The 288,358-nt window shown below is 48.3% G+C and overlaps 4 protein-coding genes and 1 pseudogene across 4 annotated transcripts; 3 read left to right on the plus strand and 2 right to left on the minus strand.

Annotated features, from left to right (window-relative positions):
• Positions 1–1,997: 1,997 nt before the first annotated feature.
• LOC129650854 (olfactory receptor 1G1-like) lies at positions 1,998–4,361 on the plus strand. The gene is given in 3 exon segments (XM_055579654.1): positions 1,998–2,056; positions 3,415–3,739; positions 3,741–4,361. Coding segments are annotated over 3 exon segments (1,005 nt in total).
• Positions 4,362–14,067: 9,706 nt separating this feature from the next.
• On the minus strand, positions 14,068–15,012 carry LOC129650855 (olfactory receptor-like protein DTMT; annotated as a pseudogene).
• A 12,348-nt stretch (positions 15,013–27,360) lies between these two features.
• LOC129651359 (olfactory receptor 1D2) lies at positions 27,361–28,308 on the plus strand. Its single transcript, XM_055580099.1, has one exon. The coding sequence runs from the start codon at positions 27,373–27,375 to the stop codon at positions 28,306–28,308; it is 936 nt and encodes a 311-aa protein (XP_055436074.1). The 5' UTR covers positions 27,361–27,372.
• A 10,111-nt stretch (positions 28,309–38,419) lies between these two features.
• Positions 38,420–39,424, plus strand: LOC129650856 (olfactory receptor 1D2-like). Its single transcript, XM_055579655.1, has one exon. It carries the CDS (start codon positions 38,432–38,434, stop codon positions 39,422–39,424), a length of 993 nt encoding a protein of 330 aa, XP_055435630.1. The 5' UTR covers positions 38,420–38,431.
• Positions 39,425–54,242: 14,818 nt separating this feature from the next.
• RAP1GAP2 (RAP1 GTPase activating protein 2) lies at positions 54,243–198,300 on the minus strand. The gene is made up of 23 exons (XM_055576903.1): positions 197,663–198,300; positions 157,806–157,890; positions 114,257–114,292; positions 108,231–108,263; positions 107,611–107,823; positions 106,340–106,443; positions 97,902–97,980; positions 97,073–97,126; positions 93,757–93,840; positions 88,808–88,908; positions 86,038–86,167; positions 82,809–82,964; positions 77,372–77,443; positions 76,780–76,866; positions 75,289–75,423; positions 66,339–66,476; positions 64,462–64,580; positions 61,385–61,498; positions 60,983–61,100; positions 60,360–60,486; positions 56,353–56,429; positions 55,906–55,944; positions 54,243–55,026 (listed from the first exon to the last, which is right to left on the minus strand). The coding sequence occupies exons 1-22, from the start codon at positions 197,767–197,769 to the stop codon at positions 55,936–55,938; spliced, it is 2,178 nt and encodes a 725-aa protein (XP_055432878.1). The 5' UTR covers positions 197,770–198,300; the 3' UTR covers positions 54,243–55,026; positions 55,906–55,935.
• Between the last annotated feature and the right edge of the window lie 90,058 nt (positions 198,301–288,358).

The following is a 288,358-nucleotide window of genomic DNA, read 5'->3' on the forward strand; positions in this document are numbered from 1 at the left end:
TCATCATGCTATAAGAACAAAGCACAGGAATCAATGGCAACTTCTCTCCACAAATAATTCAAGATGATCCCGTTAACCTCCAGCCTCTGCAGGAAACACACATGTACCCACCCACACAAATGCACAAACACACAAACATACACACCCATGCTCACACACCACATTAAGGCATTAAAAGGACATGGCTCCAGTAAGACAAGTTTCTCTGCTCTTCATGGAATCTCCATCAAAGAGTGGCTGCATATATACTGCATTGTCTCCATTTTATAGATTTTTATGGTTTGCTTTAAGGGAAATGAATTTATTAATTGATTTATTTTCAGTTAATTAATTTTAAGTAATTAAATTTTCAGTAAGTGGTATGGTCACTGAGTGGTTCAAACCTCAAAATATGCTAAAATATACACATGAAAGGGTTTCCCTGGTGGCTCAGATGGTAAAGACTCCACCTGCAATGCAGGAGACCCAGGTTCAATCCCTGAGTCAGGAAGATCCCTGGAGAAGGGAATGGCAACCCACTCCAGCATTCTTGCCTGGAGAACCCCTTGGAGAGAGGAGCCTGGAGGGCTACAATCCATGGGGTCGCAAAGAGTCGGACACGACTGAGTGACTAACACACACACACATGAACAGTCCCTCCCTCCCCTGTGTCTTACTCATGCAATTCCCATACCTCCAGCAAGTAGTTACTCTTATTGGTGTCTTGTTTATTCTTCTAGAGACTTTTAACAAACAAACTAGTCAACCATTTACTACTGCTTATTTATTATCTATTTACATATTGTTTCTAGAAGTGGGATGAAACTATTTATATTTGGAACCACAATGAGAATGAGTTGGAGGTGTATCCTAATCACTCTAATCCCACCCCCGCCCCACCACCCAGTTCTCTCAGTTTTTAACGTAATATCTTTTACTCCGTTCCTCCCTGGATGCTTCTCTTTTTTTATATACTTTTAAATTTTTTTTATGATTTATTTTTGACTGCTCTGAGTCTTCGTTGCTGCACATGGGCTTTCTCTAGTTGCGGTGTGTGGGCTTCTCATTACAGTGGCTTCTCTTGCTGGGGAGCATGGGCTCCAGGGTGTTTGGGCTCAGTAGCTGTGGCATGTGGGCTTAGCTGCTTCCCACGTTAAGGTTGGAACCCATGTCCCCTGTACCAGCAAGTGATTTCTAAACACCGGACCACCAAGGAAGTCCTCCCTGAATGTTTCTTTCCTTATCAATGGGGAACCTGGACTCTTTAAATTTCATTTTCATTCTCAAACTTGAACCTGAGTCCAGAAGGCATTCAAGTTAAATTCACCAAGAGTGCCTTTGCTTTGTTTGACATCTTTATATCTCTGTAACCATAATGTTTCCTACATATTCCTATGGCCAGTACTTTATTTAGTCAAAGCTAAGAATGGAACCAGTAACAGAAAGGTTCAGGCTGCTCCCTATGACTGATATTACCTCTATACAATCTCCCTTTCCATTCTTTCTACTCTTTGGTGTTTATTTATTCACATGATGGGTACTTACTAAGTACCTATGTTGTACTAGGAACAATATAGACATCTCTGCCTACTCTCAGTGGTGCTTACAGTAGAATGAAAGACAGAGAGAGGTAGATGGTCACATAGATGGTCACAATCCAGAGCGACACATGCTGTGATGGGGGAGGCACCGGGCCAGGAGGGACTCAGTAAGCCTGAGTTTTTTGTGTGAGGGTAAGGAGGGCAGATTCCCTGGTGGCTCAATTGGTAAAGAATCTGCCTGCAATGCAGGAGATGCAAGCCTGATCCCTGGGTTGGGAAGAGCCCCTGGAGAAGGAAATGGCAACCCACTCCAGTATTCTTGCCTGGAAAATTCCATGGACAGAGGAGTCTGGTGGGTTACAGTCCATGGGGTCGCAAGAGTCAGACACAACTTAGCAACTAAACCACCCACCCAAGGAGGGAAAGCTTCCTAGTAGAACTAACATTTAAGCCGAGATCTGAAGTTTGGCATGTCTGATGAATAAGAGCGAGAAGACTATTCCAGCCCAAGAAAATAAGATGGGCAAAAGTCCAAAGTGAGACTGCATCTGGGTCTTTTAAAAAATCCAAAGTATAATTGGTACATAAGATGTGGAGTGCAGGAGGGAGGTTCATGATAACTGGAAACATCTATAATAAATACCAGTAGAGTCAAGGGTCTTCAGGCCATGTTAAGAAGTTTAGAGTCTGTCCTGAGAGTAAAGAGGAGCCCGTGAAGGATTTCTCAGCTGGAGCAATAAAATCAGATATGATGTGTTGAAAGTTCATTCTCTCTGTTGTGAGAACAGATGGCCGGTGGGTTTGCCTGGAGGCAAGAACAACTGCCAAAATCTAAATAACAAATGTTACTGTCCTCGATGATGGTAGTGGCAGCTGTGCCTGAGGGAAGTGTGTAAATAGAGATAAATAGGTAAATTTCAGCTATATTGAGAAAATAAAATTACCACGATTTGATGGTACCTGAATGCAGACAGGGAGGAAGGAAAATGGGTCAGTAATGATACCCAGGTTTCTGGCCAAATGAGCCGTGTGGATAGTGGTGATAATGATTTCAGTATTGTTGTTTAGTCGCTTTCAGTATTAGATGTGCTTTTTTACCAATTCCCAAGCCCCTTCTCCAGCAGCTATTCTTTTTGAAGCACTGGGAAAATATGTTAAATACTTTTCTGACTCGTGAAATCCCAGGATAGATTATCATAATGTCCACACGAATACCATAAGAGTTAAGCAAACTAACATGTCCAGCCTACTCCCCCAGATATATGTACTGGATTGAAAAGTGAAAGTGTTAGTCATTCAGTCATGTCCAACTTTGCAAACCCATGGACTGTAGCCAGCCAGGCTCCTCTGTCCATGGAATTCTCCAGGCAAGAATACAGGATTGGATTGCCATGCCCTTCTCCAAGGGTCGATCTCGACCCACGGATTGAACCAGGGTCTCTCTCTGCATTGCGGGCAGATTCATTACCGTCTGAGACACCAGGAAAGCCCATATTGGATTAACACATATATAATAAAGTTTTTTCAAAAACCTCTTCTCCCACTGCAGACAAATCTTCAGTTTTCCATGGCACCACGCACAAGCATTTGCAAACAGTCTGCTGAACTAGATGAAACTAGTATTTCTGCAGGTGGCATCACCAATTCAATGGACATGAACTTGGGCAAACTCCAGGAGACAGTGAGGGACAGGGAGGCCTGGCAGGCTACGGTCCATGGGGTAGCACAGAGTCAGACACAACTTGGTGATTGAACAACAAGCAGTTAAATATTGGAGATTTTATATGATTCAACCCCACCCTAGAATATCAATGCTGGAATATCTCATAATTTTCAGAGCTCACAATCCAGGGCTTACCAATCTCATTCATTTAACTCTACTTTCTGCTTACAGACAACTGGAATGGGAAAACCTGACCAGTGTCTCAGAATTTTTCCTTCTGGGACTCTCCCAACAGCCAGAGCAGCAGTGGCCCCTCTTTGGTCTGTTCCTGTCCATGTACCTGGTCACAGTGATGGGGAACCTCCTCATCATTCTGGCCATCACTGCCGATGTTCAACTCCACACTCCCATGTTCTTCTTCCTGGCCAACCTCTCCCTCACTGATACCTGCTTTGTTTCTACCACAGTCCCCAAGACGCTGGCAAATATATGGGCCCAGAATCAGGTCATCTCCTACATAGGGTGTCTATCACAACTGTATTTTTTTCTTGATGTTTGGGATGCTGGAGGCATCCCTCTTGGCTGTCATGGCCTATGGCCGCTACGTGGCCATATGCTACCCACTCCATTACACCATGGTCATGAGCCCTGGCCTCTGTGTCTTCCTAGTGTCTGCATCCTGGGTCACGAATGCCCTCCATTCCCTCCTACACACACTCTTGATGAGCAGCCTGTCCTTCTGTGCAGACCAAGAGATTGCACACTTCTTCTGTGACATCAACCCCCTTCTGAGTCTGTCCTGCACAGACCCCTTCATCAATGAACTTGTGATCTTCACTGTAGGGGGTCTTATGGGTCTGGTTTGTGTGCTTTGCCTGGTTATCTCTTATGCATACATTTTCTCGACAATCCTGAAGATCCCCTCAGCTCGGGGGAAGCGGAAAGCCTTTTCCACCTGCAGCTCTCACCTCTCTGTGGTCTCTCTATACTTTGGGAGTTCCTTTTGTGTTTACTTCAGCCCCCTCTCCAGCCACTCGGCACAGAAGGGTGCAGTTGCATCAGTGATGTACATGGTGGTAACCCCGATGCTAAATCCCTTTATCTACAGTTTGAGGAACAGAGACATCAAGTCTTCCCTGAAAAAGCTAATGTGGGCTAGGAAAATTCAGTCCTTTTAGTGGGAATGACTTCACATCTAATATGGGGGTTCCTACCCAATTACATTCACCACAATTAAGCAGGGAAGAATGAGAAAGGGAGAAAAAGTGGGGAATCTCACTTCTAAGACCTGTGATCTGAAATTGAAATATTCATGCCTAAGCTACAGGAAACATTAGAACAAACCCATTATCAGGGCAATATCATCAGCTTAAGTTCTTACAATCATAATGTTCTAGAATTACAGCCATCCAGTTGTATAATATCATAAAGGATGTGCTTGAATCTTTTGAAACCACATGAGATAGTGCATGGCCAAAATAAGGGAATATTTGGTTGTACTATTGTATGTAGCCAAGAATAAACTCCAGGAAAAGATAACTTTTTCCTGCCATCACTGGGACCTTGGTGACTTGGACCCCTACTAATAGCATTTTAACTCTGAGACTCCCCATATCTGTGACACCCCTAGGCTGAAAGAACAGACACTGGGACTGGGAAGGGTCTGATGGGATGGAATCTTTAGCTAGACCTACTACGACATTTTACCAGGCATCCAAATCCCCATCCCTCCTAACACCTTAAATTTCACTTGAAAACTTCATTTTTATCTTTGGGGAACATTTTGCAAGTCAATTTCACCCTTGCATCACTTGGCATAATGCCTGGCACCGTTAAGATGTATTAAATCCCACTGGCATAGTTGCAATCATAACGTTAGGGATCAGGAAAGAATGATTTTATGACTATTTCAAATCTCTCACCTGAATGATTGAAACCCCTCCTACATGTTCTCCAGTCCCCAGTTTCTCCTCACTCCATCCATTCTGTACACCACAGTCAGATGAATCTTCATAGAATATGATTATATCATCACAACCCTATCAGAAAATGCAAATGGTTTTATGCTGCCTACAGAATAAAGTTCAAATGATTTATCCAAGCATTAGGTCTACCATCACCAGTTCATAACTTATATGACCCACAGAGAGCCCACATTGTTCTGTATTCAACTCAAGCCAATATCTGCATTATGCTGATTATTATTGATGGTTACCCAAAAGCTAAGTCAGTAAACATTGGAGCAAATATACATGCAGTAAGGTGCCCCAAGACCAGTTAGATTCTATAAGAAAATGAAAAGTTACTACAGGGTGATATTTTTCATTCTCTTTAGGTACCTGGCTGTAAGCGTCCATAACATAGATTGTGATTTCTGTTGATAATATCTTTTCCAATGGAAGACAGTTGTTGATAGCTTGTGCGTGCATGCTAAGTTACTTTAGTCATGTCCGACTTCTTGTGACCCTATGGACTGTAGCCCACCTGGCTCCTCTGTTCATGGGATTCTCCAGGCAAGAATACTGAAACAGGTAGCCATTCCCTTCTCCAGGGGATCTTCCTGACCCAAGGATCGAACCCATATCCTTTACATCTCCTGCACTGGCAGGCGGGTTCTTTATCACTAGCACTGCCTGGGAAGCCCCTGTTGATAGCTCACCTACTCCCTATTCACCTGAGAGTAAGTTCACACACTATCTTCTGTCAATAAAATATAGTATAGCAAAGTGGTAGACGGCACTAGCTCCAGAGTTAGACAAGCAAGTTCAAAGCTTAGTTTTGCCACTTGTAAGCTGTGTGACCCTAGGAAATTCCTTAACCTTTCAGAGCAAGTATAACTTACCTCATTGTGTTGTCAGGAAGTTTGAATGTGGTACTGTCTGTAAAGCATGGTTTGTAACGAATTAGATATGAATGTAACTATGTACTTCCTAGAATATAGTATGTTTTCAGTAAATGTTAGCTATTGTAGTAGTAGTTCTTGTTAAAATGAAAGGTGAGCAAGCATCAGATTATGTGAATTCACTCTCAAGCACTGCTGCTAAGGACTGCCTATGGTCTGCACTGTGAAACTAGAAGGCATCCTGTCATTCTTGCGGAGAATATCGTGGGATTTAATGCAGGATTTCTCACTTACTGGGATTCACATGCAGGGAAGATTTCTGTCTACCTTTGAAATCATGCTTGTCCTGGTGGTTCAGACGGTTAAGAATTTGCCTGCAATGCAGGAGACCTAGGTTCAGTCCCTGAGTCAGGAAGATCCCCTGGAGAAGGGAATGGCTACCCACTCGGGGTGCTTAAATTTAAGGTGAAATTTTACCTACTTAAATACACAGGTTTGCACCATCCCATATTCCCACCTAATTCATTGACAGTTGTGCGTCTTTCACTGTTTAAATTAACATTCACCAGTATTTTTAGTTCTACCTTTTAACTTAAATTATGTGTCACTCTTTCACACTGACATTTTGTATTATGAATTTTCATGTAGCCACAGTTTTCATGTTTGTCATAATTATATCTTTTGAGGTGTGTCAACACAGCCTTACACCATAGTTTTGTCAAAGATTGTTTTACTGTGCTATTTGAAGATTAACTCACATCTTTGAATATGAAAAAAAGATCATTTCAACAAACATTACTTTATTGTGTGGTTTATTCTCCTAGCCTAGAGTCCTAAAAATAAATACATCCACATATACTTATCACTTGTTTTAAAGCTCATATTCTATACTGTCAAATTGCTATCAAATAAAACTGTTTCTGCAAGATCTCACCAATACTGCTTCACTATCGTTATTCATTTTACTAGCTTAATAAATATTGTTGTTCAGTTACTAAGTCGTATCAGATTCTTTGTGACCCCATGCACTGCAGTGCCCCAGGCTTCCCTGTCCGTCACCATGTCCCTGAGTTTGCTTAAACTCACACCCATTGAGTTGGTGATGCTATCCAACCATCTCATCCTCTGTTATCCATTTCTCTTACAGCAAAATAAAATTATTGGTAGAGTTACTGAAAATGGAAAATTATTTTTGTCATCTATGATTATAGCAAATCTTCTGTATTGTCACTTCTTACCCACAAAAATATTTAATAAGTAGACATTTGTAAATGAAGCACATGGTTTCTTTTGACGTCACAAAAGTTGAGGGCCATTTTCAGAATTTATGTCCCATGGCGAAGCATGTAGCCTAGGCATGTTTGCACAGAACAATGATTACCTTACTTTTTTCTCTTTTTCTATTACCTTTTATCATGTAAATATCCCAAGCCTTTAGCCTTTAGGGGATACAGATTTGAGATTTGTTCTTCTCACTTAGCTGCCTCATGGATAAACCGTTTCTCTGCTGCAAACCATGGAATCACAGGATTTGGCTTGCTGTAAATCAGGCAAACGAATCTGGTTCAGTAAGATGTGAAAACAACCTGTGTCTGTTGATGCATGAATGGATTAAGATATTGTGGTATAAACACACAATGGAATATTAGTTGGCTTTAAAAAAGGAGCTCCTGCCATTGTGACAAAACATGGATCAACCTGAAGGATACCATGCTAGATGAAATAAGCCAGACACAGAAATAAAAATACTGCATGATCTCACTTACATACAGACTCTAAAAAAGTTAAATTCTTAGAAGTAGAAAGCAGAATCATCGCTACCAGGGTTGGGAGATGCAGGTAAGGGGACATGTTTTCAAAGAGCCCAAAGTTGTAGTTAGGTAGGATTAGTAAAGTCTAGAGATTTAATCACAGCATAGTTAATAATACTGTATTATATACTGGAACTTTGCTAAGAGAGTAGACCTCAAGTGTTCTCATCATGAAAGAAAATGCTGGAGATGGAGATGTTAATTAGCTTGATTGTACTAATCATTTCAGTATATACATGTATATCAAAACATCATGTTGTACACCTTAAATATATACAATTTAAATTTAATAAAAGGCAATGGATACACAAATATAAATCTAGCCGAAGATTTGGGAGATGTTTACTCAGAAGAATGCAAAGTGTTATTGAGATAAATAACAAAAAAGTGGAGAAATACACCATGTCTAAGACTTAAAGGACTCGATATTGCAAAGAAACCCATTCTCTTCCTAATTAATCTAGTTTCAATGCAATACAATTCAAAATCCTAGCCAGTCTTTTTTTAGAGAAATTAACCAGCCAAAATGGAAATGGAAATTGAGAGTCAAAAAGAGGCAAAGAAATACTAAAGAAAACTAAAGAATTTAAACCATGTAACAATGCCATTAAAAGATACAGTAATTAATGAGTGGAATATTGACGCAAGGATCAACAACTGAGAAATGGAACAGAATAGAGTCCAGAAACAGATTCACAGAGGTGCAGTCATCTGACTAATGGGAAATACAGCAGGAAAAAGATGGTCATTTCAATAAATGGGTCTGGATTAGTTAGATATCAATATTTGTGGGGAGAACATAGCTTCTTGACCTCTACCTCACCCGATATCATAATCAACACTAGATTAATAGTAGATCTAAAGGTTAAAGGGAAAACAATAAATAGTTCAGGAGTAAAATATAGGAGACCATTATTAAAGATTTAGCAAAGATTTCTTAGAAAAGATACAAAAAGGAATAAAGATAAAATGATAAATTAACCTATACTGACATTAAAATCTTCTCTCTCCATCATTAACTGAGTAAAAACCAGTTGTATTCTTACTACAACATCTCATGAATTCATAGCTGCAACATATAATTACAAATCAACCTAAAAATATCAATAGAAAAATGGGCTAAAGGCCTAAAAAGAGAATTTACACAACAAAATACACATATTAAAATAGTAACCATATGAAAAGACACTTGACTTCAGTAGTTATCAAGGAAATGCAAATTTAAAACATACTAACACTACACACAGACTAAAACAGCTTAAATGAAAAGGATGGGAAAATGTCAAATAATTAGGAACAACTAGAACTCTCATATGCTGTGAAAGGGGAGGAAAACTGGCACAAGAACTTGGGGAAACTGTCTAGAACTATCTACTAAAATTAGATATATAACAGACAAGAGTATAAACAACATCCATTCATTGATATAAAGTATAAAATGGGTAAAACTAAATTATACTGCTAGGAGTGATTACTCATGCAGGAACAATGACAAGAATAATATGAGGGGAATTACAGAGTGTGGAAAATGTGTTTGTTATGTGAGGACCAGTTACTCATATTTTTCAGTTTGTAAAAATTCCTGCCGAAATTTTCAGATTTGGTTTCATTTCATAAGCTTTGCAAATGTCAATGTTCACTATGTCTGATTATCATACCACCTGGAGTCCTTTTCTGTCTTTCATCTGCTGGTTCTTATCTTTGATACCTTATTTCCTTGTGCTTCTGCTTCTCTTTGGTCTTGTGCTTGATATTCTGTTTGAAAAAATTATTCAGAGAAATAATTTGAAGGCTACAGTGACTTTATTTTCCTCTAAACATGGGTTTTTTTCCATTACTTTTACTTAGTATTTGGAGTCACTAGCAATGTGGGCTTGTGAGTGTGTGCTCAGTCACGTCTGACTATTTGTGATGCTATGGACTGAAGCCCGCCAGGCTCCTCTGTCCATGGGATTTCCCAGGCAAGAATACTGGAATGGGTTGCCATGCCAGATCCAAGGGATCTTCCCAACCCAGGGATCAAATCCGGGCTTCCTGCATTGCAGGCGAATTCTTTACTATCTGAGCCACCAGGAAATATGGGCTCACTCCGATCCAAATTTCATACTTGAGACTTTCCATTCCCCTGGTGACTCAAAGCCAGGCAGGAGCACATGCTGGATGTCTTCGTTAACTCTGGTGTACTCTTAAACTTCTAGGAACCCTTTTAAGAAGGCTTCCTAAAAGGAAGACTTCCCCATATGGAACTCATTTATTCCTTGTAAATAAAATCATTTCCCAAGACCTTTTCTTATAGATATTAACACTGGAGCAATTATCCAGGTTCATCTCAACAAACTGTCATGGGACTGCTTCCCCAAGGCCTCGTCAAAATTGATGGTAGAGTGCTCCTAGTACACTCCTTTTTCTTTATGAGTGTGAGATTGAAGCTTCATTTCTCAGATCATCATCCTCATCAGGGCATCCACAGCCTTCCATTCTGTCTCCTCTCTCACAGGGACAGAAGATCCAGGCACTAATAGCTTCTTTCCATCTTTAGCCAGTAGGACAAGTCACTAAGTCCTATTGACAAAGCAATGTCTTAAGGTCCTCTGTGTCCTGACTGAATTTTCATCCTATATAGTAGGAAACTGGAAGCAGCAGAACCAAGAGACTCTGAGAGCCACACAAACAGAGAGTAAGATACAGACATCACAAGCTCATGTTGTCTCTTTTCTCCGTTCCCTATCTTCTCTCTTCTCCAGTTTCTCTGTCTCAAAAACACAGTCACAAACATTGCAAGAGCATTCATACAATCCAATTCCTTAGAATTTAAAGATAATATAAAATGTCATCTAATTCTTATAGTATGCTATAAAATGCTGTCACATGCCTTGCTGCACCTGCTTCTCAAACTTGCAAGTCCTCATAGACGAGATGAGGTGGCTCTGGGAAGATGTAGAACTGCCTACCTGCGTGATTAACTGGGGCTTCCCAGGTGGCACTAATGGGTAAAGAACCTGCCTGCCAATGTAGGAGACATAAGAGACACAGGTTCCATCCCTGGGTTCGGAAGATCCCCTGGAGGAGGGCATGCAACCCACTCCAGTATTCTTGCCTGGAGAATCCCCATGGACAGAGGAGCCTGGCTGGCTACAGGCCATGGGGTTGCAAAGAGTCAGACACAACTGAGTGACTAAGCACAGCACAGCACAACAGTAATACCAGAATTTTGTAGCATAAGATTCTTCAACTTAGGCTTTCCCAATGGCTAAGCGGGTGAAAATCCACCTGCAATGCAAGAAACACAGGTGACACGGGTTCAATCCCTGGGTCAGGAAGATTCCCTGGAGGAGGAAATGGCAACCCACTCTAGTATTCTTGCCTGAAAAATCACATGGACAGAGGAGCCTGGAAGGCTATAGTCCAAAGGGTCACAAAGAGTCGGACATGATTGAGCTGCTAAGCACACAGCATGCATCCTTCAATTTACCTGACCACAGTACTACAATGCCAAGACTATCTCTTTCTGGAAAAATACAGTATTCCAACATGTTTAGTAAATAAGCAAAATGAAACTGTGTCAAAACTATTTAACTTTAAGCAAATCTTACAATGACCACTGTGCAGAAAAGTTATGACATGAAAAATTTAACAAGCAGAAACTAAAATTAAATGTTTAAATGGTTTATTTTTCCATATAATTATAAAATGAACAATGATATTGTGAAATGCTGTTGTATTAAATGAAATAATTGGGCATCAAATCTTTTAGAGATTTTTGAGGATCTTTAGGATTTAGCAAAAATTTTGTGCTTCGAACAGAGACAAGCATTCATGCCTGTTGCCACGTGAGAATATAGGCAAATAATACCACTCAATTCACCATATTTGTTTGTGTTGTTGATGAAAGGTTTGATTATTCCTCAGAAATTTTGGCTAAGACTCTCCTAACAGGTTCAATATTAAGATATTAGTTGAAAATATGTTGGGGGAAAGAAAAGCTTCAAATTTTTAATGTGAGATGGTTGAAATTACTGGCTACAAATTTTACTCTGGCCATATTGGTAATAATATTAAACATTTTTTAAAATAAAATCCAAAGTGGCAATATTTTGCATGACACTGAATATGAGTTTATTTTTTGCAGTAATTTTTCAGTGCTAAAAAGTAAAAAATGAAGCCCATCACAGAACAGTGATTAATATCATAAATTGAATGTGTTCCCCAAAATTGAACTGGTCATTAATAACCTGAATACACAAGATGGTGGCCTTTGGTACTGCATGGAGGTTAGGCATCATGGGGCCAAAAAGGCTTTGGAAATGTTTAAAGAAAATGAGTTACTCATGTGAGGCAAAAGAAAATATTTTAACTCTAATATTTACAAAGCTTTGATTAAATACACGGCCTTGGTTTGACACTGAAAATCATGTAGCCACTCTGAATATTTCTCTCCAAAGGCATCCACAAATAAGTAAACAAATAATTCAATTGACTGATTCCTTTTTTTTAAACTGTGTCTTTGCAAACTTAATTCAGCAAAGAATAATGCAAGCTACTCACAATTGCTAAAATGCATTTACAGAAATGAAAGTAATAACCTGTCTAGATATCTAAAATTATAGAGTTGAAGAATGAATTATTTTAAAAGATTTCTTTATTACCAATTATATGACAATAAAATAATATTATGTGTTATATGAACATGTTAGCTCACCTCTCTCAATAGGATGGTATAAATAAAGAGAAAAAAAACATTAATGATACAGTGCAATGTAATATTGAAAAATATATAGCAACCTCAGAATATCAAAATTCTATTTATATCATCAGAAAAGCAACTCTAAATATAAAAATGCTTGTGCAAAAATTTGACCTATATTCAAAGTGCATGCATTTGCAAACAGCTCTTATCTATTATTAAACAGGAAAAAAAACTCTAAATATCACTCCTGGTTATTAGACCCAAGTCTGAATTTTCTACTAGGTAATTCAAGAGAAAACAAAAGATGTCAAACTAGTCAGAAAGAAAAATGCCAGATTTTGTTTCTAAATCAAAGGAGTAATAAGATACAATAATATATTTCATGATTAAATATTTCTATTTTCAATTAGAATTTATTCATTATGAAAATTATATCATCTCTAGTAGCATAGATTTTTGAGTTATGGTAGAGGTATATATACTCCATGTATTCATAAAATAAAATATCTTTGACCATATCCCTGCAGTTGAGTTTTCTTAAATCTGATACACTTTACACTCATCATATTTCTTTCTTGGCTCCCCAGGAATACAGTTTACAACTTCTGTTCTATAATTTCTGGTTGTGTATGAAGAAAATGGCAATTCAATGCCTCAATAAGAAATATGAAGAGGACATGAACTGGACAGAATCCACCGTTATAATGGAAAGGAGTAAGATTGTATAGTCTGAAGATGCAGTATTGTATGGTCATGGAGATCTAGAGCTGTGAAGCCAAACTACCTGAGTTCAGATCTTAACTACACCACTTACTTCTTATGTGATGTTGGACAGTAAATTAATGTTTCTATCACTTTGTCTGTAAAGAGGAAAATAATAGGAGCAACATCATAGAGGTGGTAGATTAATAGATGGGAAAAGTGCCTGACACATACAAAAACACTCAGTAAGTGTTTTCTGTTTATTATCTCTCCTAAAGGAAGGTTGCTCTGATCTGGGCCCAAAAAGTACAATTAAAGAATAAAATGCTGTAAGTATACGCATGGAGATAAGGTAGTAACAAATGCTTTTAATCATGGTGATAAAAGGGAAGGTGTATCAGAAATAGAGAACTCCAGGACTCTCTGTGCTTCTGTGAGCCAGAAAGCGTACATTTCATTCTTTCTTCATTTGCGAGCATCATTAAGGATTTTTGAGCAGGAAGAAAGCAATGATTCCAGTGATGCTTGAAAAGCTAATTCCTGAATTGACATGGATAATAGACATTCTGCACAAAAAATATATAAATCTTATTTTCAAACATGAATTCCACCTGGGAAGAGGAAAATAAAGATGCAGAGCAGATGGTTTCCTGACCTCAATTCTACTTCAAACACAGCTTCATGGCCATCATATTTTCATATTAGCCTTTATCGTGGGGTTTTGCTTGAATAAAAAGGTTAATGACTTTAAAACTGAAAAAAGAAAGCCACTGATTTAGAGTAAAACTCCACTGGCAACATTACCATAACCACTGAATTAAATAGTGTAAAAACCCCAATTGTTACCATTTTAGAGAGAAAGATATTTTCTTTTTCCAAAAGACTCTTCCAAGGGCTCTTTTCATGTCTCTGTTCCTCAGGCTGTAGATGAAGGGGTTCAGCATGGGGGTCACCACAGTGTACATCACGGCCATCACAGTCTCCTTAACAGTAGAGTTATTAGTTGATGGGCACAAGTAGAGACCAATAATTGTCCCATAGAAGAGAGACACCATGGAGAGGTGGGAGCCACAGGTGGAGAAGGCCTTGCAGATACCCCTGGCAGGAGGAACTTTGAGGATGGAGGAGACAATTCGTGCACAGGACATGATGATGGATAGAAATGGGATCATGAGAATGAGTCCTCCCATGAAAAGTATCACCAACTCGTTGAGTATCAGAGCAGAACACCTTCAACAAAGTAGATGTGTCACTGAAAAAGTGAGGAATCACATTGTCAGCGCAGAAAGACAGCCTGGCCATGAGCACGGTGTGCAACATGGCATGGGCAGTGGTCAGCACCCAGGACAGCGCCAGCAGGGCAAGACACAGCCTGGGGCTCATGATGGAGGTGTTGTGCAGGGGGAAGCAGATGGCCACGTAGTGGTCATAGGCCATGGCCACAAGCAGGAAGCTCTCAAGAACTCCAAAAAACAGTAAAAATACATCTGGGCCAGACAGCCTGCGTAGGGGATGGACAGGACTTGGCCCTTCACATTCTGCAACAGCTTAGGCATTGTGACAGAGGAGAAGCAGAGGTCAGAGAAAGACAGGTTACTGAGAAACAAATACATGGGTGTGTGGAGGTGGGGGTCCAGGCAAATCAGGAGCATTATGAGGAGGTTCCCCAGGATGGTGGTAACATACATGGCCAGGAACAGAGCATAGAACAGGTTTTGATGCTCTGGCTGGATAGGCAGGCCCAAAAGGAGGAACTCTGAGATGATGGTTTGGTTCCTCTTTGTCATTTGATAACTCAATTATTTATAAAAAGTCACAGACCTTAAATCCAAATATAAAAAATAAATAATGCATATAGCATGTGGCTTATTGTCAAATGGTGGATGACTGAGAATTTAGGCACAGGCGGTAGGTGACGCTACTGAAACTCCCCCTTCAAAGTCTGCAATAACATTCATGTCTCTAAATTCAATAACATATCCCATTCAGTACTAATGATCACTTTTTCCTTTGTAGGACTCTCTCATCTCTTGGCCATGGTGATACCTCATGCTCCTGTTTTATTCTGGCTTCCATAACAACGCCTTCTTCACACAGTCATTAGAGAAGTCTTTGTGCCAAGTCATCCTTTGAATATTGGGGATCCTCAACATATTGTCCTTCTACTCTTATTCAGCCCACACCATTCTTCCGAGCTACAGACCTGGGTGCTGAACTCCCTGATGACCATCTTATTTGCATGTTTCACCTTCACTCCAAGACACATATTCCCAAGATTAGACTTGTTGTTTCTTCAGTCCCATATTTGCTTCACTCCCAATGTTCTCTACCTCAGTGATTGACAGTACCACCTACAAGACATACAAGCCAGACCTGAGAGCCATCCTTGACTCCTCCCTCTCCTCATCTCTCCTTGTTCATTTACTGTGTTTCCAGTCCTGCTTTCTGAACATTTCTCATATATGCCCTTCTTGACATCCTACAGTCACCATTTAGCTCGGTTACTATTCTCACCTAAACAATGTCAACAAATTTGTACTCTCTCTACTTTCACTTCCCTACAATGTGTTGACATTATCCAGAATCATTCTTTTTATAACTCAAACGTTTCCATGTCACTATTCTAACTGAAGAGTTTCCCCTTTCCACTAACACAAAGACCTTATTTTATCAGGGTTGACATGGTCCACAAGACCCTTATTTCATCAGAGCAATGAGCTCATGGCCAATCCTCTCTCTACTCCAAGTAGACCAGGTATCTCTCATTTTCTCAAAGGCAGACTACTTTTGCCCATCATAGTGCATCATGCTTTCATTACCTGAATGCGTGCTATCCCCATCCCACTCCATTCCTTCTCCTAGGAACTCATCTTCCAGATCATTAAACATGGATTATTTTCTCTTTGCTAGATGCTAAAGATTTTAAAAAAAGTTCTACTTTGTTCACTGATGAACCTTAACATCTAGGACAATGAGAAGTACAAACAGAAAACTTTCAGGCCATCCAAGAGATCACTGAATTGTTTCAACAGACACCAAAAATATGGAAGGTAGAAACATCCACTGACAGCCTTTCCAAATCACAGCTCCCTTATCTAAGTCATTTGTGTTGATTTCCAAATACTGTACTGTAGACTGTCTAGAATTTCTCTCCCCAGGTTAGAAAACCACCCCGTCTCAAGCTATCTTATTATGTGGCTTAACACTAATGTACCCGAGCAAGGCTGTCATTTTTTCCTTAAAATTCAGCCCACACAATGTCAATATTGATGTGAGAGTCATGTTGAAGTTTAGAGGTCATGCGTGCATCCATGCTAAGTTGCTTCAGTTGTGTCTGACTCTTTGCAACCCCATAGACTATAACCTGCCAGGCTCCTCTGTCCATGGAATTCTCCAGGCAAGAATACTGGAGTGGGTTGCCATGCCCTCCTCCAGGGGATCTTCTCGACCCAGGGACTGAACTTGCGAGTCTTGCATTGCAGGCAGATTCTTTACAGCTGAGACAAATGTCATGAAAAAGCAAATAATAATAAAAATAACTTACAATCTCTTGGACCCAGTGCCTGGTCTACTCCTGATACATTTCCCCACAGTGTGAATCAGGATTTGACCAAAAAAGAAAAGAAAAGAAAAAAACAGGAGGAGCACTTCAGATGAGGGAAACTTCTTCTAACCCCAAAGAGATATAGAATAGTACCCTCACTGCACGATACTCACCAAGATCATAGGGTTTAAACCAGGCAAATGTATGTGTTTTCACACCTGGACAGAAGAAAGATGTTTGTTATACATTAGTGAACTAAAGGATGAATTTCTGACTCCTCAGGAACTTCCATTCCTGGGAACTAGGTGGGATCCATCTATTGTATAAAATGCCTGATTACGGAGTCCAAATCACTCAGATATCATCTAAAAATGCTGCCCTTGAGGAAACCCACTCCTAATTACTTATTCCTTACACTTCTCTACATATTACCTTCTTCAGTTTTAAGATGATAATGCTGACTTGTTCCTGCCTATCTTTCAAAGCTTCTGTAAACCTGAAATCTCTTTTGAGAATCTCTTGCAAAATATAGAGGACTCCATTATGAAATACTTAAAATTACTATATTGACAGAGAGGTTAAATATGGTAGATGCTAATCAACACAGACTTTCTAGAATGTTGAGCAGGGGTTTTTTAGACAGCCTGAAGAAAAATCCCATAGAATCGTATCATAGAATCTCAGTAGTCTGGATACTCAAGCTGCAAAATCCCTAAGGCCTGGAGGAAGAAATGGCAACCCACTCCAGTATTCTTGCCTCAAGAATCCCATGGACAGAGGAGCCTTGTGGGCTCCAAGTCCATGGAGTTGCAAAAGAGTCAGACATGACTGAGTAACTAAGCAAAGGCATGGACTCTCCAGCCTAACTTACCAAGTATGTCTGAGGATGACCTCAGGGCTTTGACCTGGGGGTATTCACTCTTTTATTCATTATAGGCAAATGGAGATAGACTCTGCAGTCATCACCTCATTCTACAACATCCCTTTTGTCTTTCTGTCTTCCTGAGCCTGAGGGACATTGGGTCCCAAAGGATACTAGGACTTGGAAAAACTCATTAATAACAAAGTAAATTTTATTGCTTCTCTGGGACAAATCCTCTAGCAGGTCTAAGGCAGATATTTCTTAATTACTAATCATCTTTGGGTAGGGGAACAGGCAACAGAGGATGCAAGCTCATGCCCTAATCCCACAGGAATACTCCTCTGGCTGTGCTAAGTCTCTTCAGTTGCATCCTTTGCGACCCTATGGACCGTAGCCCACCAGGCTTCTCTGTCCATGGGATTCTCCAGGCAAGAATACTGGAGTGGGTTGCTGTTTCCTTCTCCAAGGGATCTTCCCAACCCAGGGATCAAACCTGCCTCTCTTACCCTTCCTATATTGGCAAGCGGGTTATTTACCACTAGTGCCACCTGGAAAGCCCACTCCTCTGGCTACCATAGCCCAAAAGAGCTCTTTCTTCTCTAGGTTCTATATTATTTTCACTCCTGAAGTATTTGCCTTCCTCCTGTAGAGGAAAATATAGGAGAACATTGACAAAGATATAGCAAATATCCTTAGACACTAATTATAAAATAAATATTGCTAAATTGGACTGTCTTGCAATTTGTTGTTGTTATTCAGTCCTTAAGTCATGTCTGACTCTTTGCGACCCCATGGACTGTAGTACACCAGGCTTCTCTGACCTCCACTATCTCCCCAAGTTTTCATGTCCACTGAGTCGGTGATGCTATCTAACCATCTTATCCTCTATCACCTCCTTCTCCTTTTGTCTCCAATCTTTCACAGCATCAGGGTCTTTTCCAATCAGTCAACTCTTTGCATCAGGTGGCCAAAGTATTAGAGCTTCAGCATCAGTCCTTCCAATGAATACTAAGGGTTGATTTCCTTTAGGATTGAGTGGTTTGATCTCCTTGCAGTCCAAAGGGCTCTCAAGAGTCTTCTTCAGCACAATTCAAAAGTATCAGTTTTTCAGTGCTCAGCCTTCTTTACAGTCCAACTCTCACATCCATACATGACTACTGGGAAAACCATAGCTTTGACTATATAGACCTCTGTCAACAAAGTGATGCCTCTGATTTTTAATATGCTGCCCAGGTTCATCATAGCTTTCCTTCCAAGGAGTAAGCACCTTTTAATTCATGACTACAGTCATATCCACAGTGATTTTGGAGGCCAAGAAAAAAAATATCTCAATACTTTCACATTTTCCCCTTCTATTTGCCATAAAGTGATGGGACCAGATGCCATGATATTAGTTTTTTTAATGATGCATTTCAAACCAGCTTTTTCACTTTCCTCTCTCTCTCTCATATTTCTAAATACCCAGCATTAATTGAATGAAAGTCAACTACAAAGTTGAAGACTACATATATCTGACAAAGGACTTGTAACCAGAACATATAAAGATCTCCTACAAATCAAATGAAAGAGATAGATAACCCAATAGAAAAATGGGCACAAGATAATGTACAAAGAGGATATAGCCCTGGAGAATAACCATATACAAGGGTGCTTAACTTTGTTAGTCAGCAGGGAAATAGAAATGAAAACCACAATGTGATACTACTATACACTTACCAGAAAGCTCACAGGAAAAGGATGGGAAAAATACCAAACCATGTTAAGAATGTGGAACAAGAGGATTCCATTGTCACAAGGCGGGTAAGTGTGACTGGCGACTGCTTAGTTCTGTCTTCTAAACTAAACAAGCACCTGCCCTATAATCCAGAAATCCCACTCTTCTGTAGAGATGCCCAGGAAGAACAGGGAGCTTCAGAATTCATAACAGCCAAAAACTGTTCATCAGTGGTAGAATGCATGTTATTAATGGCTTATTCACACAATAGAAGTCTACACAGCAATGAAAATGGACAATCTACCACTGCAGACAGCAACGTGGATGAACTTCACATACATAATACTGACTGAAAGAGGGAGACAGGAAAGAGAACAAAAGGCGCGCTGCCATTCAGATAGGCCCAAAAACGGGTAAAATTAATGTATGCTGTAGATTAATTATTAATTATTAACAACTAATATTTAGATAGCTGATATATTTATTATTATTATTAAATTAGATAATTTAACTGCATAACTTAAATTAATGCTATTAATTTAATAGCAAGAGAGTGACTGCCCCTGCAGGAACAGCAACTAGCAGAGACAAGACAGGATTCCTGCAGGGCTAGTAAAGTTTTTGATTTGACTGTTGGTTACTCATGTTTGTTCAGTTTGTAAAAAGCCCTGCCAAAATTTTCACCTTTGGTTCTATATCCAAAAACATCCTAAGCATCATTGGTTTTGCAGTCCATGTCTGATTATTATCCTATCTAGAGTCCTCAATGACTTAGTAGATAAAGAATCTGCCTGCAATGCAGGAGACACAGGTTCAATCCCTGGGTCAGGAAGATCTCCCGGAGGAGGGCATGAAAACCAATCATTATTTTTGTCGGGAAAATCCCATAGACAGAGGAGCCTGGCAGGCTACAGGCCATAGGGTCACAGAGAGTCAGGCGTGACTGAACTGAGCACACACAGAGAGACTCCCTGTAGGCCTTCAGCTGTTGGTTCCTGCTTTAGCAGTCTTATTCCCTGATGTGTTTGTTTATCTTTGGGCTTGTGCCAGATACTGGGTATTGAAAGGAAAGCACTTTAAGTCTTAAGATGGTATTATTTTCCTCCAAATTTTTTTTTTCAATTGTTTTTCCTTAGTACTTGGAGTCACCAGCAATCTGGAATCATCCCAATCCAAATTTAGTTCTCGAGATTCTGTGGACCTCTGATGACTCTAACCCAAGCTAGAGCATATGTGTATTGTTCTCTTCAATTATGGTTTTCTCTTACACCTAGGGCACCTATAGTGCCCGGTGTGAAGCTGATTTACTCCTTGTAAACAAGACCCATTTCCCAAGACCTTTGCTTATGGATACTAACTTTGGAAGCAATTATCCAGGTTCATCTCAACAAGCTGTCTCGGGATTGCCTCCCCAAGCCGTCTCCAAAACTGATAAATAGATCTGATGTGGCTCCAGTTCAGCTCCTCTCTTCATGAACCCAGTATCCAAGGGTCAGCTCTCAGATTCCCCAAGCTTATCAGAACAACCACAGTCTCTTTCTCCTTTTGTGCAGGCACTGAAGTTCCAGGCACCGATTCCATCCTTCCTAACTTCAGCGAATGGAATGAATCACCAAGTTTTATTCAGAAACAGTGTCTTAGTGTCCTCCACGTCCTGACTGAATTTTCATCTGTCTAGCAGGAAAGTGGAAGCGGCAGAACCAGGCAGCCCTGTGACCAACACAGAACAGTGGGAAAGGTCTGCACATTTCAGAAATATTCATATCCTCTGCCTCGCTCATCCCTTTCTTATCTTCTCTTCTCCATTTACTCTGTCTCTCTCACAAATATACTCATATACTTTGAAAATCTTCATTATCGTCCAACTCCTTAGTATTTAAGGTAATTAACAATCCCTCCTATCTTGCTAGCGCTCTAGTTTTCAAAGTGCTATCACTAGCCCTGTGGCACACGATTCTCAAACGTATAAGAAAGGCTTTACAGGTGAGATGAAGAGCTCAAGGAGATTTCATGCCCTCCCCGGGGTACTTCTGCTGAAAAGCAGCACCAGAGGGACAGAAGGACAGCTTTCTAAGGCTGAGTTTGGAGCCCTCTGCAGTAACACCTCAAACTATCTCCCCTCTCCACCCGGCCACACTGCAGAGGAGTTTGTGTCTCTAAAGTCAGCTGACCACACACATGATCCGAATCCACTGGCTCTTACAAAAAGAACAGTTGTTTCCCAAAGGGTACAACCAGAACCATCAGGTGATTTCAAAAAGAACTTTGTTCGCAGAAAAAGAGCCAGTATATCAAGGAAGGAAGCCAGAAAATGGGCTTTTATTTAGTTTTAAAGCATCACGGGTGACTCTGATGGACATTAAAGTGTAGGAGACTCCTGTGTTGAGGGCTGAAGCAGAGGTAGAGATTCCTTGGGTCCTCTGAGTTTTCCCAGCCCTCATTCCTGGCTCCCTCCCTCTCTCCTATCAAGCAGATGCCCCAGAGGATCCTGAATCCAAGCAACAGGTTGTGAAAGGAAATCATTTCTGATGAGGTCTAAGGAGGTGGAAGATCTCTGTCTTCATGGCAGAAAGAGGTGGTGGCCAGATGTGCTTAGGGTTGGGGTCACCGGGGAATCACCATGGTGCACCTTTCATTCTCAGGTCAATCTGGGGGGTCTTGAGATGAGCCCATCAGTCCCCCACCTTCTCACTGAAACTCTGTTTTCTGATAGACAAGCATCCTCTTCAACTTGAAGCCTCACTTACATACTGTGAGAGATAAATGAGCTCATTCACAGTATAGAACCATAGGTGAATGACATGAGTACCAAATAGCAGGTGTGGGAAGCTGTACATGCAAAAAAGTCTCTAGAGAATGTCCTAAGGATTACTCCCACTTTACTCAAACATCAAAGGACCACCACAAGACTACTCTATAATTTGGAATCTTAATGGTAAAAGAGAAATGAACCATCACTCACCTCCACCAAATCTTTGAATCACCTCTGAAATGATCACTGAGCTCACTCTGTCATGTAGCCTGTTCAAAAGCCTTCTGTGGATTACTTTCCCTGTGCCAACCCCTTCGTAGGCACAGCACTTAAGTCTTCTGGAATATAACCTGACCTTTCTGTCTCTTTTATATTTTCTAGCTCCTGAACTGAACAATCCACAACCCTTTGCACGTGAAGCCACAATAATACCTTCTTTACTCTTCTCTCCTCAATGTAGATAGCACCAAGAGGACAGCCGCACATGAGTCTCCACCTTGACATTCTGGGTCATTTCCTGCAGACAAGGTGGGCTGAGGCTGTACTGAGATGAGTGGGCACAAAAGCCATGTCCAGGATGGAGTCAAGACTGGAGCCACTGATTCTTCTTAGTTCTGAGAGCAGGGTTTCCTACTGAGCCGGGGGAGGGGGAGGGGGGGTGTTACTCAGAAACATTGAGAAATGGTAAAGAATAGGACTCCTTTTGAGCGCCACCCCCTCCCCAATAACATCATCTCTCCATCCACTTACACAGGGCTTTAAGGATGGCGGAATGTTTCGACATCTAGCATTTCAGATCTTTTCTAAACGCACAGTGAGGTAGGCATTTTTGTTTTGGCTGTTCTGCGCCTTCGTTGCTGCGCATGGGCTTTCTCTAGTTGAGGCAAGCAGGGGGCACTCTCTAGATGCAGTGTGCAGGCTTGTCAATGCTGTGGCTCTTGTTGTTGTCATTGCACAGGCTCTGGGCACACAGGCCTCAGTAGTTGCAGTATGTGAGCTCAGTAGCTGTGCCTCGAGGGCTCCAGAGTGCTGGCTCAGTAGTTGTGGCGCACGGGCTTAGTAGCTCCCCGGCATGTGGGATCTTCCCGGATTAGGGATCGAACCCGTGTCCCCTGCAGTGGCAGGCAGATTCTTAACCACTGGACCACCAGGAAAGTCTGAGATAGGCATCTTTACTCTTGTTTAATGTGTGGTAGAGTGACTAGGCTGTGGACTCCAGAGACACAGAATGGGACTCAAATCCTTGTCACTAACTAGTAGAAGGAATCTGGGAAATTCATTAACCTTCTAAGTCTCAGTCACCTCATCCACAAAATGGGGTAATAAAAACAAATAGTATTGGTGTGCAGACTAAATAGAAGAGACAGATAGATAGATAGTCACAACACATTATCTGAGCAAATAGGGTAGTGGTTTGTTTGTTTGTTTTTAAAAAAAAAGAGTTGTATGTGTTACTTGGGGTTTAGACATAAACTTCTGACTCAACATCTCAAAATGACAGTGTATGTATGTCTAAGCTACTTTCTCCATTTGTCTCATTTTTTCATTTGCCCATTTTCTCTCCTTCCCCCACTGTGTCCACAAGTCCATTCTCTAGATCTGCTTCTCCTTTCTTTTCCTGAAAATAGGTTCATCAATACCATTTTGTAGATAGCTGGTGAGAAATTACTATATAACACAGGGAGCCCAGCCAGGGGCTCTGTGATGATCTAGAGGGGTGGGATTGGGGAGGGGAGGGAGGCTCAAGAGGCAGGTGACATATGTATAATTACGGTTGATTTGCATGGCTGTATGGCAGAAACCATCACAACATTGTAAAGCAATTTCCCTCCAATTAAAAAATAAATTTTAAAAAATCTCAAAATGAAATGCTAATTATTACCCAATATGTAGGATAAATTCCAAGAAATGCAGCAGAAAAAAATAAAATGAAAGTAGGTTCTCATTAAATGATGTGAGACATAATTTTTAAATTGGAAAAGACATTACAACTCAGATAAATCAACAAAGGAGAAACATCCTTCACGTTTCAAATTTTAAAAATAGCAAAATATGAAGAGTTATTATCTTTCTTCCCATAGTGGAATACAATGTAGTTCCTAAACAGAGTTGGTAAATTTTAACTTTAAGAATAAAGAAAAAATTATGCAGGTAGAAATATAGTTTATTTAAGGAGGAAAAATAGGTAATAAATTACAATTTTGAATTGGAGAAAGCTCTTCATCTCATTGTCAACTGAATAAAGATGACTAGAAAAAAAGTATGCTCACTAAAAATATTAACAGCAGTTGCATGGCAGAATTTGAGATGATGTTTACTTTCTTTTGATTTAAATTTTTCTGTATTGCTTGACTCATTCACACCAGAATTTTTTGTTTATAATTAATAGACTGCAATGTATTAGAAACTATTTTGGCAAAATGAATTCCATGGGACTTCTTTTAAAATTTACATCTGAAATTATTGAAGAAATTTCAACAAATTCCAGATAACAGAAATAGACAATAAGTGAATATAAGTTTAAGGTGGAGGATAATGCAAACAAATCATGTCAAAAAAACCCAAATCATACAAGGATGGCATATAAAACAATAACAGAATAATAGATAAACCTCATTTATAAATGTGGCTACAACAGTCTAAATTGAACAACTAGAAATCAATTTCAGTATTTTATACCAGGATTGGAAGTGTTTCAATATTATCAGAGCTATTAATGTAACAGGCACTGAAAAATCATTTGATCAGAAATGAAAATACATAGATAACTATTAAAATAATGTTACCAAAACAAATAAAAGCATAGTTGTGAGGGACTTCCCTGGTGGACCATCAGTTAAGACTCCCCACTCCCAATGCAGGGGGTTAAAATAATGTTACCAAAACACAAATAAAAGAATAGTTCTGAGGGACTTCCCTGGTGGGCCATCAGTTAAGAGTCCCCACTCCCAATGCAGGGGGCATGGGTACGGGTTCAATCCTTGGTCAGGGAACTAAGATCCCACAAGCCAAATAGTTACTAAATATATACATCTTCCTATGCTTAAACATTTTAATGATCCTCACTGCACTTAGAATAAATTTTTAAACTCATAATAAGACTCTGAATGACCTGACTCCCTGCTTACCTGTACAATCCCATATCTCACCACTCTGCTCTCCAGCCATCCCGAACTATATTTAATTCCTTAAATACAACAAAAGTACAGCTTGGGTCCTTTGCACACGGAACTCTCTTTCTGCAATGCTTTAACATTTCATAGACTGACTGTTTTTCACCCTTCACATCTCAAATGATAAAAATATCAAATATAAACAGTTGTTATCTATCTCCCTAAAGTATAAGTCAATGTATCTTATTTACGAACTCTTATTTTTTGAATTTAAAAAATTTTTATTTCTTACATATTAAGTTTTCAAAAGGAAAAAATACACATTATGCTATTTTCATCAGTATGCCTGAAAGGAATTCGGTAAGAAGCAAAACATTGATCCCACGTGTGTATGCTCACTTGGTTGTGATCGACATTTTTGCGATCCCATGAACTGTAGTGTAGCCCACCAGGCTCCACTGTCCATTTCCCAGAATACTGGAGTGGTTGCCATTTCCTTCTCCAGGGTACCTTCCCAATCCAGAGATCAAACCCACATTACCTGCATCTGCTGCATTGGCAGGCAGATTCTTTACCACTGCGCCACCTGGGAAGCCCATTGCTCTCACATTTCCCCCTAAATAGACAATTGTCTCAATGCCATTTACTAACTACTACAAAATGTATCTCCTGGTAAAAGTGCTCCCATAATAATCAACTAAACCCTCCATGTTATTTGGCCTGCATTTGAGTTTCTGTCCAATTCTATCAATCTGTTTATTCCACCAGTATCACACTATTTCAGAATCTTTCATATTTGGCAGAGGAAGAATCTCCTTATTATTCTCTTTTCCAGCACTTTCCTTATTCTCACACTTATTTTTAGATTAAAGTTAGATGAGAATTTTCTTTCTCAAAAAACCTGTTAGAATTTTGACTTCAAATGAGTTAAAATTTACATTAATTCAGTAGAATATGTATCTTGGGAATCTTAATATGCTTACCCATTTACTGAATTTTTATCATATGCTTCTCTGAAGAATTTAAAGAACTTGACTGATCCTTGTTAGCATTTGGGGGGGTAGTGAAGGGTCTTCGTTCACAGGCTTTCCTCGAGTTGAGGTGAGTGGGGGCTACTCTCTAGCTGCAGCGTACAGACTTCTCATTGCGGTGGCTTCTCTTGCTGTGGAGCACCGGCTCCAGGTGTGTGGGCTTCAGTAATTGTGGTTCTCAGGCTCCAGAGTGCTGGCTCAATAGCTGTGGTGCACGGGCTGAGCTGCTCAGTGGCATGTGAGATCCTCCCAGATCAGAGATAAAACCCACGTCTCCTGCATTGGCAGGCGGATTCTTTACCACTGAGTCACTAAGGAAGCCCTGATTCTTGTTAACATTTTTACACATGGGTTTTTTCAGTTGTTGATGTGGATGGGATTATTTCACATTATATTTTAATCTTATTATTTATGAGTATTGTTATTGTACAACAATAATAAGGAATATTTCTTGAGCATTGACTGCAGGCCAGCTATCTATGTTAAGCACTTTATTAATTTTATTCTCACCTTAACACATTTTTCACATGAAGAAATAGGATCTTAAAGAGCGAGGTAACTTGCCTGACGTTTCAGAGTTAAAAAGTGTCAGAGCCCAGACTTAGCTTCAAGTGTTTTGAAATCCCTTTCTATTTCTAGTAGCATTTCAGTTGATCGTTTTAGATTTCCTGAATATATCATCTTATCAGCAAATAATGGTAATTTTTACATTTCCTTTCTAATATTTTTACCTTTTTCCCCTTCGTCCAATTGTGTAACATCAGTTTTTTTACTGAAGACACTTGTTTTAAATATCATTAAATCTACAGAATATCATAACATACTGATCTTTAAGCACATCAAGAAAGTTGTAACAAGATGTGGTTTAAAATAAGACATAGGCATTATTCCTATTATATTGAGTATGCCAGGCTAGAACTTGCCAGAATAACTAAATTGTATGAAGATTTTCCATGTCTTGTTTTTGTGTTTGTTACATTGTCTCTGATAGCAAAAAAAAAAAAAATGTATAAAATTTGGCTTAAGATACTGTTCATGTTAGGAAAACAGTTGATTTTGCTTATTTTAATGCTTGTATTCATTTGAGGGCATATGGTAAACAGCTGTGTTGCATTGCAGTAAGTTGGGGAAATGGATGGAAGCAACCATAGTCGAGTCTCTGAGTTCCTGCTCCTTGGGCTTTCGGAGAGTCCTGAGCATCAGAGGGTCCTGTTTTGGATGTTCCTGTCCATGTACCTGGTCACAGTGGTGGGAAATGTGCTCATCATCTTGGCCATTGGCTCTGACTCCCGCCTGCACACTCCCATGTACTTCTTCCTGGCCAACCTCTCCTTCACTGACCTCTTCTTCGTCACCAACACAATCCCCAAGATGCTGGTGAACCTTCAGTCCCAGAACAAAGCCATCTCATACGCAGGGTGTCTGACCCAGCTCTACTTCCTGGTCTCCTTGGTGGCTCTGGACAACCTCATCCTGGCCACGATGGCATATGACCGCTATGTGGCCATCTGCCGCCCTCTCCACTACACCACGGCCATGAGCCCTAGGCTCTGTATTTCACTCCTTACCCTGTGCTGGGCACTCTCTGTCCTCTACGGCCTCATTCACACCCTCCTCATGACCAGCGTGACCTTCTGTGGGTCCCGGAAGATTCACTATATCTTCTGTGAGATGTATGTCTTATTGAGACTCGCATGTTCCAACACCCAGATCAATCACACAGTGCTGATTGCCACAGGATCCTTTATCTTCCTCACCCCCTTTGGGTTCATGGTCATGTCCTATGTCTGGATTGTCAGAGCCATCTTCCAAATACCCTCAGCCTCTAGCAAGTACAAAGCCTTCTCCACCTGTGCCTCCCATTTGGCTGTGGTTTCCCTCTTCTATGGGACCCTTTGTATGGTATATCTGAAGCCTCTCGACACCTACTCCATGCAGGACTCAGTAGCCACAGTGATGTATGCTGTGGTGACCCCCATGATGAACCCTTTCATCTACAGCCTGAGGAACAAGGACATACACGGGGCTCTGGGAAGATTTTTCTTAGGAAAGTCTTTCAGAGGTTGACTTGAGGATAAATTTGGAAAGGGCATTACAGTGGAGATTAGGAATTTCCTTCACCATGTCCAAGGCATTATCCTATGTGAGATATAGGATAGATTTAGCTCAATATAATCTCATATGTCTATGATAAAAAAAATAGACAAAGTACAACCCAATGTCCACCAAACCTGACCAGCTTTGACAATAAATCAAGTACCGCTAACGAAAAAATGTAGGTTCGATCCCTGGGAAGATTCCCCTGAAGTTGAAAATGGTAACCCACTCCAGTATTCTTGCCTGAAAACTTCCAGGGACAGAGGAGTCTGGTGGGCTACAGGCCATGAGGTTGTGAAGAGTCGGACATAAGTGAGTGACTAACACACACACACACAACACTAATAGTAGAAGTTTGCAGGATCAAATCCTTCAACTTGCGCTAACCTAGGATTACAGTCCCAGCCTTATCCGGATACGTCCAGTTATGGCTCAGTGGATCTCACGTGTTCACTAACATACATTCACTCATATTCTTCTGAACTCATATTCTTCTGAACTTCTCTAAGGAGCCTGCTGCCTTCAAGCCATTTATAGAATACACCTGACAATACACGCACTGTGGGGCCCTGAGTGAGGCCGCCCCCTTCCTGATGCTCTCTCTGTCAGACACTGCTCCCACTGCTTCAGTTCTGGCCCACAGTCCCTCTGGACACAGGCCCTGGTATACAGGCAGGAATAGAAAGAGATTTCTCTGTTTTGCTCTGGGCTGATTTTTATCCCTTGGACTCCAAAGCCATACTACATCACTTGCCTTTTTCCTGCTTTTTTTTTTTCCTCTGAGAGAAATGAGACTTTGTCCTCAGGAAGCCCATCCTGCCCCTTATTTCTGCGGCTCTTCACCTTCCATTTCTTCTTCATTACCTCAAAACAAAACTCTCAAACATTTCAACACATGCTCACAAACAGGAGTGGTAGTGGAGGGAGCAGAAGGGGAGGAGGTCATTTTGAGATCCAATCTCTGTTTAGGTTCTATGATTCGGATGCCAATTCTAATGTGTGTGTGTTCTGTCCATACCACTAAGCAATTCTCTGACACCAGATAGGGGTCCTACAGTTCCTCAATTAAAACAGTATCTACCCAGAGATGTCATCAGATGCCACAAGTTAAGGGCTCACCTTCCCATCCCCACCCCACCACTTCAGATGACAATCTCAAGTCCAGGTTGTCACCTGTGCTTCTGACTGACCAGCTATAGACAGGAGGTTCCTAAGACCCCTTCTTTGGGCTCAATTAATTTGCTAGAGGTGCTTACAGAACTCAGATAAAACATTTCACTTACCAGACTACCAATTTATTATAAAAAGTCATAACTCAGAAACAGTCAGGTGGAAGAGACTCACAGGGCAGGGTATGTGGAAAGGGGCATGGAGTATCTGTGCTATCTCTGGGTGCAGCACTCTACCTAAACCTCCAAGTGTCACCAACCCAGAAGCTGGCTGAACCCTGTCCTTTGCAGTATTTATACAGACTTTATTACATAGGCTGCTGCTGCTGCTGCTAAGTCACTTCAGTCATGTCCAACTCTGTGTGACCCCATAGACGGCAGCCACCAGGCTCCCCATCCCTGGGATTCTCCAGGCAAGAACACTGGAGTGGGTTGCCATTTCCTTCTAATGCAGGAAAGTGAAAAGTGAAAGTGAAGTCGCTCAGTCGTGTCCGACTCTTCGCGATCCCATGGACTGCAACCTACCAGGCTCCTCCATCCATGGGATTTTCCAGGCAAGAGTACTGGAGTGGGGTGCCATTGCCTTCTCCTATTACATATGCATGACTCATTAAATCACCAGCCAGTGGTTATTGATTCAACCTCCAGCCCCTCACCCTTTTCCAGAGACTAGGGTGAGGACAGTGAGACTGAAAGTTCCTAAAGGGGAACGAAATCCAAAAAAGAAGGGCTATACATATACACTGGAGGAGGAAATGGCAACCCACTCCAGTATTCTTGCCTGGAAAATCCCATGGACAGGGAAGCCTGGCAGGCTATACAGTCCATGGGGTTGCAAAGAGTCAGACACGACTTAGCAACTACACAGATATGTATACATATAGCTGAGTCATTCTGCTGTCCAGCAGAAACTAATACAACATTGTAAAGCAATTGTATTCCAATAAAAAATTAATTAATAAATAAAAATATTTTTTAATGTGGGACAGGAGGAATCCATTGCTATAGGAGGGTAATCATTACAAGTGTGATGGAAACCTGTTTAGCTCTATCTTCTAAACAAACACCTACAGTATCATCCACAAATCCCACTCCTCCATAGGGATGCCCAAGAGGAATATGCAGCTTCACTATTCACAACAGCCAAAATCAGAAACCACAAATCCCCATCAATGGTAGAATGGATTTTTTAATGGCTTATTCACACAATAGAACTCTATACAGCCATGAAAATGAAAAGTCTACAACCACATACCGCAAAGTGGACGAACCTCACATACATAATGTTGAGTGAAAGAGGTAGACAAGAAAGTGAAAAAGGTGTACCCATTTAAATAGGTGCAAAAATGGGTAAAACTAACTCGTCCTTTTAGGATCAAGGAAGTGATTGCCCCTGTAGGAACGGCAACCAGCAGAGGACATGACAGGATTCCTGCAGAGCTAGTAATGTGTTTGTGATCTGACTGCTGGTTATTCATGTTGGTTCAGTCTGTAAAAAGTCCTGCCTAATTTTCCATTCTTGGTTCTAAATGCTTAAACATGATAAACTTCATTGCTTCTCATGCTGTGTCTGACTACTATATTATCTAGAGTCTCTGTGGGCTTCCCTGGTTACTCAGATGGTAAAGAATCCACCTGCAATGCAGCAGACCCAGATTCAGTCCTTGAGTCAGGAAGATTCCCTGGAAAAGGGAATGGCTACCCACTCCAGTATTCCTGTCTGGAGAATTCCATGGACATATAGAGGAGCCTCTGTATGCCTTTCAGCTATTAGTTCTTGCTTTAGGAATCTTATTTCTTTGTGTCTGCTTATCTTTGATTTTGTGCTTGATGTTATGATTGAAAATGTGATGAAGAGAAATATTTGAGGTCTAAGGTGATGTTATTTTCCTCCAAATACAACTTTTAAAAGTTTCTCTGATGCAGTACTTGGAGTCACTAGCAATCTGGGATCATCTTAATCCAAATATAGTCCTTGAGACTTTCTGAACCTCTGATGATTCAAAGCCAGGCTGCACTTATGTGAAGTCTTTATTTCTGGCTTAATCCAATCCTAGAAAACTTTTAAGATTTCTGCCCAAGGTGGAATTGGTTTACTCTTTGTAAATAAGATTCATTTCTCAAGATCTCTGCTTATAGATATTAACATTGAAGCAATTATCCAGGTTCATCTCAACAAGCTGTCTTGGGACTACCTCCCCAAGGCCTCACCAAAGCTGATAAATAAGTCTGATGTGGTCTCAGTTCAGCCCCTTCACTTATAAACTCAGGATCCAACCATCAGTTCTTGGGTTCCCCATCCTCATTAAGGCATGAACTGCTTACCTGTTTTCTCCTTGTTTGCATGGGCTGATTATTCAGACATCAACTGCCCTGCTTCCCACCTTTAGCCAAAAGGAAGAGTCATCAAGTCCTATTCAGAAAGCAATGTCTTAGGTCCTTATATATCCATCCTGACTGAAATTGCATCCTACATAGGATGAAAATGTAGGTGGCAGCGCCAGGGAACTCTGAGACCAGCAGAGAGCGTGGGTAAGACCTGGTCATTTCTGGCTTACGCTCTCTCTTTTCTCCCTTTCTTATTGTATCTCTCTTCTCCATGTTCTCTTTCACACAACATACTCACATACTTGAAAGTGTTCATATAATCTAACCACTTCATACTTAAAGGTGGTGTAATCATCCCTCCGGGACTTCCCTGGTGGTCCAGGGGTTAAGGATCCGCCTGCCAATGCAGGGGACATGGGTTCGATCCCTGGTCCGGGAAGATTCTACATGCCAAGAGGCAGCTAGGCTGGTGCACTGCAACTACCGAGCCTGTGCTCTAGAATCCTCAAGCTGCAGCTCCCGAGGCTGTGTGCCACAACTACTGAAGCCCAGCACCCTAGAGCCCACACACAGCAACTGGCGAGTAGCCCAACTAGAGAAAGGCCACAAACAGCAATGAAGACTCATAAATTAAAAAATAAAGTGGTCTTTACATGTCAAAGAAAAATGATCATCCCTCCAATTTGTAACTTAGTGCAGGAGATGTAAGAGACGGGGGTTCCATCCCTGGGTTGGGAAGATCCCCTGGAGGAGGGCATGGCAACCCAATCCAGTATTCTTGCCTGGAGAATCCCACGAACAGAAGGCCCTGGCAGATTACAGTCCACAGGGTCACAAAGAGTCGGACACAACTGAAGCGACTCAGCACGCATGCACAGGTTGCAAGGGTTTTCCTGGAGGCTCAGACGGTAAAGAATCTGCCTGTAATGCAGAAAACCCAGATTCAATCCCTGGGTCTGAACAATTGGGATGATCCCTTGGAGAAGGGAATGGCTACAGTTCATGGGATCGCAAAGAGTTGGACATGACTAAGTGACTAACACGCACACACATATAGAGGTTTCAAAGTGTCATCACATGCCCTGTTGAATATAGTTCTCAAAACGGCAAAGAAGTCTTCACTGGCGCAATGAGAAGGCTCAGAGAGGTTGCACGTCCACTTCAAGATCATACAGTTGGGGAGCAAGAGAGAACAGGAGGCCAGCTTTCCAGCGTCATGTGTAGAGCCCTTTTCCACACTCTCCCCATATTCTCCATTCTCCATCCAGCCACACTGCACTGAAGTTTGTGTCTGGATGACCATTTGACACACAAGTGTTTAGAATCTGTTGACTCTTAAACAGACTCAGGTCAATGTTTCCCAAAGTGCACAATCAGAATCACTGAAGGCTTGCTGAAAATGATTTCATTCTCAGAGCAAAGTCCTAATAAACACCTTACACATACATATCTATGTGTCCATCTGATTATATTTCAAGATAAATCCATAAAACTGTGTGTCAGTGCATGCATAGTTGTGACCGACTCTTTGCACTTCCATGGATTGCAGCCCGCCAGTCTCCTCTGTCCACAGAATTTTCCAAGCAAGAATACTGGAGCGGGTTGTCATTTCCTACTCCAAGGGCTCTTTCCAACCCAGGGATGAAACCCACATCTCTGGTATCTCCTGCATTGGCAAGCGGGTTCTTTACCACTACTAGGACTGCTCAAAGGGATGGAATGTCAAATTTCCTTCTAGAACATTGTTCTTAATTATTTCATCAGATATAAAACTGCCTATTCATGCCATCTTTTGATAAGTAATGTTTGTTCATGTGTTTAATGACTTGGAATTTCTTCTTTTATGAATTGCATGTTCCAGTTGGGGAGGGGGTGTGGTAATTTTATTACTGACTTAACTAGATCTTTCTCTTTTTAGCATTTAAAGCCTCTGCATATCACATTCATGGCAAGAATTTTTCCTTTCTGGCATTCTTGTTTGTTTGCATTTTGTTGTTATATTATGGTGTTTTGGTGAAGGAGGTGTTTTACTTTTATGAAATAAAATATGACATAATTTTTCATTATATTTTCTCCTTCAATGCCATTCTTGTGAAGACAGTTCCCATATCAAAGCTTTATGTTTCTAACGAAACAACGTAATAGAGAAAAATAGAAACAATATTCACTTCCCTCCTTTGCAAATATCCCACTTCAAAATAATCAAACAAATTTAAAAAGTAATTTAAAAATTGAAAATCACTCTGGAGAATAGGTGACACCATAAATCAAGAACTTAAGAGGAATCATTGCATGAGGTGGAGCAATGGGCTTGGATTGAGGGACAAGCTGTAAGGTGTAAAAAGACCCAGCAGATTTAGTACAAAGTTTTTGCCAGGAAGAAAATGGGTGGTGATTCTCTTCAATGCAGTCCTAAAAAATCAGTAAGTAAGGAACAGCAAGGACTGGGGACGAAGCAGTCAGTGGGACAGGAAGAAAGACACCCTAAAATACATCAGGAACTGCCCCGGGCTCAGAGCAAAAAGGCACTGACTACAACTTCAATCCCATGGCTCCCTTTTATGAAGACAATAGGAGGCTGAGGAAAAAGATGAAAAAAGAATCTAAAAGAGAGTGGATATATGTATATGTATAACTGATTCACTTTGCTGCACACTTGAAATTAACACAACACTGTAAATCATATAATTACTCTAATAAAAAATTTAATAAAATAATTAAGAAGAAAAAAATTTAGAATGTTTCCATCACCTCCAAAAGAAACCCTGTATTCTTCAGCTGTCTGCTTCTTACCCATCACCCTTCTCTCCTGTGTAAGCAATCACTAACTTACTTCCTGTCTCTATAGATTTCCCTATTCTGGCCTTCCATATGAATGGAATAATATCATACATGGTCTTTGGTGACTGGCTTCTTTCATGCTTTCAAGGTTCATCCATGCTGCAGCATGTACTAGTACTTCATTCCTTTTTACGGCTGAATAATGTTCTATTGTATAGATGTGCCACATTTTGTTTATCCATGCCCAAGAAACAGACATATAGATTATTTCCACCTTTGGAGCATTATGTGTGTATTAGTTACTCAGTCATGTCTAACTCTTTGCAACCCCATGGACTGTACCCCACCAGGCTCCTCTGTCCGTGGGATTCTCCAGGCAAGAATACTGGAGTGGGTTGCCATGACCTCCAGGGATCTTCCTGACCCAGGGATGGAACCATGGTCTCCCACATTGCAGGCAGATTCCTTATCATTTGAACTTATAATGCTACGATAAACATTCATGTACAAGTTTGTATGTGGGCCTATGTTTTCATTTCTCTTGGGAGATACCTAGAGTGGAACTGCTGAGTCATTTGGTAACTCTGTGATTAGCCTTTTGAGGAACTGCTAGACTGTTTCCAAAACTGCTGCACCATTTTTCATTCCCATTGGCAGTATAGAAGTGTTCTGATTTCTTTACCTCCTTGCAAAGGCTTGTTATTTTCTGAACTGCTTATTATCTGAATTGTTCCTAGAGGGTGTGAAGTGGTGGCCTTCATTTGCATTTCCCTGATGACTAATGATGTTCAGCATCTTGCTGTGTGCCCATTGGCCATTTGTATATCTTCCTTGGAGAAATGCCTTCAGAATCTTTGCCTGCTTTTAATTGGGTCATTTTTCTTTTCATTATTCGGTTATTAGAGTTCTTTATATATTCTACATGTAAATGCCTTATCAGATATACAATTTACAAATATTGTCTATCACTGTGGAATTATTTGTACTTTCTTGATACTGTCATTGGGAGAACAAACATTTTTAATTTTGGTTAAATTGAATTTATTTTTTCTTCTGTTGCTTTTGGTGTCATATCTAAGAACTCTTTGCCAAATCTAAGGTTTGAAGATTTGCCTATGTTTTCTTCTGAGCCTTTCAGAGGAGACTGGTGGGGTACAGTCCTTGGGGTCGCAAAGAGTCGGACATGACTGAGCAACTAATACATAGATATAATGTTAGCTCTTATATCTGTGTCATTCATCAATTTTGAGTTAAATTTTGCATACAGTGCAAGGTAAGAGTTCACCTCTTTGGCACATGGCTATCCTGGTGACCCAGAATGGCCCAGAACTATTTGTTTTTGTTTTTGTTTTTTTAATTTTATTTTATTTTTAAACTTTACATAATTGTATTAGTTTTGCCAAATATCCAAATGAATCCGCCACAGGTATGCATGTGTTCCCCATCCTGAACCCTCCTCCCTCCTCCCTCCCCATTCCATCCCTCTGGGTCGTCCCAGTGCACCAGCCCCAAGCATCCAGTATCGTGCATCGAACCTAGACTGGCAACTCGTTTCATACATGGTATTTTACATGTTTCAATGCCATTCTCCCAAATCTTCCCACCCTCTCCCCCTCTCTCAGAGTCCATAAGACTGTTCTATACATCAGTGTCTCTTTTGCTGTCTCGTACACAGGGTTATTGCTACCATCTTTCTAAATTCCATATATATGCGTTAGTATACTGTATTGGTGTTTTTCTTTCTGGCTTACTTCACTCTGTATAATAGGCTCCAGTTTCATCCACCTCATTAGAACTGATTCAAATGTATTCTTTTTAATGGCTGAGTAATACTCCATTGTGTATATGTACCAGAATGGCCCAGAACTATTTGTTGAAAACTTCTTTTCCCCGCTGATCTTGACATGTTTGTTGAAAATCAGTTGACCACAAACACATGAGTTTATTTCTGGAATCTCGATTCTGTCCCATTGATCTATAGGTCTGCCTTGATTGCTTTGTAATAAGTTTTGAAATTGGGAAGTGGAATCCTCCAAATCTGTTTTTGTTTTTCAAAATGGTTTTGGCTATTCTGGGTCTCATGCAATTTCACATGGATTTTTGAATTAATTTAAATGAAGTTCTACAAAGAAGTCAGTTGGGATTCTGATAGAGGCTGTATTTAGTCTATAGATCTAGCTGGGGACTATGCCATCTTAACAATATTAAGTCTTCCAATCCATGAGCATGGGGGTTTTTTTCTGATTATCTAGATCTTTAATTTCTTTCAACAATATTTGTAGTTTTCAGAGTATAAATTTTGAATTTTTGTTAAATTTATTCCTAAAGATCATTTTCTGTTTGGTGCAATTATGAATAAAATTATTTTCTTAATTTCATTTTCTGATTATTTATTGCAAGTATAAAAATGCAATTTTTATATATTGATCTTGCTCCTGCAACCTTTCTGACTTCATTTATTATTGTAGTTTTTTAGTAGGAATATTTAGTAAGATTTACTATATGCAAGATCATGTCATCTTTGAAGAGAGATACTATAATTCCTCATTTCCAATCTAGATGTCTTTTAATCATTTTTCTTGACTAATCATCTTGGCTAAATTAAGTTTTCATTTTAGTTTTAATTTTTCTGTATTGCCTGAATGATTCACACTGGAATTTTTTTTCCTTTAAACAATAAATTCCAACAGAGTATAGAAGCTATTTTTATTTGGAAAAATAATTCCATGTAATATATTTTAAAATTCATATCTTAAGCTGCTGAAGAAATTCCAACAAATTCTGAACACTAGAAATTGACAATAAATGAAATCAAGTTTAATTTGAAATCTAATGCACACCAAATCATACCAAAAAGATGATAAAGATGACATGTACAAAAAAGAAACTATAGGTAAACCTCATTTATATTAGTAAATACAACTACAAAAGCCTAAATAAAACATGATAAGTAATTTAAACCAGGAGTGTTAACATATTTTTCTGTTTCTGCTTTTTGACTGTTCTAGGTCTTCACTGCAGTATATGTGCTGTTTGTGGTGCGTGGGCTTAGTTGCCCCTCGGCAGTACTTTTAAATATTAGAAAAGCTATTAACATAGTGTCTCATGATAGGCACTGAAAAGTATCTGGTTAAAAATGCAACAGCTACACCTGATTTTTGAAATACTATTGGTAAAATACAAAGAAACATGGTTGTTAATATATACATACATCACTGCTTAAATCTATTTATATTGGTCATTCTGCTTAAAATTCTTTACACAGTATAAAATTTTTTAAATCTTAACAAGGCTAGCATGATCTGGGTACTTCTTACTGCACAACCTCATATCCCTTTGTGTATTTTCAATGGCATTTTGGTTGACTGTCTTAGGCTTCCCAGATCATTTTATCAGTAAACAGTGATACATTTTTCTTTTCCCTTCCAACAGTTTTACTTTTACCCTCTTTGTACAATTGTACAGTATCCATTTGCTATAATGCATATACCTGTTTCAAATATTATTTTCAAATTTCTGCAATATCAAAATATAACATATGAAATCTTTAGGTACTTCAAGGATATTGTAAGATGACAGGACTTAAAATAAGACATAGACATTATTTCCATAATATTGAATATGCCAGATTAGAAGTTGCTGGAATGATTAGGCTGCATAAAGATTTTCTACATTATGTTTTTTTCTCTGGTATTACTTTGCTGCTTATGGGAAAAAAATTCTGAAATCCAGCCTGAAGTATTTTTATTGTTAAGAAAATAGTTGATTTTGCTTATCTGAATGTCCTTACTCAATCAAAGGCAATTAGTAAATATATGTTGGTGCTGATGTTGCAGACAGCTGGGAAAATGCATGGCAGCAACCAAAGTGGGGCCTCTGACTTCCTACTCCTGGGGATCTCGGAGAGTCCTGAAGAGCAGCAGATCCTGTTTTGGATGTTCCTGTCCATGTATCTGGTCACAGTAATGGGAAACGTGCTCATCATCTTGGCCATCAGCTTTGATTCCCACCTGCACACTCCCATGTACTTATTCTTAGCCAACCTCTCCTTCACCGACCTCTTCTTTGTCACCAATACGATCCCCAAGACATTGGTGAACCTTCAGTCCCAGGACAAAGCCATCTCATACACAGGGTGTCTGACCCAGCTCTATTTCCTGGTCTGCTTGGTGACCCTGGACAACCTCATCCTGGCCACAATGGCATATGACCGCTATGTGGCCATCTGCCGCCCGCTCCACTACATCACAGCCATGAGCCCTGGGCTCTGCATTTTGCTCCTCACCTTGTGTTGGGCCCTCTCTGTCCTGTACGGTCTCTTTCTCACCCTCCTCATGACCAAGGTGACCTTCTGTGGGTCCCGGAGAATCCACTACATCTTCTGTGAGATGTACGTCCTGCTGAGGCTCGCCTGTTCCAATACCCAGATGATTCATACAGTGCAGATTACCACAGGTTGCTTCATCTTCTTCACCCCCTTAGGGATCATGGTCATGTCCTATGTCTGGATTGTCCAAGCCATCCTCCGAATACCATCAGCCTCCAGCAAATACAAAGCTTTCTCCACCTGTGGCTCCCACTTGGCTGTGGTCTCCCTCTTCTATGGGACACTTAGTATGGTATATCTGCAGCCCCTTAAAACCCACTCCATGAAGGACTCAGTAGCCACAGTGTTGTATGCTGTGGTGACCCCCATGATGAACCCTTTCATCTACAGCCTGAGGAACAAGGACATGCATGGGGCACTGGGAAGACTCCTCTTAGGAAAAGCCTTCCAGAGGTTGACAGGAAGGAAACTGAGGCACTGAAGTGGAGTCTGTGAATTTCCTCCATCATGTGCAAGGCATTATCCTGTATGAGATACAGGAGTTAATTAAGACACAGATCCAGCCCAGAATGAATTTGTTGCTTTATAGTAAAGAAAAGACATGTATGTGTAACCCAATGACCCTTAGACTTCACCAGCCTTGGCAATAAATAAGGGCACACTAAGACTAACAGAAGGAGTCTGCTTTTAATCAATAGCAGAAGAAATTCAAAGAAATCGTCAAAGAAATCTTTCAACTTGTCAGACAAGACCACAGTCCAAGCCTCATCCAGATATATTCAATTATAGCCTAAGGGGTCACTCATGCTAACATACATTCACTGAAATTTCTGAGCTCTGACCTTCTCTTGGGAGAATGGCTTGCAAGCCATTTATAGACGATGATTTGTGTTATCCCCGCTGCAGGTGTCATAGGCAAAACTGTCCCTTACCAGATACACTGGCAAGGAGGGTATATGCAAAGAATTTAATCAATCTGAAATAATGAGAGTGGTGAACGATGATGCCATCAAGACAGTATCACAGCCTGGGTTCTCCAGAAGTAGGCGCGGAGATGGAGTTTGGAGTACAAGGTGCTTGTTAGGAATAGACCTATGTGAAGGAACAAGTGAAGAAGCTCCATCCGGCAGAGGAGGAAGTCAAATTATAAGCAAGCCACAAGTGCTGACCAACCCAGCACGGAGATCTCAAGTGAACAGTGACCATCAGAGTTGTCTCACAGCAAGCCAAAATGGACAGGCTTTATAACCACCAGGTGTGGACTACCCTGGGAAAGACGCAGCTGCAAACAAGGAGGGTATGTGCAGCTGAAGAAAACCCTTGAGGAGCTGACAGCTAGGCTGTCTGCTGACTGCTGCATTCTCCACAGCTAGAAAGCAAGCCTGTCACTGAAGGGGGACCTGGGAAGCACAGCTCCATTTTTTCAATGCAGAGGCATTGTCTTTGAGGGCCACCTATAGCTAGTTAGAAAGTTCAGGTTTTATTCTGTATACATAAATGCCTCTTTGCATAAACTGTTGTGAAGGACATTCAGGTAACTTAGAAGTTCCCTCTGGATAGGGAAATAGGGACATCAAAGTAAGAAAGAAACTTTTCACTAATTATTCCTTTCTGCAGCTTTATTTTTTATCATGTTTATGTTGCTTAAAAAAAAAAAACACTGTCAAGAGTAAAATGAAAAATAAGTCTGCAACCTTCCTTCCACACCCCCATATCTGCTTTGATATCAAAGAGTAACCCACAGTTAATCCTTTCCTCCATAGATTTTTCTGGCCCAACAATTTGTCTATGTCTACATAGGAACAAACTACTTAAAATTACCTAGACACAGCAATAAGACTCTGTGTTATCTTCATAGTTCAAAGTTCAGAGCAATAGAAGAGAGACCTAGACGGGCAGTGACCAATGCTGCGGGAGTGGTTTTTGCCAGCTTGCCAGTGTGGCAGTGCCCACTACAATAAGCATCTTACCTCCTGACCCAAGCCCACATGATTAGACCACTAACTCTGTGAAAGTGAAAGTCCTTCAGGGTCTGACTCTGCGACCCCATGGACTATACAGTCCATGGAATTCTCCAGGCCAGAATACTGGAGTGGGTGGCCTTTCCATTCTCCAGGGGATCTTCCCAACACAGGGATCAAACCCAGGTCTCCCTCATAGCAGGTGGATTCTTTACCAGCTGAGCCACAAGGGAAGCCCAAGAATACTGGCGTGGGTAGCCCATCCTTTATCCAGTGGATCTTCCCAACCCAGGAATCAAACCAGGGTCTCCTGCATTGCAGGTGAATTCTTTACCAACTGAGCTATCAGGGAAGCCAGAGTAACAGTGCCACACTGGCTTGCAGAGCATTTTCCATATTCAATTTTATTGTTTAGCAAGGATCCTCCCAGTTCCCATTCTAGTGTGCTCCTTCAGCCTTTTATCTACAAACGTCTATTCAGCAGCACCACGCCCTGGGCTGCAGAGAGCTGGGGAGCCAGTTTTTCTCTGAAAACCGTATGTGTGTTTGTGTGTGTGTTGGAGGAGGGTGGAACAGCACCATAATTTTTCCACTACCCACAATAGGCATCCCGCCTTGGGCCTACAAGTTTTCCAAGGACTAATAATTTATGACTGAATCCTATATATATATATATATATATATATATATATATATATATATATATATATAGTATTATTGATGCCAAAATACTAAAACTTCAAAGTTAAAATTACTAATTTTTTTTTCAATGTCTACAAATACAAATGTCTAAGGGGCCCTCAAAAGTATGATGCTCCCATTGGGAGATCCCAGCTGAAGGGAATACCTCCTGCCCAGCTCGGGTAGGAAAGGGTAAGGGCTATCTACAGTGATCTCCTTCCCCATTCAGGACTCTATCCCAGACTCCAGATATCTAGCTCAAGACAAGACATCCCTTCCCCCGCTCCAGCCGTTTTCTAGAGTTGGCACTGCTGAGCCCCCCAAATCCACAGCAGTTACAGCTGTCTCTCGAAGAGAGCAATAGAAGAGAGACCTGTGTGCCGCGGGTCTGAGGCAAACAACGCTAAAGAGAGATGACAGCCACTCGGAGTGCATCGGCTCCGCCACGGAAGCCGGCTAAAGCGCCAAGGAGAACCTCGGCCACCCCAAAGCGACAGCCGCCAGAGTAAGGAGGCAGCATCCACTGGAAAGTCTTCAGAGGAGGGGTTGAGCCTCCTGTTTGATAGACCAATGGGAGGCCCTGATTGATTGGTCCTTGTAAACCCGGACTTCTGGGTCCTACACCCCTTTCAAACCCCCAGGAGGGGCTGACCAAAGACACCGGGCCAACAGCCAATGAGGAGGTCAGAAAAGCGGGACTCCCGCAGAACCAGCTAATGAAAAGCTGGGAAAGTCGGCGCTCTATTCATTCCCAACCGCCGCAAAGCGACGCCTGCTGCTTCCGCTGGTTGCGCGCGCCCTCCAGTGGCGGCTGGGCAGAAATCTCCAGCTTCATTACTGTTGTTCAGTCACTCAGTCGTGTCCGACTCTTTGCGACCCCATGTACTGCAGCACTCCCGGCTTCCCCGTCCTTCACCATCTCCCGGAGCTTGCTCAAACTCATGTCCATTGAGTCGGTGATGCCATCCAACCATCTTATCCTCTGTCGTCCCCTTCTCCTGCCTTCAATCTTTCCCAACATCAGAGACTTTTCTAGTGAGCCGTCTCTTCGCCATCAGGTGACCAAAGTATTGGGGCTTCAGCATCAGTCCTTCCAATGAATATTCAGGGATGATTTCCTTTAGGATTGACTGGTTTGATCTCCTGGCAGTCCAAGGGACTCTCAAGTCTTCTCCAACACCACAGTTCAAAATCATCAATTCTTCAGCACTCAGCCTTATATACGGTCCAACTTTCACATCCATATGACTACGGGAAAAACCATAGCTTTGACTATACGGACCTTTGTTAGCAAAGTAATGTCTCTATATAAGTGTCATTATAGAAACTTAAATCTAGTTTCCCATCTTTGCGGTGGTGTTCATGGTCGTGGTCATGGTGGTGTAGTCACTAAACCACGTCCGACTCTTGCATAGTGTTCAGTCAAGTCAGAGGAAAGGATGTCCCTGCCAGCCCTCCAGGCCCACTGGGGAGCAAAACAGTCCTGGATCCTTTTACCTTTCCTTAAACTAAGTAATGGGCTTCCCAAGTGGTGCTAGTGGTAAACAACCTGCCTGCCCATGCAGGAGTTGGAGGAGACCCAGGTTTGCTCCTGGGTCAGGAAGATCCCCTGGAGGAGGGCATGCAACCCCTTCCAGTATTCTTGCCTGGAGAATTCCACAGACAGAGGAGCCTGGCAGGCCACAGTTCATAGGGTTGCAAACAGTCTGACACAAGTAAGACACGAACTTAGCACACATGCAAACTAATAATTCTTTCCTACCAGCACCAAGCACCTACTCCCACTGCCCTGGCTCTGTCTTTTGTCGAGGAATCTGATGCAAAGTTTCTAAATGAAATATGAGCAGACTAAGTCTAAGATTACATTTTTTAAACAACGTGTAATGACAACAATCAGATAGTTAAACAAGCAAAGGCATTTGATAAAATTTAACATCGATCACTGAGTTTAAAAACAAAATATTCTCAGCAAATTAGGGATTCAAACCTTAATTAATTATTAAAGACTTAGAAGACCACAGTGAATCACAAACTGTATGATACTCCAGAAGCATTCCTGCTAAAGTCTAAATGGATACTAATACCCCTACTGTCATCAATTTCGTTTAATGTTTTCGAAGAGCCTGACCAATATAAGACTTTAGACAGGGCAGGGCAGTCAAGTGGAAAGAAAAAAGAAACTATGATTAATTAGGTCAGGTAAAATGATTTATACTTGAAAACTAGAAAAATCCACTAAAGAATTCAGTAAGGTAACTGGAAGAAAGGCATATTTGTGTATAGAATGTGTTGTGTTTGAGTATACAAGGAAAAAAGAAGGAAAGAAGTAAAAGTAAAGATTTGACCTGTTATGGCATCTGGTCCTATCACTTCATGGCAAATAGATGGGGAAATAGAGGAAACAGTTTCAGACTTTATTTTGGGGGGCTCCAAAATCACTGCAGATGGTGATCGCAGCCATGAAATTAAAAGACGCTTACTCCTTGGAAGGAAAGTTATGACCAACCTAGATAGCATATTCAAAAGCAGAGACATCACTTTGCCAACAAAGGTCCATCTAGTCAAGGCTATGGTTTTTCCAGTGGTCATGTATGGATGTGAGAGTTGGACTGTGAAGAAAGTTGAGTGCCGAAGAATTGATGCTTTTGAACTGTGGTGTTGGAAAAGACTCTTGAGAGTCCCTTGGACTGCAAGGAGATCCAACCAGTCCATCCTAAAGGAGATCAGTCCTGGGTGTTCATTGGAAGGACTGATGCTGAGGCTGAAACTCCAGTACTTTGGCCACCTCATGCAAAGAGTTGACTCATTGGAAAGGACCCTGATGCTGGGAGGGGTTGGGGGCAGGAGAAGGGGACGACAGAGGATGAGATGGCTGGATGGCATCTCTGACTCGATGGACATGAGTTTGGGTGGGCTCTGGGAGTTGATGATGGACGGGGAGGACTGGCGTGCTGCGATTCATGGGGACACGACTGAGCAACTGAACTGAACTGACCTCTGTATACACTTTTAAGCTTCCCTGATGGTTCAGAGGTAAAGAATATGCCAGCCAAGGCAGGAGACACAGGTTCGAATTCCTGGGTTGGGAAGATCCCCTGCAGAAGGAAATGGCTACCCACTGCCCTATTCTTGCCTGGGAAACTCCAGGGACAGAGGAGCCTGGCAGGCTACCGTCCATGGGGTCACAAAAGAGTCCAGCACAACTTAGCGACTAAAAAACAACAGAACAATACACTTTTAAGGTTCCAGCAGGTGGGTGCAGAGATCTACTTCTCTAGCAGTCACTCAAGATAACTGTCGTAAGTTTCCTTGCGTATTAAACCTGCACCTGCCAGTCTGGAGCGGTCTGCCTCTTCCATCTCTCCCCGTGCTCCATGTAGACAGTGCCAGTTTCACACTTCACGGGAAACTCCTGAGCTGACGAAACAGCAGGTGTAGGAAAGGGGTGCTTCTGGGAGAAGCCAGTGGGTGCTCCTGGGCGTGGCACATCGCGGGCCCAGGCACTAGAGAAACTGCGGGAAAGGCCTGGATCGGCTGCCGAGACAGCAGCCGGCGCTCGGGCAGCCAAACCTGGAGTCGACGCATGCGCAGCAAGTGTTTGCCCAGTGAGGGTTGAGAGCTTGTCGAGCACAAATAGGAGAACGGGAAAGGGCCAGGCTTTGGCTTCAGAAATACACAGCACACTGAGGGGAGACATTCAGGATGGCCGCCTCATTCTTTCAAACAGAGGGACCGAGCTCTATGATGAAACCGGCCCGATGGCCAATTCCCCACCTCACAAAGAGAGACCGCACTCAAAAGAAACACCAGATTGCCAACACTACCTCAGAAAGGGCAACAGCTTTTCTGAGGAGAAATCTGGAATAGCTGGCCTTCTCTTTTGTTGCTGTTGTTGTCAATTCTTTTACTTTTCTCGTGTAGTTTTTTAATAGGAGAAAGGGGAGAAAACAGCTTCTAGGAAAAAGGAGTGCTGCATAGTGACATAATCTGTACCATATTTATTCAAATAGCTGGCCTTCTAATTCGAAAAGGATAAAGAGATCTGTGATGGAAAGAAAGATGTGCAGCTCTCTGATTCAGCCAGGGAGACTGCTCTCTCTGAGGTGAAATCCTGAGGCTCAGCCCTACCCCTTGAATAGACAGACATCCCATCAGAGGAGATATGCTAGTTGGTCAGTATTGTTAAACAGAGAGACAGTCCTTCAGGAAGAAGAAAGCCCCATGGTCAACCTTCCAGCTGACACAGAAACACAGCTCTCTGAGGAGAAAGGCAGGAAGCTCAGAACTACCGTTCAGTCAGAGACAGCCCTCCAGAAGGTGAAGAGCTGGCCAGGAAGAGACCTGGCCAGCCCTTCAGACCTCCGTTCAGGCGGAGACAGGTCTCTATGAGATGAAATTCAGAAGAGTCAGCAGGTTTTTTCAAACAGAGAGACAGACCTCTCTGAGGAGATAATGCCCGATGACTGGTCCTCCACCTCAGACAGACCATACTCTGAGGAGAAATGCCAGATTGCCAGCACTCTGCCTCAGAAAAGGACACAACTCTTTCCGAAGAGAAATCTCGAATTCTCAGCCTTTCTTATCAGACAGACAAACTGCTCTGAGGAGAAAAGACAGATGTCTAGCTCCTTTATTTGTACAGGGAGATAGCTGTCTCTGGGGTGAAGTGCCAGAGGCTCAGCCCTCCCCCCTCCACAGCTTGGCAGCTCTGATGGAGGAGAAATGCTTGGTGGTTGATTTTCTTTAGCAAACCACAAAAATAGGAGAAATGCTCAGTAAGCAGCCTTCAGGTTCACACGGAGAAATAGCTCTCTGAGGAGAAAGGCAGGAGCCTGAGACCTACCATCTAGTCAGAGACAGCGCCTCTAGGACGTTACATGCTGGAGAGCCAGGCTTCTTCAGAGAGACACAAGGCACTCTGAAGCAATTTCCAGATGCCAGCTCCTTTTTCAAACAGACAGAGCTCTCAGAGGAGAAGTGCCCAATTGCTGATTCTCCCCTTCGACAGGGATTCTCTGAGGAGAACAGCCAGAATTCCAGTTCTCTACTTCAAGCAGTTAACTCCTTATGAGGAGAAACCGCAAATGGCCTGGAGCTAGTGCGTGTGTCTCTGCTCCAAGGGTTTTCCAAGTGAGGTCTAAGAGTTTGCCAAGCCTGCACAAGGCGATAGGAAGGACAGGGAAGGCTGGCACGCCGCAATCCATGGGACCACAGAGTCCGACACAACTTAGCCACTGAACTACAATAAAACCTGCACAGGTGTACCAGAAACAAAACTCCTTTACCCTTGGCAGTGCCTCTCTTGCACCCTCTACTGACAAAGCCTAACATCATGCCAGCTGACAAAGCAAACAATTCATGGCCCCAAATCCATTTCAAGGTCTAGGCAGTGAAGACAAAATGGTGCTGACACCAGCTTAGCTGGTCTTCAGAGAGAATAAACCAAACAAAAAGGCTTCACGTGTTCATAAGGAAGTGACAGAACACAACAGGGAAAAAAGAAATACAGAGAAATGCAGGAAGAAGTGAGAGATAGGCACAAGGCCTGATGACCTTTGCTGTCTTACTGTTGGCCTAGTTGCAGCCCTTTCCTTTTGAATCTAGGAGAAACACTCTCTTTTTTTTCCTCATTGTTTTATGAAGTATAGTTGATTTACCATATTGCATTAATTTCAGATGTACAGCAAATTGATTCAGTTTTGTCTTTCAGATATTTTTTGTTATAGCTTATTATAAGATATTGAATATAGTTCCCTGTGCTATACATTAAGCTCTGTTGTTCATCAATTTTTTGTATAGACCCCTATCTCCTTTTAATAAATGTCTCCTTTCTTGTCCGTTTAAACTAGTTTGAACTGCTTCAAGTTCTGCAACCTAGTCATCCTAGTGTTCATGGGCTAGCATTAGTCACTGAATTAAAATTTTAGATAATAATTTTATCATTGCTGAATCCTTGTAATAGATTCCAGTTGTTTATATCTGCTGGAAATGTATTCTTTATCTTTTTTGGAAACTCTCTTCCTTAATAGAAAATTCTATGGCATTCCCTGGAGGTCCAGGGGACTCAGTGCTTTCACTGCCATGGGTCTAGGTTCAGTCCCTGGTCAGGGAACTAAGATTTCCTCAAGCCATGAGGCACAACACCAACCCCCCCCCCCAAAAAAATAAGAAAGAAAAAAAAAATCTATAATTAAACAAGTTAAAATCCTTTCCCGTTACATACACTATTATACTAGGTTTCATAGATAGATTCCATCTGGGCTTTGCTGTTCATTTTCCCTGAACTTTTCCTCAAATTCCTTATTAGTGATAAATTCTTGTAAACCCACCAATTGATATTTTAGAGCAAGGCTATGAAGACTTCCTTGTTAGTCTTATATATATTTTTAATGTTAATATAATGTTTTAAAGGTGATTAGTAAAATTTATCTGATCCAATACTTTGAGCACATTTTCTCCCATCTTTCTCATAAAGTGTCTGCATTTTTCTGTAACACAATCTAACTTACGTCTGTCTAATCATTTGTATGTCTTTGTGTGGGGTCATTTAGTGGCAGTTTGTTTCTGCTAGTTCTTTTATATGGGCTGTTCTGTGTTATTATTCCCCTTGATGGAGTCAATTCATCAACCACATCCTTTCATTTACCTACTGTAGTTACTAAATTACTTTGCCTCTAACATCATTAGTGACAGGGAACATGTCACCCAGGGGTGCTATCTTCAGCCCTTTCCAGCAGCTGATATGTCCCTAGATTGCCAGTGGGTTTCCAAAGTCTCCCATCACATCTTTCATCTGATAATTCGTTTTGGTTTGGAGAAAGAGGCTCTAGCTGTATTTTAATTTTTAATTTTAATTTAATTTTTAATCCTCAGGATCTGATTTTTTTATTTCTTTTCACCAAGTTCTTTCTCTCTGCTTCAGGCATGACCTCATCTTTTCTCCCAGTCTTATTACAGGAGGCCCTGGTCATTCACACAGCCATAATGCATTTTCATCTTAAACTATTATTCCTTACAAGCTTCATGTTTTATTTATATTTCTCTATCCTCTTCTAAGTGATTTTCTTTCATTTTCCTGTAAGAGCTTGTGTCTTGCTGGGACAGACATTTCTCCCATATTTGTGATAATGATAATAACAATCCCCTTAGGTGGGGGACTGGCATCTCTCAAACCCCCCACACCCTCATCCATTTCTCACTGGACCTGAGACTATTGTAATAGGAAAGGGACGTATATAGAGACTACAAACCAGATCAGTGCATCAGAATCCTTCACAAGCTCATCAAAAATGCAGATTCCTGGGACCCAATCAAATTCGAACCTCTGGAATGATGCCTGATATCTGCATTTTTAACAATCTCGCCAGGTGATTTTTATGCACTCTAAAACTAAAATGCTTGAAAAGAGGCCATCCCTGGATGGGAGTAGTTTTCTCTTCTGAGAGTAGAGGGAGCTGGTTTGAAGTGGGGATGACCTGATGCTCCCAACAGGTATTATCTCTGCCTGAAGAAATGGAGTCTGGTGGCCCCCTTCAGTGGAACCCTGCCTTTAGATGTCATAACTCCTTCTCAGAGTTCCTTCCTGGAACTTAACTCTGGTTCCCATAAATAGTATGTGTCATGGGAGCACAGGGGCACCACTGAATGTTGGAGGACAGAGTTTTGAATGAGTCATAGCAGTGATCTGTCAAATCTGCATTTCAAATTCAGAGAACCACTGGATCACTGGAACCAACCATGGAGCCCCACCAGGCTGGCAGAAAGGTACCATTTCATTCAAACCAGCAATAAAAGCAACACCCCTCCTCATTCTCCAGACAGTATAAGACAGGGATGAAAGAAGGAGAGCATTTGGCTCCATGAAAGAAAGAGAGCATTTGGCTTGTCTCTGTTTATTCCTACAAGACTGAGGGTCCTCTAAACACATTCCACAATGAGTCATGTATGATGATTGTCTTAACATTGCCGAGACCACTGGTCATGACTAGTGTCTAGAGAAAGGAGAAGGTAGATGTAGGGAAGAGAAAGAGTGCTGGAATGTGACATAGAGCAGCAGATACTGCTACCTGCAAGGGTGATGAGGATAAGGGGACATCCTGAGAGCCGAGTGGACAGCAAGGAAGTAGCCAAACTTGAAATTCTTACACTATTAAGCAAAGACTGTATGCGTGTAGATTTCTCTCATAACAAGGAAATTTATAACAAATTAGCAGATCTGAATACCTGCCAAGCACAAGGAGCCAACAGAGGGTTTATATCAGACAGAGAGGCAGAGAGAACCAAGAGAAAGGAGGCTTTAACCACCCCCTACATCAATGTGGGCCTGGTGGCTCAGTGATAAAGAACCTGCCTGCAATGGGAGAGGGTGCACAGTCTGCAGGGAGATGGTGACAGAGGTTAGGGGACTCTGCAATAGCCTTGCTTAGAATTTTCTTAGAAATGAACTGGCATCAAAGATGCCTCCATGCCATGTTGCTTCCTCCCATCTCTTCTTCACTCATGGTCAGACCTGCATGGCAGTCGGACAATTCTTCAGCTTTCTTCAGCTCCCTCCCCATTTTCTCTCACAGGTCTTTCTTCTAACAAATGTTTTCTTCCTGTCTTGGTGTCTGCTTCTCAGAGTACCACAACTAACACTGTACTCACTCGGGAGCAGTCTCAAAATGAGAGGTCTCTTCTGCCTCCCTCTTCTCCCTACTAACACTGGTGCGGATGTGCAGAGGAGGAGAGGCTGGGTTGGGGGGCAGGGGAGGACAAGTTAGCCACCTGTCAAAGAAAAACTGCCCCAGAGTTCAAAAGGCAAGGAAGACTTTATTTGAGGATTTGAGGCTATTGCAATCAGGGACAGAGACTGAACTCAACTCCAAATACAACAGGGACAAATGGGGATTTCTAGCCAATGGCAGGGTGAGGAATTGGATGGAAAATTATTAAGAGGAACTTGGTTAGGTATCAAAGGTGAGGGAAGAGCAACTTGATTGGCTATTGAGAATGAAGCTAGGGGGTTGGGGGGTGGGTGCCGGTGGTCAGAGGGATGTTTCTTGATTAATACATCTACAGGCTAGATACAGCCCATGGGAATATGGATTCAGTCTCTGATGTACTAAAAGATGCTCAGGACTGGGTCCTAGGCAAAGAAGTCTGAACACTGATGGACACAAAATATCTTATTTATTGTCAATTTCTGCAAAGACACATTTAAGCAACAAAATATACATTTGTCAACTTTTAGAATTCATTTTATACATTAACAAATACAATGTGCTACCATAGCAATAAATTAAATGTACACTATTTACATTACATAGGCAGTCAGGGGTGGGGGTAGGGGTCTACAAATCACCTCCTCTGAAAGAGGAAAGACAGAAAAGTCATCATCACATGGATCATCATCTCCAAGCAGGTTCTAGCACACAGAGGAATCTCTTCACACTTAAACAGCAGCACTCCCCAGGCTGGAGTGTGGAAGGGCAACGCCCGGGACAGGGGAGAGCTAACACACATGCTAAGGAGCAGGAAGGGGGGGATTAACCCTTCCAAAGAGAAATGTCACAAAATCAGAAACGATGGCATTTAAATTCCAGTCTTCCAGCCACACACTCTGTCCCTGGGACTGATAAGGACAGGACAGGGCCCTTGCCCCCCAGTAGTGTCTCACTAGGCAGGACTCCACTGTCCTTGGCCTTGGTGGGGGGTTTCTCCTTTCTCCCAAAGAGGCACATGGCTCTGCTGAAAGGAAGGAGCTGTGGGGTTGGGGTGGGTAAGGAACTGGCGATAAAACAGCCATCAGAGCAGAACAGAATGCCCCAGTGGGGGCCCCCAGGTGGTAGGAACAGTCCTGGCAAACTGCTGACTCTCCCTGCTCTGAGAGAGGGGTACCTGGAGGCTGGAGAGGAGCCATGGGGCCCCTGCCAGCCACCGGTAGCCATGAGATCTGTTTGAACCTCGACCGTTCCCCCACAACAGACCTGTCTCTGTTGACTAAGAATGAATGAAGGTAGTGTTTGAGTTGGCACCTTAAACAGTCAGGGTAAGAACATGAAATGGGCTATCATTCCTTGAGCTGAGGTTTTATTGACTACTTTTGTTTAACGATCAGGGAGAGTTCAAAGAGTTTCCTTTTACCACTTTTCTCCTTAACTAAAAAAAAATGGAAAGTGAGGTTTGGTTAACTGCATCTTTGCCCAGGCCTACACCCTCATTACAGATAGGGACTGAAGAACTAATGTCACTGAGGAACAGTACCCCTGAAATCTCTTTCCCTCCTTGTTTTCTTTGCCTGAGCTGGAGCCAAACCCCAGGGCCCTCATTGAAAAAAATCCCAAAGAACATCCCTCCTGAAAAGAACGGAGGCTGAGACTGAGACCCACCAGCACTTGTGGCTGCTGACACCTCCCAGCCAGTGCCGAGAAACTGGCTCACTGGCTTCCTCAGATCTCAGGGCCCCGGTAAATCCAGTTCCACCAACCACATAGGTAGTGCCGAAGAAAGGGCTCTGGGTTGTGGATTCTCATCCCAGCTTTGCCACCAGCTGACTATGTGACCTCAAGCAAGCTGTTTCCCTTCATTGGAGCTGAAGATTCTCATCTGGAAGATGACACGGTTGGATTAGATGCTAAAAGGGTCCCGGAAGGCTTGGACATGGAGATGAAGCTGACAAGGCTGAACCACAGAATATTTTTCCCATTTCCATCCATTAGCAGTGATAGAAACTCTAGCTAAGACCTTCTCTCTCCAGCTCTCTCTGCATCTGTTTTTAAGCCTTAGCTCAGTAGAGGCATATGGATGCCCAACAGAGCTGAAAAGTATAGCTTCTTCCATGAGGTCCCAGAGCCAAAGTTACGTCCAGGAAATATGTCTCTGATGGGACGCCTCAAATACCAGCAAGAACACCACCAGGGATGAGTATAGTCATAAGGACCAAGGAGGTTGGAGCAACCTTTGAGCCTCAAGACTAGATGGGGCAATAAAAGGAAAGACATTCTGGAGCAATGCAAGAGGGGGATGGAGTGAGCAGCCTTCAGGAATCCAAGCTGCCAGTCCCATGGTCCAGAGGACAAAGGGAGACTGGCCCATCCTCGTTCTCCTTCTCCTCCACAGCCCTGGACCTCAGTGGGGCTGGTGGGGTACACTCTAGAAGCCACAAAATAAACTTCCTAGATGAAGTGAGGGAGGGACATTTCAGATCCTGCTCAGAGCATCTCCAACAGCACACAGAAGGTAGAGGCCACTTCTCAGGTCTGTTTCTTAGGGAGCCCATGTAAGCCTCTCACTTTCTCTGGACTCACTGAGCGATCAACCTGGCCCCTGGCTCAGAGGCGAGGGCAGAGCCCTCCGGGAGGTGGGGGCTGCAGGAAGAGCAGCCAGAGCAGTGGGGGAAGGTGGGTTGAAGGTTCCCAAGTAGGACAGAATGGGGACCACCTGAAAACCCCAGGGGACCCCCAGAGCACGACAAACACAGCACAGCACAACCACCAGGCAGCTGTAAATACAGCTACTCAGAGAAGCCAGCCAGAACCTGGAACAGCTTTTAAAGAAATGGAGTTTGACCTTTCAAGCTCCTTCAGAAGCCCAGCCAAGAGAACTCTGCCAGAATCCATGGGCCTCATTCCAGCCATGGGCGCTGCTACGGGGATCTTTAATACAAGCTAAACAGACATTGTTGACCTTCTAACCAGAATAAATCTAACTGGACTAGTACTTTGAGCAAACACATTTCCCAGATAGTGTGAAGGGGAGAGGTCCACCCAACCTATAAATAGGATCCCACAGAGTTCACGTGAGTTGAGGATGAAGAACCACGATTTTGCTCTAAAAGCAAAAGCAATGGGGAAATTGTCACATCAGTCAAAAAACAAGTGTAACCTTTTCGTGTCTTGCCTTGGGGATAGGCCCAGATCCTGATGCAATCACAGCATTTAGTTGGAAGTCCATGTAATCTGCTCACTGGAACAGGAGCCCAGCAATGTCACCCTGGCAGCTGTATGTCACTGAGGCCCCATACACACTTGGAGCTGTGGCACCCCTCAAGGGTCTGCTCTTCAGACTCTGTTTAACTTGGAGGACACCTCCTCACCTTAAACCTCACCATGGCCAGTCAACAGAAATGACCTATCACTGACTCAGATGGCTGATAAGAAAGGAGGGCCCACTTCTCAGAGAGCAAGCCAGCTCAGCCCAGCAAAGGGTGAGGGTGCAGATCACAGGTAGTGTCTGAACTATGCCCAGCAGGGACCCAGGCTGCAAGAATCCCACTCATGTGACAAATGCTTACAGACTTGTGGCTGGAGAGGAGAAAAGAAGGATTTAAGATTTAGGGTGGATCAAGCCCTGATAAAACCAAAGGGCTTAGTAGCTGGAAAAAATCCCCCAGGGTGCTGGCGGAGTCCAGACATCTAAACTGCAGAAAGACACCTCCCATCCCCACACCTAAGCTAGACCAACCCATCCAATTGTCCCCCACCCCGCCTCTTGGGCTCCCCCTCTAAGTGGGGGATGGAAGTAACTCTCTTTGCCTCCTGTGAACCTCCGTAACCAGCAGTGACTTGGCTCCCAGCCAGCCCTTGGCCCTGAGGTTCTCCTTGGCCAAGGCCCCTGCATGCTCCTGGCTCTCCCTGAATACCCTCCCACCCCCGCTGCCCACCCCTTTGTGGGAAAGGTATCCGCTCAAAGGGGAGAGGCTGACGACTTCCCCGGCAGCTACTGCTTTCCTGCAGGAAGAACACGCCTCCCATGCGTGCCCAGCTGCTTGTCTCAGCTTCACCCGGCCACATAGCTCGAGATCCAGGGGCAGCAGGGACAAAAGCAGTCTGGCCTGACGTCAGCAGGTGGGTAAGAAACTCCCAGCACAGAAGCAAGTAGATGTTGGGAGCTCCAGACACGAAGGAGCAGCAGAACCGGTTTCTATCAGGACGCCTTCGAGGATGGCTACAAATCTAGATTCTTAGAAAAATGCTCCCTCCGCCACCACTAAGTGTGTCTGCTTCAGGGAAGGGAGACATGCTCAGTGTGGCTGCAGCCTCCTGCCTACCACGTCCAGGGAACGGCGCTGCCCCTGCCTGGGTGTAGTGCCCTGCTATCAGCCTCTGCTGCCCACCTCACCACTCCCTCTGCCTCTCTGGACTCTGACTGCTACCCTATCCCCCTCTTCCCTTGCCCAACTCTTTCCCCTGCAGACAAAACGAGATGACAAACGACCCAGACACACATCACATAGGGCGGTCAGGAGCAGGGGGAGCCTGGAGGAATGAGGCCTTGCCCAGAGACGGGGAGGTACTGGCAGGGACGGGCAAGGCTGTGGCCAGGTCGGGACACTGGGACAGACAGCTTGTCTGGTGGCCAGGTGGCCAGTGGAAAAGCAGGCCTGTGACGGTCAGAGTAGTGGACGGCACCCCCAAACTGCTGGAATAGGAGCCTTCTCCGAGACAGAATCGGGGCTTCCCTGGAAAAAACAAGAAGGGAGAGGATAATTGAATAGTAGGTAAAGGAAGAGAAGGAGACGCTTGTGCCCACACGTGCTTAGGACGGGGGGCTGCCAGACACAAGGGTGCAGAGCTGCCACTGCCTGAGAAGTTGGGCACAAACATTACTTTAGTGAACGAGGCATCTGAAGTCCATGCTAGAAGTGGGAATGAGTGTCAACATCCCCATCTACACAGGCCAGGTTTGCATAATGAGCGCTCAGCTGCGCTCCTCCCCTTGGTTCCAAATGTGACTCACACCCCTGGGAGCCCCATGGCAGGGAGAAGGCTGGGCAGTCAGATGGGTCTCTAGTAACTTCCTTAGCAGGAGGCCAGGCCTTGGCGGTGGAGAGCTGGACCCGTGCCCTGCTCTGCTGAAAACCTCATGAGTCCCTGCCTGAGGCTGGGAGTAGGGTTCTCCTTGGGCTCACGCTGCACAATGCTTAAGAGACCAGGGCATCTCTGGACACACAGGGAAGACATGTCTCATCTCAGAGAACTGGACAAAGACACAAGGAGACAAAGGCTGCCAACACAGGAAGGCCAGGGGCCAACTGAGGAAGGAGGGCTCTGGGCTACTGCCCTCTGCATGCGGGAACAGGCTGTTCTGGGGAAGGGAAACACGCTCAGTGAGCCCGGTCCAATCCCACCAGGCAACCCTTCCCATGGGCACCCGAGGCCATGTGCCCTCTTCCCCATCCAGACCTGAGTCCCACCATAGAGACTCCAGGGAAGAGGCACTGGCCCTCCCCAGCAGTCAGGATCTCTCTGGCCATTCTCTGGGTATCAGACCACCAGTACGCTGAATCTTAGTGACACACCCTCCCTCGTGGCCACAGCAGGACCAACACCTGACCCACCTTTGACAAGCGAAGGACTCCTCTTTCACATTAGTGACCCTGTTTCAAGAAAAATCCGTATGAGAGTTTTAAATCACTAGACCACATAATCCCCAGTGACTACAGCTTCTGTATATTCGGTGCTCATCTCTCCAGAGAGCGTGGGAAGGGACATGAGGCCCAGAAGCCAATAATTTCCAACTTGTATCTGCCTCTGTCCAAGGGTGTGGCTCTGACACAGGAGGTGTGGAAAGGTGGCTGGTGAACCCCAGGCTGATGCCTGCACCATGGGGACCAAGGGGAACCAATGGCACCCCCAGATCAGACCAGAGCTTCCTCCCTGCCCCCATGTGAGGTGTGAGGCACCCTCTTCCTCCAACCCCAGGAAGGATGTCTGGCTTCTGGAGGAGATGGGCACGTGGGAGGTGGAAGGCTCCCCCCGCTCCCCCAACGTCCCCAGATCCTTACCGCACTGGAGCTGGCATGACTGAGCTTATCAAAGCGGAATTTCAGGTTTGACCTCGGGGAGTTTCTGCTTTTGACATCTAGGAAAAAGAAGAATGCCCTTGAGAGGAGGGTGGGGCTACAGAGGTCACTGGGGCTAGCGGGTAGGAGCTGGATAGGGAGCCCCAGAGAAGCAGGGGGTGTCCTCTCCACTAGGCACTCTAGCTGACCTGTGCCAATTCACAAGAGCCAACTCTCACATTTTTAGAAATGTCATGAGCTGGTTGTTACACAGTTATCTTTTTTTAATTCTACAAGCTTACAATTAAACAAATTATATTCATCAAAGGTAATAAATACTCAGAAGTCATCTAGTTATTTCAGTACATTTTACTATTATTTATCCTCCTAAGATTATTTACATCCATTATGTCTGATGCTTGTGTGTGCTTAGTCGCTCACACATCGCTCAGTCACATCCGACTCTTTGCGATCCTTTGACTGTAGCCCACCAGGCTCCTCTGTCCATGGGATTCTCCAGGAAAGAATACTGGAGTGGGTTGCCATGCCCTCCTCCAGGGGATCTTCCTGACGCAGGAGTCCAATCCGTGTCTCCTGCACTGCAAGCGGATTCTTCTCCACTGAGCCATCAGGGAAGCCCCCATTGTGTCAAGTAGTTCTTCCCAACTCCATGTCACATGGATGCTTGAGATCAGCCAGGAACAGTCACACCACGGAAGTCAGCACACACTACAAATCAGAGCTTAATTTAATGTTTTCTTGTCTAGACATAAAAAACTCATGGAGCACATGTTAATAGAACAGATTATACTTGAAAATGTGTTCGTCTCTAGTCATTACATTGTGAATGGCACAAAAAACTGAGAAAACACTCTTTTCGTATTTGAAAACTATTATCTGATTCAGCAGAGAAGCTCCTCACATCACGGACAAAATAATATCAATCAACATTCATGTCAAAACTACACTCATTCATCATCTGGAACTTTATGTTTTCTACAGATACAACGGTTGGGCAAATATCAATAAAAGCATTTTGTGAGAATCAATTGACTCTGAGGAATTTATAGTAAAGAATGTTGTATATTTTGTTAATATCATTATTTATAAATTATGTGCTTCAGATCCTTTCAGATCAGCCACTCAGTCGTGTCCGACTCTTTGCGACCTCATGAATCGCAGCACGCCAGGCCTCCCTGTCCATCACCAACTCCCAGAGTTCACTCAGACTCACGTCCATCGAGTCAGTGATGCCATCCAGCCATCTCATCCTCTGTCGTCCCCTTCTCCTCCTGCCCCCAATCCCTCCCAGCATCAGGGTCTTTTCCAATGAGTCAACTCTTCACATGAGGTGGCCAAAGTACTGGAGTTTCAGCTTTAGCATCATTCCTTCCAAAGAAATCCCAGGGCTGATCTCCTTCAGAATGGACTGGTTGGATCTCCTTGCAGTCCAAGGGACTCTCAAGAGTCTTCTCCAACACCACAGTTTAAACGCATCAATTCTTCGGCGCTCAGCCTTCTTCACAGTCCAACTCTCACAGTAAACATATGCCTGTGTGTGTGCGTGTGTGTGTGTGTGCGTGTGTGTGTGTGCGTGTGTGTGTGTGCGTGTGTGTGTGTGTGTGGTGGGACAGCCAGTTGTTAAATGCTGACAGCACACCACTGGCAGGGTGCTCCCTTGGCTTTCTGGTTTTCCTCTGGCTGAGATAATCTACAGCTTGGTATACTTCATCTAGAAACTGCTGACTTACTCTTGGTGCTTTATATTCAAGGCTTCCACTCGGTGCTATGACTACCTTTAGGTGAGAGCCGCTAGCACCCTCTCAGGATCCCAGGGAGCTCACGTATGAAATGACCAATGGCCACGGCATTGGAGAATATGGAAGACCGATGTCAAGCCCTCCCAGCCACCTCCCTCCCCTCACCCCTGTCTCTTCCTCTAAAACAGGTTTCCAGATCTCCACAAGCCCACCCCAGCCCTACAGGTACAAAGCACAACTCTTGTGGGTCTGGGAGTGAGAGGCGGCCCCCCTCAGGGTTAAACACTCCATGGGAGGTGGGGTTGCAATAAGCACCGGCCGGAATCGCAGACCTATTGGAGGTCCCCTTCTGCCCCAGGTGAACTTCAGCAAGTCACACCTCCTTTTACTCAAAACCTTATTAATTTTGATATTTATTTACTATCAAGTAGGATCCAGGCTTGGTTACAGATTCAATCATTCCTTCAATATTTAATTAATAAGCCTTGTTGAAAAAAAAAAATCAGGAAATTCACATTACTACCCCACTTTACAGATGAGGAAACTGAGACTCAGAGAGGTGGGCCTATTAACACTGCACCAGGATAAGAACCCAGTTCCATGGCTGCTCAGCCACAGAAGGTTGCCACCCTAACATAAGGATTGTTTACTTGGGAACCGTGCCTTCTCTTTATCCCTAACATCGCATGTCATTATTTGTCAACATTTCTTCACCATGAGAACCCCAGAAGCACTGTGGTTTAAATGACCCTGCTGGCCCTCTGGCCTTAAATGTATCTATCATTTAGCTCAAGTTCCTCAACCCCAGCCCGACATTATGGGCAAGATAACTCTTTGTTGTGGGGCAGGCGGGCTGCCTAGCACACTGTAGGGCGCTTAGCAGCATTCCTGACTTCTGCCCAGGAGATGCCAGCAGCACACTCCCCTCCCACAATCATGAAAATCAAAAACCCTCCAGACACTGAAAAGCATGCCCTAGGAAGCAACATCTCCCCCGGCTGAGAACCACTCATTACACTATTGTTTTCTTCCTGTTATTCAATAAATACTTAGGCTAACAGTTCTGCATCTCTTATAACCATAAGCTCACTTGCTCATCACACAACCAACCATATGAGGTAGGAAATATTCCCTTCCCTTCATTTTTCGTTTGGGGAAACGGAGACACAGAAAAGACTCAGTAACCTGCCCATTGGCACATCACTAGTAAGTGGAAGACCCAGGATTTGGAGCCAAGCCCCAGAGTCCTCCACTACATAATACTGCCCTCCTCGGGGCAGGACCAACACTCTGATTTCCAGGCACGCCCAGTGCCCAGTGGTGCCAACCACACATGTCTGCTTGGACACCCCTTGGGCTCCAACCCCTCATTTGCTCCCCAGAGCTGGCTCCTCCTTCTCTGCCTAACTGCAGGGATCACAGAAACCTGAAAAGCCCACACTCTTTGCCTTCCCTGAGTCCTCACTACTGAACCTGGGCACGCCTTGAATCCACATCCTTCTCCCATCACCCCAGACACCATCCATGGCCCTGTGACCCCTCACCACTCACCGTGACCCCTCACTGCTCTCCCTCCCTGCATCCACTCCCCACCAACCCTGTCTATTCAGCCGGCTGCAGCCACCAACACAGTCTCTCTCCTCCTTCTAGTTAAGGACCTTTAAAGACTGAAGGCCCTCCAATGTCTCCCACTGGGGGCAGGATGAAGCAAAATCCTCACCAGGGTCCCCGTGGTGCTCCTACTGTCTAACCGATGTCTGCCCTCTGACACGTCCCCTCCGTGCACTCAGCAGCACTGAGCCACGTGTGGGTCCAGAACACGGCCTTGGAGCTCCCCCCAGGCCTCCCCACTACGGTTCCATCCACCTGTACCACGCTTCCCACTCCTTATCGCTGTATTATCAAGATGGTCTCTGTGACAAAGAGGCCCTGGGTTGGTGATGGGCTAATGGAGAGGTCAGGGGAAAGAGCCTCAGCTTTCCAATCACACTGTCTCAACGCCTCTGGCATATCACCGAACTCTCTGAGCCTCAGTTTCCCCACGAATATGGAGGGGATGATAACACAGCCTCTGGAGGGGGATGAACAGATGTGGTGAGCCAGCAGAGCTGGAGGCCCTAACACTTTGGGGTTGAAATGGAAACAGGACAATTCAGTGTGCCTGGGGCTTGAACCCCACCAACAGCGGCCAGGCCACAGCCCCGCCCCTGCCAGCCTCATGGTCCACACTGCCCACAAGACACCACCAACCTGTTGGACTCCGGCTCATGATGATGGGGGTGGCGGCTGCCCCCAGGCTGGGGCTCTCGCTGCTTGGGGACGGGCTGTAGACAAACACCTCCTGCTTGAAGGGAGAGGTTGTGGACGGCTGGCTGCTCTGGGGAGAGAGGCTGGGTGAGCCGGGCAGTCCCACCCTCGGCAGGCCTGAGACAGGCTCCTACTACCCCACTTGGACCTGCTCTGTCCCTTTGTTGCCTCCAGCCTCAATTCCAACCTCTTCCCTGCCCCCCAGGAATTGCCCCTGACCCAGCCCCATGGAGAGAGACTAGCCCTCCTTCAGCTGGGAAGCCCACCACAGGGGCACCATTCAGTCTGACCTCTGACCCCTGCTGCTGATACTCCTGAGGGAGTATCACTCTGAGGAGTGAGGGAGTGTCACTCTGGGGGAGGACCCCCCCACCCCACCCTGAACCACTGCTCCCAGAGGGTGGACATGACTGACTGGGCCCTCTCCCGTTTCCTCCCTTCCCCTTTTATCCGCCGAGCCTGTGTGAGGCTCTGCCCACAGGAGCTATTTTAATGCACAGAGCAGTATCCGCCTGGGCCCAGGGTGCCCCTCGCTGCTCCCCAGGGCTGGACGGGGCTGCACCTACCCCACTGTCACACTCCTCCATGGCCTCGCCCTCCCCAGCTGTGCTGCTGAAGCTGCTGGTGCTGGAGGAGGAGCGGGAGATGTTGGCTCGGCCGTTCTCCTTCAATTTGATGAAGGGCCTGCAGGGAACGGGAAGGCAGGCAGGCCCTGGTCACACGCCGAGACGCCCCCCACAGGCCCTCCCTGAGACTGAGGGTAAGGCAGGCCCGGCAGACCTGAGCTTGCCCACCAGCAGCCCCCCAGCACACCCCGCCCCCAGCAGGCCCCTGCTTTGGTGTTGGCTTTTGTGTTCCAGAGAGTTCCCAAGGCAAGAGAAGCTGGTTGTCAGCCGGCGGGAGTGGAGCACATATTCTGGGGTCCCGGCTGGCTAAAGCCCCCACCCCACCCCACCTCACTTTCTTACTTCTCCTTGTTGGGGCAGATTTCCGGAGAACTGGGGTTGGATGAGGTCTCAGACTTTAACTCCTGAGAAGAGTGTCCGCCCTCCGGGGTCTTGGGGTTGCTGGATGCACTGTCACTGCGGAAAGGAGGATGAAGAGGAGTGAGGCCAGGGGGCCAGTCCACAGCCCCCAGCCAGCACTCAGCACCATGGGACCTGTGGGGTCATAGTGCCCCCCTGACAGCATGGCCACCAGGACCTCCACTCCCACCCAGACCTCCTCAGACACTGCGGCAGACCACCGAATCCTCTGCTCCATCAGAGGCTACTCCAGGTTCCCGGGTGAGAGTCAAGAGTCATCAAGCAAGAATTCTAGGCTGGTGCCCCCAAGCACAAGTCCACCATCCCCTACCCCTGGCTGGCCATCTCACGCAGCAGAGCTCTAGGTCAAGAGCAGGCCACAAAGGGAATGGAGGGGGTCTGGGACAACCACACCTCAATGGGAAAAAAAATCCAAGGCACATGGGCTCCCCAGGGTGCTATCCAGGCTACCACTGCTCAACTCCAGAGGCTACACTTCACACAGATTGTAAAATGAGCTCCCTGGGTCCAGGTGATGAGGTGGCCCTTGTGCTGGGAAGTGGGTCACTTTAAGTCTGGAGCTCCAGGGTTTCTTCCTCTTCTAGCTTAACAAAGACCAAGTCCTGACACCCACTGCCTGCTCACTTTTGAAGACATGATGGCCCTGTCTTCAATGAACTTTTATTTGTATAATAGCTTTATTGAGATATAATCCTTATACAATTCACCCATTTGAAGTGTGCAATTCAATGGTTTTCAGTCTATTCACAGAGTTGTACAACTATCACCAGAATCTAATTTCAGAATATTTCAGCCTCCCTGAAAGAAACTCTGGATGCACTTACAGTCGCTGCCCATTCTCTCCTCCCCCAACAGCCACTGGTCGACTGTCTCAATGGATTGGCCTATTCAGGATATTCCATATAAATGGAATCATGCAACGTAGTGCGGTCTTTCTGTGACTGGCTTCTTTCACTTAGCATAGCATTTTCAAAGTTCATCTATGCCATAGTAGGTACTATGGTATTTCACCACTTTTTATTGCAAGCAATATTCCATGCTAATTTCATTATTTTTTTATTGCAAAGTAATATTCCACATTATGCATATACCACATTTCAGTTATCCATTTTTTGAGGGATGAACATTTGGACTGTTTTCACTTTGGGCTATTGTGAAGAACACTGTTATGAATATCTGCATGCTACTTTTTATATAGACATATATATATTCTTTCTCCTGGGTACATACCTAGGAGTGGAACTGCTGGGTCATTCAGTAACTCTCTGTTTAACCCTCTGGGGAACTGCCAGACTGTTTTTTACAAGCAGTTGCATTATTTTACACTCCCACCAGCTATGCAAGGGAGTTCCAGTTTCTCCACGTCCTCACCAACATGTGTTATTATTTGTCTTTTTGTTATTATTATTATTAGAGCCATCCCAGAGGCAAGAAGTGCCTCAATGTACTTTTAATGAGGTGCTAATGACCTCCTAGGGCTTCCCTGGTGGCTCAGACAGTTAAGAATGTGCCTGCAATGTGGCAGACCCAGGTTCAATCCCTGGGTCTGGAGGATCGCCTGGAGAAGTAAATGGCTACCCACTTCAGTATTCTTGCCTGGAGAATTCCATGGACAGAGGCTACAGTCTCATGGGGTCCCAAAGCGTCAGACACAATTGAGCAACTAACACTTTCACAATGATCTCCTGGTTGTCAACCCAAGCGGGGTCTGAGTCTTTGAGTTGGACTTCTCTGTGTACTTGGCACAGCTGACTCTCCCTCCAGGAATGTCTCTTCTCCTGGCCTCTGAGATCCAACCCCTACCCCTGTATCTCCAGGCTCTGTCCTCTTTCATCTTCTTCCCAATCTTCCTTACTGGCTTTCCTCTCTCCACTTGCCCCTAAACGCAGGTCTTCTCCAGGCATTCTATACACCCTATGGTGTGGCCATATTCTTTGGTCCCTCTTTAAACATCACTTTCACCCCAGGAGCTCCCAGGAGCTCTCCAGTCAAGAGCTCTCTCCTAAGCTCAAGACCTGCAATCTGATCACTCCCAACTCTGCCCTTCTCTCTTGGGGGGCCCACAAGGACTTACTCACATTTACAGGTTTCAAATAGAGCTTTTTCAGCCCCTTCTATAAACATGCCCCTGGTTCTGCATGCTCAAGCCCAGCGGATGGTGCACCATCCAGAGCTGCAGACAGACAACTTGGAGGCCTGGACACCAATGCCTCCCTTCCCTTCACAAGATGGTAAGCTTCCAAAGGCAAGTTTTCATCTTCTGTAGCTCCTGACAGAGCACGGAGTGCAGCATGGGGCAGGCACTCAATGATGCTGCTTACTGAATTAAATGATAAGTGGGCTCAGTGATTAAATGATCAGAATGGCCATTAGCAGGAACTGGTGAAGTATGATGCAATATGAGAGTTATTTTAAAACAAAAAAGAGAGAGAAAGAGCATTCTAGAAACCCAGAGGAGGTCTGATGAACTTTGCCTGTTAGAATCAGGCAAAGGTTTCCATAAGAGCTGATATCTGAGTAAGCACTGAAGAAGGGGGCAAAGAAAGAAAAGAATTGTAGTGACATTTCTGCATGCGTGCATGCTAAGTTGCTTCAGTCATGACCAATTCTTTGCAACCCTATGGACTGTAGCCCACCAGGCTCCTCTGTCCATGGGATTCTCCAGGCAAGAGAGTGGGTTGCCATGCCCTCCTCCAGGGGATCTTGCCGTCTCGTATGTCTCCTGCATTGGCAGGCGGGTTCTTTACCACTAGTGCCACCTGGGAAGCCCAGTGGTGTTTCTAGTCTGGGGTCAAAATGCAAATTGTACAGCTTCGGAAAGTCCTGTGCAGAGATCGCCCAAACCGGCCTTGGTGGATAAAGAGGTGAATGAGTGACAGGGGTGTGCAGGTGTCTGAAGTGGGGACCAGGTTCAACAGGAAGCCATCTCCCGATCTATGCCAAGCCCTCCCCAAGGTGTGCCTCTGACAGCTGCAGCAGTGGGGAGAACTGACAGTTACCATCGTGTCCGGCCGTCCCCTTGGCCTTCAGAGCCCGTGTGCAGACGGGGGAAGAGCCCCGACCTCCGCTTTATGGGGCTCCGTGACTGGTTCTTCGCCGTTGCCACCGCCACCGGAGGCTGCCAATGAAACTGCCAGAGTGAGTGCTGACCCCCCAAACTCAGCCCTCCTTCTCCTTGTCCACCTTTCCCACCTACAAATAGGCCCTGGTCTGGAGGAGATCCCAGAAAGCAGCAAGCCAGCCAGGAAGGTGAGATCTAATAATGGGGGAATGGGAGCTGGGACCCTGAGACTCAACCCACCTGCAGCCTGTTTTCCTGTGTTCTTAAGCCAAACCTGTTACCCAGGTAACAATCTACCAAAAACCAGAATTCCTGGAGGTCAGGGTCACCCTAAGGAGAGTCCCACATATTTAGAAGGACAGGATGACTCAGACTGAGAACCACAGAGCTGAGAGTCCTGAGAGAGACCTGGACCAGTCTCTGGCCTTTACCAGTGAGGATGCTAAGGAGCCCAGGGATGAGGAGATTTGGCCTAGGTCATATGGCAACCCGCCAACAGACAAGCACATGTGCCTGGGCTCCTGACTCTACCAAGAAATGGGTCCAAGCTGGTGTCACAGATTGGACCCAATAATAAGACTGAGAGCAGCAGAGTCAGGTGCACACACAGCTCCAGGCAGGCGGAGCCCAAGAATGTGGCTCTGCTTCAGCCACAGGCAAGGGGACCATGGAGAGCTGGGAGACCATGGAGGGGGAGATGAGAGCCTATGGCCAACCTTTAGAGCCCACCAGGCTCCTAACTCAGGTCCCAACTTCTGCCCTCCACGTGCTGTTCAACCTTGGGCAAGTGACAAAACCCTCTGGGCCTCAGTCTCTTCATCCACAGAATAAAGATAAAACAGCCCTGCCCTGCTCATTCACAGACCTGGTGGGATGAATCAGATAATAGCTATGAAAACATTTGGTAAGTTAAATGAATTATGCAAGGGACTCCCCAGGCAGTCCAGCGGTTAAGACCACTTTTCAATGCAGGAAGCATGGAACTAAGGTTGGGGAACTAAGGTTCCACGTGCCATGGAGTATGGCCAGAAAATAAATAAATAAATTGTGGGACATTATTTATAATACTAATGATTAGTATCGTGGTAGACATGTTCTGCAATGAAAAGAAAAAAGTCTAATCCATGCAAATGCAAAGTCACTTTGCTTTTTTAAAGAACTGACTGGCTCCTTGCCTGGCCAGCCTCTGGTGTGAGCTGACCAGACTAAAACCCACAGACCTGCCAGGTTCCTTCCTTGAGAACCGTCTACACGGTGACTAAGAACTCAGACTTTGGATCAGGGAGACCTGCATTCAAATCGCAGCTCTTCAGCTTAGCTGGGTGACTTGTAGCAAGTCACTTAAACCCTCTGGGCCTCCTTTTCCTCCAGGAGCTGTCACGGGAATGGATCAGATAATGTTCATGAATGATATAGCTCAGTGCCTAGTGCTCAGCAAAGCCCAAAGTGGGTGGGGGCGGGGTGGGAGACAGCTACTGTTATCATTAATAAGAACAGAGCAAGGACACGCCTCTCGCAGTCAGGGGTCCCAAGCCCCGAAGCAAAGAGACTCACTTCAGGCCCATTTTGCAGGGTTGGCTCTGAGGTTGACTCAGTGGTCAAGCAAACTCGGGGAACAGGATGACAAAAAGGCCTCTAGGCCGGGCCAACCCCAGGGATGCAGGCTCCATTTCAGAGGCCTGGGCTCACTCCCCAAACAGCCTCAGTTTCCCTCTGTCATCCCTGCTCTAAGTTGCCTGGCCCCAGCCTCCCCAACTGGGGCCGGGAGGATCCTCCCCGCGCCCTGCGTGCCACCCCCAGGCTGGCGGCTCTCACCGAGAAGGTCGTCTTGGTGACCTCCACGCTGTTATGGGTGATGCCCCCGCTGAGGCTGCCGGGGATGCCCCCACCATGCTGCTTCTTCTGGCTGCTCACCATGGTCTCCATGGAGTGGCTGCGCACACGGATGGCCCTCTGCGGGGAGAGCAGATGACAGAGGCCTAAGGGCTGGAGTCTGGTCCCTTTCGATGACCCTGTCCGCTTGACAGGGTCTGCAGACGCAGCCCTCAGCATGTACACACATGATCACATGCTCACACTCACTACTGTTTGCAGTTTTAATATACTCCATGCTCTGGGCATGCGTGGCTGTTTGCAGGCAGAGGTCAGAGAGGACACCAGCCAGAAGGAGTCTAGGGACCAATGTCCCAGCTCCTGGCAAGGTGGACAAAGGCTGTTATCTTCATCTTACAGGTGAGGAAAGAGAGGTTTGGACAGCCAAGTAAACCCAGGTGACCCTCGTCTGGCTACCACCTCTCCAAGCTACAGCTTCCTCGTCTGTAAAACGAGAATGATGCACTCCATGCAGGAACACGTGGGGACTAAATATGGTCATGTGCCTGACCCCAATCTGACTTTTTCTTGCACAAATTACATGTATTTCTATATTTATGCACCAGCTAGTCCTTCTGCCATCATCCCAAAGTGTGCTGTGTGCAATGTGGAATACATTCACCTTGCTGAACCATAAGGAGCTCTTACTAATCCATGCACTGAGCCTTCCCTCACACTTGCAGGGGCTTAAGAGATTATGAAGACAAGCCTCCAAACTGACACAGCTGCTGGAAGAAGAGATGCATGCTCAGACTGGGCAGAGGCGTGGGTTCTTGCTGGGGGCATGGAACTGCTCAGGCCCATGTAGGATCACCAAAGCCCAAAGGGCACGTGGGCAAACAGTGACGTGTCCAGGAGGGGACAACCAGGATGGCCAGGGGCTTGTCACAGAGCAGGCAGGGATGAGAAGAGCTCAAATCAAGGCTGCTGAGCCCTCGGCAGGGATGGGCCGGGGAGGTGATGACCACGCCCTTAGGCGGCTCTGCAGACCAAAGTGGTTCTGCAACCAGATTCATGGGCAGTGGTCCTCCAGAGGCAGTGCTCAGCTTGACCCAGGGGAGGATTTCCTGACCAGGGAAGGCTCACAGGATCCCACCTACCACGTGGACGCTACTCCCTGGTTCTGGATGCCTTCAAAGATGACCTGAATGTTTAGAAAGGGAAGTTCTCTCTCATCACACTCATTCGGTGACTCAATAATACAGCCAGGAGGCAATGCAGCTTAGAGATCACCAGCATGGAGTGCCAGGGTCCTACTGCCAGGACTATATCTGGACTCTCTGCTCCACCACCTATCAGCTGGTGTCCCTGGTAGGTTCCTCGGCTTTTCTGAGACTTACTTGTGAAGTGGGATGGAGGAGATCTACACCACAGGGCTCTGGTGAGCTTACACACAGAGGGCCCAGCGCATCATAAATAACCCACGTATGTGGCTACTCTAATGTTAGTGTAAGCATTTGTTGTGTGCCTCCCGTGTGCCCAGCACTGTGCCAGAAATAAGGAGATTTAAGGGAAGGGAGTCAAAAAAGTTGAAGACTCAGCCCCTACCCCCAAGAAGCATTCACGTCAGCTGGGGGAACAGGACACGTTCCTTAAAAGTAGGGTGACGCCAAAGACCCAGGGCCAGTGGGGGGCGCCCTCTGCGTTCATTAGCTGTCCAGGGCCCCGGGGCCTCAGGTCCACATACAAACATACATGGATGCAGATATCCTTAGTTGCTCACAAACAGGTGCCTTTCCCCTCCACTGCCACGCCACTTGTTGGTAGCAGAGCCACCACTGACCCAATGCCCCCTCTTCCTCCTTGAGACAAAGGACTAAATCATGACCCCCTCATCCCCCTGCCAGTAGACCATGAGGGGATGCCTTCTGGGGGCATTGGAGAAAGGTTTTCTCAATGACCCCCAAAAGAAATGTGACATGTCTGCTTCTAAAACCACAGCAGCCACCTGGGGGCCAAGAGGCATCAAGCCTGAGGGACGAAGCTGACGAGCTGAGGATGCCAGAGGGGAAAGGAGAAGAAACCTGGATGACCATGAGCCACCTCAGGCCGTTTTAAGTGAGCTAATGGACTTTCCTTATTGTGTGAACCAGTAGAACCTCAGCTTCAGAAAATTGACGTGGAAGGATGAACATGTAGACACAGCTCCCATCCTCACGGGGTTCATCCCCACACTCGCACACGCATGTGTCAGCGTACACACTCCACGAGCCAACCTCCAGATGGTCTCACCTGGAAGAGTTAACCTCCTTCCCTCCCTTAAAGTATCGAGAGAAGAGCTTGGTCTGCAGCACGGTGGTCCCAAGAAATCAGCATGAATGGTGCCCCCAACCCACACAGCAGACCCGCTGAGGGTGTCTCCTCAAGGTCAGGAATTCAGGTTTTGGCCCCACTGAGAACCACAACCTGCCTGCCTTTCCGTCCTGAGAAAAGAAGCTGGTTCAGGAAGGAGCACTGTTTGCAAATAAGCATGAAACCTATCAACCTCCCATTCCTCATGCCACCTATCCTCTCCTGTCTGAGCCAAAGACACCCCTTAAGGGATCTCATCTCTCTCCTCCTCTCTCCCTTTCTAGGCTCTAGAGTCACTGAGCAACAGTTTACTGCAACATGGTTAAAACAGCCACCACATTCTATTCATTTCATCATGCGAAGATCATTAAGTCATGGACCTTTTGGAGAACTGAAGGCAGGGAAAGCAGGGTACCATGCTAGGAAGTCCCCAGATAAACATCAAAGATCCTTAAATGAATCAAGTGCTCCATCAATCTCAGCATCGCTTCATTCCATGGGTGCCCTCAGGTGCCACCAACACTGGCCATCAACAACGCCATGTCAACTAGTCATTTATGTTCTGATGTGTTCCCTGCTGTCTCTTTCCAGAGAACATCTGACATGGGTAATAAGCCCTGTGTGATGGTATCTGGTCTACTGAGCTCCACATACATGATCTTATGGAATCCTGCCACTCTCAGATGCAGAGAGGACAGCACCGATTGAAAAGGTCCCTACAGGTAAATGATGACCCAGGTCACACTGCAGGTAAGAGATGGAACCAGGACCCAAACTCAGAACCTGGTCTCTGAACAGAAGGGCTCCAGGATCCCAAAAGTGGTTCAGATTCAACATATAATTCAACTGGTTGATGGACTGAAGGTGATCAGAAACCATGAAGCTTTAGCACCTCCCCTCCACCACCACCACCATACACACACACACACACAAAATCTCCAACAGTGATGTCAGGGAAGAAACTTCTTGAATGCCCCTGATGCCGCTGTTTGAGTCAACAAAACAAGAATGATAGATAATGGACTGACAGGGAATTCCAGGGATGTGCAGGGCAGCCATCTGCTGCTCAAAGCAAACAGGAGGGGGTTTGCATCCTGGTTCTTCCCAGTAGAGCATGTGAACCTCTCAGAGACAGTCCTCTGGTCCATAAACATGAGGAGGACATGGGTGTGCTGGACACCTCGTGTGATACCTGCATGCTCAGGGTCAGCCTTCCTCCTCCACCCTTAAGGACCAAAGGAGAGCAAGACAATGGCTCCCTCCAAACCCTAAAATAATGCTTGATTCGGACAAAATCACCCAGTGACATGGTCTAAAGTATTCCATCAGTTTCAACCTGCTGTAGAGCTGGAAGCACCAGGCTTCTCAAGTTGGGCAGAAGGTAAAGGGTGAAGACAAGAGCGGAGGGCAGTGCTGTAGAAAGAAGAAGGCAAGGGTGCAAAGGCACATGAAACCTTTGCAGGAGCATCAGCCCTGCAGGGACTGACTGGACCTGTTCCCACTCACCCCAGCACATCCAGTGCACCATCCCTCTGCTTCCCACGGACAAGCTCATGCTTTCAAGGCTGCCTGTGCCAGCAGCGGACAGCATGACCTTTGGAAAGGTCTTCTGTGCACTGATCTGAAATCTTAACATTTCCAGCCCTTGGAGTCTCTGACTCGTCTATTCCCAATTCACACAACCATCCCTACCTGTCCTCACAGTCTGCTCTCCTACCAGCCAACCACCTCCGGTTGCATCACCATCATCAGTCACTAGGGTTTCCCAGCCCTCAGTTCACCTCCTGGCTTACCTTCAAATGAGTTCTCCTCTGGGAGAGTCAGAAAAGAGAGAGGGAGTCACTTTCTGGGTACCTGCTCACATGACTTCATTTCAGCTGGGGAAGGGAGCTGAGTACCAGTTAGCATCATGGAGAAAGCACATCTCCTCCAGGTCAACCACAAACCTATCATGCTTACAGACGGGTTTTGTGGTGTTCCAGTTTGACAAACTCAAGACACAGTGCCCAGATATGAGCACTAATGGGGACATGCCTACTGATACTCTGGCAAGCACCAGAGGCAGGGAAGGGCCTTGGAGAGAATGGGGACATGCCTACTGATACTCTGGCAAGCACCAGAGGCAGGGAAGGGCCTTGGAGAGAAAGGTGCTAATTGCTGGCCTGCTGGGATGGCTTCTAATCAGGAAGTACTGAGGTCCATAATGGGTCTTCGGTCCCTCTAGCAGCCCAGTGGGATAAGGAAATATCCCTCTGCATCTCCACCTCGACAGACCAGAGCTCCAAGCCACAAGCTACAGGGCTGCCCTGCCTGTAGGGATTTCTACAGGGATTTCTGCAGCTCGGTGCTCCTCTCCTGCCACTAGGGGTCAGAGAAGACCAGTACATCACCTACCACATACCCTCAGAGGTTGGGAAGTCACCTGACCACTCCCTGGTTGCTGTGGTCCCAGTTCCCCTGACACTGCATGACCATCCCCTCCATGGTCCTTCATCCCCCTTCTTCACGATGAGGTCAGCGGAGGGTTAGCTAGCTAGCAGGGCTAGCTCCGTGTTTCTTGCTTGGGGTATTAATTCCCTGATAGCTCAGTTGATAGGGGTATTAATTCCCTGATAGCTCAGTTGGTAAAGAATCTGCCTGCAATGCAGGAGACCCTAGTTTGATTCCTGGGTCAGGAAGATCCAATAGAGAAGGGAAAGGCTACCCACTCCAGTATTCTGGCCTAGAGAATTCAGTCCATGGGGCTGCAAAGAGTCAGACACGACTGAGCGACTTTCACTTTCTTTCACATAGCATGTGGATACATCAAGTATCATCACTCTTTTCCTTTTATTGCGTACATGCTTCGTCGCTCAGTCATCTCCGACTCTTTGCACCCCTTTGGACTGTAGCCCGCCAGGACGAATAAAAACTTCATCAATAGGTGGCAGTGGCTCAGAATGGCATTCGAGAACAATAGTCGAGAGGTCACTATTTTTCAATAATGTACACTCCTTTTAAAGAAAAGTCTTCTTGCAAGACTCCAAAAATATGTTCACAGACCTCCAACAACAGTGGTCCCTGGACTGTATCTACAATATACCTACCTAGTCCATAGAAATATCTTTTAATGGTGAGTTTCAAGGTAAAAGTTTAGCCTCTATAATTAGAAATATGCACATACAGATAGATGGATACTTATGCGTATATGCGTGCTAAGTCATTTCAGTCGTGTCTGACTCTTTGCGACCCCATGGAATGTAGCCCACCCGGTTCCTCTGTCCATGGGATTCTCCAGGCAAGGCTAGTGGAGTGGGTTGCCATGCCCTCCTCCAGAGGATCTTCCCGACCCAGGGACTGAACCCACGTCTCTTACGTCTCCTGCATTGGCAGGCGGGTTCTTTACCACCAGCACCACCTGCGAAGCACTAGATAGATACTCATCTAAAGCAAAAGTGCAAAATTTCAAAGTGTTTGTAAACAGGCAGATTCCTCAGAATATCTCTAAGCATCTCAGTTTGAAAAGCATGCCTTGATGCTCACAAACGAATGGTTCTGTTTCTCATGAGAGAAAAGCTTAAATGAGAGCCAAGGGGATTGAAGTAACAGGTGAAGAGCTATTCTAAGTAGTGTGCCGGGCAGCACAGCCCAGGGCAGTGAGGGGTCTGCCCTGGAGGTGGAGGAAGAACAATCACAGAGGCCAGGGGAGAGAGGGCTGAGATGGCTTTCAGTCCTGGGAATTCTCAGTTCTGTTTCCACATGCTTATGAGGTGAGAAATTTGACAGGAGAGAGATGAAACACGCAACTGTTCTTCCTGAGGTCATTTCCTGCACCATTCCTATGAATGATTCCATGGAGGTCTGGGTGAGGAGTTCCAAGGGAATGCCAGTGATTCTGACACCCAACACCACTCAAGTGGCCCCTAAAGAAATACCAAAACTAGAGACGGTTTCCTGAGCTGGGTCAGACCCAAGGCAAGGTCACAGGCACGGCCCAAACATCAGAACCCTCCCACTACACCTGCCTGCCCCCGGCTTGGGAGACATGCAGGCAATGATGGAAGGGACAGGGAGAAAGAACTTGAGTTCTCAGCAAGGTTTGCAAAAAAGAAGCTGATCATAACTGGCAGAGCTCTGAAGGCTTAGTCGGTGTGACTGACCATGTGACTGACCATGACAGTGACCGTGACACGACCCTCCCCTTACCCGACAGTGCTACCTCAAAGACAGACAGGGAAGCGGAAAGCAGAAGCGAATCTATCTTCAGCCTACACTTGGAAGGATTTAGGGTTGAAAAGATGGATTCCCTGGATTACAGGATCAAAGATGAGCAATGATAATGTCTTGAAGCATCTCTCTTGGAAAAGCCCTTTAATTGGACCCCCTGGAGTCAAAGATACTACTGCTTCTCCAGCTGGAGGCAAGAGCCTGGACAAATGGCCTCAGGCCACTCTCCCTTAGACCCACAACCTGTCTGTAGCTGCTGGGGCCATTTTATCCACTGTCCACAGCCTACACACTTTTTCAGGTTATCGAAACATTTGAAATCTAAAAAACTAATTATTAACTCCTCGATACAGAAAAAAACCTGCAAAACCGAAAGCAACAAAGGCTTCATTACATGTCTGCAATATACAGCATGATGTTAGCTAGCCAACTGCAGCTCGAATCTTCCATGAATTTCATTGACTGTGGGACTCAGGAACAGCTTGATGTGCTTGCTGTGATGGGGGTGGGGGGAGCCTACAAAGGTTTTCCCAACTACCTGGTATGGTCACCCCTCTCTTGGCTGGGCTAGCCAACTTGGCTCCCTCCTTCCTCCCCTTTCATCTCGTCTCTTATCCCTCATCCCCCTTTCTTCTTGATCTCCCAATTTCTATTTCACCCTGCCTGGCTCTGACCAGCAGGACTGAAACAGATGCCCCAGGAATCTCCCACCAGCCTCAGCAAGCAGCTTGGCTCCTACCCCCACCCCTGTGAGGAATCTCAGCAGCTGGCCCCAACTAGACCAGCAGAGCCCTGCCCTGCTCTCTGCGGTCCAGCCTGGCAGCCAGGGATGGACCCCAGGCTTGTCCAGGCCAGGCTAGCATGGGTGGAGTCCTAACAGAGTCGGGACCCAGGAGGCACTGTCATGTAGCTGTTAAGAACAAGAGCCTTTGGAATCTGGCAGACCCAGATTTAACTCCCATGTCTGCTGGGTGACTTGGGACAAACTGCTTTGTCTCTTTGAGTCTTAGCTTCCTCACATGTAAAATCACACCCATCATTATTAAAACTGAGTGTGAATTATCAAACCAAGATTATCATGCCCATAATAACAGCCTTCCTCACAGGGCACAGAGGGCAGTCGGGAGGCTTTTGATGGGATAATGTGCATTAAGCTTTCACTTTCCATGAAAACAGTAATACCAGCTAACACTTCTACTGAGCACTTCTTGTATTCCAGGCCACATGCACTTTTCCAGGCATTATTTCAATGAGTTTTCCCACTGACTCCACAACAGAGGTACTGTTAATCATCCCCGCACTGTTGGTAAGGAATCCGCAGCACAGAGACTTTAAAGACCATGCCCAGGATCACATAGGGCTGGGATTCTAATATGGGCAGGTCCAACCCAACCTCACACATACTGCCATCAAAATGGCAGCTTTATAAATCATTCTGCAATGGGCAATCTAGAAGAACACAGACCTAAAAACCAGAAAACCTGGGTTTGAAACAACGCTCCGCCTCTCCTGTAGGGGTAACATTTCAAGCAGCCCTTCGGCCTCACTCAGTCTATCCCCTGGTGTGTGAGTGAAAAATATTGATTTGGTCAAAAAATTCGTTAGGGTTTTCCCATAAGATGTTATGGAAAAATCCAAATGACCTTTTTGACCAATCCGATAATAAGACCCAAGTTCTGCCAACTGCACAAGCTGACAGCCAAGCTCAAATTGGAGGATGGCTGTAAACACTGGGTAGACCAACCAGCACTTGGCAAGCATGTGATGATTAACCTTTTATCCCAAGTGTCTGTCAAAGCCCGACTTGAACACTTCCAGAGACAGGAGGTTCACTACTTATTTTAGTAGCACTCTCTGGTTAGAAAAGTCTCCACTTTGCAAAGTCCACAAGGACTTGCCTGTAACTCCATCCCACCAGCCCTGGCCAGGTTCTCCACTGCCCTGCCAGTTGGAAACAACCCTTGCAGTCTCCCACACTGGCTGCCAGAGACCCCTAGGGCTTGTGTCCTTGCCTCTGCTATCCTGCCCTGGCATCCCCGACCACAGAAAGAGGCAGATGAAAGCAGTAATGTTCTTATTTTGCACAGGCTCTTCTCCTGCTGCTAACGCTTCCCCTGTCTCTGCCTACCAGACCAGGCCAGGAGGAGATGATACAGATCAAAGAAAGGAGGTAGAAGACGGCCAGAGACACTGTTGGTGCTCTGACTGCTCACATTCCCTGATGCCCCTGCCCTCTGCAAACACCTGTGATGCCCCTGCTGCCTGCCCCCCTCTGGCTGGCACTTGGGCTCTGGGGTCAGGATCACGAGGACTTTGTCCTGCTGTCTTCCGGGGGTCCCCCCACACACACACACCTCACTGCCCTAGCAATAGCCAGCCACTCTTGTGTCTGTACCTTAAAAGACTCCAGGAATCCCCCATGGCCCCCATTCTCAAACTTGTCCTCTTCTGGGCCCAGTCCCAGCATGGCCTGAGTGTGGGCATGGAGTTCATCATGAAGGTTGTCCAGGAGGGCGGCCCTCGTCCGGTCCTGGAAGGGAAAAGGGGCGTTGTGAAGCTGGCACTGGTGGCAGAGGCGTGCCCTCTCCCTGGGGGGATCCAGACACCTGGCCCAAGGGCTGCTATTCTGATCAATTGCATCCGGGCGACCGTGTGGACCTACCTCCTGTCTGGGCTCCACGCTCACAAATGCTGCAGCTAACTCAGGCCTTCTGCCCTCTACCCTCTGCCCCTTTTCCCTGGACCATCCTGCCCTCCCACGGCTCTGCCCTGATGACTCCCTGCCCAGATCTCTGCCCCAGGCGCCACCTCCATGTACCCAACTACCCAGAGCTCTTCTCCATCCAAATGTTTATCCAGGGCCATGTATATAGCCTTCATTGTCAGGGGCAGGGCCGGGGGCCGCAGTGGAGGGAGGGAATTCACACGGACCAGAACAGGCTCTTCCAGCAACCTAGCCTTTGTGAGCACCTCCAAATAGCAGGTCTAGATAGAGCCCATCTCCAGTGGTCCCCATGTTAGCAAAGAGCCCAAGCCAAAGGCTCAAGAGCCACCTCACAAACCCACTTCCCCATACCCTTATAAACATCATGTCTTTCTGATTCTAACCATGTCCTAGGCCCAGTATAAGCAGCTGTCACTATGTCTTTTGGACTCCCATAATAGCTTCTAACTGGCCACCCTTCCTGCCCTCCTCCCCTTCAATCTCCCCTCTCTCCCACACCCTCCTGTATTTTATTAGGGCCCCATCACCTCTAGCTGGAAGTCTTTCTTGATCTGACCCCCTAGCATTGCCAAAGGGGCCTCCCACCATTCCAGACTCCACATGAATGCTTAGGCCACATTCAATCCTCTAGAGTCATGCTCACAAAGTCATGCTCTGAATCTGCTTGGCCTTTGCTCATGCTCTTTGTTTCTCATGCCTGGCATAACGATTCTCATTCTTTCTTCCCGGCAAAAGATTTATCAGATATCCAGATTCAGCAGCTCAAGGGCCACTTCCTCCAAGAAGCCTTCCCTGAACACACCCTCCGTTCCCCAGATGCAGAAGCGGCCTCAGTACTGGCCTCCATCACAGTCCAGTGCACTGCAACCTACCTGTGTCCCACCAGCCTACAAGCTCTTTAAGGGCAGAAACTCTGTCTCCAGGACCCCAGGGAACAGAACAGAGTCCAACACACAGTAGGTGCTGATCAGGGAATGGCTGACTAGACCTAAAGTTTGGATGGAGTTCCCACAAGAAAAGCGAGCTCCATACCAGCACAAGGCTGAAGGCTCAGAGGGGCAAAGATGGTGCTTTCCCATCTTAAACAGCCCCCAAGAACAAACCCCCCCAAGAAAAGGCTACCCGGGAGGGCAGGAGGAAAATCAGAAACCACGCTCTCACCTCCAGCTTCGCAAACTTGTCCGACTTGCAGCAAGCGTTCTCCGCGTTGGTGAGCTTGGTGAGCAGAAACTCCCTAAACTCCGGGCCCTGGAACAGACAAGACATCCCACCCTTATAGCTGTTGTTGCCCAAGGGGCTTCAGCCACAGGAAGTGGTAGGCAGAATAGAGGGTTTGGGAAGAGCCCCTCAAAGGTCTGACACTTCATCGTCTCTAGCCCAGCCCAAGCCCACCTGCTAAGATACCAACGCAGAAACCAGCTTCCCCGGGGCTGGGAAACCAACCCTCACACCCCACAGTGGCATTTCCATGACAGCAAGCCATCTGTGCCCAGGGCTCCTGGGACTGGATCATGGCGTAAAACCCTTCTTTTGGCAGAAAGGCAACCCCAGGGTCAAACAGCCTGACGAAAGGCCCTGTGTGGGCCAGGCTGGCAGCACAAGGAGAGGTGGGGCGAGACCCCACACAAGGAGATTCCCCTGACCCTGCTGCAGGTGCTCCTGAAAGTTCCAGCCCAATTCGGCCCCCCACACTCCCTGCCACTCAGGTGTGGGGGTCTCAGATATGAGAGGGGCAGAAAGGAGAATTTCTTACCTTCTGGAAAACAGGGGGGCTGGGCAGGGGTGGGCCGAAGGCAGGCACGTCTTCCCGTGCTGTGACTGCGACCTGAAACACAGAGGGGCGTGGTGTGGGCCAGGAGGGAGGAAACGCAGCTGAGGATGAGCAGTGTTCGGAGCCCCGGTCCAGGGGGATCTACTTCCCTTCTCCCTCCACCCCTTCCGAGAATACAGTAAAGTGCCTCCTGAGCCATGGCCGGCACACCGGAGTCACTGTTCCTAGAAGCGGGGCTGGACGGCATAGAGCCATCCACATGCCCTCCTCTGCATTCCTGAGGCCGGACGCCAGACACCTGGACAGGGTTGAGGAGCAGTCTGGAACCCTAATTCTAAGGCAGTAACAAGGGCCCAGGAGATGCTATCTCATTACCTCATTCGACTGGGATGCTAACCCTACAGAGAGGACACAGGGAGGATTATTAGCCCTGGATCCCTGATGAGGAACCAGATGCCCAGAGCTGTGGAGCCAATCCTGCAAAGGCTCCAGAGATGAACCCCAGAGATGAACAGAGAATCCAAAGCTTCCCAACCCTGCTCTGGGGCTCTCTCCCACAACACTGACTCCCAAACCTGGCCAGACTTCAAAATCTCTTCAAGTGTTTAAAAATAAATACCAATGGCATGGGCTCCACCCTGAACCTACTGAATTAGCAGCTCTGGGGTGAAGCCAGGAGTCTGTAACTATTCGAACGCACCTAAGAGTTTCTGTGCTGTCGGTGGACTGGTGTTCAGGAGCCCTGGTCTCAGATACAAAGCGTCGGTGAGACTAGGTGAGGCTTGAACTAACAGAGCACCAGAGCCCAGGCTGGGAGTCCTAATTCTAAGGCAGTAACAAGAGCCCAGGAGATGCTATCTCATTACCTCATTCGACTAGAGATAACTCTACAGAGAGGGCACAGGGAGGCTGGGAATTAGGGGTGGGGGGACACCAAGGTGCTCTGCATGGGGGTGTCCCAGGCTCTGGGTAGGGTGTGCACCTCCGGCCCGCCTGCTGAGCAGGAACTTGATGAGAGGGGGCACCGAGGTGTTCTGGGGTCTCCCAGGCCCGGGACAGGCCCCACGCCTGCACCTCTCCTCCACCTCTGCACGGAGGTGCCCTGGTTTCACCTCCAGAGAGGCTGCAGGCCTCTCTGGAGACTCTGCCCTCTCCCATCCCCTGGCGGCTGCTGACGTGAGCCCAGTGCTGGTCCGCCGCCAGCCTCCCGGGCCTGTGAAGTAGGGCAGATGCAGAGAGTCTGCCAGGCGGGGTGAGCAGGCAGCTCGGAGCCTGGCCAAGCAAAGGTCCTGCCAGGGTCTGGAGGGGCGGGAGCCAGAGAGGGCCGGTCGATATGACTTTCTCTCCCCAAGCGCAGGGCTGTCCTCGCAGCTGCCGCCACTCCCACTCCCCACCCCTGCAGTGCCCCGAGTCAGGAAATGGTGTGTGTTTGACTGACGTGATTTCTGGCTGGTTCCAGCCGCCGAACTGTTCCCCCTCCACCACCCATCGTGCACCCATGGCACAAGTCAAGAATTCCACCCGTGGAGCCAAAACTGGGGGGAGGGGAGGGGAAGGCCACTGAGGGGCTACTGACGGAGATGATGCCAGAGGCCAGGCTCAGCTCTCCCTTCTTCCCATCCCATGCCCGCTCCTTCTCAGGCGTGCATTATAGCGGTCTGTGCTGACGGGGGAAGACGCGCTCTTAAACCCACCCCAGTCGCCCAGCCAGACAAGCCCACGGAAAGGAGAGAGGAGCCTTCCTTTGACGGCCATTCTCGACCCCACATGCTCCATCTCCTGACCCTTTTCCAGCCAAACGTCCGAGCCTCTGTTGTTCCCTCTTCCTGGGGACGGTTGAGTTGAAAGCAGAAGCTGCCTAAACACAACCTCACCTTCCTGTTTTCTAAATCCAGCCAAGGCCTCCCTGCAGGGGTGGGGGCAGGGCTCAGAAGGAGAGAGGCAGCAGGTGACTCTGGGGAGAGACTCTTCAGGACTAGAAAGCGGAAGGAGGCATGGGCCTGTGGGTAACAAGGATGTGCCAGGGAGGCGGGGAGCCTCCAGGGACTTCAGGCTTACTAAGATCCTGTCTGTCCAAGTGTGGCCTGGAAGCCTTAGGGGACCACAAGGTTGCCCAAGCAACAGACCAGTAGTGAAGGGAAGCAGGTACACAGATAGCAGCCCACCCCTGTGGTCTGCTTCACACAAGATTCCTGACGCTTTTGCAGAACTTGAAGAGTCTGGGAGGGGAGGGACTCCTAATGATGGTTCAGCTGGAGTTTCAAGTTAGCAGGTTAAGGATGAAATTCACATGTGAAACACACTCCAATGTGATGTTTCATGTTTCTGGGACTCACACCCCAGGTCGTGAGTCCACGTTCCCATGTGCCCTGACAGCTCTGGGATGAAGACCACAGTCAGACAGGGACAGGACTCCAGCTCCACTGTCTCCATGCTTAGTGGCTTCAGGCCTTATGAGACGCAAGCTCTCAGCTTCAATCTGCCTGCCTGTGAAACAGGGCTAATGGAAGCCTTCCTGGCTTGGGAGAACTCAAGAAGACTGCTTTCGGGGGCCGAGCACAGTGTCCAGCAAGATCAGATGCCCAGGAAGGGGTAACCATTTTCACTCGAAGCTTTCAATATTTTCCATGCTGTCTAATAAAGGACACCTGAAATACTACAGAGTTCTCCCAAACCACTTCTTAATCCACACACACGCCCGTCTTTCTCAACTCCCCCTACTTCCCCTGCTCAGCATATCAGAACTACTCCAACTTCCTCATTTCACACAGAAGGCAACAGAGACCCAGAGAGGGAAGGAACGACCCCAGGTCACACAGCAGTCAGAGGCAGGGCCAGGACCAAACCCCGGATATCAGAGCTTCTCAGTGTGGGGACCTTTCCTGCCTATTTCCACCTCTGTCCTTCACCCCTTCCTCTTTCCTGTTGTTTGTCCTCCCCAGTGGGGACCCTGGGGCACTGCTCAGCCCCCAGGGAAATCTGAGCCTCCTTTGCCATAGTCCCTAGGCCCGCAGGGGTGACACTGGGACCCCCTGAAGGATCTAACCATGTCCTCAGTTTGCCTATCACTGGAGTGCTGCTGGGGGCGTGGATGGACAAAGCTTTGGGGAACACCATGAAAGGCTAATCCTGCCTGCCCCGCCCCCTCTCCGGACCCAGCCCCCAGCTCACAGGTCTTGCCTTCTGGCTTCAGTTCTGTCTGGCAGGTGGAGCCTGAGGTCCCACATTCCATGTGCAGCCCCCCTGTCCTTATGAGCTCTGGTTCTCACCCTCTCCCTGAGGACAGTGCGTTTCCCAGGACCAGAGACTGTGGCTGGGGAGACTTGGTTTATAAAGACTTCCAGCATCACCATTGGAGGTGGGGTGGTACTTTCCTGGATCTCTGATTTTTTTTCTGCCTTCTATTTTCCCATTCTGCTAAAGCTCTTGGAAACTGAAGAGCCAGTTAGCTGAACCCCATTTCCTATCAGGAACTATAAGCAGATACAAAACATCTACAAGAGGCTTCATTCGGCCAGTAGACGAGCCATATGTACATATAATGACTGAATGGCAGGGCCTGGGAGCCCTCCTCTTCCACATCTCTGAGGCGCCTTCTCGGCCTCCACTGGCTATTAGAAGACCCAGGTGGCTGTCTGAGCGTCCCGATGGTTGAACTGCACTCACGGCCTCTTCTGTCCCTTCCCTGAAACTATTTTTTATGTCACTTCCAAGTGACACGGCAGGCCCTGAATGAGAACACTTACCTCCACCGAGAAATTAATCAAGCCACTGTTTGAAGTGGCCGCCCGTGTCAGTCAAAGCCCTCAAGGAAACACCCAAACCATGGCTTCTCCAACTTTTCAGCTAAAACTGCTCAACACCAGAAGAGGATTGAATGTGGGCATGTAAAGGAATCAGCTTTTCTCAACAAGAGAGAGTTGGGGGGGTGGGCTTTGTTTTATTCTGAAGCCTCCTATTTGGCTTTAAAGCCGATGTGAATTTTGTACTTAATACACTTGGGTTTGTACTAGTATAAAAATTATATAACATGATTATATAACAGCATTTTTCTTTCCCAAAATATTCAGGCAAAATTGATACCGTGTAAAGATGGCTAGGACGTGCTATGGCCTCAGGAACCCCAGAGACCAGCGCTGGCCTCAGCTACTATAGAGAAAACAGAGACCTCCCTGGTGGCACAGTGGATAAGAATCCGCCTGCCAAGCAGGGGAGACGGGTTCGATCCTTGGTCTGGGAAGATTCCACATGTTGCGGAACAACCAAGCCCATGCACCACGACTTTTGAGCCTGTGCTCTGGAGTCCACAAGCCACAGCTACTGAGCCTGCGTGCCACGGCTCCTGAAGCCCTCCCGCCCTACAGGCCGTGCTCCACAACGAGAAGCCACTGCAATGAGAAGCCCGCACGTCGCAACGGAGAGTCGCCTCTGCTCGCCGCAACTAGAGAAAGCAGGAGGTCATCAACAAAGACCCAGCGCAACCAAAAATAAATATAAACAAATGTACAGGAAACATTTCAGGCCTACGGTTTCCTTTTCCCAGGCTCCTTCTCCCTCTCCCTTACAACAGTAAGGGAGAGCATGGAGCTCTCTGAGAATTTGAGCTGTGGCCTCTCTCCCCAGAAAACACAAAGAAGCATGTGAACTCAACATTTTGACCTTATTTACAAGGAGTTCAAAGACTGTCAAACATCCACGTTAAAAACTCTGCCCCAGTCTATCTCCCTAGGATCCCAGGCATCCCAACACCACTGTGATATAGAGAAACTGTTACCCAGGGAGTTGGACTCATTCCTCACAGAGAAGCGAAGGAGAGGGTTAGCAACACAGCCATCAGGAGCGGGTAAGGTGAGGGCAGCTGAGGCTCAGCTACATCCCCAAGGATTCTGAGCCAATGCGTCAGGAGGCTTAGACCCAGATGCTCACAACCCCCTGTGAGTCTTCAAATGGAGATCATTTGCCCAGAATGGCTAAATCAGAGGGCCCACCCAGGGGCCAGGGTCTACCAGGCCCCCTGCTCTCCACCCTTCTCACCATGAACATCTCTCCTTTTTCTTTCTTCCCTTTGTTTGTTACCACCTTCCTTCCTCTCCCCTTTCCTGACAGTCCTCTCCCCTTTTTCTCTTTCACTCTTCTCTGTCTCTTCCCCGCTCCAGGAAACGGCACTACCAGATTCCAGGTAGGGACACAGGGAACTCTTCAACCCCTGAGTTAGAGGTTGGGAAGCCCAGGGGCAGCAAGATGGATGCGGTGACTTCAGAAGGCGCTCTCCAAGAGTCTCGCTCCCGAATCCCAGAAACCCAAGAATTCATGGGAAATCTATCACATTTTTGGAGAATGGTCTGAGAAGCCATGAAGCCCTGGTGTTCCTCGATATTACTGATTCTACGTCCTTCCTCCAACGGGACTTTCTCCTTACCTTGTAGGATGGGGGCTCTGTGCCCGGGTTCTCGGCCTGCACGACAATGTAGGCGTGTAAGAAGTTGGAGGCAATCATGTCTGGGACAAACGGTGTGTTTTCTTCTTGGAAGATGATGGCCACAATGTCATTCCCAATGTGTCTCTTTCTCTGGAGCTAAACAAAAAGGTTTCCATTATTCTAAGCCAGTAAGAATATCCTGAAAACAGAACTGGTCTATATAGGAAATTCCTCATTATTCTATCTTTATACAGAAACCCTGGAACATGGAGACCTCTCTCTCCAGGGAGCTTTTTCTTTCAATCTTTAGAAGCCACTAAAAAGGAAAAAAATGAGAAAAATGCCTAAGTTGTCAGAACCAAGCTCTACAGCATGTAGAGTTAGCCCTGACTCAGGACTCAGGGAAAATGGTTAAAAAGTGAGGCTGGGTTTTGCCCTCAGAGAGCTCACAATTGACCTGGGAGGGACACAAACACTGGTGGAGCCGCCTGAGAACACTAACAAAGGCGCTAACAAAGCGAGTTAGGGGCAGGCGGAGGAGGGGACGACAGAGGATGAGATGGCTGGATGGCATCACCGACTCGATGGACGTGTGTTTGAGTAAATTCCGGGAGTTGGCGATGGACAGGGAGGCCTGGCATGCTGTGATTCGTGGGGTCGTAAAGAGTTGGACACGACTGAGCAACTGAACTGAACTGAACTGAAATCAGTCACCACCCACAAAGTGCCTGATACTATGGGGGCAGAGAAGGGGGCAAAGTCAGAGGCCTAATGGTAATCTGAGAAGACTTCCTGGAAGAGGAGATTGGGAGAGAAGGGAGCACTTGATGGAAATGTGGATGCGCGGGAAGGAGGGGCCAGAGGGAGAAGAACCAGGCTTAGAGAAATATGGACAACCTGGCTTGGTGACAGTCGTGGGGGAGAGAAAAATCTGACCCCGATTTAGGATCCCAGGTTCTGCCAGGTGCTGGCACAGGAGCGCTCAATCACCAAGCACCTACTGTGTGCCAGGAACCATGCTGGGCTGTTCACACGCATGATTTCAAATGTTGAGGCCCTCCTGTACGCCAAATCCTGGCTCGGTACTTATCTAGCTTTGCTCCTTTATTAAGCACCTACTGCATGCAAACGACATTTCCCATTGAGTTTCCCACTTACTGAGCACCTGCTGTATACTGAGCCCCGCGCTGGGCACTTTTACAAATCGTCTCACTTATTCCACACACATCATCCTATTTCTTCAGATGAAAAATTAATATCCACTCAGTCCTTGCTGAGAGTCAAGCTCTGTGCACGTCCCACTCAACAGAGGAGACACTGAGAGCAAGACAGGCAGAGAACAGCCCTCAGTCTTAGGCTGGGGCGAGAGGTGAGGGGGCCGTGAAGGAACGGAGCTGAAGGTAAAACACAGCAAAAATCTAGCTTGGAATCAAAAGGAGTCCTGCTCCTGTTTGCTTCTGGAACATTCAGTAGTTATTTTAGAGCCAAATCACAGTCTCCTTTGCCAATTTCCTTTTTTCCTAAGAAGCCAGGCACTATGTTTATAATATCACATCTGTGCTCCCTCCTGGGTTCCCTGCTCAGAAACAAAAGAGTCCGAGGCTGGTGAAAGGCCCAAGTTCCTTCCTTATCTGCCTAGAGACTAAAATGGTACAAACGGTGGGACGGGGCCAACGGGGCCACCGCAGGCACCAGCTACTGGTTTCAGGGCTCAGGGAGGAAGAAAGGTAGGTCGGACATTCCCTGGCGGTCCAGTGGTTAGGACTCTGGGCTCTCCCTGCCAAGGGCCCGAGTTCCATCCCCGGTCAGGGAACTAAGATCCTGCATGCCGCAGAGCATGGCCAAAATAAGTAAATAAATAAACAAAATGACTATTTCTCTATTTTACCATCAAAACAACTCCTCTTAAAAAAATTAAAAAAAAAAAAAGCATGATTTGCAGGGCAGGAATAGAGATGCAGGTGTAGAAAGTGGACTTGTGGACCTAGCATGGGAAGGAGAGGGTGGGCCAAATTGGGAGAGTAGCGTTGACATATACATGCTACCTCACGTATAAACTCGATAACTAGCAGGAAGCTGCTGTGTAGCACAGGGAGCTCAGCTCGGTGCTCTGTGCTGACCTAGACGGGTGGCACGGAGAGGGGGAGGTGGGAGGGAGGCCCTGAGAGAGGGGTCACGTGTATACTATGGCTGATTCATGTTGTTGTACAGCAGAAACTAACACAGCACTGTAAAGCAACTATCCTCCAATTAAAAATAACTTTTTTAAAAAACTGGGAGAATATCTTTATGACTTGAGAAAAGGCAAATATTTCTTAGCCAAGATACCAAAAATGCATTAAAATTTTAAAGCAGTAAATTCAAAGCTACACATCATTAAATTTTAAAATGTTGCTTGTCAAAGAATTAAAAAAAAAAAAAATCAATAAATCACAACCTGGAAAAAACATAATAAAAAATAAATAAAGTAACAAAACTAAAAAAAGGCCAGGTCCTCCCTGAGGACATGCAACCGTCTGTGCAGCAAACGAGAGGGAAAGAGGGGACACATGTGAAGCACAGTCTCATCCAGGGCCTTCCAGTCAAGCCAAAGGCTGGATTCCTGCCCACGACAGGTGCACTGAGAGGTGAGGCTGTGGGATTAGAAAAGCTGTAGCGGGGTGGGGGGGTGTCTCGTGCAGTAACCAGCGTTACATCTCTGGGCCAGAAAAGTGGGCAGTGAACAGCTGCGAGGTAGGAAGTCTGCCACAAGCCAGGCATTGTACTGATTCGTGGTATAACCCCCATCTTACAGATGAGATGAATGAGACCACGAGGTTACCAGCTTGCCCAGGTCACAAAGCCCTGAGGTGGCAGAGCTGGCTCCAAGCTGCCACATGCAGACCCCACCATATACTCATTCATCACCACTCTCCACGATCAGGGCACCTGGGCTTTGCTCCCAACTCTGCCCCTATCACCTGGGAAACAGTCTTTTAACTACTGTTTCCCCATCAGTCACAGAGGGGTATCCAAGAACTCTGTCCTGCCTCCACGCAGGCTGCTGACCTGCGGCCTTGGTGTGACAGTGCAGTAGGACAGGCTTTGATAAGAGGAACAGAGTTGAACAGACAGGCCTCTGGATTATGAAAATGGGGAGAGGGGCCTCGGGCCCTGGGGGACAGCAGCCTGAATCCAGGTTTTCATCTCGCACGCCCCGGGCTCCCAAAGCCATCCTGAACACAGTTACCTGCTGGGTGTCTCCCTCGGTAAACGGCAGCTTTGTGGAGACATGGAACATGATCTCCCTGTCCCGGAATATTGTGTACACTGATTCCACACCCGTCTGTCCATGGGTCACATCCAGGCCTCCTCGGAAACTGTCAGGGAAACAGGCAGGTGGCGGCAGGGAGAGAGAGAGAAAAGGGAAGTGGGCGACTTGGCACGACCTTCCCTAAGGACATAGGGGCAGGAGAATGAATGGGAAGATATGGAAGAGCTGAGGGCAGAGAGACTACCATGTGGGGAAAGCAGATAACCCTCATCTGAGCAGATGAGCCCTGGTGTTCCAACCATAAATGATTATTTAGAAGACAAAGGCAGATCCTCCATTCCAAGCCTCAGCCGTGTCCCTTCCACACCATGGGAAGACAGAGGTCCAGCCACAGTTTCAGACAAATGCTGTCCCAGCTGCTAGGGGCCCCCAAGCCTGGGCATAAGCCCTTCTCTCTGCAAGGGCAGGTCTGCAGCCCTGAGCAAGGGCAGTCGGCCATCCTGATCGTGGTGAGCCCCACCTAGAGTATCCAGAGTCAGCAAGAAGAGGGGACAGATGCCTGATTTCTACCCAGTCAGTCCCAGAAGTGGAGCCCCCCCGCTACCATCGCCCCTGCCACGGCAACACTCAGCTGGGAGATATCCCAGGGGCTTCCTTCTCTGGCTACCTACTCACAGGCAGGAAAGAAAAGTACTAAGGAACTGGGTGGGCTTCTAGGAGTTGCACCTTCTTCCTTTATAGAAACATGGCTGCTGGTCGTGATCATATTCTTCAGCAAGGGGAGTGGGATACAGGTTCCTTTAAGAAAATGAAATAAAATAGACCCTGGACATCAAGTCCTCCCCAACCCCCATACATTGCAATTCAAGCCAGAAATGTGCTCAGCCCCACATGGAGGAAAGCACAGGAGGCCGGGAGCTAGGAGCTCCACAGGTTCTAGACCAGCTTCTGCCACAAAGTCAGCACACACCCTTGGGCACATCACTTAATTTCTCCAGGCCTCAGAAAATAAAGGGATAGGGTTATATGATCGCCAGCGTCCTTTGTGATTTTAATATACTTTATCTCATCAACTGTAAGATGTTAATACTTTTTGACATTTTAACATCTCTGAAATCAAGATATATCTTATATTTTATTTTTGATGTTTTATTTATTCTGGGGGCCACTCTGTGCAGCCTCTGTGAAGCACAAGGGCTTCCCCTGTGGTTCAGCTGGTAAAGAATGCACCTGCAATGTGGGAGACCTGGGTTCGATCTCTGGGTTGGGAAGATCCTCTGGAGAAAGGAAAGGCTACCCACTCCAGTATTCTGGCCAGAGAATTCCATTGACTGTACAGTCCATGGGGTCACAAAGAGTTGGACACGACTGAGTGACTTTCACTTTCCCTGAAGCATACAGGATGTTAGTTCCCCAACCCTTGCCCCCTGGAGTGAAAGCTCAGAATCTTAACCACTGGACCAGCAGGGTAGTCCCAGGATATATCTTGTAAGGATGGCATCTTAGAGCCAATGGAAAGTGGTATAATAAGAACAGTAATAATGACATCCAGTGCTTACTCTGTGCATGAAACTGGCTTAAGTGCTTCCTGGGCATTCTCTGTGTTAATTCTTCAACAAGCTTGTAGGGTTAGTGCTATCTTTATCTTCCTTTTTATAGACAAGGAAACTGAGGTTTGCAGAGATTAAGTCCTCTTAACCTGTTGTTCAAAGTCACAGAGCTAATAAGTGGCAGGGATGAGATTTTGACCCATGTGTGACTGACTCTAGACAGCAGTGATGACCTTGAAGGGAGAGGAAGAGGGGAAAAGGGAAAAGGAGAAAGAAGAAGAGGAGAGAAGGGAGCAGAGGAAGGAAGTGATTACTGAACACCTATGCCATGCCAGGCACGGAGCAAGGTGCATTCACACATTAGGAAATTCTGTTAAGGTGGCTGTTGAGGTGGACAAATCTGAGGGTTTAGTCATGCTCCAGCCACAAAGCAAAGAATAGGTTGGCCAGGTCTGCAGGCCCTCCCCAAGTGTTGCCTTTGTCAAAGGAAATAAAGGGCTGAGCTTTCAAAGCAACTGCCCCAATATTCTCTCTGTCCACTTACAGAACCACAGGCTGTTGCACAGATTCCTACCAGAGGATTATGGTATTTGCACCAACTCTATTATTCAATTTTTTTGTGTTTTATCTAAAATGGTCACTTCCCACCCCATACCCCCTCCTCCATAAACTACACAGGACTCTCTTTCCAGAATGCCTAGCAGGTGAATGACCTGCTCATCTGGAACAGAAGGTGGATTCATTTAACTCTCAGTTTGAGCCAACTGTAATTAGGAAGGCAAGTCTCAAGTGGAATGATTTCATCATGCATCCCAAGGGCAAAAGTCAATGCCTTGATTCAGGTCATCTGCCATTCGGGATTCTCCCCTGTACCACATGGAGAAGGAAATGGCAACCCACTCCAGTATTCTTGCTTGGAGAATCCCAAGGACAGAGGAGCCTGGTGCGCTACAGTCCATGGGGTCGCAAGAGTCGGACACGACTTAGTGACTAAACCACCACCACCACCTGTACCACAAACTCCTTAGAGATGCAATCAATGAATATTGAGCACTTACTGAAAAGTAATCCCATGTTCCTTGTGTGTATTTTTAACTCTCACATGCCCCCTCCCTGCTGAAACTCAGCTGTTAGCTCTCACCCTTCCTCTAGGGCTTCATCAATGGGGCCAGAACCATCACTTGGCTAAAACTCACCCTTTAAAGTCCTGCAGCATGATCGTGTCCCCTAGTAGTTCCAAGAACTCCTTGAAAGCTGGGCTCTCTTCATTGTTCCCAAACAGCTCCTCCTCCAGGGTCTTAAAGAGAAACAGGATCAGGGAAAAGAGTTAAGGAAAAAAAAAAAAAAAGGCTTACTGATGCCACCAAGGGAGGGAATGTGGTTGTCCGGATACCTGGTCCCTTTCTCCCTTTCCCCATTCTGCACAGTCACACCCAGTGGCTCTGTCATCCTCAGGAGGAAGGACTAATGGGACTCACTCAACAGAGCTGGATTTGAGGGGCGATTAAGGAAGATTTCTATTTGAACAAGAGCTACTGCTCACTGATCACCTTAAAAAGAAAAAGGCATGACCAGTATTCAGATACCTTGATTTTTTAAAAGCTTCCAAAGTTTAATAGATAATACATTTTCCCAAGCCTATGGATACATAACTTCCAATCTAGCTAGCCATAATTTCATTGCACACTATATGATAATATTAATATGTGACTTTTTAAAGTAGTTGAGAGTTTACAAAATAATTTCACCATTGTGTCTTTACAACAACACTGTGTTGTAGGTACAGAAAATAAATTAAGTCTCAAAGGAAAAATTAAAAGGACAAAGCTGAAGGAAAGCGTTCTTAGACTTGATACCATAAACCAATCCAAAACTGAAAAATTCATAATAGGACTTCTGACAAAGGATTTATATCAAAAATATACAAAGAAGTCTCAAAACTCAATAGTAATCAAAACCACAGTGAGACAGCACTTCACACTATAATCAAAAAGAAAGACAACAAGAAGTGTTGGTGAGGATATGGAAAAATCAAAACCCTCATACATCACTGGTGGGAATGTAAAATGGTGCCATTTCTTTGGAAAATAGTCTGGCAGTTACTTAAAAAGCTAAACGTGGAGTTACCATATGACCAGCAATTCCACTCCTAAGAATACATCCAAGAGACACTAAAACAACAGTTCGTACAAAAAAAAAGTTTGTATACAAATGTTAATAATATTATTATTCATAATAGTCCCAGAGTGGAGACAACCCCAATGTCCATCAACTGATAAACAGATAAACAAAATGTGGTGAAAGTGACAGTCACTCAGCTGTGTCTGATTCTTTTTCGACCCCATGGACTGTAGCCTTCCAGGCCCCTCTGGCCATGGGATTCTCCAGGCAAGAAAACTGGAGTGGGTAGGCATTCCCTTCTCCAGGGGGATCTTCCCAACCCAGGGATCAAATCCGTGTCTCTCTGCATTGCAGTCTTTACCATCTGAGCCACCAGGGAAGCTAAAATGTGGTATATCCATACAATGGGATATAATTCAGCCATGAAAAAAGAATAAAGTACTGATTCATTCACAACATGAATGAACCTTGAAAGCATTATGCTAAGTAAAAGAACTGACATCAAAAGCCACATATTATGATTCCATTTATGTGAAATATCCAGCAAATCCACAGAGATAGTAGAAATAGATACGTGGCTGACAGGAGCTACAGAGAATGGGGATGATGGGAGTGACTATTAGGTATGGAGTTTCTTTTAGGCGTGATGAAACTTTTCTGTAGTTAGTGGTAATAACTGCACAATTCTGTGAATATACTACAAACCACTGAACTGTGCACTTTATTGAGATATAAGTCACATGCTGTTGTATGGTATGTCAGTTATACCTCAATAAAGCTGTTATTTAAAAATTTTAAACTCATAGTAAAAAAAAAATCCAATTAGGAAATGGTCAAAGGACATGAACAGTCATTTCACTCAAGAGGATACACAGATGGCACATATGATGTTCAAATGAGAAAAGATGTTCACTGTTATTAGCCATTGTGCTTGTGAATGTGCTTAGTCGCTCAGTGTGTCCAGCTCTTTGTGACCCCACAGACTGTAGCTCGTCAGGCTCCTCTGTCCACGGGACTTCCCAGGCAAGAATACTGGAGTCAGTCGCCATTTCCTCCTCCAGGGGATCGTCCCGACCCAGAGATCAAACCCGTGTCTCCAGGACTGCAGGCAGATTCCTTACCCGCTGAGCCATCAGGGAAGCCCCATCGTTAGCCATTAGAGAGGTACCAATTAAAACCATACTGAGATCTCACCACACATCTACTGGAATGGCTAAAATGCGAAATAGTAGCAGCACCAAATGCTGGCAAGGAGGTAGAGAAAATGCATCACTCACACATTGCTGGCAGGAACGTAAAACGGAACCACCATGCTAGAAAACAGCTTGGTAGTTTCTTATAAAACTAAACATATAATCACCACACACCCAGGCAATTGTCTTCCTAAATATTTATCCCAGAGAAATGAAAACTTCTGCTCACATAAAGAACTGTATATAAATGTTCACAGTGGCTTTATTCATAATAGCCCCAAACTGAAGACAGCCCAGCTGTCTGCCCCTCAGTGGGTGAATGGTTGCACAGGCTGTGGTTGTTTAGTTGCTAAGTCACGTCCAGCTCTTTTGTGAACCCATGGACTGTAGCCCGCCAGGCTCCTCTGTCCATGGGATTTCAAAGGCAAGAATATTGGAGCGGGTTGCCGTTTCCTTCTCCAGGGGACCTTCCCGACCCAGGGATTGAACCCACATCTCCTGCACTGGTAGGAGAATTCTTTACCACTGAGCCACCTGGGAAGTACAGTATAGGTGCAATTAAAAAAAACAGAAGAGTAGACTGATATGATCTTGGATATGGTTTGTAAATGTCTAAAGTTTGAGAAACAATGCTCTCTAGCAGGGGCCAGCAGACTATGTCCCGAGGTGCCAAGTCTGGCCTGCTGCCTGTTTTATAAATAAAGTTTTACTGGAACACGGCCAGGCCAATTCATTTAATATTGTCTGTGGCTCCTTCTGTACTACAGAGGTAGGGTTGAATAGCTGCAACACAAACAGTATCGCCCGAGAAGTCTAAAGTATTTACTGTCTGGCCCTTTACAGAAAATGTTTCCCAATGCCTGATCTATCACAACTCAAGCCCAATATGCTGTCTGCCTCAGGTCAGGAAGCTAGGGTTCAGTAGAATAACCACTTCCAGGCAATGCACATCTTCTCCTGAAAAAAAAAAAACAATCTAGCTTATGCGCTGGGGTGTGTACCTCTCTCCAGGATTTAACTCTGTCTGGGATTACTGTCTTTATTTTTGTATTGGCCTTGGGCTTGATCATGCACTCAGGGAGGGGTTCCTAGTCATTGCTGTATCCGCCACAGTGCTTAGCAAAGTGCCTGACAAACAGACAGTCAGATGGGGCTTATTTATATCCTAGGGCCAGCATAGGGCTTTCACACAACAAATGTTCATATTAATCCCTCCTAATGTAGGTTTGCACAACAACAATCCATGTTTTTTAAGAAGAGACTTTTATCTGCCCTTGCGCCCACTCCTTGCCTCAGTCGTCAGGTACGTGAACAACATGCAGACTCCCTCAGATTCCTTCTCTGAGGTGGATGGTTAATGTTCAGTAATTATAATTTTGCTGGAACATTGGAATGTAATCACCTTATGAGATCTGCTTTGGTAAATTTCACAAGCAAAGAACTTTAATTAGTGGGACTGTATTATCAGAGCTGTACAAAATAAAAATGCAATATGTGAAAATAATTAGAGCAGCTACTTGAATAATTCCCTTACATTATAAGATTCATCTGTGTCGGTCTTTCAGCTCCTCAAGCCTTCATTAATTAGAGTGTTTTTAAGCAAACACATGCCTCTTGTGGTCTAATATCTTCAGACAAGGAAGTCAGCTATCATCCAGCTGAGAAAGATGTTGTCACGCAAAAGAGATGACAGAGGTAATACTGAAAAATACTATTGACCTACCATAAGGAGGGCCAAACTTTTATTCATTCATTCAGATAACAAAGAATTGAGTGTATTTCTATAAAGTCACCGTGCTAGGCTCTTGGATGATACGAAGATGAAATGGATGTGGAACCTTCTCCCATCCAACACAGATGAGGAAATAGTGGTATGTTCAGCCGACCACTTCTCAGGATGTTAATAAATGTTCATGGTAGGAAAGATGGGAAGTTTGTGGCCACATGAGTATGGGAAATACTGAGTTCAACAAAGTTATAAAGAGTTATGTACTTTGAGGGTTCTCAGAACCTTTAAAGTATTCCCACACAACTGATCCCTCCCCTCGGAACTCATTTGTTCATAGAGAACCTCACCGGACTAGTGTCTCATGGAACATACTTTGAGAAACACCATTCTGGTCAACTAAGCTCTCACGGATCACATTTTGAGAAATACCATTCTGCTCAACTAGGGTCTCAAGGAACACACTTTGAGAAACACCATTCTGGTCAACTAACTCCAAAGCAGCACATGAAGCACCCCAAGAGACAGAGAAGGATGAGCAGTGTGTACTGGTAAAAATTTTAACAACCTGCTCTCTAAAGAGAGAAAAAAACAGAAGCTCTGGTGTTTGCCCATTTCCATGGTGTGAATACTTTCATCGTGGCTTATTGGAAGCCACCAACATGACATCAATGAACAAAGACCTGGGCAGAGAACACACACTCAATGCCAGGACACTACTCACATCTGGGGAGCAAAAGCAAATCCCCAGCGGGGAGAGTGGTGGGCAGAAAGAAAGCAGCCTTCACTAATCCATTCCCCTCCACCCTGATTTTTCTTGTGACCAACAGCCCATTGTTAAACACAAGCAGAAGTAAGCCAGGAAAAACTAGAATTCACTAAATGAAAAACTATATCGCTGTTTCAAGGATGTGCAAGCCTTTTTGAGAGCAGCAGCCTACCTTGAAGACTCTGCCACCTCCAATCTAATTCTTATGTGGACAGGATGGTTGTACTCACAATGTTTAAGAACATAATCCAGGAGCTCTTGTGTGTGGGGAATGGGAAAACAAGCATCCCCAGGGAGAAAGCACAGGCTCGAGGGATGTGGATTCGTGATGCTTACCTGCCTGGCTTTCTGGTAAATGACCCCGAATTTGAATGTGTTGTTGACGTCATGCTCGTCGTAGGACACAATCATTTGGGAGGCCTGGAATATGAGGAAATAAAAGAAATCAGATTATTAACCTGGAGGCAGAGTGAGGAGGCAGGTGGAAGGGGAAGTACCCATTTCAGTGGAGGACGGGCCCCGGTTGATATGAGATGTTCATACGTGGAGGAAGAGAAGAGATGAAGTCAAGTATGCAGTCAGGATGCAGCTCCGAAGGTCTCAGCTAGCTTCCAGCCCCTGGGCTTCCCCCAGTGATGAAACCTCTGGGTCACCCATTCCATTTCCATCTAGATCTATCAGCCAATGCCTGTGCACACAGTCCAGCAGAACACAGGGAACTGACCTGACCCCAGTGTTTTTATCTGGGGAGTAAAAAGTGAAGCTGGGACCCCAGAACCATAGTCATCAAGGATGATGCTAGCTGTAATTTCACCTCTAATCAGCAGTGTGACTTTTTTTTTGTTTTGGCTGTGCTGGATCTTCACTGCTGTGCACAGGCATTCTCTAGTTGAGGCAAGCAGGGCTTCTCTTAACTGCAGTGCATGGGCTTCTCATTGCGGCAGCTTCTCTTATTGCGGAGCACGGGCTCCAGAGCACGCCACCTTTATTATTTGTGGCACACAAGCTTAGCTGCTCTATAGCACATGGGATCTTCCTGCATAGGGGATCAAACAGGGATCGAACCCATGTTCCCTGCACTGGCAGGCAGACTCTTAATCAATGGCTGCTGCTGCTGCTGCTAAGTCGCTTCAGTCGTGTCCGACTCCGTGTGACCCCATAGATGGCAGCCCACCAGGCTCCACCATCCCTGGGATTCTCCAGGCAAGAACACTGGAGTGGGTTGCCATTTCCTTCTCCAATGCATGAAAGTGAAAAGTGAAAGTGAAGTCGCTCAGTCGTGTCTGACTCTTAGCGACCCCATGGACTGCAGCCCACCAGGCTCCTCCATCCACGGGATTTTCCACTTAATCACTGAACCACCAGGGAAGTCCAGCAGAGAGATTTTCAGCAAGGCGCTGCTCCCATCCAGACTTCAATCCCCCTTATCCATAAAATGAGAGATCTCTAAGGAGGAACATACCCTAATTCAATATGCAAAGAAAAAACAAACAAAAAATCCTGACCATTGGGTCCATCTAATTGTCTCTTGTGTTTCAAAGAGTTGGCCAGAAATACTAATCTCAAATTTTCAGTCCACAGCTTTACCTGTGCAGCTTTGATTAAAACACTTAACTTCCTTGGGCTTCAGTTTCCTTATCTGTTCAATGAAGACATGCGGCTGTGAAGATTCGGGGAAACAGGGCACACGAAGTGCAGAGCACACAGCGGCTATTAGCATCAACATCTAGGTAAACCCTCTAGAAAGATCAGAGCTGGACCAGATTGTTAGGAAAGAGAAGACTTAGTGGCTATTCTCTGCAATAAAAAGGAAAGACTCGACCACATGAGATGCTACGGGAAGAACAAACCAGGCATGACTTGTTGTCCTGAGTACGTGACCCATGTCAGCTGTCACCCCTCTCTGACACCCAGCATGTCACATCTCTCTCTGTGGCTCTCAGCTGCCTGATGAAATGGACACATCTCAGCCTCACCTGGAAGATCAGCACTGCCTGACCCCAGAGGGCACCCCCTGACTCCCACCTGGGATGAGTCAAGGCTCGGAGCAGTTGCCCTGCCTGGGAAGAGGCACTGAGCCATGGACACCCTCCAAGGAACATTCTAAACTCTGTGAACTGTAAAAACATGCACACATCTCAGCCAGATGAACATCCCAGCCGGACGAAGCAATCCTTCCAATCTAGAAAACATGAAAATACAGCTGCTCTTCCATTATTCCCAGAACCGGAGGCTTTACAAGCTACAGAGAGAACACTACAAAAATGAGAGTCATCCATGGCTATGATTTGACAACAAAAATTGCCAAATTTGTAGTTAGGGTTTTATGATGGGGTTTTGATGTTTGGTTAAACCTCGGCAATTCAGCTTTAATTACAAAGGGGAGGGCAGTCTGAGTGATAGAAAATGTTCGATGGAGCGCAGCATATTACTGGGAAGTACCTTGGATGCTCAGATGGGGTTAAAGAGCTGTCTTAGAGGAGAAAGACTCTGGCACATTCTCCACATGGGAGAAGATTCTGCCATTAACTCTGCCACCGCGTGGGGACAAATAGTGTGTCAAGCACAATCGCGAAGATCTGAGGTGTTGATTCTAGGGGGTTGGGATGTCCCTGACAGGACAGGGTCCCTCTTCACACACACCCGCACCAGACGTTTCACCTCCTGGTTCCTGGTTGTCAGAACCGGGACTCAGGAAATGGACTGACCAGCCCCAGCCAGCCTCAGCTGGCCCACAGTGGACGCTCAGGAGCACCAACCAGCTTGCACGATCTCTGCCTACACCCTGTGGGTGCCCAAAGCAGTAGCCAATGCCCTGGGTCTCTTCCTATGGCCAATTATTTTTTCATTTAAAACAAAAATTGTATTTTTATTTTTTGGCAGTGCTATGCGGCGTGCGAGATCTTAGTTCCCTAAGCATGGATCAAACCTATGCCCCCTGCATTGGGAACTTGAAGTCTTAACCACTGGACCACCAAGGAAACCCCTCAATGACCGATTTAAAGTGATTCACTGTCCACGTGTGATTTAGATCCTTTCACGCCGAGTTGTTCTTGAATGGGCCTATGAGTTCATTTTGTTAGTACTGTTTTTCTCCTCACCTACACCCACACATCAGAACTGGGGTCAAGACCAGGCCAGTCCTAAAGAAGCTGTTAACAGAAGACCAGCCGAGTCGATTAACTAGAGCCCGGCGGAAGAGGCCTAGCTTGTGAGGCCTCAGAACTGCAGTAAAGTCGGCAACGGGGAGCCGAGGTCTGGCCTTGTTTCTTAGTGGGGTTCTGCCTTCTGCTTGCTCCCCGACTCCATGCTCATGGCTGACCAGGTCTGCAGCAGCCCCCCACCTAGAGGCAGAATCACTCCCCAGCTCAGCACCAGCCTTGGGGATCGATTCAATCAGGGTGAGATGGAGAAACTGCTACCCATCTGCTGTCCCCATTCATGGGGGCCAGACACCCAGGTGTGAATAGGGATGGGTTTCCAGCAGATCAGTTTGTGAAGGGGTGGGCAGGGAGAGGCGAAGACATGGAGGTTTGTCATGAAGACCCCACAAAAACCCCCAAGATGCAGAGAACTTCCCACAGAGCCACAGGCATGCAAATCCGAGCCAAGCAGCAGAGGCCTGAGTCAGGGGGAAGGGGAAGGTCCTCACCTTGGGGTACAGGACAGGGTTGAATTTCAGCCCCACTGCGTCGTCACAGAAAGCCTGAGCAAGGAGAGAGAAACACATAGCTCAGGGACCACATCCACGGAGCGCACCTGGGCTGCCCTGCCCACCAAGAGAAAGAGCATGAGGCCAAGATCTGCAGGGCCCAGGAGTCTGGGGTCAGATGCTGGGCACTGCTGGTCACTCGCGTGTGGTCAGGAAAGTCAAGAGACCTTCCTGGTGTTTCCCACTGAAGTGAGGCCACCAAAGGTATCCAGCATGGTTCTGCCTGGCCTTCCCACTCCCGGAGTGTGGGTCCAACCCAACGCAGCTGATCATCCTTCTTGGCCCACTTTTCTGACTCAGTTCCCAACATCCCAGAGAAGGGACCCAGGCCCCTCCACCCGCTGATGGCTCCTTACCTGAAGGGCTTCTCCGTCTGGATCAACAGCCTGACCATCCCTCAACCCCAACCATCCTCTGCTGTGAAGGCTCCCAGCTGCCACCTCCCCTCCATCCTCCTCTGAAGCCCCACCCTACTCTCCGTATCCAGGCCTGTCCCTCCATTTCTCTGGTCTCCTGAACTAGCCGCAAACTTGGGGTAAGAACCTGGGATAAGAGCAGCCTGTTTCCTGAGAAGCTTCAGCAGCGAGGATGAGATGGAGTAGGGATTTGGGGGTGTCCACCAACAGCTCCCCCACCCCATGCATGCAGTCAAGGGTCCAAGAGAACAGTGGCTCCTCTTTCCCAAGGGCAGAGCCCACCCAGGACAAGCCTGCACCCCCAAGACCCAGCCTAAAAGAGGAAGCCACCTCCTCTTGGTGCCAGCTTTTACCTTTGCAATCTGAGGGACACTGGGCAACTTGCTCAGTCCGGCCAAGGGAATCCGCTCGTGCACCGTCTTCACTTTGGACCTACACACGTTCAAAAGATGAGAAGAGGTGAAGATCACCTTTCACGACATGGATGAGGATGAGAAAGGGGAGTCCACAGAAATGGAGTCAATGAGGAAGGTGGCTGAGATCACAACAGGCCACAAAGCAGGTACCTGAATCATGTCACCCCTGGGTCGGACCTGCCTCATGCCACCCGACCCAGGCATTGGGTGCCCCTGACTTAAATGGGAAAACAGAATCCTACTTAGGGACCCCACGGGAAATGGATACTCAAAGAACCTGCTGGGTACAGCTGACTGCAACTGAAACACAGGAAATGCAAATAGTCACCTTCAAATTCAACATTATTTTTTTGCTTCTTGCTGGGTTTTTTGTGTTCTCCAGAAGTGGGCAGAGCTTCTGGATATATTCGGGTCTGACATGCAATTAAACCTTAAGAAAAGAAAACCTAATATTTGAAAATCTGGACTTACTCAAAATATAAATGGGATGCGAGTTGCTTTATAAAGAGATTCACCATAAGATTCTAAATTTAGCCCATTCCCCTGATTCATTCAGCACATTATGAAAGTGTTGAATTCTACCGAATGCTTTTCTGCATCTGCTGAGATCATCATATGGTTTTTAATCTGTTAACCTGGTGGATTACATTTCTGTTGAGCTATCTTTTCATTTCCTGGGTAAAACTCCACTTGCTTATGCTGTATTATTTTTTTCATATCCTCCTGAATTTAACTTGTTGATATTTCATTTAGCGTTTCATACCTACGTTCAGTAGCAACACTGGCCTATTTTATTTTCTTGTGCTTCCCTTGTCAAGTTTTAATATCAAACCTCAAAAAATAGGAAGCATCTCATCCTTTGAAATAGTTTGTATACCATAGGAATTTTCTGTCCCTTAAAGGTTTGCTAAAATCTGTCTGTGAAATCTCTGGGCCTGCTCTTTTCATTTGGAGGATACTGTTGGCTACCAGTTTAGGTTCTTTAACGGTGAATGTTAAGGTTGTCTACTCTTCACCGAGTCAATTTTGGTTAATTTATGTTTTATTCTATAAAATTATCCATCAAATGCATTAATATTCAGTTGTTTTTGGTGTTCTCTTAAGACTTCATTTCTATTTGTAGTTGTATCCCCTACTTCATTGCAGAAATAATATCTGTTGGTATCTTTTCTGTTTTCATTATCAGCCCTTGCTGGGGGTTTAGTTTATTAATCTTTTCAAAGAGATAGCTTCTAATTTGTTTACTATCTCTATTCTTTTTTTTTTTTTTTTGCTTTCTACTTCACTAGCTTATGCTTGCCTTTTTTCTTTCCTTCTATTTTCTTTGGTTTCTGCTTTGCCTAAAGCTATGACAAACCTAGATAGTGTATTAAAAAGCAGAGACAACACTTTGCTGACAAAGGTCCGTAGAGTCAAAGCTATGGTTGTTTTTTTCCAGTAGTCATGTATGGATGTGAGAGTTGGACCATAAAGAAGGCTGAGCACCAAATAACTGTTGCTTTCAAATTGTGGTGCTGGAGATGACTCTTGAGAGTTGCTTGGACTGCATGGAGATCAAACCAGTCAATCCTAAAGGAAGTCAACTCTGAATTTTCATTAGAGGGACTGATGCTGAAGCTAAAGCTCCAATATTTTGGGCACCTGATGCCAAGAGCTGACTCATTGGGAAAGATTGAAGGCAAAAGGAGAAAGGGGAGGCAGAAGATGAAATAGTTAGATAGCATCACCGACGCTATAGATAGTGGGAGATAGGGGAGCCTGGCATGCTGCAGTCGATGGGATCACAAAGAGTGGGATACAACTTATCAACTGAACAACAACATTCTTTTTCTAACATCCCAACCTGCATGCTTACACACTGAATCTTTCTTCTTTTTTGCAAATGCATTTAAAACTAGACATCTCTCCCTAAGTACCACTTTAGCTGCATCCCACACACTGATAGGTGGTATTTTCACTGTCACTTAGTTCTAAATATTTTGTCAGTTCTTTTGTGATTTCCCCTTCAGCACATGAGTTATTTAAAAGGGCTTTCTTTGTTTTTTATTTTTTTTACCATTCCAAATGTATGAGTTTTATCTTTCAGTATTTTAATTGCTGACTTCTAATTTAATTTTTGTATGTTCTGGGAATATAACCTATTACATTAGTTAGAAAGTCACTCAGTCGTGTCCAACTCTTTGCGACCTCATGGTCTATACAGTCTATGGAATTCTCTAGGCCAGAGTACTGGAGTGCATAGCCATTCCCTTCTCTCTGGATTGGTGATATTCCCAATCCAGGGATCGAACCCACGTCTCCCACATCACAAGCGGATTCTTTACCAGCTGAGCCACAAGAGAAGCCCCCATATATGATATTTATTATTTGAAATTTGCTAACTTGATTCATGGACTGTTTTTTCATGTCCATGTGAGCTTGAAAAGAATGTATCTTTTTTATCTTTTGTTGAATTCAGGAATGTATCAGGAATGTATTATAGAAGGTCAAATTTGTTAACTGTGTTGTTCAAATCTATACCCTCACAATCTTTGTGTCTGCTTGGTCCATTGGTATCTAAGAGGCATTCCTGAAATCTCCCACTGTAGCTGAGGATTTGTCTACTCACATTCCTATCAGCATTCGCCTCTTTAGCCTCAAGACTATGTTACTAAGTGCAAGTTCATGACTGTTAGACTTTCCAGGTGGACTGTTCTTTTGATCATCATGTAGGCTGAGGCCTCTGAGGGGTCCAGTAAAGAGCATCTTTCCTGGCCCAAGTTATGAACAAAATCAGAAAAAAAAAAAAAAAAAGAAATTAAAAGTAAGGCAGCTGGGGACTTTGCTAGTAGTTCAGTGGTTACGACTCTGCACTCCCATTGCAAAGGGCTCGGGTTAGAGATCTAAGATCCCACACGCCACACAGCATGGCCAAAAAAAAAAGTAAGGCAGTTGGAAATGAAAATGACTCCTTTGGTACTGATAAAGGTGAAGAGGAAGTACAGTAGCTTAGCGTGAAGGTGAAACGGATGTTTAAACTAAACCCCAGTTATCCACCAGTCACAGTGCGGGGCAGGGACAAGCCTCCTCTCCTGGGGTCTGCTCAGGTGAGGCTACAACACAGGGAGCAGAGGGAGTGCCCCAAGGGCAGACAGCTTCAAGAGGAAAAGCGAAAAGGATACAGCTACCTACATCAAGTTCTTACTGCAAATTTACCTACCAAGAGGGTGGAGAGAGCCAGGAGTGCTACACAGAAGTGTTCCTTCACAAAGCAAGGAAATCAGGAGCAGGGAAGGATTCCCAAGTTACAAGAGTGCTCCTTTTATCTCTACTGATGCATTTTCCTTGAAATTCTATTTTTTTCCGACAGTACTATTACTATGCCAGATTTCTTAGCTAGTATTTTTCCAGAATATCTTTTTCTATTTCTTCATTTTAAATCTTTCCATGTCATTCTTCTTTAGACATGACTCTTATAAGTAGAATACAGCTGCATTTTAGTTCAATCCGATAGCCCGAGATTTTCATAGACTATTTGTACTTGTGCTTACTCATATACTTGGAATTGTTTTTATCACTTTGTGTTGTTAATAACCCTGTGTTTTTCCTTTTTTCTCCTTCCCTGCCTTCAGTTTGGTAAACTTTTTAAAATTCTTTTTATCCCTCTGCTGGTTTAAGAGCTATATATTGTATTTCTATAACTTCCAATACACCTATTTATATTTTTCCAACAAACTCTAAACTTACTTGCCATTTCTCTCCTGAGGAAGGAAGAAGACACAAGAGCTACTGAACTCTTTCCTTCCCACTGTCTTTTGTATAATTGTTTATAAATTTAATTCAAGAATTTTTTCTAGGAAAAAAAAAGAATTTTTTCTTTAAAAAAATTCTTTTTTCCAGTCATTAATTAAATTTATCAACATAGTTTATCTATTTCTTCTTACTTTTTAGTTGCATCTTTTCTTTTGGTTTTTCTTTTCTTCTAGCTGAAGTATATCCTTTAGTGATTCTTTCAGTTAGATTTTGTGTGTATTATTCAGCCATTAAAAATAATATATTTGAATCAGTTCTAATGAGGTGGATGAAACTGGAGCCTATTATACAGAGTGAAGTAAGCCAGAAAGAAAAACACCAATACAGTATACTAACGCATATATATGGAATTTAGAAAGATGGTAACAATAACCCTGTGTACGAGACAGCAAAAGAGACATTGATGTATAGAACAGTCTTATGGACTCTGTGAGAGAGGGAGAGGGTGGGAAGATTTGGGAGAATGGCATTGAAACATGTAAAATATCATGTATGAAACGAGGTGCCAGTCCAGGTTCGATGCACGATACTGGATGCTTGGGGCTGGTGCACTGGGATGACCCAGAGGGATGGAATGGGGAGGGAGGAGGAAGGAGGGTTCAGGATGGGGAACACATGTATACCTGTGGCGGATTCATTTTGATATTTGGCAAAACTAATACAGTTATGTAAAGTTTAAAAATAAAATAAAATTAAAAAAAAAAAAAAAAGAGACATTGACCAGACAACCCACATATTTGAATAAGCAGTTACTTCCATGGAAGATGAATATCATAAAGATGAAATAAATAAATATAAATAAAGATAAAAAAAAAAAGATTTTGTGAATAATGTACTCCCTTCATTTTTTTAAATGTCTGAACAGCTTTCTTCCACCATTTTAAAGCTACTGTCCCACTGTCTCATGGCTGATAAGAAACTTGCTCTCAGCCTGGTTGTCATTCATAGATAATCTATTTTTAGGTAGCTTTAAAAATTCCTATTTATCTTTGAAATTCTAAATGAAATCTGTTCTTTACAAGTTTCAAATAACTACCTGCAAACCATCTAGATCTAGAAACTTCTGGAGAGAGAATTCTTTGAGAACTTTTCAATTTATTCCACTACTGTTATTGATCTGGTCAGGTTTTTCACCTCGTGTTAAATCTAGTCATGGATGCCCTCCTAGAAAAGCATCTGCTTCAAATGAAATTTCCGATATAATAGCATGGGTTGAACACAATGGGCTTCTCTGGTGGCTCAGTGGTTAAGAATCTGCCTGCCAATGCAAGAGATGCAAGAGATGTGGGTTCGATCCCCAGGTCTTAACCACTGGACTGCCAGGGATGTCCCTAATCTTTTGTCTTTAAAACAGTTTATTTTTTCTAGAGGTTTGCTAAAAATACAAAGTTAATGGATATCAGAATTTAACTTGGCTTGCTATAATAAATCCTTTCCAAAGCTTGGATATTTTCCTACCCTCTAAACGCTGCTGCTGCTGCTGCTAAGTCGCTTCAGTCGTGTCCGACTCTGTGCAACCCCATAGACGGCAGCCCACCAGGCTCCTCTGTCCCTGGGATTCTCCAGGCAAGAACACTGGAGTGGGTCGCCATTTCCTTCTCCAATGCATGAAAGTGAAAAGGGAAAGTGAAGTAGCTCAGTCGTGTCCGACTCTTCGAGACCCCATGGACTGCAGCCTACCAGGCTCCTCCGTCCATGGGATTTTCCAGGCAAGAGTACTGGAGTGGGGTGTCATTGCCTTCTCAGCTCTAAACGCTAAGTTATGCTTTTTTAGAGGCAGGATCTTTTCTTTCACCAAACTATTAGGGTTTGGGTTTTTTTTTTCCCTCTCCTTCTTTTTATACCCAAACTTAAGAAAGGTGGAGCTTCCCAGTTGGCGCAGTGGTAAAGAATCCACCTGCCAGTGCTGGAGACATGAGAGACACAGTTTGATCCCTGGGTCAGGAAGATCCCCTGGAGTAGAAAATGGCAACCCACTCCAGTATTCTTGCCTGGAAAATTCCATAGACAGAGGACTCTAGTGGGCAGTCCATGGCGTTACAAAAGAGTTGGACATGACTTAGCAACTCAACAAGCACACACATTGAAAAAGGTGACATCTACTCAGGCTTATTGTTGCTGCTGCTAAGTCGCTTCAGTCATGTCCGACTTAGATGGCAGCCCACCAGGCTCCCCCATCCCTGGGATTCTCCAGGCAATAACACTGGAGTGGGCTGCCATTTCCTTCTCCAGTACATGAAAGTGAAAAGTGAAGTCACTCAGTCATGTCCAACTCTTAGCGACCCCTTGGACTGCAGCCCACCAGGCTCCTCCGTCCATGGGATTTTCCAGGCAAGAGGACTGGAGTGGGTCGCCAGTGCCTTCTCTGCTCGGGCTTGTTACTTATCTCCAAATTGTAAGGAGATTCTCCTTGGCAACTCTCACAGCACACACATGTTGTTAGAATCCTCAGATTTTAGCTGGAGAGCTGGTTGCTCTAAGACATCAGTTAAATAATCCAGAAGCTGACAGGGAATGAGGAAGAAGCTGGGATAGAGTCACTGCCAGCAGGGGAATTTCATCTCTGCATAATTTCTTCTTTGTGCCTGGTGAAGTTACTAGGCCATGGGGCCAATTTTTTTTACATCTGGCTTTCAGTATACCATGTGGTTACCCAACTTCCTAGCTGGTGAATGGCTTCTCTCTGCCACCCTGCTCACTGGATTTCTACTGGGAAAGCCACATTTGAGCTTAACTCCCCAGGGCATTTTTTTTAAAAAAGAATCCTATGCATTTCTTTTTAGTATTTATTTATTTGGCTGTGCCTGGTCTTAGTTGTAGCACGAGGGATCTTCGATCCGCCTTGTCGTATGCGAGATTTTTTTAGTTACAGCATGCGGAATCTTCATTGCAACATGTGGGATCTAGTTCCCTGACCAGGGATCAAACCCGGGCCCCCTGCACTGGAGGGTGGAGTCTTAGCCACTGGACCAACCAGGGAAGTCTCTCCCCTAGGCATTGATGTCAAATGCTATTGACCCAAAACAACAAAAGTGGTTCCATGTAGAAAGACCCCTGAATGTTCCAGGGCTCACCCTTACTTCTAAACAGCACAGAATTATCTCCAACATGCGGCAAACCTGAGTTAGATCCCTGGGTTGGGAAGATCCCAGTATTCTGGCCTGGAGAGTTCCATGGACAGTATAGTCCCTGAGATGGCAGAGTCAGACACGACTGAGCAATTTCCATTTCATCTGTTCCCTCATTACACTGCTTTCTAAGGAAGAGGCACTGAGGTCAGTTCTTAATATCACCCCATAGATTACCAAAGAATATAAAAATCATCAAAATATGCTGCGTGCCAAGCATCTTTCTCTCTCTTTAAGTCCAGGTGTGGCATTTCAGATAGGATATGGTATTAGAAAAAGAGGGTTAGATCCTTGTGTTCAATTATCTTCTTACTCAGAAATGCTACCCCATCTGGGTCTGACTTTTATTAGGAAAGGAAGTAATTTTCTTCACAGAGGTTCACCAACTTGAAATCCTATTAGGACATGGGGATCCAGGTATTACTCTCTCAGAATATTAGTGCTAGCGATTTAATAGACTCTTCCTTGCCTTGCAAACATCATTTCTAGCCAGGTGAACCTCACCAAAGAAAATTGGTTCCTTTCTTAAGAAAGAGCAAATCAAAATTGGATGAGTGCTGACAACTTCCTTGTACCAGCTCCCCCCTCCTCCTATCCTTCCCGTTGCGAGGCTAGTTGTCACTCTCCATCCCATTTTTATCTCAAAACTTGGGCAGAGAAAAAATGCTATTGCTCTTTTCCAAATACCATCAAGGACTTCCAATTAGATTCACAAATATGGGAGCTTGACAGGTTCCCAGCATACTGCTAAGCACCATTGCTGATTTTCCCTGCTTCTCCACCAGCCCAATGGGGACAGAGGTATTTAAGATTGACTCTCTGTGTTCCCACAGCATCCTGTGCAAATCAATAAAATCATACTGTGCCATGCATTAAAATCCTCTGTGTTTCTCACCACTAGGCCTGCAGAGAACATGGCCCATCCCACTGTCATCATTGCAAAAGATGTTCTTAAAAAACACGTAAGCCCAACAGAAACCAATTCCAGTTCCTGCCCTTGAGAAGGTCATAATCTGGAGAGAGGTCCCCGGCCTGTGAATCAGTGCTCCGGTTGTTACCACCATTCCTTTTTGGGGAACCCAGGGTACACAGAGATGCTTTGGGACCTATTTTCCGTGGCCGGATGCACACTGGAGGCAGTGTTCTGGTAAACCTTCTCCCAGGACAGTCTGGAGCTGCATCTCAGCAGGATGAACCATCTTTCTCTGAGTCCCAGTCCCCACAAGAGAAGCAGGTGGGGGTACGGTCTAGGTGACCTTGAGACCAGACACCACACTGACTCCTGCAGTCAGCCAGCTGGCACAGACACCTGGTCTCCCCGCCTGGCAACTCACACAGAGCCCCAAGACTCCAGCCAGGTTTATTTCCCCAGCACACCTAGACCAGACCGGTCAGACCGGTATTTCTGGGTACCGGCCACTAGAGGCGTGGCCTCCAACAGAGCCAAAGCCCCACCTGAGAATGATCCGAAGGTACTCAACACCCTCAGCCTCCTCACACTTTACGGACAGGAGCAAGTTTCCCAGGCTGCTGCCGGTACAGTAGAAGTTTAGATGATCCTAGAGACAGAAATCAGACGTTAGCGGGGATGGGGAGGACCCTCCAGACATGTTCCCCCAAATCACCTGCTTCACCAGGAGTCAGAAGCCCCAGAGCAACAAGGAAGAGAAAAAGGGAATCTTGTGGTTCTGCTGAGGGGAAGGAGGAGAAGGGCCACAGTAACGGGTTCCAACTGCCCGGAGTCCCAGGACCTGCCAGGCACTGGGCTAAAAGCCCAATATCCCTTCACTCCCTTAATCCTGACTCTTAACTTTATGCAGAAGAAAACATCATTGTGCCCATTTCACAGATGGGTAAACCACGTTCAGAGTCGTTAACCATCCAAGGTCACACCACTAATAAGTGAAAGATCCAGGGTTCCACATCTGTCTTGACCAAAGCACAAGTTCTTCACCACAAGATACCTAGTCTGCTGCCTCGCTCCCAGGGGCAATCCTCCCCAGTTCAGACTATTTGCAGGAATAAAGCTGGGAGGGTGGAGCCAGTTGGTGCTCTAGACAGTGGGTCTCTCCCTGGCTCAGGGAGCCCATCTAGTTAGGACCAGTTATCTCAGTGTGGAGCCTGGAATCTTCATTTTAACACATTCCCCAGGAGGTGCTGACAACATAACTCCTAAGACTGCAAAGCTGCCTTAGGCTGGAGATTTCGGGAATCTGCCCTCGGGACTTCCGGAACCTGGCAAGTCTGGTGGGCAGAATATATTAAAGGAAATGTAAAGTCGTCACTTTTAAGCCATCAGAGGCTCACAGCACATCATCTGGTACAAGTACCAAGGGGGACCTGCTAGAATGAGGACACAAGAGACTTGTACTATTTTGATAGAAACAGACTTCCTAAGTGTGAGAACATTTTTTTTTCCTTCCACTCTCCTTTACCTCCAAACACTACCCATTCCATCACCTTCTAAAATATGTGTCGGGGGTGTTCCCAACCTGGACCCATCATGCACGAGCCTTCCTGGCTCTGCAAACGCTCCGTCTGCCCCACCCTTACCCCCCACCCCCGCCCAGGGACAGAACCAGTCAAGACACTGGCAGGCAGCGAGGACAGGGGCAGGATTGGGAAGAGGAGAGACAGAGAGAAAGGGGGCCTGGAGAGGAACGCCAGGCTCCTGCCCCCACCTCCAGCAGCTATTTATTTCCCTGCCCTGGGTCCCCGGGCCTTACCTTCCCCAGGAAGTGCCTGCGATAGGCCCTGGCTTCACCCTTGCACTCGAGCTTGTAGCCAAACGTGCTGGGACTGAGGCTGTCCTCCTCCTCATCCTCACAGATGCTGCTGCCCAGGGAGGTCGGTGTGCTCACGTTCTCGGGGTCCTCAATCCAGTAGCCCCCAAACTGGGGCAGGACGATCAGGGGGTATGGGCCTCCCTTCTCCACAACCTGGAGGCAGAGGGAGAGTCTGGCACTGCAGCCTGTCCCGGGTCTACAGAGGAGGGGAGGGGTGCCGGTGGGGTGCCTCAACCTTCCAACCGCTCCAAGGAGGGGATCCCATCTTTGAGGCCAAAAGCAGTAACATGAACCCCTCCTCTAAGCCCTGCAACATCTCCAGTTTCACCGACCCTGGAGCACCAGAGGTGCAGAGCTTTGGCAGATACCTCCAATTTACACATGGAAAAGCTGAGGTCACAAAGGGGATAATGGGAAGAGACCTCAGGCCCTCAAGTTCCAGGGCCAGCGTTCTCTCCCACGTGGGGCCGGGCAGGGACCATCAACATCATCACCATCAGCTCCCCCAGCTGCACCCCAGAGACAGGACCCAGAGCTGAAGGCAGCCAGGGGGCTCCTACCTCGTCGATGCTGGGGTACGGAATGTAGTCATCCTGCAAGACAAACCAGACAATGTCACCATCCATCCCCGCAACACCCATCAGGTTTGACCACTGTTTCCATTCCCCTCTCCCAGATGGGGGAGGTAGTGGGCTGGGGGCCTGGCAGACTGCAGCAGGGCCTTGGGAGGATCAACGGGCAGAACACCGGACAGAAAAACAGCCTAGAGGCAGCTCTGGAACCTGGCTTGAGTTCTTCCCCAGAGTGACAGAACCTGAGTGCAAACCCTGCCAGCTGAAGATGCAGTATGCAAAGCGCTGAGGCCCACACTTCTGGTGACCCAGTTGCTCACCCTAGGAGGCTGTGACAGGAAGGTAACCTCTGATCCCATCCAGCCCCCTCCAGGTAAGAGGGCTGACCTCCAAGTGATGAGCTGCACCCGTGGGCCTGGGCAATGTAAGTTGAAGCTGAGAGTTGATGCCTCTGGAACCTGGAGCACAGAGCCCAACACCTCTACACACGGCGTGTGGTCCATTCACAGGAGTGGGTGCAGAGAAGCCAGGCTGAGCCTCAAGCCTTGTCTCCACCCCAGTTCACCCAGAAGCTGTCCCAAAGGCATCAAGCCAGGGCCCCCCTTGCTGCCCACTATGCCCCAGTCAACATGGTGTGGTCACTTAAGTGGCTCATGGTGAAAATCTGAGATAGACAGCGTAAGATAGCAGAACCCAGCAAGCCCGCTGTGTCCCCTGTCTCTGTCACCCGCCCAGCCCACCTTGTTCTTCTGGGGTCCCGGCTTCTGCTCTTCAAGCTTGATCCCCTGCAGAAACAAGGAAAAGAGGATCCATGGAAAAGCAAAGGTCACAGAAGACAAGCCAAACAGAGGAGTTTATCAGGAGCAGCTGCCTTAGCTGGCAGGTAGTGACAGCAGCAGCGGCAGCTGGCGCGGCCCTTACACACTCAGGCCTCACAGAAGCCTCGGGCAAGGCAGCAGGTTAACAGCATGGGCTCAAGCCAGATCACAGGAGTGCCAAGCCAGATCGTGGGGGGTTCAAATCCCAGCACTGCCACTTACGACCTGATGACCTTGGGCAAGTCATAAAACCTCTGTGTAGCTCAGTGTTCCCATCTGTAAAATGGGAATGAAAATGGCACCTACTCTGGTAGTGAAGATTCAATGTTGAGAATGTGTTGAGCCCTTGGAGAGTGGTCAGAATATGGTCAAAGCTATAGGTAAGCAGCTTTTCCATGCTGGTGCTTTTTTTTTTTTTTTTTTGGCTGCGCTGGGTCTTCGTTGCTTTGCACAGGCTTTATCCCTAGTTGCAGCAAGCAGGGGTTGGTTACACGGGCTTAGTTGCCCCATGGCACATTTGATCTTCCCAGACCAGGGATCAAACCCATGTCCCCTACATTGCAAGGTGGCTTCTTATCCACTGTACCACCAGGCAATACCCATTCCAGGGCTTAAACATCTCCACCAGGCTCTCTCAAAGCCAACAGGTGAGGGGTGAGGGATGGGAACCTGCATCTTGGGGTGTCGGCACCCACAGGCTGGACTTCATGCCACACCAGCTCCACCCCTCCCTGGTGGGAGGCCCCACGGCTGACAGGCGGGTGGCCTGGTCCTCACTCTGCTGTTGTCTTACTGCCAGTGACCCTTGATGAAGCTGAGCCTCGTGCAGCTTCCACAGCGTCAATAGTGAAATGAGGATTCTAACATCCACCCATCCATCTCACACAGGTGTCATTGCAAGGGTCGGGCACCTTCACTGGGCCTGGATTAAAGGACACCATCTGCAGGTGTCTGGAAGATGCTCTTCTGGGGAGCAGGGCCCAGTCCAGCAGTGCCACGTTCTGACTTAAGTGGGTTTTGAGGGGGTGGGGTACATGGTGTTCCCAAAACTGTTTGAATAAATTCTGACAAGGGTGTGAGATGCTGGGACATGCAGGTCCCTCTGGAGAGAAGAGTGTCCTGCAGCAGCCCCTGCCTGATCATAATAATACAGAGCAGGAACGTGACTTTGCACAGCGCTCCCTCCTTCAGTCTCCTCTGAAAACCCTCAGCACCTATTTACCAACATGGAAGCGGGGGCCCTGGGAGGAGGTTCCTGGAGCTAGTGGCTGTCAGCACCTGGAGGTGAAGCCGGGCTGTGTGTCTACAGTGCAGAGGCCTGTCCCACAGCCCTCAGAGCCCAGGACTCCTGCTCACTCACTGGGTGGATTTAGACTCGGGCTTCTCCGGACTTGGTGGGACTGAGTCACCTGCAGCGTCGTCCAGGAGGGCGTGGGGAGGGCCCCTCCCATTCAACAGGCCCTCCTTTCCCCACATGGGGCGAAAACCACCTGAATGGACAGCAGTCCCCGACCAGGGAAGCAAACTGGGAGGGTGAAGAGAGGGGTGATGTCAGGAGTTGGTCTGTTTGTCCTTCATTAGTCATCCCTGCCTGGAAACAGCCCTGGGCAGGTGAGCAAACCTCCTCCAGTGCCCTCCCCCCGACAGAGCCGCCGCCCAGCACTGGGGCCTCTCCATGTGTCAGCCTTTGCTATTGTTGTTCAGTCACTAAGTCATATCCGACTCCTTGCGACCCCATGGACTGCAGCACACGAGGCTCCCCTGTCCTTCACTATCTCCCAGGGCTTGCTCAAACTCATGTCCATTGAGTTAATGATGCCATCCAACCATCTCATCTTCTGTCGCCCCCTTCTCCTCCTGCCTTCAATCTTTCCCAGCATCAGGGTCTTTTCCAATGAGTTGGCTCGTCACATCAGGTGGCGAAAGTATTGGAACTTCAGAGTCCGCATGAGTCCTTCCAATGAATATTCAGGATTGATTTTCTTTAGGATTGACTGGTTTGATCTCCCTGCTATAGGTTTCATGATTATGGCCCCCTCCCTCATCCCTGGCCATGTGGACACTGAGGTTCAGAGAGGTAGAATGACTTCACCAAGGATGTTCAGCTAGAGAGTATCAGATAGAACTTGAACCCAGGACCGAAGGGATCCAAAGGTTGTTCACTTCTGTTGCTTCAAAGGATTGTGCTCTTCTTCAAATCCTTTGACTCTCGGTCAAGGAGGTCAGGAGTCCTGGATCTTAGTCTCAGCTCTTCACAACTCTCAGAGAACCCTGGATGCTACAATACTCGAGGCTCTGTCTCCACACCCGCAGCATGAAAGAGAGTGCCCACACTCAAGGAAAGACTCCGGCCACACTTCACACCAGCCACTTCCCCACATGACTTTCAGACACACTGAAGAGCTGGAAGCTGTGGCCCCTCGGAGGCTGGGGCCCAGTGGGCACTTGGCAGAGGCCCAAGCATTGGGAAGTCTGGTCTCAGCCCCAGGTAGTCTCAACTGAGATGAAATTGACCACCCACCCACAGGGGTCAGCCACCTGCCGTGGAGACAGAAAGGAAGCATAAAAACCAGACCCTTGGGAATTCTCTGGTGGTCCTGTGGTTAAGACTCTGAAGCTTCACTGCAGAGGGTGTGGTTGCATCTCTGGTCAGAGAACTAAGATCCTGCAAGCCTCGTAATATGGCCAGAAAAAAATAAAACAGACCCCCTGCCCTTGACAGGCTCCCAATCTAGCTGAGAAGACAACTCAGCAGCCTTGAAACAAGAGAATGATGAGGTCAGTTGAGTGGGGCTGGATTCTGTGCTCAGAGAAGCCCTTTGTGGGGAAGGCAGGGCTAGGGGGAGGGAAGTGGGTAAAGAGATAGGGGTGAGTGGATTGCAGGAGCAACCAGAGAGAAGGCAGGGCAAGCTGCAAATTCCCCACCAGCTTGGCAGAGTGCAGAGCGGGACTCCAGGGATTGAGGTAGAAATCCCAGCTTTACTTAATTATATGCTGCATCCCACCACTCACTGTCAAGGCCAAGGCCCTCCCTGTTTCCGAACTTGACTGTAGGTTCCCTAAATACATATAAATTAGCTTGTAGTCCACACACTGCTGGGCACAGAAGGGGATTTTTTAATAACTTGCTTGTGATAATAACACAACCACTAATAATAGTTTTCCCTTAAACCATCCCTACCTCTCCCCACCCTTAGGGCGGCGACTTGGCTTTTCCATGAGGACCATGCTTGATTGCTGGTGGCAGTCACCCTCTCAGCAGCTCCACCTGCATCTCAGGCTGACTGTGGGCACTTCATTTGCCTCCCTCCTAGAGTTTCCAAACCATCACTACAGAATCTTCCTTCCTGGAGCCTGGAGCGTCTACTTAGCCACCATAACATAGTGGCTAAGCCTTCTGGCTCCAAAGCTAACAATAATAACTTTCCAGCCCTTGAGTGCTTTACTTAATAGCTCTGTGCCTTGGTTTTCTCATCTGTGAAATGGGGATAACAATATACCTACTTCCTGTGGGACTTCTCGGGAAGAAATGAGGTGACACCTATCAATCTCTGAGCCCAGAGAAAGTGCCTGAAATGTGTAGGCTATCATCAGCATCTTCTTCCCATCTGTAACTGTTATTTCTCATTTCATCTGGACAACCATGTAAGTGGGTATTTGCATTCTCATTTGTAGAGCTGTGCTATCGTGATTTATGAGAAATATTAATATATATTTGGTATAGCAGCCAGGTCCCAGGGGCTCCCACTGGCCAAATCTAAGACAACTTGAGCATTAAAATATTTTATTATATAGACTATAAACTATAGTATAATCAGAATCCATGAGTCCATACTAATGAGTGAATGGATGAATGGATGGATGGATAGATGGACAAATGAACAAATGAACTGAAAAAAAGGGAAAGCTCTTCTGATTGTAGAAAGCCAACTATAAACACAGGAAAAACCTAAAACCCTTGGCATTTCCTAGGTGCTAAGAGCAATGGAGCATCTCTTTTTACAGCATTTGAACCTTTGTCCTTCATTCCTGAAACAGCTCCAGAGCCAGAAAGGTGAAAGGGGTGTCCTGTTATTCATAAGCTTATGTTAATGAGGTAACTTCTGGGAAGCCCCTAAGGATGGGAGCTTGTTGCTAGGGGAACCAACCCTAATTAGAGGATTGGAACTTTCAGCCCCACCCTCAACCTCCAGAGACAGAGGAGAGGCTGGAGAGTCAATCAATCACCAATGGCCAATGATTTAATCAATCATCCTGTGTAAAGAAGCCTCCACAAAAACCCACAAGGACAGGGCTTGGGGGATTTCCTAGCTGGTGAACACACACTGTTCCCGAAGAAGGCATGGGAGCTTGCATCCCTTCCCACATACCTTGCCCGCGGCCATCCTTCCATCTGGCTGTTCCTGAGTTATCTCTTTTTATAATAAGCTGTTAACCTAGTAAGTCAGTGGGTTTCCTGAGTTCTGTGAGTCGCTCTAGTGAATTAATGGAACCAAGGAGCGATCATGGGAACCTCTGATTTATAGCCAGTGAGTCAAAACATGAGTGATAATCTGGATTTGGAATTGGGGTTGAAGTCAGAGGAGGGTGGTCTTGTGGGACTGAGTCCTTCACCTGTGAGATCTCCGGGGAGACTGTGTCAGAACTGGGTGAAATTGTAGGGCACCCAGCTGGTGTTGCTGAATTGTTTAGTGTGGGAAAACGGCCACGCGTTTGGCATCAGAGTGAAACGAGAACAGTGCTGTGAGTAGACAGAAAACAGGAACCAGAGGCTCAGAAAAGGGTAGGAACTAGTGCTAGCGAGTGTTAGAAGCAGGATTTGAACTCAGGTCTGTCTCCTACTTGGCTGCTCTGCCTCCCAGACATGAGATGACTCCTCTAAGAAGGGGCTTTCTTTCTGACCCATTCCAGGAATGACGGACCCTCTCAAACCCTCCCCACATCTGTCTGCCCTGCTGGCAGGTTCTGTTTATCTTCTCTCCATCCTTCAGGCAGGAACCATTCCAGAATCCTGAGTGCTGTTCACGTGGAAATGGCCTAGGCCCTCAGAACTGTGAGTGCTCTCTTCTCTGCCCTCCCTCCAAGGACCTGAGTTTTGCCCGTGGGTTTCTCCTGGTGTTGTGTCCTGAGGTCACTGTGGCGCTCCCACCCGGGCCTTGCCCCACCCCACCCCACCCCCACATCGAGGATGCTTACCTGCATTTTCTCCAGCATCTCGAAGAACTCCGCTGACTGAAAGACACAAACAGGGCAGAGAGACAAAGACAGGGCATCAGCCAGGAGGTAGAGAGAAAAAGTCTCCCTGCTGACTGTCTGGAAGCTCAACCCCGGCTTCCCCAGGGATGAAATTCATTTGGATCAAGAGAGAAGATAATTTGATTTCGCCTTTGCAGGGCTGGAAGGGCCAGAACACCCCATAGGACAAGACGGGGAACAAAGCGCACCCAGGCTGGCACATGGCCCTGGAGAGAACAGTTACTCAGTCTCTGTCAAGAGGGAGGGGCCCCTGGGAAAAGCCGAGGTTTCCCCAGCGCCTGGAGATTCACCCTCCGGCAGCATTCGTGTTTGGGATGCTTTCAACCCAACAGTGGGGCCAAGATGTCCCACACAAATAGACTTCCAAGTTTTGTGGCAACACACAGCCCCTTCTGTCTCCTCACAAAAGTCTCACTTAGAATTCCAGCATACAAAACCAGTTAAAGCATGCTGCCCTGGCCAAAACAGCTGTGGAAGCTTGAGCCCTGGCGGGTCACCTCTGCCTGTCCCTGTCCGCTGTCCCCAAGGGACATTTCGGGAACCCGAGAACTTGAGAGCAAAGCCTGAAAACTGCAGCCTCCAGGAGCCTGGATGGGTTATTTTTAAAATCATAAACTATGTAAAAATTTTAACCTACTTTGGTGCCAACTTTGTAAACTCCAGATAAGACCAAAAAGAGAAAAAGAAGGTGGAATGGAAGGGTGAGGGGCTGAAAGCTGTACCCTAACAAAACACAGGCAGAGGTTCCACCAGAAGTGTCCCCACTTCCCATTCTGTGAAAAGAGCCCTACTTTCTTCTGGGCATTGGCAAGCCCTGAGTTACTCAGCACACAGAATGGACTGTCCCCAGATGAATAGGGAACAAAAGAAAGCAGTGAAAAGGAAACATGTCCTTGTCGCTTCTCCACGTAGAGGTAAGGCATCCATCCTGCCTTCCTCTGCAGGCACCCACAGGCCAGAACTGCCTGATGTCCCCGTCAGCCTCCACATTCTCAGAAGAGAACCACCATGGAAGGACCCTTATGGAGTCACGGGCAGAAACCAGGCCCTGCTTCAGACTCCAAGTGATCTCTCCCAAGCTAAAACTGGCCCATCAGAGGCAAAGAGTTTCCAACTTCTGCGAAGTTCAGGTTCCAGGGTCTGGAAACCCCACGTGTGAACGTTCAGGGTTGAGGACAAGCTTCGGGCACCCACATCAAGCACCTGTGACCAGAAGCAGCCATCAAACATCCAGCTCTCAAATCTATCCTTCCCATTTGCTCTGTGGATTCTAACCAACTCCAATCTCCAGGATACCAAGAATAATAAAGAACTTACAGAGGGACTTCCCTGGTGGTCAAGGGGTTAAGAATCCGCCTCCCAGTGCAGGCGAGGCATGTTGGATCCCTGGCTGGTGAACTAAGATCCCACATGCTGCAAAGCAACTAAGCCTGTGCAGCACAATTACTGAGCCTGCACACCACAGCTAGAAAGAAGCCCTCAAGCCTCAACAGAAGGCCCGCATGACACACCTAAGACCTGACACAGCCAAATAAACAGATAATGTTTTAAAAAAAGAACTTATACAAATTAGTAAGGATAGAAAGATGAGAAGAAAGAGGATAAGAAGATAGAAACAAACAATCAACATTTTTAAATACACAAACCTCTGACCCAACAATTCCTCTTCTAGAACATATACTATAAACACATTGACACATGAACACAAAGATAGACACAATAAAATGGTCATTGTGGAAACAAATTAAATATCGATCTACAGGAAACTGATCAGAATAAGCTACACAGAATAAAATACAAATACTATGGGAAGCCATGTGTCAATAATTTAGATAACTTAGATGAAATGGGGACTTCCATGGTGGCTCAGACAGTAAAGAATCTGCCTGCAATACGGGGGACCCAGGTTCAATCCCTGGGTTGAGAAGATCCTCTGGAGAAGGGAATGGCAACCCATTTCAGTATTCTTGCCTGGAGAATTCATGGACAGAGGAGCCTGCTGGGCTACAGTCCATGGGGTCACAAAGGGTGGGACATAACTAAGCGACTAATACATACGCAGATGAAATGGACAATTCCCAGCCATCACAGACTACCAAAACTGACTCAGGAAGAAACAGAAGATCTAAAAAGACCTATAATAAATAATAGAGGTTGGACTAGTAATCAAAAAACTACCCACAAAGAAAAGCCTGGGTCCAGATGGCCTTTAGTTGTAAATTTTACCCCTTAAAGAAGAAGTAATACTAATTCCTCCCAAACTCTTCCAGGAATAGAAGAGGGAACACTTTCCAACTTATTTCATGAGGCTAGTACTACGCTGACACCAAAATTAACATCACAAGAAAAGAAAACTACAGGCCAATACAGCTTATGAAAATAAATGCAAAAATTCTCAACAAAATTCCAGCAAACTGAACCCAGCAACATAAAAAGAACTACCATTTCAGTAATTCCACTCCCAGGTATATACCCCCAAGACAAGTGAAAACACACGTCCACTAAAGAACTTGTACACGAATGTTCACAGCGGCAGTATTCGTAATACCCCCCAAAGTGGAAACAACCCAGATGCCCATCAACTTCTGAATAAACAGATTATAGGATATCCAGACACTAGAATAGTATTCAACCATTGAAAAAAAGAATGAAGTACTGGCACATGCTACAACATGGATAAACCTTGAAAACACTGTGCTAAGTGAATGGACACAGACATAAAAGGCTGCATATTATGTGATTCCATTAATATAAAATGCCCAGAATAGGCAAATCTATAGAGACAGAATGTAAATTTGTGGTTGCTTAGGGCTCAGAGAAATGGAGGATTTGGAAGCTACAGGATATAAGGTTTCTATTGGAGCTGATGAAAAATGTTCTAAAATTGATTGTGGTAATGGTTACACAATTCTGTAAATAAACTAAAAACATTAAACTGTACACTTTAAATAAAACTGCTCAATTATTCGGAAAGAAATCTGAGGACTTCCCTGGTGGTCCCGTGCTTAAGAATTCGCTTTCCAATGCAGGGGACTCAGGTTCGATTCCTGGTTGGGGAACTAAGATCCCGCATGCTTCGGGGCAACTAAGCCCACACACCACAATTACAGACCCCATGCCCCAACTAGAGAGAAGCCTGCCTGCCACAGCGAAAGATCCTGAATGCTGCAACTAAGATCGGATGCAGCCAAAAGAAATATGTTTCGAAAAGAAAGCAGTAGTTCCATATTGCTGACATAAGATGCTCTCCAAGATCTATTGAATATAGGGGGGCGGGGGTGCAATTCAGAACATCACAGAGACTGTGACCCCATTTTAGTAAAAACAAAACCTAAAATTATTTATAGGTATGTATATAAATGCATAGAAAATAATACAGAAGAATATACCTCACACTGCCAAAAAGTTGTTATAACAAGAAGAGGGAGAGAGTAGGGAAGGGAATTCTGCTTTATATATGGGATGCTTCACAAGCATGTAGACCTACATTACTTGCATAGTTCAGTTTCAAAGAAATAAGTTTTGTAAAGGAAACAAAAATATGCAAAGGACTCAATTTGCTCAAGGAGAAATATAAAATGACCAGTGAAACATGCCCAGCCTCCCTAGTTATTAAAGTAATTAAGATAATAAGAAGATAACATCTTTCACCTATCAGATTGGCCACGATTAAAAAGAAAATTCAGTGCTGGCAAGGACTATAGATAAGCATGTGCCTGGTACTTTCTGAAGGGCAATTTGGTACAATGTGTCCAAAGCCTGAAAAATGTTCAGGTATTTTGGTCCATAAACCTACCTTAAGGAATTTACACTAAAGCAATATTTGGGCAACTACACAAAAATATTGTATACAAGGATATTTGTAGAAACATTGTTTATGGGTTAAAAAAAGTGGAACTAGTTGAAGTACATATCAATAAGGGAAAAATAAATAATACACGGAAGTATGCCCGTACAATAAAATAACTCTAAAAGGAGATCTGTATTGGTTATGCTGGTATGAAGATTCATGTCATATCGCTCAGTGAGAAAAGTAAGGATCAGAGCAATATGGTCCCTTTTTAATTATTATTTACTTATTTATTTTTGGCCATACTGGGGCTTCATTGCTGAGTGCAGGCTTTCTCTCCTTGCAGCGAGTGGGGCCTATTCCCTAGCCGTGTGCTTGGGCTTCTCACTGCAGTTGATTCTCTGGTTAAGGAGCACAGGCTCTAGGGTGCACAGGCTCAGCAGTTGCAGCTCATGGGCTCTAGAATGTGGGCTCAGCAGTTGTGGCACATGGGCTTAATTGCTCTGAGGTACATGGAATCTTCCCAGATCAAGGATTGAACCCGTGTCCCCTGTATTAGCAGGCGGATTGTTAACCAGTGGACCACCCAGGGAAGTCCTGATCCTTTTTTTTTCCCAACATATATATCTTCCTGTGGATGTACACATCACTTTTGAAGGATATTTGCCAAGTTGAGTTATAGGTTAAGGATAATTTTTTGCTTTTCAGTATTTTTTCACTTTTCTATAACAATTATAAATCATTTCTGTAATTAATCAACTGCAAAGACTTCAACACGTAATCAGAGGCTCTAACATGCCTCTCTTCCCTTCCCCAACTCCTGCTACAGTATGCCCCAACCGGCACTTTCATAAGATAGCAGTCCCAGGAACACAAGTTTTACAGCCTTTTGTGCCCACAGAAAGCCCCTGAATTCAGGCCAATTAATTTCCAGGTCTAATCATGACCCTGTGTGTTGTAGATAAAGAAATTATCTTGAATCACCCCCACATCCAACTTACCCATTGGTATCTATATAATCTGGCAACCAAAAAAACCTTAGGTGTGTTCTTACACAATGCTCTTGTGCTAGTTAATCAATTAACCCCACATGATTAAACACTGGTCACTGGAAGTACTGGGGAAGGGCCCCTTCCCAGGTGGCTCAGTGGTAAAGAACCTGTCTGCCATGCAGGAGACTCCAGTTCAATCTGTGGGTCAGGAAGATCCCCTAGAGGAGGAAATGGCAACCCATTCCGGTATTCTTGCCTGGGAAATCCCATGGACAGAGGAGCCTGGCAGTCTACACTTCATGGAGTCTCAAAAGAGTCGGACGTGACTTTGCAACCACACAACAACAACAGATCTTAAAAATTATGAGACAAAATTAGTGATGCTGCAGGTGACCAGTGGTTCAGAGCAGACAGGCAGCACTCCTTGCTGGGTGGTAAGAATCTTAGTTCACTACTGCTACGTAACAAATTACTCCCCAAACTTAGCAACTCACAACAATGTCCACGGGTCAGGAATTCAACTGCTTCATTGGGCAGCTCTGGCTGAAGGTTTCTCAGGCAGCTGCATTCAGGATGTCAGCAGAGGCTGAAGGCTTGATTGTGGCCAGGGGATCTGCTTCTGAGATGGTTTAGTCACAAAGCTGTCAGCAGGAGGGCCCAGTTCCCATCACACGGACCACCTCCTTTGGCTGCTTGAGTGTCCTTACAACGTGGCGGCTGACCCTCCCCCACCCCAATCCACCTAGAGCAAGGCAGCCAAGAGAGAAAGCACAAAAGAAGCTATAGTACCTTTACATCTATTCCTTATTCTAGTCCTTATTTTTATCTTAGTTTATCCTTATTCTTTATGGGTTTTTTAATATTTATTTTTTTTATTTGGATGCTTTGGGTCTCAGTTGCAGCATGCAGGAACTTCCTCGCAGCATGTGGGATCTTTTGTTGCAGCACTTGAACGTCACTCTAGCTGTGGTGTACAGGCTCCAGAGCACACAGGCCTCGAAGCTGCAGCCTGTGGCCTTAGTTGCCCCGTGGCAGGTTGGATCTTAGTTTCCTGACCAGGGATCGAACCCGTGTCCCCTGCATTCAAAGGCGGATTCCTAACCAATGAACCACAGGGAAGTCCCTGTCCTATTCTTCAGAAACAAGTGTCCATGACCAGCCTGCACTCGAAGGGATAGGAATGAGGTTCCACCTCTACAGGAGAGAAGTGTCAAAGAATTTGAGGTCATGTTTTAAAATGACCGCATCAAGGAAGGCTTCTTGTAAGGCTTCTGGTTGTAAATGCAACCAGACCTTAAAAGATAAACAGGAATCACTTGATAGAGGAGTGTGTGTTAGTTGCTCAGTCCTGTCCGACTCTTTGCGACCCCATGGACTGTAGCCCACCAGGCTCCTCTTGTCCATGGGGATTCTCCAGGCAAGAATACTGGAGTGGGTTGCCATTTCCTTCTCTGGTGGGGGGAATCTTTCCAACCCAGGGATTGGACCCAGATCTCCTGCATTGCAGGTGGATGCTTTACCGCCTGAGCTACTAGGGAAGCCTAATAGCAAGGGTGGGGAGGGTGTTACAGGCATTGTTATAACAGCGAGGTCAAAGGTGAAGGAGCATGGTGTGTACTCAATGAACGGTGAGTGGATCAACTCGGCTGCCCGAGGCCTCTGGGTCAACATCCTGAAGTTCAGACTGAAAAGGAGGGTGCAGGCCTGAGAGACTCTGAATGCCAGGAATTTGGGCTTAATCTGGAAGGTCCTGGAAAGCTACTGAGGTTTGCGTATGGTAGAAAGACTGTCCTCCCTTAATATCTGTGGGGGATTGGTTCCAGCATCCCTGAGGGTACTGAAATCCAAGGATGCTCCGGGCCCTTAAAGACAATGGCACAGGGACTTCCCTGGTGGTCGACTAGTTAAGAAGTTGCCTTCCAATGCAAGAGACACAGGTTCAATCCCTGGTCTGGGAAGAATCCACATGCCCCGGGGTGATTAAGCCTGTGTACCACAACTACTGAGCCTGTACTGCCCCGCCCCCCCGCCCCCCACAGCCCATGCTCCAAAAAGATAAAAGAAGCCAGTGCAATGAAAAGCCCGTGCACCACAACTGGAGAGTACCCCCTGCTTGCCACAACTAGAGAAAGCCCACGAAACACTGAAGACCCAGTGCAGCCAAAACTAAATAAATGAATAAAGAAAAATTTTTAAGAAAAGAAAATGACGGCACACAGCTGCCCGCTTTTCCCACAGGTTCCACCAGCTGGGGATCAAAATCAAAATCTTTGGTTCAATCTGTGGATGCAGAACCCATGGATACAGAGGGTCAGTTCAACAGGAGGCGTAGAAGCCAGTGGTCAAATCCAGGTCTGGAGAGTGGCCAACATCCTACTGACCGGTTTGTGTGGCACGAGGCCTGTGATTCAATCTCTCTTACTTCCCTCACCTGAAAGCAGAATCAGCCCCTGCCTTTCAGGGCTCACGTGAAGATGAAGTAAGAATATGAACAAGAAGTACCAGAGCCTGGTCCATGGCTTTTGTTATTGTTCAATCGCTAAGTCGTGTCTTACTCTTTATGACCCCATGGACTACAGCACACCGGGCTCCCCTGTCCTTCACTATCTCCTGGAGTTTTCTCACATTCATGTCCATTGAGTCGGTGATGCTATCTAACCTTCTCATCCTCTGCTGCCTGCTTCTCCTCCTGCTTTCAATCTTTCCCAGATCAGGGTCTTTTCCAATGAATGGGCTGTTTGTAACAGGTGGCCAAAGTGTTGGAGCTTCAGCTTCAGCATCAGTCCTTCCGATGAATATTCAGGGTTGATTTCCTTCAGGATTGACTGGTTTGATCTCCTTGCTGTCCAAGGGACTCTCAGGAGTCTTCTCCAACACCACAGTTCGAAAGCACCAATTCTTCAGTGCTCAACCTTCTTTACAGTCTAACTCTCACATCCATACATGACTACTGGAAAAACAGCAACTTCTATAAGGAATTCTGAGAAACTTCACTCTGGAAATAAACTCTGTCCTGCTGGGAGATGATCTAGTACCTTTAGGTAGTTAGCTTTTCCTTTTATTTTTATGAAAATTTTTATTTATTTAATTTTTGGCCTTGCTGTGCAGCATGCCAGATCTTAGGCCCCAACCAAGGATCAAACCCGTGCCCCCTGCAGTGGAAGCAAAGAGTCTTAACCACTGGATCACCAGGGAAGTCCCAGCTTCTTCTGATTAAGCTTTTCTTGACTTCGTCTGTCTTCCCAGAGGCAGTGTGTTTCAATTACTGTTAAAAATGGGTATACTTTCTGAATGAAGATGCTCCATGGCCTCGGGGCTGGCACAGATGATGAGATGAAAGGGCTGTGACTCAGCCTCAGTCCTGAGTAACGCACAGGGTGGACAACTGTGGCGTGGACAGTGTCCAGGAGCAGAAATTGGCCAGTGGCAACTCGGCCTGGGCTGACCTGGCCCCACTTCATGGTGACTTGTTGAACTTTCCAGTGGGATGGTGCCAGCCTTGGCAAAGAGCAAGCCTCCTTTTCCACCCAGAAGCAAGGTGACTCAGGCCAGCCTGGGACCGCAGTTCCAGTCCCACCCTTGTCCACACCCCCTGAGACTGCTTCACGCAGCCAAGGGCGCGCAGCAGGCATGCAATAAATGCTCACTGACTCACGGGCATCATCCCACAGGCCCTTCAGGACAGAACGAAGCCCTGCCAGAAGTATCCTTCAGAAGGGGACCCCCTCCATCAGTTAGCAAGAAATGTAGTTCGGCTTCCTCACCAGTAGCAGCGGCCCAGCTGTCTAACTTATTATTAGCTATAGCCATCACCACCCAAATTTGAGCAGAGGCCAGCTTTCCCCCTGGGCTCTGCTTTAACAGCCAGTCGAGAAGTCCATGAAATAATCATCGAGAGCCAGCGCTCAGCTAAGGAATCCACAGGCTGGGCCCCAAGGGTCTGTCCAGGTTCAAGCCGTGTCCTCCCACCTCCCCATATAGAAACTACCCAAACTTCCTTTAGAAGGACAAAGCAAGTCCTTGCGGGGACAGGGTCAGAGGAGGTCCGAGGTAACAGGGGCAGGAGAGAACAGGAACTGCAAGGCCAGTCTTGAGGAATCTTCCCGGCATCCCTCCTTGTTCACTCTGGCGCCAGCCCCCTGCCCAGGTGGTGAAGAAGCAGAAGCAATGAAAGAAATTCAGTACAGGAGGGCCACCGCCCCATCTCAGCACCCTGGCCCCTTCCTGGGGACAAGAGCGGCCTGGCCTACCTCCCTCTGGTCCACAGCAGCTCTACACGTGGATGCGGCCTTTCCCAGCAGATGGGCGGCCACCTGTTCTTTCCTTCTTACAGCATCGCAGCTCGGAGGCCCCCACCAGCACATTCCCCCCTCTTTCCTCCTCCTCTCTGAACCTTGCTGGAGATGTAACACCCACCGCCATCCATCTGCTGCCCACCGGATCCCTGCTGGGGGTCCTGCCCTAGCTGTGGGCTCCTCTGCTCCCCTGTTGCAGGCAGGCTGTGTTTGTGTGTGAGCAGCCTTCCTACACTCTTGCCCAGGAGGTACCACCCACCCACTGCTCACACACAGGACGAGGTTGTGTGAGCACCTGAGCCTTGCAACGGGGCTCAGAACTGCACTGACTCACAGGGCTGTGGTCAGATAACGTGAGCCTGTCTGCAGAGCCGGGGACGGCACCCAACACAGGACTCACTCCATGCACGGCAGCAGCGACTGTCTCCTGATCCAGCCTCAACGCAGGACATGCATGAGGAGGCCAAGTCATATTAACAGCGACCAGAAGGGCTAAAACCAAACAAGGATGGAAGACAAGGTGTCTTCCAGCCCACAGGGGTCCCAGGAAAACAGGATGGAGATGAGGTCGGGGTAGGGGAGAAAACAGGGGTCTGAGCAGGTTTCTCATCCCACAGGGAAGGAAGACATCACTAAAGAAAAGGATTCCTGCAGAATTTCATAGAGATTTTTGGAAACTTGGGGAGCTGGGAGCCCAGAGCACACACCCCGTTGGGAACCAGATCAGATGTGTCCCAGGGCTGCCCAACCATACCACACACTGAGCTGTCCTGGCTCAGCTGCTGGCTCAGAGGCCCCTATCTGCAGGACAGCAGGATGAGGGCCAGCTGGACGCCAGCCTGGCTGCTGAAACCTGTAGAGGAAGGCAAAGGATGGTCCACGAGAACGGAAAGCCCTCGAGGGCAGGGCTCTGATTATTTTGTTCACTGCTATATCCCTGGGTTTACAGCTGCCTGGCACAGAGGAGATGCTCAGGAAACATTTCCTGAGTGAATGACTCAAAACCCTGCCCTGCAAGATAAGAATGAAATGGGCAGGGGAGACTGAATGTAAGTGACTGGAGCTATCTCCTCGGGATGGCTACAGTCAGGGCAGGACAGGCCAATGCATGTGCTCCTAAGCGCTGTCTCTTCTCTGACCACAGACTGCACCCCTCACCCTGGACAGCCAACAGGAGTCCCCAGTAAGTTCCATCCAGACACAGGTCCTATTCCAATCAATTCTCCCCTATGCACATTTCAAGTTTCTCCTTCCCTGCTTTGGTCTCCCTTCCCACCATCTCACACCGAACATAGCTCCTTGGCTGCTGGAGTCCTGCAGAGGTACAGCTTCAACTATGTCAAGTTGGGCCAGGAGCCTGCAAGACTCTTTATTACCTATGGCAATGCTGATACAATGGAACCACGTGAAGGACCTGTTAAAACCCAGGTTCCTGCCATCACCACTGCCCCCCACACCACCACACTGCCGCCAAGAGAATCTGCATTTCTAACACACTCCCAGGTAATACCGATACTCCTGACCAGAGACCACACTGTGAGAACCATTGACCTATGGAATTATCATGTTTAATGCAGAGGGGGTGTGAAAGGGACCAAACTGGCTAGAGCAGAGATAGGACACGGAAAAGAGTGGGAGGATGGCTGGTTTTTATAAGACATCTTCAAAATTAGGCAGATTCATTTTTAAATCTATGAAAGAGGATTTGAAAATGCAAATGACTACAAGTACCAGGCAAGTAACATTTAAAAATGAAGAGATAACAAGAGATTGGATTGGTAATCCAAAACTTCCCAACAGAGAAAAGTCCAGGGTCAGACAGCTTCATGGTAAATTCCAACAAACATTTAAAGAAGAATTAGCACCAATCCTTCATAAACTCTTCCAGAAGAAGCAAAGAGGAAGGAACACTACTTAACTCATTCTATAGGCCAGCATTACCAAAACCACACAAAGAAACCACAAGGAAATAAAACTACAGACCAATATCCCTGATGGACACAGATGTAAAAATTCTCAACAAAATACTAGCTCATCAAACCCAACAGCAAGTTACACACTGTGTCCAGGTGGGATTTATCCCAGGAATGCAAGGTTGGTTCAACATAAGGAAGGAAATCAATCATCACATTAATGGAATTAAGGGGAAAAAAAAAAAACCACAAAATCATCTCGATGCAGAAAGAGCATCTGACAAAATCTAATGCCCTTTCTTGATGAAAAAAACACTCAGAAAACTAGGAATAGAAAGGAACTTCCTCAACATGATGAGGGCTTTTTTTTTTTTAAATCGATAGCTAACATCATGCTCAATGATACTGAAAGCATACTGCAAGCTTTCCCCCTGAGACCAGGAACAAAGAAGGATGCCCACTTTCTCCACTACTATTGTGTGTACTGAAAGTTCTATCCTGAACAATTCAACAAGAGAAAGAAATGAAAAAGGAAAAATAAAACTATATTTGCAGGTGACATGATCCAATATGGGAAACCCAAAGAATCCACAAAAACACTACTAGAGCTAATAAAGAAAATCAGAAAAATTGCAGAGTGCAAGATCAGCACACAAAAGTCATTTGTACTTCTATACACCAGCAATGAACAATCTGAAGAGAAAATTAAGAAAACAACTCCATTTACAAGAGTATCAAAAAAATAAAATAAAATCCCTAGAATAATTTAACCAAGGAGGTAAAGCATTCAAGCACTGAAAACTAAAAGACATTGATGAAAGAAATTAAAGAAGACTTAAATAAATGGTATGGCATTCCTTGTTCCTGGGTTGGAAGAATCAGTATTGTTAAGATGGCAATAACCACCCAAAGTGATCGACAGATTCAATCCAATTCCTATCAAAATTCAAGTTGGATTTCTTTGCAGAAGTTGACAAGCTGTTCCTAAAATTGATGTGGAAACTCAAGGAACTCAGAATAGCCAAAACATTCTTGGGAAAAAACTCACAATTCCCAATTTCAAAACTTACTACAAGGCTACAGTGATCAAAACAGTGTATTACTGACATAAGGATAAACAATGGAATAAAATTTAGAGCCCAGAGATAAATCCATGCATTTCTGGCCAATTGACTCTTGACAAGGCCAAGACCAATAGACAGAGAAAGAACAGTCTTTTCAACAAATGGTGCTAGAAAAGCTAGATACCCACATGCAAAATAAGCAAAGTTGGACACCTGTACACAACACCATATCCAGAAAGCAAAAACTTAAAGCTAAGAGCTAAAACTGTAAAACTCTTAGAAGAAAACATAGGGTTAAATTTTCATGATCTTAGATTTGGTAATGTATTCTTAGACATGACACCAACAAAAAAGGAAACATAAATTATTGAACATCAAAATTTAAAACTTTTGTGCTTTAATGGACATTATCAAGAAAGTAAAAAGACAACCAACAGAATGGGAGAAAATATTTGGAAGGCACACATCTGTATCCAGAATACATGGGCTTTCCTGGTAGCTCAGCAGTAAAGAACTGCCTGCAATGCAGGAGACACAGGAGACACTGGTTTGATCCCTGGGTCAGGAACACCCCCTGGAGGAGGACATGACAACTCAGTCCAGTATTCTTGCCTGGAGAATCCCATAGGCAGAGGAGCCTGGTGGCCTACAGTTCATAGGGTTGCAGAGAGTCAAACACCACTGAAGCCACTGAGTAGCACATAAGCGTGCACATCCAGAATATATAAAGAACTCTGATAACTTAACAAAGAGACAAACAACCCTATTTTAAAATAGGAAAAGGACTTGAACAGACATTTCTCCAAAGAAGATATACAAATGGACAATAGGAAAATGAAAAAAACACTCCACATCATTAAGTGGTGTGCATGGGTGTGCTAAGTCCCTTCACTCAAGTTGTGGGGAAATGCAAATCAAAACCACAATGAGATACCATTCTCACACCCACTGGGATGGCTATAGTCAAAAAATAGAAAATAACAGGTGCTAGCGAGCATGTGGAAAAATTGGAACCCTCACACATTGCTGGTGGGAATGTAAAATGGCACAGCTGCTGTGGAAAACAGTTTGGCAGGTCCTCAATAAGTTAAACATAGAGTTGCCATATGACCCAGCAATTCCACTCCTAGGTAGATACCCGAAGAACTGAAAACAAGTACTCACACAAATACTTGCACACAAATGTTCATTCATGCACTGAAGAGTTGCACTATTTACACTTGCCAAAAGGTAGAAACAACCCAAACGTCCATCAACAACTGGACAGATTAATAAATTGTGGTGCATCCACACAACAGAATATCATTCAGCCAGGAAAAGAAACGAAGTGCTGATACAAGCTACAACGTGAATAAGCCTCAGAAAAACATCCCAAGTGAAAGATGCCAGACACAAAAGGTCCCATACGGTATGACTCCATTTCTACAAAATATCCAGAATAGGCAAATCAATCCATAGAGAGAGAAAGCAGATGAGTGAATGCCAGGGGCTGGAGCTGGGCGGGGGGTGCGGGGAGCAATGGAGAGCAAGAGCTAAATGGGATTTGATTTGGAGGTGACAGAAATAGTTTAGAACTAGACAGAGATGATGGTTGCAAAATACTGTAAATATACTAAATGCCAATGAATCGTTCACTTTAAATGATTGATTTTATGTTGTGTACATTTTCCCTCAACGAAAATAAGAGTTGGGAGAGTGAACCAATGGTAATGGAAGAGTGCACATCCCTTGCAAAAGGGGCAACCGCTGCTCCTCTCTGCCAGGCTGCAAGCAGGAATGCCAGCTTAATGTTACCAGCATTTTCAACATTTCAAGGTAAGCCAGAAATCCCAATTTGTAGGTAAACTCCCAACTTTTAGACATTGGTAACCAAATGTTCTCTACATGGACCAAACAAAATGTGTCTATAAGCCAAGTCAGTCCACAAGCCGCTGTATAACAAGGAGACACCGCATGTTTCTAAGCTGGAAAATGAGAAGATATAAGAAAAATTTAGGGAGTCCCAAGATGTTCTCTGTTGGGTATGATATGCCAGGCACTGGAGCACTGGAACAGGCACATTACAAATGCTAGCCTGTCAGTCCAGGGAAGGAGGGTTAGAGGGGTGGAAGGCATTGAGTGATTAAGCAACTTGCCCAAACTGAACACATTCGGTAAAGGCAGAAGCCAGATTCAGGTTCAGATCTATCTGGGTTTGAGAACTCCACATCTCACTGTGTGCCTGACAGACATCTCAGACTGAACTAGGCCCAACAGAACACTCAGAAACTCTTTTTTTTTTTTTTTTAAATCCTTAACTCTTCCCCTCAAAAGCTTTCCTCCACCCTAGCCAGTTTTCCCCATTGTCCACCCACCCTGACAAAATCCCCAGAATCATCACTGATTTCTTTTTCCTCATTCTCCATATCCAATAGGCCTGCAGAGTGAAAGTGTTGCTCAGTCGTGTCCAACTCTTTGCGACACCATGGACTATAGCCTGCCAGGCTTCTCTGTCCATGGAATTCTCCAGACAAGAATACTGGAGTGGGGTCCCTTCTCCAGGGGATCATCCTGACCCAGGGATCAAACCCAGGTCTCCTGCATTGCAGGCAGATACTTCACTTTATGAGCCACCAGGGAAGCCCCGATAGGCCTGCAAGTCCAATGTCAAAATATCTCCCAAGTCTGAGCACTTGTCAACAGCATCCCTACTCCCATCATCTCTCACTGCCCCTCATCAGGACCACGCAGCAGCCTCCTCGGCAGTCCCCAGCTTCCACACCAGTGCCCCCCTAACCAGCCCAGCCCCCTCGGACATCAGCCACACAGTCTTTCTGGAAGATAAATTAGATGGCACCCATCTCCCTCCAGTGCACCACTCCACACCCTGCCAAGGTCCAGGGGTGTCAGGACATTTCGGTTTGTAACAAGGTCACCAGGCTCACACCCTGCCCCCTGCTCTGGAGCTACTGGTGGCTCAGCCTGGGATTGGGGGACTTCTCGACCAACCCTCAAACAAGTATCCTATCACGCCCCACACTCCCTAAACAGTCACAGTCCAGGAAGAGAAAGAAAGGGAAGAACTCAGCCCAGCCACCCGCCTCCCCCGACCTCCCGCCTGCCACAGATAGGTGTGAACGAGAAGACAGCAGTCCTGACCCCATGTTCAGCAGGAGGGGCACAAGGCCTGGCAGAGCTGAAAGAGGGGGGTGCCCACAGAGCCTCCAGGGACAATCTGACTTGGCAGGAAGGGACTTTGACTCCCAGGCCAGGGGGAAACGTCACACACACCATTCCCAAGTGTCACCCTAACAGCCCCAGGGCCCTGTGACAGGACACAGGCTCCTGCCAGGGCCTTCCCAGGCACACAGCACAGAGCAGGGAGGGCTGCAGCCACAGGGCTGGCCTGCCAGCTCCGAGTGTCTGTAGCCAGGCGGAAGGAAGGCAGCTGCAGTGTCCCTCCCTCTCCTGCCCCTGGCACCCCACCTGGCACAGCCTGCAGGTGGGTGAGAGTCCCCTCAGGCCCTCACCCGGCATCAGGAAGCCTCAACAGAGGAGCACAGACGTGAGCCCTGCCCGGTCTCACGCCAGAACCCCCAGCTCACACCTCCAGGTCAAGGGGGAAAGGCTCTGGTCCCTGACTCCACCCCACACCCCCTCTTCATCCCTAATCCCCTCTGTCCCAGGTCTCTCCTTCCCCGAGTGACAGGTGGCCTCCGCACCCAACCAGGGCTCCTTGCCAGGTGACACGGGGAGTGGTCGTCTGGCTCCTGCCTTGACCGGGCCACTCTGGGCAGCCGGTGTGAACAGGCATAGCCCCCTAACCCGGGCACACTCACCAAAATGTTCTTTAAGAAATCCATCATCTTCCACCAGTGCCTTCCCCTGCGAGTTGAGGGGGCCCCTGACTGTCTGCCTGAGCAACACTGTTGTGGTGGCTGCCAGCACCCCAGCTGCTGCTGCTGCTGCTGACGTTGAACAACTTCCTTAAGATCAAACAAGGAACTGCAGCACTTGGGTGTCCGCCCGGAGCTGTCATTCCACATTGACTGGACCTGACCTTTGACCCCCCCCCGTCACCGCTGCTGTTTTTCTGGGGAACCCAGAGCTGGTGGAGCCACCGCATAGCGTACGTAGTAAGAGTGAGAGGTTCTCCCCCCAGGGGAGAGGCGCCGGAGGTTGTCAGGGGAGACTCGTTCAGGGGTGTTGGAAGCATTAGTGTCCCTCCAGCCTTAATCTTTTTGTTTAATTTCATTTATTTAATTATTTAGGCTGTGCTGGGTCTTCATTGCTGCACAGATGTTTCTCTAGTTGCAGTGCCTGGGCTTCTCATTGCAGGGGCTTCTCTTGTGGAGCATGGACCCCAGGGCGCGAGGGCTTCAGTAGTTGTGGCACACGGGCTCTAGAGCGCAGGCTCAGCAGCTGTAGAGCGCAGGCTCTAGGTTACACAGGCGTCACTAGTTACAGCTCCGGGCTCTAGAGCAGAGGCTCAATAGCTGTGGTGCACGGGCTTACTTGCTCCATGGCATGTGGGATCTACCCCGACCTGGGACTGAACCTGTGTCTCCTGCACAGGCAGGCCGATTCTTTATCACTAAGCCACCAGGGAAGCCCCCTTCCATCCTCATCTGGAGTGACCTCTCAATGCTGCTGGCCTGTGATGTATGATAGGAGGCAGGACTGGGGCACAGCATGCTGTGGGACTCAGGGCAGGCCTCACTGGCTTGGGACCTCAATTTTCCCATCTGCAAATTGAGAAGCCCTATGTATAAGAAGAATAAAAATGAAGTAGAAAGAAAGCAGGTGCCGGCATCTTATAGGCATTCACGTGGTCCCCATAGAGCCCCAAATCTCTTACTCAAAGATTTGAAGAAACAGCTAAAGACGTGGTTCCTTTGCAGGTGGGTCTAGTAGGAGGGAGGGCATCCGTGGTGGCCCAGTTGGTAAAGAATCTGCCTGCCGATGCAGGAGACTCAGGTTCGACCCCTGAGTTGGGAAGTCGGACACGACTTAGCAACTAAACCCTCCCCACCTGGTAGGAGGGAACAGGGGCATGGTGAACGGCTTTCTTTCACCAAACACTCTGCTGCTGCTGCACTCGTATCCAACTCTGTGCAACCCCTGAGACGACAGCCCACCAGGCTCCGCCATCCCTGGGATTCTCCAGGCAAGAACACTGGAGTGGGTTGCCATTTCCTTCTCCAATGCGTGAAAGTGAAGTCGCTCAGTCGTGCCCGACTCTTAGCAACCCCATGGACTGCAGCCTACCAGGCTCCTCCATCCATGGGATTTTCCAGGCAAGAGTACTGGAGTGGGGTGCCATTGCCTTCTCCAACCAAACACTCTAGGTTTTATTTTTCCAATCATTGTAAGGTATTACTTTGGTTTAAATTTTTTTTAATGTGCCTTAAAAAAGAGAGCAGTCCTCACGTCTTGTGGCTGTCCCACAAGAAAAATAAAAAATAAGTAACGTAAACGGCTTGAGAAGACTTGTACTGCATCTACAGTCCAAGGCCCAGAGGCACCAAGTGCTGCGCTGTTAACAGAGTAAGAAACCAGGCCCCAGAGCTCAGCCCAGGGCTCACCTGGGTCTCGGAGTCTCTTCCAACACTAATAAACACATCACATTTCACATCCATCCATAGTCCTTGGTCCCATTCCAGCTCTGGAAGAAAAGTTATGTCCCAGTTCAAAAGGAAGGGAATGAATTTTTAAATCCCTCAAAAAAAAGGCAGCATGGTGTGGAAGAAATAGCCCCTAGACTTTGTGCATAGCTGACCAGGCTTTAACCTGAAGTTCTGCTTCTTACAAGCTGTGCAGGTTGGTTGCTCAGCCTCTGAGCCTCAGTTTCCACATCTGTAAAATGGACAAAATCTGACCCGCTTTGCACAGTGGCTGTAGAGTAGGGTGTGATATATATAATACGTCCAGGGAGAGTGAGGCACAAACACCCTCAGTATGTGGCCACTATGATGATCTTCGTTCCTTCCCCCAGTGCTCACTCCTCATGCCCTGGGCCCTAGAGACAGTGTGAAAAGTACCCCCACCACCTGCTCAGCTCCACTCAGAAGCTGATTATTTTTATTTTTTGGCATGCCACGTAGCATGTGGCATGTTAGTTCCCTGACCAGGGATCAAACCTGTGCCCCCTGCATCAGAAGCACAGTCTTAACCACTGGACCATGAGGGAAGTCCCCAGGAAGCCTATCCTATCTCTGCTTCCCCTCCTGGAGCCCAGCCTGCCGCCAAACACACAGCCCACACGCTCTGTCCAGTGCAGTCCCATCCTACGCTGGCTCAAGCCCAGAAACCCCAACAGCATCCACGGGAGATCAGAGAGGCCAGGATATGTCCCCAGGGACTGGGAGAGGACACAGCTCAATCGAGGTCAGAGAAGGTCTTGGCATGAGTCCATCCCTGGGGGCATCAAGTGACAATGAAGGTCAGGGAAGTGGGGGAGGGGGCAGAGTTCTAGGAGGTGAACTGGGCCATCTCACACATCTGGAGGCATCACGTGCCCGAGGAAACCCTGGCCGCGGAGAAGGCTAGCAGTGTCCCTTCCAACTCTTACAAACCTGATAGAGAAGTCCATGTCAGGAGAAAGGAGTGGTCAAGCTCACCACCCTCCCTGTCCCTAAAGGGGCCCCAGTGGGCTATCCCTAATGAGCCCTTCTCTCCTGCGCCTGGAGAAGAACCCTGGATGAGGCGCCTGTGTCCTCAACATCCTCCCACACCTGCTTCTGGCTCATCTGCATTCCTGCTCTGGGCCCGTGAGTCAATACCAGGGCCCCACTCCTACCCCACCCTGCAGCCAGGCTGTCCAGGACATGCCACATCCAGAATACTTCTGCCACCCGCTTGGCCACAGCATACCAGGACCCAGTACAGGAAGCCTTGTATTCCCAAGCCTCTGCCTCCGTGCAGAAATGCATTCAGAGGCAGCAAGGAAGGAAAGAGGCTTACTGATCCCCCCTGGGCCTGGCACTGACTCCGGGTTGTGGACCCTGGGAAGATCAGCCTCAGTTCCTCTCCTTCTTTCTACCCACTCCCCTTGACATGGTTGACTCCTACTTGTCCTTCAGGCCTTAGCTTGGAGATCACTTCCTCCAGGAAGCCTTCCGAGCATCCTCCCCTCCCCTAAGTAGTACTTCCATAGGCATCCAGCATGTGCCCTATTGGGTCACTTATCTCTGCATTCTAATTTTTCATTTAATTATCTGTTTTCCCCCCTTCATCTGTTAACCTCAGCTCTCGGCACATAGGTGCTCAATAAATATTTGATGAATGAAGGACTGAATAAAAGAACTGACTTCCATCTAGTGACTAAGATAATCACAGTAGTAAATAATTAGAACCCAATAAAAGAGGAGCAGTCATGATGGTGAGCCGATGCCTACACGGACCCACAGAGGAGTGGACAATGTCTGTGCTGCAAAGGACTTGTGGTTGTTGTTTAGCTGCTAAGTTGTGTCTGACTATCTGCAACCCCAAGGAGCCTGCAAGGCTCCTCTGTCCATGTGATTCTCCAGGTAAGAATACTGGAGTGACTTGCCATTTCCTTCTCCAGGGGATCTTCCTAATCCAGGGATAGAACATGTGTCTCCTACATTGGCAGGTAGATTCTTTACAACTGAAACACCAGGGAAGCCACACTGCAAAGGAGGGACCTTCCCAAAGGAGCTACTTTCTTTATCTTGCAGATAGAGTCATGGCAGTACAAGAAAACCAAGCCCTGCATTTAAGGACACACAGCAGTAGAGCATGAGTCAATATCCAGGCCCAGGGTTCATTCCCACTACCTTCCACCTGCCCCCTAGATTAACGCAGGTCGGGAGGAGCTGAGAAATGAAGCTCAGAGACAGCAACTGACCTGCTTAAGGTCACATGGCCTGTTAGCAGCAGAGCCAGGCATTGTAGGTGAAAGACAGGATGGGGTGGAGAAAACAGAGGGGCAGAGGGGGTCAGGGAGGGACCGAAGGTAAGTGTGTCTGAGCTAAACTCAAGGGGCAGGAAGGAGACTCCAGGCGAGGAGGCCCTCAGCCTCCCCTGGCGGGGTCATGAGCCATGGTGTGGCAGTATGACCCCAGGCTGGCAGCCTCTCCAGGGTGGGTGAGGGGTGGGGGAACCCACACACCACAAGAGTGAGTCCAAGGACAGGCAAGCACAGAAGAAGCAATGAGGACCAGAGAGACCAACAGCCGTCCAGGTGGGGCACAAGTGCCCACTGACCGCTGAGAGCCGGGAAGGGGAGGTTAAGGTCTGGGTGCACTTCCCGTCTGTCAGATTAGCCCCTACACCTCTGAATGAGGGCTCTCTTCCTTCAGAAAAGCCAGAAAAGCCACTACTGAGAGCACCCAACAGTAATCTGATTATAAAAACCCTGCCTGCAGCAAGGCCACTGGGATCAGCAGGGTTTCCTCCCCCGCAGGTAATTTTTCACCGGCAGCTCTAGTCCAGTAGAAAGAGTATGGGACTGGGAATCAGATAGACCAGGATCCAAATTCCAGCCCAGCCTCTGGCCAGCTGTAACCTCGGACCACATGCTCTTCAAAGCTGGAATGATACCCATCTTCCCGGTGACGATGAAATGAGATGACAAATGTCATCAAATACGGGAACAGTCATTGATCAACACACATCGGCTGGCCCTGAATCTATCGGATTTATAGGATTAATTTTGTGACAGGAGCAGTTGAAGTTTACTGAGCTCTCACTACGGGTTTCAGGTCCCTGACAAAGTGCATCCTCTTAGCTGATCCCCTTGACCACCCAAGAGGCAGTCACTGTTACCATCCCCACTCTCAGATGTGGAAACTGAGGCTGAGGGTTAAGTACCTAGGCAACAGGCTGTATCATCGATACAGAGAGAGCCTGCAGCATCCAAGCTTTGAACCACCACACTAACAGGGCTCAGGGACATGGCTGGTCCATAAGAAGCAGGATACTCAAATCCCTGCCAACCTCTCTAAAATCTTTCTGAAACCTCTCAGCCAGAATTCCCAGGGCACGTGACTTGATCTGGGTATCATACTCAGTTTTGTCTGTTGTTTGTTTGGGTTTGGGGCTGCACCACATGGCTTGTGGGATCTTAGTTCCCTGACCAGGAATTGAACCTGGGCATCCCCAACCCACACCCACTGCCCTGCTTCAGTTAAAGCACCAAGTCCTAGCCACTGAACCACCAGGAAATTCCTCTAATATTCTGCTCTATCTGAATGGCTCCTAGGAGTGTCTGATCTTTCCCCTAAACTTAGAACTCCTGGCCAGCAGAAGTCACATCTACACACACCACATTTCATCAAATCTTGAAGGACATCCATCGTAAGAGATACTTTACTTTGTATACCACAAACAAAGCAAAAACACCACCAATTGCAAACTATTGCTAGGGGAGTGCAGCCTGAGTCCAGAGATGTTAAATGAGAGAGAGGGGAAACGTGTCTTTGAAACGATGAAATACAGTAGTAGATACGCAGCAATTATCTGTACTCAGTAATTATTTCTCGGAGTAGGAGAAAGAGTGCTAAGTCGAAATTTTGTCTGCCTCAAGTTTGTGTCTCACCAGCAGGCTAAGGGGAATGCCACATTTCTCTAAGACTCAATTTTCTCATCTCTAAAGTGGGCAAAATAGTTCTTCTCTTCCAGGGTGTCTATGAGAACCAGGCGAGTTTGAGAACGTGCTTTGTAAGCTGGAAAGCACTGTACCAACCTACGGGTAAACAGGATGAAAAGGAGATGACGAGGGGCACCAGCAGCAGTTATGAGCGAAGCCAGCAGACCCTGTGGGCGTTTGCAAGGGGCTCTGTAAGCGTGTGGCTGCCTTGGAGCAATCCAGCCCCATTTTCTAGGAAATCGTTGGCACCGCTGCTTCCAAGCTGTCCCTCCCTTGCAACCACGAGATTCACAGCCCGGCGCTGGTGAAGGAATCACGGCGTCCACACCGCTGGAGGCTCTCCAAGTCAGGCTTTGCGGTGCCAGTCCACAGACCTTCTGCTTCTGATCCAGCCAGTGGCCTGAAACTTCTAGTCTTCCCAATAAAGCTGGGGTCAGCTTCAGTTCTGAGCCTCACCGTCGGGGCACCGGAAAAAACAGCCTATGAACCTTATCAGATGATCCGAGATAAGCCTTGATGGGTCTGCCACAGGATGAACTGGAGGGTTAAGTACCCCGGGGGAGACAACAGCCTCAACAAAGGCTTCATGGCAGGAGAGTGAGGAGGGGGTTAGTCTGGCTTTGATCTCACCAGTGACCATACTTGTGGTCCAGGCAAGAGGCCCAGGTCCCCCTGCCCATGTCTGTCCAGAGGAATAGGAAATAAAGCAACACTGAAGCTGAGAAGGTAGGACCAAAAGACAGTGTTGTCCTCCTAGAAAAATGTCTGCTTCCCTCCCAGCCCTCTTGTCCCTGAAATGCAGTGGCTGGCACTTCGCAGCCATTGTCTCTCCTAACTGGCTTGGGTGGGTGGGTGTCTGGCTGAGTGTCAGAAGCATGGCTCTCTCCTCACTCCTTGGTGGCCCTTGTTCCCCAGGCAAGGTTCCTACATAGCCAGCATCCTTCCAACTTACCCTGTCCTTCTTCCCTGCCCTCCAGATCCTGCCTATTTTCCTGCTGGCTCTATGGGAGTGGAAACTGCAGCCTTGCTACCAACATACCAGGACTCTGAGGCTTGCAGCAAGAGCAGCAGAAGCCCTGCCACCACCTCTCCATCTCTCCCCGCCATCAAATGAGTTTTAAGAACCAAAGAATATTAATACATAATATGGTGGCTCGGATGGTGAAGAATCTGCCTGCAATGCAAGAGACCCAGGTTCAGTCCTTGGGTCGGGAAGATTCCCTGGAGAAGGGAATGGCAACCCACTCCAGTATTCTTGCCTGGGAAATTCCATGGACAGAGGAGCCTGGAGGACTATAGTCCATAGGGTCAAAAAGAATCACACACGACTGAGTGACTAACGACATATTAATATATATGTGTAGGTATGAATCACTTTGCTGTACACCTGAAGCTAACGCAACATTGTAAATCAACTATACTTCAATTAAAAAAATAAAAGAACCAAGCACTAAGGACTGTGGGATCAATTAGCCTCCTCTCTCAATCCCAGCCCTGACATGTACCTGGAAGAGAAAAGAGGCTGCAGAAGCTCCTGGGTTTCCGACTCACACAGAACACGTCACAGAGCAAACGTGGAACCTGTGGCCTCCCCAGAAAACCCCGCTCTCCTTCCTCGATCCCAGAAGCTGTCCCCTGCCCAAGGCTCCCCTTCCAGCTCCCCCACCCATCCACGAGAGTGTCCCCGTCCTCCTGGCAGAGTCTAGCATCATCTCAAGGACCCACGAACACAACCACCTACCACTGGGGAGGCGTCCGCCAGCAGCCAGTCACGTGACTGTGATCGGCCCTTGGTTCGCTCATCAGCAAAATAAACTTTCATCCTATTCTCACTACCCAGCTCATGCCCAGGGCGGTTCAGGCAAGACTGAGTGAGTGCCAGGGAGCAACCTCACCTATTTCTAAAGTAGGAGGCGCCATATACCAAGATATACACCACACACCAACCTTCTCAGCAAGTCTCTTCCATCTCTGTGCCTCTGTTTCCATGCTCATTATGGGGTATGCAGGTGGCTGCTCTCCCTTCCCCTCCATCAGAGCTAATCTGTCACCCCAGAGGGACCACTGGGTGCCCTATAGCCAGCAGCAAGCTATTTGCCTCCCCAGCACCTTCCTGCCTACAAAATGTCCCAACTGACCCACGTCTACTATGAAACAAAGCTCCCCATACCCCCTGCCCACATCAGCACTGTTAATAAGTGGCAAAAACAAGGTTTAGAGATTATCTGAGTCCGAACTTATCTGGGCCCTTCCTGTTAGCACTCATCTCCACCCAGGACAATAGGTTACTGGGATTTTGCTGGAGCCAGTACTTGCCTAGCACACAGCTAATTCTCATCAGATGTTCAGGGCTGAGAACCGAATAAATCAATACATGCTTTGTGCTGGGCTGAGCAAAGGGCAATATCAGGAAAGAAGTCATGGGAAACTGGCAACTTCGGGGGATCCTGCTCCCAGATGTTCCCCAGGAGATGCCATCCGAGGCACCCCCATCTCAACCCTGTGCATGCTGCATGCGTGCTAAGTTGCTTCAGTCATGTCTGACTCTGCAATTCTATGGACTGTAACCCACCAGGCTCCTATTGTCCATGGGGATTCTCCAGGCAAGAATACTGGAGGGGGGTTGCCATTTCCTCCTCCAGGAGATCTCCCCAACCCAGGGATCAATCAGCCTCTCTTTGCCTCCTGCATTGGCTGGCGGGTTCTTCATCACTAGCACCACCTGGAAACTAGTCTCAACCATGGGCAGCCCCTAAAAGACTCTGACCTGGCCCTCTCTTGAAGGCAGGAGACGGCAGGAGGAAGGTTGCTGGGAGTTTCATTTCAGACTAACCTGCAGGAAGGGCATGTTTGCAAATTGCATGTTCTCTTCCTTCCCCATCTTCTCGTTAATGATCACCTAAATAAACGCTTCGGTCCCGAGTGATCTTACAATCAGTCCCTGAGCTCCAAGAGCCTAATTATATGTATACAGTGCGGGGGACTGTGACGCTAAGCAGCTCTCTTCCCCCTAAACCATATGTCAAATAACACGATTGCCCTGCCCCTTGTGCCAGCTGGGACGAATAAAACGGGGCACTGGGGTAAATGCAGGCCTTCACAAGGCAAAAGATATTCCGTCCAATGCAGAGTCCCCCAGCAGCCACCCACCCCCATACAGCACCCTGAAACATAACGGTACAACAAAGACCTACCCAAACGTTCACATTCACCCCACACACCATAAACACTCATTCATGCAAACACACACACCCAGTCCTTGGGAGGTTTATGAGCCCCCAAGGCCAGGACCATTAGCCAGCTGCACACACCCTCCTGCTATAGACAGTTATCTGTTGCCGTGTGCAATTTGCCTGCCCAGTGGTCCCCTCCTCAAAGGCAGACCGGCAACAAAGGAGGCACGCTGAGTGAAGGAGGCGCGAAGTTAGAGACCTCAGCCTGCTTCTCACCGTCCACTCCTTTCCCACCAGAAGAGATCTGTCCGTGCATTCAGTGGATGTTTTGGAAGTGGTGCCAGCGCCTGGCTCTGAGGGCTGATGTCACTTTCCAGACCTTCTCTGAAGCCAGCAGGGCGGGACCGAAACAGCAGAGGAGCCTGTGATGCTGCGAACATGGAGCTCATCCTGACCGAGGCCTGGTCTCCCCCAAGGAGGTCTCCAGGGACACCCAAGCAGCAAGGATGGCAGTGGACACAGTGTGGGGCCCCAGCTCCTGGCAGCCTGACCCAGATGGCTTAGCAGGCAGCTGGTGGATTTGTCACTGTTCCTCAGTCCCCCCTCCCCCAGCCTGCTGTTGATGATAGGGCCCACAAGGGGGCCAGGTGAGCAGAATGGATGGTCCAACTGGAGAACCAAGTCAACTCCCGGTTCCTCAGATGGATGCAGCCGAGACAACCCCAGACACATTTCCAGGCCCCTCTCAGCCCCACAGAGGGCAGGTGATGTTCTCTGGTCCCAAGACACAGCCCCGTTGACACTGAATTGAGAATTCCTCTGGCCACACGGCTATCCAGAGGAGAGAGTGAACTGGAGCCCTGGGAGTGACCAGTCCCAAAGGGCCACCAGGAGGTGAAATCATGACCCTGCTCTCCCAGGCCTAATGGATAGGCCTAAAGGACGCAGAAGGAAGGTGCGTTCAGGATTTTGGCTGAATGTGTACAGCTCAGGCTGGTCTCTCACAACCATGACCATCCCCTCCTGGAATCACCACGCAGCCTGGATATGTCCTGCCCTGGGAAACCATGTGCCGAGCTGTGAAGAGAGCCTGGTGCCTTGGTGGGGCAAGGTGGTCACAGGGTCCTAGCTACCAGGAGGATTGTGTGCCTGGCTGTGCACACAGAAGACCCCAGCTCCAGCTGGAGCAGACAGAAACACTGTCTTTCTACACATGGCCACTCTGGTCAGCCCTGCAGAATTCTGTACCTCTTACATGACTGTCTTCCTGCCTCCATCCATCAATCAACCTGGCCCCACAACTCCCCTGAAACTGCTCTGGTCAAGGTCACCACTGACCTCCATGTTGCCAAAGCCCAGAAGAACTTCTACCCTCATTTTCATCCTCAGTACTACTTCCTCCTCCTTTGAGGGTACCAGGGTCTCCTTCAGCTCTCCTCGCAGGCTCCTCCTCTTCTTCTTGGAGACCCTCAAGGCTCAGGCTGGGATCTCCCCTCATCTCTGTCTCTCCTGCCGTCCCAAGGTACTTAACCATCTGTCTGGAATTTAATTCCAGCTGCACACTGCTACCCCCACCTGAATGTCTCTAACCTTGACCTCTCCTTGGATCTCCAAATTAGCAAATCTGCGGTCTCATGGGTATCTCAAACTCAGCATGTCCAATATAGAGGTCCTGATCTGCTCTTCTGAGCCTGTCTCTCCGTGGGCTTCTCCTTCTCATTAAGATGGGACCCAAACCTACCCATTGCTCAAGCCCCACCTGGGACGACGAGACATCAAGATCCCTCCCTTCCATCAACTCCCAGGTCCAACCCACCAGCACCTCCCGTGTTCCTGACTTTCTCACCATAACCCTAATCCCTTCCTATCTCTCCATCTCCACTACCAACAGCCACCCGCCCCGGCCCCCCCCCACCCCGCCCTGGGTTCAAGTCTCCTTCATTTTTTGCCTGGACTAGAGCAACAGCCTCCGATCTGGTCTCCCTCCTTCCACTGTTGCTGATTTATAGCCACGCAGCAGTCAGAGATGAATCACAGCGCCCCACTGATCAGGTTCCAAGCCCTTCTTAAGACCCACAGGACTGGCACACTCTGCCTCTCTGCAGCCTCCCCTTGCTCACCCTACTCCAGCCACACAGGCCTCCTTTGTGTTCTTCAAAAGCTCAGACAGATGAACAGCAAGGTCCTACTGTAGAGCACAGGGAACTATAGTCAATATCTTGTAATAACCTTTAATGGAAAAGAATCTGAAAAAGAACATATATATGCATACATTTTATATACCCATATCTATGTTACATATGTATAAAATGTATCCATATATACATATATATACACATTTTATATAAATATGCATATATATTTATTTATAACTGAATCACTTTGTTATATACCTGAAACTAACACAACATTGTAAATCAACTATATTTCAAGAAAAAGGAGAAAGAAAAAGAAAAAGCATGCACCCAGGACTTCCCTGGGGGTCCAGTGGTTAAGATTCCATGCTGCCAATGCAGGGGATACAGGTTTGATCTCTTATTGGAGAAATAAGATCCTACATGCTGTGCGGCACAGCAAAAGATTAAAAAGGAAACAAAAAGCAAAGCACCAACTCTTCCTTGTCTCAGTGCCTTTGCACTTCTTATTTCCAGCATCCAGACAACCCCATCTCTTCACATGGGCATTCCTTCTCATCTTCAGTTGTTGTTCAGCCACTCAGTCATGTCCGACTCTTTGCGACCCCATGGACTGCAGCACACCAGGCTTTCCTATCTTTCACCATCTCGCAGAGTTTGCTCAAATCAGTGATGCCATCCAACCGTCTTATTCTCTGCCGTTCCCTTCTCCACTTGCCCTCAATCTATCCCAACATCAGGGTCTTCAGTGCTCAGCTTAAATGTTACCTCCTACGGGTCTTCCTTGCTGCTGCTGCTAAGTCGCTTCAGTCGTGTCCGACTCTTAGCGGCCCCATGGACTGCAGCCTACCAGGCTCCTCCATCCATGGGATTTTCCAGGCAAGAGTACTGGAGTGGGTTGCCATTGCCTTCTCCGGGTCTTCCTTGAGCCCCAGGCAAAACCATTTCTCCCTCCCACAGACACTGTATTCTCAAAGAGCACCCTGAAAATGATGCCCAACCCACAAACACCAAGTTTGTGTCTCTCTTCAGAGCACTGATCAGAAGTTGCTGTTGTCTGATGACTTTCTTATCTACCATCCATCTCCCTCACTGGACAGCAAGCTCTATGAGGGCAGCAATCATGCCTGCCAGACTCACTGCTGGGTCCCTGGGCCCTAAAGCAGTCCCCAATCCATGGCAGGTGATCAATAAATATTTGCCAAGTGAATGAAGGTGGCACTTTCACCTGTAAGGTGCTCCCATGCAGGACAGCAAGCAATACAAACTCCTACTAGGGGCTTTCAGGGAAGGCTTCATGGAAGAGGTGATGCCCAAGCTGCACCTTTGATTGAGGAGATTTAGAAAGAAGGAGGAAGGTTTTGGGGTTGGGGGCAAGGAAGAAGCCCAAGCAACAGAAGAGGAGAAAGCACAAAATGCATGCAGGGAAAATAATCAGCCTCATTGGCTGTAGACCACCCATTACCATCTAATGAGGCCGGCCAGGAATGACCTCAGTAGGGCCCCACCCCAGGGTCTCCCCCACTAAGTGCTGGGAGATGCCACAAGCAGGCATTTTTGTACCTGCATCTAAGAGGATGCTGGCCCACTTTCCCACCCCACACAGAGGGAATAAGTCTGCCACTCTTCCTCAGGAGGCAAGTGGGGTGCCTAGGAACAGGCCATGTGATGCTCAGCATCCCGCAGGAGGTCTTGAGGACTCAACCAGCACAATGAGTTTCCCTTTAGCAAGACCAAAGCTCACCTACAAAGTGCCTTTGTGTGAATGAAAACAGGGCGCCCCTCTGGCTGGACCAGTTGGAAAAAGGCATCCTTCCCTCTGGTCAGACAGTCCCTCACGAGACACCTAGTTGGCCAGCAGATTGTCAATTTCAACCCCCACTCTTCTACAATATTGGGTGGCCCACGTGCTTCACGCCTTCCACAGGGATCCAGCCCACCACAGCAATCTCTCTGCAGTCCAGAGTCTGGGCCAGCTGCCCCCAGATCCCCGGTTCAATGGTTCCATTCCACGAGGAGTCCAGGCTACCCCCAGGGGCTCCCAGGAGTCTCACCCGGGTGACCAGGGTGACAGTCCTCATGGGGCTGAGGCTGTAACTCTCTGACCCCTGCCGGTCCCTCACAACAGCTGATAGCCAATTCCCAGAAGAGACCATCTGGGTCTCTGTGCAGTGCCACCCCACCCCCACCCCAACACACACACACACACACACACACACACACTCTCTCTCTCTCTCTCTCTCTCTCTCTCTCTCTCTCTCTCTCTCTCTCTCACGAAGCGAGGAGAATTAGAGATTATCGGTGGGTTGGAAGGCCCTGATCGGGTGTTTACCCTCCCAGGGATATTGAATTTTAAACACGTGTGCCTGTTTACTCTCCCTGCCAGAACCTCGCTGGCTGCCCCGTAGCCAAGCAACACTATCTGACCTGAGGGACCAGGAGGGGGACTTTCCGTGCCAGGCAGGTCACCTGGGGAGGGTTATCTAAGTACGGCCAGTCTCGGCACAGTGATGGGCCTCTCGCGACCCCCCGCTCACCCCTCCCCACCCTCACCTCCAGGTGACCCCACATCTGCAACAGACAGGCCACTCTAACAGCAAGCACAAGAACATGGTCCTGGGACAGACATGGTGACACCTTAGAATGCACTCTGTTAAAAAGAGATCACCAGGATTCGATGCATTATCGACCTGATGACCCGCTTGGCTGTCTCCCTACCAGCCAAGCTGAGAGCCAGCAGGCTGAGATCACAGCAAGAAAGATTCAGGTTAGACAGGGGGAAGATAACCACCTGTGACTGGAGACAGGCAATGGCACCTCCTTTCAAAGAAAGACTGGACAGCTCAAATCAGGGCTGGAAGCTCGCATGTGTCATTTTTTTTCCTCCACGAGGGGTTAGTTTTCTGCCTGGATGGGGGATCAGCAAGTTGCTGATTGAAGGTAACAAAATCCAGGTCACATCTCAGCTCTATATTGACAATATGAGTGCTAAGTGGGCTTCTTTTCTCCATGGAAGTCAAACCCCATGGCCTACACATGGTCAGGGGTGTGTGTGTGTTAGTCGCTCAGTTGTGTCCAACTCTTTGCGACCCCTTGCACTGAGCTTGCCAGGCTCCTCTGTCCATGGAATTCTCCAGGCAACACTACTGGAGTGGGTTGCCATTCCTTTCTCCAATGGTCAGGGGAGGACATTTGAAATCATATAATCAGTCATGATCTCACAAAGGCATGAAATCACGCAGGCCAAAGATCAGTTACAGGCCCACAGAATCCCATAGAAGGAAGACCTACTGTGTGCTGGGCCTCAAGGATTTCTGCTAGGAAGTGGGGTAAAAAATCTCCCGCACTTTACAGATGAGGAACCTAGCTCTAACAGGACCCAGCCTCTCCTACTGAACCCTGAGCTTGTCATAGCTGAACAATGTCCACCTACAAAAGATGCTCTTGTCTTAATCCTCATGACCTGTGAATATGTGAGGTTAATGGCGACAATGGGGATTCAGGTGCAGGTGGGATTAAGATTGTAATCGGCCGACCCTAAGGTGAGAGGGGGAGAAGGCAATGGCACCCCCACTCCAGTACTCTTGCCTGGAAAATCCCATGGACGGAGGAGCCTGGTAGGCTGCAGTCCATGGGGTCGCTAAGAGTCGGACACGACTGAGCGACTTCACTTTCACTTTTCACTTTCATGCATTGGAGGAGGAAATGGCAACCCACTCCAGTGTTCTTGCCTGGAGAATCCCAGGGACGGCGGGGCCTGGTGGGCTGCCGTCTATGGGGTCGCACAGAGTCCGACACGACTGAAGCGACTTAGCAGCAGCAGCAGCAAGGTGAGAGGAGGATCCTGGATTATCCAGGAATATAATCAAAAGCGTCCTTATAATAGAAAGAGACAGAAGAGAGAGGATGGGAGAGATGGCAGTGTGGGAGGGGCCTAGCCCGATCAGTGTTGCTCCCTTTGGAGATAGAGGAATGGGGCAGGAGCCAAGGAATGCAGGTGGCTTTCTAGAAGCTGGAAAAGGCAATGAAATAAATTCTCTCCTACAGTCTCCGGAAGGAATGTGGTCCTGTGGACACCTCGATTTTAGTCCCATGCAACCCATTTCAGACCTCTGACCTCCAGAACTCGAAGATGAGAAATCCATTTGTCTTAAGCCACTACGCTTGTGGTCATCTGTTTCGGCAGCTATAAGAAACTAACACAAACCTTCTGACAGATCCACGGGAAGGAAGGAACTCTGACTGTCTAGCATCATGTCTCGACCCTGCAAAACTGAAATGTTCTGTGACACATAACCTCTCCAGCCTGCCGCCAAATCAAATCAGCTCAGCCATGTCATTTGCTAGCAAACCCAATTGTCACCCACAAGGGGTTCTGCTTGATTTCCATGTGGAACTGAGCCGGGGCTCTTGAAAGGCTCCCCCCACCTCTCCACACACCTGGAGATGCAGATCCTTTCCACCCAGGCTGCTATTAAGGGCCCAGCAGTTCCCGTCAAAAGGAGTGAGTGAGCCAGGCTGTTCACAGACAGCACCAGCTCACCTCCAAAGCCACCTGATTCTCACATTTCAAAGCAGGGAGCCAAACGGTATGTATAAAGTGGGAATAATTTATTTTAAAAAATTAATGGGGGCATCCCGTAGTGGTCCAGTGGTTAAGAATCCGCCTTGCAATGCAGGGGACACCAGTTCAATCTCTGGTCTGGCAAGATCCCACATGCCACGGGGCAACTATTGAACCTGGGCTCTAGAGCCCGGGAACTGCAACTACTGAAGCCTAGAGCTCATGCTCTGCAACATGGAAAGCCTCTGCACAAGCAGCCCGCATATCACAGCAAAGAATAGCCCCCACTCCCCGCAGCTAGAGAAAGCCCTCTGCTCACAGCCAGGAAGACCCAGCACAGACAGAAAGAAACAAGTAAGTATTTTTTAAAAATTAATGTCTCCACCCTCAAAGATTTGTCTGTTTTCAATAAAAGAATTTAATAAAACAATTTAGCTCATCTTCAGAGGACTCTTACAGGGGTTACTATCTCTTCTAGAGTAAAAACATTTATCTAAACTTCAGTGACTCCTTCTGAGTGGCCTGGCTTTCTCTTCACTGGTTGAATGCAAGTAAAATTAAATTTGACTCCTTTTATTATAAATGGGCACCAACAACACAATCCCATTTATTTATGCCTCTAAATGTGCGCATGATGCCAAGATGTCTGCAGATTTAGCAAATAGTAATGATGAATATGTCTGGACGGTGGGATTATTACTAGGGTTTTGTTTTAAATTCTTTTTTTTTTACTTTCTTTATACTTTACTATTGCTTACATTTTTAATATAAAGCATATATCATCTTAGTTAAAACAGGGTGTGCTGTTTACTTGCAGAAAAAATCTAATAAAAACTCTCCAAGAAAATACTGGGCTTTTTTGTTCAATGCCACATTCTCAAGGCTGGATCAGTCCAAGAGAATTCATAAATCACCAATTATGTGTATGTATTGCTTCCCTGGTGGCTCAGTCAGTAAAGAATCTGCCAGCAATGCAGGAGACCCAGGTTCGATTCCTGGGTTGAAAAGATTCCCTGGAGAAGGAAATAGCAACCCACTCCAGTATTCTTCCCTGGGAAATTCCAGGGGCAGAGAAGCCTGGCGGGCTACAGTCCACGGGTTCGCAAGAGTCAGACATGACCAAGGAACTAAACTACCATCATGAGTATGAATTAAGAACCAACCACCAAGGGTTGATGAAGCACTTACTCTGGGCTCCTTAAGTACCGAGCTCTGTGACAGCAAGAACAGGACAGCACGTCCTGCCCTTCAGGACATGGAGCTGTGGCTGCTCTGGGCCAGTTCCTTCCAGCCCTGTGCCAGCAACGCCCCACCCCATCACACACACATACACACAAACACACCCCTGTGGTCACACCTGAGTGACTTCTAACCACACAAGGGCGAGCAGCTGCTGGCAGAGCTTCAGAGCCTCACCAGGCTCCCATCACAGCTCTTACAGTGGGTTAAATGGTGGCCCCCTCAAAAGATAATGTCTACCCAAGATTCTGTGAATGTGACTTATTTGCAGGTATAATCAAGTATCTTGAGATAAGATCCAGGTAGAACCAGGTGGGCCTTAAATCTTCATAAAAGACCCACAGACTCAGGGAGAAGAGAAGGTCCCGTGAAGACGGAGGCAGATTGGAGTCATGTAGCCCCAAACCAAAGGCATGCCTGCAGCCACCAGCAGCTGGAAGAAACCAACAAGGATTCTCCTTCTCTAGGGCCTTTGGAGGGAGCTCCGCGCTTCTCATACCTTGATATCAGACTTCTAGCCTCCAGAGCTGTGGGAGAATCCATTTCTGTTGTCTTAAGCCACCAAGTTTGCGGGACGTTGTTACGGCAGCCCCAGGAAACGAATACACACCCTAAGGCCTGAAACTCCATCTCCATACTCAGCCAAGAGAAGGGGGTCTACTAAGGGGGGTACACACAGGGAGTACCTAAGGGGCTCAGAAGTGCAGGGGTGATGCCCCCTAGGAACAAACACAGGACCCACTGTGCACTGTCCCCCAAAAGTGCCAGGCACCCTAGACCTGAGTGTCAAGTCAATGACACGCCCCTCCAGGCACACAGGCGGGTTGGGACGAGAGGTGGGGCATGGAATCTGGCAGAACCCCACTCCTGAGCCGGTCTCAGTGCAGTAGTGTGTATGGCAGCCGGAAGAGAAGAAGAGTGGGATAATCAATGAAACCACCCCACAAGCATTTAGCTCGCTGCCCAAGATAACAACCACAAGTATCAGTCATATAACAACATAATACGTATGTGGGTGCCTCGTGTTTCCTGAAGCCCTGGCCCACCTGCTTCCTCCTATAATCCTCACAGCAACCCTGCAGGGTGGGCTCAGTCTTACCAATGGAGGAACTGACGTTCCTAGAAGATGACTGAACTGCACAACGTCACACAAGAGAAGCATCCCCAAGGAGACGCCCTGGACTTCCTTGGTGGCCCAGCAGTTAAGAATCCGCCCGCCAATGCAGGGGACATGGGTTCGATCCCTGGTCCCGGAAGATTTCACGTGCCATGGAGCAATTAAGCCCATGCACCACAACTGCTGAAGCCCCTGTGCCTAGAGCCCGTGCTCCACAACCAGAGATGCCACTGGAATAAGAAGCTCGAGCACCACAACTAGAGAGTAACTGCAACTACAGAAAGCCCACCATGCAACAAGGAAGATCCAGCACAGCCAAATAAATTGTTTTTAAAAAAAAGCAGACGCCCCGCATGCCAAGGGCTCTATCAAAGCACAAGGTCAGTGTCTGTCTAGAAATACAGACTCCTCTCAATATAGCTTCAGGCAAAAGGAATTAGGAAGGAACCTTCTGATGGGAATAAACAGATTATAAAATGCATTCCAAGGCCAACCCTGGGACTCTCCATGGCCTTGAATTATCAGGTCTCCACTCAGTCCAATCCCCAAATCCTTCATGAGGACTCCAGCTCTGCAGGCTCTCCCTGTCACCCTGGGGACCACCTGGCCTGTGAACCCTGACTGGCCCAGGGCAGCCTGACTTCAAGGGTCGGGAACAAGATCCAGAAGGATGCTCCTTCCCTAAAGACCCCTCCCCCAGGTCCTTCTGATCTTTGCTGGACAGGATCTTGGGTTTTGGCCTTTTTCCAATACCCTCAGGATCATCCACAGTTACCAGGCAGGGTTTTGGGTCTGATACACAGGGCTCAGGTGGGGCCAATCACATACGATGCAATTTCAATTTTTGTTCATTGGATATGGAGAGGCACTCAATCCTGGGTACCAGGCAGGGCAGGAAATCAAGAAGAATTGAGGAGGTATTATATTAACAACAGAAAAATCAGGGTACTTCCCTTCTGACTTTATCTCCGAGCATTGTTCTCTGGAGGAATAATGACTAACATTTCTGTAGCACATCATCTCAGTTAATCCCCATTACAAACACACGTGGCAGGTACTCTCGTATTCCTCCTCTACAAATGAGGGAAATGAGGCCGAGACGGCTAGGAAATGGCAAAGCCTTAAAGGCAGGTGGGCTCCAGAAACTATGTCCTTAACTGCTACTCCATACTGCGTCATCTTTTTGAGGAAGAGCCTCAAAGGGATACGGGTCCAGGTCACAGGAACTGGATGAGCCTCCCCAATGGAGGAGACCATATGGTCCATCAGAAGGAAAGGGAGATGGACTAGAGAATCAAAGGAGAGGGGGAAAGGACTCCCAAAGAGATCGTTCTAGAAACCCAGATGGCCTATTTCCCTGAAACAAAGGAGAGAAAGAAATAAGGTCCAAGCGGCCCAGATGCCTAGGCCAAGACCTGAAGTTTGAACTCCATTAGCAATTTCTAGGAAGCAGGGCTTTCCCCGTCCCAAGGCCTCCAGCTTAGAAGTCTCCATGGGAGCAGGCAAGGGACTCTCAGGAGCTGGTGGTTCCCAGTTCCGGAGAGAAAAGTCCTCTTTATGTGTCTCAGGGCAAGAACCATATAACCATCATCACCATTGTTATCACCATCATCGTTATCACAGCCATTTACTGAGCCCCCGTTATGTGGTAAGCACTCCGCTAGTTGCTTCATGACGTACCTCGTTACTCTTCATACCTGCTCCTCTAGGTGGTCACTGTCCCCACTCTACAGGGGAAGAAACTGGAGGACAGGGAGATTAAGTAACAAGCTCACACGACTCACAGTCTGGAGCGTGGTGAAGACAGCACAGGCTTCCGAGCCACACAGACAGACCTGAGTCCAAATCCTGGCTCTGTTCTCACCAGCTGTGGGACCTTGAGCAAACAACTTAACCTCTTCCGCCAAGTTCAATCAGTGATGCCAGGAACAATTCATCTCAAATGTCAGCTCCCAAAGACTGGTGGTGGCTGCCTGCAGGGCTTTGCTGGAGAGGATCCTGAGACCACGTCTAAATTCATGAGCAAGGATGCTGTGATCATTACTGACGTCTGCCATCAGGGCAGAAGGCTGGAGTGATGGCACAAGGGTCATTCATTTACCATCCCTGATCCAGAGAAACACCAGGGCTTACAGAGAAACCACACACAGGCACGGGTGCCTGGATACAGTCAGCGGATTTTGGACTAAGGTCTCAAAGCAACGCAAAGTCTTTTCAATGACTGGATATCCATACGAGAATAAATGGACCTCGACACCAGTATGATGGCTATTCTTCTGCTCCCTGTACATCCCCCTGCTTGACCAGTCCCTGCCTCACCTACACCCTCCACACCCGACAGACTTTCCCTCTTAGTCATAGAGCACAGTGAAGCCTACATACTTGCCCCCTGACCCAGCTAGTGATTGTTCTAATCTTCAGATCAGAACATGCTCACCATGATACCTTAGCAAAGGGGCAAAGAGGCAGTGAAGGACGTGTTCCTCTGCTGGTTTCCCTGGTAACCGATGAGTCAACCCGATGTCAATTCCACCTACAACTTAACCTCCCTCTCCCCTCCCGGAGCAAGACCTGCTGCCTGTCCTGCCCTCCATCTGCCACACACAGTGGAGTGTCAATCCAGGGCCTTGTCTCAGACATGAGATCCTCTGTCCATTAAGCCACGGAGGTCTCTCTCACTGACTCCTGGTTCCTTCTTCAATCTCAAGGCTGGGCAAGTACAGGGCTTGCTGCCCAACGATGCCTATTCAGTGGTCCCCAACCTTTTTGGCACCAGAGGCTGGTTTCACGGAGGGCAATTTTTTCCACAGACTCGGGGGTGGGAGATGGTCTCGGGATGATTCCACCACATCACATTTCTTGTGCACTTTAATCTCTGTTATGATTGCATCAGCTCCACCTCACATCATCAGCCATTAGATCCCAGAGGTTGGGGGCCCCTGGAGCATGGCACACGGTTAAGTTGAGATGGATCTTAGATCCACAGCTCCAACCAGAAAGCTTCCAGAAGAAAAAATGGAAGAAAATCTTTGTGATACAGAGTAAGCAAAGAATTCTTAGGATGCAGAAAGCTATAGACACAAAACAAGAAATAACCCACATCATTTTGAACATCATCATCAATTTTGATGAACATCAATTTTGAACATCATCAAAATTTTAAAACTTCTGTTCATCAATGATGCTATTAAGACAGGAGTCAGCTTGTATCTAGAATATGTAAAGAATGCCTACAGGAAGACAAACAACCCCATTTTAAAGGGGTAGGAGGGAGAGAGGAACCATTAAGAATGGTCCACAAGCATGTGAGAAAGTGTTCAATGTCATTAGTCATCGGACAAATGCAAATTAAAGCCACAATGAAATACCCTCTCCCTACACACCCACCCGAGTGGCTAAAATTAAACAGACTGACAATGGCAAATGTTGACAAGGATGTGAAGCAGTCAGAGCTCTCATAACGCTGCTGGTGGGGACATAAAATGGTACAACCACCTGGCCAAAAGTTTGGTGACTTCCTATAAAGTTAAACATTCACCTCCCCTTTGACCCGGCCGTTTCCCACTAGATATTTACCTAAGAGAAATGAAAACATGTGTCCAGAACAAAACGTATACCAGAAGAGTCAAAGCATCTGGCTATTCATTGCAGCTCAAAGCTGGAAACAACCCAAAGGTCCCTCAACAGAATAGACCAAGTGTGCTATATTCATACAGTGGGGCTAAAAGGAACAAACTGCGGATATGGTCTACAGCGTGGGCGGATCTCACAGATACTAGGCTGAGCTGGACACAAGCACGTGCAGGCTACATGTGATCTCTTTTAAATTCAGTTCTAGAGCAGGTGAAAACTAATTTACATTGGGGAAAAAAAAAAGTCCCAGAACACTGGTTGCTTCCCAAGGGCGGGTGGTTGGGATTGACTAAAGAAGGGACACGATAGAATATTCTGGGGGACTAGAAAGAGCCTACATCTGAATCAGAGTATGGGTCCTAAGGGTGTACTCAGTAATAACAGTGCACAGTTAAGATTCATGCATTTCAATGTATGTAAATTTTTTTTAAATCTGGTTACACCTAAAGTCATTTGCAAGAAGGAAACCCAGAAGAGATGGGATACGTGTATATGTGTAACTGGTTCACTTTCCTGTACAGGAGAAAATAACACAATATTGTAAAGCATTATACTCCATCAAGAGGGAGGGGACATATGTATACCCATGGCTGATTCATGTCGATGTATGACAGAAACCAACTCAATATTATAAAGCAATTATCCTCTAATTAAAATAAATAAATTTTTAAAAAACTAAAAAGAGAAAAAGACAACTATACTCCAATAAAAATTTTAAAAATAAAGAAAAATTTTTAAAACAGAATGTCTTTGAGAAGGAAAAAAAAGAAATGTAGGCTAGCTGGCCTTAAAACAATGAACAAAATCAGGTCTAATACACACACGTGCACACGTGATGGTGGGTTCATGCAGGTGGTGCGCACACACACATCCCCCGGCTCGCTAAGCCTCCAAGGTGCACCCCGACAGGTGCAGAGCCAGGAAGCCCCCCGTCACATCTGCACTGCCCTCAGGCTCCCCTGCCCACTGCATGAAATCAGAGGCCTCCTGGGAAGTGGTTCCTGAGAGGATGGCATCTGGACCAGCAAGATAAACAGGGTCCGTGTGGAGACCAGGGACAGCCCTCCCAGGAGGGACAGCCCTCCCAGGAGCGCCAGCGAGAAAGCCAGCTGAACTCCTGGGAGGCGGTCGCAGCTGGGGTGGGGAATGCGGGTCCCGACTGTCATGCCCCCCACCCCACCCAGGGCTTTCTTAAGGAGGGGGAACCAAATCCCCTTGCCGCTGTTCTTGAGCCCTTCCTGCCCCACCCCAGAAGGGTCCCAACCCTTCCCACAAAGGCCCCCTCACCTCGCCCACACAAACGTGGCGGATCTGATGGGAACTGACACCCCTCACTCAATCCTGACAGAGAGGTGTGGTCTCTTTTCAGAGTGAGAACAGAAGACAAGGGGCAGGAACCAGGGGCAAAGAAAGAGCTGGCATCGGGCCTGGGGCTGGGCTCCAAGCTGGAAAAGAAACCCCAGCACCCACACCTCCACCGCCCAGGAGAGAGGGTGGCTAGTGGGCAGTTGGTAAGAGCAGGAGGCAGAGACCCAGCATGGCCCTGCCCACAGGAAACGCAGGAAGTGCACAGAAGGCTCCTCTGACGTCCACTTTCTTCCCCACCTCTGGGGACTTCACACCTGCCTGACACACCGCTGGGGTTTTGAGGGATGCAAAGCAAAGAGCCAGGGGACAAAGCAGGAGCACGACTTTCTGCTCCCCTCACAGCGGGCACTCAGGCCTCCTTGTTGTCTTCGGGAAAGGGGAAGGTTTGGGGTGGAGGAGGCTGCCCTCAGACTAGCAAAAAGAGGGACGGAGGAGGCTGAGCGAGGGTCACCTCCCACACTAGGCCTGGTGGGGCTCCAGAGACGAGCGCGACAATTCGGATCAAGGTCATACCAAGGCCCCAGCATCACCACCCTCAACAGAACGCCCGTGCACTTACTGCGAGCTAGAAAATAATCAGGAGGGTCAACCCCACCCTCTTCAAGCCCAAAAGGTTGTTCTACGGTCATTCCTGGGGCGGGGGGTCGACCAACCCCCGTGCTAGACATTAGGGTCCCTTCCAACTCCCCCAGCGGCCTCCCTGCGAAGCCGTCCTCACTCCTCCCCCCCACAGAGAAGCCACTGGACTCTGCAGCATGCCACATGCTGAGCCATATGGCTTCTTCTGCTCAGTTAAGGCCTCCCGAAGACAGCAGGTTCTTTGAGGGACAAGGACGGTGGCCTTGGTTTGACCCCACGGGGTCTGGCACAGCGCAGGAGACACACAGGGCTCTCCTGAGTGCTGGGTGATCCATTTGGGCATGAAAACTGGATCATGAAAAACGTGAGCCTGGAAACGATGCACTGCATTCCCAGGAAGACAGCCCCCAGCCCTTCTCCCAGCCCACCCTACACCATCCACAGTTTGAATTCTGGCTGGGAACTGGGCTCACATTCTGCCCATCTGCTCAGCATTTCTTTGGTGGCTTTTTCTCAGTTTCATATTAGCAAGGGAAAAAAAAAAACAACCTTGAAAACCACAACACAAAGAGGTAGGGGAGGGGCAGAGAGGACCCCTCGGAGCAGGCATGCCAGTTGTGGGAAGGGATCTGCAGGGTGCTTCTCAGGCTGGAGGCCAGCTTCTGCTCCATCAGGCCCTTTCCAGTCGGGGGAGCAACTAGAGGAGGGTTGTCCCTGGTGTGTGGGGTGGGATGAGAGCATTGTATCAAAAATGGTTTGTGTCTTAGAACTGAACTGACTCTATGGCCATAGAAGGAAGACAGCTATCTTCAGTGGGACCTTGGGGAAGTCATTTCCCACCTCCAACTTACCTGGAAAGGAAATGGATCACCACCCCTGAGATTTTGTGACTCCCAAGCTAATCAACACCAAAGGAGTTTCCCTGCCACCCCTGCCTCAAGCCTGCAGTGCCAGGGAACCAAGTCAGACCCTCCTCCCCTGTCCAGATGCTGGCAGGGCGGGGGGCTGATGGAACTCCAGAGCCAGTGACCCCCTGGAGAGAGTCCAGCCTCCACCCCGTGGTATCCCAGACCTCAATGTCTGGGCTCAATCCCACCCTGGAGAGGACATCGCAGGTGGGAGCCCAGGTCCTCACAGGTGACTCCATATGGAACTGATGGGGAGGGAGGGGGCTTCAGTCCATATATCAAAGAACACATATATCCGGGCTCAATTTAGAAAACTGCCTGATGGTAAAGGAGACTCAAGCAAAACCAGAGGCGTGGAAGATAAGTGCCTGCTCCTCCAACCAGGATCCCAGTATCATCAACACATCATAAACATCTACCAGATGGACTTTCCTGGTGGTGCAGTGGATAAGAATCCGCCTGCCAATGCAGGAGACACAGGTTCGATGCCGGGGCAGGAAGATCCCACAGGCCGCAGAGCAACTAAGCCTGTGAGCCACAACTACTGAGCCGTGCTCTAGAGCCTCAAGCCGCAGCTACTGAGCCAGGGAGCTGCAACTCCTGAAGCCCGTGCTCCGCAACAAGAGAAGCCACGGCAACGAGAAGCCTGCTCACAAAGAGCAGCCCCACTCGCTGCAACTAGAGAAAGTCCACAAAAAGCAACAAACACCCAGTGCAGCACAAAGTAAAAACAAATAAAATTATTTTTTTAAAAAAACCATCCACCAGAATCAGGGACCCACAGAACGGGATGCAACTGCTGCCCTGAACTCAATGCTGGGATGCGTTGTGCCGGCAACATGGCTTGGTAAAGGCAGTCCCCAAATGGCCGCCCCCCTGTGCTGAGAAGACGTGACATAAGTGAGCACTGTAGTTTTGAGTAGCCGCCAGACCACTAACCCAGATCTGCCTGTCCCTCCCACCATGTCTCCAGCCTCCTCCGCACCAGCCTTCAACTTGGGGAGGCCACCCCAGGAATCTCTCATCGGCTGGCTCCGTTCTCTCCCTGGAGAGTTCACCCACCCGTCCACCCCCAGCTTCAATTCCCCTGTCAGCAAAAATAACTCCGCGTTTTTACCTCCAGTCACACCCTTCTTCTGAGCCTGGCCCGCAAATACCCAGCTGCTCACTGACACCCTCATTGATGTCTCAGGCTTGTCCAACTCAGCACGTGGAACTTAAGCCCTCATTCTCTCTCCCGGGGCACTCCCTCTCAGAGAATGGCTGTAACATTTATGCAGTTGCTCCAAACCTGGGGCCTTCCTTGCCCCTACCTCACCCCCAAATTCTCACATCTCACCACATAGGAAATGTGAGATCTGACCACTTCCAAACAACCTCACGGGCCCCTCACAGTCAGGCCACCATCCTCTCCCCACTGGACTCCTGCAGTGGCCTCCCAGCCCACCCCACTTCCACTCTGCCCCCTCCCATACAAGCCAGGGTGACTCTTCAAAAGCCATCTTACTCCTCGGACTAAAATCTTCAATGACTTCAGTGCCTCTAGTTAGGATAAAGCCCCAATTGTTTTTTTCTTTATTTAAAATATTTATTTATTTATTTGGCCACTCCAAGTCTTAGTTGTGATGTATGGGATCCAGGAACCGCCTGCCAATGCAGGAGATGTAAGAGATGCGGGTTTGATCCCTGGGTTGGGAAGATCCCCTGGAGGAGGACATGGGAACCCACTCCAGTATCCTTGCCTGGAGAATCCCCATGGACAGAGGAGCCTGGCAGGCGGGCTACAGTCCATGGGGTCTCAAGGAGTCAGACATGACTGACTAAGCACAGACCAGTATGTGAGCACAGAGATGAGCATCCCACACCCAGTTCTGCAGAGCAAGGGGTTGAAACTGAGAATGGTGACCCGTTTCAGTATTGCCCTGTGCAAACATGCCACCCTGACACCTGGTTCAGATGCCAGCACTGTGACTAGGCAGATGAAGATGGTCTGGATTTCAGTGCCCCTGGATACCCCCACCAGGAGGAGAGGAGAGCTGTCCTAGGTGGGCCCTGCACCCCAACCACTCCTGAATTCCTAATTCCACCGGGATGCAGGCTCTGACTGTCATTCCAGGATAGCTCTGTGCATGGTGGGCATTCAAAGTGGGATGGTAGTGGGAAAATGGCTTTTATCTACTTCCTTTGAAGGTATCACTTTGCAACAGATTGGGTCAGGGAAGAGGGGGTACAACAGGGACTCACAGGAGAGAGATACCTAATTATTTTCCTGTGAGTCACTGGCTAGCAGAGCCTCAGGAGGGGGGCAGTGGCTGGCCTAGATGTCCCCTCAGCTGCCTCAGGAGGCAGGTGACTTCTTCAGAGCTGGTCATCACCTGGCAAAGGGTGAGGGAAGGAGGGAGGCGCAATGCTGCCTAGAGAGCAATACTGGATGAGCCAAAGTCCCCCCTGAGGGCCAGCCCAGGCACATGTGGCCACCTGGCCAGGAAGACTGGATGACAGAAGGGTGGGGGAGCTCAATGTGGGGAGCATGAGGCCCCTCGGGGTCCTGGGACGCAATTTCCCATGAAAGAGACTTGCGAATGAAGTGCTAACAGGAGAATTACAGGTTCCCCAGAACCGCCAGGGCAACCCTCCATAGAGACTGGGTGACAGAGCTACCTAGGAGGGCCAGTCAGAGGCAGGTTGACCAGCATACAAGAGTCATCCAAGTCCCAGGAGGGTCCCAGCCCACAGGACCCCTCCTTCCCCACCCCCAGGCAGCCCTTCTGAAGGTGACCCCATAAGGCACCCGGCCACATTCTGAGTGTCCCCGTGTAAGTGCCCCGCCTGGGCCCCTTGCTCCAGAATCAACAGATCCACAAGGCCCCTCCCCAATCACCAGGCATCCTGCCCACCGCAGTCAACCCCAGTCTAGTTCCTCACTGCCCCCTGACACCCCTGTATCTCACAGTCACACCTTCCTCCCGCACTGGTAATCTCAAGTGGACACTGCATCCAGAGGTGTGGGGAGGCTCCATGGCCCTCACAGAGGGGACAGAAGCAGCTGGGCCTGGGGCCAAAGCAAGAAGGCCCCCCCCACCCCCCGCAACGTCCCCTCCCCACTTACCAGCCCAAAGCCTCTTACCTTCATGGTGGGAGGCGCCGTGAGAGGAGGGGACAGTGGCCGGTCTGGGAGGGTCACATCCGAGCTGTTGGCCAGCTCCTGCTTCCTGTGAGGAGACCACAGAACACGTAAGAGGTCAGAAGTGAGCAGGGGCCTGTCTGCACCTCCTCCCTCTCCTCTATCAGCAGCTAGGCTTAAGGACACAGGCTGACATGTGCAGAAAATAGAGTCAGTGTGCCTCTTGGCTGGGATGCACTCAAATCTAAGGCAGAGCTTACTCCCAGAGTGACCCCCTGCACCCACAGCATCAATGTCACTTGTTAGAAAGACAATTCTCAGATGCACACCAGACTCTCCAATGGCGGGGCCCAGGAATCAGTGTTTTAACAAGCTCTCCAGGTGACTGTGATGCTGAGGTCTGAGTGCCATGAGGCTAAAGAGACATGGGACTGGGAAGGAAAAAAAGAAGAGGGGGTAAACATTTTCAATTCATCCTCCCTGGGGGGCCCACTGTCCCTAAACACACACACACACACACACACATCCTGGTCAGACAGCTGACTTTGAAAAGACAGGGCTGCCTGCTGTGTAAGCTGCAGGTAAGACTTATTTTAGTCCATGTGGGCTAGGACCATGGAAAGGCAGCTAAACAGAGTTGTGTCTCCATGACAACACAATTGCGACAAGTCCGCTGCTCTCACACGCTCCCCACTTTCCATCTGGCCCTTGCTGGTGACCAGGGAGTGCTGGTTGACAGTCCAATCAGCAGGGAGAGTGTGTGCCATGGATAAGCCTTCGTTCGGAGCGACGGTTACACAACAGGGCCAGCTGGGCAGAACTGGGGGACTCCCCGGACAAGGGACTCTGCTGTCCAGGACATGCCCCGGCTATCTCCTAGGACGGTACTAAGAGCCAAAGGAGACTGGACTGAGCCACAAAGCCCCCACTTCTGCAACTGTTTCCTTCTCCAGAGCCCCACCCTGACACAGCCAGGAGTCAGACCCCAACTTGGTCCCACTTAAATGACCAAAGGACGCCCACCGCCACCTGGAGAAAACGCTTCTGAACTTTGTTCCAGTCCATGTCCTGCCAAAGGGGAGACAGCTCCAACCCCGAGTCCCCTTCATGAGAGCAGCCACATTCCCTACAGAGCCCCGCCCTCCATCTTTCCAGAGGAAACCCTGGCCCCGGGGCTCAGACACCAGCCCAGGCCGGCCCCCCTCAGCCAGGCAAACCCAGCTCCCCGGCACACCCCCCACCCATCCCCGAAGCCCATCCTCCAGGATGCCAGGTAAGCAGGCTGAGTGAACAGCTGGCTTCACAGAGGATCCTTGTGACCCTGTTAACCTCATCCCTGCCAATCCCCCTTTCGGCTCCTCCATCTGCCTTCCTTCCTCCTTTCTTCCTGGACCTGGGGCTCATGCTGATAATTGGAGAGCGGGGTCCCCTCCCTCCTGATCCAGACTGTAACTAGGGCAAGAACCAAAGGGCCAACATTCAACACCTGTGTCTGTGCATGCACACGCTCACACACAATGGAACGGACGCAGCTCCTTCTGCTGCTCAGAGTCACCAGCCTCCCCTTCCTTTTAAGGCCTTAGGTGTCACCATTGTGGACAGTGCCCTCCTGCTCTGGCCCTCGCCTGCCTGTGGATCCAACAGAGCTGGGTTGGGAACAAGCTCGCTTCCTCCAGCCACTCTACCCTCTCCAAGAAGCCCCTGCTCCCCCTCAATGGGCCTGAGCCCCAGGAGGGAAAGGGAAGAGGAGGAAGGATGCTCAGGGAAGAGGAGCATCACCCTCAGATCCCCTGAGATGGAGATGGACAGGGCAGCTCCTTGGTGGGACAGGCAGCCTGGAAGGGAGAACCATGCAGGGAAGGGAGGGGAGTCAAGCTACCACTCCGAGTCTACAGGATTGTGTGAGGTCAGCTGAGGACCCCTGGCTCACTCTGCTGGGGATGGTTTGTGGGCACACTTGGCCAACTGCCACCCTGGTTCTCCAGAAACAAACCCTAGAGCAGGGCCATGCCAACAGGTTTTTAATATCAGTGGTCAGGGGACCCTTTATACACAGTCACACTGTGCAGTTCTCTCCGTACATTGGGAACCAGAGCAGATAAGATTATCACCTGGGTCTCTGAACTCCAGGCAAAGGGCTCCATACCCAACCCTGGTGGGCTGAGTCCCTCTCCCATGTGTTAGGTGCTCAGTCATGTCCAGCTCTTCGTGACCCCTCAGACTGTAACCTGCCAGGCTTCTCCGTCCATGGAATTCTCCAGGCAAGGATACTGGAGTGGGTTGTCATTTCCTTCTCCAGGGGATCTTCCCGACCCAGAGATTGAACCCAGGTCTCCTGCATTGCAGGTGGATTCTTTACCACCTGAGCCAGCCTGTTCTCCCTGGACGAGTCTCCAGGGAGTGGTGAGGACTATTAGGTGAGGAGCACGGGGCATCTGCCAACTCTTCGTGACCCCACAGACTGTAATCTGCCAGGCTTCTCTGTCCATGGAATTCTCCAGGCAAGGATACTGGAGTGGGTTGTCATTTCCTTCTCCAGGGGATCTTCCCAACCCAGAGATTGAACCCAGGTCTCCTGTATTGCAGGTGGATTCTTTACCACCCTGAGCCAGCCTGTTCTCCCTGGACGAGTCTCCAGGGAGTGGTGAGGACTATTAGGTGGGGAGCACAGGGCATCTGCCAGTGTGATTTCCCAAATGATGCCTAGAGCTGGAAGCTGCTGGAGCAGGAAGGAGCATCCGTGGCTATCAGCCTTTTGTGAGCTCCAGGGCGCCATCCCAGACTCCAGAGGGGACACCTGGCTGGGCAGAAGGCATGACCACTGCCCTCAAAAAGATCAGAACCCAGAACACATCGGCGCCAATGGCTACAATTAGAATCTACCCGCCTTGGTACCTAGAAGGCTTGGAGTGGCTCTTATGGGAGGGGACGGGCCACACTGCACCAACCCTACTCTCCACTTCAGCTCTCCCTCTAGGAGCCAAAGTATGTATTTAAGAGCTAACTGCCTGTTACATAGTGAAGTAAGTCAGAAAGAGAAAAACAAATATATATTAACACAAATATGTGGAATCTAGAAAAATGGTACCAATGAATCTGTTTACAGGACAGGAATAGAGACACAGACATAGAAAGCAGACTTGTGGACACAGTGTGGGAAGGAGAGGGTGAGACGGCCCGAGAGTGCAGCACCGACACATCTACACTCAGTGCCACTCAGTCGCTCAGGCGTGTCTGACTCTGCCACCCCATGAATCGCAGCATGCAGGCTTCCCTGTCCATCACCAACTCCCGGAGTTCACCCAAACCCACGTCCATCGAGTCAGTGATGCCATCCAGCCATCTCATCCTCTGTCGTCCCCCTCTCCTCCTGCCCTCAATCCATTACCATACGTAAAACAGATAGCTAGTGGGAAGCCGATGGATAACACAGGGATCTCAACTCAGTGCTCTGTGAAGACCTATAGAGGGGCGAGATGCGGTGGGCATGGGAGGGAGGTTCCAGAGGGAGGGGACATGTGTACACTTACGGCTGATTCACACTGTTGTAAGGCAGAAACCAACACCACACTGTAAAGCAACTATCCTCCAAAAAAAGGGAAAAACAACAAGTGCTAGTGAGGGGTTGAACTGTGAACTCAAAGATATTTTCAAGTCTTAACCCACAAATGAAGGTGACTTTGTTTCGAAATAGGGTCTTTGCCCATTCCAGTACTCTTGCTTGGAAAATCCCATGGACAGAGGAGCCTGGTGGGCTGCGGTCCATGGGGTCGCTGAGAGTCGGACACGACTGAGCGACTTCACTTTCACTTTTCGATTTCATGCACTGGAGAAGGAAATGGCAACCCACTCCAGTGTTCTTGCCTGGAGAATCCTAGGGACGGGGGAGCCTGGTGGGCTGCCATCTATGGGGTCACACAGGGTCGGACATGACTGAAGCAACTTAGCAGCAGCGGCAGCAGGGTCTTTGCAGATGTAGTGAAGTTAAGCTGAGGTCATTAGGATGACTCCTTAATTCAATATGACCAGTATACTTAGAAGAGGAGAAGGTGGCCACAAGAAGACACAGACACACGGGGAGATGCCATGTGACAACAGGGACAGAGGCTGAAGTGAAGCAGCTGGAACTCCAAGAGTTGCCAAGGACTGCAGACCACCATGAGAAGCTACAAGAGCCAAGAAAGGATTCTTCCCCAGAGGCTTCAGGAGGCGCATGGCCCCACTGACACCTTGATTTCGGATTTCTAACCTCTGGAACTGAGATGAATATCTGTTGTTTTAAACTGCCTGGCCTGTGGTACTCAGTTAGAACAGCCCTCAGAAAAAAATACACTGCCCAAGCTCCATGTCCTAGCCTTGGCTTTGTAACCAGAGGACCAAAAACAAAAAGGGTGAAATCCCTGCTTCAGCCTCACTCCCCTTGCTATGGTCAGCTGGGCTCAACCTGGTCCTGCCCCAGCCTTCACCACCAATGACATTTGTGTGTGAGCCACCCTTCCAAGGACAGCCAGGCCCAGCCTCACCACCAGCTGGTGCTAAGATAAGGCAGAGTAAGAACATGGTGCTCAGTGCAATTCCAGCCCTTTCTCAGGCAAACATATCACACAGACCAGGTGGTGAAAGTGACATGATTATATCAAGCGATAACCTTGAATCTGTTCTAATGTACAATAAGCCAAAGGTAAACTATTAGCAGAAGTGGTATCCTCATTATTCTTTGTAATGACTTTCTTGTAACCCACAGTGATCTTGACACGTGTCATGGCAGTGAGGTTGAAAACTGCCTCTCCAGCCAAGCCAGTTCACAGGCAGCCCTAAGGTGGTGGGGTCCCAGACCCACAAAGGGACCCACAAGAGGCGGGGTTGGTGATGGAGGCAGAGGAGGGAAGGAGGGACATTTCATGCGCAGCTAAAAGAGAAGGGTGGTCAGAGCAGGTGTGAACGGGCGGGTCAGGAGAACCTCTGGGGGTCCTGGAGATGTTGCCCACTTAGCATCCCCCTGCCCAGAGCTGCCTGGTCCTCTACTTTGGGATTCTTTTCCCAGCTGGGAAGGCTCAGGGAGACCCAGGGAAGGGAGGGTCCTAGCTGGCTTTGTGCTGTGCTTTGTCACTCAGTCGTGTCCAACTCTTTGCAATCCCATGGATGGTAGCCCACCAGGTTCCTCTGTCCATGGGGATTCTCCAGGCAAGAATATTGGAGTGGGTTGCCATGCTCTCCTCCAGGGGATCTTCCCAACCCAGGTCTCCCGCATGGCAAGGGGTTTCTTTACTGACTGAGCCACCAGGGAGGCCCTAGCTGGCTTCAGTCAAATGTAAGTCTCAGGAGGAAATGATCAAAGAGCCAGGAGAGGAAGAGGAGAAACCACAGGGATGATTCACCCAGATAGGGCTGGTCACGGGGAACTGGGCAGAGCCCCCCAGGCCAAGGGCCCCCAGGTCCTCGCCTCTGGCCTCCAGTGGCCCTGCCCCTGACCATCTGCAGCCACTGCAGTTCGCCTCTCCCACATTTCTATGAAAGGCAACCTACACTAAGAATCAAGAGATTCCCGGGCTCAAGTTTGTCTCTACCTGCTACCCCACTGTGTGACCTTGGTGAAGTTACCTCATCTCTCTGTGCCCCACTTCCTTCCTCTGCAAAGATGGGATGAGAATGTTCAGTCATGTCTGACTCTATGCAGCCCTGTGGACTGTAGCCCACCAGGCTCCTCTGTCCGTGGGATTCTCCAGGCAAGAATACTGGAGTGGGTTGCCATAATGGCTGCGAAATAAAATAGGAAGTTTGGCCACCTCATGCAAAGAGTTGATTCATTGGAAAAGACCCTGATGCTGGGAGGGATTGGGGGCAGGAGGAGAAGGGGACGACAGAGGATGAGATGGCTGGATGGCATCACTGACTCGATGGACATGAGTTTGAGTAAACTCCGGGAGTGGTGATGGACAGGGAGGCCTGGTGTGCTGCGATTCATGGGATCGCAAAGAGTCGGACATGACTGAGTGACTGATCTGATCTGATCTGATACAAATGGAGACCATTATTACTATAATTCATACAATGGTGATCAGGTTACTAAGTGAAAAGAGAGAAGCAAGGGTCCAGGGCTGTTTACACATCTTTGAAAACATCTCTGGCATCTCAAATAAGCACCAGTTCTAGCCCCAGGGATCTACCACCAGGGTCATAACAATCGGTTAATAATCAACAACAGGGGAAAAAAAAACCCTGTAGCGGCAGGTAGCTCTGAGGCCAGGTTTAAGCCCTCCCCCTGGCACAGAGCTTCTCCCAAACCAACATACTCCCTTGTCGGCATCGACCACTACTCCAGCTCCACAGCCCCCCTCCCAAGTTCCATCCTGGTTTCTCTTGCTTTCCAAGTAGCCAACCTAGAGAGATGCAGACAGCTGGCTGCTATGCAGAGATTCCCAGGAAAATCAAACCAAAGGCAATGATACACTTTATCACAAAATAGACGAAAATAACTCAAGCGTCCATCAGCGGAAGAATGAACAACCAAAACACGGTCCTTCCACACTGTGGAATATTACTCAGCCATAAAAAGGAGTGAAGCACCGATCCATGCTATGACATGGACGGACCTCAAAGGCATGCTAACTAACAGGAACCAGAAACAAAAGGCCACCCGTTGCATGATTCCATTTATAGGAAATATCTAAAATAGGCAAATCCAGAGACAGAAAGCAGATGAGTAGTTGCAAGGGTCGGGGCAAAAGGAGAAGGGATGGGGAGGCTCTGCTCATGGGTACATGGTTTCTACTCTGAGGTGATAAAAATGTCCAGGAACTATGCAGTGGGGATGGTTGCAGAGCTTTGTGAAAATACTAAAAATCACTGAATCGCACACTTTAAAAGGATGAATTTCATGGAATATAAATTATATTTCAATTTTTTTAGAAAGAAATAAGAGTGAAGAGGCTGAATGGGTTCTATTTCAGTCACTTGTCCTGCTTAATTTTCTTCTCTGGCTGCCTTTTGATGGCCCCGGGGCCCCAGACGGTATGCAGATTCTAGCTTTCTGGCCATGATAAAGACGCTGTGTGTGGTTTCCTGACCAGTCCCACCTACTGAAAGCAATGTTTCTCTCTCCATTCCCAGCATCCTTCAGTACTGATTCTTGCAACACAGTGCTTAACACCTTAGGAGAGAGTTTTAGAGTTCCAACTTTTCACACTTCCACAATCCTGCATAACCAACTAGACCATAAACAATAGGAAATAACATAACACAAATTTTTTCAAAAACTTCCAGAGAAATCATCGTAAGAAGAAGACACAATGGAAAGAAAAGGGAATTAGAAGCCAGGACTGGCTCCCACCAGCTCTAACCCTGACACACTGGAAACCTCAGTCTTGGTATCTGTTTTCCTCTCTACAGAACAAGCAGGCTAACTCCAACTCCTGTTCCCTCCACAGGACTCGTAAAATTGCACTCAACTCCTCAATATGACTAGAGTCTTGGTCTTTCGTACTGGCAGAAAACTGCGTGGTCACTGGACAAGCCAGGCCGAGCGGGGAGTCGAACAGAGACCAGGCTAGGTGTGGGCTGGGGGTGGAACCCACTTTGCTGTCTGCAGAGACCCAAGGTCAGTGACACAATCATGTAGCCCTCATTCCAGTGACCAGTGGTGCTGGGGAGTCCCCGTGGTTGGGAAACATGTCTGAGAACTTCTGTCCATCATGGCAGGATAGCCTGGCAGATACTGGAGTAGAGGGTCAGGCTCCAACCTCAAGGGAGGCAGGTGGGCAATGTGCACAGTGAACCTACATGGGGGACATTCTGGCCCAATAGACCTAGATCTGAATTCCAGCGCCACCCCTGGCATGCTGTGTGGGTTTGACCAGGTTACTTCGCCTGACCCCACCTCAGCTTCCTCATCTGTAAAATGGTATAATATTTGCCCCCTTGGATGGTTTGAATAAGGCCTGGAAAGCACTTAGCTCAGTGCGTGGTACATGGCAAAAATGTAATTCCTGGCCACCAATGGCATTGCCAAAGCTGCCCTCAGTTGAGTCAGAGGAATGGCCTTGGGTGGGTGGAGCACCAAAGCAGAGAGTCAATCAGAGGGCAGAGAGGGGGCAGGAAGGCCTGCTTCAAACCTGGGGGAACCTGGAGGCGCGTCCAGCCACTGTGTGTGGACCTCCAGGTCCTGGGTTTGTGCACAAGGCTTGATTCCAAGGCCCTGGGGCACAGGCTGGAGGTGAGGATGTTACTGTTTGCGCTGTGCTGAGGCTGATGTAGAAGGGGAGAAGGACGCCAGCCCAGCAGAACAGGCCGGGGGCAGAGGAGGGGAAGCAGGTACAGGATTCAGGAATGAGAGGCTCCAACTGTGGAGAGGTTGAGTCCCCATCCCCCTCTGAGAGCCCCTTGGGAAAGAGCAGGTGTTGCTCACCTGTCAGCACCTGGCAGGCTGGCTTTAGTGACACATCCCATCCCTGGGCATACTCTGAGAAGAGCCAGGAGAGTCAAGCACACCTCTGGACCTTTGAAGATGTAAAACTCCCCCAGGGAGTACAACACTCACTTCATCCCACGGTGCCCATCCAACCCCAGGGTCCATGCAGAGACCACCAGCCCAGGGAGAAACTAAGAGAAGCTACCCTACCACTTAACCATGGTGACAAGGACTCTGAGGCCCAAAGAGGCAGAAGGAGATGCCCAAGCCCCACGGCCAGCCTCTCTCTTCTTCTGGGAAGAGGCACGGCTCCCCAGTCCCCTTAGCACGAGTGTGGGAGGTGAGCAGGTCACGACATCTCAGGAAGAACCCGAGGAACCAAACATGGCTGGTTCCTGGACAAACGTGTGTAAAGGACGAGTGCCAGGGCCCCGTGCGAGGTAGGGGCTGAGCAGGGGCCCCGGAGATGCTGGTGTGCGGGTGTGCAGGAGGTGTGCCCGGTGTGACTCAACCGCAGGCCCGCCACGTGGGACCAGGGGAAGCCTGGGCGAAGCTCCCTGTGTGCAGCTGCAGGGAACACGCTGGCTTCTCTCTGGGCATGTAGGGAGAGGATGGCACTGCTCTTTCCAGGAGGCCTGTGAATCCCTGCATTGAGCCAGTGGTAGGAGAAAGGGCAGGCACCAAGACGAACACACGACAGGGCAAACCAGCCATGAGGATCGGCCATGGCTCCCGGCCGGCGGGGGTGGGTGACGCAGCCTCCCTCCACCCCGGCATGACAGCTCAGCGCTGATGGACCAACCCGCCCACACGGGCAAACCTCCACACTCCTGGGAAAACATGCCTTTACTGAACAGACAAGCTTTAGACCCGACTGGTGCCGGCGGGTTCACGCATGAGTAAGCGGAGACTCAGAGGGGTTCTGTGTGGGCCTGAGGCTCACGGATCCAGAAAATTGGAGAGTTGGGCCTCCACCCCAAGATCTCCTACGCCAGTTCCATGGCTCCTCTCGGTCACAAAGGGAAAGCCAGCTCTGCCCAGCCCAAGATCTATAATCTGAAAGGAGAACACGGGCCAGCACCCTCCATGGCCTTTAAGCTTGAGCTCCTATGAACCAAAGGTGGATTGTGTCTCAGTGCGGGTGGCGATGTCAGGATTATTTACAAGCATCTGAGAAGACAATCCAGGCGGGAGAAGTGAAAATGCAGAAGCCATCCTGAAGGCCCAGCGCACCCACGTGAAAGACCCTTCTGCCAAATGTGTGCTGTGGGTTACAGGTTAAAACAGACATAGAACAAAGTGCTGTGGGGACACTGGGAAGAGGGGGCCAGGTCTCCTTGGGAGATCAGCTAAGGTAACGGAGGAGGTGACAGCCGAGCCAGACATGGAGGGAAGAGCCAGCATCTGCCTGGGAGAGAAAGAGAAAGGAGAAAGGCCCTGAACAGAAGCACAGAGGAGGGGAAGCCGGGAGACTATGGAGCCTCAGAAGAAACACACCGCTGGCGCTTAGCAGGCCCCCATAAAGGAAGAGTGAAAACCAGCAAGCAGTCCTTGGGGCTTATCATCTACGGGGTACTGTTGAAAATGACCCACATATCCTTTCTCACTTCATACGAACAAAACCCTCTGCAGCAAATATCATTAACCCCACTTCACAGATGGAGAAACTGAGACTCTGAGAGCTTAAGTTACTCGCCCAGGGTCCCAGAGCAGGGAAGCAGCAAAGCTTAGACCCACGCAGTCTGGCTCCACAGTCCACGATGTATACCACTGTGCCAACCAGACTGCCTGCAAAAGCGGCAGCCCACTCATGAAGAGCATTCTCAGTACACTTGCTCAGAGTTGGGGGCACGCCTCCCTGCGGGCACCCAAGGTGATCTGGGGCACTCTTTATTGTAACTGTCCCTTATGACCTTTTACACTGACCTTCTACTTGTGGCAGGCCACCCTAATCTTCTTTTTATGGTAGTGACATAACATTGCCTTCTAAAACGAGTTCATTCAAGATTTTAAAACTAAGCCAGTCAAGACAACTAGTAAGTAACAGATACAGGTGTCACACTGACATGACAGAAGCAGTGAAGGTGGTTTGGGGAACAGGCACTGAGCAATCTGAACTCTGCCTCATGGGCAGAGGGGAGCGTGGAGGTGGAAGGCAGGCGGCTGCCCTGCAGGGCTTTGCTGGAGGGCTCCAGGGAGCAGAGGAGGATGCAGTGACCGGAAGGGGAGGGGCGCAGGGAAGACCAGAGAGGGAGGGGCTCCACTGCTTACAGTCACAAAAAAGAAATGAAAGGGTCATATCCATCAGGATTTCAGAAGCAAAGTGAAGAGCACCTGGTGACTGAGAAAGAAGGAAGAGACAGCCGAAAATGTGCAAAGACTTGGGTAGCAGAGAACTGAATGAGTGATGCCTCACGACACAGATGGAGGAAGAGAGCTGGGTTTGCAGAGGCGGAAGATAAAGCATCCATTCTGTAGCTCAGGAGCCCCTGGGAGCCCCAGGTTAGATCAGAAAAGAAGTGCAGCCTAAACAGAGAGACAGGTGTAAGGAGAACAGAGGCAGAGGCCACAGGAGGAGAGGAGGCCCCCAGGGAGGACAAGCAGGGCTGAAAAGGCAAAAAGAACAGAAGCCCTCAGCAGGACAGCAAAGGAGAGATGAGAGGGAGGACCATGCCCAGATGGAGTTTGAAAGCCAAGGGAAGGGCAAGTGCCAAGGAGTCAATGGTGGGCAAGTCACCCCGTCATCCAAGAGGCTCTATTTCCAAAGCGCTGAGGAGATAATCTACCTGCCGTGTCATCCCGCCCCTCACGCACTGCATCGCTTGAAAACTGCTGAGTGAGCAGCTGCGCTCACGTGGTCAGCGGTTCTGCTTGGCGCTGCCTGGTCTCAACTGAGGGAGCTACATCATGGTCACAGCAGAGGCAGCCAGCTCACAAGGTCATGGCCCCAGACAGCTTCAGAATCAAAATCATAAAGCCATGGAGTCACAAAGGCACAGAATATCAGCATTTCCCAAGCAGTGAGTATTTCTTGACCCAGATAAGCAAGTTCGTGGGTGCTTATTTCATGACTCAGTTTGGACACAGGACCGTGTCACAGTAAAAAATAATTTTTAAGCAGTTCTCTCTCACTTCTTTTAGGAGAGATGGACAGAAATATGGATATAGATGTAGAGATAGAGACAGATATACTCTTTTTTAACTCTTTATTTTGTATTGGGTATAGCTGATCAACAATGCTGTGATCGTTTCAGGTGAAGAGCAAAGGGACTCAGCCACACATATACATGTATCCATTCTCCCCTGAACTCCCTTCCCATCCAGGCTGCCACATAACATTAAGTAGAGTTCCATGCATTATACAAGAGGTCCTTGTTGGTTATCCATTTTAAATATAGCAGAGTGTACACGTCCATCCCAAACTCAGTAACTATCCCTTCGCCCTCATCCTTTCCCCTGGTAACCATAAGTTCATTCTCTAAGCCTGTTGAATCTCTTCCTGTTTAATAAATTCATTTGTATCATATCTTTTTAGATTCCACATATATGGGTTATCACATGATATTTCTCCTTCCTGAGACAGATATACTCTTAAGCCTGCTGAGACTTTATGATGAACATATCAGACTGATCACATGCATTTATTTTGCTTCTTCTGGAAGCCCCTTAAAAAGTGTGAAATGACAAAAGCAAATGCAACAGAAGAGGAAAATTCAGCCCAGAAGAGATTACAAGTTCCTGGAAGAAGGATGGGGGATGGATGACCTGGGCTAATGTCTGATACTTGAAACACAAAGTCTTTGGACCCCAACCTTTCACTTCCTCACCAACCACATGACCTCACCAACTGCCACCACCATGAGAAACTGAACCATCCCTGAGAAAAGACAACATCTGAGTTCCCCCAGTGGAAAGGGCAGCTTGCTACCCAGTTATCACCCTGCATGGAAGCCCCCAGGTGGCATGCCAGCCCGAGAACACAGGGCTTCTAACCCACTTTCAGTACCTCACTTTGACGACCGAGGTACAGCTAAGGATGGCTAGACTTTTGAGGAAGTCCCCCAACACAAGCAAGAGACATCCAAATAAACAAGTGGAACCTGAAAGAAACAGACAAGGCAAGGAACCAGTGGAAACTTCCAAATATGCTGTAAAGCAGTAGTCTCAGCTATCAGACAAGAGTTCATATGCACAACACAAGGAAAGAATGCTATAAAGATGGAATGATCAGGAAAGAAAGAGATCTTAGAAAAGAGAAATATGATTGGAAGGCTAAGTTGAGGAAGTCTTCCAAAAAGTAGGACAAAAAGATAAAAATATAGAAAGTAAAAGAGAAAATGTAAAAACATCAGAGGATCCGATACCTTCCCAAAAGGAAGAGGAATATAGAAGAGCGGAGTTGTGGCAGCTAGTCTCCAAAGGTGGCCTCCTGATGAGTGTATCTCTTGGTATTAATGCACTTGGACCCTCCCGGCTTCCGCCTGGAATCTGGGCTGGCCCTGTGACTCAGTTTGGACTGACAGACCGAGAAAGAAGTAATATTACTTAACTTCCAAGGCTGAGTCATAGGAACCCTTGAAGGTTCCATCGCAATCTCTAGGAACATTTGCTCTAGGGAAAGCAAGGCAGCATGTAAGAAGCCTGACTATCCTGAGATTGCCAAGCTATGGTTAACAGATGGAGAGGTTGCATGGAGAGACACCCAGCCCACTCAGATGTCCCAGACATCTCAGTCCATACAAGTGAAGAAACCATCTTGGACATTTCAGCCCCAGCAGATGCCATGAAAAGTACCAAGGAATCAAACCAGAACCAAGGTTCAAGACATATGGCCCCAGCTGAGCATCCCAATCACCTCCATCCATCTGAGCCACCCACATATGAGGTATCAAACTCTGTGGAGCAGAGATAAGCCATCCATCACCAATGTGCCCTACCTGAAACCCTAACCCATAGAATTGGAGCATAATAAAATGGTTGTTGCTTAGAGAACAAACATATGGTTGCCAGGGGGAAGGGTGGGGGAAAGGAATAGTTAGGGAGTTTGGGATGGACATGTATGCACTGCTATATTTAAAATGGATAACTCTGCTCAAGGCTATGTGGCAGCCTGGAGGAGAACGGATATGTGTAGATGTATGGCTGAGTCCCTTTGTTGTCCACCTGAAACTATCACAACATTGTTAATCAGCCATACTCCAACACAAAATTAAAAGTCTAAAAAAAAAAAAAGATAAATAAATTTGTAAATGGTTATTGTTTCATCTTAAAAGGAGAAACTTATCAGAGAATCAGTACAAGCACACTTCCCAGAACTGAAGGAAGGACTTGAATCTCAGTCAGCACAGCAAATGACCAAGGGTCCACCCCAAATATTGTCAGGACATTTCAGAATGCCTGGGTAAATGAAAAACCCTCAACGCCTCCAGAAAGAAAATGTAAAAACACACCACATACAAAGGAATGTAAATCAGTACATCATCAGACTTCTCAACAGCAGTTCCAGAATCTGGTATACACAATGATACAATACCTTCAAAACTCTGGAGGAATATTATTTTCAACCTACTATTTTATACCCAGGCAAACTATCAAGCAACTTTGAGAGTAGAACAAAGATATTCTGAAATATGAAAAAGCCCCCCAAAATTACCACCTTGAACCATTTCCTGTTAGATATAACTGCCAGGATGTCCAATGGGTATAAGCGTTTGGTGAGGGGAAAAATGCTATTAAAGGAATTATGGTAGAAAAAATAAAAATAGAAAATGGAAAAAGGTACATAGAAAACTACACAAATGGGGGAAACATGAGTTAATCATTAACCCTAGGAAAAATACAAGGTTATACAAGAAGGAACACACATTTATAGCACCCTCCTTGGCTCAACAATAAATAATATTTACACAATTATAATAAGTAAACATGGACTATTGAATCGAACAACAACAAAAAAATGGTGATAATGGATGGATACATTGCTTACTAAGGGACCACAGGTCTTTACTGAATTCCTGGTAAGACCTGGGAAAGAAGAGGCATCCCCACCAACCCACCCACCTCCAGAGTTCCCTGCACAGGGGTGTGTTAAACCACCCAACAGTCTGTCAGCATTGGAAGTCACCCGATCACAGAGCATACCAGCCTCTCAGCTAATCCATCATTCCAAGACTCTGCCTCTTTATTTTTTAAACATTTTTACAATTTTTATTTATTTATTATTTTTGGCTGCACTGGGTCTTCATTGCTGTGCACAGGTTTTCTCTAGCTATGGCGAGCCGGGGCTACTCCCTGATTGCAGTTTGCTTCTCACTGTGGTAGCTTCTCTTGTTGCAGAGTACAGGTTCTGGGCATGCAGACTTGAGTAGCTGCAGTGCATGGGCTTAGCTGACCCAAGACATGTGGACTCTTTCCAGGTGAGGGGGTCAAACCAATGTCCCCTGCATTGGCAGGTGGATTCTTAACCACTGGACCACCTGGGAAGACTCTGCCTCTTAATTAAGCAGAGTCTGAAGAAGACTCTGCCTCTTAATTCTTAACTCTTCTGAAGAAGTTATTACTTGGTTAGGATTAGGATTAAGGATTAGATTAAGGATTTTCATCACTGGTTCAAACTAAATGATAGTCTCAAGGGGGAGAGCTCATAGTATTTCAGAGTATGTATATCTTCAATTAATAATGTTATTCCCTATCTGAAAGTTTCACTCATTAGAAAAAACAAACACTCGGAGCTATTTTCCAGGACTGAGACAAGACACATGGCCCTCCCTCATTCCTGCATCACTGGGAGATGAATGTTCAGGGCAAGGAGGATCCACCTGGGGCCGAGTAATCACCCATAGCTGACTCAGCCCACAGAAGCAAGGGCTACAATCTCATTTTACCAACAACATGCTCTAACCTAGCCTACAGAGCCCAGGCAGATGAACCAAACCCAGGGATATCAAACCTTCTGGCCTTCTCCCAGCAGTGGGCACTAGGAAAGGAAGGATAATTATGAGAGCCTCCAGGGTAATCCTGGGATCTGGGTGTGATCCTTGCAAGTATTCTATGACTGGAAGGTTCAAAAAAAGAGCTTGGCAGCCTGGAGCACCCTGGATAACCAAGAGCCCCAAGTGATGAGCAGGAACCCACTTCCCAGGCTAGGCCCCTCTTCTGAATTAGTGAGAACAGAAGGCCATGATGAGCCACCCCTGTGTGGCCCTTTCACAGGTACCCTGCCTACCAGCCCACCTCAAGCATAGCAGCTGGCACTAAATGAACTCAAGAATGAATAAGAGGGACTTCCTGGTGGTGGTCCAGTGGTTAAGACTCTGCACTTCCAATGCAGGGGGCACAGGTTCGATCCCTGGTTGGGGACCTAAGATCCCGCATGTCACGTGGCATGGCCAAGTAAATAAGAATAAGAAAACAAGGGAACTCACACACCTTCAGAGTAGAGAGTTAAGTTGGAGCAGCATGGGGTAGGAGGCTACTGTCTCCATTGTAATCCGGTTTGTTCAATATTGTGGCTTCAACTGACCTCAGTGCCCTGCTCAAGAGTCTTGAGACACAATTGACCCATTCCCCACTAGTTTGATGTGTTACTCCGCTCATGTCATTCCCTGGTGACTGATTCTGTTTCTGACCTTGGATTCCTTCTCTGGACAGGGACAGTGGACATCAAAGAAGCATCCTTCATCAGTATCCTCATCCTCATGCTACCAGCTAAGATGTACTTGGTTCTATGTGAAGATCCTTAGACGCATTATTTCATTTCACCTATTCCTAAGGGATAGATACAGGTTTATTCTGTCATTTTACAGAGGAAGAACTGAGACTCAGAGAGGTTAAGTGACTTGCGAAAAGCCCAACAGCAAGTAAGTGGCAAAGCTGGGATTCTAAGGGACCCTGGACGGCAAGTTCTGGATGGCTCCCCTCTGTCGCGCTCCTGCTTTGGAGGTCTTCAGCATTGATGCTGCTCCTCACCCCTGCAGCCCCACAGCCCTGGCCTCTGAGAGCTGGCCGCCAGGGCACTGAGATCATTCATTAAACGTTCTGCTGGGGAAAAGGTAGTTCAAGAGCCCTGAGGTTCTCTCCTACAACAACCTGGGGTTCAGACACAATGCTGCTTAGGAAAGGGGCCTAAGATGAGTATCCTCTTAAGAGAAAGTTACTTTTCATTTGCTAAATGTCTACCAAAATATCCCTCTAAATATACATAATCTATTATAGATTGTTTCAAAGGACTCCGCAAGTGAGAGGCGATCATTCTGAGTTTCACATTTTGTCGTCAATATTAATAGAAACTCACTGGGAACAAATTCAGAGGATCCAGAGGCATCTCATGAAGTGGACTGGGGGCGGGGAGGGGCCCTCCCACCTCGGCTCTCTGCTCTTCTGATGCAACCCATCAAACCAGAGCACGCAAGGCCCCGGGGATCAGATGCAGCATCTGCCGCAGGGAATCAGGGCTGAGAAAAGGCTGCTCTTTCAGCCTTCCTGCTGAATCACTGCCAGCTGCCCTGGTCACTTAAGTGACAGGATGATACATCAACGTCAATAACGCTGGGAGGGTCTGCCCACGGACAGGGCATTATTCTCCCCAGGAGGCATGAAGTCAGCCTCGACAGGCAGCTGAGGCCCCTGAGAAGTAAGGGCCCCTGCCCAGGACCCCCTGTCCCTTCCCAGATCTCCTCCTGGTCCCAGGTGGCCAGACCTAAGAGTGACAGGAAGAGGCCACTCCTGGGCCAGCCAGAAAATCATCCGAGAAACAGGCGCTGTTGGAACTTAGTGTGTGTGATGGGATGGGAGGAGCAACATGCAGAGGACTTTCTGCCATGGGTCTTTCTGCCAGAGGAGCCGGGCACAGCTTCAAGACTCAGTGGGGCACCAGGGCCCTATGCCAGCCTCCAATCGGGCCCTGCACATCCATTGGCTCCTCCAGGCACTCGCTAACTATCTGCTCAATGAATTGAAGAGCCTGGGGGCTATGATGGGTCAATGCCCCTGAGGAAGCATGATGAGAACCTTCCAGGCATTTCCTCCAAGAAACGAGTCTACTTGCAGATGAGGTTGGAAGGGCTTTGAGGATGAGGACAGTCTTGGTGACCTCCATAGAGCCCACGGGGCCCAGGGCAATGCTGGAGCACCGCAAGCCTCAAAACTGTTTGATAATACTAAAACCTCACATTCATATAACAATTTGCACAATGCTAAAACCTCACATTCATATAACAATTTGCACTGGGGACGTTTATCATCACTTTCTCTGCCAAGCACAGTTTGGTGAAGATCTTCAGGACGAGGAGTGATGTTCTATATCTTATCTTATAGATGAGTCAGCAGAGGTCTGGAGAAGGTGGAAGGATTTCCTAAAAGATTCACAGCGAGTTAGTGGGGAGATTAGCACTCACACTCAAGAATGACTCCAGATGTGTGGGCTGAGCTCTCCTGTTTATATGTGCACCGAAGGAAGGAATGAAGGAAAGGGGGACTTCCCAGGTGGTCCAGTGGCTAAGACTTCACACTCCCAATGCAAGGGGCGCAGGTTCGATCCCTGGTTGGGGAACTAGGTCCCACACACCACAACTAAAAAGATCCCGCATGTTGCAACTAAGACCCAGTGCAGCCAGATAAATCAATTTTTCAAAAATAAATGAAGGAAAGGACAACTAACCCCTCCCACCTCTGCCGTATCACAGCAAAGCGTGGAAATCAGTGCACCTGCTTTCCCCTGCTCTTTCGAGTCCCACCAAGTGAGGACCGTTCTCACTCGCGGGGCACACTCCAGGCAGGTTTCCAAGGACCACACCCTGATCTCCTTATAGCCACCCCCGACCCTCCGCACCTCCAACAGTGCTGAACAATAAATTCCTGCCTGGCTGAGTAGAGGACATGGCTGTGTCCTGGTTGGGGCAGCAGGTGGGCTGTCAGCTTAGGCCAGGAACACAAGCTATCGGTTGGAGGTGTCCTCCCACCCCCACAAATCACCCCTACTGTCGCTTAGGAGAGGACAGCAGGCAGGAGGTTGAGTCTGTCAAGGGGCCCAGGGTCCACACAGACCAGCAGTCACTGCAGTAGCCCGTCCTGGCTCTGCTATCGCTCAAAGGCTTACTGAGGCCTCCAATCCCCTGCCTGTCCTGTCTGGGTCCCTCTCCAGACCAGTAAGTGAGCAGGGAGTGGAGAAAAAGAACCACCCACCTGCCTATCTGGGTCAGAGTCTCTGAGGCAGGGCCGATGGGGCCCCAGGCTACGTGGCAGGGCCCTGGGACTCTCTGCCAATCACCCAGTAACAGAGCTGACTGATGCCAACCCGAAAAGGCCAACTCCCAAGGGAGGCAGCGGCTTTATCCTGCTCTGAGCTGCAGGTGGAATAGGTAAGTGAGATTTTTTTTAATGGGTTTATTTTACCAATTTAGGGGGTGGTGGGGGTAGGCCAGAGGATGAAAAAAGAGGGAGGGAGAAAAAAGGGTGGATAGACAGGGACAAGAGAAAATGGAAGCTTTTGGAAGCTTTTAGATAGAAGACACGTCCCTCTCCATTGTGGCCAAAATCCATCAGTTAAAAGGCCACAGAGCTGAAGAAGCCCCGGGGGCTGGTGGGGAGCAGAACCCAAAGCCGAGGCCTTAGGCAGGAACATCAACACAACCACACGAAGTGCTGGAGTAGGTCCTTCCGGTCCTCCCAGAACCCTGGAAGAAGTGGCAAGAGTGAAGGTAACCATCTGGCACCCTGAGCGCACCCCCTAGAGTGGCAGGGCTTGCCGGAACATCCCAGCCACCTGCAGACGGGAAGTGCTTCCCCTCCTCCCTAAGCCCGGTGAGATCAGAACAGGTTTCACTCTCCTCAGAGCTGCCAGTTCAGCCCTCGATGGCTCCCATCAAGTCAGACCCTCACCGAAAGGCCATTGTCCCCAGCTCCTCAGCTCCACCCACCGGACCATGAGCCCCATAAGGGCAGCCATCAGGCCAGCCTTGTCCCTGCGGGATCCTCAGTCCCTCAAGGACTGATGTGTGATGGGGAACATGGATGGACAGGCAGGCAATTATGCTGCCCCCAGGGATCTGTTTTCTTTGTGGGGTATTGAACCAGCAAGGTCAAGGTGGTAATGAACAAGCTTAGTGAAGAAAACACCTGTCTCACATCTGGTGTCAGTTGGGTGTTTTAACCAAGGCCCTTCCCTTGACAATGGATCTTCCAGGGAGCGAGAGGGCTCCCCGCAGCCCTGCCCACCCTCAGCACACCATCTCCCCATTCAGCCAGAAGCAAGTCAGGGCTGTGATTGCCATCCCTACAATGACCCCATTTTCTGCCTCCAACCCAGGCCTCTCATCTGAGCCTCAGACCCCACTGCCAGCTGGACATCTCCCCTGAGATCTCTGAGCACCTCAAACTCAACGTGCCCAAAGGTGACCTCATCATTTCCCCCAGCTTATTCCACCTGCCGGGTTCTGTCTCCCAATCAAAGTCCCTGAGCATTCCTGACCCTCCCCCTCCTGCTTTATGTCTGACATCCAACCCCATGGTGACTCCACGGACCTGCTGGCAGGAGCATCACCTGGAAGCTGGTTTAAAATGCAGGTTCTCACAGGATATCCCTGGTGGTCCAGTGGCTAAGACTCCCATGCTCCCAATGCAGGGGGACCCGGTTCAATCCCTACTCAGGGAACTGGATTCCGAACAATAAAAGATCTCAAACATGGTAACAAAGATCAAAGATCTGCATGCTTCAACTAAGACCAGCACTGCCAAATACCCAAATAAGTATTAAGGGGAAAAAGAGGATGAAATGGTTGGATGGCATCACCAACTCAAAGGACATGAGTTTGAGCAAGCTCTGAGAGGTAGGGAAGGACAGGGAAGCCTGGCGTGCCCCAACAAGTCCATGGGGCCATGGAGAGTTGGACGTGACTGACTGAATGACAAAGGGGAAGAAAGGAGGGAGTATTAAGCAGTGTCAAATGACTCTAAGTTGAGAGCACAAAGGCAACCATTGGATTTGGTAACCAGAGCAGCACTGTGGAGTGGTGGGGAGCAGGGCCAGGGGCAATCTTCTAGAAAGAGCAGTAGATTGGAGTGGCTATGGGATGAGGTAGGGTGGGTTAGGAGGGACAGGGTTTCTTGGTTGACTGACGGATGGTCTCATTTTCTGCAGATCCAAATCTCAGGCTTCGTGTGGGCTCTGTCTGCTCCTCAGCTCTCCTTTCTCCTATCCACCTCTTCCCCTTCCCGCTAGCTGGCAACATTCATTCTTCTGCTTCCAACTCCACCACCTGGAGCCATAGGTGAGGACAAAGTAAAAATTTAACTCTGCCCAGGAAAAAGAAAAGATCTCATTTTCCCCAGTCAGGGAGCTATAAATTTTTCTGAAATTCCAACCATTCCTCCCTTTGAGTCTGAATGTTTTTAGTCTTCAAGAGTCTCCATTAAAATGCAAATGTCCCAACTAGCCAGAAGGAGGGCAGCCCTAACAATCCTCACCTTTCTGGATCCTTAACCCACAAGGAGGCCTATGATTCCCCAGTTAAATCCTTTACCTCTCACCCAATTCTCAGGATACAGTCTTTTATAATCCACTCTTTCAGTTCAGTTCAGTCACTCAGTCGTGTCCGACTCTTTGGGACCCCATGGACTGTAGCGCACCAGGCTTCCCTGTCCATCACCAACTCCCGGAGCTTGCTCAAACTCATGCCCATCGAGTCAGTGATGCCATCCAACAATCTCATCCTCTGTTGTCCCCTTCTCCTCCTGCCTTCAATCTTTCCCAGCATTGGGGTCTTTTCCAATGAGTCAGTTCTTCGCATCAGGTGACCAAAGTATTGGAGTTTCAGCATCAGTCCTTCCAATGAATAATCAGGACTGATTTCCTTTAGGATGGACTGGTTGGATCTCCTTGCAGTCCAAGGGACTCTCAATAGTCTTCTCCAACACCACAGTTCAAAAGCATCAATTCTTCAGCGCTCAGCTTTCTTTATAGTCCAACTCTCACATCCATACATGACTACTGGAAAAACCATAGCTTTGACTAGACGGAGCTTTGTTGGCAAGTGACTAAACTGATTCTCCAAAAAGTGAAGTAATGTATCTATCCAATCATAAAACCAAGAAGTAGCAAAGTCAGGATTTAAACCCAGGCAGTCTGACCCCAGACTCTCATGCTGTGCTTTTTCGGTTTCTTCTATTTTTTCCTTTTGGTCTGTTGACTTTTTCACTTTTTTTTCCAGTTGTGATAAAACACATAACACAAAATTCCATAATGACCATTTTAAAGTTACAATTCGGTGGCTTTAGGGATATTCACAACAGTGTCCAACCATCACCACCACAAAGGTTCTATTTCCAGAACTTTTTCATCACCCCAAAGGAAACTGACCTGGTGATTTCTGAATGAGTAATACATCGACATCAAAAGCTGACAATTATTAGAAGATATACAAGGACTTCCCTGGTGGTCCAGGGGCTAAGACTCCATGCTGCCAGTGCAGGGGGCCTGGGTTCAATCCCTGGTCAGGGAACTAGATCCCACATGCCACAACTAAAGATTCCACATGCTGCAACTAAGAATTTGCATGTTATATAACTAAAAGAATGCCTGAATGCCACAACTAAGACCCGACATAGCCATATAAATAAATTAAAAAAAAAATAAGATATACAGTGAAAGGCCTCATCTTAGCTTTGTCTCAATCTGTCCAGTTCCCACTTGGCCCATGAAAAGATTTTTACACATCCTTCTGTAGCATCTTTATGCAAATATAAAACAATACAAAGACAGCATCCTATTTCCCCCTTTTTTTTACACAAAAGTTAAATATATTATACTTCCATTCTGCACCTTGCTTTCTTTACTCAAAATATCTTGGGAGAACTTCCTATGGCTACATAGAAAGCTTCACCATTCTTTATTGAGTAACATAGTAGCCCACAGCATGAATGTGAAATGTAGGTAACCAGTCCTCTATTGATAGGCAATTGGTTGTTTCCAATGTTTTGCTATTGCAAATAATATCGTGGTGAATTGATCTTGTACTGCACCATTCCACATGTGGAAACATACAAGGGGAAATATCCCCTTGGTCAAAGGGGATATGCATGCATAATGATGACAAGTGCTGCCAAACTGTGCTGCTTATAGGATGGTACCACTTGATCTGTAAAAATCGTACAAGAAAAAGGGCCCTGGAACTTCCCTGGTGGTCCAATGGTTAAAACTCTGGGCCTCCAATGCAGGGGATGCGAGTTTGAACCTGGTCGGGGAACTAAGATCCCACATGCTGTGTGGCTCGGCCAAAAGAAAAGAAAGAAGGCCCACATGCTCACCCAACACACTGTGCTAGCTCTTGTGTCTGGAACCAGGACCAAAGCAGCTTGTGTGTGGTTTTACCTGCCCAACTCACTCTTATCCCTTCCTCTAATAATAAAACTCCCCACCCCTACTTCGGAGATCTGATCCTCTGCCACTGAAAAGGACTCTTACAGTCACTGTACCAACACCGGCCACAGGGATGAGCCCCTGACTCAGGCTGGGCCATCGTCGTCCCCCACCCTCACCCCCATACAAGGACTGATGCAGAGCTCAGTGCATGATCCAAGCCAACCAGAATTCCTCCTTGGGATTTATCTAACTGGAGTTGGTGAAAAGGAGATATATATATATTTTTTCCCTCTCAGGAGGAAAAGGGATTGAAATGTAAACTCACAGTGGTCTGCCACCATCGTTTCAATATCATGGGAAGAGATGTCCCAAGAGAATGAAGCCAACACAGGGAGAGACACAGACACAAGAGACAGAGAGGAAGACAGACAGCTCGTGGTCCTGGATCCAGCTGTTCCTGAAGCTGTTTCTGAAAATGAGTTATGCCCACCAATATATTCTCTGATCTTATTTGGCTAATTCAACCTGGGCTTCTGTTGCCTGCCCTCAAGAGTCCTGACTAATACACTGTGTATAAAATATAATCCCAATTGTGTTATAATACAGAGAAACAGGTGTAGATGCAGATGTAAATATACTGTGTGGGAGGGTATGTGTTTGAATAGGAAAAAAGGCCAGAGAAAATGTATTAAATGTTAATAGTGGTTATCTCTGCAAATCCCCCATCTGGGATTGCAGATGATTTTTATTTTAGTCTTTGTACTTTTCTGTGTTTTCCAATTTTTCTGCAAGGAACATGGATTTTAAAAATATAATAAATGTTTCTTTAAAAAAAAATCCAACTGGCGAGAAGCAGCCCAGAAAATACTCAGAGGAAGGTTCTGAGCACGTGCCGTGGTCAGGAGCAGCAGAGATGCCCTCTCTGCATGGTCCACGCACCCTGGGGTGGTTGCTGCCCGTCTCAGGGCTGGCTGGCAGGTCCCTGAGGGTGGCCACTTCGTGTGCACAGACCCCAGTCTTCCATCCTGTGGCCGCACAGGCTCTGGTCTATGCCCCAAGGTCAGCACAGGGTCAAGGCTCTTCTCTTCATACTGAGACCATGCTGAGCCCCTCCCATAGTTCCCGCCTACCCCCAGTCCCCTCAGCCTCTGAGGAGAGCCCAGTGTGGGTGTGTGTGCATGCGTGTGTGTGTGTGTATGTGTGTGTGTGTGTTAGTCACTCAGTCATGTCTGACTCTTTGCAACCCCCATGAACTGAGCCTCCCAGGCTCCTCTGAACATGGGATTCTCCAGACGAGAATACTGGATTGGGTGGCCATGCCCTTCTCCAGGGGATCATCCCAACCCAGGGATCAAACCTGCATCTCCAGCATTGGCAGGCAGATTCTTTATCGTCTGAGCCATCAGGGAAGCCCTGAGGAGAGCCCCTTAACGCACTGGCAAATGCCTGTCCGTGAGCAGTTGATTGCAGGAAAGAAAACGTGGGTTACAAGGAGAGCTCACAGGAGGAGACCCCATCCCTCCAGCGCCTGCTCCCTGGACTGACCTTCCCCAGTAACACATGACCATCAGTGGGGAGTGAAGCTTGGGCAGGACAGAAGCTTGGGGGACCCCCAACTTCAGCACGTGGACTGCACTATCAGGGAAGGAAGGACTGTCGCTTCCCTGGAGTCCCCATGGCACTCTGGGTCCAAATGCATCTCCATTTTCACAGAAATGAGACTGGAGCCGCCCCCATCTGCCCACCCCATCTCTACCCAGGGAAACACTCTTTTATCTGCTTTACGTTTTAGGATCCTGAATAAGACTTTTTTTTTTTTAACCACTGTAGCCATTTTTAAGCACGATTCAGTATCATGCAGCCATCACCACAATCCGGTTCCAGAACTTTTTTCAGAACCCTTAACAGAAGCTTTGTATACATTAAACGATAATTCTCCCTAACCTACCCCCTTAGCCCCTGGTAACCTCTATTCTAGGGCTTCCCTGGTGGCTCAGATGTAAAGAATCAGCCTGCAATGCAGGAGACTGGGGTTTGATCCCTGGGTAGGGAAGATTCTCTGGAGGAGGAAATAGCAACCCACTTCAGTATTCTTGCCTGGAGAATCCCATGGACAGAGGAGCCTGGCGGGCTACAGTCCACGGGGTCACAAAGAGCGACATGACTGAGTGATTAACACACACACAAGCTCTACTCTACTTTGAATTTTTGTGTCTCTTTGAATTTATCTATTCCAAGTACCTCATACAAGTGGAATCATCCAATCTCTGTCGTATTGTGTCTGGCTTAGCTCATTTAGCACAATATTTTCTTTTTTTGGCCACAACTCATGGTTTGCCAGATCTAGTTCCCCAACCAGGGAGTGAACCCACATCCTCTGCAGTGAAAGCACAGAGTCCCAAACACTAGGCCACCAGGGAATTCCCAGAACAACATTTCAAAGTTCATCCACGTGGTAGCAGTATCCCACTGTATGGGCTTCCAAGGTGGCGCTAGTGGTAATCCGCCTGCCAATGCAGGAGATGTAAGAAATGCAATGCATGTGTGCATGTTAAGTCACTTCATCTCTGTCCGACTCTTTGCAACCCTACAGACCACAGCCTGCCAGGCCCCTCTGTCCATGGGATTCTCCAGACAAGAATACTGGAGTGGGTTGCCATTTCCTTCTCCAGGGGATCTTCCTGACCCAGGGATCAAACCCACATCTCTCTAAACCAGCAGAGCCAGGAGAATGGACAGCAGTTGGTCTTGTCCTGCCCCACTTCCATCCCCTGATCTTCTGATAGCAACATACCCAATTTCCTCGGATGACCCACCCCTCCTATTGTCTCAGCCCAGGTGACTCCACCTCTGGGATCCAGAGTGGGCACAAGACCCAGACTTGGCTAATCAGTGTACCCTATCCTGGTTAGGGAGTTTGGCATGGACAGGGACATACTGTTGTATTTAAAATGGATAGCCAGGAATTTCCCTGGGGGTCCAGTGGCTAAGATCGCACCCCCAGTGCAGGAGGCCAGGGTTTGATCCCTGGTCAGGGAACTAGATCCCACATGCTGCAAATAAGAGCTGGTACAGTCAAATAAATAAATATATTTTTTTAATAAATAAATAAAATGGATAACCAACAAGGACCTACTGTATAGCACAGGGAACTCTGCTCAATGTTATGTGGCAGCCTGGATAGGAGGGGAGTTTGGGGGAGCCTGGATACATGTATCTGTATGGCTGAGTCCCTTCACTGTCTACCTGAGACCATCACAACATTGTTAATCGGCTACACTCCAATACAAAATAAAAAGTTTAAAAAATTACTCTATGAGGATGGGAATTGAACGTCATTCTAATAAAACTTCACTTCCTCTTGAACAGAAATTTCCTCTAAAAAAAATTAAAAATGAATACTATCCCTCTAGCCAAAGTCAAGGATGGGGGCACAAACCACTGTATCCAAGGTGAGTCACCCTTGGGACTCTGGCTGATAGTACTGGTCTTCCTATTGGTGTTGCTAAACCGGCAGTATGTAAGCCTGAAGCAGCCACCATCCAACTTTGTGGACAGCCTATCTGAGGATGAAGCCAACCCAAAAGAAAGCGTAGCCTAGAGACTGAGAAAGAAAACCGGTGTCCAGGGACACCAATGAAGCCCCGGATCCAGCCATCCCTGAATTGTGCCCTCTGAACTTTCTAATTGACCTAACCCAACACACTTCTTTTTTTCCTTTAAGTTAATTTGAATGGGGGTCTGTCACTTGAGAATCCCAGGGACGGGGAGCCTGGTGGGCTGCAGTCTATGGGGTCACACAGAGTCGGACACGACTGAAGCAACTTAGCAGCAGCGGCAGCAGCTATCACTTACAACCAAAAGATTCCTGACTAATTCAGCTCAATTTCTAATCAAGGAGTCATTTGGGGGACTTTCCTGGTGATCCAGTGGTTAAGACTCTGTGCTTCCACTGCAGGCGGCATGGGTTCAAGCCCTAATCAAAGAACTAAGATCCTATGTGCTATAAATTTAAAATTTTTAATTAAAAAAATTTTGTTTTCAAAAAGAGTCATTCTGGAGGTACCACCCTCCAACACAAAGACCCTCTAACCTGAAACCCCTGATTAAATAGATGGCATTAAAACAAATGTTAGACCATTGTTCTTCAAAACACAAAGATCATTTTGAAGTTTACGTCTCCTTACAATCTTTCTATAAAACATGACAAATTATCTTTTCTTGCTGTTCAGACAAGGAAACTGAGTCACAAACTGATTTATTCACTATTAAATAAAAAGCTTTGGTCTCTTGGGAAAAAATTAAAAAACAAATGTTAGAGAACTCTATTTCAACTGTAACGTTGACTGATTCTTTGTTTATATGCTAACTGGGGTTCCACACTACCACATAGGTTTGGGGTTGGGGGTCACAGAGCAGTGAAGCCCCCCATTGCCTAATCTGCTTCTCTCCCTGCCATTCAGCACCAACCACAAAATAGACCCAGATGACCTTGACAGCCTCATTTCCCACTATTCCTCACCATGAAATCCACATCACAGTCCAGCTGGGTTCTGAACGTGTCCCCTACTCTTCCCACCTGCATTCCTTTGCTTACACATGCTATTTAACTAGAATGTAGTTCCCCACTTCATCATTCCCTTCTGAAATCTTCAGGCTCCATACCGTGTATCGTGTGTACTCAGTCATGTTCAACTCTTTGTGACCCATGGACTGTAGCCCGCCAGGCTCCTCTGTCCATGGAATTCTCCAGGCAAGAATACTGGAGTGGGTTGCCATTTCCTCCTCCAAAAGATCTTCCTGACCCAGGAATCAAACCCACATCTCCTGTGCCTCCTGCATTGCAGGCTGATTCTTTACCACTGAGCCATCGAGGAAGTCCATGGCCCACCTCAAACACCACCAATTCCAAGAAGCCTTCCTTGGGTGGCCTCCAGGGCGCCAGGCACCTCTTCTCCAGCACCCCCACCTCTGGTCTTGGGTTCACACTACACGTCTGATCCCTCCTTCCAGGGGACTGACTGCCTGAGGCAGGAAGAGTCTCTCGTTCTCCTCCTGAACCCCATCGTCCAGGGCCTGGTACATACCCCGTGCTCCACGGATGGGGAGGGCCGTGAACTGAAGCAGCACAGGTGAAAGTCTGGAACCCAACTCATTCACGGAGGAGAAAGAGAGGGCAAATGCTGCAGAGGGGGTGGCAGCACCTTCTAGCAGCAGGGAAAGAGCAGAGGACCTGCAATGTGGAACCAGGTGGCCTTGTTCCCATCGCTTGTATCACAGCCTGTGTCCTGCTCCGCGTGGCTGTGCCCTTGGGGGACCTTGTCGGCTCTCGGCAACTGGCCTTGGTTGATGTCACGCTCAAAAGCCCTTTCTGGCTTATTTGCAAATAGAATTTTCAGATAGCCTGCTTCGGTTACCCCTTAATTTACACACTCTTCCTGCCTTTGCATCTCGGATTAAGTATCTTATTAAAATAAATGTTCTATTAAAATACAGATGGCACGGGAAACCCAGGCTGCGGCCCAGACCTTCCCATTCTCATAAAGGAGTGGGAATTTCTATTCTAATTAGTGAGGACAACAGCCAAGAGACCTTTCAGCTTATCTGACGCCTGACAGGACAGAACTCTCCCTCACCTAAGGCTCCATGGACCGCGCCCTCTCCCCACCCATCAGCTAAGGCCTGGGGTTCCAAAGAAGCCCAGCTGCCCAAGAGACCTATCCAGTTCCTTCCTCACAAAATAACAAAAATGTGCTAAAGTGTCATGGTTCACTATAATGTGAAGCCTTTTCATACACTTGGTAGGTGTCTCATACACCTGAGATACAGTACAGTCCACTTCGTAGAAGGTGAAAGTCAAGGGCAGAGAGCTCAAGGAACTTGGCCAGGGTCACCATGTAATAGGCGAAAGGACGAAAGCCTAGGATTTGGCATCAGGCTGGGGTTTGAATCTCAGCTCTCCTATACAAGCTGAGTGACACTGGCTGTCACTCCTGAACCTCCGCTTTCTCCTCCATGAAAAATGGAAATCACGATGAGCAGTCTTGCAGAGAATGAAACGAGTGAGGTTCAAGTGCCAGCCCAGTGCCATGCCCAGAATGGAGCTCAATACTAGTTCTCACCCCTGTCCCTTCTCTTGGGAATTCCTGAGTCTGTGTTCTATGGAACCCAGCCTCCCATCTTTCTGTTATTTTTGTTTGGGGGGTAATTAGGGAGGATAAGACAGGAGGAACATCTACAGGCAAATGAACAGTGGCCATTCTCCAGCCCAGCTCCTGCAGGGCACCCAGCCACACTGCCAGGACCCCTCATTTCCGGTCACAATGGACTTGCCCCAAACCAAGGAGACCCAAGGGCATGCCTGGCTAAGACCCAACCCCCAGCCTGCATATTTCATTAATTACACATAGAGCTCCCCAACCCTGAGCCTCCTGCTTCCCACACTCTATACCCAATCCCTCACAGCAGGGGTAGGTGACACAGGGGAAGCCAGGTATGGGTGTTGGGGTGAGCAGGAGGGCACCAGCCCCACAGGGAGCCGGCAACTGGCAGTGGAAGTGCCAGGCAGGAAGGCAGGCCCGGCCAACATTGCCAGAACTTCTGATTTCTCCATAGAAGGCTGAAATACACATTAGTAACACGGAATCTTCCAATTCAAAAATACTGACTTAAAAGTGAAAAACATATGTGGGTCTAACAAGTCCCTGGAGAACAGGCAAGGCTTTGCGCTGTTCCCTGCTGCATCCGCAGTGCCTCCAACAGAGTCTGGCACAGAGAGGAGGCTTCTCAAAGACCTAAGGAGTCTGCAGGGGCCAGCTTCTGACTTCTGCTTCCGACTCTAAATGCCCGGGTGCCAGCTGTCCCCACTCTCTGCAGACAGCACCGTCTGGTTATGAAGCACATGACAGTGAAAAATGAGTGGGGCGGGGGGTCTTCCACCCTTCCAAGGGTCTGTCCTGTAAACCCAGTGAGAGCTGCACCTTGCTCAGGGGCTATTTTTGAGCCCCGAGAGTAAGCGCTTATTTGGGGGGGGGTGTTATTATTATTTTTTAAACGTGTAACCTTGTATTGGAGTAAAGCTGATGAACAATGTCGTGATAGTTTCAGGTAAAGTAAAGGGACTCAGCCATAAATACACATGTATCCATTCGCCAGTGGCTCAGCAGTAAAGAATCAGCCTGCAATGTAAGAGACGCAAGATATGGGTTCAATCCCTGGGTCGGGAAGATTACCCTGGAGGAGGAAATGACAGCCCACTCCAGTATTCTTGCTGGGAAAATCCTATGGACAGAGGAGCCTGGTGGGCTACAGCCCGTGGAGTCGCAAAGAGTTGGACATGACTGAGTACCCCAGCACATTCTCCCCCAAACTCCCCTCCATCCACATAATATTGCCACATAATGTTGAGCAAAGTTCCACGTGCTATACAGTAAGTCCTTGTTGGCTATCCATTTAAAATATAGCAGTGTGCACATGCCCATCCCAAACTCCCTACCAATCCCTTACCTCCATCCTTCCCCCTGGTAACCATAAGTCTGTGCTTTGAGAGTAAGCATTTATGGCAAGTATTAGCACAGCGCCCTGATTGTACCACACACATTCAGTGTGGTTGGTAAAGATCTTTACAACAAAGACACAGAAAAGTGGGAAGGAAGGGAAGGATGGGGAGGGGGGCAGCTCTGACCAACAACCAGCTCCCACCCCACCACCCCCCTTCAGAGAAGTGGCCCCGCAGGGTCAGTCCACCCCCAAAGGGCTCCGGGAAGCAGCTGGCCAGGGCTCCAGCCTTCATGAAGCAGAGTGTTCATAACTGATAAGCTTAAAAGCAAGTGACAATTTTTCAACCCAGCCTCGCTCCAAGGGCAGTGAATAAACAGAGCACGGGCTCCAGGTCCCCAGTGAACACGTCTGGAAGGAGAGGGGAAGGTGAAACCAGGCTCATTTGTCCCTAGAAACCAGTGCAGGGTCTGGCACCATCCACCATGGTCGAACTGGGGCTCCCCACTCAGAAATTCCAACTCATGACATGAGTTCCCTTTACCATGGTCAAGGCTACCCCAGGTACCACCCAGATGCAAGGCAATGGGCCGACTCCATAGTAATTATAACTGGACTGTGAAGGAGCCTGAGGGAGCCTGCTGGGGTGCTGGAAAGTGCTACATCTGACCCGGGTGGTATCTACACAAGCAGATAAATACGTGGCAAGTCACTGAGCGGTATCTTTAAGACTTGTACACTCACTGTATGGATGTTACACCTCAGTACATTCATAATAATAGCAGCAGCACGGAATAAGCACTTCTCAGAAGCCAGGCACTGCCTAAGTGCTTATCCTGGGTTCCAGATAATATAATAGTTAAGATCACAGCCTTTGGGCTGCAGCAGAAGCAGGTTAAAATCCCCGTTCCTCCACCTCTGATTCTGTCCCCAGCATGATCCTCGACCTCTGAGCCTCTGTCCCTCAGCTAGAAAACAAAGATAATAACTGGTAGAATTGATAGGCACGCACATGAGCCCTCAGCCCAGAGCCTCACAAACAGTAAGCCTCAAAAGGTGCTGGCTTGTGACAACCATTCAGTCCTCAACGACCCAGATGCTGCAGCGTCCATCCTAACATACGAGAAACAGGCTCCCTTCCTCCCTAAGCCACAGGCATGTCAGCACCACCTTCCCCATCTTCCCCTAATCCGCGTACCACCTGACTGTTACTTCTCTTAACACTTCTCTTTAAATTAATTCGCAATTTTTTACTTAAACAAACTTACTTTTTTAAAGCGTTATGTAAGTGCCATACACAGAAAACCAGCATCACTTGCCAGAATTTTTTTTTTTTAATAGCTATTAAAACAAAAAATGCTTGTCCACCTGAAATCATCTTGCCTACCTCCTTTATTTTTTATGGATTCCAGAGGCAAATAAACTCCGTTTGTCGGGCAGGTGTGGGGTGGTGTGGGGACCAGGCTGGGGGTGAGGGGGTGCCTCATCTGCTTAAAATGACTGAGAAACTTCCTGAGCCCTTCAGCAGCCCCCGAGCACACAGAAGTGATTCTCGCTGGTTTAACCAAGCGAGCCTGGCAAGCCCTCTATTTGGCAACATCCTGGTAACCAGCCATCTGTGCACTACACGGGCTCCCAAGAGATAAAGCTACATTTCAAAAAATATATATATTTGCTAATGGCGACTGGTTGCTAATTCAGGCGCCCACTGGCCCCTCTTTGGCATGAATGAAGGGACCCCGCTTCTGCCTGTCGGGTAGCAGCTCCAGGACCCGAATTCTAGGAACCCAGAGTCAGGACAGTCCTGGTGTCCCGGTCACAGCTTCAGGATAGGCTGGACTCAACCGGGACCCTCCCATCTATGGGTCCCTGAACCACGCAGAGGCAGGAAGGAGTCAGAGGAATAACATGAAAAATACACACATGCAAGTGATCTGGTTCATTTCTCCCCAAAATCTCTTGTGGAAGGAAAGGAACAAGAGGCAAGGGGGGAAATCTCAAACAAGAAAGGAGTTCCCTGGTGGCCCAGTGGTTGAGACTCCATGCTTCCACTGCAGAGGGCACAGGTTCAATCCCCGGTCAGGGAAGTTCTGCAGGCCACATAGTGTGGCCAAAAAAAAAGAAAGAAAAGGGACATCTTGAAACCCATCTCAGAGAGCACTGCAGTATTAAGAGGACTTCAAGGTAAGAAGCAGTGAGCACATTTCGCCTGAGGGGTCAGTGAGTCTCATGAGCACCCACTCATTCATTCAGTAAATATTTACCAAGCGCTCCTGTTCTCAGCAATGATGTGAAAAAGGCAAAGTCCTTGCTCTCAGACAACTCGCCTTCTAGGGGAGGAGATAGTCAATGACTTGTTTATTACCCATGCTAGATGATATCAGTTAACGGTAAGTGCCATGGAGGAAATAAATCAGGGTAAAGTTGTAACGGCTGGAATGAGTTGCTTAGGTTGGATGGTCAGAGGAGTCCCTTTGGAGATGATATCTGAGTTGAGAGCCAGGTGATGAGGAAACATGGTTACTGCTGCTGCTAAGTCGCTTCAGTTGTGTCCGACTCTGTGCGACCCCATAGACGGCAGCCCACTAGGCTTCTCTGTCTCTGGGATTCTCCAGGCAAGAACACTGGAGTGGGTTGCCATTTCCTTCTCCAATGCACAAAAGTGAAAAGTGAAAGTTAAGTTGCTCAGTCGTGCCCGACTCTTAGCAACCCCATGGACTGCAGCCCACCAGGCTCCTCCGTCCATGGGATTTTCCAGGCAAGAGTACTGGAGTGGGGAGCCATTGCCTTCTCTGCATGGTTAGTGAAGTCACGGTAAATAGCATGTGTAAAAGGCCTGGGGTAGAAGCAAGCCTTGCATGTTCTAGAAACAGAGAGAAGGCCTTTGCAACTGAAGTACAATGATCACAGTGAGGGACGGGGAACAAGGTCAGAGGTAAGTTCATAGAACCAGGGAGGGGACGTGGACCCAGCTTCAGATTTTAGATTTCATTTCACGTGTAATGGAGGCACTTCCCTGTGGTCCAGTGGTTAAGACTCCACGCTTCTAACAGAGGGGATGCAGGTTCAATCCCTGATCGAGAAACAAAGATCCCACATGCTGCACAGCTCCAAAAATAAATAAAGCCATTAAAAAAAAAAACTTTAAAAAATAAAATTTTAAAAATAAAGTATAATGGAAAGCCCATGGAGAGCTTCTTGCAGTAGACAGACTTGATTGTATTTGAATTTTTTTGTATTGTTTTATATTTGAATTTTTAAAACTCCACTGTGGCCGCCGTCAGGAGAAGAGGTAAGGGGGACAAGAAGTGAGGAGACCAATTAGGAGATTAAAATAATGGTTCCAAAGGAATCTAATACACTCATTTACGCCTCAAATTCTGTTCCTTAACTCCTCAGACTTGCAATGAGGTTAAAAATGGGAAGCTGGTTAAAGGGAGAGATTTGTTCTTTAAAGCAACGATAGCAACTGGCTCAAGCATGAGACAAGAAAGAGTGAGCACCAGGCCCTTCCGCAGAGGGCAGGACCAAGTCACCTCCTAAGATGAGAACAAGTGGCCATCTGTTCCGGGGCCTGGGAGCAGACCAGCTCCTGCCTTCCACCCTTTCCAGCCCCAGGACTCTGGGGCTCCAAGGCCAGGACTCTTGGACACTCCTCAAGCTCAGACTCCATGCAGCTCGAAGGGCTGGCACCAGCTCTCCCATGTGAGAACCCAGGTATCATCCATGACACCAGCCTTCAAACCCTAAGGACAAAGCAATCAGTGACTGCTGATATCACAAAAGCAGACAACTGGACAACTCCATAGTGTATATGCGTGCTCAGTCACTCAGTCGTGTCTGACTCTTTGAGACCCCATGGACTGGTAGCCCTCCAGGCTCCTCTGTCCATGGGATTTCCCAGGCAAGAATACTGGAGTGGGTTGCCATTTCCTTCTCCAGGGCATCTTCCCGACCCAGGGATGGAACCCGGGTCTCCTACATCTTCTGCACTGGCATGCTGCTTGACCACTGCGCCGCCTGGGAGTCCTTCCACTAGCATAGTGTTAGTCGCTCAGTCATGTCCATTTCTTTGTGACCCCATGGACTGTAGCCCACCAAGTTTCTCTGTCCATGGAATCCTCCAGGCAAGAATACTGGAGTGGGTTGCCATTTCCTTCTCCAGGGGATCTTCCCAACCCAGACATCAAACCCCGGTCTCCTGCACTGCAGGCATATTTTTTACCATCTGAGCCACCAGGGAAGCCCAACTTCCTCTAGCATAGTCTCACCAAAAAAAAAAAAAAAAATCATACCCAAATCTACTGTAGCCTCTAAAACTAAATACCACTGACACTTACATAGAGGAAAGGAGAACAAGTTAAATGACACCCAGAGACTCCATCCACAAAATCCTGATTGTGGGAAACTCCCCAAGACAAGCAACCCACTTTCTTCAATAAAGAAATTATAAGGAGGAAAGAAAAAAAAAGAGTTGTAGGAGAAAACTTATAGTGAGACGTATCACCAATCACACTGGATTTTGTGAATCTTAACCCCAAAACACTTTAGAAAAACTTTTATGAGGCAACAAAAAGAAATAATCATCTTTGGGGAAATATGAGACAGTAAATGAACCATAAAATCTAAATAAAAAATAAAACTTTTAAGAGGCAATAAGGGAAATCTGAACACTGACTGAATGTGATATTAAGAAATTATTGTTAACTTAGGGGGTATGATCATTGCTAGTTTTTCAGAAGAACTCTTATCTTTAAGATGCATGAAATATTTAAGAATGAAATTATATAAAGTCTGGGATTTACTTCAAAATAATCTTGCGGGGGAGTGAATTAGTAAATAAATGAAACAAGATTGGCCATGAGTTGATAAAAGCTGAAACTGGGTATTGTATTAGACCATTCTCTCCAATTTTGTGCATGCTTGAAAAGTTTCACAATAAAAAGCTGGGGTTTTTTTGAGCCAAGGATGAGATTTTTCTAATAACCCACATAGGATTAACCCTCTATACATTACGTCCCACCATGGAGGGATCAGATTCGTTAGAGTCACTGTTCTGCCCCACAGAGCCTGCCATGAGTGACTTGCTGAATGATGAGTGAATTTATTTTCCTCCTTGTAAACCCCATGGTGAGAGTTGTCCCAGAATAACTACCCCCTGTAAGATGTGGATTTTTCTTTCATTTATGCTAAATGACCTCTCTCCAGTTCAGAATGTCACACCTGCAGCCACACGGACTTTATCCACACATTTCAGAAGGTAAATATTTTGATTATGATCCCCTGTTTCGAACCAACTGCCAAAGATGCCTGTTGCCCCCGAGTCAATTCTTAGGCAGGTTGATAAGAAGTCCAGAGTCCCCAAGGAGGAGGAGAAAGGGGTCTGAGGCTCTCAAGGAGGAGAAAAGGACAAATATTTTTTTCTACATTGCCTTGTCTTAGTCAATATAACAATGTATCTTGCTCAAGGATATGTTTCTCCTTAACAAGAACCCTGTGACTAATCTTATCTTAAAACTTGTATACTGTGGGAGCGGGTCTGGTAGGACCTTTCTATTGTTAGTTCTAATCTTGTTAATTTAAGATATATGTTGTGGGAGTGGGTCTGATGAAAGTATATAAAGCCTCCTGGTGGCTCAGACAGTAAAGCATCTGCCTGCAATGTGGGAGACCCAGGTTCAATCCCTGGGTTGGGAAGATCTCCTGGAGAAGGAAATGGCAACCCACTCCAGTACTCTTGCCTGGAAAATCCCATGGATGGAGGAGCCTGGTAGGCTATAGTCCATGGGGTCACAAAGAGTCGGACACAACTGAGCAACTTCACTTCACTTCACAAGACTAGCAAGGGGGACACTCTCCGTCCCCCTTCTGATGTCTATGTCAGAAGCGTTCTCTGCCCCTTTTCATACTTTGATACTGCTACACAAAAGCTCTTGAGTGATCAAGCCTGGTCCCTGGTCCCAAAGCTGCATCTTCTTCTTCGGAGATCACAAAACTGACACTGTACACCATAAGCTATCACCCCTTCAGAGGGCACCACCCGCCTCATCACCCACTTCTATGATTACTGAAGCCATTCTCTGGATCTTACCCCGCTCTGCCACATCTATATGCTATGAAAAACAGAGAGCTCTAAAGCAGCTCTCCAGGGACTTTCCTGGTGATCCGGTGGCTAAGACTCTGTGTTCCCAGTGCAAGGGGTCCAGGTTTGATCCCCGGTCAGGGAACGAGATCCTATATGGAGCAACTAAAAGATCTTGAATGCCGAAACTAAGACCCAGAACAGCCAAATAAAGAAAGAAAGAAAAGAAAAAAAAGGGGGGGCTCTCCATTACAGGGGCTTCCAAATTGCCATCACCAAGGAAGGCTTTGTTCAGGTGCCTCCTTGGAACCATATTCAAATTCAATCCCCTCTCAAATACAACATTGTTTCCATAAGATCACAGGTGCTAGAATTCCTGGAAGATGGTAGGAAAGAAGCAGGACCTCCAGGTTGTCCCAAATCTCCCACAGAGCCATCAGATCAAGGCTGGTGAGCCCCACTCCCATTTCTCCAGGAGGCAATCTGAGGCTGGCGCTTCTGGTATAGTTCTCAGGACCTACCAAGAGTGCCTGGAAGTCTCCTGCTTCTGCACCCATATGGATTACCGATGTTGTAACCACTCTGCCTGGCATACCTCCCTCCCCCTCCCAAACAATATTTCCAAGTGGCCTGGGGAGGGCAGGAAGATGAAGGACCACTGGGCCATTACTACAAGACACACAGTACCTTCCATCCCTCATGGCCAACAGCCAGGAGTATTATCTGCACAGGCCTGTCAATTAGAGGTGCTGGGAAGATCGATGGGTGAATCAAGCCTTCTGGGATGGATGACAAGGGGACCTGAATCTGACCTGACCCTGTGACGAGATGGGGGAGGAAGGAGGAACTCGGCAAATTTCACACTCAGCATGGAGCTTAGGAAGTGTTTAAGAGAGGCTGGCAGCTGCAGCCTGCTCCAGGGCCCCCATGGCCAGTGCCTGCAGAGCAAGGGTCAATCGTGTGCACTGATTTCAGACACTCAGAGACAAAGAAACTCCAGATAACAAACAGCAAGGGAAGTAAAGGTCGTTCAGCACAAGCATGAAAGCAAGCCCTCTCTCTCCTTGGCAGGTTAAATCCATGGCCAGAGCCATCAGCATGGCAGGAGCAACAGAAAAACAGGACAAAGGCAGAGGCTGAGAGGGTCACCACTGTCTGCCTGCATCGCAGGGAAAAGCACAGAACAGCCAGGAGGAAACACAAGTACCAGGAGCCTGGGGCATCCTCACCTGGGCCAATCCCTTCCTGTTCCCTGTCCAAGTCCTGCCCTGTGCCTCACTGCAGCCCCCCAAGCCCACACTCTCTCTGCTCAGGCCCACACCCACCTGGCTGCCTTCTCAGTCCACACACAGCTGGTCTGGACCACTGGTGGGGCTGTCACCACCTGCCATCTTACCGTGGTTTCCAGGACACGGGCACAGAGAGGAGAATGGGAGCGATCTGCTGAAATCCCTCCATCCTCATGCAGTACTTCCTACCTATCAGATGCATCATGACCCACATCATCTCCCTTGAGCCTTGCATGCCTTTTGTAGGGATGCAGAAACTGAGGCTCAGAGAGATGAACCCCATCATGTCACGGTCAAGAGAGGAGGGGGAACTAGAGCTTCTAGTCCTCTGTGCAGGGCCTCTACCACACATCCACGTTCAATACTCAGAGACAGGAGCTGTTCTCAACTAGCTGCCTTTCCATGGAGCATGCCTCCCTTCTCATCCCTCAAAACAGGTCCAGGTTGTCTTGGAACAGCCACCCCATATATTTCTGACTGTAGAGGGCTGGCTTGCTCATCTGTACATATAAAATGCCAAAGAGCAGGGAATGGATGAGAATCAAAGTCTAGGGGAGAATGGGGCCCAGACCTGGAGCCCTGAGCTCCTGAATCCCGCTGGCAGCTTTTTCTGCTAGACAAGTGCATCCTAAGCATCATTCATTCCTAGATCACCTGCAGAATTTGTGCTATGTTCTACACCATCTGTACCATTTTTACTAAATAGACTCATTCTTGTGACTTGATTCAACTAATTTAAAGTGATGCTTCATATCACCACTGCAAGAGAGAACATCAGTACCACTGGCCATAGCCAGGACAGAATCCTAAAAATAAACCTTACAAAAACAACCTAAGTTGCAGGCAGGCACTGTACCCCCACTTAAAGGCCCTGAGCCAGAGGTTTGCTCTCTCTTTGTTGTAAGTGGGAGATTAGCAAGTGTTTAAAAGGTGTTAAAGTCAGACTAGCACCAACCTGAAACTTGCCCCTTGAAGAAATCACAAGGATTAGCAGAGAACTGAAAAGGGAAGAACTTTCTCACTAGGTGACTCAATGCTATTTCATGCTTAACCACCTTCAGTTACTTCACTGGAGATTCATCCCGGGCTGTGGGAAACACTGAATTATAGGAAGGGGGATGAGAGGGACAGAAGACAGCCGGACTGTAGGGGGCAACCCATGCCGGTTGCTCCAAGTGCTCCAGTCCACTGCCCACCACCTCCCCCAGGCACACCCAACTTCTGGGTGAGCCCAGGGGCCACCAGTCACCACCCAGGTATTCTCTGGCTCCATTGTCCTTGTCTGAGCCCTTGATCAACGTAGAATGCAGCACTAACTCTGAACGTCTCTGGAAATTAGAATACAGCAGGGCGACCAGAGTCTGCCCCACACCCCCACCACATCTCTGTGGACAGTCAGCTCTAATGACCCCCAGCTGCTGGCAGACTTTGGGCTCATGTACCCTATAGAGGACAGAGGCTCTGCCAGCCTGTATGGCCAGTTCCCTGGGGTCTTGTGGGTCCAGGAAGGTGCCTCCAAAGCTCCTTTGCCCATCCCAAACCCCACATCTCTCACCCCCACAGGCCCTCCAGCCTATCTCTGAAACAGCCTGGGAGAACGATTTTCAACATTCAGGAGCAAACACGAGAGTAAACCCAAGAATGGTGAAAGACAGAGAAACCCAAAGACAGAGAGACACGGAGGCGGGGGTGGAGGTGATAGACAACCTCCAAACTTGCTCCTGGCCTGACGGCATCTTGCACGAAGCTAGCAGTTCCCAACCTGGCCGGTCCCTCGTGGGCTCAGCCAAGTTGCAGAGAAGCAAATGGCATCTCCAGCGCATTGGGCCACTCGGGTCGGGGCCTGAGCCAGGGACGGTCGCCCGGGTCGAATCAATGGTACCCGCGCTGCAGGCTTTGGGAAGGACGCCGCGCTAGGCAAATTCGAGGAGTGGGGGTGAAGGATCTGGTGCCCCTCTGTGGGGGATGGAGACCGAATGACCCTCCCGGCCGCGCTCACCCACCGTCCCCCCCATCCCCGATTCAGCCAATGCCCTGCCTGGGCTTTTTCCCATAACAGCCAGTGTCCGGGGCTAAGCTCCGAACTCGCTCTCCCGACGGCGCCCAGAGTGGAGGCTTTCTCCCATCCAGCTCGGAGCCAAATGCTCTCTTGGAAAAGTCCACCCCAAAGAAAACGGGGATTGAGCCCGAAAGCGGCGGGAAGAGGGAGGTGGCGCCGCCAGGCGTTACCTTTTCTCTTTACTCTGCTTTCGGGATTTGTGCAGGAGTCCGATGAGCACCACGGCGGCGCGGATCCCAGCCTTTCGGCAATGCATCCTGCCCGCCGGCTGGGACATGGCGAGGCCGCCGGCAGTGCCCGGCCGCGCCCTCGCCCGCCCGCCGCGCGCCCCCGCCGGCCCGGCTCCGCGCGCTCCGCGACGCCCGCTCCCGGCCCCTGCGCCGGCGCCCGGGTCCCCGGCCGCTCGCCTCGCATGGGCCCCGCCCCGCCTAGGTGCACCCCGGGGGTCAGGTGACCGGGCGCTCACTTCCCGGCGACCTTCAGCGTCTCCTCGGGCCCCGCCGGGCGGCCGGTGCCCGCTCCCCCAGCGCGGGCATTTCCAAGGCTCGCTCAGGGCGCGGCCCGGACGGGCGGCTCCGGGACTCCGGCTCCGATGCGCCGCCCGCGCCCCGGACGCCGCCCCGGCCCCGCCTCTCGGGCCCCGGCCCGGGGCGCCCCGGGTGCGGGAGGTAAGGGCGTCCCGGCCGCCCCGCAGGGAGGCGACCGGCTCGCGCTCAGCGCTCGCGGGGCTCGGCGCCGGGGTTCGCTCTCTGCCCCGCACCCTGGCCCCTTCCCGTCCTGCCGGGCGGCCGGGCCAGGGCTCCCTAGCCTCTCCTCGGTCCCCTCCTCTGCGCTCCGCGTCGCCCGCCCCCGCTGGCCCGGCCCCGGGCTCCCTCCCCAGGCAAAGGCGGCTGACGCGTTCTCCCAGCCCGGCCCGCCGGGATACTTCTCCGATGCTGTCACTGTCTTTAAAACAGAGGGAGAAAAACATGCACCGAGAGGAAACCGCGCGTCCTCAGTCCAAGCGAAACTGCCTCCGCGCGCGGGCACCGCCGCGGGCCTCCCCCACCCGATTCAGGCTGCCTGGCGGTGAGAAGCGCATCCCGCGCCCAGAGCGCGGCGCCCGCCCTCCCGGGCTGGGGCTTCCTGGCGCTTTGACTCGACTGAATGCTAACTCTCACCTTTCCCCAAATCTGGGAAGGGCTCGTCGTGCTGGGGCTGAGGGATCTACTACAGAGTCAGCGTCTGTGTGGGCTGGGCTCAGTGCCCTCGGTTAACATTTGTTCTCCCGACCCTGGGAGTTTGACACAACATAGGGTCCAAGATAGATTTCCCGGCTGTTACACCCGCACCTCGCGTCCCAGGTTGCCAGGGAGATGCAAGTTGAGGGAGGGGGCACCCTATTGCACCAGCAGCCGGGGCCCCAGCACCAGCCGCATGCACCCTGCCTGCATTCTTCCCACATCGCGTCCATGCTTCATCTTCCCTTCAGAACGCATAAGGAAGGTCATGCCAGGTCGTGGGAAAAGGGCTCTGGCCGGGTCCCTACTGCGGGGCGAAAGGTGCTCCTAAGCCCCACTCATTCGCTTCCATTTGCTGCCAGGAAGCCTCACCCCCTCTCAGCACCCTAACTCCCCCCACACTCTGCCTAACTACTGGCTTGGCTTTTCCTTCCACCACCCCCAGGGAAGGGAATGGGTAGAGAGCTGGAGGGAATTAAAACAAGCCAATTAGTCCATCTTGGGGAAACAACCCTGTTGGGGCCGAAGAGGTCCCACAGGCAATTTGCCTTGGTTTTGTTTTGTTGTTGTTGTTTTTTTTTTAATACAGTCTGCTGTTCAAGCAAGCAGAGAAAAGCCAGACAGGAAAGGGACTTTGCTGGAGAGGGGACCGGGGTGGTGAATGGTTCAAGGGCCTGTGGCCTCAACCCCGCCTCTCCAGTGGGCACAGCTTCTTGCTGGCATTGGAATGGGGGCAGGGCAGGGAGCACCAGAGGGATGCCAAATTGTGCCTGGGTTATTTATGAAGCATCCATTAGCCATGGCCTCAGCCCCCTGAGCCTGGCTGGGTGGTGGGAGATCACAGATATAGCCATGGCCATCTATTTATAGCCAGAAAACAGTGCCCCAGGCCCCACCCCTGGGACTGCAGTTAGCCGGGCTGCAAGGACTACACAAGTTAAGTGACCTGAGAATCAGTCTGGAAGAAGGATGGGGAAATGAGTACGTCCTCAGTGGGCAAGGGGGCAGAGCCCCAGCACTAGAGCCCAGGGCTCCTCCAGCCTTTGCCATTCACAGAACCTCTCCATAGTCAGGAGGGTGCTGGGGGCACTGGCCGTAGGTCCAGGCCAGCATAGGGTGTATTTTATCCACACACAGGAGCAGAGTACATCTCAGTGCAAAACCTGACCCCCTCCCAGGTGGGTGACTATGAATGGCTCCCACCTGCACCCCACTGCCTGGGAGGTATTTTGGATCAAGTGCATCAGTGGGAAACAGGACACTGGGATGAAAGTGAAAAATCTTTCCACTGAGGAGGTAACTTTATTCATTGCCATTCTGGGGTTCCAGGCCCTCTCAACTCATCTATAACTTCAATGTTTCCAGCCCCAGTGTGGCTGAAACTATAAAGTTGTCCCCAAAAGACCTGATCTGATTCCTAGTGCCCTAAGATGTAGACGTTTCCTGGGGATGGAGAGTCCTACCTTTTGCCCACACCCCACACAGGAAACACGGAAACATTTGAAAACACCAAATCCATCAAAAGCAGAGAAGGTAATGGCCATTTGCTAGATGGGCCCATCCCACTAGCAATTAGGAAATAACTAGGGTGCATCCAGGTTTGTGCAGGAGACTCGGGTAAGAGAACGTTAAGACCACCCTTGCTAAAACAAACGGGGCTAGCACACATGAAACCACAAAACCATCCCATTCCCAGCTGGCTTATCCACTGTGACCCAGCCACTGTTCCCCAAAATCAGGCCATTCACATGCTACCTTCACAATTTTTTGTCTTAATACCATACTACTCAGTTATTTACTTATTATTTTGCTTTAAGTCCACTCATTTCTTAACTAATTTTAAAAGAAAACACTACCACCCTAAAAGTGAAAATCTATTATCACTTGCCATTCACCCCATAAAAACAAATACAAATTTATTAAATCCTAGCTCAATACCATTGGCTGGTGAAGGTTTGGCACCTGAAGTACCTTCGTTAAAAGACAAGCGTTAGATGTTAGCTACATGCTTGTGCGAAATGAAGACCCTGTCCTTGAAAAAATCACAAAGTTTGAAAGAGAATCAAAAGGGAACAATTTTTCAGATGGGTGACTCAAAGGCCCTCTAGGGCCACATCCATGGGGCACTTTGGGGTGGACTGAGAAGGCTGGATGCTTCCAGACTACAGGGAATGAGGTGAGGACAGAAGTGGTCAGAGAAGGGGTCTCCTCCCAGATCCCAAGTCATTTAGCAGCAGTTTATCTGTAGAGGTATCCCAGCTCGCAGGACCTCCAAGGTCTGTTCCAGCCCCCCCCCCTTTCCAGTCCACAGTCCCTGAGAACAAAGTGACTGTGGACTGGAAAGAGAAGGGGGGGGGGGGGCGCGGGGGGCTGGAACAGACCTGGAAGCTGCCAGTTTGAGTCTCTGCCCCTAATCCAAGGAAACCCAAATGCTGCGGGGGCGCCTGGGTGGGAGCTGGAGATGAGGAGGGGATGGGGGAGTTAATCATGAACAGAGGGCAGACAGCTGCACAGCCCCATTCCTAAGGGGCCAGTGGGGTGAGGCAGACAGACACGCATGCTTGGTCCTGAAGAAAAGAGCCTTCTGTGCCTGTGAGGCCGCTCCAGGAGACACATCCGTGTGAAACCGGGACTCAGCCCCGCTGCCAGCGTCCAGGTCTGAGAGAGCCCAAAGCAAGCGCTCCCTCCGCGCCCCACCCTACCTCCACTACTCTCCAGAAGGATCGCAGCCCTTCTTGGCTAGGATCGTGGGTAGATGTGGGGCAACCGGGGCTGCGGAGCCACACGGGGTGGGGCCCTTTACGAAAACCAGCTTTTTTTAGATGTCTTGCTTGTCCCCTTCTTCAGGGGACAGTGTGCGCAGCCATCACACCAACTTTGGAGCAATTCAAGAGTTAAAACCATACAATATTAGATCTGCTCAGGACGGGTCAGAACCCCTCACGCTCTTATGCCTTTGAGGGTACACTCACACACACACCAGCTCCAGCTCAGAGAAATCACTCAGAAGCCCCCCAACCCCACCCCCATGTCTCCTTTCGGCAGAGCACTCACACCTGGGCTTGCAAAGAACCAGACTGACATTCATTCGTGGCAGGTACGTCAGCGCCCCCTGCTGGACCACGTTACTATTGCGTCTCTGGGACATCACCAAATGAGCAGAAGAGGAGGAGCGGGGAGGAGGGGCGGAGAGGAAGGGGAGAGGGAAAGGGGAGGGAAGGGAAAGACTGGGAAGGTCATTTGAGGTGGGGAAGCAGTTTCTATTTTGAAAAGAGAGAGAGAGAGATGCAAGAGAGATCTTCGCCAACACGTTGACTCTCCTCCCAGCTCCTAACCTCCCCTCTCTCAGAATTCATAACCAGCCCCCCAAAGGGGTCCATCCTACAACAGGGTCCTTCGGTAACAGCAACAGGCCATGCCCAGGCTGGGCACAGGAGCCAAGTCTGGGAACCGCAGCGCAGCCTACCTCCCCGGAGCCACACACATCCCACCGAACAGAGGATCTGCCGAGAAACTGGCTCAGATTCTGGCAACGGATCTCAGTGACTTGTGTGGCATTTCCGAGCTCTAGGCAGAGGAAACCAAGCCCGAGGAAACCCACAGATCCCACTCAGCGGCAGGCATCCAACCCTTGGGCCACACATCATTTGGTATCCAGAGCCTGCAATGGACAACGTCCATCAGAACTCTGCTGATTTCCCGTTCGGGAATTACAAAAGGGGGGCGGGGCGGTAGGTGGAAGAAGAAAGGAGTTTTTCATCTTTTTTTTGGGTTTCTGAAGGTATTTAAAATATTTATTTTTGATTTACAGAATTTTTTTAAGAGTGATCCTGGAACCCAGTTTGTTTATTTATGTGGTTGTGTTAGGTCTTAGTCACTCTGCGTGGGCTCTGTTGTTGTGGCGGGGGTTCAGTAGTTGCCCTGTGGCATGTGAGATCTTAGCTCTCTGGCCAGGGATCGAACCCATGTCCCCAGCACTGGAAGGTGGGCTCTCAACCACTGGATCACCGGGGACGCCCCTATTTATGGCATTTTGAATCGATGAATCTAAGCATGTCTATAGCATGACTATAATTTTTCCCACAGTAGAAACATTCAAAAGGATTCTTCCATGTGTGAAATTCCTGATGAACAGAAAGACATAGATTTTGCATGGAGGCTGCCCGGGGTCACTCCGGAGAACTGGGAGCAGATGAGGCCGAGGGTGGGTGGCCTGCAGCACACAGTCATCTCACACCCAGGGTCCCTGGGCAGTCCCCACCTCACTGCTTAGCAAATCCTGCCAACTACTGCTACCACTGGAGCCACTTCCAATGCTAGGCTTTCTGGGCTGAGTGGAAAAGTGAGGAGAGCTGTCTTTCCATAATATTAGCAACATTGCTTAGCAACAACTTTCAAAGCAAGAACCGGCAGACTCTCCAAAAACCTATTCTGTTTGGCTCTACAAAGAACACACTGGTTTCTTATATATGCATTATTTATATACCGTTCTGTATAGTCAGTAATGCCTGCTGTGTCTGGCTTTCTCGGGACAGGACATACTACACCTAAGTGAGAATTCCAGACAACAGAGCTTTGAGTAGCAAAACTTTTCTTTGCTTGCTGGCTTGCTTTCACTGTAGTGACCTTGGCTAGAAATTTCTGTAAGACGTCTTACATATTTTTGCCCACTTCAAATACAGGTTTAACAGAATCTTTTCTGGGTGACTCAGAGCCATCATTATCAATATCACCCTCTGTACTTGAGCTAAAACTGTTATGAACAACAGGTCATTGAGATGAGGACCCATTTGTTTCTAGACTTAATAACTTCAATCAGCTGTGATGGAAAGATACCACAGTGAGGGAATAAAACTAAAAGATCCTGCAGTTAGACAAACCAGAGCTCAAATCCTAATTTCAGCTTTTACTGTCTTTGTGGCTATGGGCTAGAAATTTAACCTCTGAGCATCAGTTTGATCATCTGTAAAATGGGAATAACAACGGTGTGTTGCTCCTAGGGTTCTTCCAAGGATTCATTGAACATGTGTGGTCCACATAAAGACTTGTATGAAAATGTTCGTGGTGGTTTTATTCAAAATAGACAGTCCAGGGACCTTCCTGGTGGTCCAGTGGTTCGGCCATGCTCTCACTGCCGAGGGCCAGGTTCTATCCCTGGCAGAGGAATTAAGATCCCACAAGCCACAAGGCATGTTCCAAAAAAAAAAAAAAGTTCTTAGTAGGGGGAAAAGGTTAATAGTGTTTATCTCTAGAATTATGATGATTTTTATTGTTGTCTTTGCATTTCTTCTATTTATAATTAAATGATCAGTTTTTATTACTACATGAACTGCATGTTCAGGTTAATAGGATTTATCTCTAGAATTATGATGACTTTTATTATTGTCTTTGTATTTTCTTCTATTTATAAATATAACTACATGTTAGTTTTAATAAGTTAACAGATGGATGTTATAATCAGTTAAAGGAGAATGCATGAAAAGCACTTCACAGATACTCTTCAAGTGGCCTTTATCACTGTGCTATTTTGAGTGATGGTTCATTGTGACTGCTCCCTGGGAAACCAAATACAGATGTTGTTTAGTCACTCAGCTGTGTCCAACTCTTTTGCGACCCCTTGGACTATGGCCCTCCAGTCTGCCCTGTCCATGGGATTTCCCAGGCAAGAATATTGGAGTGGGTTGCCATTTCCTTCTCCAGAGGATCTTCCCAACCCAGGGATCGAACCAGCATCTCCTGCTTGGCAGGCAGATTCTTTTACCACGGAGTCAGCTGGGAAGCCCTAAATCCAGGTGTACCTGGAAGATACGGTAGGTTCAGCTCCAGACCACTGCAATAAAGCAAGTATCACAAGAAAATGATCTGTACCAATTTTTTTGTTTTCTCCAGTGCATATAAAATTTTTTTACACCATACTGTAGTCTAAGTGTGCAATAGCATTGTGTCTAAAAAAAAGTGTACATACTTTAATTAAAAATCACTTTATTGCTAAAAAATGCTATCATCTGACAATGCAAGGTTGCCACAAACTTTCAATTTTTTTAAATAAAATGCAATATTTAAGAAACACAAGAAAGCAAAGTGCAGTAAAATGAGGTTGGCTTGTAACTGAGCTTGTCCAAAATGAGGGCAAGCATCGTGGGTACCAGCAAGCAGGTGAGTATTCACTTAACAGACACACAGATCTTACACATCCTGAACAGAATACAATGAGGCCCCCAAGATGGCTGTTCTTGTGCTCTCTGTACATCCCCTGCTCAACCAGCCCCTGCTTCACCTACAGCCTACTCATATGACTGACCTTCCTCACAGTAAATGCCTATATACACATCCTTGGCCCCAGCTAACGATTGTACAATAGCTTATCAAAGGGGGTGATGGGTGTGCGCCTCTGCCGGTTTCCCTGGTAACTGATGAGCCAACCAGACATCAATTCCCCCTCTTACTGCCAACCTGTCCTGCACTCATCTGCCTCACACAGGGAGGTGTCACTCCAGGACCTTGCTCCAAACATGTAGGATCCCCTTGTCTATTAAACTATCTATGTCTGTCTCGCTGACTCTGGGCTCCTTCTTCCATCTCAAAGCTGGGCAAGTACAAGGCTTGTAGGCCTGTGGGGTACAGCCCAACAGTGTGTGTGTGTGTGTACCAAGCAGAACATGAAGATCACATTGGGTAGACTGCAGATCACACACAAGCCTGGTCAACCGGAAAATTCATAGGTTGTGGCCCCACTGACCCGTTTCCTTATAGATTCTATTTTTCTTCCCTGTTGTCTGAACTCATCTCCTGCTTCTGTGGGTCCCAGAAGAACTCTGGGTTGGATACTCCTTTCTAGAGGGAAACTGCCCCTATGGGCTGCCGTAATCAAACGGTTTCTACCTAACCCCAACTGGAGTTTGCTTCACAATGGCCTCTGGACACTAAAGCATTAATGTGTTAACTGCTGTTTCCCACTGTGACTTTAAGTCCCATTAGCCTTAAAGACAGACACAAGCTTATCTTCCATGTAGACAGATTCCCTGAGCCTCGCACAGCTGGGGACGAAGCCTTGAGCCTCCCGGTGAGCGGCTCTGAGTCTGCAATTTGCAAATTTTTCTGCTTTCTGGGGCCTTTCTGCTCTTTCCATCGGGAAAGTTCTTCCAGCTGTCTAGCCTGCATCACTCCTGCTGTACTAAGCTCTTCTGGCGAATAACTCCCTCCATCCTGAGGGAACACCCCAATTAGTGCCCACGATCTTACCCCTCCTCCAGCCATTTCCCTTTCTCCCCAAGGCTCCAAATTTCCATCCATTTCCCCCCCTGCCCTGCCCCCCTCACTCAGTCATGAGGCTGTGTGGGTCACAGCTAATAACTAAAGGACCAAAGTTTCTTCCTTATTTTCTTCTTCTTAATGCATGAGAGCAGGTTCAGGGTTACGGGGAGCTGGGCTCAGTGGCCAGCTGTATGTGAACACCATCCATCAAACCTGTCATGCAAAGGACATGTACGAGGATGCTGTAAGGCCGGCTCCAGGCAAGACAGGCAGTGACCTTCAGGACGGTCCCTTCTTGGAGAACCTGGAGCAGAAACAATCAACCCATCCAGCCTGTGAGGCAGTGGGATGTGTGGGAAGTAGGGTAGGAGGAGCAACTGGCAGCGTAATCCCCAATGATCCAATGTGGAAATTAACCTCGTCAGCTACTGATCTGTCCCACATGTCCCCTCCCCAGTGGCCAAGGCCATCCTTGACCACTCACCTGGAGTATAGCCCTTAGCTACTCTGCACCTAGCCCTCGGTTTGTTTCCTTTGCGGTGATTATTCTAACTTAACGAGGGGTTTTGAGGAGGTTTTACTGACTTGTCTGTTGGCTGGTTTTTTGGTCTCTTTGCCCCAGTGGACTGTAAACTCCGTAAGGGCAGACACCGTACCTATCTTAGAGGTCATCACCTCCTCCTCTTTATCCTGCACCCAGAATACCATCTAATATACTCTAATAAATATTGTTGGAAGTGAGGAAGGAGAGGAGGAAGACAGAAAGAGAGGGGCAACTCCCACTAGGAAGACCATGTTCCTGGAGTCAAGCTGGACTGGCCAGAGGGGAGGGCAGAGCATTGCTGTCCCAGAGATGAAGACCCACTCTCTGCCTTCTCATAGGTGCAAAAATTCAGGTAATGTGGCTAAAAGGATAAAAGGATGGGGGTTCCCAGGTAGTGCAGTGGCAAAGAACCCACCTCCCAATGCAAGAGACATGGGTTCAATCCCTGGGTCAGGAAGATCCCCTGGAGTAGGAAATGTCAACCCACTCCAGTATTCTTGCTGGGAAATCCCATGGGCAGAGGAATCTAGCGGGCTAGAGTCCATAGGGGTCACAAAGAGTCAGACACAACTGAGCAACTAAACACCAACAACTCCTACACAGAAAGCCCCGCTCCAGGTTGGCACAGCTCATGAGTCTGGCAAGGAGAAACCTCAAAGCAGCGGGTCCAACTTCAGGGTCTCTAAGTCCCCTCGCCTGTGAGACAGCGGTACAGAGGAGGGTGTCAGTATCTTTCTAATGTTTATAGATGAGCGGAAGAACGTGTCTAGGGCCAACCCTGGACAAACTCAATCCGACTCCAGGGCCCACACTTGAGCGATGGGCAGGGGTCTGGCCACCCGCCCTTGGGCATGAAGAAAGAAGTACATTCCTTTATTCTTCTAAAAATACTTTTGAAAAATTCTTCCAGGATTGGCAGGAAATGCTAGATTTTTGGAGCCCTCTCCTCCAGCCCATCTACTTCCACCATCTCCCATTCTGCATCAAAAAATGACCAAAAGGCTCAGACGGTTCCCCTGCGGGACAGGGCCATGCCCCACTGCTATGATCACCAATGTAGGAATAACCCACCCATCCCGAGGTTCCACTGTCCTGTGTAGGTCACCATCCCAAGGGTCTGAGGAGCGGCTCCAAGGGCAGGACTTGCTCCCCTTGAAGCACAAGAATCGCCTCGGAGGGTGATAAACACCTCCCCCTCAATGCAGCATTTGACAGGTGCAAGCACATCCACAGCTTTTATTCCACTGGGTGCTCACAGCTCTGTATGGAAGGAACATTAATATCATCCCCACTTGCTAGGTGAGTTAACTGAGACCTAGAGAGGTTAACTCTTCTGTCCAGGATCACACAGCTCCTAAGAAGCAGTGCCGAGACCCAGACACAAGTGGTCTCCACAGTTACTGACTCCCACAAAACCCAAAATGAAAAGGATGCGACCCAAGGGGATTAGGAAATGATACAGTCAATCAGAGGCTCACCACACTTGTCACCAGACGAAGGGAGACCAACTTTTCTGCCTGCTTAGCACCTAGGCCCCTTGTTTTGGTCGACAGGCCCTGATTTTTCCCTCGGGCAGTGCCCTGACACCAGGGCTGGCTTCTGTGGTTCAGACAGGGCTGTCCCTTTCCAAGTTCTAGAGTGGGCATGTGGTCCAGGCATGGCCAATCGATGTATTCTATTCATCAGGTCAAGGTGACTGCTTCAGGGATGGGCAAATAAACCAAGCGGGTGCAAACGTGTGAAAACCCAAAGTTCTGTCGGCACCATAGAAAGCAGCTTACCACTCCTCAGGATGTCCAAAGTCAGTGGCTGTCTTATGGGAGGAGAACTGCCTGTGAGTGATGTGAATGCAAAGGAAAGCAGAGCCAAGAGAGAGGGACGGAGTGATGGTGTTGTCTGACCCACCTGGATCCAGCCGCTCCTGAAGCCATTTTCTTAGATCGGTTATTCCTTCAAGTGTCTTTTTTTTTTCCTCTCTCTTCTTAAACTAGTATGAGTTAGAGTTCTGTCACTAGTAAACTAGTTAAAATTAACATATGAGCTCTCTACCCAATGGGGGAGAAAACCCATGAAGGAGCAAAATAATAGCTTTAGACAAGTAAAAAAAAGCACATACGTCCTTCATCCAAGGGGATCATCCCCCAAAACAGGCCACAGGAAAGTCTTTCCAGGAGGAGCCCCTGGGAACACCAAAGAGACCTGGCCGCACCAGCACAGCCCATGAATGACAGGCTTGGGGATGATCATCCCAACGCTACTCAAGGGGAAGGCAGGAGGGCTTAAATCTGAACCTGAAGATAAAACAGGAATTTCTCCCTTCCTCCTCACTGTCAGCATGTGGGTCACTCATGTTGTCCTTCTTCAGTAAAATCAAAGCTTATTCAAAGAAAACACTGGAAAAAAAAAATTCAGACAAATCTAAAAAAAGTGGGACAGGGCTGGGATGGGGGAGGGAGGCTCACACATACATACATATATATATATGTCATGTATGTACATATATGTAAAATTATTGCTGATTTCCTTTGTTGTATGGCAGAAACCAACACAATGTTGTAAAGCAGTTGTCCTCCGATTAAAAATAAACTTAAAAAAAATTAAATGTGAGATATTCTACAAGACAACTTTGCTAGGTCTGTTGTTCCACATTTAAAAAGACTAAGCAGATGCAATAACCAAGTACAAAGAGTGACCATTAATAATAAAGTGAAAATGCTAGTCACATTTCATGTCCGACTCTTTTGTGACCCCATGGACTGTAGTCCACCAAGCTCCTCTGTCCATGGAATTCTCCAAGCAAGAATACCGGAGTGGGTTGCTGTTCCCTTCTCCAGGGACTCTTCTCAACCCAGGGATCTAACCCAGGTATCCTGCATTGCAGGCAGACTCTTTACCGTCTGAGCCACCAGGGAAGCCCATTAATAATAAGTCAATAACATAATCTAATATACAATCCACATTTCAACTTGGGGAACATTTGGAAATGGACTGTATATTAAGTTATGCTGGTAAATTAACATTCATTTTCTTACATGTGATCATAGCGCTGTGGTTACATCAGAAAATGATGTTATTTGGGAGAGACACCTGCTGAAGAATTTACGTATGATTACGATGTTGGCCACTTACTTTCTGCTTTACTCTCATTCTACGGAGAAAGCAAGAACAGCTGTGCAAATATTAGTAAGTGGTGAATCTGGGTGAGTACAGCTGCTCAGTGCACAGTCCTTCTCATTTTTGCACAGGTTGATAATTTTCAAAACAAAAAGTTGAAAACAGGGACTTCCCTGGTGGTCCAGTGGCTGAGGCTCTGTGCTTCCAACGCAGGAGGCCTGGGTTCAATCCCTGATCAGGGAACTAGATCCCACATGCTGCATACAACTAAAGATCCTTCATGCCACAACAAAGATTGAAGATCCCATATAAGACCAGGCACAGCCAAATAAATATATTAAATTATTTTAAAAAAGAAAAAAGTTGAGAAAAACCATATCACCCTTGCCAATACTTGTCCTTAAATTTGCACACATATCTGTATGAGTGCAGGGAGCATGCTGGTACACATGTGCACGCATTCTGTGACCCAAGAGATGGGTGTGCAAAGAGCAGTGGGCCTGAGTCAGCAGAACCAACTGCTGCGCAGATCTGTTCGCTCAGGACCCATGCCTCCTTTTATCCTACATTCTCAGCTGTAAAGTGAGGGCTGGAAATTCCATATACACCCACAGGACACAGTATGAGCATTCAGGTGGATGCAGTAGTACACAAAGTGGTTAAGAACTAAAGACAGAGGCCTCGATAAGATGGTCTTTTCCATCTCAAGGTTCCTTTCTAGGGAAGTGGGTGTAGGTGACAGAAATTGCCCCCATGGTCACTCCCTTCCCACTCAATTGCCCAGTTCTAGGCCTCTCAGGAAACTTAGAATTTAACCTTGGGGTCTGAGATCAACCGATAACACCCCAGTCCAGCCCAGTGAGAACTGGCCTCTGGGTTCAATCGGCAGAGGAACTGCATTTGGGCTCCAAGCTGTGCCCAAGGGACCCTCAGAGCAGAACCCGTTCAAGGATGAACCAATGAAAAGCCAAGGTTCAAGGATGAACCAATGAAAAGCCAGGGCCAACCCCTCTGAACCTGGCCAGGGAAGTCAGCGCTTTCAGTCTCACAGACAACATGCCGGCCACCCCTCTGGTTAATAAAGTTTCCTGGAGCCTCAGGCTTCTAAAAAAGAAGTAAGTGAAGTGAAATCGCTCAGTCATGTCCAACTCTTTGTGACCCCATGGACTATACAATCCATAGAATTCTCCAGGCCAGAATACTGGAGTGGGTAGCCGTTCCCTTCTCCAGGGGATCTTCCCAACCCCAGGAATCGAACCAGGGTCTTCCGCATGGCAGGCAGATTCTTTACCAGCTGAGCTACCAGGGAAGCCCCTGAAAAAGGAGAGGCTGCAGATACTCTCGGCAAAAGACCATCCTACAATGATTCCAGGTGGCTGCAGGAACCTCAGAGGGCAACAATTCACTGACTTAGGGAGGATGGTGCGGGAAGGGGCAGAGGGTGTGACAGGCAACACAGCTGGAGAAACTCAGGGGTGAGCAGTCAGAAAAACGCAGCCACAACAAAAAGGATGTGTCACCCAAGATGCACATGCCTGCTGGTGGGAACAGAAACCGGGGAGCAACTGAGCAGTATGATTAAAATAAAAAGTCACCCACCCCGTCACCCAGCAAGGGCACCGCTAGATTTACTCAAATCTAGACAAACACTCGCATGTGTGTATAGAGATGAGTGCAGGGCTGTTCCGGCACTTTCTGTAGAGTAAATAATATCAGAAGCAACCATTTAGAACAGAGACTGCTAAGCACATGTGATATACTCAAAGCTAGATACTATACAATGTTTGGAAGGAATGAACTAAATATGTATATATGGACATCAACCATTACTCAAGACACATGCAAAAATATTTAGAAAGTATGTATCAAACTCTGAATAGTGGCTACTGTGAGGGGAAGAAGCAACGGGCATTGTGGCCACAGGAGACTGCATCTTTATTTGTAATATATTTTTAATTGAAGTATAGTTAATTTACAATTTCTGTTAGTTTCAACTGTACAGCAAAGTGATTTGGTTATACATATATATATATTCTTTTATAAGATATTGAGTATAGTTCCCTGTGCTATGCAGTAGGTCCTGTTGTTTATCTATTTTATATATAATAGTGTGTTAATGTGTGTAGTTGGAGAAGGCAATGGCACCCCACTCCAGTACTCTCGCTTGGAAAATCCCATGGATGGAGGGGCTTGGTGGGCTGCAGTCCATGGGGTTGCTAGGAGTTGGACATGACTGAGCGACTTCACTTTCACTTTTCACTTTCATGCATTGGAGAAGGAAATGGCAACCCACTCCAGTGTTCTTGCCTGGAGAATCCCAGGGACGGGGGAGCCTGGTGGGCTGCTGTCTATGGGGTCGCACAGAGTCGGACACAACTGAAGCGACTTAGCAGCAGCAGCAGCAATGTGTGTAGTATATGTTATAGTGTGTATATGTTAATCCCAAACTCCTAATTTATCTCTCCCCTTGCCTGGAAATTGTATCATTGATGTTCTGATTTCTTTCTTTTTTTTAAAGAAAACGTATTCTTATGTTACTTGTGTGATGTACAATTAAATTTCTTAAAAGAATCATCAATTTCTAAAAGGAAATCTACAGAGTGAAATGCTACAGAGTTATAAAAGAAAGGAGGTGGAGGAAGAGGCTTTCAGCAGACAGATATAGAAAGAGCTGTAAGATGTATTCTCCAGTGATAAAAGGAAGATGTGAGACCATATTGTGTGGGATATTACTTCCCATGTCAGGAATGAGATAAGAAGAATAAATGTTCGTATAATATAGGAATACGGAAGCACTGGGAAAACCTGGTAAGTGGATTTAAGAAGGAGGTGTCAGGGTGGGTTGGAGTGAGAGCAAATATTCTCACCATATATCATTTTTAATCACTTTGGTTTCTGAACCAAATGCACATAAACACATCTACTATTCAAAATAAATTACATAGAAACAAATAGACTAGTCAGATAACCACAACACATTAGATCGTATTGTGGAAACAATTAGCAATAGTCATAAAAACAGAAGTTCAGGCCTAAAGTGTCGGTTATTCCATTCTGAGGACTATTCCTAAGGAAATACATCTCGCACGTGCAAGAAACTTTTCCTGCTGGCTCAGTGGCAAAGAATCCACCTGCCAATGCAGGAGACGTGGGCTTGATCCCTGTTCCGGGAAGATCCCACATACTGTGAAGCAACTAAGCCCAGGAGCCACCGCTGCTGAGCCCCAGCCCTATGTATCACACTAATAATACATTACTATTCCACTGCTGTTATTACATTACTATCAATTAATAATATGCTTCAAGTAAAATACAGACTTAATTATTAATTAAAGCGGTGAGGTTATGAGAGCAAGTAATTTCACCGCATTTATCATGCGTGTGGTAGCGCTTTACACATGTTGACTCAATCCTCATGACAACCTACATGGTGTTACTATTATCGTTCCCATTTTACAGATGAAGCAGCCAACAGACAGAAAGATTAAGCCGACGGACAGATTCAGCATTTGGCTGGAGGGTCCATGGTAAGGTACAGAGCCGGACTTCCCACCCAACAGGAAGCTTTAAGACACCAAGCTCTTAACCACTGAGCTCACCCAACAGCCTTCACCCTGACAATGACAACCAGGAGGTCAACTCCAGGCTGCGACCAGCTCAGTCTCCACTGAGAAATAATTCAGAGGGCATGTTCTAATGGGGGTAAGGGAGATGCTTTACCTCTGCCAACTAAAATGACCCATCATAAAAATCCCTGTGGGGACTGCTCTTTTGCTGTCTTATGCTTTGCTGTCCAGATCTTCGGTTGCAACTCAAGCCCTGGTTCCCACTGTCAGCAATGATGTGAGGCCAGGGCTGCTTGCTGGAGGTAAGCCGGGCCTGGCACTGGAAGGTGGAATCCCTTTGATGAGGTTCATCACCCAAGTCCTGGCCTGCCCTGGAGAACTGAAGCCCCGGGAAGGAGGGGCAGGCAGGGAGATGAGGAACATTCTCCTCCTGACTCCTCCTCACACGCCCTTCACCAGAGCTACCATCAGGAAAGCGAGTAATTAATCTTTGAGACAGGAACCAGCTGCACCAGGGAGCGACGGGAGAGAGGAGGAGCAGAGGCTGGGAGAGCAAGACAGAGAAACAAAGGGACAAGGAAATGAGGCAGATACCCAGAGGACAGCAAAGAGAGATGAGCAAAGAAACACTGAAAACGATACAGCCAAGGGAGCAGAACAGTCAGGAAATCACCACCTGGTGATTCTGGCCACCTGGTCTTCTGGTCCTGGCCAGGCACCCACATGCATCCACCTCAGTCTCCCCAGAGGGCAGGGGTGCACGTTCCTAAATTATTATACAAACCTGAAGTCAAAGCACCTGCCCGACTAGCCACACCCAAGAGCTGGCAGGGCTGGGCTAACAGCGCCACCTGCTGGTGCTGGGGAGAACTGTCTGTGTCCCCATCTGGGAGGGGACAAATTTCCCATCCCTTTCCCGGACCCCCTTGCTTCCTCATTTCACATTTGCCAAGCCTTTTCCCCCTCCAGGCCTCTTTACCTGCTCTTCCCACCACCTGGTGGAGAAGGCAATAGCACCCCACTCTTGCCTAGTAAATCCCATGGACGGAGGAGCCTGGTAGGCTGCAGTCCGTGGGGTCGCACAGTCGGCTGAGACTGAAGCGCCTTAGCAGCAGCAGCAGCCCACCACCTGGAATGCCTCTCCCCCAGATATCTCACAGCTAGCTCCTTCTCTTTCTTCAGGTCTCTGATCAAACGTCACTTCTACGGAGAGGCTGCTCCTGACCCCCACCTAAAGTAGCCCCCTGTGCCCCTCCTCCACCACCTCACTCTTGTTTCCTTTACAAATCTGGGCATTATCTGAGGCCACTTGGATTTTTCACTCGGCTCCTGTCTGCCTCCCCTATTAGAGAGGCTCCATCAAGTCTGAATGGTCCACTTTTGTATGATTTGCACTCAGAACTGACCTTGGCAGCAAAAACTCCAGATGTCCCTTCCAGAAGAGGCACTGGTGTCTCTACCTACCCCTTCTTCTCAAGTCAAGCCTCCTTACTTCTGCTCAGGCAATAGAATGTTCGGCCAATACATTATTTCATATTCAATTTCGTTGTTTCCCTACTCTGTTTAACCAATAAATGCTCTCTGTTGTTTCGCATTCTTCCCAGTTGCCTTTTTCTTGGCCATGCCACATGGCACACGGGATCTTAGTTCCTTAATTCCCCAACCAGAGATGGAAGCCGGGGCCGCCGCAGTGAAAGCGCCAAGTCCTAGCCTCTGGACCGCCAGGGAATTCCCAGTTTACTCCATTTAAAAATGGGAAAAACAGCAGGAGCCGCTTCACGGGACAGGTGCAGGATCCAAAGACCCAGTTTGTGGCCACCTCCTTGGCGCCACCTAGTGGCCAAGATTTAGGCAGCTCAGACATCTTCTGGCCTGAAAGTCTGGGAATATTTCTGCAGCATGTGAGCTAGCTCAGACTGGGTAGAATCTCTGGGTTTGTCTGGCCCTTGGACGACCTCCAGGGGAGTCTATCCAGCGCTGTTCAACAGAACTATCTGTGATGATGGAGATGTTCTGTATCTGTGCATCTCCGTCAACAGATGACTACTGAGTACTGGAAATGGGGCTATATTGTGACTGGGGAACTGAATTTTTAATTGTACTTCATTTTCATTAATTTAAATTGCAACATGTAACTATATTAGTCAGCACTGATGTGGAGGATTGTTTGAGGCCTGGGATCCAGCTATGTCTCAGGCCAGATTGATTGACTCCCTGGTCCTTTCAGTTACGAAAACCAAGACATTCCCTTTTCATGTAAGCTGGTTAGACCTGGGTTCTGGCCACATCCACCAAGAGTCATGACCAACTGGGTCCTCTTCTAGGGCCTATGAATACAAGACACACTTAGGGAAGGCAGGAGGAAGGCATGAATGCCTGCAACTGCAAGACAGACAGAGGGCCCAGGCCCCTGGAGCTACTGGTGGGTACCAGGCAGGGCTCCACGCTTCCAGAATGCTGCACACACCAATCCTGGAAGAGTTGGACCCCACATGACTGAAGAGCTCCCCAGGACCTTTTTTGCCTTTTGACTGCAGGCTCAAGCAAGGGTTTGGAGACAGATGAACCTGGCCCAGGTCCCAGGCTGCCAGTTGTATGACCTGAAGCAAGGTTTCTTGCTTCAGAGGCTACTTTTCTCCATCTGTGCAATAGGAATCAGAGCACACATCTTATAGGGATCGGGAGAGGGTCAAGACAATGCATATAAGAGTGCTTCACACTGAAGTTGTTGTTGTTTAGTCAGTCGTGTCTGACTCTGTGCGACCCCATGGACTGTAGCCCACCAGGCTCCTCTGTCCATGGGAGTCTCCAGGCAAGAATACTGGAGTGGGTTGCCATTTCCTTCTCCAGAGGATCTTCCTGACCCAGGGTTGGAGCTCATGTCCCCTGCATTGCAGGTGGATTCTTCACCACTGAGCCACTCGGGAAGCCCCTTTCATACAGTACAGATACAGAGAATAAACTCAGTATTTGCTAAAATGACTGTTAGTCCTACATAGCTTTATATCAGACCATCATCATGTAAGTTTTTACAGCTTGAAAAAAACAAAACATGATTAACAGAACAATGATCTGGTTCATCCCATTGCCACACTAGGCCATGGTCCTTGGCTCCCTCATTTCCCCCCAACCCAAGTCCAGCCAGCCTCCACATTTTGCAGATTCCATCTTGGCGCATCTTGCTAGCATCTTGATTCCACATCATACCTGAAGCCACCTTCATCTCTCTCCTGAGAAGTTGCTGGTCCATGTCTATCTGCTTCCAGGATCCTGTTGGGTCTACCCAAGCAGCCACAGTAACCCTCCAGACCTCGACTCAAAACCTCCAGCTATCTACCTCTCCACAGCTCAATAAACTGAATACACACTCTGAAGTCTGACCTCCCAGGCCCACCAGCACGACCAGGCCCCCACCTTTTGGAGATGAATCCTCACTCTCCTGAGACTCCAGCCATACCAACTCCCTGAGCAAACCTTGCTCTCTTTCACCTCTGGGCCTGTACAAGATTCAAGAGACAGGTCAATGGAATCAAAAAGAAACCCAGGGACTTCCCCGGTAGTCCAGTGGCTAAGACTCTGCCTACCAGTGCAGGAGACATGGGTTCGATCCCTGATGCAGGAAGAGTCCACACGCTGAGGAGCAACTTAGACTATGCGCCACAACAAGAGAAGCCACCGCAATGAGAAGCCCACACACCACAACTGGAGAAGAGGCCCTGCTCGCCTCAACTGGAGAAGAGGCCCTGCTCGCCTCAACTGGAGAAGAGGCCCTGCTCGCCTCAACTGGAGAAGAGGCCCTGCTCGCCTCAACTGGAGAAGAGGCCCTGCTTGCCGCAACTAGGGAAAGCCTGTGCACCACAACGAAGACCTAGTGCAACCAAAATATAAAAGTAATTTTTTTTTAAGTTAAAAATAGAATTACCACATGATCCAGCAATTCAGCTTCTGGGTTTAACCCAAAAGAACTGAAAGCAGGGACTCAGATATTTGTCCGCCCACGTTCACAGATGCAGTATTCACAACACTCAAAACGTGGAAGCAGCCCAAGTGTCTTAGCGACTGATGACTGGATGAACAAAACGTGACATTGCCAAACAATAAAATAATAGTCAACCGTAAAAAGGAAGGAAATTCCGACACATGCTACAACATGAATGAACCTTGAGTGTATTATGGGAAGAAAAATAAGCCAGTCACCAAAGGGCAAATATTGCATAATTTCACTTACACGAGGTCCCTGGCATAGTTAAGTCCATAGAGACAGAAAGCAGAAAGGTGACTGCCAGGGGCTGGCAGCAGGCAGGGAATGGAGAGTTAGTGTTTAATGGGGACGGAGTTTCAGCTGGAGATCGTGACAAAGTTCCAGAAATGGGTAGGGGTGATAGTTGGGCAACATTACAAAATGTACTCAACGCCCCTGTATATATTTTACCACAATTTTTTTTAAAAAGGTTTGATGAAAATGCAACAAAATGTTAACAGTGTCGATTCTGGGTCCTGAGTACTCAGAGGTTTGCCATGCCTTTATTCTAAAAATAAACTAACAAAACAGGACACTTGGTGTGGCCCAGGATGTGGAGACCAAGCCCACAGCAGGCAGGATGCCCCTCACAGCTGGCTCAGTCCTCTTCCATTTCTTCTCTCGTCCTATTTTTACTGCATTGTGGTTGCTATGGAAACAAGGGGCAACTTGAGAGCCCAGAGCTCGGCCCAGGTGCTGCTAACTCCAGGAATAATGTCAGAGTGTGAATGAAATAAAATCCTGGATTACCTGGGCCCCGTGTACACATCCATCCGTCCCTCCTGGTATGTTTAGCAAGGTGTGTTTGTGTGTGAGCCTGCAGTGACCTCCACCTGCAAGTGTCTGTCTTCAGCAGGCTTGGGTCCGGGTGTGTCATCCAGTCCAGCCCCAGTCTGCTCACCACACATAGTCCAATTAACTGAGAGACAAGGTGTTGAGGCAAGGAATATGACTGTACTCGGAAAGCCAGCTGACCAAGAAGATGGAAGACTACTGTCTCAAAATAACCATCTTACCGGGACTCTGAGTGCCAGGTTCTTTTCTAGGACAGAGATGGGGAGGAGTTGAGGACGTAAAGACCATTATCTTGTAAATATCTCCTGGAATGGCCAACCTCGGGGAGGGGATGTGTTAATCAGAGGGGCAGGGTACCCCAAGGCTTTTTATTACAGGGGTTTTTATTTCGGGGCTTCTCCAATGGCTCAGCAGTAAAAGAATCTGCCTGCAGTGCAGGAGACACAGGAGATGCAGGTTCTATCCCTGGGCCTCGAAGATCCCCTGGAGGAGGAAATGGCAACCTGCTCCAGTATTCTTGCCTGAAAACATCCCAAGGACGGGGAGCCTGGCGGGCTACCCGTCCAGAGCAAATGAGCACAGCACATGTATGGTTATAATAATGTAAGCAATGAAAAGCAAAGGTTGACGTCAAAGAAACAGATCCATTCATGGGGTCCGAATTGGCTCTGCCTTGCAGCAGGTTGCACATCGCTCTGGTTTGCCCATGGTGATCTGCTTGCTTACATGCACGTGGGCATGTCACATGGTTACGTGTCATCCACACAGCCCAGGACCATTATCACCAATATCAGAAATGTTAAGGCAGGTAGCACTTACCAGGCACTAACTAGGCAGCAGGCACTGTGCTCCATGCTTCACTTGGATTATCTCCTTTTAACCTCACAACAGTATCTCATATAGGTACTATTATTATCCCCAGATAAAGAAATCGAGGCACAGAGAGGCTATGGAACTTGCCCAAGATCACTTAGAACACATGAACCTAACCACTGAATCTGTACTGTGTGGAAGGGGCAATTTAAATGTCACTAGTTCCCAAACAGCTGCAGACCCAGCTGCATCAGAAGCACCACCTCTGGCCCTGATAACACAGGTTTCCTGGGCCCCACCCAGGCCTCAGGAAGCACAGTCCCCAGGGTGGGTCTGCACTGCAGCCGGGGTGGACGACCACTGGTCCTCTGGGCAGAGCTGACCCACAGGACTGACAGGGCATGGCAGGGTGGGGATGGAGGTGGGGGGAAGCTGTTCCTTGGCCCGGGAACGGACCAGGGAAAGTCTGAGGTTCAAAGCTGCTCAATTCCAGATGGCATCTGCTAGTGACACGGTGACGAGAAAGAGGTAGTGGCGGCTGTCTCACACGCACACACACACACACACACACACACCACAGGGCAGGGCTCCAAAATTCAGTTATGTGGCTTTGTGGCCTGCCAGGCACGGATTTCCGCCCACTCCACCCTCTCAGAATGCGCTCGGCCCCGGGGTGGAGGATGACAGTGTGGTAACCCGCCTGTTCACAGCTCAGGGAGGGGTCAGCCACCTCACCTGGACAACAAACAGCCAGGGCCGGGCACCCTAGAGGCTCCTACAGGCTCAGCCCTCAAGGGGACAAGGACACAGACAGAAAAAAACCAGACGGGGGAGGAGCTTAACCATGACCCTGAGGCTCCAGCTGCTCTGGGAGCATAAGGAAGGGAGTGCTTTGTTCTCAAAGGGAAGGAGTCACAGAGGAAGCAGCATCTAAGCTGGTCCTGGTGGGATGGGCGAGATGACACCAATGGGGGAGGAGACGGGAAGGCATCTCACGCCCAGGGAACAGCATAAGCAGACATCAAGGCAGAAACCCCAGGAAGTGGCAAATCTCATCATCTGGCGGGAGCTAAAGGCCAAGAGAAGAAAACAAAAACAAAAACAAAACTACACACGTACTGAGGCACAGAGCGGTTAAAGAACTTGCCCAAGGTCACCCAGCTGGTGGGATCAGGATTTAAACATAAGCTGCCTGGCTCCAAAGCCCCCGGATTAACCACTAAGATGAGGTTCACTGGCTGGTAGCTTTGTCTTCTGCACATAGTTTAGGATGCTGTAGGGATTTCCCTGGTGGCCCAGTGGATTAAGAATCCGCCTGCCAATGCAAGGGACACGCGTTCAATCCCTGGTCCGGGAAGATTCCACAGGCCCGCGGAGCAACTAGGCTGTGCCCCACAACTACTGAGCCCATGCTCTAAAGCCTGCAAGTGGCAACTATCAAAGCAGGTGTGCCTAGAGCCTGTGCTCTGCAATGAGAGAAGCCACTGCAAAGAGAAGCCTGTGCACCTCAACGAAGAGTAGCCCCCGCTCTCCACAACTAGAGAAAACCCTCACATAGCAACAGTGCAACCAAAAACAAATAGACAAATAAAATTATCGAATGGGCAGAAGTGCATCTGGCTGGACCAGGAGCAATGTTTCTCAGTGGGGTGGGGGAGCTCCTATACCCCTGCCCCGGAAACTCAGCAATGCCTGGAGACATTTTTGATTGTCACTACTAAGAGGCAGGCTGCTAGCATCTCAAGGGCAGAGATTAGAGATGCTGCTCAACATCCTACAGGCCACAGGAGAGCCCCCAAGACAGAATCCTCCAGCCCCAGATGTCAACAGAAACCCTGGGCTAGAGAGATTCACCCACCTGCAGCCCATATTCACAATGACAGTTAGTGCACTTGTTTATCCCTTTGGACAGGGGTTCCCAAATTTGGCTGCACGTTGGAATCACCTGGGAATCTTTAAAAAGTACTTTGGCATGGGACTTTCCTGGTGGTCCAGTGGCTAAGACTTCAAGCTTCCAGTGCAGGGGGCCCAGGTTTGATCCCTGGTAGGGAACTAGATCCTGCATGTCGCAACGAAGACCAGGTGCGTCCCTGGTGGTCTAATGGTTAAGAATCTGTCCGCCAACGCAGGGGACATGGGTTCAACCTCTGCTCCGGGAAGATTCCCACATGCCGAGGAGGAACTAAGCCTCTGCGCTGCAACTACTAAGCCCATGCTCTAGAGTCTGTGCTCCACAAGAGAAGCCTGAGCGCTGCAGTGAAGAGTAGCCCCCGCTCGCCGCCACCAGAGAAAGCCCAAATACAGCAATGAAGACCCAGCGCAGCCAAAAATAAAAACTTTTCTAATTAAAAATTTTTTTTGCAAAAAGATTGAGCTAAATAAATAAATAAGGTGCTGGCACTGAGTCCTAATCTGGAATTGATTTCCAAATTTGGGCACTCTGGGCACTGATTTCCAAATCTGGAATTGAGTGCAATCTGGACATGAGAATTTTTCTTACGCCTAAGTTTAATTTTTATTTTTCTTAAGCTTCCCAGAAAAGCTTGGGAACTACTACTTTGGTCGGGGGCCATGGAGGATCTGACTATTTGCTGTGGACCACAAACAGTGAGTGGACGCTAACGCCAAGAAGAGAAGTCACTGAGGAGTAAACATGACCAGAGACTGCCCAGCCCCCAGCCCAGGCCCCAGGGACAAGTCCAAGTGGAACGGCACTAACAAGGTCGGGATGCAGATCCAGGCCTCCTTGGAGCAGTTAGGATGTGAGGATGATGAATTAGTCAGAGCTGGCTGAGGCCCGAGGAGGAGGTAATTAGGCTTTGTCACTGTCTGGGCAGGAGATAATGGGCCTGAGCCAGGAGGAGGGCGGGAGAGGACCAACCCCCGTGACTCAGGGGCTTCACAATCCAGTGACAGGGAAAGAACTGGATTTGGAAGACAGAAAAGGTTAATTGAGAGTGAGTCCAGTCTGGGGCCAGAGCAGGAAATGACTAGCCAACAGCTGAAGGCAGGGGGTGAGAGCACCAGCGAGGGGGGACTTGGGGAGAAGGGATCACAGAATCGACCCCAGGGAAAAGGGAGCTGAGACGCACAGGGCTGACCCCCTGCAGCAGAAGGGGCACACAGGTGGGGTGAATCTGGCCTACAGGATGGGTCACATGTGTGGCTTCGTGTTTTTAATTCTTGAACTACTTGTCAAGTTGTTGCCCAAAACTCCAGATTTCCAGCTTCTCCTGTAACGTGGAAGGTCTGGGGAGACAGGCAGCATTTTGGCAGAGCACCGATGTGTGCCTGCTGTTCCCCCCAGGCCCCTCCCAGCCCTGCCAGATCCCAGCAGGCATCAGGTCTGTCTTCAGAAAGACAAGACCAGGTCCTAAATCAGCAAGTGGCGAAGATGGAGGAGTGGATGGGGAAGCAGAAAAGGAGTTAGGCACTACACAGACGCACACAGCCAACCTCTCATGTCCTGGCCCTGCACCCACCACCTCTGTGCTGGGCCGTCTCAGGTTGGGGCATCCCCACTTGGGGCTTCCGTGTACTCATCTGTAAATAAGGAGGTTGAAGCCAATGACTTTTCATTGTCCATCATCAGGTCCATCAGGCTCCTGTAAGCTGCCTAGGCCAATTCCTTTGTCCAGGCTTTGAAATGAAGCCTAGAAAACCTGAATACTTCAGTGAGAAGTCCCAAACACAGCCAAGGAGGCCAGGGATGACCCAGAAGAGAAAACTCAGCGAACAGGAGCCACCTTCTGAAGTCCAGGGGGCTCTCAAGTGAAAGGATTATTAGCCTTGTTTAGGGACAGGAGACGAGGGATCAAGCAGTGGCAGTTACAGAGATTCCAGCTGAAAATAATGGTCAGCTTTGACCGATCAGAGCCATATTGGAATAGAACAGGCATATTTATGAGGTAATGAGCTCCCTGTCACTGGAGGTAATCAAGTTCAAGCTGGGTGACTGGTTTTAGGGGCACAAGGGATTCACATAGTGGCTAATTTGACCTTTTTATCTCAAGCCCTAAGATTCAAGGACTCCAGAGAGCTGGGGATCTCTCTTGAAGGCTCCCTGTCTTCCTTTTCCAAGGCTCCCAAGGAAAGGTGTTGTGGATTAGGCTTGGACTTGGCCTTCAAGATGGAAGGCCAAGATGGTCAGGAAAAAGCATAGAATGTCTAATTCCTTGCTCCCCCTGCCCTTCACCAGGACCACAGCCCCCAGTGAGACCCAGCAACCCCTGCCACATGGCCCCCATCCCCAGCACAGCATCACCCAGGGACCCCTCAGAGGCAGGAGGAGCAGCAGCTCCTGAAGGGGCCTCCTAGCACAAGCCAAGGGGGTCATCTACCTCCCCTCCTGACACCCCCATCCCCACTCCCTGCTCCCAGCCCCAGAGGAACCAGCAGGAGGAAGGCAAGAGAAGCAGGCAGCCACCCCCTCCAGACACCCCTGAGTGCCTCCCGGGCACCCATCCATCAGCAGCCTCTCCAAGGGGATGCAGGGGGTCCTGACCAACCCCAAGGTCCACAGTATGCGGACAGGAAGCACAGGACACGCAGGGTGGGCATCAGAGCTCTCATCAAAGCCCAGCGGGAGCAATTCTCCCCCAGCCTTGGCCAGGTCCGGCTCCTGGTGAACCAGGCAGAGTCCCCCAGGCTCCTCCCCTCGGGACTCTGAGCCTTTCCATCCAGGACAGGCCAGCAGGCCTCTGAGGAAGCTCAAGGGCATGGCCAGAGCCCTGGGGGTCCACAAGGACTTTCAGGGAGCTGAATAGGGAGAGGGGAAGCCCCCAGGATGGTTGGAGCTGGGCTGGCAGGTCTCAGGCTGCCCCATCTGCATCCTGCTTCCCCATATCCCTGCTCCTGTCCCCGTTAGCCCTGTCCCACGGGATCAACAAGCACCATTCAGCTCACCAGCCACACGGAAAACACCCCCAACGGGGCCCAGGGAATAAGCAGAGCCCCTCCTGCCTGCCTTCCCACACCCATCTCAGAAGAGCCCCAGTGTCCAGTATCCACTGGCTAGAGCTGCCAGCTGGCTCTCTGCTGCCCATCATCAGATAGCCCACCAGACCTGGTCAAGATCCAGGGAGCTGCTTGCCCGTCAAGAAATCAGAACAGGGACTCACCAGGGTTTCCTGGGCATGGTGGGGACCTGCCCGGAGGAGGGCCAGGAGCACACAAATCACCCCGGGGTTTGCAGACCTTGCTGCCTGGCAAACGGCACCTCCAGGTGCTTCCCTCGTGCCTGGCAATGAAATCAGGCCACAGCCCAAATGCCGGCTAAGCACCCGCCCGCCTGGTTCTCCTTGTAGCCACTCACGCCCCACGACTCCAGATCCCAAAACAGGCATGTTCGTGGTTACCATAGGAACTCGCTAAAGCCAAAAAAGGCACCACACAGTCTCCCACACGGGCCCTCAAAGCTCATGTCCACCTGCACGGGCAAGCATGCACACATGCCCACACACACCTACACATGCCAGCGTTGTTCTCAGTCCCGGGGACTATCCTAAAGAATCAATAGACCAGAGCCGATGCTTGAGATGGAAACGGGGATGTTCCTCTCCACGCCACCTGGAACATGTCTGCAAGCGATGCCCCGTGTGGCCAGCTGTCGGTGACAAGTGCAGTGGAACCAACTAGCACTCACCTGGTGCTCACTTGCCAGAGGCACACCTGGTGCGCAGGGGCTGGGGCAGAGAGGAGTCCAGGACCACCACCAGCTCTGCCTGCAAGGCCAGGGAGAGGGCATTGCCCAGCCCGCTTCCCTGGCCACCCACCAGCTCCAGCACCCCTCAAATGCTGCTTCTCTCCTCCACGCCCTTCTCTGGGTGGGGGAAGCGGGGGTTGGCTTGAAGGTCGGGACTTAAGCCGCCGCATGGGAGGGGAGAAGGTAAAGGAGAAACAGAGACTGTATATGCAGAGCCTTACTCTCGGACTCCCCTGGTGGTCCAGTGGTTAAGAATCCTCGAGGCAGGGCAGGATGGATACTCGGGTTCCATCCCTGGCCAGGGAAGATCCCACGTGCCGCAGAGCAACAAAGCCCACGAGCCACAGCTACTGAGGCCCGCACACCTAGAGCCTGTGCTCCACAGGAAGAGAACCCACCGAGATGAGAACCCCGCGCACCACAACTAGAAAAAGCCGGCGAGTAGCGATGAAGACCGGGGCAGCCAAAAATAATTAATGTTTTTTAAAAAAGCCTTACTCTCTCCCTCCATCCCTAGCTGCCCAAATTCACCCATCCCCGTACATGGGACCAACATCCACTCAAGGGCTCGCTGAGAAACTTGAGTCTTCACCTCGACGGCTCCCCTGGCCCTCACCTCCCACATCCAAAGCAGCTCCAGGGTGGGAAGTCCACCTCCTCAGGAGCTCTCCAATCTGTCCCCCACCTCCAACCCCACTGGCCCAGCTCCAGCCTCCAATCTCTCCAATGGGTCAGCAGATGGCAGCCAGCAGGGCCTTCAGACTCAAATGCGGCCATGTTACTCCTGTGCCTGAAAGTCTTTCCACGGCTCCTGGCCACACCTAGAGGCAAACCCGGCCAGCCACACAGCCCTCCCACACTCCTGGACTTGGCCCAGTCTGTCCCCGAACTGGAGCCCGGTGATCCGTCTGGTGCAATAACAGCACTCAGGTCCCTCCCAGCCCACGCCATTCACACCTCACTGCCCGCAGGCTGGTGCTGCTGCCTGGGGAGCTGACCTCACTCACCGTCGGAGATGGCTGAGGCACCACCAAGCTCCAGAAAGCCCCCTCCATCCTCCGAGGAATCTCTGCTAGCACTTGTCACATCCCATCGCAACTGTCTGTCTGTCTCCCTATGAGACTATACGTTTTCATGAGCAGAGACTGTCATTCTTTTTCTTTGGCGGTGGGCGGGGCCCTTGCTGCACAGCTTGTGGGATCTTAGTTCCCTGACCAGGGATCAAACCCAAGTTCCCTGCAGTGGAAGGGAGGAGTCTTTTTCATCTTTACTTCCCCACCAGCCCCAGGGCCCAGCACTGGGCTTTGATTATAGGTGCCCAGTAAATGTGAGCTGAACTGATTTAGCTTTCTAACCCCCAAAACATCAACCCCCCGCCCCATCCTTGGCAACCCCAGCAAACTCAGCAGATGCTCTGGGTGTGTGGGAGAAGGGCTGATGGAGATGGGGCAGCCTCAGAAGCTTCTAGAACATCTTTGTGGTGCCTCAAGGATCCTTATAATCCACAGTAAACAGAGACCTAGTGGTCAAAGATGGGAGAAATGAACCGGTGACCACGGCCCTCAACCGATGCATGAAAAAGGCATTACGCTGGAATCAAGGGGTGGGCTGGGCAGGGACAGGCCTTCTGGAAGGAAGGCTGGAAAGCTGGAAGCAGAGACTTGATGCACAGGTGCCTGGACCCTGGCCTCACTCTCCCCCGCCATCCCCGAGAATGTACGCTAACCACACCAAGAGAACCTGGAGAGGCGAAGGTCTGTAAGGCAATCACCAGGTTCTGTAAGGAATCCTCACAGGATGGGGACGGAAGCCATGGGTTTGAAAGGGCTGTGACGCAGCAAGAGATTGAGCTTTCTGGATGTGGCAAGCCCCCCTCCTGCAGGGACAGTGGCTCCAGCCGCTTCATCAGGGATCCCAGGGGCCAAGGGAAGGTATGCTGAGACACAGCGTCTGCTGCTGGTCTATGTGGTCCCCTCCCTACTAATAGGATTTTGAATTCTTAGCTGGTGAAATCTGAAGCCTCGAGTAGGGATGGCTGTGTGGGGTCTTCTGACCAAACCACAGGATGGCCAAAATGCTACCCCAGCCAGGCTCCTGGGAACACAGCTCCTCCAGGTCCTCTCCTCCCTCATCCTGAAGAAGAAATAAGACGGCACCGTGACCTCTGGGGCCTTTTATGAGCTTTCTCTCGATTTAGAGATGCCCATGTGTAGTGACCAAGAATGGGGAAGTGAAGTGAAAGTCGCTCAGTCGTGTCTGATTCTTTGCGACCCCATGGACTATACAGTTCATGGAATTCTCCAGGCCAGCACACTGGAGTGGGTAGCCTTTCCCTTCTCCAGGGGATCTTCCCCACCCAGGGATTGAACCCAGGTCTCTCGCATTGCAGGCGGATTCTTTACCATCTGAGTCACCCAAGAAGCCTGAGAATGGGGACCATCAATTTAAAAGGTGGATTCTTTTCCCTACAGGGGAATGGGTTCTAACTGCCCCGTCAGCAGGAGTGTGCCTGACACTGTGTTCAGCAACAGCGACAAGCTGCCCTGAACCATCTCCATGCTCAGCCAGCCCTGTGATGGCCAGTGACTGGGTACCACGGTCATCTCAAATGGCTGGAGCATGGCTTGGCCAGCCCATGCAGCAGGGACACACACACACACACACACACACCTCTTTCCATCTCTTCTTTTTTTTTTCTTTTCCCAGTCCCACCACTGGGCTTATGGGATCTTCATTCCCCAACCAGGGATTGAACCCGAGTCCTATTCAGTGAAAGCACAGGCCTAGGCACTGGACCACCAGGGAATTCCTCACATCTCTTTCTTTAGCAAAGAAGCAGCAGTCTCCGAAAGGGAGGGCAAGAGGCAGCAGAAAAAGAATGGGGGAAAGAGTCTGAAGTGCTCTGCTCAGGTCCTCCCCTCTGGATGCTGCTTCAAGGACTTCCACGAGCAAACACTGGCCCTGCCAACCTGAGCTCTGCTCTGTGAGAATCCACTCAGATGGTGGCTCAACCACTAACACAGACCACATCCCAAGCAGGCTTGGGAGCAGCTGGAGAAGGGGTATGCCCCATCTCCTGACCCAGCCTTTCTCTCCAGCCTCCACCTCATGTGATGGGCTAATCACCATGATGACCCATAACGGATTCATCCAGCAAATACAGTATGAGAGCCTGCTACATGCCAGGCAAGGTGTTGGGCTCCGGGGAGCCAGAGATGAGGGATGCAGAGCCTCTGCTCTCAAAGGCATTCATTCATGCCTGTATTCACTTATTCAACAGCGAGCATCCACCATCATCAAGGTCCTGAGAGAAAAGCAAAAGGACAAACGGCATGAAAGCAAACTCCCAGAAAATCAAAGCTTGAAGAGAGCAAACTGGACGCCAGTCCAAATCTCCCATTTTACAGATGGGAAAACCGAGCCTGGAGAGGTGACAATTCGTCAGTCTCCGCCTCCCAATTTTTTCTTCTGCATGTGCTGCCACCACTGCCCTCTGCGCTGGTCCTCTGTGGCTCCAGGACACCTGGCACCTCTTGCTTCTGGGGGTCTTTATCATTCAGATACCCCAGGGCTTCCAGCAGGGGGCTAGGGCCTTCTACCCACAGCGTTGTGGAGGCAGAGGTGCATTCTGTCTACACTGGGGAAAGAGCGGGCAAATGGGCAAATGGGCAAAAGGGGCAAACCCCTCACCCCCGGGTCAGGGGGTGCTGAGAAGGATCCTGTTCCAGCCTGGACTGAACCAGGGATGAAGCACAGACCTGGATTCAAATTCCGGCTGCATGACCTACTCACTGATGACTGGGCCAAATTCCCTAGCCTCCCTAGCCTCCCTTTCTCTTCTGTAAAGTGCAGGCAGAAGTGGTAGCGGCTTCACCAGGTGACTGTGAAACTTCAGGTAAACTGTGTGATGAAAAGTGAGAACCTGGGTGATGTGGCAGCTAAGACTCCAAGTTCCCAATGCAGGGGGCGCAGGGTTCGATTTCCGGTCAGGGAACTAGATCCCGCCTGCTGCAACTAAAGATCCACATGTCACAACAAAGAAGATCCTGCGTGCTGCAACTCTGACCAGTACAACTAAATAAGCGACAAAAATAAAGTGAGCATACAGTAAGTGCTCAATAACAGTGGTGCCAGAACCCCCCGTCTTCAGAGCTGCATAGCTCAGGGACACTTCCAGGAGTTACATGGCTGACTGTCTTCACGTCAAGGACACCAAGTCCCTGGCGGAGGAGCTGAGGAAATTGGGAGCATCAGCTGCAGCCCAGGGGTACCTGGTGCTCACTGGAGAAGCCAATGGGCTGCACTGGCAGAGAAAGATGTCTCACCCAGCAGAGGCAGAAGGAAGGTAGCACCTGGGTACCTGGCAGAGTCCAAGCACATGCCCTTGGCAGCCTAAGGACCTGCCAGTAAACAGAGCCATGTCCTGGGCATCCGGGCAGAATTTCATCTTAGGTATTAGTGGGGAGGAGGATTAGGGAGTGGGTACCAATCTTCCTTTTGGTCCTAAGGGTAATGGGGGTGGCTGGATAAAACCTACCATGGTGCCTATCCAGCCCACAGCTCACCCTTCTTCTCTGAACACTAACCCTTCCCACAGGGAGAGGTGGCTGCAGCAGCCATGTTTTATCCATAAACCCCATCTCTCCGGCTAAACTGATTGGACCAAGCTGGGCCAATCGGATTCCCTCTTTTATTTTTTTAACAGTTTTATTGAGATGTAGTTTATTTCCTATATGTAGTTATTTACTATATTCACCATTTCTGGGCTTCCCTGGTGGCTCAGCTGGTAAAGAATCAGCCTGCAATGCAGGAGACCTGTGTTCAATCCCTGGGTTGGGAAGATCCCCTGGAGAAGGGAAAGGCTACCCACTCCAGTATTCTGGCCTGGAGAATTCCATGGACTGTATAGTCCATGGGGTTGCAAAGAGTCAGACACGACTGAGCAACTTTCACTTTTACCATTTCTAAATGTACACTTCAAGGGTTTTTAGTATATTCTCAAGTTTGTACAACCAAGAACCAAGAGTCTGTACCAAGAACTAGTTCCAGAACATTTTCATCACCCAAAAAGAAGCCTGTATTTGTACATCCACTCCCCTTATTTTCCCAACAACCTCCTCAGCCCTAGGAAACCACTAATCCATTTTCTGTCTCTTTGGAGAAGGAAATAGCAATCCACTCCAGTATTCTTGCCTGAAGAATGGACAGAGGAGCCTGGCGGGCTATAGTCCATGAGGTCACAAAGAGTCAGACACGACTGAAGCAACTTAGCACACGTGGATTTGCTTATAGAGACATTTCACATAAATAGAATTCTATAATACGTGGTTTCCCAAGGACCTATCGTATAGCACAGGGAACTCTGCTCAATGTTATGCGGCAGCCTGGATGGAAGGGGAGTTTGGGGGGCAATGGATACATGAGTATGTGTGGCTGAGTCCCTTCGCTGTCTACCTGAAACTATCATAACATTGTTAATCAGCTATGCTCCAGTACAAAATAAAAAGTTTAATAATAAAATATGTGGATTTCCTATGACTAACTTTCACATGTAATGTTTTCAAGGTTCATCTATGCTGTAGCGTGAATCACTACTTCATTCCCTTTTATGACTAAATAATATACCACTGCATGGTGACACTATATTTTGTTTATCCGTCCATCTGTTGATGAACATTTGGATTATATCCACTTTGGGCTATTATTAATAATGCTGCTATGAACATTCATGTACAAGTTTCTGTATGGACATATGTTTTCATTTCTCTTGGATGTATATTTAAGAAGGGAATTGATGGTCACATGGTAATTCTATGTTTACCCTTTTAAGAAACCGCCAAGTTCTTTTTGACATGCACACACTGCTGTATTTGTTTTTGGCTGTGCTGGGTCTTCGTTGCTGCGCACAGGTTTTCTCTAGTTGTGGAGACCGGGGTCAGTCTCTAGAAGCGGCACACGGGCTTCTCACAGCAGCGGCCTCCCCTGCTGCGGAGCGCAGGCTCTAGGTCGCACAGGCTTCAGGAGTTGCAGCACGTGGTTGTGGTTCATGGGCTCAGTGGGTCCGTAGCATGTGGAATCTTCCCAGACCGGGGATCAAACCCATGTCCCCTGCTTTGGCAGGCGGATTCTTATCCACTGCGTCACTATGAAGTTTGAATCTGCCAAACTGTTTTTCAAAGCAGTTGTGACATTTTACATTTCCACCATCAGTATATAAGGCTTTGATTTCTCTACATTCCCACAAAACACTTGTTATTATCTGTCTTTTTTTATTATAGTCATTCTAGTGAGGGTGAGTTAGTATCTCACTGTGGTTTTGACTGCACTTCCCTGATGGCTAATGACACTGGACATTTTTTCATCTGCTTATTGGCCATTTATATATTTCCTTTGGAAAAATGTCTATTCAGAGTCTTTGCCCATTTTTTTAATTTTTTTCTGACCACGCCATGAAGCTTGCAGGATCTCAGTTCCCCACCAGGGACTGCACCCAGGCTACAGCGGTGAAAGCCCAGAATCCTAACCACTAGGCCACCACGGAACTCTCCAGTCTTTGCCCATTTTTAAATTGTTTTTGCCTTTGTATTATTGAGTTGTTAGAGTTCTTTATATGTTTTAGGTACAAGTCTCTTATTACATACATGATTTGAAAACATTTCCTCTCATCCTGTGCACTATCTTTTTACTTTCCTGATGGTGTTCTTTGTGATGTGTAAGTTTTTTATTTTGATGAAGCTAAATCAATCAGTTTGCTGTTCTTGTTGGTTTTGTTGCTTCTGCTTTTAGTGTCATACCTTAAAAACCATTGCCTTATCCAAGGTCACAAAGATTTTCATCCGTGTTTTCTTTGATAGTTTGGGCTCTTACATTTATGTCTCTGATCCATTTTGAGTTAATTTTTGTATATGGTGTGAGAGGAGGATTCAGTTCCATCCTTTTGCATGTAGATATCAATCATCCAACACCATTTGTTGAAAGACTATTTTTATCTATTGAACTGTCATGACACACTTGTTGAAAATCAACTGATGGGGACTTCCCTGCTGGTCCAGAGGCGGGGACTCCGCACTCCCATTGCAGGGGGCCCGGGTTCAATCCCTGGTCAGGGAACTAGATCCCACATGCCACAACTAAGACCCAGCACAGCCAAGTAAATTGAAAAAAAAAAAAAAAAATCAGCTGACAGACTTCTCTGGTGGTACAGTGGATAAGAATCCACCAGCCAATGCAGCGGACATGGGTTCTATCCCTGGTCTAGGAAAATTCCACATGCCAGGGGGAAACTAAGCTCATGCATCAGAACTCCTGAGCCTGTGCTCTAGAGCCTGCAAGCCACCACTACGGAAGCCCGCACGCCTCGAGCCCGCCCTCTGCAACAAGAGAAGTCACCGCAGTGAGAAGCCCGTGCACCAAAACCAAGAGTAGCCCCCACTCACAGCCACTAGAAAAAGCCTGCACGCAGCAGCGAAGACCCAGCATAGCCAAAAATAAATAAATCAGGATTTTTAAAAAAAGAAAGCCAACTGACCACAAATGTGAGGGTTTATTTCTGGACTCTGAATTCTATTCCATCGATCAATATGTCTATCTTTACGCCAGTTCTGAACTCTCTTGATTACTGCCACTTGGTAGTAAGTTTGAAATGAGGAAGTATAATTCTCCAACTTTGTTCTTCTTTTTCAAGATCATCCTTGAACCACAACTAAGACCTGATGCAGTCAAAAATAGATAAATAAATTTTAATTTAAAATTAATTAAAAAATAAAAGACTATCCTTGAATTTTCTATGTGAATTTTAGGATCCGTTTATCAATTTTCACAGGGAAGTCAGCTCAGATTTTGAGGGATGGATTTCCAGTTCCTATTCAGTCTTGCTGAGCTCTAGCTCCACCACAGTGTTCGCTGAGGCACCTGGGATTTTTTTCTGTGAATTTCATCTTTTGCTTAACCAGATTACAGTGGATTTTTGCTTCTTACAATCAAAAGATTCTTAACCAAGCATAAGAAGGAACATGGTCCTACAGGCTATCCCCAAAAATCCTCTCAACACCACCTCCCCAAGGCCTAAACCCTCAGACCCCAGGTACCCAGAGACCCCACTGAGGTCCCAATTTCAGCACTGGTCCTTGCCCCCAGCGCTTCACTCTGCCTTGTACTGGTTCCCTTCTGGGTTACATGTATCATCTTTACTAGTTAAAACAACCAGGCCCTCAATAAACGCTTGTGAAATTGAATTAGATATCCCAAGACAGCATTGAAAAAAAAGCCCATTCCTACTACTCTACACCCCTTAGTAACTCAGCTTCTTACCTAGCATCTCATGCAAGATGGTGCAGTGGTAAAGAATCCGCCTGCCCATGCAGGAGACACAAGAGACACCGGTTCAATCCCTGGGTCAGGAAGATCCCTTGCAGGAGGAAATGGCAACCCACTCCAGTATTCTTGCCTGGAAAAGTCCACGGACAGAGGAGCTTGGCAGGCTAGAGTCCGTGGGGTTGCAAAGAGTCGGACATGACTGAGCGACTGGGCATGCAAGGGGGAAAGAGGATCCAGAAGCAGACAAAATGTTTGGCCATAAACACGGAGGGAAAAGGAGCCAAGGTGATGACAGAGGATCAGTCAGGGGTTCTAGGACAAAGGGGTGCTTTCTCAGAGCTCCCCAGCAGATGGTTAGACACATGGTAAACCGAGGCAGACGATTCCCAGACCCTGAATCTGGTGCTGGAATTCTCAGAGAGCCCCCAAGGCCAGGCTGTTCAGGATGACAGATGTCTGGTAACAGATGACTCAATGACCAATTGACCACACACACACACACACACACACACACACTGGGGTGTTTTGTCAGGTCCTAGAACTGTGTGGCACAATTTTCCAAGTAGGTGGGAATGTCAGTAGATAGCCCCATGGGACTAGGACTCCATATAAAAATTAAAGAGATTAAAAATACAATTATCTCTCTTACACCCTTGATCTGTGGCCTGAAAGTTTCACTGCTTTTCACATTTCACATTTTCCCCATGATGGTCCCCCTGCTCTCTTCCCAGCATCTGTCTTTTCCCAGATATTTCAGGAATCAAAAACCCAGTCCAGCCTCCTCCCAGTCCATGAGCCCCTGGACTGAGATGGAGAATCTGACATCCAACAGCCCCGCTCAGAGTTTCCACAACCAGGAGGGAAATGAAGGCCCCAGCACCGCTCTGTCTGCCGTTACCTCTGACCTTTACATAACAGGAAGTGGCTACTTACTTGACCTTCAGGCTCGCCAGCATGGTCTTGTCGATCCTGCCAAGAGAAAAGCAAGGGCTTCCGTCAGTGTGGGGGCTGAGGGTTCCCACCTAGCACCTGCAGACCACAGGCCCCACAGGGCGCTGCAGGGGGCTACGCTGAAGTTCTCCTCCAGCCTGGGGAAGGGAGGACTGGGAGCTCTGGGAAGGCTGAAGCCACTCATAACCCAGTGAGATGGGTCCTGTTATTCTCCCTATCTTAGAGATGAGGAAACCGGCTCAAAATCACTGGTCCAGCCTGGATCCCAGTACCTGACTCCAGACCCTAACCACTTTGAATGTCATCTCCCTTTGTAACCTACACTCCACTAGAGGACTCTGCAACCCAGCCTCGGGGGGTGGGGGGTGGGTCACAGCAGCTAGACAATCGATGCATGGATATTTCTGCTTTAGAAAGATGCCACAACCTCCAGCGCCAGGGACCCTCCTCCTCAGGGAGCTCCCACTACCCCACAAGGAGGCACAAGCCACTCCTGGGACAGAACCTGACAGCAAGCTGCAGGGCGCGTGGCGGGTGGGATCTGTCGGGCACGGGAGCTCAGAGCAGATCACGTTTGCGGCAGACGGTCCCCGCAGCCAGCAACTCCGCCCAGCCTGTGCCCACCCTCGCTGGAAGACAAGGCAGGGCTTTGAGGCTTCTATTTTTACCCTCTGCATATGCCAGCCCTTATGGCTGGTAAAAGAGGCCCCTTCCTCTCTCCAGAGACAGAAAGGGAGGTGAGATTCCCACTGTCTGTGTCTCCTGTTATTTAGGGGTCACAAACACCAGTGTCACATCACCATCAGCATCACCACTGCCCCACGTCATCATCACCGCGGTTGTTCTTCCGTCACTCAGTCGCTAAGCCATGTCCGACTCTTTGCGACCCCAAGGACTGCACCGAGCTAGGCTTCCCTGTCCTTCACCACCTCCTGGAGTTTGCCCAAACTCATATCCATTGAGTCAGTGATGCCATCCAACCATCACCAATCATCACTATTAGTGCCACCAAGCTAGAGACCCTGGAAAGTTCTTACAGCCACCCCTGTCCAGCAGCTCAGCTCGCCACAAGCTTCCCACCCACACAATGATTGCGGTCAGCAGGGGGAGGGGACGGGTGTCAGGGGCCACATGGTGAGGACGCAGAGCTGCCCCAGAAATCTCCAGTTAGCACCAAGCCCTGGAGCTGGGGGCGGGGTCCTTTCACTCTGAGTAAACTCCCAGCACCTTCGGGTCTCAGTTCCCGACAGCAAAACAAGCCACACCCGAGGTTCCTAGCCCAGGTCCCTCCTCCCAGCTTCTTCTGCACACGCCTCCTGGGCCCCTTCCTCGGGGCTTCCACGGGGTCCCCAAGGGTCTCATTCCCACCTCTGGAATGCAGACCCTCCTCCTCTCCTATCCTACCCACCAAATAGGAGTAAGGTGGACCCAGGAAGAAGATCCTTGCATTCTGCTGGAATATCTGTCATCTATAGCGACCCAACTGCAACCCCGACCCGTAAGCCCTTAGATTTTACATTTCCTCAAGGAATCTCTTTTCCTCCTTTACAACATCCTTGTGTTGTGGGTAAGGCAGAAACTCCCCACTTATACAGGGGGGGGAAGGAGATCCGGAGAGCGGAAGTGTCCCATCTGGGTTCCTCAAAGAGCAAAGGTGCAGCAGCACCTTAACCCTGGGCTCCTAGCATGGCGCCCTCTCACTCCTGTCAACCGCCAACACTCTGGGTCACACTCTGGGCCACAGCAGCTCGGTCCCTGCACCCACATCCACACCTACTCGGGCAATAGGGTTCCCACGCTGGGGTGTGGCCTCCGAGGGCGGGGCTGATGGTCTGGCAGGGTTGAGATGGGGAGATAGGGCAGCCGTGACAACTGAGCTTTTCCCTTTCAGGAAACCAAGGCCCCCAGATTCCTCCCCCGCCCCATGCCATTCATTCACATCACCCGGTCCACCCCAGAGCTAGTGGACACTCACCCCAGCATCCAACAGAACTCTGAAAATACCACCCCCAAGATTCTCTGTACTGTCTGGGGTGGACCAGGGCTCCAGGAATCTGTAATTTAGCCCTCAACCAACTGCAGCATCTCCTCCCTGCTAGCAGCCATACCAGCGCAATGCCCACTCTAACACCCCAGCCCCACCGGGAGGCCCTGCCGTCCCATGTCTGGGAGCCCCTGTGCTTCCTCCCACTCTCCCTCACCACTCACGCCCCCAACCACGGGCCACCCAGCTTCCACACCAGGACAGCTCTGGCCACCCTCCTCCCACCCCAGCACTGGGAACCTCTTTTCTGACAGCGCTCCCAGCCTAGAAGCTGAAAGGAAACCGATAATGAAAACCACTAGACCCGGCTCCCCAGTGGAGGAGAAGCTGCCAGCAGCTGGTGACCAGAGACAAGTCTTTGACCTCAGTTTCCCCCATTTTCTGGCCCTATAGAGAGGAAAAGAGCCTCTCCCCGGTCTCAGACAGAAACTTCAGGGGCAAAAGGCGGGCACAGAGGGTGAGGGGAGAGGTCAGAGCACAGAACCAGCTGCTGAGGCTCGGACAGAGCTAGGATTGGCTGCAGGGGAGGGAGGGGGCGGGCCCCTGGAGGCAAGCCTGCTGCCGGCTCCGGGCTCACTGCTCACCCCTGCCCAGAGGAGGCCGCCCAAAGGCCTGCACTCTCCCTGCAGCGAAGTCACAAAGATGACCCAGACGGGAGCATAACACACGTGCACACACAAGAACACGAGCAGGTCCAGAAGCTCAGAGGTGCACCCAGAAACACAGGGCACACAGGGTCACACACTCAGGCACACCCACCCAGCCAGGCACACACCTCACACCCAGTCAGACATGCTCACCTACACACATAGTCTCAGATACACACACATGTTCGCAATCATCACAGGTGATGACATGCATGACACAGACACACACATTCATCAGCCACAGAGTCACACTGCCTCCAGCTCCGACCTCTGAATTCCCTCGAAGATTGTACCCAAGGGACAGTGAGGAAAAGCCTGGTGTCTGATGCCCCCAACCCCCAGGATCTTCCATCTCCATCTGGCCCAGGCAATCTGAAAGTACCCTCTCCCCACCCTCGCAGTACCGACCAGGTCCTGGCCACAGGCTCCACCAGGCTTCACGGCCAAGTTCCCTTCCACCCCTTCCCCAGCCCTCCCATCTGTTACCCACCATCCGAAGCCCCCAAAGGAGACACTGCGCTTCCTGCCAAACATGGTTGTGGCCGAGGGGCGCCTGGTCCAGCGACGTCCCCGGAGTTGTTGGCAAGACTGCCGCAGCCTGGGAGCAGCGGGGTCCACTGCCTCCCACGAGGGGCGGGGCACCCACTGTGGCACCTCCCCCATCGCCTGCCCCCCAACCCGGCTTCCTGTGGGTGAGGCCATGGGGTGGGAGGTGTGTCCTGGCCCCCAGGACGCACCAAGACAGGCAGGGGAGGTCGCAGAGGGCAGCTTCCCCTCACCCGGAGGAACCCACAGCTCCGGAAGGGGCTCGGCTGGCAGATTGCACCACAGCCCAAGTTGGCAGCTCTGCCCCACACCGCCCAGGCTTCCTGGAACCCACAGAGGCTGAGGATTCCCATGATTGTGCCTGGGTGGGTGGGGATGGGGGGACAGAGACCCAGCTGGGAGCCCTGCAGATGGGGGTCCCCCCTGACTCCCTGGGGCTGCCAGAGGTGGGACCTTGGCCTTTCCACTTCACCCTACCAGATAAACCAGCCCCACATCTGTGATCACACTTGCACACATGTGGACACAGTATACGTGCACCCACGTGGGCCCGGGGCACACACACACACGAGCACATAGGTACACACAGGACCCACAGGTACACACTGGCACACACATGCTCACATACGTCAACAGACATCCACATACATGTGCACACGGGTACTGCACACTCATATGCAGGTGCATGCAGACAAAAACACCCATGTATACACCTCAGGCACACACAACTCCCCGTACAAACACACCCAGGCACACACTCAGATCACACACACACTCCTACCAGCACCCTCACTTACACAGGCACCAGTCTGTGCTGCTCAGACACCGCCCTGGAGCGTCGAGACAGAGGCCAGCAGTGCCGAGCTCCTGCGGACAGTGGCAGAGGTGGCGGGTGGTGCCCTGTCTCTGCCTTTCCCTCTGGAACCACAAGCGAGTGAGTCCTCATCTCCGTCTGCACCAGGGCTGACCCTGCCTGGTGCACGGCAGGCGCTCACTCATGAGAGCCCCGTAGAAGGGCGTGGCACACACACTGCAGCAGCATAGGGTGCACACTCAGTCATTCAGTCGTGTCCGACTCTCTGCGACCCTATGGACTACAGCCCACCAGGCTCCTCTGTCCATGGGATTCTCCAGGCGAGAATACTAGAGTGGGCGGCCATGCCCTCCTCCAGGGGATCTTCCCAACTCAGGGATCGAACCTGCGTCTCCTAGGTCTCCAGCATTGGCAAACAGGTTCTTTACCACTAGCTCCACCTTGGAAGGGTAGAGGGTCACAGACGGGCTGCCAGGCCCCCTCCACCAAGCAATGGCCTCTCCCATTGGCCCCCCTTCCCCAGAGCTGGGAGTCTGTGCTATGGGGGCAGAGGGCTATGCCCAGGTCATAGACAGAGGGCACAGGCATTTTTATTTTCTTGACTCCTCGTCTGCAGGCAAGGCAAGAAGGGGCCTCAGACCTTTGGGGACAGCAGAGGGGCCAGCCCAGTCCAGGGCTGGGAGTGCCCAGTGTGGGGGTCCTCTGCTCCAAGGCAGCGGGCTGCTCAGCAGGAGCCTGGTGGGCCTTGGTTCAGGCTGCACCCTCCACCCCCACCTTCACCAGGAAAGGAAGAATCATGTGGTTCACCTTCTAGGGTTGCACAGACCACTGGCTTCCCACTGGACGTCCACTCCACACCCGGATCTGTCATCCCTACTGCACCCACCCCAGACTCAGGAGACACTCAGCAGGTACTAAGGACACCTTGGGTCCTGCCTGTCTTGCATCCAGTAGGTGTCTCTCTGAGCAAGACAGCTCTGTGCTCCATCAGCTTCTGGGGGGAACACCCGTCCAGGCCAGGCCAACCACGGCTTCATCCTCCTGGTTCGGAAGTGGACAGGAGATCTAAGCAAACCCACCCTGACTCGCTCCCAGAATGCTTCCCTGCTCTCCTCCCTAGGGTGGCTGAACCACAGGATGGAGCCCCAGATGCAACTCACAGCCTTGGCCCAGGAGTCATGTGGGGTGACTAATAATAATAACAAAATTCCTTTTGCAAAGTACTTACTTTAGCAGTTAGAGGGAGTTCCTGGCGAGCCCATCCTTGGAGCACATCATCTGATGTGTTTTTGCGTGAGAGAGAGAGAGCTGGGGCTACCGTCACAGCACGTTTGGACACTTCCGCCCCCCGTCTTATCTATCCTTATCAGTATGCATATGTGTCATGTGTGCTGTGTGTCAATGTATTCTAGGGAAGACACGGCTGAGAGATGCTCTCATTCAGGCCCCTACAGTCTGCAGACACCCAGGTTATCACCCAGGTAGGAGACCACTCGGGCCAAGTATTCACAGACCCAGAAGGGACATAGGCCTAGGTCCAAGCATTTGGAGATCACAAGGGCAGCCCAAGGACGAGGCAGGGAGGAGCATTTCAAGACTAGGTTGGATTCTCCCGCCTTGCACAGCAATCACAAAAGACCTGGAATCATGGGTTTCAGACACCTAGCCAAGGAGCAGCAATGGCCAGGCTGCATCAGCAGGAAGGGGCGCAGAACTCACAGCCTGGACTTGAACTTGAGAGTCCAGAAGGACCTGAGCCCTCCTCGCCCCCCAGAGCCCAGACAGAGGGAAGCAAAGTTCCCAGATAGCTTTTAATTTTACCCCATAAGCTCAGGAGGGAGGTGAGAGCCATTCTAGAGCCTCATCCACTCTCCTCTCCTCAGCGCTCAGATTCCCAAGCTTTGGAGCTGTGTGACCTCCAGCAACTTACCTAAACTCTCTAGGCCTCAGTTTCCTCCTCCCTAATAGGAGATAAGTGCCAAAGAATTGATGCCTTCAAACTGTGGTGCTGGAGAAGAGTCTCTTGGACTGCAAGGAGATCAAACCAGTCAATTTGAAAGGAAATCAACCCTGAATATTCATCGGAAGGACTAATGCTAAAGCTGAAGCTCCAATACTTTGGCCACCTGATGTGAAGAGCCGACTCATTGGAAAAGATCCTGATGCTGGGAAAGATTGAGGGCAAAAGGAGAAGAGGGCAGCAGAGGATGAGATGGTTGGATGGCACCAACGACTCAATGGACATGAACATGAGAAAACGCCAGGAGATAGTGGAGGACAGGGAAGGCTGGCATGCTGCATCCATGGGGTCGCCAGGAGTCAGACATGACTTAGCAACTGAACAATAGGGGATGGCTGCCACCAACCTCACAAGATTATAAACATTAACACAGCCCAGGGCTCCCACACCGTTCCCGGAGCTGTTACACGTGTTATTAGGATTCCACCTTCTCCTTCGGTCTCTCTCGGCCTCCTGCTGCCCCTGCTCTGACCCCTCGGTTTTTCTTCTGGGTGGAGGTGAGCAGTGAGGGGCCCACGGCTCCCTGAGAAGGACTGTGAGTCGAGAGAAAAGAGAAGCACTCCGGGAGCCAGGCCCAACCCTCCTGCCTCACCGAGCACAACCCAGCTTCCTCCCAAACCTCTGCTGACTCAGCATGCGGGCAGTCAGGAGGGTAGATGAGGACAAGTGACCGGGAAAGGGGCGCTGGGGCAGTGCTGGGTCTGAACTGACTGTAGGCCAGCACTGACCTTTCCATCTCACCACTGCTTCTGAGATGACACCATTTTCTCCTCATTTTATAGTAGGGGACACAGAGGCACAGAGAGATTAAGGAACCAGCGTGATGGTAACAGAGCTGGGTCTGACTCCAGAGCCCAAGTTCTCAGCCGCTGTCCTGCACAATGATCTGCATCAGCAAATCAAACCTGCCCCCATGACTCTGGGAACTTATAGAAATACCCAGTTCATGCAGAGCCCATTTTACAGATGGGGAAACTAAGGCCCTGAAAGCAAGACTCATCTCAACAGCTGGGAAGAAACAACAATGAAGCAGGAAGGAACACACATCCAAGTCCTTCTCTCCTGAGGTTGCGTCCTCACCCTTCCACAGAGGAAGGGCCCACTTTGGGTCACCAAGACCCAAGGCCCTGGCTTCCCTGGTGGAAGCCTGTGGGTGTTTCCGGTCCAGCTGAGGAGGCAAGTCCCAGCCAGAGTCCCAGCCCTGGGACAGGGCTCCAGGGAATCCACCCAGTTCTCTGGGCTTTAGAGAAACTCAGAGCTGAGAAAACTGGGCTGGATCAGAGGAGGAAAGGCAGCCCCAGGCCCTGCCAGCAGCCCCTCCATCCTGTCTGCAGGTCCTTGGGCAGGAGGGAAGGGTGAGACAGTGTGGTTTCCTCCACTTGTCCTTGCAGCCACCAGCGGGGGCTGAAAGATGAAGCAGCTCCTTTCCCAGGCGTGGGGATGAGGCAGTTACAGGAAGCCAAGGAAACAGATGCTCCTAGAGAAGCAGGCACTAGATCATTCGGCCTGGATCCTCCCCTACTCCAGACAGCGTAAGCTGGCATCAGTACTGACCCCGCAATGCTCAGCTCTCCTCCTGGCTCGACCACTGAATCACCTCGAAGAAGTCGCATGCCCTTAGAAGGCTTCAGTTCACCTGGTGAGCCTCTGCTTTCTTTATAAGCCAGGTGAGGACAAAGCACAACGACAGAAGGACACTCTGGTCCCCAGGAGAACAGGGCGCCATGGCATTTGGAGCCAGCAGACCCACACTGGGTTGGGCATGTACGTCTTGGGATGAAGATTAAACCTCTCACATCCGCTTGGTGATTTACAGTGCCCTGGTCACCTCCCTCTCACCCTGTCTCAAGGGTTAGACTGAATTTCCCATTGCACAAGTTCTGAAAAGCAAGACGATGACCAAAAGAATTACAAGAGGAGTGCTTGTGAAAGCTGGGTTCCAAGAGCGGGACCCTGACATACAACGATTGTGCAATTTACTCTGATTTGTTCTGTAACCCAGTCTATCAAGAGAACTCCCAGCAACGTGACTGGGGACTGGAGAAGCTGAAACATGTGCCATTATTTTAAATTATTTTTAAATAATAATAAGGTATCAGCCTGCAATGTGGGAGACCCAGGTTTGATTCTTGGGTTGGGAAGATCCCCTGGAAAATGGAATGGCAACCCACTCCAGAATTCTTGCTTGGAGAATTCCATTGACAGAGGAACCTGACAGGCTATAATCCATGGGGTCGCAAAGAGTCAGATGTGACTGAGGAACTAACACACTTACCCATCAGATAAGAAAGGTTAAAAAAAATTAATAATAATAGTGTGAGGATATAAGGAAACAGGCACCCCATCATCAGTGTGTAGATATTTGGCAAGACTTATTCTTTTTTTTTTTTTTAATTTGGCTGCGTGAAGTCTTAGTTGTGGCACGCAGAATCTTTGATCTTAGTTGCAGCAATGTGGGATCTAGTTTCCTGATCAGGGATTGAACCCAGGCCCCCTGCATTGGGAGCATGGAGTCTTAGCCAGTGGGCCACCACGGAAAAGCCAAGATCTATCAAAAATTTTAGTGCACACACTGTTCATGCCAATAATTTTGTTTTTAGAGATTTATCTTACTGGTAAACTCATATAAGTTGACAAGACCTATGCACACAGATGTTAACTGTATCACTGTTTATAATAGCAAATAGAATTAGTAACATAAATAACCATTATTTCACTATATTGTGGAATAAGCACACGATGGAACACCATGCAGCCATGAAGAGGGAGGTAGGATTTATATGTTACTACATAAAGATATCCTAAAAACTAAACAAACAAAAAGATACCCAACAGCTCACGTAACAGGATCCCCTTAGTTTAAATAAATATGTAAATGCTTGCATATGCCTAGACAACTTCTGGTCCAGGACTGGTTGAATGCAACTGGAATTGGAAATCTGGGGGGAAGGAACTTTTCACTTTACGTCCTTCTGTGCTGTTTGATTTTTTTTTATCAAGAACATGTAATAATTTAAAGGAAAAGTGTTAAACAGATGGTTTGCTAAGAAGAAAGAAGATGAAGAAGAGGAGGAAGAGGGGAGGGGTGGAAGCTACAAAAGCTGATTTCTTTAAAACCTTCTTAAGCTATTTAGAGCTCAAACTGACCGCTGATCCCAGACCTGAGATTGCCTCTTCTACCCTGATGATAAGTCTGTTACCCTGATGATAAGCCTGTCTTACCCCAGAGATGGGGAACCCAGGTCTCTCAGAGTCTGACTCCACATGGTTCTTCCACCCACTCTGGGTTGTTGTTTTTTATTTGATTGCTTTGTTTTTGTCTGTGCCATTCAGCTTGTGGGATCTTAGTTCATCAACCACGAACCGGGGCCCTCAGCAGTAAGAGCACAGAGTCCTAACCACTGGACCACCAAGGAATTTCCCATCCACTCTGCTTTTAAGCAAAGAGTTTGTGTCTCCATCTCAAGTAAGAAAACTCCAACAAGACCAATATACCACTTTTCTGGGGGAAATTTGACAGCACACATCGGAGTCCTTATGTACATGCCCAGAAGCTTCCAAAATGCAGATCAGGGTCAGTTTGGGCATCTGCATATTTATATGCACACTACTCTCTATGTATATTATGCTTCAATAAGTAGCTTTAAAAAAAAATGCATGCCTTTTGACCTAGAAATACCAAAGGGGGAAAAAATCAGACCTGTGTGCCAAGTTGTACTTTTGAGGGTCTCCAGTTTTTCACTTTCATGCATTGGAGAAGGAAATGGCAACCCACTCCAGCGTTCTTGCCTGGAGAATCCCAGGGACGGGGGAGCCTGGTAGGCTGCCGTCTCTGGGGTCGCACAGAGTTGGACACGACTGAAGCGACTAAGCAGCAGCAGCAGCTAATTGCTACCGTAACTATGAAACGCTGCGGGTGATCTAAATTTCCAACAGTAGGAATAGGTGAGAGAAAGACAACACTGCTCAGCAATACAGCTCAACTCAGCCAATAAAGATTAGATGGGAAAAATGTGGGGAAAAACGTTTCCATAAAATTCCAAAAAGCAAAACTTGAATTTGCCATGTTGTTGGCCACCATTTACATAGCATTTACATTGTAGTGTGGGCTTGTGCTTAGTCACTCAGTCGTGTCCATCTCTTTGCGACCCTGTGGACTGTAGCCCACCAGGCTTCCCTGTCCATGGGATTCTCCAGGCAAGAATACTGGAGTGGGTTGTCACGCCCTCCTCCATGGGATCTTCCCGACCCAGGGATCGAACCCAGGGCTCCCGCATCGCAGGCAGATTCTGTACCATCTGAGCCACCAGGGAAGCCCTTACATTGTATTGGGTAGTATAAGTAATTTAGAGATTAAAGTATATGAGAGACCTAAGTGCCCATCAAGAGAAGAATGGATAAAGAAGAAGTGGTGTACTACTCAGACATAAAAAACAATGAAATGTTGCCATTTGCAGCAACTTGGGTAGACCTGGAAGGTATTACACTTAGTGAAACAAGTCAGACAGAGACAGACTGTTATCATTTATACTCCAAATCTAACAACAAAACAAAGGAATGAATATAACAAGACAGAAACAGACTCAGAGATGTAGAGAACAAACCAGTAGATACCAGAGGGCAGAGGGAAGGCGGTAGGGGGCAAGATAGGAGTAGGGGATTAAGAGGTACAAACTATATAATAAATTTAAATGGAGTACAATCTTTAAGTTTTTAATTTAAAAAATAAACTATACGGGAGAACGACAGAAGCTATATGCAAATACTACACCATTTGATATAAGAGACTTAGCATCGCAGGGTTTTGGTACCCTATGGGGTGGAAGATTTATCTCACTGGTAAATTCATATAAGTTGACAAGACCTATGCACACAGATGTTAACCGTATCATTGTTTATAATAGCAAATAGAATTAATAACATAAATAACCATTATTTCACTATATTGTGGAACAAGCACACGATGGAACACTATGCAGCCATGAAGAGGGAGGTAGGATTTATATGTTACTACATAAAGATATCCTAAAAACTAAACAAACAAAAAGGTACCAGACAGTTCATATAACAGGATCCCCTTAGTTTAAATAAATATGTAAATGCTTGCATATGCCTAGACAACTTCTGGTCCAGGACTGGTTGAAGAGACCAGTCTATCCATAGAGTCCACAGAGTCTATCCACCTCTCTATGGAGATGGGGGGGGGAGTCCTGGAAGCAATCCCCCAGAGATACTGGGGCACAGCTGCACATGTGATACCGGGCGAGCAAGTCGCAGTAAGTCTCTGAAGAGGATAAAACAGGCTAACACACTCAGAACCATGGTTTTCAGGTTGGTGCTGTTGCTTAGTTGATAAGATGTGTCTGACTCTTTGCGACCCCATGGACTGTAGCCCGCCAGGCTCCTCTGTCCATGGGATTTTCCAGGCAAGAATACTGGAGTGGGATGCCATTTCCTTCTCCAGGGGATGTTCCTCACCCAGGGATCAAATCCGAGTCTTGCATTGGCAGGCGGATCCTTTACTGCTGAGCAATTAGGGAAGCTGTTGTTCAGGAGGTGAGATTAAAAAATCATGGTTTTTTTCCCCTTCTTTGTGCTTTCCTAAACTTGCTAAGTTTTCTTAAATAAGCAGGTTTTGCTTTATAGTGAGAAAAACACAATAAATGTTATTTAAAATAATGACATATAAAAGGTAGCAAAAGGAAACAAGAAAGCGGACAGGCCCTGTGTTCTATTAATAAAATAGTGGTTCTCCCATGCTACGGGTGTGAGAACCACCTGGGGCTTGAATAGCATGGGGTCAAAAACCCCAGCCCTGAGGCTTGTAAGCAGTGTGAACTTGGGCAAGTTTCTCAACCTCGCTGTGCCTCAGAGCAGACTCCCCATCTATAAAATGGGGATATTAATGGTACCTACCTCATCAGGCTCTTGGGAGAGGTGTATGAGTTAATGTGTGGTAAGCCTTCAAATCAGTGCCTGGCACAGATCTGTAGACCTGTTAGCCAGAACAATGGTAAAATTCGGATCCCATCGTTCTGGGATGGGAACATCGTTCTGGAATCTGCATCTTTAACAAACTCCCCCAAATGATTCTAATCCGGTGAGAAACACTGGAATGAAACCCAGTAAGATACTCCCTTTATCTTTGGTGGCCCTTGGAGTTATCTACAGGAAAGCTTGGGCACTAGGAGCTGTCTGAGGGGCATTCTCCTTAATGCTAATGCTAAGTCACTTCAGTCGTGTCCGAGATGGCAAAGGCAGCTCTTGGCTCTCCCCCATTCTGCTGGGTCACTTCCCACCCTCCCGCTTCTTCTGCAGAGCCTCACCTGGCTGCTTCCCTTCCAAAATGGGTGAGAAGGTGGGCGTCAGCACCCTCTACAGGCAAGTCTGGGTAGTGCAAGGAGCAAAAGTGGGCATCCTGCTTCTTGCTTCTAGGATGGCAGCCATATCGCCTCAGGCAAAAGGGATGGAGGGATGGAGGAATTCTCTGTATCGCAGGAGACAAGCAGCAACCACCTGGTGTCAGAACACATGGGTTCCAGCCCGGATTCTGACTGTAAATGTAGTTGTGGGGAAATCACGTAGACTCCTGTCGCCTCACTTTGTCCAGCTATCAAGAATAACTGCCAACATTTCTTGAGAATCTCCCATGAACAAGTTATGCCATGCCTTTTTATTTCATTTACTCCTTACCACAATCATGTCCTCCATCCCGGAGCCTCAGAAAGATTAAGATTGGACTTCCCTAGTAGTCCAGTGGCTAAGACTCCATGCTCCCAATGCAGGGAGCCCTGGTTTGATCCCTGGTCAGGCAGTGAGATCCCAGGTGCTGCAGGTAAGAGTCTGAATGCCACAACTAAAAATCCAGACTGTCACAACTAAGACCTGGCACAGTCAAATAAATAAAAATATTTTTAAAATAATAATAATAAAAAAAATATGGGTGGCTCAGTGGTAAAGAATCCGCTTGCCAATGCAGGAGACACAGGTTCAATCCCCGATCTGGGAAGATCCTACGTGCCACAGGGCAACTAAGCCTGTGTGCCACAACTATTGAGCCTGTGCTCTAGAGCCCAGGAACCACAACTACTGAACCCCACGTGCCCAGAGCCTTTGCTCCACAGCAAGAGAAGCCACCGCAATGAGAAGCCTGCTCACCACAACTGGAGAGTAGCCCCAGCTCTCCGCAAATAGAGAAAAGCCCGCACAGCAACAAAGACCCAGAACAACTAATAAATAAATGAATTTCTATTAAATAATTTTTTAAAGGTTAAGGGACATGCCCAAGGTCACAGGGCCCATAAGCGGCTGTAGCAGAATTCAAACCCAGAGCCCCTGCTTTTAACAATTCTGCCATTTCCACAGGAAGTGAGGGCAGTGCTTGATGTGAGATACAGCCAGGCTGGGCACCAGCAAAGCCCGAGACTCTCCCTGGCCCCCTGCCACTGCCCAGCTGAGGAGCAGCCCCAGCCCCGGCCAGGATGAGCAAACCCTGAGATCCCCAGGGTTGGCAAGCTGGGTGGGAGTCCCTCTTCAGGCAGATGAACAGTGACTCAGGCAGAGGCAGCCAGGTGGAGGACAGGCAAGAAGAGTGAGCTCTCTCTGATACTTTAAAAAAATGACCTGCAGCTCAAAGCCAGCATGTGCATTTATCCTGACTTCCCCGGATAAAGAAGGGGTTCCTTGTGGGATCTGTGCCTGCAAGCCCAGGGGAAACCCTGCTGGAGCCCTGGCTTCGTGGCACCTCCACCAACCCTGTCCCTTGCCCCTTTGAAGGGAGCAGGGCTGACTTAGACTCACATAATAAACAGAGACAGAAAAGGCCTACTCCTCTCAGGGTCCCCTCTTCTTTCCCACCACCGGCCCTGCCCTCAGAAGGACACTTCACGGTAGGTGCCTCCTGTATTACATGAGAGTTGGGGGTGGGATTGGGGCTGGATCGTGCAGCTCAGTGAAAACCTGGACCAATGTCTCATCTGAGGCCAAGGGGATCTGTGGCTGGAAGTGCACGTGCCTGCATGCTCCTCTGTGTCCAACTGTGTGCAACCCCATGGACTGTAGCCCGCCAGGCCCCTCTGTCCATGGAATCTTCCAGGCAAGAATACTGGAGTGGGTTGCCACTTCCTCCTCCAGGGGATCTTCCCGAGTAGAGTCACCACCAAAGAAATAGCCCAGTGAGTATGAAACAGCCCAATACATACTGACGGTGTCCCCATTTTAAAGATGGAGAAACGGGCACAGAAAGACTGAGTAATGTGCTCAAGATCACACTCCGAAAAAGCAACTGTGGCAGACTGTCCATCCTATAATATACCCCCCATCCCACATGCTCTTCTTACCCTGTGACAGTAACACTCCTCCACTAAGTGATGGGGTATATGTTCCCCCTCCTCTAGCATCCATGTGGATCTGCGACTCTGGCAGAAGTGATGTTGCATCATTTCCAAGGCCAGATAACAAAAGGTGAGAAGACATGTGGGATCCTCCCAGACGAGGGATCAAACCTGTCTCCTCCATTGGCAGGCGGATTCTTTACCTCTGAGCCACCAGGGAAGCCCCGGATCTGTTCTTGACACTTGCTGCTGTCCTTTCCTGGGCTTCCCTGGTGTCTCAGACAGTACAGAATCCGTCTGCAATGTGGGAGACCCGGGTTCGATCCCTGGATTGGGAAGATCCCCTGGAGAAGGGCATGGCAATCCACTCCAGTATTCTTGTCTGGAGAATTCCCATGGACAGAGGTGCCTGGAGGGCTACAGTCCCTAGGGTTGCAAAGAGTCAGACATGAGTGAGCAAGTAAGCACAGAGGCTCTTTCTTGCCCCTTAATTCAGCCACCACACTGTGAGGAAGCTCAATCTAGCACACAGAGAAACCTGTGTGGCGAGGAACCAAGACCTCAGGCCAACAGCCAGGATCAAAGGCCAGACATGTGAGTCACTGAGCCTTCAGACAATTCCAGCCCCGGAAGATGATGGCAGAGCAGATACAGGTCTCCCTTCAATCCCTGCCCAAACTGCAGATTCCTGAGCACAATAAGCATCACTGTTGTTTCAGGTCATAAGCTTCTGGATGGTTTATTAAGCAGCAACAGATAACCAGAACAGGGAACCAAGCGAGCTGGCTCCAGGGCTGTGCACCCTGCAGTGAGAGACAGCATAGAGGAGGGGTACAGAGCTTAGGTCTGGAGTCAGACATACCTTCATGTATTCATTCATTCACCCATTCATCACATGTTTACCACATCCCCACCGTGTTCCAGACTCTCCACTAGTGTGGAGGGTATTCCTGTGAACAAGACAGACAAATCCCTGCCCTGGGAGGGCAGGGGAGTGGTGTACCAGAGAGGGATAACGTTACACAGGTATTTATATAGGATGATGTGATCCAAAGGTGACTGGGTGAGTGGAGAGCCCTGTTTAGAGGGGATGATCTGAGTTGACCTCTCTGAAGGGTCGACTGTAAGGATGAGACGGACGTAGCTTTGTGAAGAGCAGAGGGGACAGCAGCAAGTGTCAAGAACAGACCCGGGGCTTCCTTGATGGCTCAGTGGTAAAGAATCCACCTGCCAATGCAGGAGACACGGGTTTGATCCCTGGTCCGGGAGGATCCCACATGCCTTGGAGCAGCTAAGCCCATGTGCCACGACTGTTGAGCCTGTGCTCTAGATCCTGGGAACCACAACTACAGAAGCCCACATGCTCAAGTCTGTGCACTCTAGAGCCTGTGCTCCTCAACAAGAGAAGCCACCTCAGTGAGAAGCCTGTGCATCACAACTAGAGAGTGGCCCCTGCTGGCCTCAACCAGAGAAAAGCCCGCACAGCAGAGGAAGACCCAGTACAGCTAATAAATAAATAAAGAAATTAAAAAAAAAAAAAAAGAACAGTCTTGGCTACACTATTTCCTAGCTGTGTGACCTTGCAGAAGTGACCCAGCATCTCTGAGCCACCACTTCCTCATAAGATGGGGATCCTTTCAGAACCCACCTCATAGGATTGTGCTGAGGAGCCAGTGAGCTAAAACATGGATCACGACGTGTGACCAGGGCCTGGAACAGGAAGAGGAGCTCCATAAATTTCAATGATTATGCTAAGGCCAAGGCTGCCGGTGGGCTGCCTGGAGCCCCCGAGACCATTCTGCTCCCCATCAGACACTGCCAGGCATGGCTCCAAACGAAGACAATACGAGCAGGGGAGGTGGACGGACCCTCCCACTGCTGCACTGGTGCCCAAGCCACTGAGGATGGGTCAAGTAGACGCAGGGTGCACACCCCTGCCTGAAGATGCTGACACCCAGCCTAGCTTCCGCCCACCCGCTGCAGCCATCCTGACTCATCTCCTCCACCCAGGGCTCACCCAGCCATCATCCTCAACTCAGAGCTTGAAGGATGGGGCTGGAAATTGGACCGGCTGTCTCACAACAAGCCCCTTCTGAACAGTAGTGGGCAGCCACATGGCCAGTGGGGGAGAAGCAACCTCCTCAAGGCAGAGGGAGGGAGACCAGGACAGGAATGCCGGAGAGCTGGGCAGGGCAGAAGACGCAGGGACCTCAGGGGACCGGGAAGTCCTGCTGGGTAAAACACCACTTGCCATCAGACAGGCACACCCCCAAGGACCTGGAGAGCACTGGGTGGGTGGCCAGCTCACATCCCCGGAGAAAGAACACGAATAAGTCAGAGCACACAGCAGTGCACACAGACACAAGCTCAGAGGAGCGCTGCTTAATCACAGAGATGTGCAGACACGGCGATCCAGCAACACACCCTCCAGGGGCCCACATGCACAGACGTGCACACACATACAGGTGGACCTCGCTGTGCCTGAATGCCTGTCACTCCCCTCCAGGTCTTGCTCACCACCAGTCATCTAATTGGCAGGGTCCCCCGGGTGCCCAGACCCGATGCCATCTGCTGAGCCAGGCCTGGCAGGGCCCAGCTCACACACCCAGCATGATCCAGGAAGGAGGTTGACAGCCCTGGATCTGAATTAGGGAAAGAGGTGGAACCCCAGCTGGCCCAGAGAGCAAGTTGCAAACTCAGAACCCAGGCCTGGTCTCAGGCCAGGTTCCCCAGAGTTCAGTCCTTGCCTTGGTGTCCCACCTGCTTTGGGAACCCCAACAGCTGGTTTGCACTCTTGAGTAGGTGGAGTGGAATCTACTCAAGGAGGGTGGCAAACAGAGCAAAAAACAAACAAACAAAAAAGTGTAGCGTGGCAGACATGATGCAGAACTTCCCTCTAGAGAAGCACCAAAGCATTGAAAAGGGGTGGGCAAGAAGAGAGTGTCATCTGGCTCTTTAAAAGGGGAGGACATGGGACCTCTCTGGTGGTCCAGTGGCTAGGACTCTGCACTCCCAATGCAGGGGGGCCCTGGTCCAGGAACTAGATCCAGCATGCTGCAACGCAGATCCCACATGCCGTGCAGCCAAATAAATAAATAAACATATTTTAATGGGGGGGGGGAGAAATGGATAGGCTGGCATTACTGACTTTGTTTTTAAACTAAACTTGTTAAAAATAAGAGGAACCCCAAACTGTAGAGGAGTCTTTAAATGATTGTAAGTGAAGACCGTGGCTGTTGCAACCGCCCAGCCTAGGCTGGGTGTGACCTTGCCTGAAGGCAGAAGGATGGACACCATGACCATCGTGTGGCCAGCCTGAGCGGCCCCTGCACAAGTCAGAGGCAGCCGGACACCTTCCCTACTGTACGACCTCCCCCTGGGGACGGCCACGTTGCTCAGAGATGGGAGAGGACCGGGAGACAAGGGTCACCATGGTACCATGGCAACAGGCCTTGGCAGAGGCACAGCCTCGCCTTCTCCAATCACGGCTCACAACGGGACCCAAGTGTTTGCAGACAGCGCCTCACCTGCCAACGTGGGTGGTGGCCCAGGAAGCAGAGGCAGATGCACTGGAGCAAGGAGGAGGAAGGGGCTTATAGGTGCTGTTCCCTGAAATATGACACCTGCCCTGGCTTATGCCAGAGGGCCCCCAACTAATCCTCAACCAGTGCCATAGCACCCCATCGCTCTCCCGCCAGCCCAGCCTGTCCCTGCCACTCCACACACCCCCAATCCCTGGGCACCAAGGTTGCCCAACTTGCCCCACAGCCCTGGTTCCTCCATCACTCTGGGCTGCCCTCTGCCAATCCATTCTCCCCGCCCTTCCAGTTTTCCATTTTCTCTCACCCTCCCCCACCCCTGTGCCCTCTCCTCCCCACTGACTGTAGCCCAGACCTATGCCCACGACCATCTGCCAACTCCAAACGCCAGCATCCACCCTCCTGCCACCCCTCCTTCAACCACCTGCTTCTGAGATGCTTGTTCCCCTCGCCCCCTCTGCCCACCCTCGGGGCTCCCATGTGCTAGACTGGACAGAGCACTGGGAAAGGCACGTCTGAGCAACTGGCATATTGCCTCCAACTCACAGAATGCGGAGCAGAACCATGCAGGGGTCTGGGAGACTACGACACATTCCAGGAAGAACTGACCAGGTCAGGGGCCAGACCCCTGAGTCCCAGATTCTCTGACCAGGATGGGCGTCTTTAGAGGTCACCTAATCCAACCTCCTTCACCACTTTAAGTGATGACTATGTGAACCATCTAGAACATACTGTCTTCCCAAATACACAGAAATATTCCATCATGGAGCCCTCGCTACGGACCCATTGCCATGTTCAAAAATTTAGTAAATACCTACAACCCCAGAGAAGAAAACTGAGGTGGAGAGAAGATTGGAAATTTGCCCAGAGTCACACAGTGTCTGACACCTCAAAGAGTACTTCAAACCATCTCGGTCCCACATCTTACTCCAGTCACTTCTGCAATGACCGGTTCCTGCAGGCTTCGAGCAACAGCCTACGGCACCACGCGGCAAGGCTTCCTCAAGGACTCTGGGATCTTCTCTGAAGCCACAGTGTGGGATGCCCACACGAACCTGCTGGGGCTTCACATGTGCAGCCTGGAAGCATGCGGGACTTAACGTCCATGGTCGGGACAGAGCTGATGGATGAACACTTTCCTGTTTCTCTCCCCAACAGGGCAGTTCTGAAATGCATGGTCCTGGGGAAACCTCCCAGGAGAGAGCAGTGGGAAAATTAAAAGCATGCATCCTCCGGTTCTGCTTTGGAAAAACACAGGTGGAGACACAGAGAGAGAGCTGAGAGGTGGAGCTGGGATTCAACCCAGGTCTGAGTCACAACACAGCCTTGTCTGCTGCTGCCACCACCATCCATGCCAACGTCCTCATCCCTTGAGGTTCAAGTCATTCTGAACCACAGTGACTCAGCCACACTTGATCCAGACCAGGCCATGGGAAGGGCTGGGGGGTGGTAAGGGTGCCTGTGGCAGGAGGGTCTTCTTCTCTGGAACTGAGGCCGTGCATGTGTGTACTAGGTCGCTTAAGTCGTGTCTGACTGTTTGGGACCCCATGGACTGTAGCGCACCAGGCTCCTCTGTCGATGGGATTCTCCAGGCAAGAACACTGGAGTGGGTTGCCATTTCCTATTCCAGGGGATCTTCCAGACCCAGGGATCGAACCCATATCTCTGACATCTGCATTGAGAGGCGGGTTCTTTACCACTAGCGCCATCTGGGAAGCCCGGAACTGAGGCCACCTCCCAACAAATCACCCAACACCCTGGGCTAAGCGGGCTGAATGGGAATCCCAGCCAGATGTGCCCATGCCTACTGAACTTTAGCATCTGCCTCTGCCCAGAAATTCGGTGACTCCAAGCCCCCATCCCATCCAATCCCTCCACAATTCTCAACATCTTAGAAAGGAGGAGGAACCTGAGGTAGCTTCTGGAAGCCTGAGCAGCTGGATCTATAAGACACTCACCCTGCCCCACTCCTAGACTCAGAATATCCAACACACTTGCTTGGAGATGAGGGAAGAACACCCCCCAGCTGCTGCCCACCTCTCAAAGATGTGCGGGGACTTTCCTGGGGGAAATCACTGATGGAGACCTCACATGCCCTGAGTCACTCTTTGCCTCCTGACTCCCCCGCAGCTGGGCGAGCTCTCTGTTTACTCCTTACTCTGCAGCAGGAAGACCAGGGGAGGGGGGAACGGGTGCCTTCTCCCTTCTCCATGGGAAACTGAGGCCCGTGGGGCTTAAGGGACCGCCCCAGGGTCATCAAGCATGAAAAGAATCAGAGAGCCCTGGAGCCCAGCCCAGAACAATCCTATTATTCTCTACGGAGGCTGCTCCAATGGGGGCCACTCAACAGAGACAGATCCCAGCATTCAGACCCCAAACCCCACTTGCATATAAATGCCCTTTGGTCTATTAAGTAGGGTGTAGAGGAGCCACACAGACGGAGAGAAAGAAGGGTGTCCTCCTCAACCAGCTCCCAGGTCAGGACTCGTAGTGTGCCCCGGACCCCCACCCAGGGCAGGCACCCCCACACTCATCACTCAGGGCCTCCAAAGGTGAGCATTACGCTGGAGCCCAGCCCTGCTCCAAAGGTCCACAGAGGCCTCTCAGACAGCGCCCCCACCGTCCTGGCTCCCCTCCCTGCAACAGGCACAGGTTGGAGTGAGGCCGGGGTGGGGTTTACGTCCTTTAGGAGGAAAAAAAAAAAAACCAACAAACCAACCCAGCCTAGCTCCAGGGTCCTTCCTGGAGGTCCTGGCTTTTTCCTTTCACCACCACCACCTGTAAACACCCCAGCTCTGACCCCCACCTTGGTCATTCTCCAGCCAGAGACTTTGACAGAGCCTGGGCTGACGTCTCCCTCACCGCAGAGACACCCCAGACATGTGTGTGCGCCATGCCCCACCGGTAGGGTGTCTGAGGACAGTCACCCCACTTCCCAAACAACCCATTACGCTGAACTGCTCCGTGGAATCGCAGCACAGAGCTCACTCACGTCCACACGAGCTGAGCTCTCTGCAGACACACGCATTTGCCCTCACCACATACACCCCAATTCCACCCTGGGTCCAGTCCCACCCAAGACCCGCGTTCTGATCCCCGCTAACTACGGGGTCGCCACCCAGCCCCAGCCCCTCTGACCTTCTGCGACGCCGGCGCTCGCGGGCTCACTGCTCGACGTGGACGGAACGGCAGCAGTCTGTCACGGCGGCGTCCCCCGTCTCCATCCGGCCGCCAGCCCCCTCCTCCTCGGCGGCGGGCTCCCCCGGCCGCCCGCCCCGCCGCGCGCACCGTCACCGCGGCGCGCGCGCGCGCACCCCGGCCGCGGCACAAAGCGGCTCCCGCGACCCGCCGCCGCCGCCGCCGCCGCCCGCACACCTGGCGGGCGCGCCCCACCGCCGGAGCCGCGCACTCGCCGCCCGCAAGCCCGCGCCTGGCCCAGGCGGGGCCCTCCTGCTGCCCCCCGCGACGCCGCCGCCTGGGTCCGCGCCCAGGTCCCGGCGATGCCCACTCGGTTCGCCCGGCGCCGCAGCCGCGTAGCTGCGGGAGAATGGGAGGGAGATGGGGAGGGGCGGGCACGCGGGGCCGGAGAGGGCACGGGGGCGGTGGGGATGGGTACGGCGAGTCCCGGGTGCGGCGCCGGGGATGCTCGCGTAGCTGCCGCCAGGGGACTGCCCGAGGCGGCTCCTCGGAACAAAGGCGCCGGGCGGGGCAGGCGCGCCCAAGGGACCCAGGGGAGCGGAGGAGGGGGCAGCCCACCTGCCCGCAGAAGTTCCTGGGGGATGGGGCCCCGGGCGGGTGGGGAATGGAAATGGGGAAAGATCTGCGGGAAGACACTGGGGTTCTCCCCAGCTCTGCGTGCGGCGGGACTGGGGAGGGGGTGCAGTGCTCTCTGGATTTGGAAGTGGGAGGTTTCAAGGACTGCCGGAGTCCTTAAAACTGCCTCTGCCTTGGACCTGGCAGCCTGGAGCTTTTTTTCATTCGCTGCACAGACATCCTCCCAGCTTCGGCCAAACCAACGATGCTCCTGAACTTGAAGGGGCTGACGGCAGGAAGGGTGCCCTGTGGGGCCCCTGAAATGCTTGAGTCTTGCTCCCTAACCTCCACTAGGGGTGGCCTCTGACTATGACTTGCACATCTCAGTGATGGGAAGCTCACCCCCTCAGGACGCAGCCCACGCTGTACTCAGGCAGCTCTGGACGTTAGAAAGCCCTTCTTTTAATTGCATGGACATCTGCATCGCGTCCATTTGTGGGCCAAGGCCTCACTCTCCTCTGGCCACAAAATCTAGAAAGTAGTTAGGGCCTTGTCACTGAGATTCTCCTCCCCATCTTCTTTCCCCTCCCCAGCATTTATTCAACACCCTTTGCCAGCAGCTTCTCCCTGTGGCTGCCCTCTTGTGTCCTTCAGGCAGGACTCTCAGCTCAAATGTTTCCTTCCCAGTGGGCCCTTCCCTCTCCTCCAGAGTTCCCACCCACCCGCTGGTCCATCTTTATCTGATGCCCTGTTTGAGTTTGTTCAGCACTCTGATCATCTCAGGAAATTCTCTTATCTGTGTGTTTACAGACTGTCTCTCCCACAAGAATATGTGTCCCTTAGAGTCAGGACTCTTGTCTTCCTTAAGACAAGGCATCAAAACCCCAGGGCCTGACCTGGAGCAGGGTGGAAAGACAAAAGGAAAGCGAGTTGCCAACTCACCCTCTGAGTCCTTTCAGCAGCCTGACCCATCACCCCAAAACACAACTTGCTCAGCCGTTCGAGGGTAATATCCAATATGGAATTAGCCGAGAAATGTGCTCAATCTCTGTCCACAAAATAAATGAGGAAATGATAGAGCATTCCGTGGTATATTAGTGTTAGTTGCTCAGTCATGTCTGACTCTTTGCAACCCCATGGACTGTAGCTCTCCAGGCTCTCTGTCCATGGAATTCTCCAGGCAAGACTACTGGAGTGGGTAGCCATGGCCTCCTCCAGGGGATCTTCTCAACCCAGGGACCAACCATCTGAGACAAAAGACCAGGACTTTCCCTCTGCAGCTCTGGACTCTGTCCTGAGCTCTTGAAGCCCCAAGGTGCGAGCATTTTCTTAAATCATACCCAAGCTTCAACTGGAAGCCCTCAGATAGCTGATCCGCTCAGCCTGCTATCCAGGTGCAGACAAAATTGGAGGCTTAAAATAGACTTCTCCTTTAATTTCTGTTAAACTGTACCTTTTAGACTTGGACTTGGACTCCAGCCTCCAGGACACTTCGAGTCCAGTTCTGCCATCTTGTCCATTGGGATGGTGCCCAGGTTCCTGCCATCAGCAACATCACCAGCATGCTCTCTACAGCCTTCGTCACCAAGTCCCTCATGAATGCACTGAGCAGTGTCGGCAAGCGCAGCCCACTCATCAACCTTCCCAGCCGTGCCCGCCCCCAGCCCACACTCCTCTGTGTCACCTGTAAGGCTTTGATGGGAAGACAAGAACAATTTCTTGCTGAAACGCAGAACCACTGTCTCCTGCTTTATCACCCCCAACCTAACTTCTAGTCTGGAAAACTAATAGGAAAAGCAAATAACGCTTTCCCCAGCAGGATGGGTTCCCAGGGAATTCACTCGCTGCCAGTGGTCCCCTATCTCTTTCCTTGCTAAGTGCCCCCAAACCATCTCTTTAATAACAGACTCTGAAACCTGATTAGGACTGATGCTAAGCTCATTTATTTATGGTTTGTGAACTTATTTCCTCTCTGTAAAGATACAAATTACTTTCACCATCTCCCACTTTGGGGCACATGTCCTATTCTCTGAGAGGGAGTGTGCATACTGGTTGTGAGCACTGTCACTGACTCTGTGCCTCAGTTTTGTCATCTGAAAAATGGGGAGAACAACACTACCAGATCATAGCATTGTTATGAAGGGTAGATCAATGTATGCCTGCAAAGCATTTATAACATGACATGTAATAAATACACATAATAAGTTAGTACCACTTTCATGATATGAGTAATAGTTTTTTGAGTGCTTAGTCTCAGCGCTATGGCAGCCTCTTCTTCAAGTCCCTTGGGAGGTAGCCTTCTCAGGTTTGAAAGCTCAAGTTATTTCGAAAGGCTCCATCCTGTCTTATGATTGCTTCCCTCCTCCATGGACTCAGCTAGGCTCCTGTGACTCTGAAAAGCATTCTTCTTTGGCTCAAAAAAGGTTTTGCCTAAAGCCACCCACATGGGCAGGTGGTCTCAGCCTCCTCTTCTTCCCTTGTATTTTGGGCGGGTGTAGCTGACCCATCCTGGTCTTGGAACTTGCCTCCCTTCGGCTTTCCTACCTGTGAGCCTGCATTATGTTCATTTGTCCTTCACCTGGTGCCTGTTTAATGAGCTCCTTCTCTGGGCTACTGCTGCTGCTGCTAAATCGCTTCAGTCATGTCTGACTCTGTGCGACCCCATAGACGGCAGCCCACCAGGCTTCCCCGTCCCTGGGATTCTCCAGGCAAGACCTCAGAATACAGACGAGGACAAGAGGGAAAAGGGCCTGCCCTCATGGAGCTCATATTCCAGGGGAGCCACGGGCAATGAACAGATAGGCGAATAAAATAATGTCAGGTAGCATGGGAGTTTTCATGAAAGGAAAGGATGTGAGGGAGAAGCTGCTTTCCGTCAATCAGATGGTGCTCAGCCTGCAATAGGGCTTTGCAGGTTGCCTGAAACTGCAATCCACCCTTCACGTCTGTGTCTCACCAGCGTGCTTGCAAGGCAGCCTTCTTCTCTGTCTCTGAACGCATTCACGACCTACGCTCAGGATCACACTGCCCTCATATTCTTGCCTCAGGCTCGAGGGGCTTTTCAGTCTCTTCTCTGCGCTGTTTGCAGTCTGCCCTTTGGAGTTTAGAGCATTTGTCTAACCTCCCCTTTCCTGAATACCAAGAGTTCCCAGGTGGCCTGAGTCGCCTTTCCCAGGGTTCCTATCACTTCTCTGTGCACGCGTGCTAAGTCGCTTCAGTAGTGTCCAACTCTGTGCCACTCTTTGGACTGTAGCCCACCATGCTCCTCTGTCCATGGGATTCTCCAGGCAAGATTACTGGAGTGGATTGCCATGCCCTCCTTCAGGAGATCTTCCCAACCCAGGGATCAAACCCACATCTCTTATGTCTCTGCATTGGCAGTCGGGTTCTTTACCACTAGTGCCACCTGGGAAACCCTATCATTTCTATATCATCGTTCAGTTAATTATTCCTCCTTGAGCAGAACTGGATCCAGAGTTCCTGTTCCCCTCACTGCTTCCAGTACCTTCTGGAATCGTCATTGAGACAAGAGAGAACAGACGTGCTGCTCTTAGCTAAGTAGGACTCCCAGCAGGTGTCTGGGGAGGTGAGGTCTGCTAGCATCGCTGAACCTTATTCCTGGGGCCAGTTTGGGGAGATGCAATAAGAGCATGGTCTCTGTTTACCTGCTGGCCAGACCAGGGTGTTCCCCCAAATGACATTACTTCCTTTCTTCTTTTATTCAGCCACCCCTGGGAGGAAAGACCTGTTCATTCTTGGCTTCAAAAGTGACAGTGTTAGTCGCTCAGCTGTGTCTGACTCTTTGCGACCCCATGGACTATAGCCCACCAGGCTCCTCTGTTCATGGGATTTTGCCAAGCAAGAATACTGGAGTGGGTTGCCATTTCCTTCTCCAGGAGATCTTCCCAACCCAGGGATCGAATCCAGGTCTTCTGCATTGCAGGCAGATTCTTTACCATCTGAGCCACCACAGAAGCCCCTTGGCTTCAAAGTTCCTGCTACTTTAGAAGCTGGTGCAAAGAGGTTTTGATGGGACAAGTGGGACGAAAGCTCCAGGGTCAGGTCTAGCAGAAGCCTTGGGAAGGGGTGTGGCAGCAGCTGGGCTTCCCAGCATGTCTCCATCAAGACCGCTAACAGTTGTCCTGCCTGTCCACAGTGTGGAGGAAGGAGCCAGAGGGCCAGGGAGCAGGAATCTGGGTGCCCCTCCCCCAGACTCAGGATCCCAGCTGACTTGACAGAGGAAGGAGACAAGGAAGGGCTGGCTCTTACCCAGGTCAAAGCAGGGACTGCCCAGCAAACTTGCCAGATGCTCTTCCTCTTAAAAAGGAACCAGCCAGGCTTCCCTGGTGGTCCAGCGGTTAAGAATCTGCCTTGCCAATGCAGGGGGCACAAGTTCGATCCCTGACCCAGGAAGATTCCACATGCTGCAGAGCAACTAAGCCTGTGTGCCACAATTACTGAGCCCACATGGTGCAACTCCTGAAGCCTGTGTGTCTACAGCCTGTGCTCTGCAACAAGAGGAACCACTGCAATGAAAAGCCCGCATATTGCAACTAGGGAGTAGCCCCCACTCGACACAACTAGAGAAAGCAGCAGGGAAGACCTAGCACGGCCATAAATAAATAAACAATTTCAAAAAGAAAAAAAGGAACCAGCTCATCTCAAGGCACCATTTCACTTGAGATTCACGATCTTCCCAACAGAAGGCAGGGAAAATATGATCATACCCATTTTACAGAGGAGAAAGCAGAGGCAGTGACTTGCCTCAAATCACTCAGAATATTCTAGGCTGGATCAGCACCACAGCTGATAAACTTTCAAGGACCCTAGAAGGCCTCTCCACCACAGAAGGCAATGGTTCCCACTGGGAGTTTATGGACCAGTGTAGGGTTGGCTGTCTAACAAGGACCACCTGGAGGGGCCTGGACCCTGGTCGAAGAATGAGAGGAAGGGCAGTGGGTGCTCTTACCTGGAGGGAGACTCCAGGTCAGCACGGCTGAGGATGCGATGCTGCTGGGGGCTGTAGAGCCACTGGAAGGCTGTCAGCGTCCTCTCCTCAATCCGGAACCGTCCCTCCTGCACGTACCTGCGGGTGAGGCGGGAGAGAGTGAGGCGGTGGGCAGCCAGGGCCCTGCAGAGGTCCTCTGGGAGTTGGCCCTCCGTGCCACAAAGTGACAGATGAGGGGTACCTGTCCCCAGATACCCATGCTCATCAGCCAGAAAGTCTTATGTCCAAAGAGCCATGATTTAAATTCCCTGAAGAAGAGGCAGCTATACGGAGCAACTCAATAGATGGAAAAACTTTCTAAGTGTTAGTTGTCTAAAGTTGAAAGGAGTCAGCCGAAAGGGTAAGTTTCCTGTCACCACAGGCATAGAGCAGAGGCTGGGCAGAGAACACAAGCATCAGACAAGGGTCCATTCTCCAAACCCTTTATAAGACTGACACATTGGACTTCTTGAGCTCATAGCAGGAGAAAGCATGCTCTGGAGTGGGGGTCATGAGTCAGATGTCAGGATTAGATCTTCCAGAACATCAAGGGTCTCCCCCAGAGTGCCAGTCACCCTGGGGATCGACACTCAGCCCAGAGCAAGGATCAGGGAAGCTGGACCAGGCAAGGTGAATACAAAGCGATCTCATTCACTTTGGCCACCAACTCCTGATAGACTCATAAATCCGTCATTAATCCAGTATTTACTGAGCGCCTATGACAATAAGCAAAAGAGTCATAATCCCTGACATCCTGGAGCCTACAGTTTTGTGGGAAGAGAAGCCATCAATAATCACATGAACTAATATATCATTGAAAACCGGCCCCCTCACACACAGTGGGATTGTCAATTGGTTACAAGCCCTCTGCTGGACAGCCTGACAACGTCTGTCTAAATCACAGTTGCAGTTCCTCTGTAATCCAGCGATCCCCCTTCAGAGAATTTATCTACAGATTCTAGCACATGCACAAGGTTATCCGTGGCACTGTTTCTAATAACAAAAGACAAAGAATGGACCAAGCACCCATCAGCAGAGATAAATAACGGTGCGCAGCCATACAGAATGTTTTTATTGAGGGCACTCCCTGTGTGCTATCATGCAAAGATCTCCAGGATACATTGTTTTATCTCTTTTTTTTGAGTTTTTGTTTTTCTTTTTGATACATTGTTTTAAAAGAGGGGAAAGAATAAAGTAAAAATTTTTATTTGTTTATCTTTACATGTAGAAATTCTGGACACACAAAGCTAATAAAAAGTAGTTACCTAGGTGGGGGTAAGGACAAGCTGGGGGAATGCGGGGAGGGAGTAACTTTTTAACAATGTGTCTTTTTATACAGGAGAGGTATGATCCATTATTACAAATCTTTAATTATGTGTGTGTATATGAAATTACAAACTGCATTAAGTGCTATGATAAAAAACAAATTGTGCAGCCACTCTGATACCGCCTGATCAGGCACTGGCTTTGTTGAAGGAGGAGATTTCCCAGAATGCGGGTTGCTGGAGGGCAGAGGGCTTCCGTTGCTCCTATGGTCTCCCAAACCAGGGCATCTGGTCCCCACCTGTCTCCCTTCACTCTCTTCAATATGATCTGATGGGCATTTCGGGAAGATCGTCCTGGAGGAAAAGGGCAGGGCAGCCAGGTTAGATGTTCTCGCAGGGGTTCCGATGGGACAATGTTAGTTTGCACAGGGGACAGTGCTAGAACGGAGAGACATGGCAGGACTCAAGTGAGAGAAGGAAGAAGTGTCATCTGGACCTGGGGATGGGTCAGACACGGTGAACAGGAGACAGGCAACAAAGTTTTTCCTGAGTTTGTGGTTTGTGTGGGCATCTGGCTGCAGTGTCATTCTCGCTGGACAAGGACAAGTTTAGGAGGGAAGATCATGATTTTATGACTTTCCTTTGTGGGACGTGACCTTCCTCTGCTTCCTGCCTCAAGATGACTTCTGTCCTATAAAACCTGGTTCAAAACACGACTCCTTAAAAAATAATAATAACTTGGCTCCTCCAGGAAGCCTTCCCTGATTAATCCCATCCTATTGTGATGATGAGTGTCTATGCCTTTCCCCATTCTCGGGCTCCTCCAAATGTGCTCCTCCTCCTTGCTCCAGCCACCCCTCCTCTCCTCTCCCCAAGGCAGGGCAGAAGGGACTGTCGTCCACTCGTTGCAGGCAGCTCAGCCTGGATTCCACTTCCCTTCTTCAGGTGAGAGATTTTCCACTGTAAGTCCCAGATCCCTCGTCTGTAAAATTGGAGTAATAACACCACCCACTTCGAAAGGTTGTTAAGAGGATTAAATGAGATAATTCAAGGAAAGCTCCTGCCACATGGTCATCCTTATCACCTCCCCTCTACCCACCCCCCCACCTCCCACCCCATCCTCATCTGTCCTCACCGGTCATCGGCTTTACCTGCTTCACTCATGACAGATAAACCCTCTCCCTACACGCTCTCCTCCAAGCTTCACATGAAATCCCTCAGAACTGGCTGATCCCATTTCAGAGATGAGGAAGAAGAGACTTGGGGAATGGAAGTGAACTCGTCCAAGGTCACATACACACAGGAAGCTGCAGCCTTCTCTGGACCTTCATCCCCTGGCATCCAGTCCTCTCTCCATACATAGACACACATCCTCTCCCTCCTCCGTACCAGCCCCCACTTTCCAGCACAGATCTTGTCACCCCCTCCCCTGGCCAAAAAGGTTAGGGGCTTCCCACCACATATCAAATGTCCTCCAAACTGCTCACCTGAGAGGTCTAATTCTTCCCCACTTTGCTCCCCTCCAGTCTTTCCCACCATGACATGCCTTCCCCCGCAACTCCCACCCCTACATTCTCAATCTGTTTGTCCTTCTCTAAAGATGCCCTGCCTTTTCTAACCTTGGAGCTTTAGCTCAGGCGGTGCCCAGATCTCAGCTGCCCTCCCTCCATCTGTGTCTTGCTCCACCCTGCCCAACTGCTCAAACCACACTGCCTCTAAAAATCTGTCCCCAGCCTCCCAGAGAGCCTCCAAAGTGGTTCCAAGTTTCCGGGGATGCTTTGCTTAACCTTGATGACAACGCTGCTCTCTGCCCGCTCGTACATGAGTTATTTATGTGCCTGTCTGTCTCCCTGCTAGAGTGCAAAGATTGTATCTGATCATCTCTGAAGTGCCTGTAACACTCTCACCCAGCTCCCCAGTCAACTGAGCCAGTTTGCCGTAAAAAAATCACAACGGTCACAGTCATCAACTCACTATGTTCTTGAGAAGATTCTTCCAGAGACCGCTCTGACATAGATGATCTCCATTAATGAATCCGATTTACTAACTTAGGAGGAGGATTGGCTGCACTGACTGCGTCGACTACAGGAAAACAGAACATCATCCATCCCCAGATATCTTCCCCATAAACCTGTCTCATACCTGAAACTCAATTGAACAGTACCCAGGAGATTAAGCACGGCAGAGGGTCAACCTTGGAAGTCATTAACAGCCATTCACACTTTAGCAGGAACCAGCTTCTCAGATTATCGCTGGGAAAGTAGGAGTCAAGACCTGGGCACGATCAGGGACATTGAAAGGAACAAGAAGAGAAGGAGCAGAAACTGCTCACATATGAGGCCCCCAGTGTGGAGGATGCAATCCATCACCAAAAGAGAGAAGAGTCAGGCACTTTAGAGGTTACACCTATGTTTTCAGTTGAACACTGGGGTAGGTCAGGCGGGCACTGAAACCTGAACCTTGAAAACATTTTGCTAAGTGAAAGAAGCCAGTCACGAGGGACCACGTGCTGTATGACTCCATTTATATGAAATGATGTCCAGAATAGACAGATCCATAAAGAGAGAAAGATTAGTGGTTGCTTAAGACTGGGGTTGGGGGGGAGGGGAACTGCTGAAGGTTATGGGATTTCTTTGGGGGATGATGAAAATGTTCTAAAATTGACTATGGTGATAGTTGCACAGTCCTGTGAATATATAGTCCCACTGCATTTTACACTTTGGGTAAGTTGTGTGACACGTGAATCCTATTTCAATAAGGCTGCTGTTAAAATGAGTGAATATCTAATAGTGCATACTGATATAAATTAATGATTGAACAATTAAATAAATGGAGAGGAAAGAGACAAACCTCACGTGCAGAAGAATTCCAAACAATATATGTAAACACTCTACCCCCAGGAAGGTGGACCACAGCTCTGCTCTGCTTAGATACGGGCTTCACAGAGTAACTTCCTTCAAAGACTACACTATGGAGAGGGGGAGGGGAGTAACACCCACAAGCACTACTTCAGCCAGGTGGTCAAAGTCAACATCAACAAGCTTTTTTTTTTTGCCACACCCCAGCAGCACGGAAGATCTTAGGTTCCCCCTCCTCCCGGCATTGAACCTGTGCCTCCGTGGAAGCATGGAGCTCTAACCACTGGACTGTCAGGGAATTCCCTTGATAAGCTATGTTGATGTAGGGATCCTTGATACAATGTATGAAAATGACACTCTATCCTTGTGATCGTCTTGTCCAAATTCATAATTCCAATCTAATAATGAGAAAAACATCAGATACGTCCCAGTTGAGGGACACCATCCTACAAAACAGGACCACAACTCCTCAAAACTGTCAAAGTCATCAAAAACAAGAAAAGCCCAAGAAACTGTCACAGCATAGGGGAGTAATTACATTAATTACTAAACGCCATGTGCTATCTAGATGGGACCCTGTAACAGAAAAAGGACATAAGAAATCTGAATAATTTATGGGGCTTAGTCAATAATAACATATCAATATTGGTTCATTTTTGCAAGAGATGCACCATACTAGTGTAAGAAGCTAATGATATGGAAAACTGGGTGTGGGATATATGGGAACACTGTACTATCGTCTCAATTTTTCGAAATCTAAAGCTGTTTTAAGGGCTTCCCTGTTGGCTCAGCAGGTAAAGAATCCACCTGCAATACAGGAGACACAGGAGACTTGGGTTCAATCCCTGAGTCGGGAAGATGCCCTGGAGGAGGGCATGAAAACCCATTCCAGCATTCTTCCCTGGAGAATCCCAAGGACTGAGGAGACTGGCGGGCCACAGTCCAAAGGGTCACAAACAGCTGGATGCAACTGAGCAACTACATATGCACACATGCAAAGCTGTTATAAAATACAAAATTTACTAAAAAAAAATATTAATCTCCACGATGAAGAGCTTTTGCAGATCATTGTGAAAATATATATATAATAAGCAAATCAACAAGGGGGGAAAAGACAAAAGAAATTAAATGAGTAGTTTACAAAAGTAGAAACACAAATGACCAATAAACATTAAAAAATCAACTTCTATAAGAAACGAAAATTAAAACAATGAAAAACCATTTTTCACCAGCAACATGAGCCAAGGTTTAAGTTTGTGATTAATAATTCTCAGTATGAGCAAAATTGTGGGGAATGTGCAACTCACATATCACTGGAGATAATATGTGTGTGTGTGTTAGTCACTCAATCATATCCAACTCTCTGCAACCCCACAGATTGTACCCCACCAGGCTCCCCTGTCCATGGAATTCTCCAGGCAAGAATACTGGAGTTGGGTTGCCATTTTCTTTTCCAGCAGATCTTCCCAACCAAGGGATCAAACCCTGGTCTCCTGCATTACAGGCAGATTCTTTACCATCTGAGCCACAGGGAAGCCCATAAAATGGTGCAGTTTCTTTGGTGATCAAGTTGGCATGGCACAACATACACGTCCTTTTACTCTGTGATTTCACTTTGGAGAAAACATCCAACCATTATCTTTCCACATGTTTGCATGGGTATAGGTTCCCTGCAGTGATGTTTGCAATATCAAAATATTCAGAATTCCTTGAAAGGCCATCAATAGAGGCTACATAAAGAAATTATGGTTCAACTGTGAATGGAATACTTTACAGTCAGTCAAAAGTATGTTGCCAGAGCATTCTGCACTGTTTTTCAAGTACTCACATAACCCTAGCCTGTAGCCTCTGTTGGGTCCTTCCCCCAGATCCAAAGCCCCACCATCAGAAACTGGGCAACAGGCCCTCAGACAGTAAGAGGAATGCCAAAAAGTCTTACATGTTTAATAACTTGATCTGATGAACCCAACCAAATCCTAACTTAGTTTTTGGTACTTTATGGAGAATTTGGAGGAGGAACCTTCAAAGCAAGAGCTGTTCTAAAAGAGTAAGTAAACGTCAGACATATTTGTTGCCCAAAGAATATTCCCCACCCTCCTTCCCACTCAAAATTTTGTGGTTTGGGTGGAACTAACTCCAGCCCCCAGATTCCAGGGTGAGCACATGACCCAGCCTGGCCAATCTAAGCAGTCCATCCCCCAGTCCACAGTGATTGGCTGAAGGATGGCCATGTGACCCAAACTAGGTCAATGAAATGACATTCTGAAACTTTTGCTAGAACCACCGAGAAAGAGAAGCTCTTTTTCCAGGAGGGTTTTGCTCATCAGGAGGGTTGCCTGCAACTCCTAAGAGCCACCTTATTTCCACAAGGGAATAAAGAGGGGACAGAGGAAAGAGAAAGGACAGAGAGGGTAGAATGTTATTTGGTGACATTACTTGAGCACTTGAATCCAGTTTTGTCTGAAACATGGAAAGTTCTTATGTTTTCAGATCTGTAAGCCAATACTCTTAAAAGGGAGCCAATATTCCCTTTTACTCTTAAGCCAATTTTAGTTGAGAAAACTGACTCAGTCTGAAATCTAGGAAGCAGAGGTCAAGGCTGATCATGTTGGGAGCATGCCATGGAATTCAGAAGGTGTCTTGTCCTCAAGAGTGCTCCCTGCCAGGCAGTCTGACCACTCAAGTCATGTCTTCAGGACCTTCTCAACGCCATGGGCTTTTTTACCCAGGAGTGAAAGGTGATCCAAAACTTAATTAGGGTACTAATAACGATCTATGCTTCATCAGGTTCAACCCAAGATCCAACCCAGCCACACATCAGGGCAGAGAGAGTCAGAGCAGGAATCCAAGCTCTGCCCCTTTAAGACTCTTCCTGTTTCCTCCTCCATGGGGGGAGGAAGGAATCAAACCCCACAAACTGACCTGGAAGGCCCTGGGGTCCTAGGGCGGCACCTCCTCTCCAGGGAGAGGGCACTAACTCTACTTTTATCTGATTTATGTATTGGGGTTTCATCTGAAGAGTAACTCCACTGCTAAAGGACAATTTTGATTATTTGGACTTTGATTTTTGGAACTCTTGAAGTGCAGGATGGACTGAGCAGGCTGGAAACCCACTGACCCCTCTTGCTCTGACATGCTGAGATTTTTTTTGACAATGTGAACTTGGAATAGCCGCCAGGCCCAACGTTCAGGAATTAAGAAGCAAAAAGGAGGAGGAGGGACTTCTCTGGTGGTCCAATGGTTAAGAATCTGCCTTGCAATGCAGGGGACATGGGTTCCATCCCTGGCTGGGGAACAAAGATCCCACATCCTGAGGGTCAACTTAGCCAGTGAGCAACTACTGAGTCTTTGCACTGCATCTAGAGGGTCCACACGCCACAATGAAAAGATCTTGCCTGTTGCAACTAAGACACAGACAAATAAATAAATTTTTTTTTTTTAAAAAAAGGAAGAGGAGGAGTTAAGCCCCTGGGGAAATCCTGAGTTCAAACCCTGACTCTGTCACTTGCTTGCTGGGTGACCTTAATTAACTACCTTCTTTCTCTGAGCCCCAGTTTCCTCATCTGTAGAGGGGGGGTGGTGGGTACCAATACCCTCCTAAAGGAAATCAACCCTGAATATTCATTGGAAGGACTGATGCTGAAGCTGAAGCTCCAATGCTTTGGCCACCTGATGTGACTCATTGGGAAAGACCCTGATGGTGGGAAAGATTGAAGGCAGGAGGAGAAGGGGGCAGCAGAAGATGAGATGGTTAGATAGCATCACTGATTCAATGGACATGAATCTGAGCAAACTCTGGGAGATAGTGAAGGACAGAAGAACCTGGCGTCCTGCAGTCCATGGGGTCGTAAAGAGTCAAACACAACCTAGAGTCTGAACAACAACAATACCTTCCTCTGAGTATGGCTGTAAAGAGTAACTGAATCAATGCCTGATTATGGCAGAGCCAGCAGGAAGGACTCTGGAAGCCAGGTTGCAATTATTAAGGATACTATTGTTATTCTTTGTATTCAGGCTACAGAATGTACCTGGCAAGCAGTGTCCTGGAATTTTTCTTCAAAGATGCCCCTGGCCCTGGTGTGGATGGAGGATTTGAGATGAGGAGGGGTCCCAGTCAGACATTCTTAAAATCCTTCCAGGACAGGGATGGGCTGAACAGGCTGCCCTGCATTCTAAGTCCCGCCAAGCAGAGGTCAGATCCCTGATTGAAACAGCCCTGAACATTCGGACAACCGGGACTTGGGCCCAACCCAGGTGACTCCTTCGTGATGCGTCTGAAACCTTCTTGGCCTGCAGTCTGGCAACCTGACACCGCAGGCTCTGATTTCCCAGCCTGGACAGGACTGCGGTGGGGGTAGGGGCAACGACCCAGCTACCCGGGGACCTCTTCCCTCACCTCCTAGGCTCTCCTTTCTCAAACACCCCATCCCCAAGGTGCCCACCGCCGCGAGTCCTCATGTAGGTGAACTGAGGCATCTCCTTGAACAGGCGAGATGAGAATTGTAGGTTGGACCCCTTCGGGGTCCAGTCCGTGGCCCGACCCAGAGCAGCAGAAGGTTTGAGGGTAGGAAGGGGAGTCCCTCTGCACAAAGAGAGCTAACGAAGACCGAGGTCCTCCCAAAGCCTAACGTCGGGGGCAGGGGCCGGAGTCCGGGCGACGATCGCTCTGGAGAACCGCGAAGACCAGGCTCGGGTCGCGGGACTGAAATGACCAGGCAGCCCGGCGCCTCTAGTTCAACCCGGCCCCGCCGCCTTCTCTCGAGAAGAAACTTCGAGCCAGCGACCCCGCTCCTCCCCGCGCTCCGCCCTGCCTCAGCACGCGGGTTTGCGCTCGCACCAGGCTCCGCGCCCCCCGGCTGCCCACTCACCAGCGCACCAGCTGCCAGCGCTTCTCCCCCGGCGCCCGGCGACCCGCCATGCTTCCCGGCCGCCGCCCGCTCCCCACCCGCCACCGGCCGCACCGTGGAAGCAGCTCCGGCTGCCGCAGGCCAGTGCCGAGGGCGCGCTCCGCAGCGCGGGTCCGGCGGGCGGGGCGGGAGCGAGGCGACTCCGCCGGAGCCCGGGCGGTGCGTCCGGCCGCGCGCATCTCCCCCCGGACGGCCGCCGGCCACGCCCCTGGAGTAGGTCCGGGCTGGGTCACCGCGCTCCTCTCCGCGGCCGCGAGACCGCAGCCGGTCCCCTCACTGCCTTCACCCACGCCCAGCCTGCCCAGAGGCGCAGCGGAGCCGACTCGCTTTGGAGCACTGGGCGAGGAGTCAGGTTTTCCAAATTCTACCTGACTTGCTGAGTGACTCGAGGGAATTCACTTAATCCCACTGTTTCACTTCCTTACGACACCTGTTCCACCTACCCAGAAAGTTATGCCCCAAAATAAACTACTATAAATGGCTTAAATAAAAACTGATGCGCCTTACAGATTATTGAACTACTTTAAGACGACAGTCATTGGCTTCCCAGGTGGTTCAGAGGTAAAGAAGCTGACTGCCAATAAAAAAAGAGGCAGGAGACTTCAGTTTCATCCCTGGGTCTGGAAGATCCCTTGGAGGAGGAAATGGCAATCCATTCTAGTATTCTTGCCTGGAAAATTTCATGGACAGAGGAGCCGCGGGCTATAGTTCCATGGGGTCACAAAGAGTCGGATAGGACTGAAACGTCTGAGCACAGTACTCACAGTAAAATATTATGGCATTGGCGCAGAACATTGCCAAACCCTAGGATCATCTCCACCCAGGCCTTCAAGCTGCTTTCACCCCAGAACGTTAATTTGAGTTGAGCAGAGACCAGCCTGGCCCACAGCATCACAGGAGCCTGGTTTGAAGGAGCTGAGTGTTAGACGTGTTTATAGAGACTGCACGCAGCAGAGTGCCATCCACCTGCCTCTCATGTCAGGACAGTCCACATCCTTTGCAGGAGGGAAACTTATGCAGAGAGGAGAAGATCTGGCTCTGGATGTAGAGCTCTGGAAGCTTATCTTCGCAATAGGGACTGGGAGCCCCTACTCAGGAGCTTGGCACAAGTTTCCAGGGGAATCCAAATGCTACTGACATCTGTGACCATATCCATAGGCATCCTCCCCAAAAATCAAGATCACATAAATCCTGAGAATCCTTATCTGAGCTTTCCAGTAGGTCTCAACTAAAGAACTGACAGGAAGCAACAAGGCATGAAAAACCTAAACAACATGTAAAAGGAAACAGAGAAGGAATAACAGACAAGACTGGCAGCTCGCCTTTGCCCTTAAGTATAGTGTCTAGCAGGAGGCTAGCAATTGCCTTTGAATATCCTTTCTTTAAGTTTCCCCAACATAATTAACAAAGAAGCCAAGGAAACAGAATAGAAGGTCTAAAAACATCCCCAGATGTGTGTATGTGTAATATGTGTATTTCAAATTAGTGAAAGATATGGTGATGTGACAATTAACCATTTACAGGGAGAAAAAAAGGCTTCTATTTCATATCACAAAGTATATTTCAGATGAATTATAAATGTAAATGTATAAATATATAAAAAGGACTCGAAAAATACATAGGTAATTGTTGTCATATTAAAATAGGGATGGACTTTTTAAAGCTTGGCATCAATGGCAGAAGTCTTATGGAAAGAGAGTAATGGATTTGACTAAAATAAAAATATTTAACCTTAGCACATCACAAAAGTATAGCAAGCAAAGTTAAAAGGCAAATATCAAACTGATTTAAAAATATATATATGCCTGATTTGAATATCTATATTCACAGAAGATTATTCACAATGACAAATGAGTGAAAGCAACCCAAGTATTCATGAGTGTATTAATGGATAAGCAAAACGTGGTCTTCACATAAGATGAAATATTATTCAGCCTTAAAAAGGAAGGAAATTCTGACACATGCTACAACATGGGTGACCTTTGAAGATATTATGCTAAGTGAAATAAACAAATCGCAGAGAACAATACTGTATGAATTTACTTCCATGAAGTACCTAGAGTAGTTACATTTATAAAGACCGAAAGTAGAATGATAGTTGGCAAGGTCTGGGGTTGGAAAGGGAAGGATGGGGAGTTAGTTTTCATGGGCACAGCTTTTCAACTTTAGAAGATGAAAAGAATTCTAGAAATGGTCAGTGGTGATGCTGCACAGCAATGCGAATGTATTTAATGCCATTGAATTGTGCCCTTTAAAATAGTTACGAGGGCGTCCCTGGTGGCTCAGTGGCAAGGCATTGGCTCACCAATGCAGGAGACACAGCTTCCATCCATGATCTGGGAAGATTCCACATATGGCAGAGCAACTAAGCCCATGCACCACAACTACTGAGCCTGTGCTCTAGAGCCTGGGAGCAACGACTGTTGAACCCATGTGTGCAACTATGGAAGCCCAGGTATCCTAGAGCCCAGCTCTGCAACAAGAGAAGCCACTACAGTGAGAAGCCTGTGCACAGCAACTAGAGAAAAGTCCACGAACAACAAAGACCCAGCATGGCCATAAATAAACAAATAAAATTATTTGTTTTAAATAGTTACAGTAGCAAATTGTATGTTGTATATGTTTTACTATACAGTAAAAAATTTTAATGTTGAAAGCTTTTAGTATAAAGAAATAAGAAATGTTAAATGTTCTAATAGAGAAAGGGGCAAAGGACATGAACAAACAATTCACAAAAGAAATATAAATAGATAGTAGACACATTTTAAAAACTTAATATTACTGGAAATTAAGTACTTGAAAATTTAAGTGTGACAGTACTTTTTTTACTTGTCAAATTTGGAACCGTTGGTTGTTGCTGAATTGTTGTTAATTATCCTTGCAGGGCTTGTGTGGAGAAGGGAGGTGGACTCTCCCAGTTATGACTGAGATTGATATACAAATTGGTCCAACTATTGTTCATGGCAATTTGACAGTATGATCAAAAGTCAACAAATGTGTATATCCCTTGACTTAGTAATTTTCTCTTTTTGAAATTGATCCTAAGGAGATAATTAGAAATGTAAAGAAGGGACTTCCCTGGTGGTCCAGTGGTTAAGTCTCTGCTTTCCAATGCATGGGTTCAATCCCTGGTCAGGAAACTAAGATCCCACATGCTGCAAGGTGTGGCCAAAATTTTAAAAGGTAAATAAAAAATAAAATCAAAAAAATAAAATAGATTACCTAATAAGGACCTACTGTTGACTGTGTGGATCACAATAAACTGTGAAAAATTCTTCAAGAGATGGGAATACCAGACCACCTGACCTGCCTCTTGAGAAACCTATATGCAGGTCAGGAGGCAACAGTTAGAACTGGACATGGAACAATAGACTGGTTCCAAATAGGGAAAGGAGTACATCAAGGCTGTATATTGTCACCCTGCTTATTCAACTTCTATGCAGAGTACATCATGAGAAATGCTGGGCTAGAAGAAGCACAAGCTGGAATCAAGATTGCCGGAAGAAATATCAATAACCTCAGATATGCAGATGACACCACCCTTAATGGCAGAAAGTGAAGAGGAACTAAAAAGCCTCTTGATGAAAGTGGAAGAGGAGAGTGAAAAAGTTGGCTTAAAGCTCAACATTCAGAAAACAAAGATCATGGCATCTGGTCCCATCACTTCATGGGAAATAGATGGGGAAACAGTGGAAACTGTGTATTACTGCAGATGGTGATTGCACCCATGAAATTAAAAGACGCTTACTCCTTGGAAGGAAAGTTATGACCAACCTAGATAGCATATTAAAAAGCAGAGACATTATTTTGCCAATAAAGATCTGTCTAGTCAAGGCTATGGTTTTTCCAGTGGTCATGTATGGATGTGAGAGTTGCACTGTGAAGAAAGCTGAGCACTGAAGAACTGATGCTTTTGAACTGTGATGTTGGAGAAGACTCTTGAGAGTCCCTTGGACTGCAAGGAGATCTAACCAGTCAATTCTAAAGATCAGCCCTGGGTGTTCTTTGGAAGGAATGATGCTAAAGCTGAAATTCCAGTACTTTGGCCACCTCATGCAAAGAGTTGACTCATTGGAAAAGACCCTGATGCTGGGAGGGACTGGGGGCAAGAAGAGAAGGGGACGACAGAGGATGAGATGGCTGGATGGCATCACTGACTCGATGGACGTGAGTCTGAGTGAACTCCGGGAGTTGGTGATGGACAGGGAGGCCTGGTGTGCTGCGATTCATGGGGTCGCAAAGAGTTGGACACGACTGAGCGACTGATCTGAACTGAACTAACTGTCCAGCATAAGGAACTCTACTCAATACTCTGTAATGACCTATATGGGGAAAGAATCTAGAAAAGAGTAGATATATGTTTATGAATAATGGATCAATTTGCATACACCTGAAACTAGCACAACATTGTAAATCAACTACACGCCAATAAAAATTAAAAAAAAATAAATGTGGGGGGAAAAAACTGAAGACAACACAAAAGTCCAATAGGAGATTAAATAAGTGAAGAAGCATGCCCATGTGATGGAACATTATACAGCTACTAAGAAAGACTTACTGGCATGAAAAAAAAATCAAGATATATTTTGAAATGAAAAAAATTGTTACCAAGTAGAATGAGTATATTAATATACTTGTAGAAAATCTGGAAGAACTACACATTTAAAAAGTGACTTTATCTCTGGGTGTGTGAAGTTACAGTGGTTTTTATCTTACTGTTTTTCTTACCCATATATCCTAATTTTTCTAAGTAAACATTTTGTGCAACAAGAAAAAATACAATAAGTCACTTTTCATATGATTAAGCTACCAAGATACTCACAACATTACTGCTTATAACATTAAAAAATAGAAACAATCTAATTATCAGACAATAAAAACATGGATAGACACAGTACACTGTACTTTATCAATACAATGAACAACACTGAGCGGGAGAAAAATGTTCATGCTATATTGCTAAGCCAAAAAGCAGATGACAAATTGAGATGATAAAATCATATATAAATAAGATTTTATATAGTTAGAGCTTCTTTAATGCCAAATGTTACAATTTGTTAGGCCTGGAAGGTAAAAGTGGACAATTTTATTTTTATGTCTTTGCTTATGGAGAATTCCAAAGTTTTCTACAATGAATAAAGAGGAAAAAAAAATTTAATTTTAATACAGAGGCATTGATGAGTGAATGAAAACATGTAAATGCTTCTGTAATAAAACACAATATTTAAAAGAACTGCCAGGACTTCCCTGGTGGTCCAGTGGCTAAGACTCCACACTTCCAATGCAGGGGGCCTGGGTTTCATCTCTGGGCAGGAAATTAGATGCCACATGCCACAAGTAAGAACCAGTGCACACAAATAAATGAATAAATATGTTTTTAAAACCTGGCTGAAGGAAGTGGTATGTTTAGGCAAAATGTGGAGCATTACATGTTGTAAAACTAATACAAAATTAGGGGGAAATGAAGGAAAAGAGGGGCCACAATTATACCAGATCACCAAAGAATTGGGGAGCTCATTGCCCAAGATCATGGAGAGCGATCTGGAATGGAAAAATTTCAGGCACAGGCAGTGGCACCTCTCAGATCCCTTCAATGAAGCCCGCCAGCTGAGTGTCTGAGCTCTGTGCCCTAGAGGGATAGGATGTGGGCAAGGTTGAGGCAGAGGTGGTAAGTCTGAACCTGAATTGCATCCTAGTGCACACACACACGCACAAACACACACACACTCAGAACTCATTCTTGTTGCCATTCTCATGGTTTAGGAACGGTCTGAAACTCCAAAAGCCTGCTGACATGTTAGGGACCATTTTCTCCAAATGAACAGAGGAGCCTGCACAGCAGTCCATGAGGTCGCAAAGGAGTCAGAGACGCCTTAGCGACTAAACAACGACAACAATTGATCCAAATCAGCCATCTGAGGAGAGTGCAGCCTTGCCCCAGTTTGATCTTTCATTTGTTAGGTAAGCTGACTAAGACGCTTACCCACAGTAACCTCTGGTTGGGTCTCCAGTCTCAGAGCTCCCAATCCTTCTAGCCACCACATCCCAAGGGCCCCAGATTAGGTAGTCTTTGGGAGTCAGGACAGATGGCCAGAGTCTTTGAAGAACAGAGGGTATCCCTGTAACATTGCCACCTGAGCCCCTGTTTGGAGCACCTTGGTGCCCATCATCACCGGAGTACTCAGCGGGCAGCAGCCTGGCAGAGAACAGCAACTGGGACCCAAGTTGAACAACATTGTACCAGATAGCTCCTCCCTCCAGAAACTTTCCACACCTTAGTCTACTCTGCTTGTGTCCTGGGAAGTCTACCTGTACAAGCAGCGTCCATGGACTACCTTAACTGCGGGCTTCTGATTGGGATTGGCTGGAGAAGGCACCAGAAAGAGACTGGACGCAAGAGGACAGTGAGGTTGCATGTTGATTCCTCAGCTCCCTCCCAGGTCCCTGTGAGTCACACATTTCCTTTTTTAAAAAAAATATTTATTTGGGCTTTCCTGATGGCTTAGATGTTAAAGAATCTGCCTGCAATGCAGGAGAGCCGGGTTTGATCCCTGGGTATTCCCTGGAAAAAGGAATGGCAACTCACTCCAGTATTCTTGCCTGGAGAATTCCATGGACAGAGGAGCCTGGCGGGCTACAGTCCACGGGGTCGCAAAGAGTCAGACACAACTGAGCAACTACCTTTCCCTAACACCAACACTTTCGGTCTTAGCTCTGGCATGTGGGATCTTTGTCACATCATGCAAGCCCTTTTTCATTACTGTACACAGACTCTCTAGTTGTGGCATGCAGGCTCCAGAGCAGCTTCAATAGTTGCAACACACTGGCTCAGTTGCTTTCAGGTATGTGGGATCTTAGTCCCCCAACTAGGGATCGAAGCCTTGTCCCCTGTATTGCAAGGCAGATGTTTAACCACTGGACCACCAGGGAAGTCCCCAGATACTTTCTTTTAAGGGAAGCCACAGCTCTTGCCAGGTAGCCCTTTCCCCAAACACATCCTTTCTGAAATCTCATCACTGCCTTCTCTTGTCCCTCTAAGCCTAAGAATGGTAATAGCTCTTTGTATCCTTCTTTCCTAAACTCTGTCCATAGCCTTGTAGACAGTCTCTTAACTCTCTTCAAATGCTTCATTTTAAATGTGCTTTCTGGGACTTCCCTAGCAGTCCAGTTGTTAAGACTCTAAGCTCCCAATGCAGGGGGCACAGTCTCAGTCCCTGGTCAGGGAACTAAGATCCTGCATGTTGCCTGGCACAGCAAAAAAAAAAAAAAAAAAAAAAAAGGATTAAATGTGTTGTCTGTTACTTTCCAGGACACCAACCAATAGCGCTGTTACCCAAACAGAACTCAGAAAGTCACTATTCCACACTGTCATGAAGAGATACAGGGAACCTCTAAGCCTTCTTTGCCATATAGACCTCACTCTCCCCACTGGTGATCAAGGCTTTTACCTTCCACTAAAGCCCATGGCAACTGTGGGTGCCTTCTGCTACAGCTGGAGTACCTCCTCACTGAGGGGCTTGATGAAGCCCACCTATGATCTTCATCAGGCTGGAGTTTGAATCCTGACTGTGCTGCTTACAAGCTGGATGGTGTCAAATATAACCTCTCTTGAGCTTTATTTTCTCCATCTACAAATGGGAATAAACCTTTCCTATAGGATTTCCCTGAAGTTTCTTATTTCTTAATTTTTTACATTTTTTTTTTATTTTTGGTTGCACTGGGTCTTCATTGCTGGGTGCAGGCTTCCTCTAGTTGCAGCAAGCAGAAGCTACTCTCCATTGCGGTGCACAGGCTTCTCATTGCAGTGGCTTCTCTTGTTGCAGAGCACAGGATCTAGCCAGGTGGGTTTCAGTAGTTGCATCTCTCAGGCTCCAGAGCTTGGGCTCAGTAGTTGTGGCACTCAGGCTTAGTTACACCTTCGCATATGGAATCTTCCTGGACCAGGGATCAAACCCATGTCCCCTGCGTTGGCAGGTGTATTCTTATCCACTGTACTACCAGGGAAGTCTTCTCTGAGAGAGATTATGTGGGTAAAGTGCTCAACTCAAAACTTTTGAGGCCAGAGATTCAGTTTTTATACACTTTAGTTTTCTTTGACTTGGTTACAAGTTTAATTTTGAAAATTGAAATAAGATTTTTTTAAGTATTTAATAGATGACTTAACATATAGAACATGCTTAGTAAATATTGTTATTATCAACATTATCGTTTGCAACATCATCATCTCCATATGTCATCATATATCTCTAAGTGTCCCCATTACATCAGATATAGGGCCATGCAGTTCGCTTTGCTCAATATTACTTTACTCTATGTGCTGACTGACTGATTGCTAACCTCCTCCCAAGAGGAACCCCTAAGTCTCCTTGCTGGCAAGTCCAAGCCCTAACTCTGCTGGTTCATCATCTTCAGTTATTCCTTGGATGCTTTCGTGCACATCTTTTGTTGTCTCACACGTGGATCTTTTTCCAGCCAAAGATGTTGCAAGTGTCCTATGGACAGCCCTAGAGGCCCAGCTGGGAGCTTGGCCCAGGGCAGGACTCTGCCAGAAGCACTTACTATGGCAAAGCACTTACTATGGGAGGCCCCCAACCCACGACCAGGCAGGGCCACCCCTCAAACAGGCATCTGGAGCTGTTTCCTCCAGCTGCCAGAGTCCCAGGGTCCATCTTGATACTGATCAAGGAGAAAACCATTTGGTGTCCAGTTATAACAATTCCATCTGCACACACATTAACATTACAAAACCCTTTCACTCTCACCTCATAACACCCGCCATGATCCTGTTGGCAAAGTAGATGTTGCTTTTCCTTTTTTAATATTTGAAAGAGGAACTAGAGCTTAGAGAGGTTAAGACTTGCCCAGAATTACCCAACTAATAAGCAACAGAGCTCAGATCAGAGCCCAAGTTTTCGGGATACAAAACACACCTTTCATCCTTCTTAGCAATATCTCAATTAGTTCATCAGAACTGACAAATCAATGGGTTAGCAGACCCATAGCCCTGCTGGAGACACACATACACACACACACACACACACACACACACACACACACATACATACACACACACACACAATACATGGCACAGGAATGCTGCCCTAGGAGGGACATCAAGAGACGAAGAAGCAGGACTGGGCTGGCCTTTCTGCTCCTCTCCTAAGGGTTTCCTCAGAGGAGAAGGGTTGAAGAGGGGCTACCCACAGCTCAGCCAGAGGCTAGAGTTCCCACAGTGGGATTTGAGATGCCTTTGAACACTCAGACGGTAAAGCGTCTGCCTACAATGCGGGAGACCTGGGTTCAATCCCTGGTTCAGGAAGATCTCCTGGAGAAGGAAATGGCAACCCACTCCAGTATCCTTGCCTGGAAAATCCCATCGACGGAGGAGCCTGGTAGGCTACAGTCCATGGGGTCGCAAAGAGTTAGACACGACTGAGCTACTTCACTTTCTTTCTTTCTTTCTTCCTTTCTTTGAACACCACTGCCTGTCAAGCCAACTAAGAGGGTGATTTCTTCAATTTGGGGGGCCAAGAGCAGCTAAAACTTTCATCCACTGACACTCAAGTCCAGTTAAGGTTTAAAAGTTGACTAGGGAGGGGGGACTTTGAGGGAGGATGAATAGATACATATGTATGGCTGAGTCCTTTTGCTATTCACTTGACGCTATCACAGCATTAGTTGGCTTTACCCCAATACAAAATAAAAAGTTTAGAAAATAATTTTTTAAAAAGTAAAGTTTCAATGTGAAAAAAAAAAAAAAAAGTTGACCAGGAAGGAGACGGAGCAAAGAGATCCACAGAGAAAACACAGGATGATCTTGAGGCCAATGATTTGTTGGAGCCTGCCTCAAGGCCCTCATGCAAAGGTCCCGCAATTCCAGAGACAAAGGCAGAAGATTGCTCTGGACATTTGGCCCAGTAGGGCAGGGAGGAATGTTCTTGGCTGGCAACAGAGTGGAAAAAGTCAGATCAGCCCTTTAGTCTGAAGCCCCTCAGTCCCTTCCTCCAGTCCCTTAAGGCTGGGATGGAAATGACTTACCCAGAGACAGTTCTGAACCACCTGCCGCTCACTCAGTGCCACCTGGCCCCTTGCCATCATGAGCACGAATGCATAATGAGCACTCAGCGCTGTTTCAGGCACTTAACATGTATTAACTTATTTAATCCTCAGGACAACCCAAAGATCTTATCAGCTGCATAGACCATCATCATCCCATATTACAGATGAGGAGACTGGGGCCCTGGAAGGAGGAAGGTATTGGTAGACCCAGAAATAGAAGCCAAGCAGTCCAGAAGCCTCCCAAGCATAGTGAGAACGGATGAACTCCAATCTTCTGGACTCTAGGGTTTCAAAAGGATCCTCTCTCTTGGCTCTTGGGACCCGCAAATAGCGGGAAAGAGGATGTCTCATCAACTGAGGCCCTGAGAAGTGATGTGACTCACCCAAGGTCACACAGCTAGTAAGAGATCTGAGACACAGGGTAGATGTTCTGACGCTTGGTCAGTTCGCACCCCCCAGTCCCAACCCTGCCCTGGACTGGGCGCGGGGGGTAGGGTGGGGTGGGGAACTGGCTCAGGTTTCTACGCCAGCGGGTGGGCAGAGGGGCGGAGCGGATCGCGGCCTGCCGGCCTGGGCGCTGTCCACGGTGCTGATACGCCCGCCGCGCCCTTGCTCTCTAAGTGGCGGCGGGTTCCCCGGGTTTCCCTCCCAGCTTCAGTCAAAGGCGGCTCCGAGAGTTCGGCAGCCCGCCGGGGTCCTCAGGCCTGGCTCCCGGGGCTCCCGGGACTCCCAGGATTCCCCCTCCCCCGGCCGCGCTCAGCCTGCCTCCCCTCCCCCCGCCCCGCCCACGGCCCCTCCCCGCCAGTCCCAGGTCCCTCCCCTCCCCCCTTATCTCTCCCGCCCCCCGCCTTCCCCCCTACTGCTCGTTCGCCAGTTCCGGTCACGTTGCTGGGTGTTTACGCCTGGAGCCCGCCCCGGACCCCCCTCCGCCGCCCCACGCACTCGGCGCCCGGGAGCCCCCCGGAGCTCGGGCCCGACCGCCCGGCAGCCTCGCAGTAGCTGATGGCGCCACAGCTCCCGCGGGCGCTGCGGAAACCCGGGCGCAGCTAGCGCGGGGAAGAAGAGCGCCTCCCCCGACACAGCCTGGCCCGGACTCGGGGCCCCGCTGGCCCGTCGCTCCCTCAGGTCCCGAAGGTGAGGAGGCCGGTGGGCGTGGGGGTGGGCGCCCGGGTGGGGAACCGCACGACCCGGGCTCCTGCTCCCCCGGGAGGGCGGGCGCGGGGCTGCGCACCGCAGCGCGGGAGGCGGACAGAACCCGCGGGCTGCTGGCAGAAGTTGTCCTCCGCCGCCCAGACTCCGACCCTTCCTGGCCCTGGAAAAGAGTCCACAGCGGCCCGAGGTGGAGCCACCGCCACCTCCTGCCCTCTGCCACCGCACACATCTCTCTTTCCGCCTGCCTTTCCCTGTCCTCCCTGGGTACCTCTCTTCGCCGTCCTCCTTAGTCTCCACATCCCCCCACTGCCTTCCCTGGGAGTCATATGCGAGGTATAAGCAGGGCAGAACATTAAGACTGAGGGGGTGGGGGCTCCAGTTTCCCCAGGCATCCCACTCCCCGGGTCCCTGGATCTTCAGCTCCACCGAGGTTGGGGCTCCAGGGATCTTCAGTGGAGAGAGGAGCCATAGCCTAGAGGTTTGCGGGGAGGAAGGGCCCCGGACTGGGGAAGACCACAGGACCTCCACCCCGGAACTGTGGCTCCACAGCTGGCCAAGTGACCCCCACCCTGCAGAGAGTCCCAGACATTTGTCAAGGGTTGACTTTTTGTTCCCAAGGCAAGTCCCCAGGAGAGCCAAGGACTTGGGGGGAGGGGGAGTAATTATTTTTTAATACGTGTACTGCCTTGGCTTGGTGAAGCCCTGCCCTCAGGAAGCTTATGGCTTAGAGCAGAAGCCAGGTTTGCACATGCACAGGAGCACACACACACACACACACAGTAAAGTGTGGTACAAGGCAAAATACCCGGGAACATAAGGAAGGAGAGCCAGCCTGGTGTGGTGGGCCAGGGAGGGCTCCGTGGGAGAGGTAGCACTTGAGCAGGGCCCTGAAGAATGGGTCAGGTTTCAGGAGGCAGCAACAGGGTGGGGGATAGTGAGGGGATGTCCATGGCTAGTAGTAAGAGGTAGAATCTGAAAGAAGAGTTCAGACTGCAAATGTGGACTGTGTTTAGATTGTGAAGGGTCTTAAATGCCAGAGTAACCCCCAGTGGGGTGCTTCCAGTTACCAGGCACTGTAGTTGTATATTTTGAGCAAACTGCTTAACTTCTCTGAGCCTCGGCTTCCTCATCTATGGAGGGGATATACTAATAGAACCTTCAGGGCAGGGTTGCTGTAAAGATCAGTGAGTTAGGGAGTTCAGGTTAGGACTCAGTCCTGTCACTGCTGAGGGCCTTGGTTCAATCCCTGGTCTGGGAACTAAGATCCTGCAAGCTGGCTGGTACAGCCAAAAGAAGAAGAAAAAAATGATATAAGTTAATATTCATAAAATAAAATAAGGGCAGTGTCACCCATTTTTCATTATTATATAGGCATTATTACCTATGCACTGATTTTTTTTTCAACTTAGCCACATGGCTTGCATGGTTCCTCGACTGGAGAGCAAACCCAGGCCCCTTCCAGTGGAAACTCAGAGTCCTAAACTCTGGATACCAGGGAATTCCCCTGATGATTATTATAATAAATATTGTTACCTGTGTATCCATGTCTGAGAAAGATTTCTTGAGTTCCTGCTCTCCTTCCTACTCCAAACCTGAGAGTTAGGTAGTGAAGAGGAATGACAGCCAAGAAAAATAAAGAACATACTAATTCATTTATTTATCCATATATTACCATGGCTATCTTATCTAATATACCTGCCCGGACTATAAGAATGATAAACATAGTTTAACATTCTCTTCAGTTGAAAAGATCCCCTGGAGAAGGGAATGGCAACCCACTCCAGTATGCTTACCTGGAGAATTCTATGGACAGAGGAGCCTGGCGAGCTACAATCCATGGGTTTGCAGAGAGGTGCACATGACTGAGCAACTAACACGAAACAAGAATGCATACTTAAAGAATCTGAACAAAATACGGGTATTTGAGTGTTCAGAACAGTACAAGGATATGTGTTGACTCAATAAATATTTTCAGTCCCAAAGAGAAAAGAAACCCCAAGTATGAAATTGAAACTGGGTCAAGAGAAACAGTCAGGGGCTGCAGGGTGGCAGACAACACAAACTCCATGTAAGCAGAAAGCAAGAGGCTTCAATTCTGGTTCATCTCCCAGCCATGGTGTCTGCCTGAGAGAGAGATGGGGGCAGCAGAGACCAAGGAAAGCAGGTCTAAGGAAAGGAGGAAGTCAGCTGCTCAAGGAAAAATTGGGCTGTATAAGTGGTCTTCAAACTTTTGGTTAGTGGAAGCCCTTTCTCCAATGAATTTGTATGCACAAGCCCATCATATAAAGAGGAATAAATACAGCAAAGCTTCCAGTCCTGTCTTCTGCCCTCAAACCTCTTGGCAACATCTGAGATCCCTTTACAGAACTCAGGTTCTATGGAGCAAAATTTGAAAAACACTGTTTGAGATGATTCTTTGAGCCCTGAGTGCTATGATTCTATACTTTCTGTGGTTCTTTCAACTCAACAAGCTCTAAGAACTGGAGAGGAGAGAGAACTACAGTTTCTTCCTTGTCCAGTCTGTGGTAGGCAGATAGCTGAAGAAGGAAGGGATACCCATAAGCTCCACAAAGGTAAGCAGGAAATGAACTCATTTTCAGAGATCAGGAGCCCTGGCCTTAGAAAGTTAGAATTGTGCCAAGGTCACAGAGTTCCTGGGCCTCACACTTTGTTGATGGTTGGGACCTGAGAGATTTCTCCCACCAACTTCACCAAGAGGGAAAAATATTTGTAACTTTCAAACAGAGAAGCATGTCAAAAATACTTGGAATCTGGTGGCTCAGATGGTAAAGAATCTGCCTGCAATGTAGGAGACCTTGGGTTCAGTTCCTGGGTTGTGAAGATCTCCTGGAGAAGGGAATGGCAATCCGCTCCAGATTCTTGCCTGGAGAATTCCATGGACAGAGGAGCCTGGTGGGCTACAGTCCATAGGGTTGCAAAGAGTCGGACACAACTAAGCAACTAACACTTTCACTTTTTTGGCAGCCCAGTGGTTAAGACTCCATGCTTCCAGTGCAGGGGATGCGGATTCAATCCCTGGTCAGGGAACTAAGATCCTGCATCCTACATGATGCAGCCAAAAAAACAGTTTTTCTTGATATAGTACTTGGAGTTAACTCTATAAATTATGAATCTTGTATTACAGATTCGTTTTTATTCTTGATCGCAATTCTTAAAAATGAACTTTTTTTTTAATCAAACTAGAAAATTCAAAGAAAACTAGGTGCACTAGGAGAAGGTGGGCAGGAGAAGGTGGGCAGAAGAAACAATGCAGGCCCTGAGGTGGTCAGGATGGTGGGCAGACGCCAGGGACCCTTCTCACCAAGCACTTTAATCTGGGAGTTTGAGCATCTCAGGCTGGGTGTGGGGAGAAGATGGCACTGAGAACTCTAACCCATCATCTGCCACCACTGGCCTGGACCAAGTCCTCAGGCAAGAGCATCTTCTGAAACCTGGAGCTTCCAGCACTGCGTATCTTTGCAAAAATCTGACATTTTCCTGGCTTGGGCCTTCTGAAGCGCCTGTGATTCCCCAGCAACACAGCAATCTGTGTTGTCCCTGGTTCCTCCTTCCTCACCCTATCCTCCACCCTCCCCCAAACAAACTAAACAATCATGTCTAAGAAAGAATATTTGCCAAGATCGTTTGTGACCCAAATATCTGCCCTGAGAAGAACAGCCTGCCTGGTTGGAAGCAAACATTCAGGTCCTTCTGGGAAGGTGCAGAAACAGCTGGCTGGTTCAGTCTCTCACCGTGGCCAGGGTCTGCTCTCCAAGGCTGTGTGGAGAGGGCTTTACCCTCCAGAAATATTTGCATTTCAGCAGCAGGGAACAGACATTTTTCTCTCTTCATCCTAAGCATAGGTCCCCACACCTTCATCTTCCAGGTGCATGACAGTAGAGAGACAGATGCAAGAAAAGCAGGAACCCCCCCAAAAACACACACACACATATGCACACATACGTGCACTCCTAGAGGCATGCACGCAGGTTCAGGTATATGTACAGACACAGAGGCACACACATCACAACATAGATATACAATAGCACAGACATAGTTCACCCGTTTCTCACCATTTATGCACCAGATTACTGACTGTCTGCTTGACATCTATTTCTCCTTGTTTGAGGTCTCCTGAGCATGTCAAATCTAACATGTCTCGGGCTGGAACCTACCTTTTCTGTAAATCTGCTTCTCTATCAGTCTGTCCCAGCTCCACAGATTCACTCACTCATGGATTCTATGTATACTTACCGCTACTGCTACTACTGCTAAGTCACTTCAGTCGTGTCCGACTCTGTGCGACCCCATAGACGGCAGCCCACCAGGCTCCCCCGTCCCTGGGATTCTCCAGGCAAGAACACTGGAGTGGGTTGCCATTTCCTTCTCCAATGCATGAAAGTGAAAAGTGAAAGGGAAGTCGCTCAGTCGTGTCTGACCCTCAGCGGGCCCATGGACTGAAGCCTACCAGGCTCCTCCGTCCATGGGATTTTCCAGGCAGGAGTACTGGAGTGGGGTGCCATTGCCTTCTCCGTAGCTCCTATTTGCCAGAGTCTATGCCAGGTATTAGGGAACAGGAAGAAACAAAACAGTCCTTCATCTTATATTACCAACAATCTGGCCGGGGAAACAGATAATAAGCAAAAATGTGATATATTCATGTGATGGTAAGTTCATGAGAAAAAAAAAATAGGGAATGGAGAATGACAGCGGATTCTGTTTGCTTGTTTGTTTAGGCCGCAACACACAGCTTATGGGATCTTAGTTCCCCCATCAGGGCTCAAACTTGGACCCTAGCAGTGCAAGTGTGGAGTCCTAACCACTGGACCGCCAGGGAATTCCCAATGGTTCTATTATATATATAAATGCTATATCATTTTATTTTCCTTTTTTTTTTTTTTTTTTGACTGTGCCACTCCCTATGGGAGATCCTAGTTCCCTAATCAACAATCGAACCCACACCCACTGCAGTGGAAGCTCAGAGTCTTAACCACTGAACCACAAAGGAAAGTGAAGTCGCTCAGTCGTGTCTGACTCTTTGCGACCCCGTGGACTGTAGCCCACCAGGCTCCTCCGTCCATGGGATTCTCCAGGCAAGAATACTGGAGTGGGTTGCCATTTCCTTCTCCAGGGGATCTTCCCAACCCAGGGATCAAACCTAGGTCTCCCACATTGCAGGCAGACGCTTTAACCTCTGAGCTACCAGGGAAGCCCAAGGCTTCCCTGACCAGAAACGAACCCGGGCCGCGGTGGTGAGAGCGCCGAATCCTAAACACTAGACCACCAGGGAGCAACAGTTCTGTTTTAAATCAGGTAATCAGAGATGTGGTTCAGCAGTAAAGAATCCACCAGCCAATGCAGGAGACCAGAGTTCAATCCCTGGGTTGGGAAGATCTTCTGGAGAAGGAAATAGCAACCCATTCCAGTTTTCTTGCCTGGGAAATCCCATGGACAGAGGAGCCTGGTGGACTACAGCCCATGGGTCACAAAGAGTCCAACATAACTGAATAACTAAACAACAACAAATCGGAAAAGGGCCCTGACCTAGAGTCCTGAATGCAAGGAAGGAATGTGCCCTGCGGATATCCTGGAGAAGCACCTTTCTGGAAGAGGGGACAGCACTGACAAAGTCCCTGAGGCTAGAGTGTGGTGGGCAAGTTGGATAAAAAGGAAGGAAGCTAAAGTGACTGGGGTAGAGCCAGCAACTGAACAGATGAGGGCAAACGGAGCCAGAGGCGACTGGGTTTCAGAAGAACTTTGGGTTTGGTTTTAAGTGAGATGGGAGGGTTTTGGTTGAGGGCAGAGAGATGTCATCAGATTCGCTGAAGGAGGCCTTTGCAGGGGTATACCCGAGGGATGGTGGGATTCTCTGGTAGCTCAGCTGGTAAAGAATCCGCCTGCAATGCAGGAGACCCTGGTGCAATTCCTGGGTCAGGAAGATCCCCTGGAGAAGGGATAGGCTACGCACTCCAGTATTCTCGGGCTTCCCTGGTGCCTCAGCTGGTAGAGAATCTGCCTGCAGCGCAGGAGACCTGGGTTTGATCCCTAGGTTGGGAAGATCCCCTGGAGGAGGGAACAGCTCTGGCCTGGACAGTTACATGGACTGTATAGTCCATGGGGTCACAAAGAGTCAGACATGACTGCAGCTTTCACCAGAGGGATGGCAGGGATGGATACAGAGTTGACTCATTGGAAAAGACTCTGATGCTGGGAAGGATTGGGGGCAGGAGGAGAAGGGGATGACAGAGGATGAGATGGCTGGATGGCATCCCTGACTCGATGGACGTGAGTCTGAGTGAACTCCGGGAGTTGGTGATGGACAGGGAGGCCTGGCGTGCTGCGATTCATGGGGTCGCAAAGAGTCGGACACGACTGAGCAACTGATCTGATCTGATCTGATAGGTATTTATTTGTATGTATGGAGTGTGTGTGTGTGTTAGTCACTCAGTCATGTCCAACTCTCGGTGGCCCCATGGACTGTAGCCCACCAGACTCCTCTGTCCGTGGAATTCTCTAGGCAAGAGTACTTGAGTGGGTTGTCAATTCCCTTCTCCAGGGGATCTTCCTGACTCGGGGATCAAACCTGGGTTTCCTGCATTGCAGGTGATTCTTTACCATCTGAGCCACCAGGGAAGCCCATACGTGTGTATGTATGGAAAAGACTTTGATGCTGGGAAAGACTGAAGGCAAAAGGAGAAGAGGGCAGCAAAGGATGAGATGGTTAGATAGCATCACCCACTCAATGGACATGAATCTGAGCAAACTTCAGGAAATAGTGAAGGACAGGGGAGCCTGACATGCTGTAGTCCATGGGGTCACAAAGAGTCGGATACAACTTAGGGACTGAACAACAGTGCCCAGTCGCTTCAATCATGTCCAACTCTTTGTGACCCCATGGACTGTAGCCTACCAGGCTCCTCTGTTCATGGGATTCTCTAGGCAAGAATACTAGAGTGGATTGCCATGCCCTTCTCCAGGGAATTTTCTCAACCCAGGGATTGAACCCGCATCTCTTGTGTCTCTTGCATTGCAGGCGGATTATTTACCCACTGAGCCACCTGGGAAGCCTCAAACAGCAATAAATGTATATTTATTGATTTGACTGCCCCAGGTCTTAGTTGCAGCTTGCAAACTTTTGGCTGGGGCATATGGGATCTAGTTCCCTGATCAGGGATCGAACCTGGACCCCCTGCATTGAGCTTGGAGGCTTAGCCACTGGACCACAAGGGAAGTCCTTAGGCTTTTTTTTTTTTTTTTTTTGAAGGTAGAGATAACAGGATTTGCAAACAAGTTGGCTGTAAAATATAAGAAAGGAATCAAAGATGACTCCAAGGTTTTTGGCCTGACCAACTGAGTTCCCTCTATCAAGATGGCAATCACCTGGTCAGAGCAGACTTGGAGGAGGAATCCTAAGAGCTCAGTATTGAGACTTGAGGAATGGTCTTGAGAGTGTTGAGAGTTAAGTCTGAGGGACCTATTAGACACCTAAGTGGTGGTGTTAAGAGATTTAATTTAGGGGTCAGCATATAAATATTGGGTTGGCCATAATATTTCATTCGGATTTTTTCATTCTTTTTTTTTCACTCAGTTCATTTGGATTTTTGTTATGGAAAAATCTGAACAACCTTTTTGGCCAATCCAATA

Source organism: Bubalus kerabau, chromosome 4 (genome assembly GCF_029407905.1).
Source record: "Bubalus kerabau isolate K-KA32 ecotype Philippines breed swamp buffalo chromosome 4, PCC_UOA_SB_1v2, whole genome shotgun sequence".
In the NCBI taxonomy this organism is placed as follows: Eukaryota; Metazoa; Chordata; class Mammalia; order Artiodactyla; family Bovidae; genus Bubalus; species Bubalus kerabau.

Excerpts from the sequence above, each read along its gene's own strand:
- LOC129651359 (XM_055580099.1), top strand. The coding sequence starts at position 27,373 with ATGGATGGAAGCAACCATAGTCGAGTCTCTGAGTTCCTGCTCCTTGGG.
- LOC129650856 (XM_055579655.1), top strand. The coding sequence starts at position 38,432 with ATGTTGGTGCTGATGTTGCAGACAGCTGGGAAAATGCATGGCAGCAAC.
- RAP1GAP2 (XM_055576903.1), bottom strand. The coding sequence starts at position 197,769 with ATGTCCCAGCCGGCGGGCAGGATGCATTGCCGAAAGGCTGGGATCCGC. Across the intron at positions 106,444-107,610 it reads GCAGGCACTTCCTGGGGAAG|GATCATCTAAACTTCTACTG; the intron begins GTAAGGCCCGGG and ends TTCTGTCTCTAG. Across the intron at positions 97,981-106,339 it reads TACCTTCGGATCATTCTCAG|GTCCAAAGTGAAGACGGTGC; the intron begins GTGGGGCTTTGG and ends GAACGTGTGTAG.